A 288,358-nucleotide genomic window follows, 5' to 3' on the forward strand; every position below is an offset into this window, starting at 1 on the left:
TGGGCAGCGTAGTTCTTCGGTCATCCTCTGAGGCCAAGCGACCTTTCTTTGCTTCTTCTGAGGAGCTCTTCTGTAGAGAAGGCCGCAGGTCCATCTCAGAGACGGGTCGGACAACAGGCCTCGAGTCGCCCAAAGGCCGCTGAGGTCCTGGCCTTTCTTTTCTCTCGCGATCTTTTTCATTTCTCTTGGCCCGGTCATCCCATTTATCCCTGTCCTCTGTCCTCTCTCTGTCTTCCAGTCTGTCCTTGTCACTTTTCCTCTCTCTATCATCTCTCTCCATTTGAACGTCTTCCCTGTCTCTGTCATCTTTGTTCTCTCTCCTTTCACGCTCAAGCCGCCGATCTCTATCATCTCTCATCCCTCCTTCCCTCCTTTCTCTATCATCACGCTCCCTTCGTTCCCGCTCATCCCTATCCTTCCGTTCCTGCTCGACCCGGTCCCTATCCTTCCGTTCCTGCTCGACCCGGTCCCTATCCTTCCGTTCCTGCTCGACCCGGTCCCTATCCTTCCGTTCCTGTTCGACCCGGTCCCTATCCTTCCGTTCCTGTTCGACCCGGTCCCTATCCTTCCGTTCCTGTTCGACCCGGTCCCTATCCCTCCGTTCTCTCTCGTCCAGATCTGGATCTTTCCGTTCCCTCTCGTCCCGATCTTTCCTCTCCCTCCGTTCCCTCTCGTCCCGATCTGGATCTTTCCTCTCCCTCTCGTCCCGATCTTTCCTCTCCCTCCGTTCCCTCTCGTCCCGATCCGGATCTTTCCGCTCCCTCTCGTCCCGATCTTTCTTCTCCCTCCGTTCCCTCTCGTCCCGATCCGGATCCTTCCTTTCCCTCTCGTCCCGATCTTTCCTCTCCCTCCGTTCCCTCTCGTCCCTATCCGGATCCTTCCGCTCCCTCTCATCCCGATCCTTCCTCTCCCTCTCGTCCCGATCCCTCCGCTCTCGAATGTCTCTGTCTGTTCTTTCATCTCTTCTCTCCCTGTCATCTCTCCATTCTCGCCTTTCTCTCAAGTCTTCTCTCCGGTCAACTCCCCCATCCCTTTCCCTATCCTCTCGCTTGTCCCTTCTTTCCGTGTCTTCCCTGTCCTTCCTTCCTCTGTCCTCTCTGTCATCTTTACCGTCTCTCCTCTCTTCTCTGCGGTATCTGTCATCTTGTGGAGGTCCTCGAGGTAAAGATCCTCCTCTCTTATCAATATCTGAGGGAAGACGACTTCGTCTATCTACATCCACAGGGAGCCTTACATGAGAGTCCACATCCAGAGGTGCTCTGTTACTTCGGGAAGCGTCAGACGGCACTCTGCTTCGACGTTCATCTCCCTGAGGGAACCTGATGGGATTCCCCTTGATGTCAGAGTCCCCTCGAGACACTCGCACTCCAGCTTCTGACAGTCTATCCACATCCTTTGGCACAGGGTGCCCATTTTTCACTGGCGGAGCTTTGGAGTGGATCACATCATTGGTCTCTATCCAAGTGCAGACACAAGCAGTGAAATATGGGTCATTAAAAGGTCATTTAAAAGAGCCAGTTCACTTTCAGTCATGGATTATTACTGAGAAACAAAAGCTACAACTCTACCTACCGTTTTCAGGAATTTCCCTTAAAACGCCTCTTGCAATCAGCTCTTGGCGAGTTTTCCGAACAGAAATTTTTCTTTCCAAAACTGAAAAAAAGAAAGTCCACACAAATATGTCAAGCATCACATTAGGAACAACCAAAGGAAATATCTAAAAAATACGATAAAATGAAAAAAATAGAAGAAGGAAAGCATACCTATAGATGTTTCAGTGAACTTATCACTTGGCTTCTTCTTCCTCCATTTCCAGGGCTTGAAGATTCTTCCCATTTTAGCAAACTTGCCTTTGCGTTTAGTTGGGGGTGTTCCTCCACTGGAGTTTCCTTCGTCATTACCAGCTGTGCTCTGCTGCAGGTCAACCTCATCATCTGCATGAACAGAACGCCGACAATTACAAAAAAGCACTAATACAACGACATGGTCTTTAATTGGAACAGAACTCTTCAGAACATTTCAATGACACTTTGAGCACTTAAGCATTTACAGACATTGTCACATACTTTTGCAGCTCATTATTTTCCTTTTAATTTGCCAAACAACTCCCTACTACATCGTAAGGCTGCAATGACACATCCACATTATCAATTTACAGAAGACATCATTTTGTCTATTTGTGCAGCATATGTCAAGGCATTGCACAGTTTACATCCGTCCTCAACAAGTCTTCCACAGTGTGAGATTTTTTTCTCTCTTTCTTCTTTGTTTTTCAAATGGAGAGCCAATAAAAGAGTGCCACACATGATTATGTGGAAAGGCTCTCCCATCTCAAAACAACAAGACAGCAGTGCAAGTATTTGTTACTTTAGCTCAAGTCTGATTGTTGGTTTATATCAGTGGCTGGGAATCGTTATTCTGTGATGTTCCATTGTGCTTAAATGAAAAACTTGTGTTCAAACAAGTGAAATCTTGCAGGCAATGGGAATGCAGCGGCTCGGATGGCAAAGCTGCCGCTTCGTTTCTGCACAGGGCTCAGCAGATGATTGAATTTTAATTCTGTTTACAGTTCAATAATCATGAAAAGAAGATAATCTGCATGAAACTATAAGCATGTTGCATTCCATCTCACAACCAAACTCCTGTTTTGTCTTCAGTGATAGATACAGTGCACCCTATTCACTATTTCATGAGTCCAAATTGACTCTGTGATGCCAAGCTCTGCTTGAGTCAACACAACGGACAGAGAGAGTTTGTCAATGAGCTGTTTAGAGGAAATACAAGTCGGAACAACTTCTGGAAACTTTTACTTTAAAGCGGATCTTTGAATCCCTGATTGTGGAGGGTTACTCCCCGTAGTTTCAGTGCAGGTCTTAATAGATCCACGAGTGTCCCTGGGCCACAGTCTGGTTTGCAAGACAGGCTTCACACTTTGCAGTTCTGTCTATACAACAACTGACTAATGACTACGTAAATTAATGTTGTTTTAAACATCAATGAACAATTTAGTTAAATAATCGTGTGCCTAATGTTGACCAAAATAATCATGATAAGGACTTTAGCTACAATTGAGCAGGCCCAAATATAGGTTGAAAGATTAATGGAAAATTATGATTAGTATTTAAAAAAGATCCAATCTCTTGAAAAAACTAGTCCCACTGCCAATCTAACAGCTACTCGTAGCATGTTAAGTATGTTCCAATTTCAACATTTGGAATGCAACTTTCAGCGTTCTTAGTGTAAACCAGAGTAATGATACCCAAATAAAAAGTGTAGTAGGACAAAATAAACAATACGCAAGGGGATCAGAAACTGTGACTCAATACTCAGTTGTTCTGATGGTACTGAAAACACGAGGCAATAATTGGATGTGAAAACACTTTAACAATTCTTTGATGAGTCGTAAGACAGCATGTCCAGCCCTGCATCACAGCAAGTACTGAACCACAACTATGAAGTAGAAATCACGGCGTCGGCTCTTGTGTAAAGAAAAAAAACAACAACAAATGAGGTCTTGAACTGAGGTTGAAGCTTATATCCTAAAGCTTACAGCCATTGCTCTGCTTGGTTCCAAAACTCAGAGTTGTTAACAGGAGAAGCAACACAGCTCAGTATTAAACAGACCAACCCAAAACTTTCTCAGATTAGACACCAAAGTGAGTGTATTTCTCTGCTACAACATTTAATATGTATCACATCTGATCAAATGTCTAAATAATATCTTTAAATATGATTTCGTCAGGTGACATTTGACAACCTTTTGGACTTGTGAGCAGATGTGATCCTGATCGTTTCTACACATTTGCAAACCCAAACAACTGTAAAGTTACTGAGAAGGTGCGGCTGCAATTAAACAATAACATTACCAGTCTGTACATGTAGCCGTGACAACGAAACACATAAATAATGATGAAAAACAAACTGTTGAGCAGTGTGAAACTATGAGTACCACGACTTAAAAAAGGATGTTACACATCAATATTCTACATATTGTAGTTTCTTTTTCCTCACTGGTAGAGTATTCAATTATCACTGATACTGCAGCCCAGGTTCCATCAATCAAAGAAAATGTGCATACAATCTGCTGCTGAAAGATTGCTGGCTGTTTATCTCCGGGCAGTTGCTGAGTAATGCATAGTGAGATTTATAGATCTAACCACTATGTTTTTATCAATTTAGTAGTCTTTAAAAAATAAAATTCAAAAAATGAAGAAAAGTCATCACCAAAGGCCCCACCTGAGAGAACCCCCCCCAACAAACAAAGATAAATTCCAAGAAAAAGAAAAGTACCAAATCATCTTCTTGAAGCTGCAGTCAGCAAATATTGGACGTATATACAAACTGAAACTTGTCTCATCGATTAAAGTTCCAAGTTGCACATTTGGAAAGTTACTGATGCACTTAGTGATTCTGTGTCATCTGGTTACAGGCAATCACTTAACACCAGCCATGAGCTCCACAGCAATTTCCCATTCCAACATATCTGTCCAACTTCTGTGAATTCATTCATTAACTTATTCAAATGAATTCAAACTTACATCAGAATGGGATTACTTAAAATATCTGTGTACTCTGCCTCTCGCCCAATGACAGCTGGGATAGGCTCCAGCCCCCACGATTAAGCGGGTATAGAAAATGGATGGATAGATGGATGAATGGATTTGTATATTAACAGTCAGTGAAAACCTGCTCTACTGCAGCTATGGTGGGATAGCTAGGTGCTACTAACTGTTGCTGTCCTACCCCGAGTCATCAAACAAGGTCCAGCGCAGATGGATTTGGACTTTCACCCCTGACCCCATTTTTGAGAGGCACTTTGTTTCAACACTTAGTTCCACTTATCTCTACTCGAAGCAGACGCACTTCTCAAAAGCAGGTCAGACGACGAGGCTGCGAGGTGCTGCAATACGCAGGTTTTTTTTTAACATCTATGTTACCATCCATTTACATTTACATTGTGCTCTCTGTTCTCTGTGTGGCATAAATGGATCCTTTAATGAGAGGAGGCCGTTCTCTGTTCAGATTACAGATAAGAAGTGGGGAAATTGATCAATTCGCTGACAGGAAATCTAACTTCAGCAGTTTGTCAGTGAATAAAAAAAAACACCACCTTGGACTGAGATCAATCAGTGAGGATACTAAGACAGATGAAGTATGATGATACTGACAGAAACTGAAAAGATGACAACATCCTTCTCCGTCTCTCCGACAGCAGACTGCCGGCTTCATGTATGAAACTGAGGACAGTAAACTCAGATCACTGGCTCTCACAGCTATTTCTGAAACTTGTGAGTGTTAAACTGGGAAGGGTGGAGCGGCACTAAACTGGGAGAACATTGGTGTGGTTTAGCTACAACAAGGACAAAGAGTGATGTGGTGAGCTTCTGCTGCAGAAATACAGGCACCGACTCCTGACAGACGAAATACAATAAAAAGAAAAAGGACAGTTCTCAGAATAAACACTTGAATAATTGCTGCTTTGTGTTTATAGGCAGACTCTAAACAGAAACCTTACTGTTAACACGTGTTTCTGCAAACGCACAGAGATCTAATAAAAGCGCCAAGGCTGCATTGGCCAGCTGGCACTAATGCAACACTCTGCAATCCTCTGGTCAAACTGTCCACATGACTCATGCCAATCACGAGACAAGTTGAAACCAACTATGCAGAGCAACACACCAGAGGCAAAAATACACCCTGCATGTTGAGCAAATGTGTAACAAGGAGGATGTTTGTCAAGAAATGTGAAGAACAAATAATGATTCACCATAGTGGGCAATGACACCGACATGAGAGTCAGGAAGTGTACATTTGTTATATCATAAACAGAGGACAGCAGATAAGCAGCATCACCAGAAAGCTGGGCTACGGTGGCTGCAAGATGTTAGAACATTTATACACGTGAAAAGACTTTCATACACCTTTTTCCGAAGCTTTAAACCAGTTCTGAAGGTTTGTACAAAGTTGTTTGAATAAAAACATGAAGACAGTTGGTGTCAATTGCTGCATTGTCCCCCTTAATCTTGGTTTCACATATGCTTCAATTGGGATACGAGTGCTGTGTGAACACAGAGAGAGGTTTGTGTGGCTTGTACATTTCACAATCACCACATTCCATCTGCATGCATTCTTCTACACCTGTCTGTACCTGCAGTTTCTCTCCACTTTGGTAACACCTGCTTGTATAGAAGCTGCGTTCCTGATGGCTTTCTGCTCTTCGTAAATGTGAGCTCACCTCACAGGTCACCTCCACAACGGAAATAAAGTCATAATTCTGTTGATGGCAGTCAGTAATACTGAGCCTGTGGCCTCAGACTCACCCGTGTTGTGTTGGGCCGGTTGCTGGGCCACAGTATCGCTGCTAGCACTGTGTCCCATGCTACGGCTCCGGTCCCCGATGACCCGCCAGGCGCTGCCTCTCCGGAGGCCCACGGCAGGAGAGGAAAACCTTAAGCCACCTCGCTCTTCTCCACACAGTTCCAGCTACTGTAACTACCGACCGCTTTGACTGCTCTCAAGGCGATTAGTTTCTCTTGGCTCCACAGTCTTGCCCTCCCCCTTTCCTTCAGCCTGTGTTATTTGGTCTCTTCCTCCGTTCCTCCCTCCTTCGTCTTCTCGCTTTAAAACACAAACCTGCTCCCTCTCCCGGCACTTACTTGGGTCCCTCCCTTCTTGGAGATCTGACTTCATAAATAAGGTAGGCCAATAAGGTAATCCAGCAGTCTAAGATGCCATTCATTCCTGAGAGCAGTATTCAGGGGCAAAGTTCACCGCAGGGGAGGTTTGACACTTGGCCGGTCCAGGCACCATGCCTTGAGGGATTTGCATTGCAATGACACTACCCCCCCTCCCTCCCTCTGTAAGCACCATTTTACAGACTGACATAACACTACTCCCTGAAGACTGAGGGGCGGGCTCAGTAAGGTGAGGTAACTTGATAAGTGCAGGGTGAGCCAGGCCAAGGTGGAGCTCAGCTCCAGAAAACAGGAAGTGACACAGCGCAGGTGTACAGTGACACTCTGTGGGGATTGTCCTTTTAAACAATGAAATGATGCACGTAAGGATGACTCAGTCCTACATTAACAACTCAGTTTTTCCTTGGTAAAATCCTACATATCATCACAACATTTAAGTACGAAATGGTTTTATTAAAACAGAAACTTCAAGGGTTTGAATAAAGAAAAAAAAAACAGAAATCGTGATGAATATAACAACTCCAGCTGAAACATCTCTGAAACGCCTCTTGTGACACTGAGAAAGCAGCATAGCAGTTCACTGTAAATGGCCTTAATCGCACTAACGGGGCAGAAAGAGGACAGCCTGCTCCTAACATGTCTATCAGAGCAGTTTGATTAGATTACACATTTTCACAAAGGAAAAGGCTTCTTTTAAACTGCTAACCAAACAGAATTTAACTGCAACAAGCTCAAAACACAACAGAGTAATATGATAACCATGAGCATCTTTTTCTCAACCTGACGTTAAGCTATGCTGCAACCCTGTTGCTCCCTCTGCAGTTCAATTGTAGTTACAACACAACAGCACAGCGCAGACCCAGGAATGTATGGAATGTACGACCACATGTCTGCTTCTGGTACAAGGACGGTAATTAGGACAACAATCCATGAAAGCAAGGGCAAATAAACAGGGATAACATTCTTCATTTACTCCATGTAACTGACATCTCGTCCTTCTTTTTAAAGAAACATTTCCTCAGGAGACCACGACGTCCCACTGAACAAAGACATGGAGCTGTCATTACAGCATATCTACACTAAACCTGCGGATGTAATGATCCTTTGCATGAAAATGATAGCACACGTGAAGCATTCCCGTTGCTGAACAGCTGTGTCTTCATTCAGAAATGCATCACTTTTAGAACAGAGCTGAGGAGGAAGTCCAGTTTATTTTTACTGCTTGGCCACAAGGCCAGGCTGGGATGAGTACATCAAGCCTCTTAATCTGTTCTCACCATGGGCCAGTTATCTGTAAAGTACGAAGTACTGTCCAGCTCGATCGTGCCAGGTCGACCCGATACCATCAATTAAGCCTCAAACAGGCATAGTTAAAGTCAACAACGTATAATACTTAACAGCTATGAGAAAACAGATTTACTCACAAATATACTCAGACTGCACAGCCATCTCAGGTGTTCCACCACAGATGCTTCAGCTGCACCGTAACGAAGCTTAGAAATGAAGAGGGTTGGCGGCACGTGGGTGTACAGTGATACCCAGCGCTTGTCAAATGATCGAGGTCAGCGGTGCAATGAATTCAAGGCCATGTGTGGTGGTAAGAGAAACCAGCAGCTCTGCTAACGCTCAGGAGTGTCCTCAGGGGGAGGGCTTATCAGGTAGTTTCAGTGATAAACAGCCCAATGCGTCACATAGCCAAGCCCTTAAAGAACACCTTCATAATCTAAAACTATGTCAACACTTCATTTTCATAACACTACAGGCGATACAAGGAGACTCCCCCGCATGTAACATACAGGATTTAAAACCCTTGAAATCAGAGGGTATAATTCAGCCTCTGAGTTTACAGGCTATCCAAAAAGTTTGGGGGGGGGGGGTTTGTAGAAACTTAACAAAAGTGATATTTTCAAGCAGCGGTATCATAGAAGCACAGAGCAAATATAAATGATTGAACTACACATCTCAGTGCGTCTTACCACGATTTTCCATTCCAGTGTCCAAAACTCAGCGGTCGGCAGCTGAAAGAAATTGAACAGGATCAGTTCACAAAAATCTGAAAGGTGGCTAAAGAGAGCATCAGAAGACAATATACAAGCTTTACAATGATTCCTATAATCTGGAAAAAGAACCAATAGACCATATCTTTAAGTGGCAAAAGTATGTGAATCCTCAGGGTGAGCTCGCACCTGAATGCCATCATAAGTACGAGTGGGCTAAAGTCTGAGCTTCCCAACATGTTTGTGCAGGTTTATCGTGGAGTGAACAAAGGTGATACAGTGGAGATTGTGCTATAACTATTGTAACAGCAGATACTGGAAGTCATTTTTCTAAATGAATAAGGAACCAGTGTAATGTTTTTGCCTCATTTGTGTCGATTTGTCTTTATTTTTTTTTTTGTCGGATATTTTTCAGTCGTATAGAACATGAACATATGAAGAGTTCACAAAGCGCCAAAAACCGCAGAACACATTACATCGAAATGAGATCCAAGCATAAACACTATCTGACAAAATATCAAGAAATTGTTTTCTTCGCCTTTTCCCTCACTTGCCAATTTCGAAAAAGAAAATCAATAAATGATTTTCAGGGTTGTTCAGTCGATGGGAAGCAGATTAAAGCTTAAACAGAAGCTCTGCCAAGTTAGCCCAGAGGCTTCAAACTCAAAGTGACAAGCAGTTCTGGGCTGAAAGGGACACAGAGTCTCATTTGGAATTCCTTAGGAGGGGAAAAAAAAACAACACAATGATGAAGCTTCAGTGTTTTTAAGAAAAAGTCAAATAATCTAATGCCAACTGATGGACAGCACAGCAGTATGAGGCACTCTTCTCTGAGCACAGTTGTGATCCGTTTGTTTTAAAGGAGACTTCAGGTGTGTTTTTGTGAATACTTCTGAGTTCTAAATAATCCAACAAAACCACAGACGACTTAATGTTCTGTGTGGAAAATCATATAATCAAAGGTGGAAATAGGAGGCAGACTTGGGAGTAATTCCTGACGTGTAAATGTAGGTAATTAACTCATCGTAAAAAATATTTTCCTCCAATGACTCATTAAAAATCTGAGCCTAAAGTTTGCATGCAGAACCATCGAAAGTTTTAAGCTGAGAGAGAATTAAACTGGGGTTTCAGGACTCTTGGACGCCTGGATGAATATTACATCGTCTCTGTATTTCTCTCTGTGGAAGCTGATCTGTATTGAAGACAGAGGAAGAGTCGTGATTCAATATGGGTTTATTTGTGATGTCCCAAACAAGGCCATAGCAGTTAAAAAGGCCCAAACAAGACAAGGACCAAACCTCAACTTAACCGAATTCCCATTTCTGAAGATGCCCTGGAAAAGGTTGCCAACAAAATGTGTAGAAGGTCGTGGAGATGTTCCTCATCAACTTAAAAAAAAAAAAAACATGGTAGAAAAGTCTCAAGTCTAACTAGCTTTCATCATGGTCCAAAAGATGACATAACTGACATCATGTCCACGGAATGAATGTCCTGCAGCTTTAAGAGCGAGCAGCGTGTGTGTGACCACAGAAATATCAGGATGACAAGGACAGATACGCAGCTGACACTGACTAACTAACAATTTGTGTTTTCTCTCCCAGAGAGCTTCACAGTAACTATTCAAAGGATGACCCTGCATGCAATTGGTCTAAATCAGTAGGTGGGACCACATTATGTCAATAGCTGAGGTGGCTCCACACAGCAGTATCAGGCTGCACTTTGGAACGTCAAAAGTCTCCAGAAGTGGTAAAACCCAACAAAGCTGAACAGACAGGTGAGTGTAGCTTCATGAGAGGTGGAGCAAGCTTTTTTTTTAAAGTATAGCAGATTCTGTGAATTGTAGTAGTAGTTTACTTACTTCTACTGAGGATCATTGATGATCAATAAAATCCTCCCTGGAGACAGTCTGGCCGTGACTTCTGGTTCCAGTGTCACAACTCGGCAGCAAGTGATCACGACACTCCTGTAAAATATATAAACACACAAGTAAACGATGCATGAGGACACAAAGTCAACTTCCTTTGCTAAATATCTGCAGAGTAAGATGTTTATTAAAGAAGATTTTCCTGGACATGACCTGTCCACTACCAATAACTTTGTCGTACTTGTTAAAAAATTAGCTCATTACCTCAAAGGTTTTCAAGAAACTCTAATATGAGCATTCTATGAGCGACCAGCCAACGCCTCAGCAAGGTCAGCTTTGATTCAGTTCGACTGGTTTGACGAGTCTTGGCTCATGATGTACACACACAGCCTATGCTGAACAGGAGCATTGTACACCACTTCACTCATCCCTGATTATTGTGCAACACAATAATCAACACTAAGCACACAAACTACCCAATAAATGATAAACACTTGATTTAATTCATTTGCTTTTCATTAAAAGGCCTCATCACTTTACTAATCATCATTTCCAATCAGCGTATGTAGAGAGAGAAACTGATAGGCAGAGCAATTCATAAATAATTCACTCAGTAAACTTCAGCGTGTCTGCAACTCAACTGTGTTCTCAGATGTCGTCTCAGTGATGGTGCGGCCTAACAGCAGAACAAACACTGAGCAGAGTTACTGTGCCCCAGCTCGTTTGATGACATACAAGTACCAGAAAACTAGAGCAGCTGAGACAGTCAACACCACGTGAACAAGTTCAAACACACACAGTTCACACCCAGTGCGGTCGCTCTTTACCAAAGAATCAGGGGGCTGAGGAGGAGACAACCAGGACTCTGATTTAAGCTGGGTTCAAACTATTGCCTCCATGTTGGTGTTGTGAATCAAATGCGCACAATCTACATCAATACGAAAAACAGCTGAGTACATCTGAGAGAACTGTGCTCAAAATGGCAGCCAGATTTTCAGGTTTGGTAATAGGATCCATCAGCAGGAATTTAGCACTTTGACATGAGAATCTTTTTGTGTTTGTCCATGCAGATGAGCACTTCCACCATGACTGCACAACTTTGAGTGACGTCTATCAATTTATTGTTGGACACAGCTGACAGTTAACACAGTGGCATATATGGGAGATACACCAATCAGTTTCATGACTGTACCAAACTCGGAGTCACAGGTGTTATATAGCATCACCACAACTGAACTTATAGTGGCTAACAAACAAACCAGCGCAGAACACAACAAGCTCAAAAAGTCTAAATCTTGACTAACCTAAATCTTGTACTTTTGAACTGGGCTTGGTTTAAAGCGCTTCGCCAAAAGTGCAATGACAAAAGAAAAAATTCTTAAAACCCCCCTCTTCCCACAAAGTGCGTATAAAGGAGACTCTACTCGATGTGGGATAGCCTATCTGGGATTTAACCTGTCTAATTGGTTTTTACTGCCAAGTTCCGGCTTGTGTCGTAGTGTGCGGCGGACTGTGACAAAAACAGCTCGAGAAAAGCTGCAAGTGTTCAGAATTTTAGGGCGCCGATGAGAGTGAACACACCAGAAACAGGAAATGACACCGACCTGTTGCAACAGACATGGGGTCTGTCCAGTCACATGGGAGAACTGTTGATCCCATCTTCTCCATAAAAATGATTCGATGCGTTTTGTAAAGTGCTGTTGGCTTCTATGAAGTGTCGCTGCATTTTCCCTTTTGTTTGTTAAGTTTGGCGCTTCACAGCCACCATAGATGTGCCCTTTCTGTGGCTCTACTGGAGCTACAGTGCTGTTTAATAAAGAGAGCCTCTCATAAAGCCTCGCTCCTTTGATTCGTGTATGAGGGAAGATTCGTTCTGACAAATCTCCCAGACTCGGTGTCGAAACTTTTCACGCACGTGAATCCACTGCGAAGTCAATGTTTAAACTAAACTGTGTTCCGGTTGCCGCACTGATAGTTCATAAACTCTTACACAATCCTGTTTATTCACTGTGAGATCTCAGTTAGCTCATTAAAAACTCCCCTTGGAAAAAACAGCCAGTGCACAACTGAAAGGAGCACAATCATCCATTGTGCCGTGTTCATTCTGCAGAGCTGGCAACACTAAATGAAGCGCGGAGCTGCAGTTTGCATGAGAGAGATCTCTGAAGCGCAGTCAATAGCGAGCTGATGATTGCACACAAATATAACACACTCTGATTATACAAGTTCCGTAGCTCCAAAACAGTCCACACACGATTAACTTCCATCACTTGTTTTTAACTCTATAAACTGCAGTAGCTTACTTTACAAAATGTCAGCAATGTTTGCTGTTCATTTCCAAATTTATATTAAAAAAATAGCACAGAATAGCACAGAAGACGCATATATAGTGATATAAACGTATATACAATTCCAAATTTAGTTTTAAAAAGTATCTGAGAGATACTCCAAACTGCCAGCCGAACTGAGCCAAAACATTACCTCCTCTGTTGAAGTGAGGGAACAGTTGGATATCCGCCAAAGAATCTGTCCTGGTAAACAGGATTACTCGGGTAGGTGTCCCTTTCCCACCACCAGAATCCTCTGAAAATAAACCTGCCCCAGCCCTGCCAACCTCTGTCTCTCTCCTCGATGTTACCCACCTTCAGCCTGCAACACTGAACTGAACTGAATCTGCCACCTGTGATTGATAAGTGAGATCTAATCCCTGTCAAATGCAAGAATCCGTAACTTATCTGCATACAAAGCGCAATGACAGGACTGACCTGATTACGGTGGTGGATATCTAGAACAAATACAATAAACGCTAGCTCCTTTTGTCCTCCCTCTTTCCAGGACTCTGTATAGTCCGTACAAGGCGTTTTACTGTTTTTAGTCAGAACTGAAAGCACTGCGTGCTTGTTGAGACAAGTCAACGGGCCTGTCAGTGGAATGCGGTGGAACGCTTGACAGAGAAAACCGGCTTCCTTCCCAGAGATTCAGTGTAATGTAATATAATATAATATAATATAATGTTACAGCTGCCATGCAAAGGGTTCACTAAAATTCTACTAAATGTTCAGATCATCAAAAAGAAATTTCGACTTGTTTTTTTGTCATTCATTTGGCAGCGACTTTAAGTAACTTAGCATCACCCGAGCTAACAAAACATGCACACTAATGCTAACATCAAACAGGTACAATTACCTGTACAACAGGGGGAGGGGGGGTTGCGATACTTCATTACAGTTCAAATACACACCGTTTTCGGTCTCCTTGTAGATATCTTCTTTCTAGTTTGGTCGACTGAAGCTTAAGGCAAGACATGCATTACAACGGTAAAGGTATAATCCTTGACTGATGCTAACTAAAGTTAAGTCAGGCAGCAACAGGTGGCTACTGTCCCTCTACTGTAGCATTAGCCTGGTGTGCTAACATAAATGAGCTCATACTTGTCAGTCCAGTTTTCAAAAATACCTTTGCAATACCGCTTACAATAGCTACTCACCTTTAAAAGTGCGCTGTTTTCCAAAATGTAAAAGGAACCAAAAAACTCAAAGAAGCATTTTTCCCCGTATGCACCGAAGCCCTGATTACTTTTGACACTTGTCGCTGCTGTCCATCACAGGCAGAGAGCAAGGCGGAACTAGTTCCAGCGACTACCTTTGGGTCCGAATCAGGTCACATAAGCAACTTTGAAGCGAAGGACAAAAACTTACGAAAATTCCCCCAACGTTACACGGAGTATGTGAAAAAATGTTAAGAATGGTATTTCAAACTTCTTTCTGAACACTTTGTTGTCAAAAGGTGTTGTTGGATAAGTCGGTAGTAAGATTAAGCACTGAGGCGCATGCGTACCTCCTGTCGCACTGTGGCTGCTCCCCCACCTGATGAAAAAGCTCCGAGCACGCGCCACAGGCACAGAGGCAAACCTTAGCAGTCACGTGACAGGATTACTGTAGGAAATGACATTTCTTGGTTACGTTTGAGTAGAGAGTGGTTAAATAGAGGTTACAGTGTGGTTTAAGGTTGGTCGCTGAAACTCTTTTGTTGAACATGAAAAGTCGAGGCTCGAGGAAGAGTTTTATAGAAGAAAAAAAAAGGGGGGGGGGAGATAACCTAGACGGAAAAATAGAAAGAGGAAATATAGACGGACATTAGTCGAACGTCAAATAAGGAAAACATTGATTTAAAAAAAATATTCAAAATTGCACCACGGTCTACTGACAGAAAGACTTAAAACACACACACAAATTTTTTTTTCTAAAGGTGTTGTTTTTAATCCATTTTGTCACTCACCTTTTCCTCTCTTACGAAGTCATCGTGGACAGTAAGTTACATAAAGAACATCAGGGGAGTGGAATTAGAAATACTTGTAATACTAATTAAGATTATAAAATAAAGCATTGGATAAAGTCTGAATATCTTTCAGTTGTAAAGCCAAGGCAGGATTCAACAATGCCCCCAAGCTGCAGCTCAGTTGGACTAACATCTAATATAGTTTAGGAGGGAAAGGATACTTGATACTTACCAGCCCTTAAAATAAGGGAAATACAACCTCAAAAGATCATCACATGATCATCTTACACTGAACCATTTTTTATTTTTCCCAAAACTGCCAGAATGCAAAAGGAGTACATGAGATACTACACATCATGATTCAAGATATATCAAAATATAACTGCTGGACCACCTTTAGCAGCAATGACTGGGAAGTTTAATCATTTTTCTGTCAGTCTCACCTTGTTGTGGCGGAATTTTGGCCCACTCAGCTCAATAGAGGTCCAACCACTGCATTTCAGTCTGGTACAGGTCTGAACTTTGACCACACCTTTGCAACACCTTCAGTCTTTTCTTTTTCAGACATTCTGTTGTAGATTTGCTGCTGTGTTCGGGATCATTGTCCTGTGGATGACCCAGTTTCAGCCAAGCTTTAGCTGTCGGACAGATGGCCGCACATTTGATTTTTAGAATACTTTGGCATACAGAAGAGTTGATGGTGAACTCTGTGACTGCGAGGAGGCCACAACGATGCCATCAAAAGCCCACAAAAACATCAAGCATCTGGAAACCTAAGTTATGAACTGCTATATCTCAGCCCCCTTGCGCTTTAGGACAGTTTCAGGCCCGGCAGCTTGCATATCAAAAGTCACATAGTTTTAAAGTTCACAAACTCCTCCAACCTGAATGCTCCAGATCAACAAACTGTCAAAACCTCTGCTTTTATAGAGGTGTTCGCAGTTGTTTGATGATCACTTCATCAAGTGCCTTTTATTCGCAGCACATGGCTGCTACTTACCCTCCTAATTATATAGAATAGAATAGAATAGAATAGAATAGAATAGAATAGAATAGAATAGAAAAATACTTTATTCATCCCCCAATGGGGGAAATTCAAATTCGTCAAGTAGCTCAACATTTTTTTAAATATTTACAATGATTGTATTAACAACAATAATAATACTACTACTAACTAAATAAAAATAAATGACTAAATGACAAAATAAACAAATAAATAAAAATCAATCAATCAATTATATATAATATTGAAACAGTAAGAGTTTTTCATATATTTCTTCTACATTTCGACATTGTTTTTGTGAACAAATACTAACAATGTGGGATATGTAGTGTATTACTGTTCAACAGATGTTTTAGTTTCCTAATTTTACTTACTTTTTCACATGAGTGTGCACAGAGAGGTTAAAGGTTGCAGACTGCTGCAGATGTGCATGTTGAGATTTTGCGGAGATATGCTACCACTAAAGTTGCCTCTTTTGCGAGGTAAATATCAGACCTCATTCTGGATGAGGAGAATCAGACGACGGCAACAACCGAGGACTGTGGAGCAGCTGAAATCTTGTGTTCAGTAAGAATGGAATGGAAGCAGATTCCACTACAACAGCAGTATTCTCTGTTTCCAAACAGAAGTTACAATTAAAATGGTGACGTAACACAATAATGAACAAGACTCTGTCCCGACTTTATTTGAGTGTTGCTGACATAAATGTTTTAAAATGTTCTAAATACAATCAAGTTTGTTAGTGAAGATGCAATAAAAAAGAAAGAAAAGGAAATTCTGTGGAGTTGTTTTTGCCCCAAAAAAGTCTAAAAAGAAATGTTTGAAAAAAATACCACAGATTTTAGTTTTAAATCCATTTTAGAAAATGTCTCAACTTTTCTGGAAATTGAATTTGTAAATAGATAGGCAGTTCCATCCATCCATCCATTTTCTATACCCGCTGAATCCGTCGGTTGGGTTGCGGGGGGGCTGGAGCTTATCCCAGCGGTCATCGGGCAAGAGGGGTACACCCTGGACAGGCCGCCAGTCTATCACAGGGCCACACAGAGACAAACAAGACAAACAACCACACACGCTTACACTCACTCCTAAGGAAAAGTTTAGAGACACCAATTAGCCTAACATGCATGTTTTTGGACAGTGGGAGGAAGCCAGAGTACCCGGAGAGAATCCACGTATACACGGAGAGAACATGCAAACTTCACACAGAAAGGCCCCGGCGGGAGTTGAACCTGGAACCCTCTTGTTGTAAGGTGGCCACACCACTGTACTTTGGGCAGTTATTGTCTGCAAATTACAGTTTAAAAGAAATTCAATGTGATGATTTAACTCTTGCCTTCAGAGTTTTTCTGCACTTCTGCACCCATTTAAAGCCAAAACTTGCGACTCTGATTTTTTTCATCTCAAACTGTACTGAAACAGAGCGAAAGTATAACATGTTTAATATTCTAACCTGCTCTCTTGTGACTATAGAGAACACACATTTCCTTCCTTTAACCCTGTTTGGCAGAAAGTGCAGTAATCAAAAGTTTGAAAACTGTGACCTCTTCTGGCCATTTTGTGGAACTACAGCACATGACATGAGTGTACAGCACAGCATGCATCGGCGACACAGTCTGCCACCTGCTGGGCTCGTGAAGCTCCTGCTACTGAGTATAGGCACTTAAAGATGCTGGAACACATCGGAACAAACACCCATAAATGATAAAAAAAAGTAACTAATCAAATATCCGAACAGAGTTAGGGATTTTTCAACCCACAGAACTGTCTAAACCCTATTTAAACAAACAAAAAACTAGCTTGTTTTTTTCAGCCCAAATCCTCTCCCACTCTTGTTTTCAGTAATCCAAGAACATGGCATCAATGCCAGAGCTACGGAAGCGTATTGCTGCCACTCTACGAAAAAAAAAGGAGGCTCAGTATCACGTTATTACGTGAAAAGTTTATTGTTATAACAATATCTTTTTCACGTTTTAACAATATATTTATCACGTTATAACATGAAACTATCACGTTATTTCAAGATACAAATTTTCACGTTATAACGTGATATTATCACGTTATTTCAAGATAAGATATTTTCACGTTATAACGCGAGAGTATGGTTTTAAGATACTAGCCTATTTGCTTCTCCCACTGTGAAGTTGGCGCCGCATGACACATCGTCATGTCTCAAAATGCGGATGCTCAACTGTCCATATATCTTCGAGGTCGTGGCGTGCCAGAAGACTGTCTCCTTCGCATGGAGCAAGATCATGTAAATGTAATTGCTGAGTAAAAGTGTCATTTTTACAGCCCATCTAATTCAATCGTTATGGTTAGCTTACGGTGGCTAATTTAGCTAGCCAGTAAGCCTGCAGCTCCTCGACTGTTTGTAGAAGCAGCTACACGCTGAGTAGAGCCTGGCTCGGGCCGGATTTTTCTGTCCGAGCCCAGCCCTCAACCGACAGAAAAGTTCTCAAATCCGACCCGAGCCCGAGATTAATTAAAATATTTGTGTCCGAGCCCGCCGGAAGCCCGAGACCAGTGACCAACGCAAAACGGCGCACCCCAATCAGTAAATACACATTGGTGACAGCGCACCATTATCCACCATAATCCACCATAATCCACCATAATCCATTGTAGCTTAAAGCGTTTCCATAAGGTGGATTTCCCCCTCTCATTTTCCACGACTTTCAGTTCTCCAGAAGCTATTTTTCTTTTAATGTCCTCCATAGCGCTTCCAGCCAACTGAGCTCGGCTGCACTGATCGCACGTGTTTAATGTAAAGTTGTTCGAATGTTCGATATGCGTGCGTGCGCACCGAGCATGCATAGACCACAGATGCACACAGATGCATGCTGCACGGCATGAGGCACGAATAGCCTACCAACATTTTCATTTATGCATATTCAATTATTTATGTTTATCACAAAAACTGACGTTTGCAATGAACTGAAACATGTCCTCTGGCTGTTTATAATTTTCACGATGTCTGCTTGCTTTCGAGCCCGACCCGAGTCCGACAAGACATTCTAATTTTTTGTCCGAGTCCGGCCTGGCCTGTCGGGTTCCGACCGGGCCCGTCGGGCTTCGGTCGGGTTGCCATACTCTAACGCTGAGTATGAGGAAGAAAAACACACTTAGCATAGAATTTGCTATGGGTTAGGAAGGCACTGCAATGTCCACAACATTGTTATAGCAAATGTATAAAATCTATTTAGGATAAAATGCCAGTGGCAATACCAGTAAATGTTGCCTTTTAGCAATACTTCGGTGCTATTCTACCCATCTATCTGTTTTCCGGGATCACAGCGAGATATCAGTAGGAAAAGAAACGAGCAAACTCTCTACAACATAAGCCGAATCCTGGCGCAGCAGCTAAAGCTAACCCCATCGGGCACTTTGCTTTAGCTTTAGTGATGTGTCTGGGCGAACGAACGAGACGGCTCTTCGAAGTGAACGATCAGAGCCAGCTCCTGATTGTGCCAGGGCCATTTCCACTCTTACTCTCCCGCTCCCCCTCTCTCTTTCTCTCATTGTTGTGCAGTTTGTCCAGCGCTGTATTATTATACTATCGCTTGATGTGGGTTTCCTATAATATAATAATAAATACGCACAGACGCAAGGATGTGGTAACAATTGTTTACTCAATCACTTGGCAACGACATCAGACAGGAATAATCGATCACGGAACTCAATTATCGCAACAGTCAAACACATTCGAGCATCGAGTGCTGGCTAGAAAACAAACTGTGGCAGCGAGTGTAGAGGTCCAGTCCAGGTAGACAGTTGGTAAGGGCAAGGGTATTATACCAACTATACTTATTATATATCACCTACTACCCCTCTGTTTTTCCTTTGTGTGTTCATAAGTAATGTAGTCTTGTACTTCAGTTGTAATTATTATGTCTGTCTTGACAGATTGATGCCACAGTCATTGATTGTATGGATGACAACACTCTGGCTGGCTACATTCCAACTTATGGAGATCGGATTGCAGCAAGACGCTTCTGTTTGCAACATAATGATGCAAGTGCAAAAGAATCAACAAAACTTTCAATGCTTGAAAAACTGAAAAAAAAGATGGGCATTGGTGGTAATGATGATGACACTAATAACCAGGAGACTTCTACTGCAAAACGGAAAAGAAGTTATGCGAAAAACAACAAATGGGCAGAAAAAATGACAAGAAAAATTGAGTTGGGGTGGATCCACGAATGTAAACAAGTCCGAAAACGCAGAGGGGGGGGGACAAGGACCCTTGATATTCCCAAAGAATCAAAAAAAGAAAACATATTACAGTATGCCAAAGATATTTTCTTCCCAAAAGGACAAAATAAATTTGGAAAATTTGAAACATTAATCATGACATATTAGACTATCAGGAAGAAGCTATTTTTGATGAAGCTATTACTGTTGGAGAACTGTACAGCATACTAAAAATGGGAGTGTTAAGATTTTACCTGTGCACTAAGGCCCCAAAAGATGAGGATGATGAAGACTGTGATGGGGGACAATCAAATGTGAACATGGATGTACAACTGAATGGCATGCATGAAGAAGATGAGCAACTTATTCTAACTGTTGATACAGAGGCATTCCTAGACACGTCTGAGGTGATGCTTGGCCCCTGGAGAACCCATGGCTAGCCAAATGGATGACACATTGATATATCAGCCTGTACTGCAGGTCGATGAGGATCTTAACATCACATCAGTCCTCTTTCCCAGAACAAGCTCAGCACTCATCACTCAAGACACAGCATCTACAGGTGACAATACATCCAGCACATCTCTCCCAACAAGCACCGCAAACTTTACTCCAGAGTCAGCATCTGTAGGTGATGTAGCAAGTAGTTCCGCAGCTTCATATGATGTTGTGCATATCACCATAAAACTTCATAGAGTCAATCTTCTGGAGGAGATGATAGACCAATTCAAAGATTCAGCCCTTCTCAAACACCAACTGAAATACACCTACATAGATGAAAAAGGAGCTGATGTAGATGGTGTCTCAAGGGATGTGTACGCTGCATTTTGGACAGAGCTACTGGACCACACAGCTGAAGGGGAGGACCTGAGGGTTCCATCTCTGTGTCCTAAGTGGCAAGAAGAAGAGTGGAAATCAACTGGCCGAATTCTTGTAAAAGGATTTCAACACCATGGCTATTTTCCCTGCCGCCTTTCCCCTGCGTTCGCAGTGGCACTTATTTTTGGTGAGAGTGAAGTCTCAGATGATGTGCTTTTTGAAAGTCTTCTTCTGTATGTAAGTCAGTCAGACAGGAATCTGATCACCACTACCTAAAAAGAAGATATTTCAGAGGAGGACAGGAATGAGCTGATTGACCTTTTGGACCGTTTGGATGTAACAGCACTTCCAACCCAACAGAATTTAAAAGGCATCCTCCTAAAAGTGGCACACAAGCAATTGATCCAAAAGCCAAGATATGCATCAGAAAAGATGTCCTTAATAGCTGGTTCCTGCCTAAAAGAAGCTTTTGTGAGTCCACAACATGTCTTGCACATGTATGAAGACAAAAAGCCAACAACTAAAAAGCTTTTGAAGTTACCAGATGCCTCTCCTTCAACTCAAACAGAGAACCAGAGCTTTCGTTATCTGCAACAGTACATAAGAGGACTGGATGATGCAGGTCTCAGAAGGATGTTAAGATTTGTCACATGGTCAGATGTTATCTGTGTTAATAAGATTGAGATCATGTTCACGGCAGTAGATGGACTGGCACGACGACCTGTAGCGCATACCTGTGGTCCAGTTTTGGAACTGCCATGGACATGTGTTTCCTATCCCGAACTACGCACTGAATTTGACAGTATATTGATTGCTAAAAGCTCCTATAAATTCAGCATAGCATAGGTTTATTATGGTGTCATCTCATCCAAAGACAAACTTTAATAGAGATGGTAGTAGAAGGTTGATATTTTTGAACATCTGAACAACAATGGGGTTAAATCAGCATTTATCTGTCTTTTTTTTGTTTTGGGGCATACTGTTGGATGTTTTTCCTGTTAGAGCAATATTAGCACTGCAACATATAATGTGTTTCTCTGTTGGATGTGCACATAATGTTTATAGACAGAGGTGTATTTTGTCAAGTTTGAACAAAACAAGCCTGTTACTTTTAACATGTTGATGAGTTCTCAGAGACAGCAATGTGATACTGCAATGGTTGATCTACATGTGACTACAAAATAAATTGAGACTGGCACTCATATCCCTCATTTTTTCATTGATTATAGATTTTACCTTCATGTTGGGAAACACAACAGTTTATTTTGTGTCAGGTTTAAATCTGTTTTATTTGGTAAAAGCACAAATTAAAAGGTATCAGGAAGAAAGCACAAGAAAGAGCCCTGGAGTTATGGTGTGCCCCCTCCCCTGAAGCACAAATCACATGGTACTGAGAAACAACAACACTGAATTCGACATTCTGACATAACTTGGTAAATGTCTTATTCTTACATAACTTATGGAAACAAATTTAAATTATTTGTTGCTATATTCAGATGAGCAGGACGCAGCATTGCATAAACACTCCACTGTGTGGGACTGTAATGTTGATCTCAGAGACCTGACCCTATTTTGATAGTTTTAACTGTTCAGATGTACAGTGAAGATCAAGAAATTAAAACAAAAACATCATGGTTGTGATCTTGCTATTCCTCATAAATGTTCAAACCTAACCAAAATCAACTGTTGACTATATAGTCCTGCCTTAATACTCCAGAGATTGTGGGGTAATTTCTAAGTCTTTTAGGATGCATGCTCTCAGGAAAAGATAGAGCTCTATAGCTTCATCTGCTGTGGTGGGTGAGTGTAAGAAGTTCTCTGCCATTATAAGGCAACACATGCTGAATACTGTTTCATCACACGGGTAAGGTCCTCTCTGTTGGCATTCTTGTTTACAAGCCTCCACTGCTTCCTGAGAGACCCCTTTCAGGTGATCTTGTCCTCCAAATAGATGAGGGATGGTGTACATGAGAATCGGACGTCCACTTGGAGCTACTGCATTTCTGCTCATGCGGATGACATGGGTATTCCACAGATGTGCAACTCGCTGCAGTTCTTCCTGTATAGTAAGAAAAAATATCAAGGCTAACGTTGTTATTTAAAGGCATGGGATTTTTAACAGCTGCACTCTAAGGCCTACTGGCTGCAATATTGTGTAACTGTGGTGAAAACAAACAATAGCCCAAATGAGCTGGTATTGGCTCTTTATTAAAGCCAAACTTCAGGACTGAAGGTATTTGTAGCTATCCTACCATGGATACTGCTGTCTATATATTTTATATAAATGTTTGCATATTCATGACATTTTACATTATAACCTGGTTACATATGTATAACTATTCTACTTGACGACAAGCACCCTATCTGACACAGTCACTTTTATTCAACACTTTATTTAGTCACTTGACACTTTCAAATTGTGTTGTTGTTTATGTTTTTTTTAGTGCTAACGAAATTTCTTTGTAGTAATACAATGACAAATAAACTTCCATGAATCATTGAATAAATTGTGATTTTTGATTGACTGTTACGCATGCGCGGGCTCTCTGTCTCGCTCTCTCTCTCCCTCTCACACACACACGAGATGAAGCATGCATCTGTAGCCTTACCTGGATGATGGCCAGGCAACTAAACAATATAAGCTGCTTGTCCAAGAAGTCTCCAGAGAAAAAGTATTTGTCTTTCAGTTCCTGGAATCGATTCATCCAGTATTGGGCATGATGTCTTCTCAAAAAGGCCCAGCTTTCGATCCGCTGATTGTGATTACTTGACCCAGATATAACAATTACTGAAGAGGCGATGATCCGTACTCCATCGTAAGAATCTCTGCATTTCTGCCATTGTGACATTTTCTGTTCCAAAATCTGAGCGTATTCTCGAAGGTGTCCCCATCCTCCTCTCAACTTCCCTGATGAAATAACCAGCGATGATCTTGGGATTGCTGTTTGTTGAATAGGAAGCCATATCATGAGTCTTGAAAAGCCATCAATTGCTCCATTAATACATACACCAAATGGTTTTAGTTTGTCATAAGAGTCAACATGCCACGTAAAATTAGGCCCAGGGTTAAAGTACATGGGCCGCATCAAGCGATTTCTCCGTCTTTGTTCAACACCACGGGGGTCGAGAAACTTCAACAAATGCCTCACCGTACTTTGGGTGACAACATATCCAGCTTGGATGCAGTTGAGAAGATGGTGGAGCTTATATCCATGGAGCCTTCCGTGCCCATCCAGCTGATCAATGAGGAACGACGCTACCTCAAGAGGATCAGATTAATTCTTTCTTCGATACAAACCCATGCGTTTCAAAATCCTTCTTAGAGTACGCATACTAATAACAATATTATCCACTGTGTTCAATAACTGTAAAATCTCTCCATGTCTCAAACCAAGATTAAAGTATAATTCAATTGAATCGTGTGAACGAGCCATAGCCTACTCTTGCCTCTCATCTCTGTTTCTGTCTTCTCTTGAAATAACGTAAAACCATACTTTCTTTTGACATGAGATATTTTCACGTTATAACGTGAAGTTCACCTTCCGTACAGAGCAGATAAAGAAGAAGTTCAACTCATTTTTACATCTTGTACAGAACTTGTTTGCGTTTGTTTATTTGTCTTGTGCATATTCCTTCATCACAGAGCTCTGTAAACATGCCATTTTCTATCTCGTGGGATAAATAAGGGTATTCTATTCTATGTAACTGATAAAATGCATGTGCCCTTTTGCCTGGCATTAGGAAGTAAACACAGAGCTGCTGCCTGCTGTGAGAATAGCAACCAACGGCATTCCCAGTCTGAAATTGCTTTTGTTTTTTAATCTGCAAACTGATGAATAAGTCACGGCGGGAGGAACTGCTGGGCATGAAAAAAAAGTCAGACAAAAGCGACCCTGCCAGTGACCTTTTGCACAGACCCAGACAAGCCTTAGTCGCCTAGACAGGGTTTCCCAGCCTCTTACTGTATTTAATCATAGCATGCATTTCTAAATTTGATCCCAGACAGTTTTAGCGAAGTAACCCAGGCATGGAATGTAGCTTTTATTGTTAAAAGTGTCAGAATATCAAGTTTCAGGGGAAAGGGAAATGTAGAGATTTTATAATTCAGCTGTTGACAGCAAAATGCTAAAAAAATGTACTGTCAACATTGTCAAGGCTTTTCAACTGCAAAATTTACCCACCAAGAATTCAGCCTTTTATTCGTTAGAGTCTGCCTTACGATCACACTTTTAATTTTTCTCTTACTTAACCCATTAAGACCTGAGTTGAGCCCCAAAGTCACGCATTGCACCGTGTCTTCGTGGGATAAAATGGATCCCGGGACAGTAAAGGTCTCAACCCTGAACAACTGATTTGTCTACTGCATGTTAGTTTCTATGGTCGTAAAGGTTGTATGTTTAACTTCTAAGGAGGTTTTTTTCCGAAATTATGTCAATGATTTAATTGTTTGCCAGCTCAGATCGGAACATCTGGTGAGTCTCGTCATCATAGGACTAATTAAAGAAACAACCATCCACATTGGGACCTGTGGAGGGAGCTGGAAGTTGGAAGTCAATTTGGATGGAATGAAACCACAAAACAAATAGCAACCAAATACCTTCTCCTCAGCAGCTGAGAGAACTCTTGGTCTTCCTCTCCTGGGGTGATCCTCATGATCCCACAAGTGAACATGAAAAAATGTTCAAACTTGAACATTTCTGGATTGATTGGCCCATACATGTTTAAGAAATGGTAGACCGTTGTTCCTTCTTTTCTTTTTTTTTTTTTTTACATATTTGAGAAGCTTTTGCAATTATATATACGAACAGTACGTAAACACAACTGAGATGCATTAAGAAGGAAAGAAGTTAGGACAAATGTTAGTGAAAACCAGACGCCTCATAGTTAAGATCACGACATGTCCACCTTTATATAAAAAGATGAACGACATGACAGCTCTACAAATGTGAATCCAAATATATTTCAGGAACGGGTGCTGGCATTTTGTGCTGATGACATCACTTACCACCAGAGTCCTGCTCCTACCCTCTTGAAAATGTTAAACATACAGATCATACAGTCACAGTACAGCCTACTGTTAACAGCAACACTGTACAGTATAGAGCAGTAAATCCGTTTTGTGACATTACTCGCTATCACATAACAGATCCTTGAGATTACTTTGACATGACCTTTTATGTGCTTATTTTATTGCCTCACAAGCTGGCATAAAAATGGACCACTGAAGGAGTTTTTATGAATTAATTCACATACAACATGGCCACTACTTTAATGTGTAAAATAGAATAGACCATAGACCTTTATTGATCCCAATGGGGCGGTTGTAATGATTGATTTATTTTCTTAATTATTATTAGTTTTGACACAAACAAGAACAAGGCCAATTTTGTTTCAGATCTCATGGTTGAACATCTATTTTGATGTATTTTTAGCCCAGCTCCTACAAGCTGGATGCGTTTTGTTTGTGTGGAACAATCTCACACCAGAGACTGTCTGTCAGATTGGCAGTGTGGGTTTTGATTTGTGGGTTTAATTATTTACCCTTAAACCACCTGAGTTTTGCAGTGTTTCCATGGCCTTACCAATGAAAAATATTTCCACAGCACAACGCTGCCCCCACCATGCTTCAGAGTGAGGATGGTGCTCACGAGGTGATGAGAGGTTTGCAGGTGATGCAGGTTTCACATGTTTGGGAAGTCTCCCAAATGCCTGCTGGCGAATTCCAAGTAGTCTTTATGTTCTTTTCCTTTGAAGCAAGATCTGTTTACAGCACCCATTTCCACCAGTCCAGCTTTCTAGAGGGTACAGTTTAAAATGGTGGTATAGACAGACACTCCTAACTCAGCCACAAGGCTTTGCAGCTCCCTCATAGACAACGATGGGCTCTTTCTCTCTCAAATTAATGCTCTTGTTGCATGTCTGTAAGTGTGGGTGCTCTACCCTTTGTTGGCAGGTTTGATTTGATATCATATTTTTTAAATGTTCTATCTACATTTGGTCCTTTATGAGATATTCACAATTGTTTATAGATCTGTACTACTTTTTGCATGGTACTGTACATCAAACTGTTTCTAAGAGACTGTTACATCAAACTGTGCGGTTCCATAAGATTTAGTTTCAACATGCATGAAAATGTCCCGTCTTGGGCACATTTCTTCCAAACTGAATAATTTTCCAGTCACCATTGTCATCATGCGTGGACCTCCCTCATATTCAACTAAGAAACAGTGAACAAATAGAGGAAATCAGCATATGTGAACCCTCAAAATGGCTTCTAAAAATATACTAGATCGTCTGACCTTTATAAATAGTGAATAGGATCTGCACAATACATGTGCCATTTGATTAGTTACACCCACGTCTTCAAATCTATTATTAGCGAACAGTATTATTTTTAAGCTTTTGACTTGAATCTTTTGAAGGTGTGCATTTTCTGCGACACATTTAGATAGTTTGACCAAAAAATCTTTACAGAATGAGAAGGAAAGGTGCTGTTTTTTTATCAGGTCAGCTCACTCAACTACCTGTGAATTTTTAGAACTTAACAAATGTATAGATGTCTGACAGAGAAGCAGGAGCTGAATGTTGTGCTGCATTCAAAATCATAAATCAGACATCGCAGTCCTGCAGGTTTCTGACTTAATGATCTACATCTAATGTTTGTGAGAAAAGTCAAGTTTGTATATTCTTTACCTGGTGCTCCGACACCTTAACCGCAGCTCTGTACATGATGTGTCTCACTGCCTTTACTTTACCTGGTGCAAGCATAAATTGATACAGTATATACATGTTTTTCCTCAAATGGTGTTGAATCATCAACGGTTAATTGGGCAAAAAGTGAATGTCATTGTATTCATATCAGTTGATATGATATGTTCTTTTTATTGTGACAAACAGCATGACTCATGACCACATAGCTTTTCATGCCTAACTAACCAAAAAGCAACTTGGAGCAGAAGTTAACATCAACCATAAACCAAAGTGATGTTTCACTGGGTGGAAATGAGATGAACAAGCATCTCCTGGTTGACTGTCCTGTGTACATATATATATATATATATATATATATATATATATATATATATATATAAAAATCCTTGTTTAATCTGTTAAAGTTGAAAATCGCTTTCTTCTTGATAGTTTCACTAAATTCAGTGATAATGTATTCCTAAACAGTTACCTTCCTGTCCACGTACAGTCAAGCACGCACGCACGCACACACAGAGATAGATCCATTTAATCTTCAGTGTTCAGTTCTGTCACCTTCCTGGAGACTGTGCTAGTTCAGTGATATGGTAAAGGTTTAGCTGATGTTGCATTAATGGTCAAAACTATAATACTAAAACATATAATTTGATAGATCATTATACATTTATGTCTGTAGTCTGGAAAAGCTGTTTACTGTACCATGTATTTGGAAAGTAAATCAATCCAATACCCAAGCTAAATACATTTTGGCTTCACTTGTTTCTATATAGTTCATATTATTTTTCTTTCCTTTAAATTTTTTTTGTCTGGGCTCTTACTTCTCATCTAAACACAAATGTATCGCATTTGTCAAGTCACTCAACGAATATTACCAAAACTTGCTGTTTTACTTGATATTATGCCAACTGTTAGAATGTTAGATGTTAGAAATACACTCATTTAAATTCCATTTTATTTGTATAATCCCAATTCACAAGTCATCTCAAGCCTGTTCAAATCATTTTCTTTGGGGAAAGCACTTGCCAGAAATGGGGAGGAAAAAAATAAACTCCTTTATTAACACAAAGAAATTTCCTGCTGAACCTAATTCAGGAAAGCCAACCATTGTCCTTGACTTATTGGGATGGTCAAGGCCAATGTGGGCCCTTCCTGCGTCTTTGTACTGTATGGCCCCTGATATAAGATCAAGATGAGGAATAATGAAATCCTGATGGAAGTCAAAAACTTTCCACAAGCAGCTACTCATCTGGCTGCAAATAAGTTGGCTCTGGTAACTGACAGACCTGTATTGAGAAATGAGAAGCTGTTGATGCATGTATCTAATCCAGTAACCCATCGGGTTAACTATGACTACGCTGGTCTATCCTAGCAACCCAAAGGGACAGGCCATCGGTCATTAGCTAGCTTCGGCTAACAACTGGCATGATAAGGTAATTAGCTACTCTATGCTAAAATGTTATCCAGATCAACTGTAGGGAAACAGTGAATGTGGCTGTGGCTCTCAAGGCTGAGTGGTTATCTTTCAGCTGGAAAATCAGAAATTCGATGCCCAGGAACCCAATGTGGCCTTGGTCAAAACATTCATTATTGCACCCAGTTTATACAAAGTACAAAATATATATAATATGTCTACGGATAAGTATAGATGTATGTTTGTTTAAGTCGGTGCATGAATGTATTATATATTGCATTCTTTCTCATGTTTTGTTCATGTTGAGCATGTTGGGTTTATGAGTAATGAAGTGGGCTATAGAGATAACGTTGCCAGTGCCATTGCTTATGCCAGGGTTTCTTACTGTACAGATGCTTCCATGTCGTCTGTAAATTGCTTTGGATTAAGTCATCTGCTATATGACTTGATGTAAATGTACATTTCCAGGTTTATTAAAAATCAAACGAATAACAACAATACTTTTCTCCCAAAAAGTCGCAGGGGATTTAAAATATAGTACCGAACATGTATATGAAGTATATAAAGTGTCCTTAAGTAAATTGGCTTGTATGCAAGTCTAGTTTGGTTCTCTCTGTGTGTCCTCATGACAAAATGCGGCCCAAGAGATGGACGACAGTTTTAAGCACCTCTTTTGTCTAGTTTTTGTCAGCATCACAACTATGAAAGATACAGTCAGGAAATTTCACAGGCGTTAAGTTGAATTCCAACATGGGTGCGGCCTCAGCACTGTGTGGTAGCTGGTATGATCACATCACAGAATGATCTTTTTTTCCCATATTAAGGCATGCAGTTGCCGAAGAATAAATGATTACTAACCACTCCTAAACTTACTAATGTACCACAGTGGAAGAAGTGAAAGAGAAATAAACAGATATGTGAGTTATTTTTGGTTCCTGGGCTGAAACCGATTGTGCCTACACTTTCCTTGTGTCATCCTGGAGGAAACAGGAAAACATTAACGTCATCACTGTGGACACAAGAGGCTGCATTGTAGAATCAGTTTCCCACAAACATTAGACAACAAAATGCCAAGCAATTTTCAAAAGGATATTCTGGATGACTCAGATTTATAACCCTTGTAAATGACATTTAGAAACTTATATCCACGAGAGACAGCAGTGACTCTGACTTTCAGTTCCTTAGAACAGTCATTTACAGAATCCTTACACTACGTACAGAACATACGGTCATTCTATTGAAATTGTTGTTATTCCACAGAGCAAATTAATAATTGTCTTTGTTCATTGTTGTGCTCACTGGCTGGGCTGGCCATTGTTATCTTTACAAACTGATAGCAAAAGATTATGCTCTATTTTTTGCTTACAAACACCGTAGCTACATATTCTTCTATAGAGGTTGTGCAGTCCGATGTGAATTAATTATTAATGAAAGACAAACTGACGGATGTACTAATAAACTGTTGATCACTGCAACTATTACTACTTTTTATGCTCATGCCATGTAGGATTTTTTTAGGTTGGTGGTTGGTGAGATTCCTCTGACTTTCTAAGTGGAAAATTCAACCTTAGGATAGTAGTTAATTTTTCCTACAGACAACTTGTAACTTCCAAGTTCAAACAGAATGCACCATTGGGGCACAGCATTCTACCAAGTGTAAAAGTAGCAAAAGAAGATGAACTGCAACTTGTGTGACAAAGCACATGGTACAAAGCACACAGGTGGACTTAACTGCTAATTTTGTAACTTTTCAAGGACACTAGCAGCACTAGATCTTAATTAAAAGATTTAAAGAGCCTTAAAAGACTTCACTTTTTTAGTCTATTATGTAAAATCTCAAATGTCCGTTTCAAATTTGCAGATTTTGTAATGCAAAAAACAAAGCAATACCATCAATGGTATATATATATAAAAAAAAAAGTTTCAGTGCAATCTGTTGGTTTCCTTAGCTAGGAAATTGTTTTTGAATTATCTAAGTGCCTTGAGATGACATTTGCTGTATTTGGCGCTATATAAATAAAAATGAATTGAATTGAATTGAATACTTTGGCAAAGCACCGTCAATCACATCCAAAGTCACTCACAGATTTCTTGTAGTTTTGCAGTTTGCAGATTCTAAGCAGGCTTAGATGTTTACAGAGTGACAGTGTGAATTCTAGCCTATTTGAATCAGTTGAAATTGCACCAATTCAATAATAGAGAAGAAGAAAAACATTCCATTGTTTGTTAAACGGGTTAGGAAATGTACAAAAGCTTTTTTTTTTAAGGCCATATTTAAATGTTACTATTTGCAGTTAAGAGTTTACAGCCAGGACTCAACAAAGTTCATGTGTCAGCGATGATGGCACACTGTCTGTTCTTGAACTCAGACACATGAGGCAGTTATTCTCTGCACAGAGCAAACAGTTTTATGATTGTTAGATGGGTAGAAAAATGTGTATTCAAACATCAGTCATTGAGAGCATTACAGTCAAACAGTCTTGTCAAAACACTCAAGTAGCAGTGTTTGCTTTGTTTGCAACCCAAAGTCTCTTGGGATTATAAATCAGCCTGCAGTGTTTCTGGGACTCTGAAATAGCCTGAAGAATCCACTCAAACTAGAAATCGAAACCAAATAGCACGAGATAGGAAAAATCTTTTTCTTGACTTTAGATTTTTTCCAAAAGTTAGGCCGGTTTTCTGTGTGTTGACTGATTTTCTTGCCTTAACTTGTCCCTGTCAAGGCCTGTAAAGGAGGTTTTTCTATTCACGCTTCATTTCTCAAAAGACGTATGAGCAGAGTCTCAAACTAGACTTGACTTGTGCACCTGTTTTGCCATTAGCCCTTAGAATTGCATTGTAATTCAACATGGAGGGCTATCATTGTGAAAGAGTGTATTTTGAGCCAAACCCCCATCTTCACCTAATTGTGATGTTTTCATGCCTTACAAATAATTTAAGCAGATAGCAAAGGCAAAACAGTAGAAGGCACAGGTGAGCTACAGAAACAGCTACAGAGGACACTGTACAGTACATATCTCACAGACATCACCATTATTAGTTTGCCTTATTAATAATGTCAGATCAAATTTGTAGTTAAACTATTGAAACCGACCTGAAAATGTTACCATGCTTATGCAATTTCAGGAGTTTTGCATCTTGCAATGAATACAGCAACGTATATACGGGCGCGCAGAAAGATATTTCACCATTGTTAGGTAGCGCCAAGCGATACCTCACAATCACGTGGCGCTATTTCTCTCTACCTTCATATCAATGCGTTCAGCCACCTGCCGATAGCTGCACCTGTTACGGTGTTTCCTGCTCGGTCTGCACTTCGGTCTGCACGGTTTACATAGCCCGCAGTGATACAAAGGTTGAGAGAGCCATTGTGAGGTCTGACTTTTTTTGGTGAACGATTTTGTGACGCAAAATCTTTTTCTAAATCTTTTCAACGCATATTGTTTTGAGAAGCAAGACGCTTTATTTTTTAGGCCCCAGCCAACTAGCCGGACTAGTAAGTCAAAGTTCATAAATATTGCTAATATGGGATGTCATACAGCTTCATGTCAAAAGAGGCGGACTATCCCTTTAAGGCGACAAACATCACTGATACATCGACATGGTCCCCCCCAGTTCAAAAATCCCATCTGCGCCACTGCATTAAACAAACATTAATGTGAAATAAACCTTGTTTCAGAATTTGCAGCTGTCCTTTTATCTGCAAGAACTTAATGAGGTGCCTTTAAAATGAGTAAATGCTTTCATACGCCCTCTGAGGTGCTCTCTGTGACGTTCGGTACAAAAGAATAGGGAATCTGTTTTCCAGTGTGAGTGCTTCTTTAACGTGTGTTCTTTATTTCCCAGACAGTATTTAACATAAGTTGTACTTCAGATCTGGGGCCTTTGTGATCATCTGTTTCATTACTACTGATATAGGATCTTGTGTGTTCTCAGGTTTCTGTCCTCTTTACTGCATCCATCATTTCTCAGGTTTGCTGTTGGTCTAGTGTGTTAGATTTTGTTTGTTGTTGCAAGTTGGGATGGGCCTACTTGGAGAAAGTTCAACGTCCAGGACTGTTTTTGTTGTCCCTGTTCATTTGGAGTGAAAGTAATAATTAAGTTAGGGGCATAATACCCAAACAATGCATAAAAAAACTAAAAAGTAGGAATATGCTGGGTAATGAGCATAGTTTTCTCTCAACAATTCTGACACTGTCTGTCGGGCCGACTAGTCTGTCATGATTTTGACTTGAGCAAAGGTCATTAGCACATTGTTGATCCTGTAGGCTGAAATATCCCCTGAGATACAGTGACTTCCATTTCCAAATAACCCTGTCAAAGCTATGTGAATGACCTCATTGTTACCTAATTGATAATGAAGCTTTAAAGACCGCCGGTGCTGCTAAAAGCTCAGACTAGGTTGGAAAACCTGTGAAACCTTTGAACCACTTAGCATCTAAATCACTTAAGTGACTCCATCAAACTGCTAACTTACATTAGATACATTGAGTTTGTGATGTACATTTAATTCAATCTATTGATCCCATTCCCGATTCTTGCAAAAAGAAGGGAAAAAAGCCTTTTCTTCAATAATCCACAATTGGAGAGTGAGATTTGTGGGCTTCAATGGATTTTCTTATCAGTTTCAAAGCATTTTACGAGGCAATTCTGTTCAGTTCAGGCATCTCGTCACTGGCACAAACACAGAACTGATTTTAAAATTCTGTTGCACAGTGTGTTTTTAAAGCTTTGCATTGGCTGGCATCTGAGCATGTATCTGAACGTCCCTGCCCTTACATAAACTAAATAATGAGGAATATTGTTCCATTGCAGTGGCAGCTCCAAAGTGATGGAATAGCCTTCCACTGTCAATTAAACATGCCTTCACCACTGATGGTTTTAAACCCCAGGCCAATTTGTTTTCCTTGGCTTTGAATTGCATTTAACGTTCCTAATATTTCAATGTTTTTACCTTTTATTGTTTGAGGGACGCTCTTTTTTTTGTTAGGTTTGAGTTTGTGTTCTGTCTTTTTGCTTCTACATTTTTAAATCTCTATTTACTGGTTTGTTTACTGTTATTGTGCGTTAATACTGTATATAACGTTTTGGTCGACTATGGTTTTCTTTAAATGTGCTTTATTAATAAGAATTATTTGATTTTTTTGCATTGGTATCGACTCGTCTCGGTTTCGGTGACTACAACACTATGTAAATGGAATACTCATACATAAATACCAGTGTAATTTTCTTTCTTTTTATCTTATTTTACTTATTTATCTTTTTTGCGAGAAAGCGTGGCGGAACGGAAGCGATTTTCACCGGCGGAGGCGAAAATACATGGTAACAGATCTGTCCTTGCACACCGACGCGGCGACAGTCGGGCGGTAGCGGCGCAGGAGACGCCTCCGTCCCGCGCTGCTTTTGGAAAATAGAACTCGAGCGGAATTTGGACGGCAGCGGCCGGCGGTGTCCCGTTGAAATGAATGGTTAAATACATAGTCTGTTGGATTTGCAGACAGGGCTGGAGCGGAACTACCGCGGCCGCGGACTGTCTGGTGTGAAAAGCCAAGTAGAACACACCGCCTGATAACCGGTGTTAAGACTGCCGTCGTCTCGCTGCCGTCGTCTCGCTGCCGTCGTCTCGCTGCCGCCACGCCACGCTCTAATCTGAAATCCGCTTTATGGTGCAATCCCAATGAAAAAGTGCTGGTCTAAAGAGTAATCTCATGTTTTAGGTGTCCCCTTCTCTCATGTAATACAAATGAATATTGATTTCCCCTGCAAATAATTGCTTTGATTAGCTAAATTAATGTTTCTTAATCAGTGTGCTAATAGTTAATCTGAAAATGATTTCACAGGCGAATAGGGTATTCGACTTTTATGTTTTTCTTCAATAATGTGTTATATAGCATTCTCCAACTCCACATATTGTTCATCTGGCTCCAAAAAGATTAAGAGGGTAATGGCCGGATGTCTAAAGCTAGGTGTCACCGTGGTAATTAACTTAGGAATGGTTGGTGTCATTATGGCTACCTCTTATATACAGTCTGTAGGAGTCACCAGGAAAATCGTCTACATTCAACAAACATGGTCAACCAGGAGAGCTACAAACAGTGAGTTAAGCACAAAAAAAAAACACTGTAAATTTGCTGCTGGGAATTGTAATGAAAAAAAGAGTTAAGTAGGATGCAACACTGCCTCAAACACAACTAAGATGCCACATTTTTTTATTACTTTCTATTCCTGCGTGGCCACATCTAACACTGTATTGCCCGTCACAAAGACTGAGAACCACAGCTGGATCCACCCCTCCTGCTGGGACCAGGGGACAATAGGGACTCCTATTATCATGAATAAAGGTCATCATCATGGGCGTCCCCACTTGATAACCCTAAGGGTCCAGAGCATGTCCAGAGGAGATGGCACATCATGGAAACTTGATAAAAAATGGGTGTTTGTGGCACTCGTCTTTGTGTGGAGGGGAGATTCCTGCGACTATAGTTAGCTACCAAAAGATCTGCAGAGTGTCAGATATATTTAGCCTCAAAACATAATAAAACAAAGGTGTCTGAAGTTATGGAATTTGGGAGAGAGCAGATTGATAAGACAGAGGTTTGGGACAGTGTCTGTATTGTTTATGAGAAGATAAACATTCTCAGCAGTGTATTAGATTACCCCCCCACATGCTCTGTATTATGATGACATGTTAGTGTCTTGGACTGGGATGGAATTTACCCATTGAAGTTTACATTCTTTCATGAGCAAGGTCATCGTAAAAGGCTTTATCGGCCATATTTTTAGATCAGTGTGGAAAAATCCAACAGGGGAAAGCGGAGAAAAAAAAAACGATGAATCAAAGTCACGTTTAAACAAGATTATAATCTAATTTAGAGCGTTCCCTTTTTTTGTAATGTATGATGACTGTTGTCATACACAAATATGAAGCCGTGGTAGAATTTGAAAAACTGAAGGATGCCATTGCCATGCAAATTGCTGCTATCCTCTGATGTTCAGTGGCCTGTAGAGAATTAGCAGATGAGTAGAGGGCGTTAGGCTAAAGTAACGATCATGGTTACATCATTTCAAATTTGGGTCAGGTGGTCGTTGAAAAAAAGAGAGCAGAGACAGACACCAGACAAATAATTTGTCGAGAGAAGGAATTTGCCATTTTTGTTGATCTGGGAAAAATGAATTGCAGACCTTAAAGGGATATCTGTTGTGCCTGGGTTTTTGGTTGTTTTTCTCCTTTGCATTTTCTTTTCAGTTGTCTCTCTCTCTCAGTATTTAATTTCACCTGGAGGGGGTTGAGGGGTGGCTCCTCGCTGGCACACCTGCAGACAATCGGACTTCACCATAAAAGCTGCTGGGGACTCAACTACGCTGCCAGATAATTCCGCACGTTCGGTCTGAGCCATTGAATCTATAGAAGATGCCTGTTCACAGTTTTCCTGTGTATTAATAGTAATACTTTGCCTTCCTGTGTTTTTTACAGACCACAGTGTGTCAGTGAGCGTCACCCCCAGCCACCTGCAGCCCGTAGAGGTTTTCTTTAGTTGTTAGAGCTTGAATTTTTTATCACTCAGTGGGGTTACATGGCACTGAAAGGATCGGATTATTGGCTAAATTACAACAAGACTGAGTTGATCCTTATTTCAGCAAGGGTAATTATCCTTGGATATATGGCGGTGAATGAATGGAATCAGAGGCACAAAGCATTTCATACTCCGATACGATAGGTGGCGCTGTACCCATTTCAACTATTACTAATAGAGCCACTTCTGGTTGACTGCTTCAACACCAACTACAACAACAACAAACTCAGATATTCGAGAAAATGGTGAACGAAGAGCAAGATGAAGCTACATCCCTCTACATTTTGTTTGTGATGAGCATGCTTATTGCACAAACGCGATGCAATATCCATCTTTAAAACAACACAAACTTCAAGAATGTAATTGCAGCTTGGGTGAATGGCATATGTTTTTCTCATGCAGTTTTGCATGACTGTGACTTGACAAACTATCGAGAAAATGCAGAGACAAAGTAAACAACTGATGCCTCTTTTATTTCTCCCCCTACCCGAACCAGGGTTTGCATCCCCACCCCGCTGTGACTGGTGTGCAGTTGGTGAGAGGCTGAGGTAGCTTGTGGCTGTAAAAGATGGTTGTTGTGGTGTGAGGAGCAGATCTATATAGGGAGTATAGGGAATTACTCACTGAGTCTGGTCCTTTATTTATTTATTTATTTTTTCGTTAGCACAAGTTTCTTGTGTGTTACCTTGAATAGGGATGGCTCAGGTAATCCTGAAACATCCCATAGTTAAGCTGCTATAGGCCTAGACTGCTGGGGGGCCTCATCTGTCACACCTTTCCTCACTTTACTCTCTTTATGTATGTGTGATATTATTGTGGTCATTAACTCGTGTTTCCCTGTTCCAACAGATATCCTTTGAATGGTGTTACAGTGCTGCCGCCGCCGCCGCGGCCCTCCCCCCCTTTCTGTCTTCTCAAACCCCAGCTGGTCGAGGCGGATGGCCACCCTTCCTGAGTCTGGTTCTGCCAGAGGTTTCTTCCTGTTAAAAGGGAGTCGTTTCTCTCCACAGTCGCCTCAGGCACGCTCAGGCCGGGAAATTGGACCGAAAAACAAAAAGTTTTCAGTGCAATCTGTTGGTTTTCTTAGCTAGGAAATTGTTTTTGAATTGGCTCTATATGAACGAATTGGATTATTTTATGAATTATGATTATTATTAATTAATTGAATTCCAATTGGCTTGAATTGGACTTACTATCTAAGTGCCTTGAGATGACATTTGTTGTATTTGGCGCTATATAAATAAAAATTAATTGAATTGAATGCAAAAGGAATGAAGTGTGAAAGTCGTGTTGCATTGTGACCAGTTTATTTACAAAACCCCTCCATACCTTCACTCACTACATTTCTAACAACGATGGCAGTAGTTAGTATACATTACTTTGTGTCAAAAAAAAAGATTTATGGGGGGTAATAAAAGTGTGATTTATGAGGGGGGTAATAAAACGTCATTTGACAGGTGACCTTTTGACCTCCGTATGTCCTGTCACATCAAAGGGTTAGCTCACATCAAAGGGTCAGCGATAACAAGTGGCTGGTGGTGGGGGGTTAGGGGTGGGTGTTAGGGGCTTCAATATGTTTGAGTAGTAACAGTATTGACAATCAAATCAAATTTATTTGTATAACACATTTCGTGCACAAAACAATTCAAAGTACTTCACGTAAAATAAAAGCAAATCAAGTAAAGTCTTTCATTGTCAGATACACAGAACAACAGAGTCAGGCACTGAAATGCATGACATAAGTACGCTAACAATAAATAGGCAATATAGATACTATAAAATATACATTTTACGTTAATTACTAGTGCTATACTGAACATATAATACACTTAATAGCCTATGCTAATCTAAGACCTATACTAACCTAGAAACCCAAGATAAAAATACAATGTTGTGTAATATTGCATGTTGTAGTGCATTTCAGCAGGGAGTGTAAGAAGCATTAAAATATATAAAAGAATATAAAGAGAAACAAATAAAACAATTTAAATTAATTTAAAAACAAGCAACTGTCCAGATAAATTAAAATATATCGTGCAGATTCCACACATAGACACATGAGAAAAGTAATGTTTTTAACCTGGATTTAAAAATGTCTCCATTTGGTGAGAGTTTAATCTCCACTGGCAGTTTGTTCCACTTGTTTGCAGCATAACAGCTAAATTCTGCTTCTCTGTGTTTTATAAATAAAAAGGTTTATTGGTTAATAGGAACGGTCTAGTTTAAGTAGGTAAACTGTCAAGATTTAAAATGTATGTAGACAGGCTGTAGATAGTTTAAATGCTAATATGTTAAAGTTTACACGAGACAGTCAGACGATTCAAATCGCATTGAGGCAAATCAAGGAGTGAGTTTCCACAGCAGGGGTCCACGGGAACATGTCAAAATGGGTGGTTTCAGGGTAAGTGATGAATACAGTAAACAGGCTGAATTTCCAGTCTCATCCCGTAAGGTGACTTGGGGATGTTGGAGGTGTGATAAGAATCCAGCCTGACTTAAAGAACCAATGAGATGACGGGAAGGTGGGGGGTTTTGGTAATGGATAAAAATAAAAATAAAAATGTCTCTATTTGGTGAAAGTTTAATCTCCATTGGCAGTTTGTTCCACTTGTTTGCAGCATAACAGCTAAATGCTGCTTCTCTGTGTCTAGTTTAAATGCTAATATGTTAAAGTTTACACGAGACTGTCAGACGTTTCAAATCGCATTGAGGCAAATCAAGGTGTGAGTTTCCACAGCAGGGGTCCACGGGAACCTGAAAAAAAAAAAAAGATTATTCAAGAAAACCCTTGAAACAGGAAGCACAAAGAGTTGTTAATGTAACCTCACACCAACAGTATATCTGCATCCGCACCAGACAAGAATAACTCAATAAACTGGCTTATGTTACCCCTCATACTTTATGTTACTTTGCTGCTAAAAGATTTATTTATCTCCAGTTGAGCAGTGTAAAGAACATTTACTCAACTTTTAATTAGCTATATTCAATATGATCTGCTGTATTCAATGCAATTTATTATTAATAAAGGTAATCACACACACAGCCAGAGACAAACAACGACAAGTTTTCAGGAGTGCTGACAGTTTTCTATTCTCAGGTAAACTTCATCTCAGGGCAAATACTAAACCAGACAGATTTGTCAGCCTTCTTCAGCTAGGCTACTTCTAAATAGGAGTCTGCACACCTATTAACTAACCCGGGGTGAATAAAAGCTTACAAAAAAAAACAAAAACAAAAAAAAACCTTATTCATCCATTGTTGTGCAACAACCCAGAAGTAGATCTCCTAGGGATGTTTAGAGTTGATATTAAGAATGATTTAAGTTTAAAAAAAATAAAAATAAAAATAAAAATTTAAAAATAAAAAACAAAGCAGATGTAAAAGAAAAAACCCTCCTAACGGCATGCAGAGAAATAAACTACAGTCAAAATAAAGTTTTCAAACAGAGTTCGAGCACGCTCCTAAAACACCTGAGCACCAAGTTACCCACGAAGTGATCAGAACTGATCAGAAGTGTAAAGAGATAGATGTTCCAGGCAACTACAGGCTTAGAAAAAATTATTTGGAGATAACGGTAAGTCCCTTTTCCAGCAGAGTCAGGTTCTCAGCTGTCATCCTGAGAACTACCAATGTCTGATTCTATCTTTTATTCTGAGATCTTCTGAATTTCCAGTTAAACATTTATATCAGATATGTGTAACAGATAGTTAGATGTACAAGTCACATCCTGCATTTACTGTTACAATGTTAACTCAAATGTGAACTAAATCTTCATGGCAGCAAAAGACTCCAGCGCGCACACACACAGAAAAGTAGTCAAGAGTTATCTTTCCACAAAACCTTTTAGGTGTGCAGTGCAATTGTCCAAACAGGAACTGTAGAAAATAACCCAACTTTATGGTGAATTACACCTAAGCGGCACCAGTGTAAAGTATTTTTACAAGCATAATGCTGCACTGTACAAACATGTTTAGTGCGATAAGTCAAAGGTGAAAGTGTATAACAATAGCTTCAATAAACCAATTCACACATTCCCGATAAAATAATGTTAATATTGCAACATTCCAAAATAATAGACCTGAATCCGGCTTAACGTCTGATTGTAGTATTAGGAGATAACCTAACTGTACTTAAGATGTTAACCAGCAAACAAGGCCCGAGTTCATTCAGCCTTAAAGACTTCAGACTCTGCTTAATCCATCCTTCATTTGAAATCAAAACACGATAACCTCAACTGAGATGGCTTTGTGGTAAGATTCAAACACGAACAGTTGTTCGATTTGATGAGTAAATACTGGAACAAGTGAGCATGCAAAGAAAACATACTGATCTCCTGGAGACTCAGGATTAAATATAATAAAAAATGATCAAAGTCTAATCTTTCTTGAATTGTTTAAAACATTGGTTACTGCTTCAACTCCGTTTTGTGTTGTTTTTCTGATAGTTAATGCTCCCCGAAAGAATTGATTAAGCTGAAATTAAAACTCCATGCTTTAGTTTTGCATAAAGACCTTATAAATGTACACTTTATGCCCACCAAACTCTTGTATGCTCTTAGATTTTACATGAATGTAACCTTAAAACCAATACTAATATTATTCTTAAGCTTGATTTGTAAAATATTTTGAACATGAACAACTTTTCTTGTCTCCCCAGAAAGTATCAACCATAAACTCCCCTCTGTCTTCCCTCACTGACCACTGAAGACAGGCAACACAGACCACTCTGTAAAATCAATATTTTGCAAACAATGAAAACCAGAAATATATACGTAGCCTAGGTGTCTCATGCAACAGCAGTAAAGGTGATATTTAAAAAGCGAAACGTTATTTCATTTAACTAAAAGAGGGCAGGATGTCACGTCCAGAGAGTCACGTTTTTGGTTTTCATGTTTAGGTTATGTTTGTTTTCAGTCCATGTTTAGTTTTGCCTTAGTTTTCCCTTCACTTCCCTCACCCAGGTAATTAGTTTATTCCCCTCACCAGTCCATTGTCTCCAGCTGCACTCTCCAATCACTCCCAGCCCTCTATTTAGTTTCCGGTCTCCCCTGTCTGTTTGTTGGTTCCTTGCCTGATGTCAGTCTGTAACCCATGCCACGATTGCCACGTTTTTGTCAAAGTTAAGTATTTATTCCATGCCATGTTCTTTCCCCCCCCCGTCGGAGGTCCGTCCGACCTTGGGACGGTCCCCGGCTCCTCCTCCCGCCGGATCACCGCCTGCTGCCACGTCATCGGGGGTCCGGGCGTCCGCCGGATCACCGCCTGCTGCCACGTCATCGGGGGTCCGGGCGTCCCCCGGATCACCGCCTGCTGCCACGTCATCGGGGGTCCGGGCGTCCCCCGGATCACGGCCTGCTGCCACGCCGTCTGCGGTCTGGGCGTCCGCCAGACCACCGCCTGTTCCTGCTACGCCGTCTGCGGTCTGGGCGTCCGCCAGACCACTGCCTCCTGCTGCCCGAAGCCGGTACCACGCCCGTTTCTGGTTCCCCGACCGGCTTCGAGCCCCTCCCTCCCACCCTTGGACTTTTATGGGATGTCTGGGATCCACCCCTTGAGGGGGGGGCTCTGTCACGTCCAGAGACTCACGTTTTTGGTTTTCATGTTTAGGTTATGTTTGTTTTCAGTCCATGTTTAGTTTTGCCTTAGTTTTCCCTTCACTTCCCTCACCCAGGTAATTAGTTTATTCCCCTCACCAGTCCATTGTCTCCAGCTGCACTCTCCAATCACTCCCAGCCCTCTATTTAGTTTCCGGTCTCCCCTGTCTGTTTGTTGGTTCCTTACCTGATGTCAGTCTGTAACCCATGCCACGGCAGCTTCATCAACCACGTTAAAAATATCAGTGAAGGGGATTCTGGAGACACGTTCGAGGGTGATGATGAGGTTACCGGAGCATCCCCCGGTGAAGCTGCTTCACTGATATTTTTAGCGCGGTTGATGAAGCTGCTGTGGAATGTGGCTGTTTTTGGGGGGAGTAGACACAGAGTAAAATCTTCCGTGACTGCGGGGGGTGGGTGGGAGGGGTCTTTGATGTCCTACTGAGGCCTGGTCAGATTGTCCCTGCATGCAGTGCCATGGAAAACTCTTTCGGTCCTCCCCGCTCTCCACACATTTTCGGTCTAAAACGGTGCGGGCCCCTAAACTACCTACAGACCAGACCATATGATCGGTTGGTGCAGCAGAAAAAGCAGGAGAGACTGGAATCTCACGACTGACGCTGTTCGCAATAGCAGCAGTCCTCAAATGTAGCTGCCACTGATAGGCCTGTGTGGGAACATGTGATTTAGGCTATTTTAATAATAATTATAAAGTCAAAAGTTTGCTTGGTTTTTGTTTCCTTTTGGTTATGTTTATTTTGCTGTGTGAATGGATGTGATTATATTTTGTTCTTGGGTTGTTTTCGTTTATTTTAATCATTTGTTGTATTCTTGGGCCGTGTGTGTCACGTGACCTTAAGGACATTATATGACCCGGAAGCATTGGGGTCAGGTAGAGGAATTTCAGAAATGTTTGGTGTGCACTGCGTTGCAAACGCTCGAGAGAAACCTACCGCTGGTACAAGGCGTACACGGTAATGGCTTGAATTTATATTAAATTGTATTTTCTTTACAGATTCTTTTTTGTATGTCTTTTTGTTTAATGTTAATGCGTGGTATGTGTTTGTTTATTGCTTGTCAGTTTTCACGGTGTTCATGACGAACCAAAGGAAATAAAGAAAACCAGTCGTGACATCAGTTTGAAGCGTGGACCGGGTTATTGAGACCAGCAGTAGCTACAGTGAAAACGTGGCCTTCTGACCAAGGATTGCTGTGTTCCTGTGGTGATCGTCGGCGAAACCTTGCGGGTCACTTCTTCACCCTCCTTCCTGGGTGACTGGGTAGCCGTTCTCCATCTTCGGCTCCCACGTCTCCTTCATATCACGTGGTTGTCAGTCTCCTGTGGTCGGCTGGATTGCTAACTCCGGTAGCCACCATCGCAGGTCTTCGGGTGCAGTTGGCTCGCCTCACGCAAAGTGGGAACTGAATTGCGTGGGCGCGCCTTTTCGGTGGATTACGGGACAATCTTCGCGTCTTCAGTGCTGGACTATTGAGGACTTTCTACCCGCTTTGTTCCTGCTGTGGGCTACAGTTACTCGTCGGACTCTGCCGTATCACAGGTCGTATATTACGTTTTTAAGAGATGCTACCTTGGTTGATGTGAAGAAAGAGGCAAGAGACACTTTTCTCGTTATAATTACCTTGCCAATGCCTTTGTTTACAATTGTAAGGGGGATTTGAATTGTATCCTTGTCATCTCAAATGTCATGATTGTGTGAAAAGCGTTTTAATGGAAAATATGGGTTTTGAGCATCTGTGCTGCCATTTAAGCACTGTTGCATTGTAATTTATATCAACTTTTTTAAATATTACAAAATGTCTAATCAAAACGAAAAAGAGGCAGGTGATGGTATGTCAAAAGAAACTGAAGTGTTTGTGGAGCCATCAAAGTGTAATATTTGTGGTCTAAACAAAGAGGTTATTGAAGGTGAAAATGCAGAGAATGCTATTAGACATTTTTCATGTACGTCATGCACAGAAAAGTCAGAGGTCAAAATGAAAGAGCCTAGTGCTGCCGTTGCTCAGACAAGCGGAACTAGAAAGTCTTCCCGTGACAGACGTTTCACGCCAAAAATGCAAGAACTAAAAGAACAAGAACAATCTCAGAAAGAAAAAAGATTTCAGTCTGCCTATGAAAAATGGAAAATCAAAGTCAGAGAAGTAAGATCGGAGTTGAAGACTCTGTGCACTGAGTCAACCATATTTCAGATGATGGATGAAGTCGAGAAACTAGAAAGTGATCTGAGAGACTTGTATGATGGCATACGGCATATAATGGCACCAAGTCAAGAAATTAGGAGGAAAATTGATGCATGCATAGCCGTTACAGCAGATCTGTTGAAGTTAATGGGGGTGCGCTCAACTGAAGAGGACAGAGACTTTGATGCTGAGGCAGAGAAAGCAAGGTTGGGTTTGCTGCTTGACAATGAATATGCACGATCAATATATGGATCCACCGTTTCTAAAGTCACAAACCATAGCCTGCGCTCTGGCCAAGCCTCTGAAACTGGAGGTATTGCCGCTAAAAGAGCAGAAGTCACCGCACAGCTAGCAGCGAAGAAAGCTGAACTGGATTTGGAGGCTGACATAGAGGCAAAGCGTCAGCAATTAAAAAAGCTAGAGCGTCACAGAGACATTGAGGTCATGGAAGCAAAACTCAGAGCATACAAAGAGGAGGAATTAAGAGATCAAAGCAGGCAAGGTAGCCTAGCATATGATATGATCGATCCAAACCCACTTCCCCCCAGTGTTGCTTACCTGACCGGACAAGCTGCAAGGACTGAAGTAAGTCTGGTGCAGGCGCTGCAAGAGTCAATGGCCTTAACTCGACTCCCTGTTCCAGAACCTTCTGTATTTTCGGGGAATCCACTGCAGTTTATAGAGTGGAGTACAAGCTTCAAGGCCCTAATAGAAGGACGATGTTTCAATGCAGCAGACAAGTTATTCTATTTGCAGAAGTACATTAGCGGTGAAGCAAAGTCAGTTTTGGAGGGTAGCTTCTATAGGAAAGATGAGCAGGCCTATCAACAAGCCTGGAAGAAGCTGAATGAGAGATATGGTCACTCCTTTGTGGTACACCGTGCCTTCAGGGAAAAACTCAACAGATGGGCAAGGATTGGTGCAAGGGAGTATATAAAGTTAAGAGAATTCAGTGACTTTTTACAATCCTGCTGCGACGCTATGCCTCATGTTAAGGGCCTTCAGGTTCTGAACGACTGCGAAGAGAACCAGAAGATGTTGGCTAAACTCCCTGATTGGGTGGCAAGTCGGTGGAATCGTTATGTCACAGAACAACTAGACAAAGACAACGACTATCCTGGCTTTAGTGAGTTTGCTGCATTCATTGCAAAAGAGGCACGTATAGCATGTAATCCAGTATCGTCACTTCATGCAATTAAGAATACAGAGGAGAGGACGGTTAGAGAAACAAAACAGTCACGAGCGAATACTTTTGCAACAAATGTAAGATCCACAGAAGCAGCTTGTTCCTCAGCCAAGTCCAATGATGATAGTGACACTGAAGACTCTAATGCACTCCTGACAACAGTGGCGTCTAGTTTTAGATCAGTAAAATGTGCATTTTGTGGAGAAAATCATGCTACCTACAAATGTGAGAAATTAATGTTAAGATCAACAGAGCAGAAAAGGACATTTGTGCTGGATAATAAGTTGTGCTTTGCATGCCTGAGAAAGGGGCACATCTCCAGAGATTGCAGGAATAGAGCAACATGTGCATTATGTAAGAAACGCCACCCTACACCATTGCATGAAGATCGTCCTGCAGCAAATGAGTTTTTACAAGCAGTTCTGCCAGCTGAAGAGAACACCGTCTCACTGTCATGCTCTGTTAGTGGAGAAGCGGGCAGCAGTACATCAATGATTGTTCCAGTCTGGCTCTCATCACCCAATACAGAGTCGGAGGTTCTCGTGTATGCCTTATTGGACACTCAGAGCAGTCATACATTTGTCGACCGGGAAGTGTGTGAAAAGCTAAAGATAGAAATGAAATCAGTAAGGCTAAAGCTCTCCACAATGATGGGAGTAGACTCGGTGGTACAAAGCCAACGTGTTAGTGGACTCAAAGTTAGAGGCTTTACATCAGATTGTTACGTCAACTTACCTCCCACTTACACGAGGGATTTCATCCCTCTGGAACGAGCACACATTCCCACTCCTGAGACAGCCAAGAGGTGGAAACATCTTGCTCCAATAGCGGACAAAATGCATGCCCAGATGGATTGTGAAGTTGGGCTGCTTATAGGCTATGATTGTTCTAGAGCACTGGCACCACGGCAAGTTGTTACAGGCGGTGATTATGAGCCATATGCCATCAAGACAGACTTGGGATGGAGCATTGTAGGAAGCGTGCTGCAGAATACTAATTTTGAGTGTGTGACCGGATTTTGCCATCGCATATCGGTCAGAGAAATGCATCCAGTGACTCCAGTTTCTGTCATAAAAGCACTTGAACTTGACTTTGCTGATACCCGAATAGGAGAGAAGAGTATATCACAGGAGGATGTTCAGTTTCTTCAGCTCTTAAGCAAAGGCGTCAACCAAAATGAATGCGGTCACATTGAGATGCCCTTACCTTTCAAAACACGCCCTCATCTTCCAGATAACAAGAAACTTGCATTAGTTCGACTGAAACACCTGAAACGAAAGTTGGAGAGAGATTCTAAATTCAAGCAGGATTATGTGAGATTTATGGAAGGAGTCTTTGGAGATGGCGATGCAGAGAAGGTAAAAGAGCAAGCAAAAACAGGCAATCTGTGGTATATACCACACCAAGGCATATATCACCCCAGAAAACCAGATAAAATCAGGGTTGTTTTTGACTGCTCTGCTAAGTATGCAGGCACAGCCTTGAATGATCATTTGTTGACCGGGCCGGATCTTACAAACGGGCTTACTGGGGTGCTCTGCCGTTTCCGTAAACACCCAATTGCCATAATGTGTGACGTGGAAAAAATGTTCCACAGGTTTCATGTCCGTAGAGAAGATCGGGACTATCTGCGATTCCTGTGGTGGGAGAATGGTGATACAGATGCAGAACCCACAGAATATCGCATGAAGGTCCACCTTTTCGGAGCATCATCTTCTCCAGGGTGTGCTAATTATGCTATGAAGCAGCTTGCCAGCATGAATGGAAAAGACTACCCATTGGCTGCCAGTTTCATTAGGAACCATTTTTATGTAGATGATGGGCTCATAAGCCTGGAGTCTGTTGATGAGGCCATAAAGTTGGTAAGGGACGCTCAAGCTGTATGTGCTAAAGGAAAATTGCATCTCCACAAATTCCTTTCTAACAACAGAAATGTTCTGGAGACAATTAGTGTGACTGACCGTGCTGCTGAGGTGAAGAATGTAAATCTTAACCATGATCATCTTCCTGTGCAAAATGTGCTAGGGGTAAAGTGGGATGTAGAAAAAGACGTCTTCTCCTTCTCAGTCACCCTTGGGGAGAAAGCTGCTACACGCCGTGGAATCCTCTCAGTTGTGTCCTCCATTTATGATCCTCTAGGCTTCCTGGCCCCCTTTGTCCTTTTGGGGAAGAGAGTGCTGCAGGAAATGTGTCGGAAGGGCATTAGCTGGGATGAACCACTGCCAAGTGAATTAGAGCCAAGGTGGGAGAGTTGGCTGAAGGATTTACCGAACTTGCAAAAAATACAAATCTCAAGATGCTTCATACCTGAAGGCTTTGGAAAGACTTTGAGAACTGAATTACATCATTTTTCTGACGCCAGTAGCCATGGCTATGGTCAGTGTTCATATGTCAGGCTAGTGAATGATGAAAATGTTCATTGTGCCTTCATTATGGGGAAAGCAAGGGTCGCCCCTACCAAAGTTGTCACTATACCTCGACTAGAGTTGACCGCAGCAGTCATTTCTGCAGCAATGAGCAACATGCTGAAGGAAGAACTTGACCTCAAAGTGGACAGAGAATACTTTTGGACTGACTCACAAGTAGTCCTAGGGTATATCAATAATGAGGCTAGAAGGTTTCATGTCTTTGTTGCAAATCGAGTACAGAGAATCCGTGAGACCACAGACCCAAAACAGTGGCACTACATAAGCACAGAGGAGAACCCTGCTGATCATGCCTCTAGAGGCCTTAAGGTAGAAGAACTGATCAACTCCAACTGGTTTACAGGACCCAGATTTCTCTGGGGAAGAGAGATAGTTGCCAGTCAAGAGAAGCCAGAATTGTTGGTGGGAGACCCTGAGGTCAAAGCTGTCCAAGTCTTGAACACTAATGTTGCAGAAGAATCTGATTTTTTGCAATGTCTGTCAGTTTTCTCAAAATGGCCTCTGGCTGTAAATGTTGTGGCTCGAATCCAAAGATTGGCAAAGAGGGTAAAGACGTCAGCGCCCTTGAGTGTGGAGGAAAGAAGGAAGGCTACAGCGACTCTCATCCAGCTTACACAGCGAGCAGCCTTTAGAGAGGAGATGCGAACGCTCAGCCAGGACTGTGGGAAGGTAGCTTGCAGCAACCAACTGTACCAACTGGACCCATTTCTTCAAGATGGGGTAATGAGGGTGGGAGGAAGACTAAGGAGAGCGATGGCACCATTTGAAGTAAGGCACCCAGTAATCCTTCCCAAGGAGAGTAATGTTACGCGGCTTGTTCTTGCACACCACCACGAGAATTTACAGCATCAGGGTAGAGGACAGACCCTTAATGAACTTCGAGCCAACGGCTATTGGATTGTTGGTGGTAGCAAGGCAGTAGCTCAGTACATAAGCAAATGTGTCCAATGTAGAAGAGCTCGTAGGCCGCTAGAGCAGCAACAAATGGCAGACCTCCCTACTGACCGCACAGATCCTTCCCCACCCTTTACCTATTGTGGTATGGACTGCTTTGGTCCTTTTTATACCAAGCAAGGGCACAAGGTGCAAAAACGGTATGGCCTTCTCTTTACCTGTCTTTGCTCCAGAGCGATTCATATAGAACTGTTGGAGGATATGACCACTGATGCTTTCATTAACGCTTTACGATGTTTTATAGCCATCCGGGGAGCTGTTAGACATCTTAGATCAGACCAAGGAACCAACTTTGTTGGAGCAAAGAGAGAGCTGGAGAAAGCACTAAAGGAAGTCAGCAAGGAAAGAGTGGCTGCTTACCTGGCAACCAAGCAGTGCGATTTTTGTTTGAATGCACCAAGTGCAAGTCATGCTGGTGGCAGCTGGGAACGGCAGATCAGGACAGTGAGGAGTGTGATGAGCTCAGTTCTTGCACAATGTGCTGGGCGACTAAATGATGCCTCTCTGCGAACATTCTTTTACGAAGCAATGTCAATAGTTAACAACCGCCCACTTACAGTGGATGGCCTAAGTGATCCGACTAGCTTAGAGCCACTCACTCCAAACCATCTGCTTACCATGAAGTCCTCTATCCCACTTCCCCCACCCGGCAGATTTGATAAGGAAGATCTCTATACAAAAAAGCGATGGAGGCAGGTTCAGTATCTGTGTGAGCAGTTTTGGTGCAGGTGGAAGAAGGAGTATCTTGCCAGCATCTCTCTAAGGCAACGGTGGCATTATCCTAGGAGGAATGTGCAGGTTGGGGACATTGTAATCGTAAAGGAAGATGAAGTCTCTCGCAATGAATGGAAGCTGGCCAGGGTCCTGGGGGTCTGCGAGAGTGATGATGGACTAGTACGTAAAGTTGTAATACAAATGGGGGAACGAAGGTTGGGGAAAAAAGGTGAGCGTGTTACCAAACCCTCCATTATTGAGCGGCCAATACAAAAGTTGGTTGTACTGGTAACCGAATGCTGAAATCCAGTGAGGTACTTAATGAAGAATGCAATGATGAATTAAAGATTTTAATTATGTGCTGGGTTTAATGTACTGGGATGCTGGGAAATTACCATTCGTTGAATGTATTTTAAGGTAATTTGGTGGGAGTGTAGCTGCCACTGATAGGCCTGTGTGGGAACATGTGATTTAGGCTATTTTAATAATAATTATAAAGTCAAAAGTTTGCTTGGTTTTTGTTTCCTTTTGGTTATGTTTATTTTGCTGTGTGAATGGATGTGATTATATTTTGTTCTTGGGTTGTTTTCGTTTATTTTAATCATTTGTTGTATTCTTGGGCCGTGTGTGTCACGTGACCTTAAGGACATTATATGACCCGGAAGCATTGGGGTCAGGTAGAGGAATTTCAGAAATGTTTGGTGTGCACTGCGTTGCAAACGCTCGAGAGAAACCTACCGCTGGTACAAGGCGTACACGGTAATGGCTTGAATTTATATTAAATTGTATTTTCTTTACAGATTCTTTTTTGTATGTCTTTTTGTTTAATGTTAATGCGTGGTATGTGTTTGTTTATTGCTTGTCAGTTTTCACGGTGTTCATGACGAACCAAAGGAAATAAAGAAAACCAGTCGTGACATCAGTTTGAAGCGTGGACCGGGTTATTGAGACCAGCAGTAGCTACAGTGAAAACGTGGCCTTCTGACCAAGGATTGCTGTGTTCCTGTGGTGATCGTCGGCGAAACCTTGCGGGTCACTTCTTCACCCTCCTTCCTGGGTGACTGGGTAGCCGTTCTCCATCTTCGGCTCCCACGTCTCCTTCATATCACGTGGTTGTCAGTCTCCTGTGGTCGGCTGGATTGCTAACTCCGGTAGCCACCATCGCAGGTCTTCGGGTGCAGTTGGCTCGCCTCACGCAAAGTGGGAACTGAATTGCGTGGGCGCGCCTTTTCGGTGGATTACGGGACAATCTTCGCGTCTTCAGTGCTGGACTATTGAGGACTTTCTACCCGCTTTGTTCCTGCTGTGGGCTACAGTTACTCGTCGGACTCTGCCGTATCACAGGTCGTATATTACGTTTTTAAGAGATGCTACCTTGGTTGATGTGAAGAAAGAGGCAAGAGACACTTTTCTCGTTATAATTACCTTGCCAATGCCTTTGTTTACAATTGTAAGGGGGATTTGAATTGTATCCTTGTCATCTCAAATGTCATGATTGTGTGAAAAGCGTTTTAATGGAAAATATGGGTTTTGAGCATCTGTGCTGCCATTTAAGCACTGTTGCATTGTAATTTATATCAACTTTTTTAAATATTACAAAATGTCTAATCAAAACGAAAAAGAGGCAGGTGATGGTATGTCAAAAGAAACTGAAGTGTTTGTGGAGCCATCAAAGTGTAATATTTGTGGTCTAAACAAAGAGGTTATTGAAGGTGAAAATGCAGAGAATGCTATTAGACATTTTTCATGTACGTCATGCACAGAAAAGTCAGAGGTCAAAATGAAAGAGCCTAGTGCTGCCGTTGCTCAGACAAGCGGAACTAGAAAGTCTTCCCGTGACAGACGTTTCACGCCAAAAATGCAAGAACTAAAAGAACAAGAACAATCTCAGAAAGAAAAAAGATTTCAGTCTGCCTATGAAAAATGGAAAATCAAAGTCAGAGAAGTAAGATCGGAGTTGAAGACTCTGTGCACTGAGTCAACCATATTTCAGATGATGGATGAAGTCGAGAAACTAGAAAGTGATCTGAGAGACTTGTATGATGGCATACGGCATATAATGGCACCAAGTCAAGAAATTAGGAGGAAAATTGATGCATGCATAGCCGTTACAGCAGATCTGTTGAAGTTAATGGGGGTGCGCTCAACTGAAGAGGACAGAGACTTTGATGCTGAGGCAGAGAAAGCAAGGTTGGGTTTGCTGCTTGACAATGAATATGCACGATCAATATATGGATCCACCGTTTCTAAAGTCACAAACCATAGCCTGCGCTCTGGCCAAGCCTCTGAAACTGGAGGTATTGCCGCTAAAAGAGCAGAAGTCACCGCACAGCTAGCAGCGAAGAAAGCTGAACTGGATTTGGAGGCTGACATAGAGGCAAAGCGTCAGCAATTAAAAAAGCTAGAGCGTCACAGAGACATTGAGGTCATGGAAGCAAAACTCAGAGCATACAAAGAGGAGGAATTAAGAGATCAAAGCAGGCAAGGTAGCCTAGCATATGATATGATCGATCCAAACCCACTTCCCCCCAGTGTTGCTTACCTGACCGGACAAGCTGCAAGGACTGAAGTAAGTCTGGTGCAGGCGCTGCAAGAGTCAATGGCCTTAACTCGACTCCCTGTTCCAGAACCTTCTGTATTTTCGGGGAATCCACTGCAGTTTATAGAGTGGAGTACAAGCTTCAAGGCCCTAATAGAAGGACGATGTTTCAATGCAGCAGACAAGTTATTCTATTTGCAGAAGTACATTAGCGGTGAAGCAAAGTCAGTTTTGGAGGGTAGCTTCTATAGGAAAGATGAGCAGGCCTATCAACAAGCCTGGAAGAAGCTGAATGAGAGATATGGTCACTCCTTTGTGGTACACCGTGCCTTCAGGGAAAAACTCAACAGATGGGCAAGGATTGGTGCAAGGGAGTATATAAAGTTAAGAGAATTCAGTGACTTTTTACAATCCTGCTGCGACGCTATGCCTCATGTTAAGGGCCTTCAGGTTCTGAACGACTGCGAAGAGAACCAGAAGATGTTGGCTAAACTCCCTGATTGGGTGGCAAGTCGGTGGAATCGTTATGTCACAGAACAACTAGACAAAGACAACGACTATCCTGGCTTTAGTGAGTTTGCTGCATTCATTGCAAAAGAGGCACGTATAGCATGTAATCCAGTATCGTCACTTCATGCAATTAAGAATACAGAGGAGAGGACGGTTAGAGAAACAAAACAGTCACGAGCGAATACTTTTGCAACAAATGTAAGATCCACAGAAGCAGCTTGTTCCTCAGCCAAGTCCAATGATGATAGTGACACTGAAGACTCTAATGCACTCCTGACAACAGTGGCGTCTAGTTTTAGATCAGTAAAATGTGCATTTTGTGGAGAAAATCATGCTACCTACAAATGTGAGAAATTAATGTTAAGATCAACAGAGCAGAAAAGGACATTTGTGCTGGATAATAAGTTGTGCTTTGCATGCCTGAGAAAGGGGCACATCTCCAGAGATTGCAGGAATAGAGCAACATGTGCATTATGTAAGAAACGCCACCCTACACCATTGCATGAAGATCGTCCTGCAGCAAATGAGTTTTTACAAGCAGTTCTGCCAGCTGAAGAGAACACCGTCTCACTGTCATGCTCTGTTAGTGGAGAAGCGGGCAGCAGTACATCAATGATTGTTCCAGTCTGGCTCTCATCACCCAATACAGAGTCGGAGGTTCTCGTGTATGCCTTATTGGACACTCAGAGCAGTCATACATTTGTCGACCGGGAAGTGTGTGAAAAGCTAAAGATAGAAATGAAATCAGTAAGGCTAAAGCTCTCCACAATGATGGGAGTAGACTCGGTGGTACAAAGCCAACGTGTTAGTGGACTCAAAGTTAGAGGCTTTACATCAGATTGTTACGTCAACTTACCTCCCACTTACACGAGGGATTTCATCCCTCTGGAACGAGCACACATTCCCACTCCTGAGACAGCCAAGAGGTGGAAACATCTTGCTCCAATAGCGGACAAAATGCATGCCCAGATGGATTGTGAAGTTGGGCTGCTTATAGGCTATGATTGTTCTAGAGCACTGGCACCACGGCAAGTTGTTACAGGCGGTGATTATGAGCCATATGCCATCAAGACAGACTTGGGATGGAGCATTGTAGGAAGCGTGCTGCAGAATACTAATTTTGAGTGTGTGACCGGATTTTGCCATCGCATATCGGTCAGAGAAATGCATCCAGTGACTCCAGTTTCTGTCATAAAAGCACTTGAACTTGACTTTGCTGATACCCGAATAGGAGAGAAGAGTATATCACAGGAGGATGTTCAGTTTCTTCAGCTCTTAAGCAAAGGCGTCAACCAAAATGAATGCGGTCACATTGAGATGCCCTTACCTTTCAAAACACGCCCTCATCTTCCAGATAACAAGAAACTTGCATTAGTTCGACTGAAACACCTGAAACGAAAGTTGGAGAGAGATTCTAAATTCAAGCAGGATTATGTGAGATTTATGGAAGGAGTCTTTGGAGATGGCGATGCAGAGAAGGTAAAAGAGCAAGCAAAAACAGGCAATCTGTGGTATATACCACACCAAGGCATATATCACCCCAGAAAACCAGATAAAATCAGGGTTGTTTTTGACTGCTCTGCTAAGTATGCAGGCACAGCCTTGAATGATCATTTGTTGACCGGGCCGGATCTTACAAACGGGCTTACTGGGGTGCTCTGCCGTTTCCGTAAACACCCAATTGCCATAATGTGTGACGTGGAAAAAATGTTCCACAGGTTTCATGTCCGTAGAGAAGATCGGGACTATCTGCGATTCCTGTGGTGGGAGAATGGTGATACAGATGCAGAACCCACAGAATATCGCATGAAGGTCCACCTTTTCGGAGCATCATCTTCTCCAGGGTGTGCTAATTATGCTATGAAGCAGCTTGCCAGCATGAATGGAAAAGACTACCCATTGGCTGCCAGTTTCATTAGGAACCATTTTTATGTAGATGATGGGCTCATAAGCCTGGAGTCTGTTGATGAGGCCATAAAGTTGGTAAGGGACGCTCAAGCTGTATGTGCTAAAGGAAAATTGCATCTCCACAAATTCCTTTCTAACAACAGAAATGTTCTGGAGACAATTAGTGTGACTGACCGTGCTGCTGAGGTGAAGAATGTAAATCTTAACCATGATCATCTTCCTGTGCAAAATGTGCTAGGGGTAAAGTGGGATGTAGAAAAAGACGTCTTCTCCTTCTCAGTCACCCTTGGGGAGAAAGCTGCTACACGCCGTGGAATCCTCTCAGTTGTGTCCTCCATTTATGATCCTCTAGGCTTCCTGGCCCCCTTTGTCCTTTTGGGGAAGAGAGTGCTGCAGGAAATGTGTCGGAAGGGCATTAGCTGGGATGAACCACTGCCAAGTGAATTAGAGCCAAGGTGGGAGAGTTGGCTGAAGGATTTACCGAACTTGCAAAAAATACAAATCTCAAGATGCTTCATACCTGAAGGCTTTGGAAAGACTTTGAGAACTGAATTACATCATTTTTCTGACGCCAGTAGCCATGGCTATGGTCAGTGTTCATATGTCAGGCTAGTGAATGATGAAAATGTTCATTGTGCCTTCATTATGGGGAAAGCAAGGGTCGCCCCTACCAAAGTTGTCACTATACCTCGACTAGAGTTGACCGCAGCAGTCATTTCTGCAGCAATGAGCAACATGCTGAAGGAAGAACTTGACCTCAAAGTGGACAGAGAATACTTTTGGACTGACTCACAAGTAGTCCTAGGGTATATCAATAATGAGGCTAGAAGGTTTCATGTCTTTGTTGCAAATCGAGTACAGAGAATCCGTGAGACCACAGACCCAAAACAGTGGCACTACATAAGCACAGAGGAGAACCCTGCTGATCATGCCTCTAGAGGCCTTAAGGTAGAAGAACTGATCAACTCCAACTGGTTTACAGGACCCAGATTTCTCTGGGGAAGAGAGATAGTTGCCAGTCAAGAGAAGCCAGAATTGTTGGTGGGAGACCCTGAGGTCAAAGCTGTCCAAGTCTTGAACACTAATGTTGCAGAAGAATCTGATTTTTTGCAATGTCTGTCAGTTTTCTCAAAATGGCCTCTGGCTGTAAATGTTGTGGCTCGAATCCAAAGATTGGCAAAGAGGGTAAAGACGTCAGCGCCCTTGAGTGTGGAGGAAAGAAGGAAGGCTACAGCGACTCTCATCCAGCTTACACAGCGAGCAGCCTTTAGAGAGGAGATGCGAACGCTCAGCCAGGACTGTGGGAAGGTAGCTTGCAGCAACCAACTGTACCAACTGGACCCATTTCTTCAAGATGGGGTAATGAGGGTGGGAGGAAGACTAAGGAGAGCGATGGCACCATTTGAAGTAAGGCACCCAGTAATCCTTCCCAAGGAGAGTAATGTTACGCGGCTTGTTCTTGCACACCACCACGAGAATTTACAGCATCAGGGTAGAGGACAGACCCTTAATGAACTTCGAGCCAACGGCTATTGGATTGTTGGTGGTAGCAAGGCAGTAGCTCAGTACATAAGCAAATGTGTCCAATGTAGAAGAGCTCGTAGGCCGCTAGAGCAGCAACAAATGGCAGACCTCCCTACTGACCGCACAGATCCTTCCCCACCCTTTACCTATTGTGGTATGGACTGCTTTGGTCCTTTTTATACCAAGCAAGGGCACAAGGTGCAAAAACGGTATGGCCTTCTCTTTACCTGTCTTTGCTCCAGAGCGATTCATATAGAACTGTTGGAGGATATGACCACTGATGCTTTCATTAACGCTTTACGATGTTTTATAGCCATCCGGGGAGCTGTTAGACATCTTAGATCAGACCAAGGAACCAACTTTGTTGGAGCAAAGAGAGAGCTGGAGAAAGCACTAAAGGAAGTCAGCAAGGAAAGAGTGGCTGCTTACCTGGCAACCAAGCAGTGCGATTTTTGTTTGAATGCACCAAGTGCAAGTCATGCTGGTGGCAGCTGGGAACGGCAGATCAGGACAGTGAGGAGTGTGATGAGCTCAGTTCTTGCACAATGTGCTGGGCGACTAAATGATGCCTCTCTGCGAACATTCTTTTACGAAGCAATGTCAATAGTTAACAACCGCCCACTTACAGTGGATGGCCTAAGTGATCCGACTAGCTTAGAGCCACTCACTCCAAACCATCTGCTTACCATGAAGTCCTCTATCCCACTTCCCCCACCCGGCAGATTTGATAAGGAAGATCTCTATACAAAAAAGCGATGGAGGCAGGTTCAGTATCTGTGTGAGCAGTTTTGGTGCAGGTGGAAGAAGGAGTATCTTGCCAGCATCTCTCTAAGGCAACGGTGGCATTATCCTAGGAGGAATGTGCAGGTTGGGGACATTGTAATCGTAAAGGAAGATGAAGTCTCTCGCAATGAATGGAAGCTGGCCAGGGTCCTGGGGGTCTGCGAGAGTGATGATGGACTAGTACGTAAAGTTGTAATACAAATGGGGGAACGAAGGTTGGGGAAAAAAGGTGAGCGTGTTACCAAACCCTCCATTATTGAGCGGCCAATACAAAAGTTGGTTGTACTGGTAACCGAATGCTGAAATCCAGTGAGGTACTTAATGAAGAATGCAATGATGAATTAAAGATTTTAATTATGTGCTGGGTTTAATGTACTGGGATGCTGGGAAATTACCATTCGTTGAATGTATTTTAAGGTAATTTGGTGGGAGTGTAGCTGCCACTGATAGGCCTGTGTGGGAACATGTGATTTAGGCTATTTTAATAATAATTATAAAGTCAAAAGTTTGCTTGGTTTTTGTTTCCTTTTGGTTATGTTTATTTTGCTGTGTGAATGGATGTGATTATATTTTGTTCTTGGGTTGTTTTCGTTTATTTTAATCATTTGTTGTATTCTTGGGCCGTGTGTGTCACGTGACCTTAAGGACATTATATGACCCGGAAGCATTGGGGTCAGGTAGAGGAATTTCAGAAATGTTTGGTGTGCACTGCGTTGCAAACGCTCGAGAGAAACCTACCGCTGGTACAAGGCGTACACGGTAATGGCTTGAATTTATATTATATTGTATTTTCTTTACAGATTCTTTTTTGTATGTCTTTTTGTTTAATGTTAATGCGTGGTATGTGTTTGTTTATTGCTTGTCAGTTTTCACGGTGTTCATGACGAACCAAAGGAAATAAAGAAAACCAGTCGTGACATCAGTTTGAAGCGTGGACCGGGTTATTGAGACCAGCAGTAGCTACATCAAAGTTGTAAATTATGTGCGTATTATTTTTTTCTTTTCTTTCTTTAAACATATCATTGTAATTCCTCTATATTAAGTGCTGCCTACATAAGATGGTCTCCTGACTGTTTTACTGGGTAGTTATGTAAATAAATATATATATATAAATGTCTCTTCCAAACCGGCTCCAGCCTCCTGGACTGCGGGTAGATTTCTTTAACTGCCCAGCTGCTGTGTAACTATGGCTCTGTGTGGGGATATTTACAGCTGATCTTGACTGACTACCAAGAAACAGTGTAAAGAAACCTGGGCTTTTTGATGACTGGGTTAGTGTAGATGTAGTTGACAATGTTCCGTTAAAGGTGCAGGCTTCAAGAAGATAGCATTTGACATTTAAACGGATCACCTTTGCGTTCTAACGCAGCTTAGGCTAATAGTACTGACGCAGAGTCAGTCCATCATTCATGAAACACGCTAGATGTTTTTGCTGGGCGATAAAAGTACGCTGTAAAGTTTAACAGCACCCCAAACTGCAGCTTCCTAAATAACTAGTCATTTGAATCGATCTTTTCAACTATTTCAGGAAAAGAATAAAGTGTTAGAACCATACATGTATAAAGTACAAACGATTCAGACTTGAGTAGAAGTACAAGTACTCTTTAAGCACCGTACTTAAGTGGAAGTATTAAAGTATTACACATGTTTTTTACTTAAGTATTGCAAGTAGTTTATTTTTTAAATTACTACTCAAGTGCTGAAAGTAAAAGTATTGTGTAGTGTAGTTATTAAAGAAATCAGTTGAACGTTTGAAAATCAAATTGTTTATATTATTCAAAATGTTTGGCTGTAACAACAGCGGAATGCAAAAGAGCACCTTTAAACATTGAGCTTAACTCTTTTGAACAAAAGAATATGTATTGGCAAGTATGCCCCTTCCCCCTTTAAAGCATCTCCCATCACTTCACACATTACACATTTTCTTTTCATCCATGTCATTTTCTTTCAACTTGTTAAAAAAATCTCAAGGCCAGTAGGCCACATACAAATACAAATGCCATGTAAAAAACAAAAAGTGATTAGAACACCTGAAAACACTGGGCTTAACTCTTTGTGAACAAACAGATTTAGCATGCCCCCTCTCTCCCCTGCTTGTGCTTTTTTTCTCTACAACTTTTCCCCTTCTTAAACTATGTGCATGCTTGTGTGTCTCTCTGTGTGTGTTTTTATATGCATATTTGCGTGTTTGTATGCGTGTGGGTGTGTTTGTGCATGAATGAATGTACGTTTTTATGTGTGTGTGTGTGTGTGTGTGTGTGTGCGTTTATAATAACGAGTAACGATGCAGCACGTGTAATTTCATTGCATTTCAAACTTTCCACATCATGTTACACTATTTTGAGTCCAGGTGTGGGATGGTCAGATATTAAGAACAACGGGGAAAAACTAGGATTCTTTTATCTTAGTCGACCCTCGACACGTAAATTAACTGATTTATATCCAATGTTGGTCCCTCCAGATAGCAAATTGATATTCTTTATTGGAAAGTCTCCCTATACCCAACTTCTGAAATTAATCTATCATCTCTTTGATTGCTGTTTTAGACTGCATTTGGTGAACATGCTAATTTGTATCCAGTCTAGTTTTTATAAAAGTCTAGTTGGTTATAAAATAATGGTAATAAAAAGTAGAATAAGATTGACACACTGGTTATTGCTGCCTTCCCCTACAGTGAATGGAATTTTCATGTTGGTTGGATATACAATTTAGGATACATTTTCTGTGTCATGAAATGTTCGCAAGAGTAGTAATTCAAAGATGTGAGAAATTAATCATTAGATGCAGAATATTTAATATTGTGTGGCTAATTTAACCCTCCTGCCCTCTTTTAGTTAAATGAAATAACGTTTCGCTTTTTAAATATCACCTTTACTGCTGTTGCATGAGACACCTAGGCTACGTATATATTTCTGGTTTTCATTGTTTGCAAAATATTGATTTGACAGAGTGGTCTGTTTTGCCTGTCTTCAGTGGTCAGTGAGGGAAGACAGAGGGGGGTTTATGGTTGATACTTTCTGGGGAGACAAGAAAAGTTGTTCATGTTCAAAATATTTTACAAATCAAGCTTAAGAATAATATTAGTATTGGTTTTAAGGTTACATTCATGTAAAATCTAAGAGCATACAAGAAATTGGTGGGCATAAAGTGTACATTTATAAGGTCTTTATGCAAAACTAAAGCATGGAGTTTTAATTTCAGCTTAATCAATTCTTTCGGGGAGCATTAACTATCAGAAAAACAACACAAAACGGAGTTGAAGCAGTAACCAATGTTTTAAACAATTCAAGAAAGATTAGACTTTGATCATTTTTTATTATATTTAATCCTGAGTCTCCAGGAGATCAGTATGTTTTCTTTGCATGCTCACTTGTTCCAGTATTTACTCATCAAATCGAACAACTGTTCGTGTTTGAATCTTACCACAAAGCCATCTCAGTTGAGGTTATCGTGTTTTGATTTCAAATAAAGGATGGATTAAGCAGAGTCTGAAGTCTTTAAGGCTGAATGAACTCGGGCCTTGTTTGCTGGTTAACATCTTAAGTACAGTTAGGTTATCTCCTAATACTACAATCAGACGTTAAGCCGGATTCAGGTCCATTATTTTGGAATGTTGCAATATTAACATTATTTTATCGGGAATGTGTGAATTGGTTTATTGAAGCTTTTGAAGAGCAGAGTCTATTGTTATACACTTTCACCTTTGACTTATCGCGCTAAACATGTTTGTGCAGTGCAGCATTATGCTTGTAAAAATACTTTACACTGGTGCCGCTTAGGTGTAATTCACCATAAAGTTGGGTTATTTTCTACAGTTCCTGTTTGGACAATTGCACTGCACACCTAAAAGGTTTTGTGGAAAGATAACTCTTGACTACTTTTCTGTGTGTGTGCGCGCTGGAGTCTTTTGCTGCCATGAAGATTTAGTTCACATTTGAGTTAACTTTGTAACAGCAAATGCAGGATGTGACTTGTACATCTAACTATCTGTTACACATATCTGATATAAATGTTTAACTGGAAATTCAGAAGATCTCAGAATAAAAGATGGAAACAGACATTGGTAGTTCTCAGGATGACAGCTGAGAACCTGACTCTGCTACACGAGTGACTTACCGTTATCTCCAAATAATTTTTTCTAAGCCTGTAGTTGCCTGGAACATCTATCTCTTTACACTTCTGATCACTTCTGATCACTTCGTGGGTAACTTGGTGCTCAGGTGTTTTAGGAGCGTGCTCGAACTCTGTTTGAAAACTTTATTTTGACTGTAGTTTATTTCTCTGCATGTCGTTTGGAGGGTTTTTTCTTTTACATCTGCTTTGTTTTTTCTTTTTAAATTTTTCTTTTTCTTTTTCTTTTTTTTAAACTTAAATCATTCTTAATATCAACTCTAAACATCCCTAGGAGATCTACTTCTGGGTTGTTGCACAACAATGGATGAATAAGGTTTTTTTTTTTTTGTTTTGTTTTTTGTAAGCTTTTATTCACCCCGGGTTAGTTAATAGGTGTGCAGACTCCTATTTAGAAGTAGCCTAACTGAAGAAGGCTGACAAATCTGTCTGGTTTAGTATTTGCCCTGAGATGAAGTTTACCTGAGAATAGAAAACTGTCAGCACTCCTGAAAACTTGTCGTTGTTTGTCTCTGGCTGTGTGTGTGTGATTACCTTTATTAATAATAAATTGCGTTGAATATAGCAGATCATATTGAATATAGCTAATTAAATGTTGAGTAAATGTTCTTTACACTGCTCAACTGGAGATAAATAAATCTTTTAGCAGCAAAGTAACATAAAGTATGAGGGGTAACATAAGCCAATTTATTGAGTTGTTCTTGTCTGGTGCGGATGCAGATATACTGTTGGTGTGAGGTTACATTAACAACTCTTTGTGCTTCCTGTTTCAAGGGTTTTCTTGAATAATCTTTTTTTTTTTTTCAGGTTCCCGTGGACCCCTGCTGTGGAAACTCACTCCTTGATTTGCCTCAATGCGATTTGAAACGTCTGACAGTCTCGTGTAAACTTTAACATATTAGCATTTAAACTAGACACAGAGAAGCAGCATTTAGCTGTTATGCTGCAAACAAGTGGAACAAACTGCCAATGGAGATTAAACTTTCACCAAATAGAGACATTTTTATTTTTATTTTTATCCATTACCAAAACCCCCCACCTTCCCGTCATCTCATTGGTTCTTTAAGTCAGGCTGGATTCTTATCACACCTCCAACATCCCCAAGTCACCTTACGGGATGAGACTGGAAATTCAGCCTGTTTACTGTATTCATCACTTACCCTGAAACCACCCATTTTGACATGTTCCCTTGGACCCCTGCTGTGGAAACTCACTCCTTGATTTGCCTCAATGCGATTTGAATCGTCTGACTGTCTCGTGTAAACTTTAACATATTAGCATTTAAACTATCTACAGCCTGTCTACATACATGTATACATAAAACACAGAGAAGCAGAATTTAGCTGTTATGCTGCAAACAAGTGGAGCAAACTGCCAGTGGAGATTAAACTCTCACCAAATGGAGACATTTTTAAATCCAGGTTAAAAACATTACTTTTCTCATGTGTCTATGTGTGGAATCTGCACAATATATTTTAATTTATCTGGACAGTTGCTTGTTTTTAAATTAATTTAAATTATTTTATTCGTTTCTCTTTATATTCTTTTATATATTTTAATGCTTCTTACACTCCCTGCTGAAATGCACTGCAACATGCAATATTACACAATATTGTATTTTTGTATGTATCTTGGGTTTCTAGGTTAGTATAGGTCTTAGATTTGCATAGGCTATTAAGTGTATTATATGTTCAGTATAGCACTAGTAATTAACGTAAAATGTATATTTTATAGTATCTATATTGCCTATTTATTGTTAGCGTACTTATGTCATGCATTTCAGTGCCTGACTCTGTTGTTCTGTGTATCTGACAATGAAAGACTTTACTTGATTTGCTTTTATTTTACGTGAAGTACTTTGAATTGTTTTGTACACGAAATGTGTTATACAAATAAATTTGATTTGATTGTCAATACTGTTACTACTCAAACATATTGAAGCCCCTAACACCCACCCCTAACCCCCCACCACCAGCCACTTGTTATCGCTGACCCTTTGATGTGAGCTACCCCTTTGATGTGACAGGACATACGGAGGTCAAAAGGTCACCTGTCAAATGACGTTTTATTACCCCCCTCATAAATCACACTTTTATTATCCCCCATAAATCTTTTTTTTTTGACACAAAGTAATGTATACTAACTACTAATGGCAACTAACGCTCTTGTAACGTTCATCATGGTCATTCCAAAAGTCCACGCCTCCTTTGGCCCCTAACGACTGGAATCAGTTGCAAAAAACACTAAAGCTCCAGACCTACATCCCATTATCTTCAATAACTCATTACGAACGATAGTTTCTGATCAGTGCACCTGCTTCTGATTTGCTCTTGGGATTTCATTTTTGAATGTAATATATATATATTCTGCATGAGAATGGTTTTAATCATGTTTTTAATTGTTTTAGTGTGTATTTTTGGGGGGGGTTGTACTATGATTTTTGGGGGGTTTTGCAGTTTAGAGAAATACCACATTGGATCATGCCATGTTTTGTCTTTGTTCTTATGAATCATTCTTATCACTTTTCCAGTTAAGTGCTTCAAAATGAAACTGTTGAAAAAATTTGGAACTGACTATGACTATGATTTTTACTCGAGATAGCAACAATGGGACTCCCCTGCTATTTCATTCAACAAAGCTGGCAGAAATGCTTTCGATTAACTCAAAAGAAGGATGAGTCTAAATGAAAGAATTTTAGCTGTAGAATGAAAGAGAAAACAAGCAGCCTCAAATGTTTGAAATTGTCTTTGAATGGCGAACATAAATTTTCACACTAGACGCTCTAACATATCAAAGCACGGAGAGAACAGGTGGACCTAATAACACTAATGATGGCCGCATTCCATTCTTTCGAGCCACTTCTGGGAAGCTGCTGGTGTGCATGCGGGCCCATTGGTTTACTTGGTCAGTTGATAGAACAAAGTCATCATGAATCACAGCTTTTAACACGATGTCAACATTCATGAAAGTCAAAGGTACTATACAGCATTTTCACAATTACAAACCCTGATGATACACATACCGATCCACTGTTGTCGAAAAATATATAAATCCCTTTGATATGTTCTTTCATGACCACGAACACACACACTATTCTTTATCTTTTCAATCCTACGCCGTGTTGCTGGCCAACAAGCTTATTTGACCAGCGACTCCCACATGTGAAGATCACAAAAGTCTGTCAAATAAGCTCCAAATGTCAAAATAAAAATCATTTTTAAAGTATTTGATGATACTTTGTTTGGAACAAAGTGATGAGTCATAACCCATCCTTGCTTAGAAAGACTAACGCTTTTGATGAATGCCCAACACTGACCTGTCACCAAATAATCTCTTGAGTGGAAATTGCATGTTTTATAAACTTTTATTCGCCTTTTTCACAACTTTTTTTTCTGAGTGTTTCGCTACTATCACATCCTAGAGTCGTTAAAATTTTCTAAATAAATTGGGTTTTCTTCGGAGGGGGACCGGACACAGCCTTAGAGTTAGGGTGAGGAGCTCGACCATCCGGAGGGAGCACGGAGTAGAGCTGCCGCTCTCCCGTTTTGAGAAGATTCAGCTCAGGTGGTTCGGGCATCTAGTTAGGATGCCTCCTGGTTGCCTCCCTTTGGAGGTTTTCAGACACGTCCAACTGGAAGGAGGCCCCGGGGCAGACCCAGGACTTCTGGCCTGGGAACGCCTTTGGATCCCCCAGAAGGAGCTGGAGCGTCGCTGGGAGGAGGAATGTCTGGTTTTCCTACTGAACTTGTTGCCTCCGCAACCTGACCGCAGATACGTGGAAGATAAGAATGAATGGATGGCTGGTTAGATAGATGTACCCGGCAGACCTGTGCATGTTTCTGCACTTATCTCTGTGTTTTTGTTTCAGTCTTAGATTTATCCTTGTGTTTTTCTCTCTGTTTGAGCTTGACTGTTGTTGGAAACTTCCTCATATTTCCTGGATCCTTTGCGGTGCTGCCAGCTTTTGTTTCCCCACCATTAGTACATTTTTTAACCTAACATAAGTTCAATTCATCCTACGGGCTTGCGTGTCCGGTGCTCTCCATTTTTATCTTATTCCCTGAAGTCATTGGATTCTAACAGTCACACACTCATTCATGTATTCCAACAACCTAGTTCTCATGCACTCTCAAACACCCTAGTTACAGCTGCCTCAATTAGGAGCTTTTTCTTTTTTTTTTTATGTATGTAAATAGAATTTTTTTTTTCTAATTCAAAAACAGTTGCTCTTGAATTCATAAGCACATTTCTAAATATTTTGTTTCTTCATCAGATACCAGTGAGCTTCAGCTGTCGATACTGATGTCAGCTTGAGCACATGCCAGAGATGAAGGTAACAAGATGTTACGCCTCATTTAAAAGCAGCTACGGCAAGTATGGAAAACTCCCATGTTTTTGTGGTTCAGCCATCACAACACCGCAGGTGAACCGTTTATGACCTGCACTTTCATTTTTGACAGCCAATCCTCATTTAAACTCTGAGATAAAAATCATGTTTTGAACTTACAGTAAGTATCAGGTGACAACCACCTATCTTCTGGGAAAGGATAAGAAAAGAAACCAAATGATACAAAAATAAACCAATGAACAAAACAAAAGCGTCGTTAGCTTAGCTGTAATGCCACATCATATTCCTAAAGGCGTGTTGTGCCTGGCTGGTGCCTGCTGTCAGTTTTAGTATGTTTAATGGACAGATACAAATAAAGTGCAGTACTTTATAGTTGTCTGCCATTAGTCCCTGCAAGCATTCAGACTTACAGGTGAAGAAGCATTTAATCAACGACTAAGTGGAGACCCCATGTGAAGAAGAATGGAGATGGAAATCCTTAACTCGTGACTTCCTCATGCTTGTCTGTCATGCATGTGGTCATTCCCTTTTTTGGAGATTATCTGAGGGGATGTCTGTGTAGTTGTGACAATACTAAAATATGTAACAAGGAATGTCCTTTTATTTTTTTGCATGCCATTCGCATATCAATGATGTCATTGGGGCTCCGGGTTGCTCAACTGATTAACCATGTACGGGCCGTGGGTCCTCATCACAGTCAGCCCGTAAACTCTTTGTTGCACGTCATCCTCTTCTCTGCCTACTTCCTGTTTATCTACCGTCAAATAAAGGCCACTACTGCTAGAAAAAGTCTTTAAAAAAATCTATGATGTTTCGTGTTGAACATTCATCCACCCCCCACATTATGCTGGTCTCGCATGCTTGCGGCCTGTAATGTTGCTGTTGCACACTGAAGTTTTGTCCATATTCAGGAAGGCAATGTTTAACTCAGGTTAGAAGTTGTGTCATGCGTGACTGCAGATCATTCCATGAATGAATTTTGTTCTCCTCGGTCTTTCCTGGGAAAACAGTAGCACTATTTTTTCCTCACTGACTTTATCATAAAAGATAAGCTGCAAATCAGAGGGGGGGTCTGTAACAGTTTTCTAGAAGTTCCATTCAGTTACGAAAAGAATTCAGCTCATTGGTTGTTGTTACCTTCAGTTATTCCTGTATGCTGTCACCATGAATGAATATTGAACACAATTACATTACTGCTGCAAAATGCAAAGAAAAAGAGAAACATGAGGTATCAGTTTCAGTAGTTTTATATATGTTTAAAGGGGATAGAGAATCAAAATCATCTTTTTCATGTTTTTGGTGTTAGTTCTGAGTCTCCCCGCTGTGGGGAGTACACACGAAGTGCCAGCAAGTGTCAGAACCTCTGTTTCAAGTACTCCCCTTTTTTGAATTACCCCCAGAAAAAGTGCCAATCCGTTTTTGTGAAAAAGTGACATCACTTTTTCAGCAATCGCCCCTCCCACACCCAAATCCACAGCCACCCTGTTTCAGACACGCCCCTACGGCAAGAAACAGGAACTGGTGTGCCTTCCAAGGCTGTGAAAGCGGACTACGATCGTTACATATTCTTCCCCCGGAAAGCAATGTTCACGACCAATGGCTTTTATTTATTTTTAACAGCATCCCCAGTACATACAACCGCCGACTTTTCCTTTGCGTTGCGCATTTCACGGAGGATAGTTTCACAAACCTTGCATGATTCCGAGCAGGCTTCAGTCGGAATTTTGCTCAGTAGAGGGTCAGTTCCGACAGGGACAGACAGACTGCAGCGAGCTGTGCGCTCCGCTGAGAAGGTGATCGGCTGCAGCCTCCAAACTATCCATGACCTGCACGTCTCCAGGACTATGGGGCGAGCAGGTCGGATCACAGCTGACCCTTCTCTATTTGCACCGCTCCCCTCGGGCAGGAGGCTTCGGTCCATTCGGACCAGAACCTCCCGTCACAAAAACAGTTTTTTTTTTCCCCCTTGCAGTTGGACTTATGAACACTTCATAATCACCTCATAACCTGCCCCAGTCACTTTACCATCATTAAAATTGCACTAATGAAGCTGCACTGTTGTTGCTCTGTATATTGGATACTGTGTATTGTTGTACACACCTTGTACATTTTATATTCATATATTTTCATTCTTTATTTTTATTATTATATCCTATGTTACATGTTTGCACCTTACGCCGCAGCAAATTCCTAGTTAGTGAACACTGTTCACTAACAATGGCAATAAAACGAATTCTGATTCTGATTCTGATTCTGATTCTGAACAAAATCAACCCCAGCAATCATTACACCCTGTAAGTATCACATTTTATTTTGTTATAAATGTGTGTTGTGCCATATTCCTGTTGTAAGAATTGCATGTTAGCTCTGGCTTATTCATCTAAAAGGAATGAGCTTTCTTTTCAGTCAGTGTATTACTCCATAGCTCTGTTTTCAGTGAGAGCAAGGGCAGCCAATCAAGCAACGGCAACCGAATAGCGCCAACACCTACCTGCATTTCATAATGAGGTTGCCAGATAAGCTCTGAAACGACGCCAATAAGGGCAAACGACGCATTCTAAACCCAGCATAGTAACAGCTGTTTCAGAGAGCCTTTTAGGGAGGTTCTGAGCCATTACAGACCCAACCAATTTTTTGGGGGCTACATATCACATCACAGAACAAGGATTAATGCCCCATTCAACCTTTCTCTATCACCTTTAATATTCATCATCAAAAAGTTGAGACGTAGCAAATAAAGTTGGCTGGCTAATGTTGACGAGGGGGGCAGTGTTGGCTACATTGCCGGTGCTTGTAGTTCAGTAGAAGAAGTAGTTATCCAAACTGGAAACAGACCTCAAGTAGGAATAAATCAGTAACAAATATTTTCATCTCTGAAAATATCTGGGATATTATATCATATCTGGGAAGATATAATCAGTCTTTTAAGTTTCTATATTGCTGGCTACGAATGGAAACAGCTGGCGAGTCACGTTTTTTCATCACACATCAACACTGTCCCTTTGCCCTTGTTCACCCTGATCTGCCAGCGTTCATCACGTATTTACGTGCTTTGTGTTTAGATGCCAAGATAGCAGATAGATATCTACAGGTGTCTGAATGGCAAATTTAGATTTCAATCAGAATTGTTGCCCAGAGGACAGTGGCTGTTTATAGAGCAAAAGATTGTTTACGCTGTTCCTCTTTCAGAAAAAAATGTGCAGTTAGCAGCTATCACCATATCAGGTGTACGTGTGTCCACACACAGAAGAAGATACGATGGCAATCTTGGTTATGATGTGAAGAATTCCATCCAGTACGTACGTGCCAGCAAGGTTGTATTAAGAAATAAAGATGTCTCTCGTCTCTCAGCAAGCGGAGGAATGTCTGGTGGTCTGGGGCCATTGCTTAAGACAAATGACTGAAAAGTTATTTCCCGTTGGAAACACTGACCACATACTCTGCATTCTGTTAAACACCTCTGTCTTTGAATGATTACACTGCTTCTGTTAATGAGACTCACCTTTAAACTTGGTGAGGAAGCATCCAGGAATGCCTGCTATTCTAAACAGCTTTGTCAATGTTTATTCTCTACACTGTGAGCAAGTTCTCTTAAGTTATGACACTTGCTCTGAGGTGACTGGAAAGTTACCCATTTATACAGAGAAACAACTACTTCTCCTCCTCACCCTGTCCGAGCCAGCTTCCTTCCTGCCAGGTCTATGGCTAGACTTTATGTTTTGGTATCAGCAGGCATGTTTGGGCCGCTTGTGCAGATAGGCCAGTCTGTCCCCAGCCTGTTGGACAAGCAACTCGAGTTCCATGCAAACAAACCCAGGAAGAACAGGAATGTACCGGCTGGTTTTGACTGTAATCGCAGCAGGATTTGGACTGGAACTGAACAACAGCAGGAGAAAACACAAAAACAGTCGATGTGGCAAGAAGTTTCAGTGCATAGATGGTGTCATGTTTGATCATTTGCAGCAGGAAAACTCCAACTTCTATACCAACTGAGGGTGTTAGTTTTACATGCCTTCTTTAAATTAACTATTGGATCTTAATTCTTAAATTTACTCAAGAAGTTTATATTGGATAACATTAATCATGCAATGAAAGTATTAGTGACTGAAACAGAAAAATATGTTTCCATGTAATATGTTTTTTAAAACTCTACACTCATTTTATTATTTATTTTTTCGTTAGCACAAGTTTCTTGTGTTTACCTTGAATAGGGATGGCTCAGGTAATCCTGAAACATCCCATAGTTAAGCTGCTATAGGCCTAGACTGCTGGGGGGCCTCACCTGTCACACCTTTCCTCACTTTACTCTCTTTATGTATATGTGATATTATTGTGGTCATTAACTCGCGTTTCCCTGTTCCAACAGATATCCTTTGAATGGTGTTACAGTGCCGCCGCGGCCCTCCCCCTCTTTCTGTCTTCTCAAACCCCAGCTGGTCGAGGCGGATGGCCACCCTTCCTGAGTCTGGTTCTGCCAGAGGTTTCTTCCTGTTAAAAGGGAGTCGTTTCTCTCCACAGTCGCCTCAGGCACGCTCAGGCCGGGAGATTGGACTGGAAAAAACAAAAAGTTTTCAGTGCAATCTGTTGGTTTTCTTAGCTAGGAAATTGTTTTTGAATTGGCTCTATATGAACGAATTGGATTATTTTATGAATTATGATTATTATTAATTAATTGAATTCCAATTGGCTTGAATTGGACTTACTATCTAAGTGCCATTAGATGACATTTGTTGTATTTGGCGCTATATAAATAAAAATGAATTGAATTGAATTGAAAATTCACTGTACAGTCCACCATGTTGTGTATCAGACATTTTGTAATGCTGTTCAAAATTTCAACTGAAACTTGTTATTCGCTATATAGTCCACTACAAACTAGTCACATGGCACACCAGAAGTAAAGTATAGGAGTTATACATTACATTAGTCAACACAGAGATTAATACTATAAATAATTATGATTACAATGAATTTAATTCCAATTGGCTTGAATTGGACTTTATTATTTAAGTGCCCTGAGATGACATTTGTTGTATTTGGCGCTATATACATAAAAATTAATTGAATTTAATTGAATTGAATACAAGGCAGCCTGAAGCAAGCTGCTATGTAGCTGACAGAGCATGCTAATGCTAGCTACAATTAACTATCACAGCTCGTTATTGTGATTTCTTCATCCGTTAAGAATGCCTGGTGAGCAAATAATACTCCTCAGTCGTCTCGAACGTGAAGTGGCTCGTCTCTTTTTCTTCCTGAGAGGCAGAATTAGGGGTATTAGTAATAAAAGATGGACAGGAACCATATTCAAATTAGGTAGTAACAGTGAAATGGGTAGGTCAATTTTTTTAATTAGCTTGTAAGCTACCACGACTCTAAAAAACAGTTGTTCATCAACATTTTTGTTCTTACGTGTTTAATTGCTTTTATGAGATAGTATTAAATATTAGTATAGTGAAGATTATTTAGTTACACTTGCAGTCGTTGGTGGATACAGTAGAATAAAAAAAAATGTGTCTAAGTTTCAAATCTTTGTTGCAGAAAGAGAAGTCAAATTACATCGTGTTAACAAGCAAAAACAGCAAACTTATGCTGCACTTCACTTCAGATTTGGTGTGTATGTGAGAAGTGACTGTAAATATGTTGCACATAATCATGAGGCAATGCTGCATTCAAATATTTTCTGAAATACATCAGCAGTTGGCTGTCCCTATTCCCTGTGAGTCCTCTGCATAGTGAACGAGTGGACAAGTAGTGTGCCAATCCACCACAAAACTATTTATCATTTGGCTCAAAGATTAGTGAACTGACAGTTGCCACGACTGAGGTGCCCTTGAGCAAGACACCCCTCTCCCCGGGCGCTGTGAATGGCTGACCACCGCTCCAGTGTATATGGCATCTGTCTCCATGAGTGTGTGACACTGGGCATGTGCATAGGTGCCAACCTGGATGGGTCAAATGCGGAGGAGCAATTTTGTGGATTTCCTGTATCTACTTGACAATAAAAGTCTTAATCTAATCTAATCTAATTTATTTAATTATTTTGTTCTGTAGAACCTTGTAACTCTTTAATCTAATTGGACTAAATCACTCCTCCCTATACATATACTCTATACTTAAAATATAGACTTCTCAGAAAGCAAGTAAACATGAGATCCCATTTATTAAATCTGCATGTGTACATGCAGGACATGCATAAGGGAAACTTTCACAAAGTTGTCAAGGGACAACTTTCACAACACACAATCATCATCATCAGCATGTTCAGTTGATCAAAGAAAAGTTTAAACTTGGTAACAACATTCAATAAAAGCAAAACAATACATCATGTGTTATGACAATGGGGTGATTAAGGTTGCAATCTCACTCCCTGTCCAGGCAGCAATCATGTTCTTGTTTTTCCTTTGTTTTTTTTTCCTCTCCCACTTCTCTCCTGAGCTAAAGGAATTCAACAGGAATGCAGAAACAGCATCCTGTTTTTATTCCGCACTCTTAGTCAGCTATTCACACTATGCAACGCACGCTTGGGGGTCTGTGAGTTCTCCGTGACGTCAGGTTCAATCAGCTACCACAGGTGCACACTGTTACCGTGCAACCTCGATATACCCCCCCCCCCCCAACTCCACACAACCACAGATGCAGTCCAGTTTCACCTCATGATTCAAAAACACTCAGAAACATCACTTTAACCTGTCATTAACTCTGAATGGAGCCAGCTCCTCTGTCATTCTTATGATCTGCCATGCCTCAAACACTTGACCCATAACCTAGGACGTCCTGCAGATAATAAGGAGCCAGCTGTCACCAGCGTCCTCTATAATAAACAATTTCTGAGTTCACGTTCCTCTCGTACAGCAGCTTATCTAAAGTAAACATGAGCTTATGGAGCGACGACGATGCAGCCCACCATGGAGCAATGTCTACAGCATGCAATTCTACAGACAAAGAATGTGCTGTGTTGTAACCACGCACTTCTTATTATTTTGCTCTCTCTGACCCTCAGCAGGTTCACTGTGGGCTTGCTCTGTAGTTAAATGTTAAGCAAGACTTCAAAGCAGGCACACCTGCGTTTGCACTTTGCAGGGAGTGGTTTCAAAGCTTTGAGTGTTTAATGGACAGTCTGCAGTCTGAGTCTACGATTGCAGCTCTGCATTATAATGACAAATTCATTTTTTGTTCAATTTATTTTGTCACACTGCAGAATCTGCAAAAAAGAAAGAAATAAAATCATCAGAATATTACATCTTTGGATATTTAGCTCACTTGTAAGTTCGTAGCTTAATGCTTCGTTCTGTGAATAATTGCAAACAAAATCAGTGCACACTGGCTTCACAAAGCAAGGAGGAAGAGGAAAAACTTGGCTGCGCCCTTACGTGTTGCTGGCCCACCAAAACTGTTGGATTCATGTCTATTGTTTAGTTCACTTGGTCCAAAGTTCTGGTGAGATCAGCGTTCACGCCTACTTTTTACACCCAAACCAAGAGCAGGAACATAACAAAATACAAACACTGAGAGATCACTTATTGTCAAAGTAAACACGGCAAAGTGAAAGTATATCGCAGTGCAGGTCCATACATATATACAGTGGATTACTTAAACAAACTAAACAAACTGTGTGCCAACAATCAGTAGTTTCAGGTTCATAACAGAGCAGGAATGACTGCTTGCATGGCAGAAGAACCCCACTGGACTGGCTTTGATCATTAAAGACAGGTACTAATAAGGGTAGCGTCACCTAATATCTTTTGCTAGGTCCATTTAGTCATTTTTATCACGTATAAACTTTCATAAAATCGCATTAAAATACAAAAAAAGGTTAGTTTTGTAATAAAATAATCTTCTAATTATGCTCAAAAGTTTAATTTAGCACAATGAAAAAAAGTCCAGCATCCTTTAAAATAATCGGATTCACATTTCAGAAAAAAAGAGAAAAAACAATTATTTCTTTTACTAAGAAAAAAAAGTAGAAAAACTACTCTGTGATATCTTTAATTTAAGCAGGCCTCGTGTCAAAATTCATCTTGGATACAAATTGTGCTTTTCCTCTAAGTGACATCGGGTTTCTTTCATGTTTGGATGTATTTTCCCATAAACTGGAAGGAAGATATTTGTATGAGATTATAATCCGTCTTATTTTTTTCATGTAAACTATGATATTTTCTCAACTACACTGGGTGAAAACATCAGCATCCAGATGCATAACACTGCCATTCCCAGAATCAAGGCCGGTTAGGGCTAGCAGTGTCGGGGATAAAAACTTCTGACCATTGTCACAGTGAGCTGATTTTAAGAGTGCAGATCGTTCCCATCATAGTAAGGGAATGCTCCTTACAGCAGTTTTCAATCCCAGACACGGTTGACCATGTGCCTGACTTCATCCAGAGGACAGCTCATTTACGAACTTTAACGGGTATTTATCCTGCCGGATACTGATGTTTTCACCCAGTGCTAACCACAGAGTTTTAATTCCTAAGCCTAACCTAACAATAACTAAAAATGTACATATTAACGTAGCCCTCCACTATTGAAACGCAGACTTTTAAGTCAGTGAGATTGTACCTACATGCAGTTATCACATCCACATGCTCAAAAAAGAATGAATTCATGCCAAAAAATGAGTTGGTCTGTTATATATAAACTTTGGTAATCTAAACTAACGCGGTTAACTGTGCAACTCAGAGTCAGAGGGCAGCGCTTATCCTCGTTTGTTTGGCAGAGCAGAGCTCCAAAGCAGAGATGCATACGTGATAAAGATTGATTGTTCAAATGATAATTGATGATAATGAATGATGATTTTGGTATGATGATAATGAATGATGATTTTTGATGATTTTGGATGATTTTGCAGCACCCACTTCATATCTCGAAATGCAAAACTCTCATGCTTTGCGATAAGAAGTTATTGCTTGTAGCTGTGCGTCCAGATCAATATCAATCAGTATTAATCAGTGTAAATAATGCGAGCCACTATCCCAAACTAAGCTACCAAACAGCTGTGTGCCGCACAGTATTTTATTATTCAAGATGCAATTTCTGTAAAATGCGGCAGGTTGTAAAGTGAGTATTTTTACCTATTTAAGCCCATTGAACCTAACAAATGATACATTTGTTGTTTAAAATGAGACACGTGAAAATCATTGCATCTATTTTTATTTCCATTTAAATGAAAGATCAGTCATGATAAATTAAGTAGGCACCAAGTATAAAATACCTTTATTATTACCCCCCGATTCTGGAACCTACTGACCTTGCAGTGATATTCAGGCCCAATTCAGCAGATTAGTTTGCCTTATCAGTGTCATTTTAGAATGAAAACTTAACATCTTTGTTTGAATCTTCGGTAATCGTGTTGTTATCAAAGGGGGTCCATCTTTATCATCGGTACAGCCAAAAGAGAAACGGTATAACAATAGTTATAAACCTGAGCCAGGAATGAGTTTGGTATTTCTTCTCAGGGCTCTTTGTGCAAACTTGAACATGAACCAGCTGTGAAGCCTGTAGGAATATAAAAAATGTTTCTATGCATGTGCGTAAGCGTGAGAGCGAATCAACTCTCTTGTCAGTACTGAATAAGTACAAGCAACTTGCTGAAACGTGTTATTTGTGTGAATGTTTGGTGAGTGTAAGATCCATTAGTCAGAAATGAAATCAACACAACGTGCAAAAAAATACTTTCAAGCCTCTTTATTTCTCATTTAAAATTCAGGGCTCCAGTTATAGAAATATAAATACATCTTCTGAATAAGTTAGAGAATAAATAAATTCATCTATTTACAATTATTGCTATCATTTAGTATCAACAGTAAACTTAAAAGCTTGTAAACTGTTCTGAATATACAGCATATCTGAGGATTAATAATGTCTAACACAGCATGAGTCAAGAGTCATTTTTCCCTCTGACTAATTACAGAGGAATTAATTTGTCATTTGTCAGAAGAGAAAAACAACTGCTACATTTTTTGGCAAGCTGCACATCATTGAAACCTTCTGGCTTATCTTCAATCAGAACAATAAAAAGGAGCTCCATGCAATAAACACTTCACATCACAATGGACCTGCTGTTTTTATGCGAGCAGAAAGTCCGTGTGTGTGTGTTTGTGTGCAAGAGCTGACAGTGGAACCTCGAATAAGCCAATTGTTTATCACATAAATCCCAAAAAGGTGACATTCATTTTACTGTGGCCACATGTGCCAGGAGTGCACAAGCTGCCGTTTTCAAGCACTGCCTCGTAGTTTGAAAGCTTGTTTTCTCTTTCGCCTTAAACATTAAGCGAGACCGCAGATTCCAGCTCTGATACAGAGGAATATTAAACCAAACTAAAGATCAGTAATGACATTTCAATAATCAAGGACAAAATATTACTAACTATGTATTGAGTGTGACTAATGATGCTATAATATTGTGTGCCTCACTGGTGCTTTGTCCTTAAAGCCAGATTCCTGGTCACAAACTGGTAGTTGTAACCTTTCTTGGTGTTTTTACCCTCTAGTCCTAAAGCCACTCTTTGTTTTAACGGATCCTTCTTCATTAACGCTCATGGAGAATTCAAAACACGACTACATCTCCTCCCATCTTTGTCCCTTCTGTTGGGCTTTAAACTGGGAAGCTGCCCGTCCTCCAGTGCTCTGTTTTGTGGAATAAATGCTTGTTCCACTGCCTCCTTTTCCTTCCACGTTTCCATCTCTGCTTCCCAGGATACTCAGGTGCTGGAAGTGACAGCAGCCGTTGTAGTCTTCGGTCCATGGAGGGTGAATCCATGAAGACTGTACTTCTTCTGGTTTTCGTTCATTCCTTTTACCCTCTTGTTCTGTTCTTGATCTTTTTGATGCCAGAGGGTTTCCTCCTTGTTGCCTTAAGGCCTTTTGCGATCGCCATGTTGGACCTAACTACAGATCTGCAGGAAAAATCAAAAGATTCCAGGTTAGATATATTTCTTGGTACTCAGATAATAGCCTAAAAAAGAACACACTCAAGGTTTAAATTTAGATTTTTTTTTTTCAATTCTCAGCCATTTACCTGAAGGATGCCAGCATTTTGCTGCTGTCTGGGTTGTTAGAGTCACCCAGTGGTCTCCTGATATCACTTCTGGTATCCTCTGAGCTGTGGACAGATACAATGGAAACCATTAAAACAAGGACTAAAACTTTTCACTGTTTCAGAAAAACACACCTTTGCAGGCTTATGGTCACTTCCCTACTCGAGGCACAATCTTTCAGGATCAAACAACTTTTTTTTATACCTGATAGTTAAAAAGATACGGGACGAGTCTTACAAAACAACTTCAAAGATAAGATCTAGAGTTGGTGACTAATACATCGCGGTGTTTCATGAACACAATAACCCAAAGACGCAACAAACATTCCCTTGAGCAGGAGCAGAAATGTATACCTTCCAAAAATAGCAGCCCTGCTAATAAACCACTGTCATTTCTTTCAAGTCCTCCTCAGGAATGAAGGCCTGTCTCTCCGCCATCGCAGCTACCCTCATGCTGCAGAGCCACTATCACAGACCCAATCATTTAGCCTCCCACTGACTTGTCCTCCTCGTCAACATACTTTTGAGACAGATCATCCAAGACTGACGGAGACATTGAAGCTACTTTGATACTATCTTGCACCCACAGGAGGGTGCATGAGGGGACAGATTGGGTTTGCCATAAGGGTATGTAGGTAAGAGGTGAGAATAAAGAGGAAACAGCGCTCACCTTTGATGGCAGAAGCCATGGCAAGTTTTATCGGTCGGATTGAGGCATTCGCACCGGTTGGCTGACCGCCGGCGGCGAGACAAGGGACTTCCCAGACCATAAGGAAGAAGTTTACTGGAAAGTAAAAAAGAAATACATTAGATGTTGAAGGCTTCTTGGATTTGTTTTGAGTCATTCGTAAGAGCTTTTGGGGGGGGTTAGGGTTCGGGATAGGGGTAGCCAGGAGGTGTCTGGTAACAAATTTAGCTCTCTGAGTCTGAGGTACTCTGTAAACTCACCTTGGCGTGTTGACCCAGATAATGTCCAGGTGGCAGAAGTAGATGCACTCTTTATCGTCCCAGCTGCTACAGGAGCAGCGTTTGGTCCTGATGTGGCTCGGTTGCGGCGCTTGAACGGGCAGCTCCGGCCGGTCTGATAAGGGGAGTCCACAACCTAGAAAAACACAAAGGATCCAGAGATTACAAAGAGCCGAGTAAGAATTTGCAGCTCGCCTGCGCAGTTATCACATGTAAATAAAAACCAACCTACTTAGAGAGCGAGCCAGTGTGGTTAAACAAATGTTGTTGTGATGGATAGTGGAACATATTTATCATATTGTAAATCAAAGAACTTAATCCAAGTCAAACAGTGCTGCATGCCAGCCTGAGGTCAATACAGTGTTATGTTGTGGTTACTCTTTGGTAAAAGGTGTGTTTCTTATCAAAAGAAATGATTCTTTGGAAGCTCAAACCTACTTTCTATCAACATTTTTTTGGGTCAAAGGCTTCAGAATGAAATGATAAGAAAGTCCATTTTTTTTATTTAATTTCACTGAATTAATCTCTATTTCTTTTTTTACAGCATTTTGAGACACTTCAAACATTACCTCTTCACCTAACCTGAACTATTGAGTCTTTCATAAAATGAAAATAAGACTTTCATTCATAAAAATCTTAAAAAGGAGTCATATATATACATCATATATACAGGTAAAGGAGTCATAATACATCTGTGTAAAAAGACTTGAAAAACAAAGAAACTCACCCTCTTGCAGAGTCGTGCAGATGATGAATAAAGTAAGGATCTTGCTCATGAAGGAAGCCATCGTCATCTCTTGTGTGTCTAAAGTGTTAATGAGTAGTCAGTTTACAGTCCGAGAGGTGTCCTGTATGTTTAGACTGGAGAGCAGCAGCAGGTGCTTTGTGTTCATGTTACCACCAACAGCTTCTACTTATACAGCCCCGTGGGTGACGGCCCCTCCCGTTCTTACACAAGACTCCACCTGCTAACCCCCCCTCCTTCCACCATTCTCAATACTACTACTCACAACATTCCGAGAGTGACCTTATTAACACTGTCGGTAACCCCACAGCCCACGAGGGGCAGAGGGAACATGCAGTGTATCATAGGGCAGTAAACAGTCTACAGCCATTGTCTAGGAAATGACAATGACCTAAACAAATTTTTGAAAAAATGCCGTGACAGTTGTCCAGGTTGAACTTCAGGGCTGTAACAATGGCTGTTATAAAAGCGGTAGGTGAAAGTTAGGTTGACATAAATATCAGGAATTCTGTTGATTTACCAAGGTGAAGAGAGCCAAATAAATTACCTGGAAGAAGGAGGGAGAAGGGAAAAACTAGTAGAATCACAAGGAGAGGCAAAAGTAAATTGAGATGTAGCAGATCTAAAGTGTGCAAAATGGCAATATTTCAATAGTTATATGTAGCTTTTTGAAGTGAAAACTAGAGAACACGTTTTATTTTCCACGACTTTCCATGACAGTGCTGCATATGTGCAGATGAACTTTAAGAAAGTAAAACTTGTTGTTAAGAGACTCCTCATATGCCATTATTTGTAAAAAAAAAAAAAAATTAAAATCTGAATGTGGGTAGCAGATGAGAGGAAGCTATGAAATGCCTTGTGCGTGTTTTCTTTTCCACAGGTGACAGACGTGCGGATGACGCTGGAGGCGGCAGAGGAAGAGATGAGCCGCGACAGAGGCTCTGCATGTGGCGCGCTGCTGATAGGAGGATGGAGGACAGGGCTGTCAGCACCCCCAGCAGGAAGGTGAGGTCATGGCACCGGCGTCCCACACCAACTGTGCATATAACACACTTTGTCCCTCGTAAAGAGATATGCAGACGACCGCCGTAGCGGCTCACTGCAGCCCACACACAAACACCACCATACATACAACAATAAAAGTGAAATAAAATAACTGTATAGTAAAAGCTCACCGACACACAGGCATCATGGATTTGACTGCAACCCGGTCGCTCACACAGAAGAGTTAAAAAAATGTCATGCAAACACCTTTAAGGTATTCCTCTTTCTTATCAGCTATAGAAAGGCTTATATAATTCAAATCCACAGGCATGTACCTGCACAAAGTGATAACACAATTCCACTTGGGAGGAATGGAGGGGTTGCTGTTTCAGTGCACAGTCACATTCGCTGAAAGTCAGATGCGAGACATTTGGAGTTATATTTGTGAACGGTCAAATATGATCTGTGCCGACTCCAATTTTCTTTGGAATTGAACGATAAGGGCTGGTGATGTAACCTTAACTTCAACTCAGTTTTAAAAAAGTTCAAACTCTTTTGTTCCATCATTTATAGAATTCAAACATAACAAGTAACGCTCTCGGTTCAAGTGAAGGGACTTGTGAGAGGACACTTGGGTCGACTTAAGAAATTTGAATTCTATTCACATATTAATGTCTCTGAGCATCCTAATGTGCGTTTTGGTTTGACTCATCTTTTACCATAAATGGTTTTAAGACATGTAGAAGGCAGACCCAAGGGACAGTTTTATAAAAACAGGAAAGAGTACAATTGTTTAGGTCATGTGGGATGGAAAATCTTGTCGAGGACTTTTAGATCAGCGCTCCAGTGGAAACCTAAAAGATAGAAGGTGCTTAGAGAAACAACAGGAGGAAAAAACATGACTGGAGCATTGTGCGTTCGTTTCTAAGGGTAAAGGGGAAGAGGAAATGCCAAAAGGATGTCAAAATGCCAGCAGACTGATATTTGACCAACTACTTGTTACAGTGAAGAAAAAAAATGATCTTGAGTAAATATTTGTCTGATGGAGGAATGGGCTCAATCTAAAGGTACCCCTGCCCCTCATTTCCCCCTTCCTTGTTGCTTTCTTCAGACATGGCAGTATGGCAGTGTAAAAAATGAAGCCTTATCTGCTCCACACTTCCGCCTGTTGCTGAGGAATGTGAGACGGCGTGATGACAAACAAATAGTGGAGCCATGATTGCAGAATCATTAGAAATTCCTCTGGGATGAGGTGAAATCCAGAGTGTCACACAATGACACACAAGTCCAGACAGTCACAACATTGTGTGTGTGTGTGTGTGTGTGTGTGTGTGTGTAGGAGGGGGGGGGGGGGGGTTAAAAATGTACTCTGAGGTCTTTGTGCAACTGGAATCTGAGATATGGTGACATGAAACACCATATATGTGCACTATTGTTAGCTGCGTAGCATCTCCTGCTTAGCATAACTTCAAAGACTCGCTAGCATGGTCAAATTTGTTAGAGGGAGCCTATCTAGGATGCTAACATGCTACATATCATACTCACGTCCTCTGTCCTGTTCTGTGTGAGATTCATGAAGATAATCATAAATACACCATAAACATATGAGTATTGGCTTTTTGAGTTCATGGTTTTGGTAATAAAATTGGGGAACAATTACATACTTTATGCACTGGCTTGTACCACGGTATCTCACATAATCATTTTTAGTGAACTAAATAATATGTGACTTTTTAATTCCGGACAGTCACAGAGATTACATTACCTTAATAGCATAGCTGGCTAAAGCTACAACCAGTAAGACACAGGAAGTCTGTTTACTTTCTTGGTTACATCCCACTATTCCGACATGGGCCTCAAATTGTCGGAATGGCGACACTTCATTTTTTATCAAACGTCCCGTCATTCCAACACTTTTTTCCTACCATTGTCAGAATGACGGTATGTTTTATTTCTTTTTTAAACATCCTGCCATTCCGACAATTCCTTTAATAGCCTATACAAGCCTAAATTAGAGTTCTTTTAGAGGAACTCCACAACCTCGCAAAAAAACAACTTTAATAATCTATCATCAAAATCCCCTGAAATGTCAAATATCAAAATAAAGGTATTAATGTACATCGGGCGAGTCTGAAACATGTTAGATTAAGCAGAAATACAGTGTCAGTGACCTGTCACAGCAGCCAGCTGGAGCAGAGCTCTCCACAGAGCCCATGAGTTTTTTGCACGCTGACATCATATGCAACATTAATAATTGCAATTACAGACACCAATGACAGCTCACCTGTGTTACACGTCCCGGTGCTACACATAAAACCAATTTCATATATTAGGCTACCCAGAACGTATTATTATTATTATTTTTGTTAGTTTATTAGTTTTAAATTAATAAGTGAACAGTGTTTGTCTATGTTTGCCGCTCCTTTTTGTGTAATAAACTATTTGAATAACATTAATTTGCTTTTGGAGTGCGTTTTGAAAATGATCACAGACTCATGACATTGTCGGGATCTGACGGTATCCGACACACCTACATGACAGCTGTTATACGCACACACCAGATTTATAGTGAAATGGTAACAACACAGCCCTTATGGACAGATCCTAAGTGCCATCATCTTTTACTTTTATTTTTAAAATCCAAAATAAGCCCACATCCACCTGTTCCTCCCCTCTGACTGTAGATTTGACCCTTAAATCATCATTCAGTATCAATTTAATATCATTCAAACATCACAAGCTTTGAAGAATAACAGGCAGAGAGGCTTTAATTAAAAGCTTTAATTAATTGAGACTCTTTAAAGTTTATCACCGAGAATACAAGTCACTGTTGTGAACTGTTGAGTGTCCAAATATTAGCAGTGAGTAGGTTAGTGAACAGTGTTCTTAGTAAGAGTACATAAGTAGCTAGCTTATATATTCCCACTCTACCATTTAGCAATCCTCTGAAACTCCTTTGTCATCCTAAAAATGTTACATTTGTCCCTAAAATAGTTTTGGGTATACCTGTAAATCATTGTCAACAATCAGTGAATAGAGATCTATGCTAATGTGCCCAGCCCATATCCCACCCTGTGTACTTCGACTGACTAAGCCTAGCTCATTTTATAGCATTTCAGATATTATGGTAATTCAGCCTGTTATCTGTCTGCACCAGGGTGATTCTTCAGAAAAGGAAGCTAAATTGCACGTGGAAGTATCACAGTGGTAATGTATTAATTTTCCATTGCTTACTCATGCGACAGGAGCTAGTCAGCCAGCTCCCAGCACGTTTCAAACGGTGTTCTCTTGGGTGCAGACTACTGCAGCCTGCAGCACCAGTGAAGCAATTTCGACCCTCTCATGGCTAAAAGCGCAGCTCCTGTTGGGCCATGCTTTTACTGTCTTCTCCATCTAGCTTGCACTAGATTCTCATCTCATGGGTTCCTTACAGCACACGCAAAAAGTCCCACCAAAAAACATGTCACAATTGATGTTAACCATTGGCCTACAGGCCTTAGCCTATCTGAGATTTAACGTGATGCTCTGCAAATTCAATATGAAAATCCAAAGCCATAGGACTGATTTTGCTCATATTTCTTATCACTCTTAAAAAAAACTATCTTATGGACACATTAACACAAATTGAATAGTAGTGTAAGTAGACTTTGAATGTAGTGCATACGCTGGTATATGTTTTCTTCTTTTAGTAGTTTTGGTTCATTTTCTTTTTCTTTACATTCAATTCAATTCAGTTTTATTACATAGCAAATTACAACAAATGTCATCTCAAGGCACTTCAATATTACGGTCCAATTCAAGCCAATTGGAGTTCAATTCATTGTAATCATAATCCAATCAAATCCAATTAATTAATTTGAAAATAATCCAATTAATTCATTGAGAGCAAATTCAAAAACTATTTCCTAGCTAAGGAAACCAACAGATTGCACCGAAACCTCTGTTCAGTCCAATCTCCCGTCCTGGGCGTGCCTGAGGCGACTGTGGAGAGAAACAACTCCCTTTTAACAGGAAGAACAGAACCAGACTCAGGAAGGGTGGCCATCCGCCTCGGCCTCTGAATTTAACAGGGAGCAAATGCAGAGAAGCTAAAACTGGAGAAATATGATCTCTCCTGTTAGTTCTCATCAAAACTCTGGCTGCAGCATTTTGGATCAACTGAAGGCTTTTCAGAGAATATGTGGGACAGCCCAATAATAAAGAATTACAGTAGTCCAATCTTGAAGTAACAAATGCATGAATTAGTTTTTCTGCATCACTCTGAGACAAGATGTTCCTGATTTTAACAATATTACGAAGGTGAAAGAAGGCAGTCCTAGAAACCTGTTTTATATGCAAGTCAAATGATAAGTTCTGGTCAAAAATAACTCCAAGGTTCCTCACTGTAGAACTAGAAGCCAAGGTACAGTATCTGCTGGTATTATGTAAATACAGCATGAGGACAAGGCTGTTAAAGGCCAGTTAACATTAAGACACGTACGTACTTACCCTTCAGGAATGTGATACAACATCACAGAAAAATGCCAAAATGTCTTTCATTCGGGTTGAAAGGAAAAAAAAAAACAAGAGAAAGGAAAAACAGGAAGCAACATTGGCAACTGTTGATAGGGTTTGCAGTAACAGGAGGACATGACATGGTGAGTCACAAACAGATAGGATCTTTTATGAGCTGAAAAATATGGACCAAACCCCTAAATGGAAGTTTGGATTGCAGCATCCTGGCCAAGAAAAATCATTCAAAATTCAAACTGAAAAACTGTCTCTGTACTTGTCATAGGTAATGAGGGTGCCTGCCACACCTGTATGCAACAATCCCGTGAAGATGAACGCTTTGGAATGTGACAGGTACCACACAAATGATCAGAGCTGTTAAAAATCCTTGAAAATGAAAATAATAAATCATCCATCCATCCATTTTCTATACCCGCTGAATCCGTCGGTCGGGTCGCGGGGGGGCTGGAGCCTATCCCAGCGGTAATGGGCGAGAGGCGGGGTACAACCTGGACAGGGCGCCAGTCCATATAATAAATCATACTTAAAATATTTAAAAGAAAACATTTGCCTTCTTAGTATTCCATAATTACGAGTTCCCACACCTACTGGCAAGATGTAACTGGGTACATTTACTTTTTGTTAACTTATTATGACACATCCTTGTTTATTCATTTTCCCAACATACAAAACATCCCCATCTTCGGTCGGTAAGAACTGCAAGGTCAAAATAAACAAACTTTGGCTCTAAAGATTAAGATTAGTAACCAGGATTTTAAATCTCAACTGTAATCTTGTTACCATTACCAGGCCACAGTGAGATAAAAGAAATACAATATGATCAAGGACAATGTAAAACATTTGACTTTTTATCATACAAAGTATTTTGAAACATTACATAGTTCTTTCCATAAATAATTGGATGCATTTACTCTTACTATCTGAGCTGTATCTCAAGCAGCTGCAACAGAAAATGTACTGCTGTGCATCAGCAGTGATGAATTAAAAATAGTGTTAATCTCAGTGTGTTCATCTTCCCCATTAAACTAAAAAGTATGTTTTCAATTCAATGCACGACTTGGAAACTCATATTACTTTTATTTATGTATCCTTACAGTACAATGCTGCTACTTTTACCCAATAAAAGATATTGTATATCAACGGCTCTTAAAATATCATACTGTTAACTGTATGTGTCCTTTCATCTGTGAAGGTTTATTGGCTTTTATCTGTGTGAGGAGAATCCAGGAAGAATGTGGTGAAGATCGCTTTTTTTTCCCCTTCTCAATTTAGTAAAAGAAACAAAACCATTATGTGATAAGAATAAAATTAAAGTCACACCATTCAGTCTTAAATATGAATTCATCTGACTTTTATCATATTCAAATGCAAAATAGGAGTGTAACCTAACTGAACATGCAGCATTTTGGAGAAATTTCTGCATTGTTCAGTTTTTCTGCTTTTGATACAATTATGGCAGAAAGCAAGATAAACAACCAAAAAAAAAAAGAAAGCAAAAGCTTAATATGAAAACGTGAATCGTCTTAAGGCTGCTTCCTAAATCCTTGATTTCACTGCCTTTAGTTTTTTTTTTTTTTTTTAATTAAATGCCATCTTTGAGTCGGCTCTATAGAGTATCTATTGCACCAGACCAAAACTGCCACCACAACAAAGCCAATTACAAACACGGTTACACAGTCTGGTCTCAAATTATCCAGATCCCCTGCAGGGTTTCGGTGTGGCTCATCACTTTCAGGGTATGACGTCATCCCTTTCAGTGGAAGATAGCAGGAACCTGGAGGCACTGGGTTGCTTTCTGCTGCCACCCAGTGGTGACACGAGGCAACCGTGGGGCTTGGAAACGAAGATTCCAACATGGAACAGAAAAGGAAGATCACAATAAAATAAAATAATAAGGCAGCCCGTGCATGGGAGTTTATGGTAAAGGAGCGTTTCTATTGACTGAAACAAAGCCCAACCCAACCTGAGCCAAAGGGTGGTGCTGCTTTCATCAGCATGGAGTGTTCAGGGAACTTTTACAACTCTGGTGTCCTGCATAGGTTCACGTCTTTTGTCTATATATTTCACTGGAATGAAAGAGAGAAACTGACCAAAAAAGACAAGACGGCCACCCCAGTTTTGATATAAATCTGTAAAAATGAGAAGTTTAATGGTAAACATGAAAATGGCCGAGTGATTGTATCATTTAGAAAAGCAACAACACAAAAGTACATGTATCCGTTTGTGACAAATGAAACAAACTGTACCATAGCCACCACGTGCATGAAACGGGTTTCCACCGAGTCATTTTCCGATGCACTCGAAATGTTCTGACCTGAAACTTCTCTTCCGAAAGAAAAAGTCGACGTAACCCCGCTTCATGAAACACAAAGACGACAAAAGAATGGCCACAGCCTTTAAAAGGATGACGTCTCGAACCACAATCCCGACAGAAAATTGCACTTCAAAATACTGGTCAGAGCGAATAAATATTTGTGGTAACTTTTCTCTATCTGTTTTCATAATACAGTACATTAACACAGCAACAGTATAATAGAGCTGTCAATGGGGTTAATAAGGAAACTGATTCAAACTTTTCTTTCATTCCAGCTGCTTTTGCATATAGTACAGAATTTGCATAATAGCACAGAAATAAATAAACACGATGACATCAAACAGGAGGGTAAAAAAGATTTACAAAACATACTGCATATCTAACATAGTGCCTATATATATTATTCATATAATTACATAACAGCGTCATTCAGAAGCGGTGTTCAAGTGCTCTTGTCAGATATTTTCACCCTCACACTGGTCCTCGGTCTGTTTGCACTTTCCCTTCAGGCTCTCCCTCCTATCAGAGTTGTGTCTGAGAGGAAGGAGCCTTTTTTTGGCCTTGGCTGCTCTCGAGGTAAACATGCCTCTCTCTAACGGGTGAATCCGGACGTCTCGTCTCCGTCACCGGACTGGACTGTTGCTGGGCGGCGAAGCTTCGACTCTGTGTGTGCGACGGATCACCCGCAGGCGTCTGTCCTGTTCTTTCGGGGCTCTGTGGGCTGGATTGGCCGCAGGGTGACGGCTCTTTGAGGGCGACCTGCCGCTGCTCCAGGGCGAAGCTTCCCTTCGGAGCGTCGCTCGGTCTCCTGGACGCCGCCGTGCGGCTGCTCACCAGGCTGTACACAGGGAGGGGGGACCTGGGCTGAATCATGTGAATCCCCCCGATCGGAATCAGGAGGCTGGGGGCTCTGCTGGGCTGCTGCGAGTGCAGAGGGAGGTGACTGAGGAGGTTGTTGGCTCCTCGGGGCCGAGTGGATTGTGGGGGGATGTGGGTCAGACCGACCTCATCAAAAGGCTGCAAGAGCAGAGAGATGAAAGGAAACATGAATTAATCTGCTGAGGAAACGTGACACCAACTGGAGAGTGTTCTGAAAAGGCAGAATGTCAATGAGGCAGATTTAAAGGGGCATTAAGTGGGATTTTAATGAACATTACTGTTGATGCAGATCAATAGCAATGACTCAGTAAATACTGCCTTCGATGCCGAGAACAATTTTTTCTATAGCTCTATTCTGATGATGTGCTTTAAGGTAGAAACCGGCAGTCAAGAGAAAAACAAGAACGAGCATGCTAATCAGATAATATCAACAATACTTATCATACCGATATGGTTATGTCAATTTTAGCCACTTTAATGTTCCCGCTTCGTTTCTGCAGCCTGACGATGGCCTGGAATCCACTCCAGACCCTTTAGCTACTTAAACCGATGACAAATATTAAAAGGAATGGCCCATATAACAAAACAGCTTTTCAATCAAATCTCTAAATATGTTTGAGCCCCTGAAAATCCGGCTTCAACCCATCAAAGAGCTGGATTTGATCAACGCTTCGTCCCCTTTGGCTGTGAATATCCTAAAATGACAAGTCTGTCTTCCAGTTCATTCTTTAACAGTAATTGTTGATGACACTCCAATTTTGAAAAAAAATAGAAAACGAATATTTCTTCATATTAGTGGCACAATGCAGGGCGATGTCTTCAAGAGAAAGTGGCAAAGGTCCGTCCATAAAACTCACTGAAGAGTATTTGAAACAAAAAGTCACAAAAGCGACCGGTGCTGTGAACACATTGGCTTCAAACGAACACGTTCGTGAGTTGATTCTTTCTGTGAACTTCTGACTGAACAACACGGTTTTTAACTGTCCGGCGTGAAGCGAGTGCCGCCCACTCTCAGCTCACTGAGCAACAGTGTTTTTGATGGAACGTTGTGCCCGTTTGTGCTTTGCAGCGCCCAGACCAGCTTCTGCATTTCGGCTGCATTGCTCGATGGCACCACCAGATGGAGCCACTTCTGTTTTGTTGGATTAGATTTGAGAGTTTTTACTTCCATGCAACAGACTCCTCCAGGTTGTTCAGACCTTGTTTTGCCGCTCATGTATGACAAATAAAAGATGGTCGGTGTTTAGTTTTGCTTGACAGAGTGTGGAAGACCCTCCATGTTTGAGTCTGCCCATTTAATTGGTGATTCTGGAGCTCTGGTGAGCTAGCTGCAAGTTGCTAGCTCTTCATTCATGTTTTTTTAAAAGGTAGTACAAGCAGAATTTCTGTGATTAAAGTGGTATGAATGTTACTTTTGGATAAAAGTTGCCGTCTGTTCTCAGATGCACTTTGTTAAACTCAATCAAATAAAGTAGGTTATGTGCTAAAAAGGTATTTCTTTAAAACAAAATTAGATTTTGAGTAACACACAGATTAATTATAAAACAGATGAATGCCCGTGATCAAGTTCTCATCCACTATAAAGAATGTACGAGTAGCTGCCGTGATAAGAGGTGTTCAAATTATAATCAAAACACTAAGAAAAAGAGCTTCAGTGCTTATTATTTGTTGTTATATGACCTATATGTGCTGCAGCCTCAAACAACGTGGTTTAGATTGCCCTTTTTCTAGAATATTTAGTGCAGTGTGGTCGTCTTTTCAAACCGCCGACCCTGAACCCAAGGAAAGGACGACCAGAGCCCAGATTTTCAAATGGTGAACTATGAACTTTGAACTAGTGCTCGTAAAGTGCAAACTCGACTAAATAGGTGACAGTTTCCGTCGGTTTCCGGCTGAGTGAATCTGAAATAAACTATTTGGTGTAGAACCAAACTAAACTAAGCAATAAACGACTAAAAATGGACGCAAACAAAACCAGTGTCCTTCACCGAATCTGAAAAAAAAAAAGGAACTTTTATTAATGTCATAGGGTTTTAGGCGACATTTATTCACGTGATCCGTCACGTGAGCATCGTCAGCGTTTGGCGTTTTCCATCTCTCCGTGTGAACCAACGCTGTTTGGTGCAGTTTCCATGATCATCCCTTCTGGTTTTTTTTATGCTCACGTTGTAGTCGCCTAAAACATCTGATGGAAACACGAATAGTGTAAAAACTTCCCAGAGAGGAGACTCACCGAGTCGCTGAGAGAAAGATGCTGAGTCAGAGCACAGCTGTGTGAACGCAGGTTTGATTGCAACTTTGTCTTGTTCACGGCTGGTCGTTAATACAACGTAAAGTATGCTTCTTTTTTTTTTATAGGCAGTGACGTCTCCAAAGAGTCAGACTCAGCTGGATCTGAACTATAAAAAACAAACAAAAAAAAACACACACTTTGTTCAAAATAAGCATTCTTTTAACATATGGCAGCAGGTTTACGTGCCTCTCACATACATCTGTGCCATCACTCGATGATTTGAACTGCACCGTTTCCTAGTTTGTAATATTTTCTTTTATAAAAGGAGTTTACAGGTAAGTTTGTGGGAAAGCAAAAGGTCTTAGCTATTTAAGCTGAGCTATAAAAGCTGTTTGGGATTCTTAAGACCGCTGGACCCGTCGCGCGGCTGATGGACCCACAGAAGGCAAATTTAAAACAGTCCTTACAGTCCTTGATTTCTTAAAAAGTGACGGCTCTTGACCTGAAGCTGTACATTCAAAAAAGGGCCGTACATGTACATGTCAAATATTTAGACCTGGAAACAGACTCTCCTTAACAAACCCGCCCGGTTCAGCGCTGTGGCTGCCGTGTGAACACATACCCATGTGTGCAGATGTGAAAAAACAACCCTGCAAACAATATAAATTAGTATCTACCCCTGTGAGACCTATATTAGTGTGTGGAGGAAGCGGTGAGGTTACACCGTAACATTGCCACAGGTTTGGGGTGGGGCTGTTTTTTGACTTTATTGGGGTGAGCGGAGATGTTCACCCGCGTTGTTTTCATCGTCGACATGTGGTTCAAATCTTTGGGTATTTAACGATCGGCCTGCGTCTCGTTTTATCAGCGGCTGCCCAGGGAAAACATGTTGTGTCTATTTGGGAGCTCTCCCGCATTATTTTAAGCTCGGTTTGACTGATATAAAACAGGAGAGTTGCCTTTCCTTCCTTTTCCAATAAAAGTGCACCTTTTAAATAACCTCATATGTACCTGCCTATCTATATTTGTTCTGGATGTTGACTTACTGGGATTTAACTGAGCCACACAAGATTGGCTGAGGGAGCCAGAAGCTGATTTATTTAAAACTGAGTTGAACAGAGTTGGACGGAGTCACAGGTGAGTGAAGACACTTCTGGAACTGATCTCATTATACACGCAACAATAACTTGAGAGTGTGAGGGAAAGCAAGAAGATAACGGATTCTGATGCTGTAGATGAATACTATCGCACCGTGGTTTTTGTTTTTCTGGAGTGACTCACCAGTCTTGCTGCTGGGGAGCCCCGAGGCGCAGAGGGCTCTGACTGACCAGGGGAGATGCATCGTGCTGGAGAGGCTGCCGTCTGTGTGGCAGGAGAGGCCTGAGCAGTGTGCGTGGAGAGGGATGAAGGAGAAGCGGGCGAAGGGTTTGAAGGCGGAGACGGCTCTCTTCGTGGATTCGGGGATTGAGAGCACGGAGAACGGGAACATCTGGGGGACGGCGACGCCGAAGCGTCGAGGCGTCTGCGGGCAAACAGGGCCCTCCTGGCACTGGCTAAGCTCTGGGGAGAATCCTTGGGGGTCAGTGGGAGGGATGAGCTGCGGGCTGACTCTGTCAGCTGACCCCTTGGATGACCTTTGGCCCCGTCAGTGTGGGGGGTTTCAGTCGCTGTGGACCGGCTGTCTTCATTACGGCTGCGGCTCTTATCCTCTGCATCATCGTCCTTGTGAGCCGCTTCTTTCCTCTGATGATCCTGTTGGTCTGGATGATTCGATGGGTCCTCAAAGACTGCCAGAGCAGAATTATAAATTAATCAGTCAATTCTGATGAGCATGTGTGAAAGTACAGCATTCGTCTAAACTTTTTCTCAAAATACCCGATGTGTTAAAAAATGTGGCGGAAAGATCGGAGAAAGAAAGTAATACTGATATCTTATTGATAAGACAGTATTGTGATTTGGTGTCTGCTTATAAAATCAAAACATGATCTTTCAACTTCTCTTTGCTTCAAAAAAACCCAAAAATCACTTTCAATCACAGTAATAAGAAACAAATGGGTTTAATCCACAACAACAAGCAAATGCAATTAAAAAGTGGACTGTTTGTAATGTAACTGATGGCTGTGGATGTAGTCGAGGAAATATGGTCAGCCACCGGCCATCATGGGGATGTAGAATAAAAACAAGCTCATTCTAATCACTCAACTTGACGTTGAGATTTCTATGACAGCCCTCAGAACACCCGTCAGAACGCGGCGGAATTCTGAGGTGGCTAAGCTAAACGCTTCTCGGAGCGGGACCACATTTTCTTCGTCTGTAGTTGGTATTTTGGGATTAGACTGGCAGACTTTTGAGTCACAGCTGATCAGCGGCAGGGCGCGTTGAGCAGCCGCCGCGTGCGCTGTGACGCAGGCAGCGCGAAAACGCTTCGGCTGAGAACATAGTGATACAGTGAAAGTGTCTGATGCAAAAGGGACTGTCTTATGGGTAAAGAAAACTGAGAGAAATTGGTCTTTTGTAGCCCCGTTCCATAACTGCAGTATAGTACACATATACCTTCAGGTGTGTCCTGTGGTTGACAGCTGGTCTCTTTTTCACATGCATCAGGTCTCAGGTGTTCAACAAGTCTCCCTGGAAATACAAAAGAGAGGCTTATAGTACAGTACAGTGAACACACACACACACACACACACACACACACACACACACACACACACAAAACAGTTTCACTGTCTATTTTACCTGCAGATTTATAAGTGCAGTTACAGGAATCACTGTTGCATGGTGGGGATTCTGTGGAGAGCACAGAAACATTCTTGCTGTGGATTGCAGAGTCTTCACATCGGCACTTCCCTTCGCCCCGTCCACGCTCATCGTCGTACCGCGCGTTTGATCTGTAGGTGTGAAGAGAGCGAGAGGTTTTAGTTTGGCCTCCAGAGCGTCTCCCTGTCAGCCGTCTATTGATTCTGCTCCTCTCAGGGTGAAGGCAGCAATCAATATGAGCGTAACAGGAGCTGTCAGAGGGGCTGCGGCCGCCTCAGCACCTGTAAGCAGCTATTTAGTGTCTGCATTTGTCCAGTTTAAGTACGTTATCAGGTTGGCCTCGACTACACAGGCAGCTCACACTGTGGTAGCCGGGCAGCGGGTCCACCCCTCCATGTACACTGAGGGTCCCTCAGCGAGGCGCCCACTTCAGCTTCAACAGAGCAGCTTTCATAAGCCAAAAAATCCGGCCCATCACCCCACCCTCCCACCGCCTCAAAAAACCCCTCACGGCTCACACCACCACCAAGTCCAAACAAGAGGGAGCCTACGATACAGCTCAAGGTCCAGGGGTTTGCTGCAGCCAGCCAATAAAAACAGGCCGGCAAGGGAGGGAAACCCTGGCCCAGACCAGCTGCTGCTCCAAATAAGCATGAAAAAACACAGAAAGTGAAAACACATTCCGACGACAAACAATGGTTCTGGTTATAATCGGCTGTTTTTTCTTCTATTTCCACGATGGGCCGTGTGGCTGTTTAAACTCAGCAGGTATCATAAATGGTGGCTTTTACACTCTTGGAAAACTTAATTAAAGAGCAACACACTACACCTTCATGCCTGTACACCGCACTCTTACACTGTAAAGCACTTATGTACATGTCAAGCAACACCCCTTCGTGGTGAAGACACGAAGTATAGGTGCTTTCAGCCGCTCCCTTCCCAGCTGAAAAAAAGGCAAATATTTGATGGCCTCGCTGCCTCCGTTTTGTCTTTTTGCGCCTCAGACAGACTGAACAGACAGAGAAAAGAGAGAGTGAGCGGGCGAGAGGATGACTCACTCTTTTAGGAAGGCTGCAGTGAGCATCAACATGAGTCACAACAGGGATTTATGCACAAACACACTCGCACCAGAAGGAGAGACGCACAGATGGCACCTCTCTGCGCTCCGTGGGTTCAAATCGCTGCTGTGTTTTATTTCTGAAAGGTAGAAAAAAAACGAGTGAGTGTGTGTCTGGTTTGACCGAACTTCAAACTCATCTGATGTGTGTGTGTGTTTTAATCTTGAAGTTTCACTGTAAAATGGAACTCAGTCTCCAGCCAAATTTGAGAGAGATTTCCTCAACTAAGGCCATTATCGTCTGGACATTCGAGTCTGGCCGAGTGTGTTCAAACAGGAGTGAACGGATCCAAACCACATTATCTGGGTGTGCTGGTCTGCGTTTGGGAGCTTCGATTTGGCAGGATTTCTGTCGAACCGCCATGTTTACATGAAATTAAAAGTCTGGCTTTGGTCCGACTAGCTAAATGTTTTTTTGTTTGGTGTCGTCATGTTGACATGTTGACATGTTGACATCTCCCTTGAAGGTTGTTCGCTGTTTGCAGACGTCGGGCTGTAAGAAGTTACTTTTTAAAGGCTAATTTAAAGCATTTCATTCATTCAACATTTGTTTCTTGAGTAAAACATGTCTACAGTTTACTGCATCAGGTTGTGCGTCTCTGAGGAAGAATGTGGGTAAACGCCTGAAATCGAAATGAGGGAATTTCAGACCAATTTTCAAGAGAGAGACATCAATCATACTGGGAGCTTGATACAATTAAGCGCGTTTTGTGACATAATCTTTAGATTAACTTAGTCCAAATAATCAGCTTATAAGCTTTTTTCCAAAAGAATTCTACCACTTCATCCACGCAAGAGACACAATAATGACCAACCAAGTTAAAGCATTGCTTACTTTCTGTTCTGGATTCGAACACATCGACTGAAAAACAGTTAGCCTGGGCGAAAGCCGACTGTTGACTCTGTCAAACAGTCTGGGAAAACCCAAGAGGAATCCGTTTCCATGGAGGGCGGGACCTTACCCAGCAACTTAAATTCATTGGAGTAACGGAGTTCCCTTAACCAATCATAATGTTTAGAAATGACGTAGGTTATGCGCCGAGGTTCATGCTTACTCTCGCGAGGCTCTAGCTCGCGAATCACGCTTCCCACATCCGCTTTCATTATACCGGTACCATTTGATAAATCAAACTTTTCCCAAAGCCAGTTGGAAGGAGAGCTACGACATCCTTGCCACTAACAATATTGAAGAGGCATTCCTCTTGCTCTCGTTTTAATTGTGTAATGCTCTCCAGAGTTGAGACAACTTCATGGATAGCTTCTAGCGTTCTTCCGTCGCCATGTTTATTTCCGCTGCGGTTGAACTACAATTATTCAATTCAATTCAATTCATTTTTATTTATATAGCGCCAAATACAACAAATGTCATCTCAAGGCACTTAGATAGTCCAATTCAAGCCAATTGGAATTCAATTAATTAATAATAATCATAATTCATAAAATAATCCAATTCGTTCATATAGAGCCAATTCAAAAACAATTTCCTAGCTAAGAAAACCAACAGATTGCACTGAAAACTTTTTGTTTTTTCGGTCCAATCTCCCGGCCTGAGCGACGTGCCTGAGGCGACTGTGGAGAGAAACGACTCCCTTTTAACAGGAAGAAACCTCTGGCAGAACCAGACTCAGGAAGGGTGGCCATCCGCCTCGACCAGCTGGGGTTTGAGAAGACAGAAAGGGGGGGGGGGGCCAGATGAGGCCCCCCAGCAGTCTAGGCCTATAGCAGCTTAACTATGGGATGTTTCAGGATCACCTGAGCCATCCCTATTCAAGGTAAACACAAGAAACTTGTGCTAACAAAAATAAATAAATAAATAAAGGACCAGACTCAGTGAGTAATTCCCTATACTCCCTATATAGATCCATATAAATAACCATCTTTTACAGCCACAAGCTACCTCAGCCTCTCACCAACTGCACACCAGTCACAGCGGGGTGGGGATGCAAACCCTGGTTCGGGTAGGGGGTAATGAAAGTATAGAAGGTGCCAGAGGTGGAGGCAGGACAAGACACACTAGCAGATTCAGCAGACAAACTCACCTAAACAGTCCTATAATCACTAAAAATACCAGCAAAAACAAAGCCATACAACTCACTCTCACCAACTGCACACCAGTCACAGCGGGGTGGGGATGCAAACCCTGGTTCGGGTAGGGGTAGAAATATGGACTACAATGGACTCCGCGCGTGAGTTCTGCGTCACCACTCGCAACTGTTTGCTGATTGGCAAAACACTGAGCGAACCGAGGTAGGGGGATTTGGCCAGACTATGTGCGGAGCCAAAATCTTTGGGCGGAAGTACGTAGGATGGCGTCGCCAGGCTAAAAAACATTACCCACGTGCAGAAAATGAAACCTAACACATTCCCTTTGGCTCTGCTCTGCCTCTCCTTCCACAGTATGAGGCTTCCGATGACATCACAGGGGACAGAAGCACATTGGATGATGACCTTGCTGCCAGGAACGGCGTCCTCTCTCCTCAGCGTTTGCTCTTGAGACATTTTTCTGTTTATTTCGACAATAAAGTGAAATTTCCTTGCCCCCGGCAGGAGTTTAATGAGCCCAACGTGTTAAGACTGACGAGCTGCACTCAGGGCGAGGTCAGAACCCGACCTTATTCCGCCTCGCGTTTGAATTCTGGAAACAGACCTGCGATGATTAATAAACTGATCGACAATTCGTCTGCCAATTATTCTGGGAATCGACTTTTTTCGACAGCTGCCGAACGTTTGAAGGTTGCACTTTATCCGGTGTGATCATTTACTTCTCCTTCACCGCGGGAAATTGTGAAGGAAAGTTTTCACTGATGTTTTGATCATTGATCAAATCCATCACCATTAACAATGAGTGAGATGAAGACATCTTCATTCTATAAAGCAGCCTTGGCGACACATGCTTCGTAATATAAGAACATTTCCTCCGTGTCAAACATTTTTGACTCACTAAGTTCTCAGCAAAATCCCAGATTCTGTTTTCACTTGGCTGGTTTTCTTTAATAACTAATGTGATGTACCTGCATGGACCTGACTTATTCCTTTGGGCTCAGTGTGACATGACACACGCACACACACGCACACACACGCACACACACACACGCACACACACACACACACACACACACACACACACACACACACACACACACACACACACACACACGGTGTTGTGCTGCTCCATGTGAATGACAGGGAAGGTTGGTGTAAATGAGTCTCTGCAGGAGCAGAGGAAGTCAGGTAGTTTTCTGGCTTCGGCCCTTTAACAGACGGACTCTCTCGGTGCAGACAGCGAGCCCTCGGCCTCTCCAACACAGCGGACAGTTTCCACAACATTCCATACTGCGTGACGCAAGCTTTCGAACCGTACCAAGTGCCAAATGACGAGGCGCGTCATTATCAACAACCACAATATGTCACCAATCAAACTAATGTGACCAGCGAGATCCTTCCTCCACAGTCAGTCGTACTCACCCTCTCTTGCAGATCCAGACATCAGGAGGTTGTTTATTTGTGGAGAATAAGTGGACTTCCTCCTCCTGCCTCTTCTCTTCCTTCTCCTCTCGTATGCGCGACCTGTCGTCATCTGCTGGCAGCTGTCCCTTCCCTGTCCCCTTGTGGTCTCTGCAGTAGGGCGGGCCGTTGTCGACCTAAACTCGAAAGAGACACGGGCAAATTCACCAACTCTGCTCCAGCATGCCCAGGGAGACAAAAGTTGGGAATTCTCATTGAACAATTCACAGTATTTGTTAAAGCACATTTATGGACGATGCCAATAAAAAAAAAAGGAAGTCCTCTTTTCAGAAGTAACCCGACCTTGCACCTTCTTCACCAAGTACCTCAGGGCCTAAGGCCGATTTCAGACCAGAGCGTGGCGTGGCGGCAGCGAAACGACGGCAGTCTTACGCCGGTTATCAGGCGGTGTGTTCAACTTGGCTTTTCATACCGGACAGTCTGCGGCCGCGGTAGTTCTGCTCCAGCCATGTCTGCATTCCCCATTCATTTCAACGGCACACCGCCGGCTACCGCCGGCCGCTGCCGTCCAAATTCCGCTCGAGTTCTATTTTCCAAAAGCAGCGCGGGACGGAGGCGTCTCCGCGCCGCTACCGCCTGACTACCGCCGCGTTGGTGTGCAAGGACAGATCTGTTTCCATGTATTTTCACCTCCGCCGGTGAAAATCGCTTCCGTTCCGCCACGCTTTGCCGCCCTGGTCTGAAATAGGCCTAACATCTTTTTGGATGTTTATACTCGCAGAATTCTGAGTACGCAAACTTAATCATCAGTCTGCTAAGTCCCATTTGATCTTTATCTTGGTCAAATATTGCACAGCAAATCTAACTCATTTACAGACAGGTGTAATCAGTGTAATTACCTCAGTGGAACAGGGCCTTCTGTTGTCCTCTTGCTCCATCGCCTCGGTCGGCCTGGTGGACATCGTGGATGTGGTGTAGATGGAGGGACTGAGCCTCTGCTTGCAGTGCAGCAGAGAGAGCACCGTCTTGCTGGAGAGCCCAGGTGGGTTGGGGTCATAGCTGCTAGTAGACCAGGTCGAATACACCGAGGGCTTCTGTTCATCCAGAGCGGAAGGATTTGGTTTAATGTAGTTCAAATAGCACCAACTATTACAGGTGCTGGACAGCAGAGTGGGGAAGGAGGTTTCAACACGTGAGACGGGAGAACCAACTCGGGATAAACATGACCGATTCTCCTGTTTGAGCTCTTTATCGCACGTGTCGAGTGTTGCTGTGTCAGTGCGTCCCACCTCCTTCTCCCCTTCTTCTTTCACTCGTTTCTGCTGCTGTTGTGACTCAGGATGGAGCTCCATACTGTTTGAGGGCGAAAGCATGCGCTTGTTGCCCCCTGAGCCTGATGACCTCAGGCCATCGTCTGACCACAGTTGGAGGTCTGGACTCATGTTTCTGTGACTCCTGTACATGCCTGCATTGAGTGAGACGGCATCAAAAGCCTCCTGGGGCGTGGGGGAGGTGGACTGAGACATTGTGGTATATATGGCACATGCGGGGGTGAGGGTGGCTGTTTGGAGACGCACTGCTACAGCTGGAGATGCGAGTGGTGCGAGTATTTCCAAACTAGAAGTGATGTGAGGGGCTGAGTGTTTGATGTGGGAGGGACCAACTCGAACCTCTGAACAATCATCACGTCGTGAAGGAATCATCTCCAGCTTCAGCCCTGTAGACATGGGGAGATAGTGGGCTCTGGCTGCCCCTGATGGTCCATATGTAGGAGTGGGTTGGGGTGCAAGGAGAGGAAGCTGCTCTGTGGGAATGTAAGAGGCCTCCTTTTTTACTCCTACAAAAGGGTCGTGGGCAGTAGGAAGTTCTGTGCCGCCCGTTAACTGAATGTTTTGATGAAGTTTCCACCGAGAAAAGATCTCTTTGCACTGTGATCCTACTGGATTACCCAAGACTCTGCCACCAGATGAAGGGGATGAAGGCGAACTACTGCAATAGACAGAAGTTGGGCTCGTTTGAGAGGATCTGCTGGGGCTGACGTGTTCAGGACTCCGTTTCGCTGTGGCACTCTGCTGCTCCTCCTCGTCCCTGTCTCGGATAGCTGCGTGTCTCATGAGAAGACATTTTCTTCTTTCCCTCCAGCCAACTGCAGAGCGCTCAGGTGACAGACAGCTGTAGTCAAAAGACTTACTGCGGGTCTCGGCCATTAGGGCACTCTGCTGGGGGTCATGAGGGGCCTGCTCAGACGCTGAGCGCCTCATCTCTCTGTGTTGATGTACCCCCGGTACAGTCAACATTTGAGGAGGTCTTGATCTTCTCAGTGGTGTTGATGTTGTCATATCCATGTCTGGTCTGTTTGGTTCTTCAAAGGATGTTGAGCGACTGGATGCATGCGATGCACTGCTATCCTGACTAGGGCTGTGGGGTAAGGATATAGAGTCAAAACTGGATTCCCCTGATGACTGAGTGGCCTCAGCTAAACGTAAGCGCTTCTTCTTCGGTGGAAGCTTTTCAATAGGAAGCTGTGCCAGAGAAGGACTCCTCTGTGGCCACTGAAATTCATCAACTTTCTCTGAAGTTTTTGCTGTGGAGGGTGGCTCCACTGAGGTCTCTGAACTAAAGTTGAAATCCTCCGTGACCAGTATTTCTGGAACCTGTACGTTGTTTTGGCGAACCAACTTTCGGGGTGCAAGTTTCGTCGCCTGATGTTGGGGTTGCTTGTTGGGCACCTGTTGATATTCTTCGTGAGGTGGAGAGTTCTTTGTTGTTTCCGAGCTCTGACTCTCGTGACACAAAGATTCTTGTTTTTCAAATGAACTTGTGTGTTGAATCACTGAACAGGTTTGCAGGGCAGGCCTTCTGGAGCCCTCGTGAACTACACCACTTTCATCTTTACAGCATTCTGATGAGTGGGATGAGAAGGGTAACAGGGGAGAAGAAGGGTCATCGAACTCAAAACTCTCCTCTTTTCTTCTCTTGCGCATTGTTGAGGCTCCCGCTCTGACCGCATGGTTACTCAGCTGTGAGCACTCCATTCGACTAATTACCACCTCCTTTTGGGGCTGATATGCCAGGCACAGGCTTTGCTTGTGTTTCTTGTAACCTTCCCAATCCTTGCATCCAATGCCACAGGCCTCACACTCATATGGCTGTGGTAGATGTTTATTTTGGTCAGGCACAGTGGTTACGTTGTCAGGGTAAAACAAATGAGAAACCTCCCGCTCCTCTTTAATAAGATCGGCACCGAGGGGAATTTCAATAGCTGGCTGCCGTCTTAGCGTCCCGTAACGACGGGACACCTGTGTTTCAGAAGGCTGACGTTCATCAAAGGACTGACTTTGGCGAAATTTGCCGGGGCCGCCACTGGAGGGGTCAAATGAACTCGCTGCAGATGGCATTGACTGACTTCTCACCAGAGGGGCGGTGGATATTTGGCCACCTGGCTGCTCCGCATTTAGGGAAGTATGGTGAAATTTTTCGCATGGGACTCCCATGCTAATGGAGCCTGTGCTTTTATAGCCCAGATCTCCAGCTTTTGGGCTGTGAAGAAGCGACTCTTTTAGACTGAAACTCTTTTGAGACTCTGAACTGTTCTTTCTCGAGAGTGAGAATCTTCGTGGTTTCACGCTGTCGATTTTACTCGTGTCCACCACAGCCTCGTTGATAGTAATGAGTTTGGTGATGTGGTCAATAACCTGTTTCTTGGGTACAGTGAATGGGATGTTTTTCTCCTCCTGACCAGGGGGATGCTGGTTATGATGACGAGACATCCTCTGTAGGTGTCCGAGACGTCCATATTTACCAAGGATGATCTCTGCGTAACTTTTGGCACTTGTGTCCGGGGGGCTGTCTTGTGACTGCTCAGTACTTTCAGAGCGGGAGAAATAGCCGGATTCTGTACTACCTCTACTACCTAACGCTAGTATTGAGGTCTTCTCATCAGATGAGTCTTGAGGAGCGTGTTTCCCTCGACTCAAACGTAGGGCCAGTCTTTTTTTAACTGCATAGGAGTCGTTGGTTACTCCAGTGCAATCTTTGGCCCCTTCCGTTTCACTTAGTGTACTTTTCATCGAGGTGACACTGCTCTGTCTATCTGTTAGGGCAGAAGCTGATGATAGCGGTCTTGTTTCATCCTCCGACTCTGTGACTTGCTCCTCTAAAGATTTTGGCTCTCCAAGTGCCAGACCTGCCTTCACCCTGTGGGTATGGGATTTGCGGTGCTTGTACAGGTTACTCTTGGTCTTAAAAGAGAAGCCACATGGAGCACAGGGATATGGTCTTTCACCTGTGTGAGAGCGAATGTGTTTCTGTAGGACGCTGGGCTTCGCACATGGACGGCCACAGTAAGTGCAAACATATTTGCCTGGTCTCTGAGCCTTACGCTCTCGTTTCTGTTTTGGGTTGTCCTCTTGGGTTTCCGATATAGCTTGGGGAGGGACGTCTGCTGAAGATGCCTCTTTTGCTGCAGTTGCTCTCGTTGCTGGTGATGCAACCTGTTTGGGTTCCAGCACTGGATCTGGGTCGATGCTCTGCCGCTGGTGCCTGAGGCGTTTACGATCGGGGTTCTGTCTTCTAGACTGTTTGGATTGCTGTGGTGCGCCATGGGGCTTTGGGGAACTGGTTTGCCCCTGCTGTTTGGACTGGGAAGTAGACTTGGTCTGTGAGCCTCGTTGACGAGACTCTGCTTGGCGATGTTCTTGAGCTCCGGACTGCTCCCCAGTCGTTAAAGGACTATCCAAGGCCTCCATATAACAGAAGAACAGCCTCAGGTAGACACTTGGGTTGCGTCTGCCTGAACCAGGCTATAGAATTAAAGCCAAATCATTAACTGGGTATAAAATGAGGAAATGCTGTCAAATGATCCACCCTACTTGACTGGCAAGCTTCATAATGTTTTTCTTCTTCTTTTATTTATTTTTGTTTTTTACTTAAACTTTATTGCTTGACGGTAGACTGATGCTGTCAACGACAGAACAGGGGCATCAAATAATCTTGCTGTAATAAGTTGTGCTGTCAAGGAAGTCCTTTGCGAGGCTGACCTAAAGTATCCCATCATGAAACCCTCAGCCAGTCCTGCTGCCGCACATACTGATGCTCAGCTGGCGCAGATGAATGTATGGTTCTTCTGTCTTCTCATCATGAGAATCTGTGAAAACAAACAGCTCATTAAATAGGATAGTGCATACAGCTCAACCTTGAGAAAAAAAAACAACCTCCCTGATTGTCAGTATGGAGGCTGTTGACTATTTTAAAGAGGACGTGCACCGACTGCGACTGAGACATTCAAAAAACAGCATCATTTTAGAAAAGTCATGGTCTCTCGTGTTTTCTTATCAACTTTGTGCAACAGCAATTTAAAAAAACGTTAGTTAAAACAGAGTCCAATGACTCGCGAATCAGATAAATAAATAAATATTTCATTTACGATAGAACATGGAAAACATATTGAATGTTTAAAGGGAGACATTTTACCATTTCATGAAAAATAAGAGCTCATCTTGAGTTTGGTTTTGTTTCGAGCATCATGATACTCTAAATGTTTTCAGTGGTGAAAGGCGACAAATGATTGGTCTCTGTCGGGTCCAGCGGCCTTGGAGTTTCCATCAAGAATGCAATCTTTTCATAGTACTGATAATGAGAGGAAGAAAACTGAAGATGATAAAAGGTGATATTCTTTAGAACCCCACTTCAGATTAGTATCTTTAACAATGGGGGTAATAATCAATGCTGGAGAAATTGTGGGATGGTAGGAGACCATACCCACATATTTTGGGATTGTCCTGAGATACAGCCATACTGGAGAGACATTAAGAAAGAACTGGAGAAGATACTTCACATGGACATACCATTTGACCCTGTATTTATTTTGCTTGAGAAAACAACAGAACAAAACTTTACCAAAGACTAGTGTTATATTTTGCATGTCTTACTAATGATCGCAAGAAAAATGATTACAATGCGTTGGATGCAGCCTGAGCCTCCTACGGTGGCTCAATGGAGACAGAGGTGTAATCAAGTCCAAGTGATGGAAAATATGACTGCAATCCTACAGTTAAAATTACCCCTATTCCTTAGGAGATGGACACCTGTCATTCTTTATATGGGTTAAGCATATAATTGAATAAGACGAATGTAACATAAGCTCGCAATCAAGGTGAACCTTTTTTTTTCTGTATTTTTATTTTATTTTTAATTTGAATTTTATGTATAATATTGTTATTATTATTATTTGTTTGTTTCTGTGTGGTGTGTTTTTTTGTATTGCCTATACGTTACTGGCAATAAAGTAAAAAAAGAAAAAAAGAAAACTGAAGATGGTTCCAGATGTGATTAAAACAAGTTAAAGGAAATGTGTGTGACACTGCTTCATGTCCAATTTAGTTTTTTCTGTGAGCATTAGATTCTTCGACTTACCACAGAACTACAGATCCAAATGAGCTTGTCTCTGTAATGTGGCATTGCTGAATCCAACGGCAATATTCATGTTGAAACTGAACACTTTCACTTTTGAAATAAATTGTCTATCGATAAATGTTTTTTTTCCAATGTTGTATAATGTTAATTAAGAATTTAAATTAATCTGACCACAGGACGGTTTTGCACTTCATCTCCTTCCTTTTTTAAATGCGCTTTGATAGATATGTCTCCAGACTCTGTTTTTATTTTTCATGTATGAGCTGTGGCGATGTGGATGATGGAATATCTAAAGTCAAAACTATTCCACGTTAAAGTGCATTTTTCTGAAATTGCTCAACAAATCGTAGTCAAACGTTGCTGAACGTTTGCCGAACTCGACTTCTGAGTGACTCTGCCTCTGTAAGGTGCTCTTCTCATATCCAATCGTGTTAATGACCCGTTTTCGATTACTTAATTATTTGTAAAAAGTTCTTCCAACGCTTTCTTCTAGTGCTTCTTTTCAAGGCCGTCATCACCCTCGTCACAACCTTTTGTTTCAATCAAATTCAAGATGAGCCGACGCTTTTCGCTCACTTTCAGCATCTAACATGTTTTTATGTTCTGTTTGAATGAAATATTGGTTCATAGGATTAGCAAACAAAAGTGTCCCTAAGTGCCCCCCAATCTTTTTAAATGTGAGGTTGTAATATGAATTTACAAACTGTTTTTCTGCTTGATAATTGCACATTACATGTCCTTCATTCCCATAAAGCTAGTCAGATCCTAGTACTGTTCAGCAGAGCATGAGAACAAAAATGCCCAATGAGGTATACAAATATTTTTATACAGAAATACAAGATCCAAGGAAGGAGTCAGTCTGGCAGTAAAACAAAAAATGACATCATTAATACATTACTTAATACTCTAGAACTTCTTATTCATACCGTCATAAAACACCATTTCTACTCTTTGGCCCTAATAAAACTGTACGATTTGAAATATTCTTTGCATGATGAATCCCACTGAGATTAACTTAGGGACTGAGGCATGTGAAACTGGCATTGTATTAACATGATCTTATTAGTGCTGCATTAGCTTTGCTGTGTCAACAACACTTCCTTCCAAATAATGATTGGACGTCGGTGCATGTCAGCACAGCCGCAGACGTGCACAGCGCTACCTGCTTCATAATCACATCTGATTAACTGCGATTTTCGACCCTTTAAATGGTCACACCAGATATAGTGGAAGGATGGCTGTTGGCTATAAGTTCCTCAGTGGGGATACTGTGCCAGCACACTGAAACAGTAAACAAGGCATCCCACGCACTGACCAGCTGGTTTCTACACCCACATTCTGGTGGAAGACAGCAAAGCTGCTGGATATGATCCAAATGACTAAGAACAGGTTGATAACCATCTTTGGATAAACTTATGGGTGCAGTGTACAGATCAGCATTGCATCCCTTATAACAAAACAAGCATTCTATAACATACTTCAGGTATAAAATGTCTCAATTCAGAGGACTGGGCAAATTCTTCTCTGAGACTAGCAAGAGCTGAGTGTAGGTCTGTCAGAGTCCGCCTATAGGACAAAGCATCTGCTCATTTGCTCCTCACAATGAGCGAGTGAACCAGGCAGTCCACTCCTCTCCACACAGATCCAGGTCTCCTCTGTCCTTGGATCGCAGTACATTCAAGTGTAACGCCCACAGTGTTGATTTCAGAAAGTTGCTTTCCTGTCCAATGGTTACCTATTTGGTCAGTGTAACAGTAACAACCCAATGAGGAAAAGAAACGTCTGTGTTTGTTTGCGAAACACCCTCTGTTACTCAGTCCCCATCTCTGCCCGAGGCTAGCAGCTCGATGCTACGTTAGCAGCTGGCAGCATCAACACAATTCTTACGGTTGCGCTTGGCTCCGTTGCATGGTGGGTAATGTAGGCATTAGAGTCTGGTGATAAAGAATAATGCATGCAACTACAAATGCAAAAAAATCTTGGTTCTGTTACATCGAGTATAACAAGACTAAAAAGTCCAAAAAGTTCAAAAAGTGTCCTTGAATTTGCTCATGAAACAGCCAAATTCATACTGTAGTGTATGAGAGTACAGTAAAATGAGAGCAGAAATACTAGGAGAGGAACAAACAGATATTAACATCTGACAGTACGCAGAATGCAAATATTCATTTATATATATTTATATGTTCTGTCGTACTATTCATGAAATAAAAATACTGATACATACTGTTCTGTCTGAAAACACTGAGTAAGCAACGTATTCATATACATTTCTAATTATATCTAAATTTCCACAAAAATCCCGAACAATCCATGAAATAAAAAGTAATGATCCAATGTTATTCACAATGCATCAACATGAATTTTCTTAGCTGTTCTCGTACAAAGACATTCAATCAGTTAAGCTCATCTCCATCAACACCGACACTGTGACGGTGTAACATGATCATGTGACAGACTCAACATATCGAAGTCAAGCATTCATATACGGTCAGTGGTCTGGAATAACTTCAAGAGGCCAGATATCGTAAATTTAAAGAGTTTAATTAATTACCCAAAAACTATAACTACAACTGTAACCTGCATGCTAACAAAGTGTAACCCGAAGCTAACAACGGTGACTAATAGTCAGGGCAATGCAGGTACGCCTGTCATCCGTTTTAGATGATAAAAACGGATATAAGAATATAATCATGTTGAATAAACACCCGAATAAAAGACAACAAAAACTCCACAATATGAAAAATGACTTTCGAAACACGTGTAAAATGTGCACACAAAGAAAAATAACTGCGTAAAATGTCTTTTAAAAAAAATCTTGTCAATTTCCTCTTCTCACACTAATGGGCACCCAGCAGCGGTTCCTATGGTAACGGCCCCAAACCATGTGGTAGCAGATGGAAGGAGAGCTGGAGGGCTAAATTTATCTTCCAGCATCCTCACCGACAGCACAGAGAGAGGCAGGCGGAGGTGCCTCGTACCCAAAAGCTGCTGATTTTTTGGCGAGAACACATCTTAAAACAAACAAAAAAAAGAATCAATACTCGAGGAGTCTTCAATTTGTACCACAGTAGTGGTACGACTCAGTTCTTTCAGAAGGAGTCATAAAGGAAAATGCCTATGGGGGGGGCTTTGTGCATTGTGCACCAGACCAGAACAGTTCAATGCAAAAAATATTTCAATAACCATCTTCTGCTGCTTTCCTTATCAAATGAGTAAAAAAAATGCAGTATTAAAAAAGATTTGTTTGTAAAAATATGCATTATGCCTTGTAACGAAGTTCCATCAATAACAATGACATTCAAAACAACCTATCATTGAATTTCACTTCAGTATCTTAAATCCTCTGACCAAAGCCAGCCTGTGAATGCCCTCATGTTCTGTTGCATTTCCACAGCCATCTCACTGCTGCTGGAAAAGCAATTTTTCATCAGCATCTGTCCGGGGACAGAAGAGAGACCCCTGGGAGTCTGTACGTACATCACCTTCGCCTCGCGAGTGCGTGTGAGAGCGACGGCATGCGCGCTTCGGGAGTGCTCCCAGATCTACGGGAGGAGACTAGATGCACAACACATGGAGCTCATTTACTCCCAGTCTGAGCTTTAACGCATATGCAGCCCACGAGCAGCTCACTCACAGACAGACACACACTCTCCCGCCACAGAAGGTCGTCTCCACATGCAGAAATCAGCACTAAATATCCCGTTTCTTCCAAACCTCTCAGATCACAACAGCGCAAATGGTTTTTGTGTTTTTCCACCGCGCTCCGGCTCACTCGTGCAGCACCCCTTTGCAATAACAAAGGCATGAATGGAGAAAATCCCCACAACACGTCACTCCAGTCAGACATCAAATCACTGCGGATGACAAAGGGATGTCAGTGGCTTCTCTTTTTTTGGTTTACCTGGTTGTAGGTGGTGTCGTCTTCAGCTTGTGAATGAGTGGAAGCAGAGAGAGGGAGGCAGAAAAAGGATGAATGAGAGTGACGGTGAGGAGAGGTAATCGAGCCACGCTCTACGTGCACTGCACTGACAAACAGGTAGTGGAGTATATTATGCGTATGAATGAGGAGGAGGGGACACTCTCTGCTCGTCCATCTCCACCTCTTGGTGTCTTTCTTTCGGGTCAAAGTGAAGCAGCAGCTCCTTATTTGGAAGTTGACGTAAGCCCGTGTTTCTTTTGGCAGCAGTCTCGGGCTGCACAGCTGGCAGAGCGGCGAGTGGTACAGAGGCATGGTGAGTGGTCGGTGTTTTAACTTGACTGGGAGAGGACAGTTTAAAGCACAGTTTCCCCATTCAGGTCTTATTTTCCACCAAAAGTGTTGAGATACTGCTACTGCTTTGAGAAAAAAGCCTGGAAAAAGTGGGAACATTTAAGGACCGGAGGGTGGGGGGGCACAGGGCAAGCGTTCATGCCAGAGGCCGGCTGAAATTAGTCCAGGCAACTCTGACATCACAGTTTAACTGAGTGACGTGGATGTGCAGCGTTGAGGGAACACCAGCTGGGGAGATGAAGGTAAGCGGTGAGCTGCTCATCTGTCCAGCCAAGAAAGCTGAGAGAGGAGTGGAGGAGAGCCAACGGTGTCCATCCTGCACCAGGAAACCCGGAATCCTGGTGACTGTAGGGGCCAAATACATAAAACTAAAGATTTATGACTAAAACCGGGTTCTGTGTGCATAAAGCAGAAATGTGCACACGCATTTGTTTCTCAGATTTCTAAAGTCGTGCATTTGCAAGGTTCTCTTCTGTAAATCTCACTCATCCACCGGCAGGATCCACACTCGTCTTGGTATGAAAAGGTGTAAACACTTTCTTTATTCATGTTCTGCGAGTAAAAACGCTGCCTTTTTAAGTTCTTACAACTAACGGGTGCAAACAGTGGGAGAGTTTTGCCAAATAAGAAATTCGGACACTCGGTCGAGTGGGAAAAGTTCCGAGAAAGAAACCTTAAATAAAGGGCCTGATGACAGGTTGTGCAAATTTCCACCGCACTATGAATGTGTGTGGTGCACACAAACAGGGAAACAGCTGAAAACCAAAACTTAAGGTTGACATACTGAAAAAAAAATAAAATGGCTGATGGGAATACATTGGGGCTTGAATGGAACATTCCTTAGTGATCAAGCTTGTTGCCATCAGCGACTGATCAGTGCGGCACAAAAATAAATAGGAACTGTGGATGAAAATGCAAATTAATAGGGAGGAAAAATCTAAATCTTAGATGCATCGAGATGTGGACGAGGAAGATTCTAAATCTAACTTGTCCATAATGTAATGTTGGTGGACAGTCCATACAACTCCAACCAGCATTCTTTGCATTAAGAGCTGGCACTTTGGCTTCTGTGAAGTCAAATTAAACTATTTTAGAAACATGACAAGCAGAAGCAACACAGACAGACACTTTAAAGTGAGATTCAAGCATCAAGCAGCAGCGTAACATAGGTAACAAATGTAGTCCCAGAGGAATGGATAAAGTAAGAATATAAATAGATCAAATAATCCACTTTAAGATAAAACCTAGAAAACAGAGACAAACTGAACAGAATCTGTGTTCAGGAACAGCAGATTTGTAGATGGAGGTGAATCTGTTCAGGTTTATTGGAAAAAAAAAAAGTTCCGAAAGTAAACATCACATACGAGTGACAGTGTCTGAATTCTATTAGTTTAAAAAGCAATCTAAAGGCGAAAATATAATAGGAGAATTTGTTGAGATGCGTCATTTGGCGCTGGGGTGTTCTGGCCTTCCTGCTGTGGCTGCGGAGTCTTTCTATGCAGCAGGTGACTTACCTGGATGGTGACTGCATTGTGCAGAGGGTGGTGGGCGATGTCTGGGATAAAGAGCAATTTGTCCAGGGTCCTCCATTCTGCCACTGTCACTAGAGAGTTCAACTGTGCCCCCCCACAGAGCCAGCCCTCCTCACCAGTCTGCCCAGTCCTGCTGTTTCTGTAAATTCTTCTTAGGAAGTATAAATGGGCTTTCTGTAGAGTGTCTGTGTGAACCGACCTTTCCCACCTGTTGTCCAGCTGTAGCAGGATTGTCTCTGACCACCTCCACGTTGGACCCCTTGATGGACATGGGTATCAATGTGGTTTGTTCCATCAGAAGTCCACCACCATCTCATTGGTCTAGGGCGAGTTCAGTCGCAGATGGTTCTGCTTGCACCACCTTAAAACATCCACAACCAGGCTCCTGTGCTCCTCCTCCTGCCTGTCCCTGACACAGCCACAGTGGACCTGGGGTCTGAGGAGATTCTGAATAAGTCGTTCAAAGGTCTTCATTATCAGGGATGTCCTTCAAACCCGCCTGTAATCTCCTTGCTCACTGGGATGTTTTTTCTCTGAAAATAGAGATTCTGTCTTGATTCTCCTGGACCTGTCTGCAGCATTTGACACAGTGAACCACCACATCCTTCTCTCTACCCTGGAGGGAATGGGTGTCTCTGGCTCTGCACTCTCCATGTTCTCATCCTACCTGACATGTCGTTCCTAGCAGGTCACACTGAGAGGGTCTGTGTCGAAGCCATGTAGGCTCACCACTGGGGTTCCGCAAGGTTCGGTCTTTTCTCCCTCTACACATCATCTCTTGGTTCTATTATCCACTCCCATAACTTTTCCTACCACTGCTATGCAGACGACACCCAGCTGGTTCTGTCTTTTCCCCCTTCTGACACCCAATTGAAGGCACGCATTGCTGCGTGCCTGGCAGACATATGGGGGTGGATGTCGATGCACCACCTTAAGCTCAACCTGGACAAGACTGAGCTGGTGTTTCTCCCGGGGAAGGGCTGCCCGTTCAGAGACCTGGCCATCACCATGGATGACTCCGTGGTGACGTTAACTCGGACTGCGAGGACCCTGGGTGTGACCCTGGACGACCAACTGTCGTTCTCGGCAAACATTGCATCAGTGACCAGTTCCTGCCGATTCCTCCTCTACAACATCCGGAGGATTCGCCCCTTCCTCACCAACAAAGCAGCGCAGGTGCTCATCCCGGCTCTTGTCATCTTCCGCCTGGACTACTGCAACTCCCTCCTTGCTGGCGCCCCGGCTTCTGCCATCAGACCTCTGGAGCTGGTTCAGAAAGCTGCTGCTCGTCTGGTGTTCAAACTCCCCAACTTCTCCCACACGACTCCCCTTCTCCACTCTCTACACTGGCTCCTTTTAGCTGCTCACATCCAGTTTAAGACTCTGGTGCTAGCCTACAGGCAGTGTTCGAATTATCCACCGGGCTTCGGGGGGGTCGGACTTTTTGCGGATCAAGTGATGACGTCGTCACCCCCCCCCCCCCAAAAAAAAAAAAAAAAAAAATCATGATAATATCATGATATGCAAACACAACAATACGTTATCATTTGCAAACTCCCTGCTAGAGCCTCAGATGAATCAAGTGACCACGTTCGCGGGAAGATCACATCAAAGCACTTGTCTGAGCATGAAATCATCTGGCAACCCTGCAAAATCCGCGCTGCGCAGGTGAATTCAGCTCAAATCTGCACGCAGCACTGTCAAGTTCAACCACCTAGCCAAAGTTTGTCTCACACACGTTGCTGCAGCAGGACGTTGCTAACTTTCCAGTTAGCAACAAGCACAGCAGCAGAACCAACACATGCAGAATAATACATAAATATTAAACCTAGCAACGACCCAACTTCAACCAGCTGTATGGCTTACCAAAAGCCCACTAGCAAACTAGCAACTAGCCTACATTGTGTAGTGCCCATGAGACGCAATCAAGAAATGTCAATCAGCAAAGTGAACCCAATGACGCATACAGAATCAAGCTGTAAATTATCAGACTACAACTGCCAAATTCAACATAGCTTGTAATGTCCGCTGTAAACAGTGTGCGCTTTTCTTGAGATTGAAAAGTGCTATAGACAGCCCCGTGGTGCTAGTAGTCATGGTATACTGCTAGCTGCTACATGAAATGGCTTCAAACAGAGTCAAAATTATGATTAATCCTATATTCGTCACGGCGGACATATGGTAAGGAATCCCATTTTTCCTACATGTGGGCATGCTATCCTTTTTGCCTTCTTGCTCGACACAGCTATCCTTGCTTCTTGCTTGGTGGAGTCACACTATCCATTTGCCTTCTTATTACTTAGTTAAAGGATATTATTCCAATTGTGCTTTAAACACATGATAAGCCTTGTACTTTATTTTCTGACATCAAGTATGTTGGTTGGTGTATTCTGGATTAGAGCAGTCCGCCTCTGTCTTTGAACTGAGACTACTTGTGCATGTTGACTCGATGGAATTCCTCTGATGTAGTCCTTGGCTAACTTTTTTCTCATGGGAGAAAGGGAAGCGGTCACCTGTCTTTGAGTGTTTGTAAGTTCAGTGCTTTAAAGTTGAAATAATATTAGTCTGATTTGTTAGTTTCATTTAACAAATCACGGGAAACCTCCACCTTGACACCTTAATTCCACGCGCTCGCATCTCAAACATCATTTTAACAGGCATCAAAACCCTGCATCTCAGTGCTGCCGATGTTTTGACTATGCGCGAGCTGCCTGCGAACATGCGAAACGCCCGCTGGTGGTACAGTCCATTGAAGGGGTGTTCCAAAACGCATCTTATTTGGTTATTCATAGTACACATTGAAAAATACTAAGTAACAAGACATTTTCAACACCTGATTTTAATAATAGATCCATTTTTTCAGTACCCCCCCGAAAGTGTAATTTAGTCCCATTTGGGGGGTATCAAGTCTCAATCGGGGGGGGTCTGACCCCCCCCCGGTACCCCCCGTAATTCGAACACTGCCTACAGGGCAGTGGAAGGAACAGCTTCTTCATACCTCCAGGCAATGGCAAAGCCCTACACCCCCGCCCGACCACTTCGCTCTGCAGCCTCCAGGTGGCTGGCTGCCCCGTCACTCAGCGGTCCCTGCGCACGATTGACACGTTCACGGCTTTTCTCTGTTCTGGCACCCCGATGGTGGAACGATCTTCCAACTGTCAGGACAGCTGAGTCGCTGCCCATCTTTCGCCGCAGGCTGAAAACCCACCTCTTCAGGAGGTGGGTTTTCAGCTAACAGTTGATGTCCCAGACCCACCCTCTTAGGACATCAACTGTTTCGTCCTAGCTCCTTACGCACTTATTTGTTTCCTAAATTGTCTTTGTTTTCTAAATGGTCTTCCCATTTGTCTAGGTACTTAACTTACCGCACTTACTTTAGCACTAGTTATGCTCTTAGCGGTTTGGTTTTGGAAGGAATTGCACTTATGATTTCTTGTGACCTGAAGTTCTTTTGCCTACCGATGTGGAACACACTTATTGTAAGTCGCTTTGGATAAAAGCGTCTGCAAAATGACCGTAATGTGATGTAATGTAATGCATGGCATCCTCCAGAGCTGTCGTGTCCTTCTGTTAAGGTAGTCTGTAACGCAGAATGTGACCCCCTTAATGTCCTCACTGTGTAATTCTATCACAACTCTCCAGTCAGAAGTCTCGAAGCAGCCTTTCCTGAACATCCACCTCTGGCACTGTAACATGTCCCGGGCTGCTCCATCTGATAATAACAAACAACGCAAGACTTCCTCCTTTACCTTTTGCGCTGTGTTGACAGTCTCTGTCCGCTCTTACAGTGGTGAAACCACGTTAGCATCAGTGGTGTTCTGATGAAGTAAACCGCACTCAGTATGCTCTGTCATTTTTCACATGGGCAATTAACTCTTCTATACTGTTGGTTAAACAGTTCACATTCCCTGTAATTACCGATGGAACAGAGGTCGTAGAACTCCACCATTTAGCTGTTAGCTTAGCCTGTCCCTTTATTCTGGCTCTGTGCCCTCTTTACCTCCTCATCAACTTATCTGGTACTGCGTCAACAAGTCTTAACGTTCAGAGCCAAAGTAGTGTCTTTCTTAGCTTAAAAAAGCTTAAAAACCCCAAAAAACAGAAATAAAGACGGATCAACGCCTCCAGCCAGGGAAGGATGAAATATACCCGATTATAGATGGTGCCGATCAGAGAACCATTGAGCAAATAACGGCAAAGCTTCCACGAAATGGAAGAAAAGGCAAAGCAAATTACAAACTCTGTCTTACTTTTATTGCCAAGAATTTGTTTCCATATTCGATTTCAGAACCAGGACTTTTGCACAGTGTTGCACACTTTGGACCCAGGATACAGCATCCCAACTCAGAATTTACTAACACAGTGATCCCCAAGATGAGACCAAAAGGTCATGTCGTAATGCGCACTTTATCACTGATTGATTAGCAGAAAGTTTCTCATGTGTTATTATGCATTATTTCTTTTAGAAATTCAAGATATACTGACACATTAAGTCAGTGAAAGTATGCTGCTATAGACACGCTTTGCTTTTCCTGTTGGTTCTTTTTCCAATGCTGAAAAGTATGTTGGCAAATGTAAGGTTCCGGTTAACTCGCTTTTATGATGGATCATTATAAATGCTTCTCTCTAAAAATACAAAGCAGTCACAGGTCAAGGAAACAGAAGCATTAATCATTCTCTAAACACATCGCAGCCCTCTGAATTGTAATTTAATCCGATCATAAGGTGCCTGGAGAACATCACCCTTCGGTGTTGCTTTTTTATCAATGTAAACGGCGAACGAGGAGGCTACTTCGCCAATTTTTATGGGGGGGGCAAAAAAGAAACAAGTAGGTATTGAAAGGAGCTTTGCAATAGTACAAGCAGCCAGAGTCAGTTGTAGTCACATGCCCTTTCTGTCCAGTCATTCACAGCTTCGGTCCAACCCGACCAATCAACATGCTGTATTACTGTGGCAGAGCTCATTCATTCTGCTGCTCTGTGCTCACTACAAGCTTATCTCCTCCTGTACTGCAGAACCCATTCATTCAAACATAGTTGTTCAGTCACTGTATACTGTAAATGACGCTTCTATCTAAATGCATTTCCAAGCATTTTATCCTGCCGATTGAGTGATTATTGTGACTACTCTGCTTATTCAATGTGAATCCTAACGCTATGAGTCTGGTAACTGTTCTGTTTTAAAGCTTTAACATTAAGCCCTGAGGTGTTATCTACGGTGCTCCTGGCTCAGAGAATGTATTTGATGCCCTTTTGTGACTTTTTCTCCTCCGACATACCGGATCTGCACCTTCTGTGTTCTGCATTACAAATTGAGCCCTTAATCCAAACAGATCTCAGTTCAGGGTTGAATCGGCAGAGACGGAACAGTGGGAAGTACAGAATGCGGCCGCAGAGTGAACACTTGAAAATGGTCCCAGCAAACGGCCGTGCGTGTAAAACGCTGAACATTTAACCTCAACATAGCAAGGCTGAGGATATTTTGGTTATTCCAGGTTTAAAGAAAGACATATCAAACACTTGTGTTTACTGAGGCCCGAACCTTCTGAAAATAAAGGCGATTACTGCCGTCAACGCACTGTATTTTGGTTTGTTTGTTCTCATTATTTGAGTATGACATGAGGACTAAAACTGGCTCTCGATCCACATGGCTGCCTTCTTGGAGGTGACAGTAGAGACAGTGTTGAACCTTTTCACAGCCGACGGCTCCGTCTGCGCAGCTGAGGCTTATCTGACTGGCCTTGTCAAAGAGAGAACATCATGCCACCAAACACATTTCCACAACAGGGCTCTTTTTTTCCCCTCTCCCTCTCTTTCTGTTAGGAATGTAGGACAAGAAACTGGATGGAAACAAAAAGATAAGATTTCCCAATACTCTCCTTTTCTCCCTCAACTTAGTGGCGGGGATGCATTTTGCACCTCAAGCTAAACAATACATTAACATTTAGCTGCGGCTGACCAGAATAAAAAGTGGGCTATTTTTGAAGATGCAGAGGCTGTATCAGCCTAATTTCAGCTAAAAGATCACGATGTAGGGGAGGTCACCTTTAAACAGGCCAACCATTTCCTCCTCTCTCTCTCTCTCTCTCTCTCTCTATCTCTCTCTGCTTTACAGTGAAGCCTTGTGTTTTCACGATAAATCTTTCACATCACTTCTGAAAGTCAAACTCATTCGACTTTAGCAGAACAAAACGGGGACAGATAAGTCTCAGCCTGACAGAGTGCAGGCTTCAAGCCAATGCCTGGGGGGAAACCAGAGTCCTTATGCCTCCGGCTGGATGGGGAAACAACATCACGAATGTTTGCATACTAGTGCTCCTGCGCGGCTTCTATATGCTTAAAAGAGCTCCGAGGCCGTCATGGAATAGAGTGCACTTTCAATGTGGCTGCCCCTAATGTGTGTGTGAGCAAATTACTCAAGTATGGTGGGTCAGAGACCACATATTCATCACATTTACCACACATTGATGGTTGCAAAAGGAGAAGCAGCCTGAAACTGAGGGGTTCAGAGCTGTCAAGTTTGTGTGAGTGTTACAGTCGCTAATGACCTGATGCAGCAGTCACTCCATCACTAAAGATGCAGACCTTCATTTGATGTTTAAAAAGCTAGAAAAAAAACATTTATATAATTACTAGGTGTACAGATTAAGTATGTGACCTGTTGCTAACATGGATCTGGAGCTGTATAGTTAACATATGAGAAACAAGCCAACATTAAAAAACAATTTAAAACTATAACCCCGCCTAGACGCAGGATTTCTCTTGGAGATACACGTTCTAACTCTCAGGAGAGACACACCAGCTCCCACTATCTGCAAAGTGAGGTCTTCCTGGAGGATGATGTCACTTTCCATGAGGTGGTGTTTTAATACACGTCGACCTTTAATCTGAAACACAGCCCAGTTCATGTACCCCAGTAAGAAGTGAAGCACCATGGGAACCATGAGATCCTAGTGTTCAGCCTGAGCTTACCTCGAGCACCTCCAATCCTGCTTCACACTGCAGGCTTCAGCCGGATCTGTTCAGTCAGCTGCCCGCACAGGCTCGGCTGTTTTGGGTTTTTTCTGCTACTGTTTGATACGAAGCTGAAGCTGATACGAAACATGGCCCTCCATTTCATCCTCCAGCACCTGGACTCCTCAGGAACCCACGCCAGGATCCTGTTTGTGGATTTCAGCTCTGCTTTCAACACAATCATCCCGGCTCTGCTACAGGACAAGCTCTCCCAGCTGAACGTGCCTGACTCCACCTGCAGGTGGATCACAGACTTCCTGTCTGACAGGAGGCAGCACGTGAGGCTGGGAAAACAGGTCTCAGACTCCCGGACCATCAGCACCGGTTCCCCTCAAGGCTGTGTTATTTCCCCTCTGCTCTTCTCCCTGTACACCAACAGCTGCTCCTCCAGTCACCAGTCTGTCAAACTCCTGAAGTTCGCGGACGACACCACCCTCATTGGACTCATCTCTGGTGGGGATGAGTCCGCCTACAGGTGGGAGATTGACCATCTGGTGACCTGGTGTGGGCTGAACAACCTGGAGCTCAACGCTGTTAAAACAGTGGAGATGGTGGTGGATTACAGGAAGAGCCCAGCCCCACTCACCCCCATCACCCTGATAGACTCCCCAGTCCACACTGTGGAGTCCTTCCGCTTCCTGGGCAGCATCATTTCCCAGGACCTCAAGTGGGAGCTGAACATCAGCTCCCTCACCAAGAAAGCACAACAGAGGATGTACTTCCTGCGGCAGCTGAAGAAACTCAACCTGCCAAAGACGATGATGGTGCACTTCTACACCTCCATCATCGAGTCCATCCTCACCTCTTCCATCACCATCTGGTACGCTGCTGCCACCGCCAAGGACAAGCGCAGGCTGCAGCGTGTCATCCACTCTGCGGAGAGGGTGATCGGCTGCAATCTGCCATCTCTGCAGGACCTGTACGCCTCCAGGACGCTGAGGCGTGCAGGCAAGATTGTGGCCGACCCCTCCCACCCCGGATACAAACTTTTTGAAGCACTCCCCTCTGGCAGGAGGCTGCGCTCCATCAGGACCAAAACCTCCCGCCACAAGAACAGCTTCTTCCCCTCTGCAGTTGGCCTCACCAACAAGGCCCGCTGTACCCCCCCACTGACATGACCCCTTATCCCCACTGACACTTGATATATTAACGTTCTGTCTCGCTGTCATTACAGAGCGCGTTACATTAACGCACTCTTCTTACAAATACTTTGCACATATTTTTAATTTTTTTTTTACATTTATTACTTTATTCTATTATTATTATATTTTTTGTTTTGTTCTTATGGCACCAAACAGACCAGGCCAAATTCCTCGTGATGTACAAATTACTTGGCAATAAAACCTTTTCTGATTCTGATTCTAATGGGAGCACTGACCAAGTAACAAACCAAAACAAGGAGCTGAAAGATGCTAAAATCTTGGCTTCCAGCTTTAGCTTCAGTGTGTTCATTCGATTCAGTTCAACTTTATTTACACAGCACCAATTCACAACAAATGTAATGTGAAGTCACTCTAAAGATAAAGTCTAATTTCAGCCAATTGTGGTCCAATTCAATATAATCGAATAAAATCATCTGAATTAAAAAAAAAAAAATACAAAAACTGAAAATAGTCCTATTGATACAATTCCAATCGAAAAAAAAAAAAAGTTACCTCGATTGTTATTTTGACCTGACATGGAATGGGCCCAGTGGCATTTTCACGTTATAAATTCAGCCCTGAAGACACGTTTGGACGTCTGGCTCCTGAAGCTTAGCAGGTAAGTTTTATTGTAGTTTTTTTTTTTTTTTTTTTTTAAAGAAAGCTGAGCTCCACCTAAATCTGAAATAACTTCTCTACTTAGACATCACACACATGGTCAGATATGGGCCACCAAATATGTTGTGAGTAACAGATAATCTTATTTGACCTATAAAGAAAATATGAGCAGAAACATCCATTCATGTCTGAGCGTGGGTGTTATGAGCTGGAGTGTCGCAGCATCCAGCTAAGAAGCAGAGACGGAACACAGACTCTGTCCTCGTCAGTCCAGCACATGTGGCCATCAAACACCTCTGAGACGGCACACTCTGTCCGCTGCCGCCTGCTGGGTCAGAGTCAGCCTATGTTACTTACTGACACAGTGTTCACGACTATTTAAAACGTTGGGGCGTAAAACATGGGAGTGCAGACTATAAATTCAGCGTATAGAAAGTGAGGATCAAGAGGGTCTTGTTTGTGGCAGTAAATAAAACTGTCTGGATGAAAAAAAAGCTGAAATGTACCTTTTACATCAGTTTGTGTTTGGATGTGTGTAAACCCAACCAATAAATCCCAGCATTTAACCACAACCACAAGGTCCCCATGCCCTCATCCAGACACCCATCCACACAGACCATAGACCCCCCCCCCACCAATTTAAAGAGTCCGCAGAGAGCGTCTGCTGGATGTCCCAACAGTGGAGCACGCTGACAGATGTTGAGCAGAGCTCAGCTCTGGTGGGTAGTCCCGGTTTAGACTCCACAACAAAGTATTCCAATAACATACGAACTCCACATGTGTACCATTTGGACCTAAGAGGAATGTCTTTACATTTAAAATGCAACATTTGATTATTTACTGTGCAAGCACGCAGTTTGCTTTGAGTAAATTAACCGATGCAAGCAAATTAAATACACTCCACCTGCGGGGGTGTGACAGTTTTTTCATAAAACTGCTCTTACTCCCTTCGCCGCCTCTTTGTTTGTGTTAAAAGAATAATCATCTCCACCGCTCACCTGAGCGGAGCTGCTCAGCCGCTCTGTTGACCGCTGATGGAGTTTGTGTTTTCCAACCCGTGAAAAAGGTCTTTCATCTATTTCAGTCCGGCTGCCTGTGAGGATTTGTTACTTTTCTCTACCACTATATACACAGGGTGTCCAGAGACGTGGACTCACTGGGGATCGAACCACTGTCCTTCCTGTTAGAAGACAACCGCTCTACCAGCTGAGCCTCGGCATAAAACCTTTAAGCTTTGATATGAAGTCTCAGGCTTTGCTTCTAGGCAGGCATATGCACAACTAATCATACGATCATGTGATTTCCACTAAGTCTCATGGGGAAGAAGTTGGACTCAGATCTTGGACTGGGATTCTACCCCTAAAACACAGTGGTGTGACCTTTTGGCTAGCTGGGCCACCTGCAAATGCAATTATGTCGAATAAGACCCGGGGCTTCACCGATAGTTATATCAGCATCTCTCAATCTTGTTTTCTGATCATCAGATCACACTTCGCTCAACAGTTTGTTATTCACTTTATTTCCCTGACAAATACTTTCTTGCTCGTTAAAATGTACCAGAAGCTGATGTGCACCGACAGATGTGCAGCACGGACCACCGAAGTGTAAACCATTCCCTTAACAGCTTCAGTAATGCTCTGCACACTGATCTGCAGGGGTGGTCCACCACCGAAGCCTCATCCTGAGCCAGGAAAAACCCCGCTTACAGGCTGCTGGATCCTGTGCCAGACACTGGCTGATGGTGCTGCAGTTCCTTGGTCAGCAGCACAGGCTGATAAAAGTCAATACTTTGTGGTCTCAAATTATAAGCAAGCAGAGAAAATAGCTGTCCATACATCGCCTTAGTGACTTCCAAGCAGTGACAACGTTTTTATAGATATAATGGACTCGGAGACAATGAGTTCATTTACAAAAAAGTGGGGAAATTAGATATTTAGAGCAGCCGCAAACCGAATCAGGAACAAGGAAAGAGGCGCTAAGAATGGACGGCACTGTGCAAGCAGAGGAAAAACAGCCCAGAAGTTTAGAGGAAATACTGGTGAGGAAAACTGACCAGCAGCTCACTATATTTGTCTCCACATCTAAGTTGGACTGTTCCTGTCAGTCTTTGTGGTTTGTGGGTTCTGTTCAGCCGCTGACTGAAACGGTGACACTGATCACGCGCTGAGGACAGACTACACCTGCAGTCTCAGACTCTGCGAGTCAGGCTGTCTGAACAGGAAAGTAATGATTCATACGACACAGTGAATGAAGAAATAAATGAAAGGACATTTTCAGAGCAGAAAGAATTCTTTGCTTCAGCTGTTTGCTGAGCAGCAATGACATCAGCAGGAAAAAAACACACAGATGCTCAGCAGTTGCAGGCATTACATGTTGACATCATAATACCAAATATTTGGTGTATCTATTCACTTAAAATTGTTTCTCATTTCATGGCTCTGGTCCGATTCTGATTTAGATATATTTGGGAATATGTCTGTGTATTTGGATACAACTCTTTAAATATCGTCATCATCATCATGATTGTTTTGGTGAAGGTTACATGAGGCTGTGGTAAATGTTCCATCTGCACAGAAGCAACAGATCTACCTTCTCCTACACTCGGGTCGGGTTTAAGTTTCGTCTCGCACTGCGTTGAATCAAATGGGATGCAGAGCGCAGAGGGGTTTCCTCTCTGTGCAGGTAGGGGCGCAGACAGTGACTGTGGTTGCTTTATATTTTGCAGAGTGCCTTGTTTGGGAAAAAAAAAAGAAAAAGAAAATGGCTTAAAGAGAAAGGCTTTTATCTGCTTAAAGGTTCACTTTGGTTCTTTTATGACCTCTTGGCTCTTAGAGGGATCCAACAATGGTTGAACTTGTTCCACTCGTACACATTTAGAGACACACTGGTCTGGTAGAAGTTTTCTTTTCTTTTTCCCCAATCGAGAAGGGCTAGGCAGAACAGCAATAAAAATGACAGTACACTGTATATGGGTATCTTTTCAGGACATTTACCATTATGATATTGTAAATGAATAAAAAAAAAGTGTTTTCCTCTCTTCTTCCTCTCCTCTCAGAGTGCATCTAAAACATCTGAAGTCCAAATAAAGCTGTTCTTATTCGCATTTTTTACTTTTACTGTTATCAGACAGCCCAACGAGTTAAAAATACCAACAACTGTCAAATACTACATGTTAACCAACATATACAATATATAATCGTCTAATAATTTCACCACTGTCAAAGTCTGTGTTCGGATTTCAGTTGAAGTAAATACTGTTGTAAAGTCAGCCCACATCCAGGCTGAGAGACCAAAGAAAAGCAGCTCGTGTCAGTGCTCCTGGGGCAGTTCTGCTGACACTCTTCAATGATAATTAACCACAGTAAGTCCAACAACTCTCTACATCCAACACCTTTTTGTCATTGTTGTAACTGTGTCGACAAAGTCGGTGAGTTGGCAACGATGAGAAGAAGCCGTTGCTGACAGAGGGAAGACAGGGGGGGAGTAAAGACAAATGGATGGGAGGCACCGACGTCATTGTTCTGTCCCGACGCCATTCAGATGCATCTCTCAGGTCCTGCGTCGGGTCTTTGCTGGATTTTTTCCTCTTTCTGAAGAACATCACTTTCAGATACGGTTCATCGGCTGCCCATAGTTTTTTAGGCTTGCCACTTCTTCTTTGTCCTCCTTAGATCTAGTTTCTTTACATTTTCTATGAACTCACAGCACACCATGCTGAGATACACTTTCAGCGAATGGTTCTTTGGGAATCAACTTGTTCTTGGGAAAACAAAAATCCTTCTTTGTGTCTGTCAAACTGCGTCTTCTGACAGGTTGCTACTAACAAAGTGCCCACAGATACATTTTGAAGAATTGCTTTTTAATTCAGTTCTCTCATTTTTCACACCAAAAGTAGTTTTTTCAAAAGTATTTTTTTTGTTGTTATTATGCAGATAAACCCTCTTCAACAAGGTGATTCAAGCCTTTCATTAAAACTGTGCCCATTTTTTTTTTTGCTCTGGGTTCGGGTTCGCCTCTACAGTGAGAGATGTGCACCCGGGCCTTGTGTTCCCATTGATACTGAGTCTAGCTGGAGCCCATTTAAACTTTGACACAGGACTGATTCAACACTTTCACACTGCACTCAGGAGGCCATATGTTAACGAGTTTTTTAACCAGTGTAAGAGGGGCTTTATGTGTGGACACAACACAGCTCCATCTCTTGGGTTGGATGCCTTTAGTACGTGTGAATGATTCAAAAAACACATTCCTCTGAAAATGGTCAGGCAAAATTACTGGACTGAAAACAAGTGAAAAAGCATCCAATGTCCAAAGCAAAATTCCTAAAGTCCTTCAGAAAGCCTGGAGAACTATTGCTTGAGACCACTTTAAAAGATTAGAATAAAGCCAGACTGCTTATGGAGGGGCGGAGCTGTAAGTCCGATTCATTTCACTGAGAACAAGTGGAGTGCAGTCATGTTGTGGATGTATCAAAAGGTCAGCTGATGAACATCGGAAACACCAGAGTTCACATAACCATTTTCCATCTATTCGTTTTATAAATGAACATTACACTTAAAAAAAAATGTGGCTTCATATTTGTGGAGAACTGAGAACTGAATTTCTACATCCTGAAAAGAACACATAAAGAACTCACAGCCGAGTCAGTTCATCAGTGTTTTAAAAGAGTCAGGCAGAAAAGCTAAAGGAAGCTAATGGAAAGGAGTGAATAGCTGATAAAAAAACGAATGCAAAAGCTGACTGTGTGCAGCAGGCAGTAACTCTGCATGATGTGATGTAACTCACATGGATCAATACTAACACAGTTGTGCTTGATGCATCTGGCTGGGATGTGCGCTGGGTTAAGGAGGATGCAGACTACAAAAAGCACAACTACAACCTGCTCTTTTTTCTTTTACTTTCTGTCGAAGAAAGAAGAGTTGCCAACCTTTTGTGCATCCACCTCATTAGCAAGCAGTTCATTTCAGAGGGCAGCGGGCTAATTTTTGTAGGAGAAGCACAGCCCGGATCAAACTCACCCAAATACAATAAGCTGTTTTTTTCTTCCTTGCGCTGGGCTCGACATGCTAACCAATCTGCTTGGATCTCATGATGATGTAATGCAGAGAGAGAACGGCCATATGTTCTCTTATTTCACCAACAGAGAATCAACAGACAGAGATGAGGCTGTCTGCCAGCGAGCCCGCCTGTTCAGGAATCCATATCTTACACACACACACACACACACACACACACACACACACACACACACAGGGAGAGGCTGCTGCTACTGGAGGCAGCGGCAATATTTTGACACACACTTGAGATGCAAAGCAATAATTGGGACATGGCTGCCTGTGATACTGTGTACCTGTAGTAGTGTAGCTGAGTCAGCGGTGGCTCTGTGTGAAACCAGGCCATCTACCAGCACTGCAGTCTGTATCACAGGAAGATCACAGACAAATAACCTACAGAGGGACAAACCCAGACAAACTGACAACTGCTCTTACATAACACAAAAGCCTGCAGTCTACTACTACTGTCCTCTCTGTGCTGGGGAAAGAAAAGAAGAAAAAAGACACAACCTTTGCTGAGGACATGTCAACAAGAGTAAGCAGGAAGGGAAGAGTGGGGAAAACACTTTCAATCCAACATCACATTTTTCTAGTGTGACAGTTATCCTTTTGATAGAGGGAATGATGTCATCAGACATGTGACTGTACGTGGGTTACACCCACCTTTTGCTAAAAGCTAAAGCTAAAGACAGCCGGCTGTTTGACCAGGTGGAAAATGTAGAAAAAGTGTCTAAAATGGTAAACGACTGCTGTGCTAATCAATCCTTCCAAGGAAGGAAGAAAGGGAGAAGTTGGGTTTTCTGTTCACAAAAATCTAAAAAAAAAAAAAAAAGGTAAAGAGAAGGGAGCTAAATGGGCTTCTGACTGAAAAAGATGAGACATGACACTTCTTCTGAACTGCGTGTTGGATGAGGGTTACATGTTAGCTAGTTGAGATGACCTCATAGGAACAATAAAGGGTCTATTCTGAAATTTGTTTTTCATCCTGATCCTCAGGTTTACAAGTCAGATGTTTTACCCGTGAAAAGCAGATTAGAGACCGCGATAAAGAGGGGAAAAGTGTGACCTCAAAACAAGGAAACAATCTCAACTGTGCAAGCAAAGAACAACAGCTGCTGTTTCGTCCATATTAACAGTTCTCAATGTGAAGGTTTATCAGCAACCAGACTGTCCATCCGTCCCTTTAATTTCAATAACAAATCCCTCTTTAAAGTACGACCAGACTTTTATAGACTTTGAGACTTTGCTTCCTGAATAGAAATGTGGTACAAATGAAAATCAGAAAAGAATGTGAATGTATTGTTGACCACAGATTCTTTGAAAGGTTATGAAGATAATATTTATTTGTAATGCTCCCAATCCAACGGCTGGCAGGCAACAGCCATATTGAATGTGGGACGTAGGTGCATAGCTTCTGTACTCCGCTGTTAACAACAAATTCTCTCAGTAGTTACATTGTTCACTCGGGATTCATGCGTTAATAATTCTCTGCCAGTGGTTTGAAAAATCAAGTTTTTGGCGTCAGATTTGCTTCAGTCCAGTTCCCATTTGTCACAGAACAGCAGAACCTGCTTTTAACTTTAGCCTCGTCGTCACAGCAGGATGGGTCGATGATGAAGCCCAGGTTTATGGGATTTTTACTACAAACCAATCTCCAAAACATCCATTTTAATCTGAAGTGCTGAAGAAAGTCACCTCTGTGCAGGTCCCATCATTTATGACAGAGGACCATGTTTTCCACATCTTCCAGTCTTTTTGGGGGGAAATGAGTGTCTAATTAAAATAACACAACTGATTCAATTCTTTGAGCGATACTGTCGATCACTACATCCTCCTGTATGATGTATAGTCCTGGGTTGGAATTAACCTTTACCTTCGTATCACTACGGGCTATGTAAACCGTGCAGACCGAGCAGCTGAACGCATTGATATGAAGGGAGGCAAAAATAGCGCCAAGCGATTGTGAGGTCTGACTTTTTCTGGATGAACGATTTTGTGATGCAAATGCATTACTCTTTTGAACACATATTGTTTTGAGAAGCAAAACGCTTCATTTTTTAAGCCCCAGCAAACTAGCCGGACTACCTTCGTCAACGCCAAAACGAGGCTGGAACTCGGCTCACAGGACGCAGCAGGGGGTAAGAAAATGTTCATAAATGATATTGCTAATATGGGATGTCATACAGCTTCATGTCAAAAGAGCGAACTATCCCTTTAAGGTTTCAGCTCTTAGTTAATATGCACATACAGTCCCCTCCAAAAGTATTGGAACAGCAAGGCAAATTCCCTTGTTTTTGTTGTTCACTGAACATTTGGGTTTAAGATCAAAAGATGAGAATGAGACAAGAGTTCAGAATGTCAGCTTTTATTTCCTGGTATTTACATCTAGATGCGTTAAACAACTCAGGACATACCACCCTTTGTTTGAACCCACACATTTTTCAAGTGAACAAAACTATTGGAACATGTGACTGACAGGTGTTTCTTGTTGACCTGGTGTTGCCTTTAAGGTTGATTATTCAAACATTAAATAGCTCTGCATGTTTAAACCTATAAAGACTGAATTTCTTGTTAAAGAGGATAAACCAACATGATGCCCATTGAGCTGTCTATGGGAGAAAAGCAATCCATTTTGAAGCTGAGAAAAGAAGGAAAATCAATCAGAGCCATTGGACAAACATTGGGCATAGCAAGCACAACAATTTGGAATGTCCTGAAAAAGAAAGAAACTACTGGTGTACTGAGCAACAGACGTCGAACAGGTTGGCTAAGGAAAACAACAGTAGTTGATGACAGAAATATTGTGAGAGCTGTGAAGAAAAACCCCAAAACATCAGTAAGTGACATCACCAACGACCTCCACAGTGCAGGGGTGAAGGTATCACAATCCACTGTTCGAAAAAGACTCCGAGAGCAGAAATATAGAGGCCATACCACAAGATGCAAACCACTCACCAGCAGTAAGAATCGGAAGGCCAGATTGAAATTTGCAAAGAAGTACAGAGATGAGCCGCAAAAGTTCTGGAACACAATCTTATGGACTGATGAGACCAAGATTAATCTCTACCAAAGTGATGGAAAGGCCAAAGTGTGGAGAAACAAAGGAACTGCTTATGATCCTGAAGCATGGTGGAGGTAATGTCATGGCTTGGGCATGCATGGCCGGTTCTGGAACAGGCTCATTACTATTTATTGATGATGTAACTGATGATGGTAGCAGCAGAATGAATTCCGAAGTGTACAGAAACATTTTGTCTGCCAATTGATGGAGAAATGCATCCAAACTAATCGGGAGGAATTTTATCATGCAGTAGGACAATGACCCAAAGCACACTGCCAATAAAACAAAGGACTTCATCAGGGGGAAAAACTGGAAGGTTTTAGACTGGCCAAGTCAATCACCTGACCGTAACCCGATAGAGCATGCATTTCACCTCCTGAAGAGGAGACTGAAGGGGGAAACCCCCCGAAACAAACAAGAACTGAAAGAAGCTGCGGTGAAAGCCTGGAATAGCATCACAAAGGAAGAATGCAACAGTTTGGTGATGTCGATGGGTCGCAGGCTTGAGGCAGTTATTGCAATCAAGGGTTATGCCACCAAATATTAAATGTTATTTACTTTAAGATTATTTGTTCCTTTACTTTTGCTCACCTAAAAATGCTGTGGTGTAATACAAATGGTGATATATCCTAAGTTGTTTAACGCATCTAGATGTAAATACCAGGAAATAAAAGCTGACATTCTGAACTCTTGTCTCATACTCATCATTTAATCTTAAACCCAAATGTCTTCAGTGAACAACAAAAACAAGGGAATTTGCCTTGCTGTTCCAATACTTTTGGAGGGGACTCTAATGAAGCCTTTTCAGTCACTCTGAAAAAAAATGTCCTTAAATTCAATGGTGATAAGTCAGAGGTTCTAACCAGTGGTTCAAATTTGACCAACTCACCAGATCCCTTCTTGTAAGAAAAGTGCTATACAGATAATATTTTATCGTCATTGTCCATGAAGCAACTCAACTCCAGTGTGCGCTCTCTGGTTCCGTCTGCATACGCTCTCATTCTGTACAAGATGCTTCGACGAAGTGCAAATGTGTGTCAAAACGTATGTTTGCACTGTAGCACAGAGCTATTCGACTGGCCTCAGAAAGAGTTCCACCCAGGAAACGGAGCTCAGAGTGTGATCACAGCATGTCACGGACAGGAAATTATATGAAAAGAAGGCAGAACTTTGTAATCAAAGAAGCCGTGACTATCTGACTTGACTTTTAATAAAACCAAAGTACCAAGTGTAACTACTCAGATTCATCCCAGTAACTCAGAGTGTACGCTACTCTGGCCTTCAAACATCTACAACTGTTTTTAGCATGTTTGCTATAAAGAAATGTTTAGCTGTAAAGGATAGCCTCAATGAAACCGATGAGATTTATAATAATGAAACGCTGAGGTGTCCGAAGAGCCTGCCAGTCGTTGGGCATGAATGTGGGGATATTTTGTGGTCACCTTTGTAGGTGATTTGTGAATGAGACGTGCAGCTGACAGGCCTTCTGCGCGACAGACTGCTCTCTCTGTGGGGGTCGCAGAAACCAGAGGTCCTTCCACCTCGCAGGGCAACCCAAGCTGAGTCCATACGCTCACCTCCAGGGTCACTGACGGCATCCAAGCCCTTCCAGCAGCTCAGCCAAGGGCCCGACGACTCACAGGGAGAGCACACATGCTCTGATTCCCATGCATCGCTACACACGCACACACACACACACACACACACACTGCATGTAAACATACCACTTACACCCGAGCAGACGGCGTTCACAAAACACACGTGCAAGCTTTTCTTCATCACGTTTTCATGTGCACAATGGCAAAAAAATGCGTAGGCAAGGATGTGAAAACACGCGCACACACACACACACACACACACACACACACACACACACACACACACACACACACACACACACACACATCCACACAAGTGAGTGTATACTTTCATGAACAAGGACGAGAGTCAATTTCCGCTCCCGCCGTTTTGGGCCGGTTGCCAGCGGGGAGGAAAGCTGTTCGCTCGTGGCAGATCTGACATGTGAGCTCGTGTCTCTGTGGCTGAGGGAAGTCCTCCTGATAGATGACCAGGGACACCCGAGGGTCCCCCCCCTGCATGACTAGCTGGAACATGCTCGCTATTATCTACACGTGCAGGTGCGTGCCCACTAAATGCTCCGACACACACGTGAGTGCTGGTTTCTCGGCACATCTAAAATTATGAACACGAGGTCTCGTGATTTATTACCACCGAGTTTAAAAGCAGGATTTTACAGGTTGGAAGCCAGGATGTGGGGTTTGATGATATATTGCATTGGGAGGAGATTTGTTCCAATAACTACGATGCAAGTTCGGCATTACAGACTGCAGCCACTGTAGGGAACAGCGAGCGGCCACTGCCCACTTCCAATGGAAACGGTAACAGTTGAGCAGAATTAATTGGCCGCCCTGTCCTGAGGTTGTCCCCCCACCCCCCTCTGAGAAAAAGGCAACGTGCATTTTCATCATTTTCTGAAACATCACTGTGCACTTACAGTCAGGATTGACTTTTAAATGGCTTACACAATGCTGTGTTAAGTGTAACCATGTCACATTTCTTTAAATGGCAATAGGTGCAAGGATACATTAAACGTGTACAAACAGAAATGGAAATAATTTATAAAAGGGCAAAAAAAAGAGTTTGAACAATTTTAATGAGCTTTAAAATCAATCAATCTGGTATGAGCACCTTTATTCTCTAACACAGTCTGACCCCTCTCAGACAAACTTTCTGTCATATCTTTAGGAAATCTTCAGGAATAGTTCTCCAGGCTTCTTGAAGGACATCCCAAAGCTCTTCTCTGGATGTCGGCTGCCTTTTGTTCAATTCTCTGCCAACATGATCCCACACTGCTTCAATAATGTTGAGGTCTGGGTTCTGGGGAGGATTCATCCCTCCATCAGACCTGCTTCCACTGATTTTCAGCCCACTTCTTTGTCATTTGGCATACCTCAGCCTTTTCTCCCTGTTTCCCTTCCTTGGCTTCTTGACAGCCACCCTTCCATGGAGCCCATTTCTGATGAGGCTTTAATGAAAAGTCGACGGATCAGCTGAAGGTCCAGATGCATCTCTCAGGTCTTTGCTGGATTTTTTCCTCTCTCTTAAGGACATCACTTTCAGATACTGTTCATCTGCTGTAGATAGTTCTTTAGGCCTGGCACAGTGCACCTCTTCTTTTGTACTCCACACTGCACACCGTGCTAAGATATGCCAGGTGTTCAGCTAGTGGCTCTTTGAGAACCCTGTTGGTGCAAAAACATCTTTGACAGGCTGCAGGTTAAAAATTGCTTGAAGATACATTTTAAAATTGGTTGTTTGCCAAGTTGTCTGTTTTGTGTAGACACAACTCTGGATCATCCCTTTAGTTAGGTGCCTATTGTAAGACTGAATGATTCATGAGTCAATTTTAAGTGGCTTGAAAAACAAAATAAAAATAAATAAATCCTTTATAAAATGGTCAGGTAAAAGAACTGTACTGAAAATTGAGAACGATTGAGAATGGAGAACGATTGCTGAAGTCTCCATGGGGGTTAGGGTATCATAATTACACACTACCTGGTGTAAAGAACATACATGTACACTGATTGTCAAATATATCACTGCACCACAAGCAACCAAAAACAAATCCTGGATGAATATTTAAAAAAAACTAGCCAAACAAACAACAGATCTTAATGTTAGACAAGACAGTAACAGACAGACAGTAAATTCCAGCGTTCACTGAGCCTGTAAGGGAGATTTTGACTTGTTTACCTGCTGCAAGCAAGCTTTAACTTCAATGTTCCAATCAGCAGTGTGAATGCAGTGGAATGAGAGACGCAGTTCTTCCATGAACTCATTCATGCTGTGGACATGGTTCCTACACATCGAAGTGACACAGGTAGTTCTGAGATGAACTTAAAGCGATACTCCGGAGTAGAATCAACCTGGGGTCATTTGAACCGTGATATCCAGCCAAGTAGCCCACCCGCAGTTTTTTCAGTATTGGCTGAACATCAGCTGAGTTACAGAGTTATCCTGAATAGCTTAGTACAAGCGCTAATGGACCCTGGCAGTATCTCCAAAATTACCACACTAAAATCACATGCCATGACACCAAACTTCTACAGTAGTACAAATATGGTCTGTACTCACAAAACGATGCATTTGGAAGTTTGAAAATAGTCCAGGAGTTTATTATTATCAACACAAGCCTGATAGCTTCTCTGCTGCTAAAGCTGCGTCGACGTCACTTCTGGGAGCTGGGAGCTTCAAAGTAAGATGAGGGTTGATCTACTACTGTAGACAACAAAGCAAGGCTGCTCAATTTCTCCATTGATAAAATTATTTCACAACTCTACAACATAAAAATTCATAAAAAAAACATGCAGAATATAGCATATACTTTGTTGTCTTAGGGCTGTCGCGGTGAGGGAATTCCCACCGCGGTGACTCATAGCCGCTCAACAGCGCGGTATGCGGTGATACTGCATTTTTGTTCATTAGGCTACTTTCCATGACATGCAATGTTAGATGAAAATCGAGCGCATAATCAGTCTTTTTTCCCAGCGATTCTGACATTTCACTTTGCTTTGCCTGTCATTTACTCGCTCACAGACCAACATAGCAGAGATCAAGCAGCGCATACCCCAGTTCTGCATTGTTGCCAGTGCCACATGGCAAATATCAACATTGTTGCAGACCTGCGCACGTTTCGTTTAGTAATGACGGAGAAAAACGAAGCAGATCAGTGCAGCAGTTGAGCTCACGTGTCCGGGATACAGTTTTTTTTAAAACAGACTGCCGCCGTCCAACCAACCCAAGCTGAACTTTAACTGTTTCCGCGAACAGACAATTCACAAAATACTCTGAGAATACGTTTCACCTACACAGTTTTGTTGAAATGATCAGGTATTTCCCAACAGCAAATGTGCACACCAAGCTGTGGTTCTGTGGAAGCTAGTTTTTTGTTGATATTAGACGGTCGCATTTACAACGTTAAACATGGATAATAAGGGAAGATTCAAAGCCATAAAGTGTCCGGACTAGGCAGAGGAGTAAAGCCGAGATAAAGGTAGGCCACTGCATTTTATTTCAACTTCTATTGCTACGACACTGAGTGGGCATATTCTTGTAATATCAGCTGCTGGGGGAGAATGAGACCACAACGAGTGGCATGCAGACGTGTGTGCGTGTGCGGTGCCTATATGCAAAGATGACGACAGAAACACGGCACCTAGCTGTGTTAATGTGTTTCTCCTGCCTTGCGGGGAATATACAATGTATAATTATTACTGTGCAGTCTTAAAAACTCTTTTAGTTTCTCGAGTTGTTCTGCGCGTGCAAGGGGGCGTGCGGTGGGCGCTGGTGGCGGTGGCCTGGACACGCACCGCGGAGGTCCTCTCAGCACCGCGGTGATTGCATTTTGCGGTTATCGCGACAGCCCTTTGTTGTCTACAGTAGTAGATCAACCCTCATCTTACTTTGAAGCTCCCAGCTCCCAGAAGTGACATCGACGCAGCTTTAGCAGCAGAGAAGCTATCAGGCTTGTGTTGATAATAATAAACTCCTGGACTATTTTCAAACTTCCAAATGCATCGTTTGGTGAGTACAGACCATATTTGTACTACTGTAGAAGTTTGTTGCCATGGCATGTGATTTTATTGTGGTAATTTTGGAGATACTGCCAGGTTCCATTAACCCTTGTACGAAGCTATTCGGGATAACTCAGTAACTCAGCTGATGTTCAGCCAATACTGAAAAAACTGCGGGTGGGCTACTTGGCTGGATATCACGGTTCAAATGACCCCAGGTTGAATCTACTCCGGAGTATCGCTTTAAAAAAATTTTTTTTTTAAAATAGGAAGCAGCTCCACAGAGAAGTTCAGAGATTTTGAAATCTATTGAAACTAAAGCTATGTATTACCAAAGTTTGAACTGATGACACCCAGCCTCGATGTTTACACAGTCCATACCAAAATAAAATCAAACATTTTCATATTACGCGTCTTCAGACACAACCTCACAAACACTCAGACTGCAAACTTACTGTACGATGACTCATGATTTTGTGTCAAAGTTCTGATGGGAGGTTTGCTTGGCATTTTTCTCCCTTTGGTGGACGGCTGGAAGAGCGATGTGGACAGCGTGAGTGAGGGCCCAGAGGCACAAGTGCCCTCACATTTCACCTGCTACCAAGGACACTGTAATGACTGACAGGTGACGGATGAGGCGCCTGCTGGTGACTCCATAAGAAGGAGCTGCATGAATATCAATGTTGTCCTCCCCGGCTCTGCTGCCCTCGGCTTAACAGAGAGACCTTTGACAGAGCGAAAACTGAGAGTGTGCCATATCATAACGCAGCAGCACACCGTGGGACTTCAAGACACACACAGAGACTCTGCACGCAGCAGCGATGTTTACCGTACCTCCCGTGCACGTGTTACGAGCTGGGTGAGGTCGTCACTCAACACTGCTTACCTTTTAAGCTGCGCTGCTCAGGTCCGGGGACAACAGAAAACTCATTCTATCACATCTATCGTTGTGGCAATACAGTGAAAACGATGTGAAATGACCCAGAAATGACAGCATGAGGGGATGATGGGTTTGTCTGTGCTCAACACACCAGCAAACAGATAAAAAATCTTGGTGAGCTATATGTTGTCAACAAAATTGCTCTGGCACATAAATTTCCACTTGTCAGGACTTAATTAAGTCTACTTCAATTGTCAGGACTTATTGATATAAAACAAGAATAATTCCACCTACTTCCGATTACTAAGAGATCTTTTAAAGAATGAATTGTACACATTTTCTTTTCTTTTATGAAAAAAAGGTCAAGCAAGTTAACAAAGAAATAACTCAATTATTGTAGTTGTCTAGTTGTAAGGAGCAAACGTTAGTAAGAAACAAAGAAAAGATGTTCCACAAACACCGACTCGATTGTCAAATCATTTCTAAGAAATGCGGAACATATTTTATAACCAGTTCATTTGCACATCATTGTTTATTAAACGGAGGTCCACGTAAAACGTCCGTCACAGCTTCCAAGCTGATGTACACAAACCATTTTATTTGACCATCAGTCAGATTTATCAGCAAATATTCATGCCGGATGGGTGTGCAAAGCTCTTGGGGATGACACCAACTAGGAAGAGGTTGAAAGCTGAAAGACAGCTTCAGCCAGGAGGGGCCGACAAAAGAGGAGTTTATTACAGAAAGACTGTAACATTAAAAAAGGCACAAGTAGCGAAAAATCACCAGTGCAACCCAATTTATTTCCATTAACTCAACACTTTGTCCACTTTGCTCCACTGTGGAAAAGACCAAAGTCAAAGACAGAGGACCAACAACAGTGCTAACACAACTTAGCGAAGCCCACAACTCAGATTGTTCCTTGTATTTCTGAGACTGCCCCAGAGAGGCTAAAACTATAGAACATGTAGGTGTGCAAAGTAGGAGCTAATCTCTGGAGGATTCTGGATACAAACTTGAGATGAAAAAAAAAACATGTCAAAGTTTCAGCTTTCAGCAGCTTAGTGTTACACCTTCATAAAGATGAGGAACACGTTCATTTAAAGGATAAGACCGGTTTTTTGACATTGGGCCCTTGATTTCACATTATAACATGTTGTTCTACTCACCCCTGCTTATTGTTGAACATTTGGAGCTGTTCCGAAGATATTCGCGAGGCGTCTGGCTGCTCTCTTGAGATATTCGGCCATGAAACGGTTTCCTATGGGCAAGCTTATACAGGCACAAACTATGCTGTTTATAATTTATTAATTACTGTACACTAGCACTGATAACGTGGAGGTGCGTCGCTTACTTAAAAAAATCCGGGTTACTAATTTTGAATTTTAGCCGAATGAATAAATAGGCAGCAGGTCTGTGGGCTGTCTGTGGCAGTAGCACGACGAGGACGTCAGTAACACCCACTTTACGACAAAAATTCAAAATTAGTAACCCGGATTTTTTTAAGTAAGCGACGCACCTCCACGTTATCAGTGCTAGTGTAGAGTAATTAATAAATTATAAACAGCATAGTTTGTGCCTGTATAAGCTTGCCCATAGGAAACCGTTTCATGGCCGAATATCTCAAGAGAGCAGCCAGACGCCTCTTGAATATCTTCGGAACAGCTCCAAATGTTCAACAACAAGCAGGGGTGAGTAGAACATCATGTTATAATGTGAAATCAAGGGCCCAATGTCAAAAAACCGGTCTTATCCTTTAAAGAGGTTAGAGATGCAGTATGCTTTATTCATCGGTCCTCACAAAACAGCTCAACTTTCAGCCATTCCATTTGGTGGCAGATGTCGTCCAAACTTCTGCTCTTTGGGCTGATGCATAAAACTGTGCGAAGTTTCATGACTAAAGCTGAGTCCACACAGACAGACGTGTACATACACATTCTTTTCACCAGATCCAGAGAGCCATGTGCTTCTCTTATAAATCTCAGTCATGGTGAAACAAACACAAACGCACAACCCCGATTTCCACTTGTATTTTTAGTCACGAACGGACACGGATACTTACTTAACTATACATTCGCATTTAAAAAACATTGTTTGGACCACAACTAAAGAAGATGAATGATGATGAAAGCTAATGGATCTCTGTCAAACTGAACATGGAACCGAGTCGGTCATCGCCAAAAAAGAGAAAATCAAGTTTGATTTATTTGGAGGTCTCGGTTCCAGAATCGTGATCAGAACAAAAACTGCTGAATGGAAAAAAAGGAACAGAAGCGATCTATTTGCTTGTGTGCAGGAGGACGTGTGTGCGGTTCTTTTTGTGTTTGCATCTGGGCCCTGATCCGTAGCATCGGCACTCTAATCAGGATTTGCCATCTCCGAGCTCCATCAAGATAACCCGGATGTCGCAACAACGTCTGTTTTCTTTATCTTCGAAAGTTCCTCCAGAGCCACTGAATTCATCTTCCAACTTTAAAGAGAGTGTTGTCTTAAATCACTGCTGTGCACCTTTAACCCTGTAACCTTTTTCTGATTTCCAGAACAGTAATATTACATCTCAATGATGCTTTATTCCAACATGAAAGAAAGGTCTGCACACCTGCCTTTTCATTCTGAATGAGCTACAGCAGTATCTATGATAGAAAATGTGTAGAAAATGCCATAACTCTTGCCATTAATTTAATTTCTTTAAAAAGAAGTTACCGCCGCTCGTATTAGATGGAGAAACTACATTACATCTGCTCGGTTTATTCATGGAACAAAATCTTCTTTCTCCTCACTTGTCTTCAAAAAGCCAAGATAGCAAAGAACAAATAAACCTGAGGCCTCAGAACAGTTGTCAACAAACCGACGGGTGGCACCGTCACTATGTGCGTTTTTAATAAACAGGTCACAACTAGAAAGTTGGATATCATGAATTTTATGTATAAATTTGTTGTTGCCTTGAAAGTTGCAGTTTGCATCTCGTCTTTTGTTCCAGTTAGGGTGTTGAATTTTGTTTTTGTAGAACATTATGATGTCACAGTTGGGTAAGCATCTTCACATCCTCCGTGGACACAGCAACAACTGCTCCGGGGGGGGGGGGGTTAAATTCATCAGTGAGCAGCCTATGCTTCATGCAGCATGGCCAGCTGTGTGGCTTTCCTCTCAGCTCCTCAGTACAAAGGATGTGACTGTCAAGAATATAGTGGCTCCAGTTACATGAGAAGGTCCTGAAACCCCTCTGCAAAGACAACACATATGGGTCGCTACTGTGCAGTCGATGCCATTTTTACGACCTTCCAGCACTGTAGCTGACTGCGCTGAATAGCGAGCAGTCAGGTGATGTCGAACACCAACTTTTGGGGATAACCAGCAGGTTAGTGTGTAGATCTGTTGTTGTTACAGAGTAAGACAGCTGCTTTGTACAAAGCCATCAAACGGCCTAATCTTTATTCATAGTAAGCACCTCCAAACTCAGAATGGTGTTGTGATTTTCCTCTTAGGGTGGCTTTAATCTCTAGTTTCCTCCATGTTTGTCTCACTATAGTAAACATAACATTAGTTTACTTCATTGAGAGGTTTACCATGGTATGCATTATGATTTCAAGCTGATACGATAGTGCCCTTTAATGATCTGATGCTTCCTGAGGGTCTGAAGCACCTACAGACTGCCATTTATTTTTATTTGAAAAGGTTACTGATGTTCAAAGTCTCTCGATGTCTGAACGGATGTTCAAACTTTGGGGAAAACGGGACAGCCCGACGCCCCACTGAAGCTAAAGTTTAATAATGTTGGATATAAAATGTCATCGCTTCATTATTTGATCCTATTAGACACTTGTGTGAAACTTTGCCTTAATCAGCATATTCATTTTTTAAATTTGGCCAAAAATATGTTTAGAAGAAATTCCTCCAAAGTGCTCCTGCAGAGGAATGGAAACTCAACCTAAAACCCCAGGCAAACAACAAAATGGCAATCTTCCACTTCTGGAACACAATGTCCTAAAGCACATAGAATCTTTCAGCAGTGTTGCATTGTGCCTTTAACAGGTACAATAGATCGATATTTTCCCAATCAGCCGTCTTACAGCAACTAAAAGCAGAGTTGCCCAGCCAATCATCTTCAAGTTGAGTGATTGATGCAAGTACACAGTGTGAGCCCCGAGTGCTGAAACGCACAGCGCTGGATTGTTATGTCCCCTGCATCCTTCCTGGGGTGAAGGACTACTTCGAGAGAAAAAGAATAAAAAGTCCCAGTTCCTGGGGTTTTTCTTTTTCACACAGCCTTTTGGGGAAAGAAATTCCCAGTCGGGAGAGCAGCCTGGCAAATAGATGCTAAAAAATGTGCTCCCTTACAGTAGAAGTGGGAGCAGCACAGAATGACACACTCAGAGGCAGCCTGGTTTCCAGATAAAGGATGTGAACTAACAAGGTCGGCTGTGAAACAGCGATTATCGAGAAAACATTTCACCCCAGTCAGACTCATCACTACTTCCTAGCAACATGTTTCACTTGATATAAGAGGGAGTTAAAATAGACGGCAGTATGTGCTCCAAGACATCTCCGGTGTGCTGTTCTTGTTGCATAAAACGAGTCAAACAAGGGTGGGGGGGGTGTTACTTCTTCCATCGCATCATCTACAGATTCACAGATAAGAAAGAATCTCCAGGACTCCATCTTTTGCACCCCAGTTCAGGACCAGCTGTCCTCAGCTGCCCTCTAAATCCAGCCCTATACAGAATGTTTCAGGGCTGCTTCAGAGTTGACCCGCACCGTGGGTTATTTTCTTGCTCCACGTTGGTATATCGTCTTACAACTGATTTCATTTTACGGGACAATTTTTTTTTTTTTTTTAAAAAGTCATGTTGCCAACAACCCAAACAAGCAACATGGGGGACCTTGAAGCGTATCTACTTGTGCCACTGCACAGACAACTAATTCAGCCCATAAATTTAAGCTCAGTTGTGATTATGTAATATCGGCGATTTTGATCCTGCGGCTCTAGAGGGAGAAGAAGAAGAAAAATAAATAAAAGTCCGCCCTGAACGGGACCGTTTCTCGTGCATGATGTCATGTTGGATTCTTCGCAAGCAGAAATGCCCGAGTAGCAAGGAGGCATTGTGCAGGCGGTGTGTTGAAGGTTTTCTATTGCATGTAGCCCTCATATGTTCTTCCAGAAAGCCAAAATCATCAGATCGTGTTCTTGCAGGGCTCCTCTAGAGGACAGGGACAAAGAAATGAAGTGCTTGGAAGCTGGAAGACATTCTTTAGGCTCTCTTCAATCATGGTCCACTCGAGCATGCGCGCTCGCAGCCGTACTAATAAATATTAACGTGCCAGGTTTTTTTTTATATATTTCTTTTTTTGAATGGAGGCTCGTTTGCTACAAACGATGCGCATAGTGCTGCTGTAGCCAAGAGCAACGCCACGCAGCGGTACGCAACGCCGCCCCGCATTGGCCAATGACCACAAGCCATGACCGATAATACACACCTGTGTCAAACCACCTCATTTTGGGATATTAAAGTGGAATTCTAGGGTTAAATGACAATGGCTACTAATATCCGAAGACCAAATTACACCCCCCCAGCCACGTGTTTTCAGGCCGTAGCACCAGAATTGCAAGGCACTGTGAGATAAACAAAACGCTGGGAGTATGTAAGCAGTTTTCCTACATAATACCACAGGCTGAACTGCGTTGAGCTACGACCAGTCAAGCTAAGGGTAACACGCCTCCAAAAGGCGTCTTCAAAATAAACGTATGTTTAAAAACGAAGCACTTGTAGTCGTTTCTGCCACCTTCCCTCTCTCTGTTTTAAGGACGACATTTAAACGTCAACGGAGACTTTAGAGATACCGAATTAATTGCTGAATTGACAACAAAACCAACCACGAGAGGTCCATTTTTAGCCCGAAATCATTGCACTTCCTGCCCATTTCTGTTCAATTTTGGCTAACTTGCCGCAGCTCAACACCACCTCCTCCTCCTCCTCCTTCCCCACAGACAATGAATGAAGCCAGTTTGGGGAATGGACAAGCCCACGGACACCTCAGGTACCCCAGCACCCCTCCAACACATATGGAAAAAAAATGTACAAAAATACAGCTCTAGTCTCAGCATTCACCACTAGTTAGCGGTATTTTTATCTTACCATTCACAGCAAATATAGCGACAAGAAAACACGTTGAACAAATATAACTGTCCAACAATACCAAGTGTAATGTTACAGTTCATGAAGCTTCATAAAACACGATAACATTTCCCACAACGCCTCACTGACCCCATGAATGAGCTTACGTTACCTGCAGGATGCTCAACTTCACTTCTCTGCGGTGCGGCCACGGCTTCTCCAGCTTGCATCAAGTCACGCGAGGTTCACTAAGATGAAACCGGAAGTTGCCCGATACAAACTTTCAAACTAACAGCTGAATTCATTACGCGGGGTGTCGATATAAAAACAAGCGCTTTAAATGCACGCGCGAAAATAAGTCATTCTACTTTTTTGGGCAACTTGAAAACTATAATGCAGCTTTAAAGTTTTTCTTTAAACAAAAACATCTTCCACTTCAAGTCAAAGCGACGCTAAATGTCACTGTCAATGTGATGTTGAGTGTCAGAACGGAAACGCTACATTGAATTTTAGCTGACTTTGACGCTGGCACGTTCAAGACCTCGAGATAAAGCAGCACACTGGATAACAGAAATCATGCTGATTTATCAAAACATCTCTGGCTGCTCTTCTCTGGCTTCCTAACCTGTCGACACAAGCCTACTGTTGTGGCTCTGTGTTTCTCGCCACACTACAAAGAATGAATAAAGAAAACTCCTATCAGCCACTAACGTTATTGTGGTTCAGTCCAGATGCTGTGGTGGCAACGGGACGGAGGGAATTCCTTGAAAGTTGATGCTGCAGTTTGCCACCGCTCCGGTCATTGTCGGGGAAAAGGAAAACAGCAAAACCAGCCTCAAGTTTATTTGAACAAAAGCAAATGGAAGAAGCTGTATTAGCCTTTCTTTGTAAAGACGAAACATATGCATTTGCTGCCTGTAAATGAAAAAGAACCATCCAAGTGTTTGTGTGAACGTCTATGGTATGGTATGGTACGGTAAGGTATGTTTTTATTTGAAAAGGGACAGTGTACAATAAACATTGACCACGAGGAAAGATGCTTTGTACCAGGTTATAGCAGGAAATGCTAATTTCCACCTGTAGTCCCTGGGCAGGTTGGTGCAACAAAACTGATTCTAAAAGGTACATGAGCACATGACCATTTCACCATACATTTTCACATATAAATAACTATCATTTAATTTAATACACAATACAAGTTGTTCCACTTTTTGCATGAATATAATAAATGAAAAATAAAAAACATATCTCATTTAAACACAACATTCACTCTCTTTGGGCCAGCCACTCTCACACTCACTCCACTTACATGTGTACAGGTTTGATTTCTTAAGAGCCATTTTTTTGGTCCGTTTTGCAAATGCTTTTAAGCCAGTGCATGTTATGATGTCTGTTGGTAACGAGTTCCACTGGGTCACAGCTACAGACGAGAAGGCTGACCTACCAAAGGAGGTCCTGCATACAGCACTTCTCCTCTAGTGGTCGATCGAGAGGTGCGTGTCATTCTGTCAGAGCATAGCCTAACAAATTTTCTTAGGGGAGGAGCTGAAAGACCATGGATTATTTTAAATAGCAAGCAAACGTTATTATAACATATTTATTATCAAAATTAAGAATGTCATATTTAGTTAAAATCGTACAGTGGTGGTACCTTCTTGGCTTTTTATCATGAGATAAAAAAAAGTTGGGGCTATGTTGGGGTTATAGGCCTTAATAACGGTCTTTAAGAGCTACTTTCGTAACAGTGATTAAAAACTACCTTTGTGTTTGAGCGTTGTTATTCTGTTGGCATAGTCCATTTAATTCTGAGTTTGTATAATTGCGTAACTATCTGCTACATCCCGTTCACGAGCAACAACCGTTGCTACCTCAAACCCACGAGCTACACTCGTCCGTGACCTTACAGTACAATGAAAAAATACTGATTTAGAACGCTCACGTTTATGCTTACATTTTAGCGAAGGATTTTTAATGTCGTCTTTCATACAGATCGTGTAATTAACTACAGATTACGGGTTCCCACGTGCCGTTTTGCAATGACATTCTATTGGCTTCACCTGTGAAAGTCCTGTAAGTAGGATTTAACCTTGTAGCACCCAAGCATATGAATAATCATTGAAAAAAAAATCATTTTGGCTCTTCTTGCATCTTTTTGGGTGGGAATAAACCAATATTTTTGGAATTTTTGGAATTGGGCTATTTTTGATCATTTTAGGCAATGTTGCACATTTGCAACTGTGGGCTTTCCTGATTAATTTTGTAATAATACAATTTGGAGACCTGACCTCCCATTACCGCTGTGAAAGGTGGACAAAGCAGACCACACCAAACGAGACCAGAACGAACTAGAACAGACCACCGCAAAGCAGAGTGTAATTCACTGAGCCAAGAAAATGAACTGTCGCCACATAAAATGTAATGTAAAAAAATATTACACATGAATGTAAATAATGTATGTAAGTTTAAAAAATCAAATAATGTAATGTAAATAAAAATATAATGTAAATAAATAATGTAAATAAATAAAAAGCTTGTTGCATATCTGCAACTGTGGGTGCTACAAGGTTAACTGCACCAAGAGGCTGATAAAGTGAAACACAACACTTTGTCTCACTGACATTATTGCTGTCATTTTTTTCATCTAAATAAATGAAAATGTAAAACTCTCCCTTGTTATAACACCATCGAAGTTTCATCAGCGCGTGTTGTATCCTCACATTAACACCTGTGACAACACGTTTGGAACGAACGTGATGCAGCCTTCTAATGAAGACTACTGGGGCTACCTATTAAAAACCCGTATCAGCCACAGGGCTCCATTTAGTGTGTTTTTCCACCTGTGTTGCCTGGTGCTTGGAACCCTCACGGAGGACAGGTGTGGTTGCTGTTGACAGTGGTCATGATGAGGACGGTTCTCTTAAGAAGTGTCGAGAATACTAAATCACAACAGGCAGAAGAGAGAATTCCCAATGAAGCGTGATCCTATAACCGACTTATGCAACTGATCAGAGCCGTGATCTACCTTACATAACAACACGAGGTTGGCTCGCTGCTCACAGCTGGGATTGGGGCTTCCACCGTCTCTTTCACCCGTAGCAACGTGGGTCAAATACAACTTTAAGCATTTATGGACATAAATAATCCACTTGGTAAAACATGAATAAACAACCAAATTAATAAATAAACCCCAAGTATACTATTTCATGCTTTACTATTGTATTATAGGGGATAAATGTTTCTTCTTTTCATTGGAAAGCCACATGCCTGTCTTAAAATATTGTCTCATTTGACCCCAGATGTTGATGAGCAAAAAGCTCTCCTGGGTGAGCTTTTGCAAAGGCTGATTTTGAGGTCAGTCTTGATAGTGTCCACTGACTCTCCCAGCTCAAGATGTTGGTTCCTGAACTCCTCCGAGTCCTCAGGGTGGCTTTGGTGCAGATAGTTAGACAATGACTCGGATAAGAGGAATACATTGTGATTATAAGCTTCTGAAGGAAAATACAACGACTGGCATCACTGGACCCTCCACCAAGACAACGAGCCAAAACATAACAGCAAATGGATAAAGAATGGGTTGAGAAAACTGTGTCAACTATTGGGACTCCAGACCTGAATCCCATCCAGAAACCGTGGAGGTTACTACAGACCAAAATGATACAAGGGAGCCCTGTACCTCAGATATACTTGCCACAGAGAAGCAGTCATGAACATCTCAATGAAAAGAAGGATTACGTTATTTGTATAGTATCTTACAAAATCTGATGAGTGTAACAGTAATATCAGTGTAATATCAAAGGAACAGTGCATAACAACTACTGACATCTAGTGGTTAAGCTGAAGATAGCAACAATCTCAGAAAATGTCCAATAACTATCTATGGACAAATTGCATCTGTAGGCCTATATGTGGGCAAAATTATTCTTTGAACCAAGCAACCTGCCTGTCCCAAAATGAGCTTATTCCCCAAGCGAGTGTGAGGTCTGACTTTTTCCTGGCTAACGATTGTGTGATGCAAATGTATTACTCTTTTTGAACGCATATTGTTTTGAGAAGCAAAACGCTTTATTTTCGGGACCCTAGCCGGACTGCTTTCGTCAACGCCAAAACGAGGCTGGAACTCGGCTCACAGGACGCAGCGGGGGGTAAAAGGATAAAAAAAAAGGTAAAAAAGGTAAAAGGTAAAATAGGCCTCAACAATCACCTGGATTAATGACTACCTGACAAACAGACCACAGTTTGTCAGACTGAAGAATTGTGTGTCTAACCAGGTGATCAGCAGCACAGGAGCACCACAGGGGACTGTACTCTCACCATTCCTTTTCACTCTGTACACTTCAGACTTCCAGTACAAGTCAGACTCCTGTCATCTACAGAAATATTCAGATGACTCTGCAGTTGTCGGGTGTATCAGAGATGGACAAGAAGTTGAGTACAGAGAGCTGGTGGACCGCTTTGTGGCATGGTGTGGGAACAATCATCTCATCTTGAATGTCAACAAAACAAAGGAGATGATTGTAGATTTCAGGAGAAACAGGGTCAGATCAAACCCTGTTTCCATCATGGGAGAAGAAGTGGAGGTGGTTGAGGAATATAAATACCTTGGTGTTCATGTGGACAACAGACTGGACTGGAGACACAACAGTGAAGCAATCTACAAGAAAGGACAGAGCAGACTGTACTTCTTGAGGAAGCTAAGGTCCTTCAAGGTTTGCAACAAGATGTTGCAGATCTTCTACAAGTCTGTTGTTGAGAGTGTCATTTCCTCTTGCGTCATCTGTTGGGGCAGCAGCATCAGAACCAGGGACCTAAAAAGACTCAACAACCTGATAAGGAAGGCTGGTTCTGTTCTGGGGACGACTGTGGAACCTCTGGAGACAATAATGCAAAGAAGGATTTTGCATAAAATCAAGAGAATTATGGACAACCCTGAACATCCTCTCCATGAGACTGTTATCAGAAAACAGAGTCTCTTCAGTCAAAGGCTTCTTCAGTTTGGATGCAAAACGGACCGCTACAGGAAATCTTTCCTGCCCACAGCCATCAGCATCTATAATAACTCTTTGATTTAATTGAGCTACATCAACATTTAATTTCCCTCTGGGATAAATAAAGTATTTTTGAATTGAATTGAATTGAAAATGTTCAGAAATGATGTTGCTGATATGGGTTGTCATACAGCAACATACATACATACAACATACAGTCAAAAGAGGCGAACTATCCCTTTAAGTATCATCCTTTTCTCAGACATGTAAGATATCCTTGAACTTTCCCCAAAACAACATCTACAACCAGATGTCCTTCACTTTCTTCTTCTTCATTGCCTTTTAAACAGTATTCCTCGTCAATGTGCCTTTTATAGTGATTAAGTGGCCATTCTTCTGAGTAGTAGGACCTGCTATGCAAATGGCTAGAAATGGTCCAGTCAGCCTTTATTTTACTATTAAATAAAAGGGGTCAGTTCCACAAACCGGATAATTGGCCAGTCTCAAAGTTACTGTTTATCCAAAATACTCGAGAAGCTGGTGAACAAACAAGTGCAACATTTTATTTTCAAAACAATCAATATCAAAACCGTACCAATGATGTTTACCAGTACAGTGACAGTGGTATCAAAAGCCCTAAAAGGATGCGCTGTTTTTTGTTTTTTAAATTCGTGTCTTACCTGCAGCAGACAGCAGTCAGAGCACTCTCAGTTGGGAGAAACAGAGATGAATGCGAATGGGGGAACTACACTAACAGCTACTCTAAATGAAGTAACAGAAGAGCACATTTTGTCCATATAATAAATCAAACCTCTTTTTCATACTGGTTCAGCCAAAGGCTTATGGAGTGAATTTTTTACTTTCACTCGAGCATTAGCCAGTTGGCAACATACAATTGCAATAGGCTAAAACAAATATTGATTTTCCAACGTGTTAATTTTTTCTTTTTTTCTTCCTGTTATTGCACCCATTTATTACTTTCCAGGTCATTTCCCATTCCTCCAGGACGTGTGTTAAAATGAAATAGTGCTCACTCCATCTCATAGAACATTTAGATCGGAAGCTTTTAGAATGAAAATACTTTGAACATGAAGTAGACAATAGTCTAATTCTTTTGCATTGATTTGGGTACATTCATGTTAAAATGGGCCAACACTAGCCAAACGTCAGTGAAATCAATGCACAATACTTTTTTAGGCAGAGACACTGTATTGAAGACCATCACCTTCACTGGGAAAGTGTATTGATGTGAGTCATGAGAGACTAGCAGAGAGCAGTGCAACTTAAGGACTGAAAATTCATTCATTCGTCTCATTGAAATATTAAAACAAAGTGAAATGTCATGTTGTTGGTTTGCAGTGGGGGACTGGCCACTAGGACTGTAGCGATACACTAATCTCACGATACGATACGATAGACGATATTCATTCAACGATACGATTCGATACACTTACATCATTTTCTGGGGGGAAAAAAGGGACAGTGTGATTTGACATGAATCGTCACTGATTGGACTGGTGGTCCAACCTTTGAAACGGAAAGACAACACAGCCAGACAAACCGAAACAAACGAACATGTCACAAACGTGAGAGCTATGCACTTTATACAACATTTTTATGAACTAATTTATCACTGTTTTGTATAATGTGACCCCTGGTATTGTATTGTATTTCCTAAATGTTCTGTGTTTTCACTAATTGTAACGTCTGACTTTTCAATAAAGTTTGCTTTAAAAAAAAGTAATTTAAAATTAAAAAAAATAAATAAATCGATACTCGCGGCTGAAAAATCGGTACTTTATCGGGAAACAAAATATCGATATATATCGCAGTATCGATAAAATTGCTCAGCCCTACTGGCCACACTATCTGCTTAAGAGAGAGAACTTTAATTATTTTTTGCAGATTTTTTAGCATTTATTTCTACTTTTTTTTCTGTAGTTTAATCTAATGTTACAGAAGTATATGCTCAACAAACTGATAGCATGTCTCACCTGTTCCTAGTTTTCTTTATGGCAGGGAAACAGGCCCAGTTACCTGCTTCAGAGCAAACCACGTTAACAAATGAATAAGATTGCAAAGTATGTTTTATTGAATTATTATTCTTAATGTTATTTCATATAGTGTTGGTTTGATGCATATATGTTGATTATTTTGTAGTCGAGCCCCACTTCAATGGGCTATTTCAGTTCATGGTCTGCAGCAGGCGGGTATAAAAGCCTGTATACCCGGTGTATTTCAGAAGTACTTTAAGTAAATGTTGCTGAATGTGCTTGGAAGCCTACAAAGGTCTTATGTCTCTTCATTAAAAGTATGGAGTGAGTGAAGATCAAACTGACAGACGCATAAATGACCAGAGCTTTGCAGACTGTAGATAAACCAAAGCTCTTTAATCTCAATATTTCTTTGACAAACAAAAGTTGCATGTGTTACAAAGTACAGTGTGAGAACTTCTGTGGGCACTGAATTCAGGTTTCTACAATGAAAAACAATAGATCTGACCTCATGTGTAAGATTTATAATCACTGTGTGGGCAGAGGTCTGCAGTTACAGCGTCTGGGATTTGCCACCAGATGTCTTAGCATGACATCATAGGCTAGTCATTGTAGTTCCTCCTCAACACAAACCTTGAATGAATATTGTGTGGTATAATAGAAAGTTGTGTTCCACCACTCTGCTCATGCTGATCTTATGATCAGGGAACATTCCCTCTGCCTTATATGCCAAATGTGTGTGTGTGTGTGTGTGTGTGTGTGCTGCACTGGGGAATCCTGCAAAGAAGGAACTGAATAAATCACATTTTTTCAGGATCATGTGATTAATGGAGCATGTGGAAGTCCCTGCTGACAGCAGATAGTGACATTGTGTTCGCAGAAAGTAAATCAAGGCAAATACACAAGTGAGTAAGTAAAAACGAAAACACGTCCAAAAAGAGGTTTAGAAACTAGAAAAACATCGACGAAACATCCAGAGTCAAGAGTTTAATTTAAGGCACAACAGCGCCCCTTACAGGACAGAACTGTATCTTCACTTTGGCATTACAATCAGCTTTATTATCTGTGATGAAAAGTGAACTTTTGGAAAGAAGTCACCTGGTGAAGATCATAAAATCTTAAAGATATCAAAAATGGTCCCTCGAAATTGCTCGTGTGCAAAAATACAATAAGGCGCTTTAGTTTTTAAAACTGAGGACCAGTAAAAGTCTCAATTAAAACTAGAAAAAGATTTAAACAGCATCAGCCAGATAACAGTTTCAGTATAATCAAACAAGCACAGCCAAGATCCCACAAAGATCATTCGGGATACATTTCCCATTAAAGGCGTGTAGGGCTTTCAATTAGAAGGTTTGTAACATTGAATTACCTGAGATTAATAACAGGAATGTGATTAAGGCTGAGAGATGCAAACATTTACATTCACAACTGAATAAATGCAGTGACCTGAGGTCAGTAAAGCATGTTACCATTTACTAAGGAGTCTTAACAATATATGACATTCGAGCAGAACGATGTTAAGCCAAAGCTAGTTTTTCTCAGGCACTTTTTAGTTGAAGTCTCTGTCAGGCAGCACCAGCGGGGCCACCAGCGTCCACAAGTAGATGGCCAAGCCAAGCCAGCTGGAGCAGATCTTCACCCAGACGGCCGGCATGGAGGTCTTCATGGCCTCGTAGTCCGTGTCGGGCCTGGCAAATCAGAGGAGGCGGCGTTAGAGGGGAGGGGGCTCAGCTGGAGGGGGACAGACAACAGAGAGCAACAAACAGCAGATACTCACTTGTACCAGTTCGTGAGGGTCATCATGATGTAGAGAGAGGCCAGCAGGAGGCTGAAGTGAAAGAAGGAGTAGCTGTAGGTCACGCCCTCCTCTTCGTTGTCCACGGCACGTCGGACTCCGTCCTCCCCTGTAGCCTCCTCAGAACTGGCGGTCAGACCCTGGCCTTCCTCGGTCTGCATTAGCCGGTTCACTTGGGAGTTGTTGGAGGAGCGGATACTGTGGTGGACGAGACCTCGGCTTGATTAACATGAGCGGGTGACATTTTGTGCATCCTCCTATTCTGCATGCAGAGAATTCCTTCAAAAATTAGAATCTATTGTCAGGTTGAATTTGATTACGAAACTTAAAAATAGTTTTCTCTGCCTGAGTGCATCTCTCTGCAGTTCTTTCTGAAAGCAGCAGTTACTGGCTTTAAGGAGTCCCTGACATCCATTAAGTCACACTGGTGTGCACCTTTCCCGGTTTGGTCAATATCATCAATATTTCTTTAAGGGAGACATATTGTTCAATTTAACAAGCTGGCACCGCTTCCTGAAGTCTTATTAAGATAACATTCATTTAACACACAGCCTTTCGTTGACTCCTGTTGGAACATCGTCCTCAAATAAAGTTTATTCCCTGGGGTTGATGCAAGCCGCTTGCTGTTCAGCTCAGCTGACAAAAGAACATTTTCATGTGAAGCTGGCTACACTGTTTAAGAAGGTTGGACGTGAGCAGAAAAATGAGGGGGGGGGCTCAGAGGTTGAGCCAAGCAGCGGAGGTGGGGTCGACTTGAAAAGTTACGCAACTTTACTTTGGAAGTCTGAACAGGACTTCTGAACAAAGTGGCAGGTCTGTGTTTTTCAGATTTTTCTTTATATGACTGTAACTGATCTCGTGCTTCTTTTGTGTCTGCAGCAACAGTAAAAATACCTGGCGTAAAGGGTACAGAGCACGAAAATGATCAGTCCCACGATGCCCTGCGCGTCCCACCATTGCACGTTTCTTGGGGCTGGAGTAGGAGGAGGAGCCAGGACAGGTCCTGGGGTTGGGGTGGGACTGCTGGGCTGGACCAAACTCAGCAGACTGGGGTTACACTGCCGGTCTGACGTCGGGAAAACATAGAAAACTGTGTCAACAGCTGGCAGTATTACAGGCATGAATCATTGAGGGTTCCATCGACAGGCCGATGTGACGACAGGCCGGATGAACTTTGTTCACTTTCTGCTGCAGCGGTACCGTTACTCAGACTGACGGGACTTACTGGGGTTGTTGGTCATGGCCGACCAGGTGACGTACATGGTGTAGAGGGAGATGATGGAGGCCTGAAGCAGGCCTGAGGTGGGCTGAGCCTCCTGCAGGGAAATGGCCGTTATAAACCTAATGAACAAGTGCAGGCTGCCCATCAGCTGTTAAAGCACCGTTTTTGGTTTTCCCCACTGGATAAACAATCATTCCTGTTCTCAGCCGAACATTTTGAAGTCAATACCAACACAGGTAAGGACTGAGGAGGCTGTGCATTACCTGAACTTTGGGCAAAATGGAGACGATTGACACAACGATGCAGAAGATTAGGTTGAGGCTGATAAAGACTTTGTGCTCTGTGCAGTCGTCGGGTTGGGTGTAAAACACGTAGAAGAGCACGACAGCAGAAAAAGCCAAAGCGTAGAAGACGAAGGTGCAGGACAGCAGAGCTGTGAGGAAAACAAGAATATGTCACGTGAAACCTGAAACACTGCTGGGTGACAAAGCAACGTTTGCTCTTCATTCTAAATTTTTACCTAAAAACGTAGAACCAAAAGGTCGGCACGATGTGGAAAATGTAAATCACTTAAGTAGATATTTCAATAAAACTAGTTCAAACACAACATAGCAACTAATTAAAAACTATTTAAAAAAAAAAAAAAAGACTTTGCTCAGTTTCAATTTAACCGACGTGTTTTACTCCAATTCTGAAATTTTAGTTTACATTTCACACAAAAGTGTACCAACTTTTCCTCACAGTTGTTCATCGAATCATACTTTAGAAATAACATTTATTGCCGACTGTTAACTGATAAAGACTCTTTAAAAAAAAAAAAAAGATTTCCCCTCCATTTCAAAAATATTCCCACAAACCTTGAAAAACACTGAGGATGGCCATTCTTCTACCACAGTAATACACAGATAGACGATCGTTGCTAGGGTTACGTGTGGATGCTCATTAAACTGAAAAAGTCGTAAATGTACACACGCCCTAATGCATTTCTCTTCGATCACTCAGAGTCGCCTCTACCTGCAAACCAGCACCTGGTGTTTCCATCCTCTGCCCTCAGCAGCCAGGACTGGTTCCAGGAATGGGCAAAGTCCACCAGAAGGATGAGCTGGATGATGATGAAGATGAAGGAACCCACCACGCCAAAGTAATAAAACACTGAGAACAAGCAGGAGCAAGAGTAATTTCACTCAAATTTTGAGACCCATCTCATAAATCAGAGGATGGCCAATACAGTATGCGGCATTATAGCTCAAAAGTTGTTAGTTTAGTTGAACAACCAGAATTTACTTCCACATTCCTGTTAAATCACATGTAAAGAAACAGTAATTGATGGTTACCAGCTGTTATTTACAATAAAACAAAGCAAACTAATTAATCAAACTGGATGAGTGAGATCTAACAGATAAAAAAGCAAGTTCCAAAGCAGGCCTAACCCCTGCTGAGACATCAATACATGCATCCAGGCTTCGTACCTGTATTAAAGGAGCCATCTGGAATGAAAAAAGCTCCCACGGTTATACCAACCAGTGCCAGGAACTTAAAGAACCAGAACCTGAGGAGATAAAAGGAAAATTATTCTCCGTTGCACAGTAAAATAAATAAATAAATAAAAATTCATTCTGTTCTTCAGAGTAAACACAATCTTAGGAGGTGTAGTGTCCACGTTTGTCCACCAGAGTGCAGTGTGCCGTCATCCCACAGCGCTGGGGCTGCAGTACGAACCCGTTTTGGATGGCGGCTCGGGGGTCCTTGCTGCTGCGCACTCGGATCATGATGATGGAGAAGAGGAAGAAGAAGCAGGCCATGGCAAAGCACATGCGGTACACAGACTTGAAACCCACGATGACGTCACAGTTCACCTTGTTCTCAATACCAGGTATGCCTGAGCCCCCCACGCAGAAACCCGGAATCTGACAATGTGAATGCAGACAAAGGTAAAAAAAAAAAACAGTTAAAGAAAAGGAAGCAGAGTCAAAAACAACGTTTTCTGGCATTTCAGCATCTTCTGAGGCTTTAAAGAGGAACATAAACTGTTTTTTATGAGGTTATACTATAAGAAAAGAAGCACTGTGTGTAAGAATGTTTTACAGTTTTGGAGGATTAAGGGGCCCTGTGTGCTGGGGGAGGCCTCCTCCTACCTTATTAGTTTAACCTTGGATGCTGCAGAAGGCCTCCTATTTTTGCTCAGTCTACCTTCTGTGAACAAAGAAGTCTAATCTGACGTTGTGATATCAACTACACTATACTCTTCTAACAAAGATAGTGAAAGGAGGGAACTACAGGAATGTCTCATAACCATGTGTGGCTAATAATTTTGTCATAGAAAGCATCAGTTTAGAACTCAGACAACCCTGTGTCAGCTTTGTGATTTGTTGCACATACTTGTCTCCTTGCTGCAGTGTTAGTGTTAACTGACTCCAGCAACTCTGAGCCTAATTGGGAGAATTTTCTTAACATAAACACATACCTCGAGTGTCCTCCTGCGCTACGGTACCATGACCCTGTTGCTGGGTTACCCCACTAAGAAGCCAATGGAGCATTTTTCTATGGTTGTCTTAAGTTTGAAATAGCACAAACGTTTTGCACTTTGTACCCTTTTAAGATGTTCCTCCATGCCCGGTAGAATCATGATGATGGACACAAACGTTCCGAGCAGCAGCAGGAAGGAGAAGGCCAGCCGGCTGATGGTGGAGTTGTATGTCGAAGGGCAGCATGACGACAAGAGGCAAGAGGCTGAGCCGCACAGACAGGACGCCTGGAGGAGGAATGACGGAGAGAATCACAAGGACATTCAAACAGTTTCATGTTGTAACTCGGAAGGCGCTCTGGGGTGTGGAACAATCAGGATAACGCATGCATGGCTCGTACAGACTGTGGTTGGGAGAAAATACAAAAGAAATAGGGCATCTGCTTCCAGGAGAACTACATCTGTCTTTGGTCCTCAGGCTTACAGGAGAGTTATTTACAGTGGCTGTAATCAGGCCTGCGAGTACAGCTGCCATCAGAACAAATCTCTGCTTCTTATCCGGCGCTGCAAACCGGATCACACAGGACTCCTGCATGATTCAGATGCAGGCTGCTGAGAGGTGTGTGTGTGTGTGAGGCACTGAGGCGGACACTGGAGCTGCGATCAGCCATCCTTTAACTAAATATGAGCATGAATTACAGTACACAAGCCCGGGGTGCAAACATTTTTTTAAAATTAGGACAAAATCATTGTGGTAATGTGATGCAAAAAAAAAAAAAAAAAAAAGAATTGGGAGATTAAACAGGTCATTTTACACCTGTAGGACAACATGAAAACAGCTGCAGCCGTTAGTCTTTTTCTGACACCAAACACTAAATTCAAAGTGTCTGACAGATGATTTCCCTCATCCGTTTTCATTATATTGTTAGCAACCAACTACGAAGGCTCGCCTTTAGAAAAGGTGTCAACAAAAACTGTGTAAAACATCAGCTGTGTGATAGCACGGTGGCACTGTTCTTTCCATTTTTAGGTTTTAGAGTTAAAAGATAAAAATGAACCTGTTCCTACCCAGGTGTAGCCAACCAAATGTGGTAAATACGACATCAGATGAATGACAGCACGCGGCGTAACATCCTGTCGGGGGGCTTGTCAAAAACTATGCTGAAACACAGTGTGGGAAAAGTCCACTCCAAGATCCAGCGGCTTGTAGAACCACCGTCAGCAGCAATAAGTTGAAGAAATTATTTTCTGTAATTTTCTGTAACAAATACGCAGTGTCTGTATTTCTGCTGCTATTTCACAAGTTTCCTTTCTGGAAAGACGGAGCAGTGCTCCTCACCTCCTGTCATTAATGCCTCCGCGACTCGGCAACTGTGCAGTCCTTGAATTTATCATGTCTGAGACACAACAACACAGAAAGTTGCTCTGCCATCCGTAGTTGTGACAAAGCGAGAAGGTATGTGAACTGTGGGAAAAGATATTCAGCAGATTTTAAGAGCGCTCGATAAGATAAATGATGGATATTATGGAAGAAATAGCATTTGCGTCCAGTACCAGGGTAACTGTGGTTTGGAAAAGATGAAAGCAGTCAAGACTCAATTCTTGTAGATTAGATCTGACTAATTGTGCATCTGCAAACATAATTTTAATCTTGAGCCTGACAAGAGTTTGTGTGGACGCGACACACATTGTGGCTCCTCACGCACATTCTCACATCACATCTTTTTATATACACCTTCAAAATCTAGGCTAAAAACCTACTTATTTAAAATTGCTGTTAATACCCAGTAGTATGATGACACTTTCATCTTATTGGATTTTGTTGTATTTTATTGCTTTCACTGTTCTTTTATTGTTTTTACTTATTCTTCTCTTTATTTATTAAGCCTACCTACTGCAAAGCACTTTGGTACATCGTAATGATTGTATAAATAAAATACATTTACACCAAACTGGGCATCGATAGTGGCACATGTAACCTTTTTGTATGTCTATGTAGATGATGTAGACCATCAGCCCTCCTCCACCACGCTTGACAGGTGATTTGAGGCGTTTGTGCTGATTCACTGCATTTGGTCTTCTCCAAACATGGCGCTTGGCATTATGACCTAACATCTCCACTTTGGTCTCTTCTGTCCAAAGCACATTGTTCTAAAAGTCTCGTGGTTTGTTCAGATGCAGCTTTGAAAACACGTGTTGCTGTTGCACATCTGAGGCGGCATTTGACTCATTTCAAGATTAAGACCTTAGAATTGAAAGAGACTTTCCATCTTCCTCACATGATTGCATCTAAAACTGTGTGGAAGCCACCCTAAAGTCACAGCGTGTGTGGATGAGCAGAAAACTCCTCAACCACAGAAAACCTCCAGAGATCGATTAAATTAAGATCTCACTGCTTGAGGCAGATTCACTGCTGTGCCAAATTTTCTTCCATATTTTTCTAGCGACCTTGCTGGTCTCTAAGGATTATTCCATGTCTTGAAAAAGACACTCCCCCCTTTATGTTTTGAGATAAAACACTAGGATTTTGCTATTGTTCCATCTATAGATTTTAACTGGAAGCCGACATAAGAAGCAGTTGCACCTGGAAGATGTGCATCCATCCATTTATTTTTCATAACCGCTTAATCCAATTCAGGGTCGCGGGGACGGTTGGAGCTTATCCGGGGTACACTCCCGACAGGTCGCCAGTTCATCACACGGCCACACAGAGGATACACATAGGATACACACGGGACACACACTCACTCCTAGGGACAATTTAAATCTACCAATCAACCAACATGCATGTTTTTGGACGGTGGGGGGAAGCCAGAGTACCCGGAGAGTCAGCGAGATGTCATGATACTCCAATTTAACAACAAATAGCAACACAAACAGTGACACACTCCTCCAAAGGAGACGGAGCCAGAGTAAAACCCGGAAATGGAGCCTTTCTACGGCACTGCGAGTTTCCATATAACTTTTTGGCTGGAGTAAATCACTTGACGACTCTTAATGACTAACTTGTTAACCCGAAACCAAGTCAATGGACAGCGCGAAGGAGTTTACTTTGACAGCCTTCCACAAACACAAGCACGATTGATACTCGATACGCCAGAACAAATTCATGTTATGCTGAACTGAACAAGTAAACAACTACTCTAAACAACCTCACACATACATTTATATAGTGTATCTCTCTTCAAATTACGTAGTTTCACATAGATTCGTACTGATCTACTCTAACTAGTCAAAAACGCGTAACGCCTTCCTTAATTAGTCAAGAAATTGGGAGAAAAAAAAGAGACGTCTCCATCATTTAAACACCAATACTTTTAGGATAAATGTATATACTCACACAGCTGGCCAGGGAACCTAGCGCCAAACACGCTCCCATTCTGCTTTAATTCCCAATTCCGCTGGAAATCTTACTCACACAAAAAAAACTTCAGGAAGAAAGTGACACAAAATGGCGACGTCAAGCTGTTTAAAAAGACCTGGCGGATATCCGTTCTCTTCCTCCAAAGTGAAAGCTTCGTCACAAATGCAAGGTTTGAACAGACTGTGAGTGAGCTGAAACTCAAACGTCGGTTTGGTTTTATTTTGACATGGAATAAACTTGTTTTCCGGCAATGTTTGTTTTAATACGGACAAAGCTCACGAGTGAATTTTTCGGGCGTTGCTGTCAACCATTATAAACAAGTATTTTGCGTTCGCTTGTCCATGCCCTACTCTGATTGGTTTAATTAGCTGTCCCTAAAAATGTTGACCAATAGGTGGTAAATGCGAAATAGAAGCGCAGTCCTTTTATGACCAAAGTTGTACTAAAACACATTTGAACCAGATGTCACGCACGAGCACAAAACGGTTAAATTTGAAGTAGGAATGAAAACGGTACAGTATTCGTTTCAAGCCAACACAACAAAACCGGTTTCAATAGTTATTTTTCTGTTTTGATTTTGGAAAAAACATTACATCCCCATATTGTGTAGCATATCTGATGTTACCAAAGTTCATTGCAATGATGTGTTTTGATGTTTTATTGTAAATACATTATTTCAAGTGTTAACATGATCATGTCTTAAGCTTGGTGTATGGCAATAATAAAATGACAATTATTGCAGCTCTAAATAGCTTTTTGAGGTTTAATGTAGACATGCAGAGTGTAGAAAGCACAAAAACATGCATCTGTGTTAAGTTGCTGATGGTAAATTCTACTGAAAAACATCTGCCCACATGCACAAGAGGCCTTTGTAAAGTTACTTTTAAGCCCATTTAAATCAGCTTGTAGGAGTCTAACAAGAGTAATGGCTATTTAGTTTCCCTGCAGCTCGGTAAAGAAACAGGTGTGATGGTGAAGGTCAGGCAGGCTGAGTTAAAAGCAAGACGGTGGTAGAGGGGGTAGGGAGGGAAGTATCCTCCATCTGCTTGTGTCTGACTTTCAGCAGGTCAGACACAAGCAGAGCAGTTCACCTGTGTGTTTTCTTTGATCTGCGTGTGTGAGCACATTAGACTCCTCAGTGCTGAACAGCTTCAGCTGTGCAGCATGCTTCCTATGGCATTGTCGCTCTTAACCTTGTCGGTCGCAGTGACACATGATATAGAATTACATATGAACTGTTACCATTTGTGATTAAATAGGATAAACAAGACTGTAAAATCTACAGCTCAGGTACTTGAGCTTTCTTTGCTGCAATAAGACTGAGTTATACCGTAGATTGTCTATATAATTTATGACTGAGATACTGGAATCGATTAAATGACGTGTAGATAAGGGATTTAGTTTATTGATAATCAGAATGTGTAGAGAAGACACACCCCTGACTAAAAGAATGGTATAAACCTGTGTGAAGAAGAGTTAACACTGAAGGAAGTAAGGGAAAATTATACAGGAAACAGCACTCAACTGACATCAAAATAAAAGACAGTGGGCTTACTGACCTGCCATCTACTTTGAGTCAATTAATGTAACTAACTGAACAATTCAAAGTATTTCCACCTACTTCAAGTTACGCGAAAGAACCTTCAGGGCCATTGGAAATGTTAGAACAAAGTCCTTGTAGTTTATTCTGAAATCCATACACCCAAGTGGTTCATTTTCAGATTTTGGAGTCACTGCTTTAGTATTTTTTTAGAAATAGGATCCTTGCTACCCCATTTGGGTGAAATAGTGTGGAAAGCCAAAAGGGGTCATGCTTTAGCCCACTGTGCAAAATGCCATCTAGAAAGCAAAATCTGGATACCAGAAAAGGAAAGAAAGAAAGGAGAGGGAGAGAAGATTAAGTGAGGGGGAGCAGCTTCTTACTCATTTCTTTGAGAAGAGAGGTGATCAGCACAGCTGAACTAACACACACAGTTTGATGTCAGCAGCAGTTGTGTCAAAGGGAAGGCAACACGTCAAGCTTCATTTAGGGAAAACACAGATTCATTACTATCAGAAATTCATCAATGCTGTTGCAGACAATCAATAAAAATGTCCGTGACATTCAATACAGACAATGCCATGTCAATGTTTTTTTCAAAAACATTGATATTATTGATCTTATAAACATTGATCTTAAAATGTTTTTTCAAAAACATTGACATGGCAATGTCAATGTCCAAGTTCCAAGATCTTCAACTTTATATCGATATTTTAGCCCTTTCCCAGTGATCGATCGTGACATATTTAGTATCAGTGGATTCCTTGTAATTTCAGGATTGTGAAGATGCCACTGTCATCACAACTGAATGCACCAGACCCCCAAAAACTGTAATGGTAATAACAAATTATCTACCATAATTTAAAATTGATTAAATGAAACAGAGGAGGAGAATATTCAAACTTTAAGGCCATAATCAATGATGAATAAGGCAGAGTCTAATTATAATGACCTACTGTTGGTGCACGTGAGTCAGACTTAATGTCTTCTAAAAAATATTCGATCTTGAAAAAGGGCTGTCTTATAATTATTACTGACTTTAGAGGCCATTTATACTAATCTGTTTCTATATCTTTTCTATTGCGGATGCACTGTCCATTTACATTAAAATACTGGAATACGACTTCATAGGTGGAAGGATTCAAAGACGCCGGAGACCACGTAAGCATTCGCATACGATGCTGATTTTAGCAGTTGTAAACGGTGAAAAACGAGGATCCGCAGTGCTGACTCTAGCTACTCGGCTTTTATGATGAGAACCCAGCCACTGCAGCAACGCAAGCCGTACATGGAGCGCCGCTTTTGGGTTAGACCGGGAAGAAGCAGCGCATGGTGGGACAATTTCGTGGACCAAGTTGTTGTCGCCGAAGAATGGCGCGAGAACTTTCGAATGTCCAGAGCAGCCCTGATAAATCTGTTAATATAAAGCAGTTGCTCATGCTCCAGATGCAAGGGCGAGCATGTGATGTGATGGCTGATTAGCCTAGTCATGTGACTAGCGAATCAGCCGATCCCCGTTTCAGTGTAAATGTAAATAGTTTGCAAGGCGCCGACACGAAGAAATGGTGAAATGAATTAATTCAATGCTTTCAGCAAACTGAAACCGGTGAAAACCTACCTGAGATCAACGATGTCCCAGGATAGACTCAACAGCCTTCCACTTCTCTCCACTGAAAGCCAATTAGCAAAAAAAGTGGACTTTAAAGAGCTCATCACAGTGTGACTTTGTTTTTGGAAACACGAAGACCCGTCAGTGGGCATTTACTGGACTATGAATTTCAACACCATTTCTGACCACCATCTTTTTCACATCACATTTGTTCAAACACAATGATTCTCTTTTTCTGCAAAGATAAATAAAGACGAGCGAAGTCTGGCCATTTGACTTTTGTTATGCTTATTTATAATGCTTTTCTCGATATAGAGGCTCAACTAAGATCGTATGTATTATCACTGTCTTCTATAATGGGAAAAAATATGCATGAGAACTAGTGATCAAGTCAGCATGGGGCTCAGAATTTCGTACTACGGCCCTGATGACCTTCACCCTCAGCGAATCAAGTCAAATGTTTTTTCATCCAACAGGGACATAACAAGGGCAGACCTAACTGATCAGGCACTGATTTTGACTTTGCAGTTTGTTTGCAGCCTAGACAAACGAGTCATTTTAAAGATTGTATTTTGGTTCCCAAGATTCAAGGTGTGAAACTATCATGGGAGGAGTCATAGGACGTCATAGGATACGTCACGCGTTAGAGAAGTGATAGTTTGGGGTGGCATGATCACACCATTCTCACCTTTAATCCTGTGAGCGAAACAAGCAGGTAAACAACTCACAGGTGACAATGACCTAAACAACCCACAGGAACGGGCACGTGGATCAGTGACACATGTGTGACTACAACGACTTTAAGGTGTGAATGCAGCTTAGTAGCCAGAAACTGCCAGTCAGCGAGAGCTGAAGATTTAACTGTTATTCTCGCAATGTGAATTAATCTTAGTCATATGGATTGGCTGTATGGATTATTTAACCAATATTAAATGAGGGCTGCATTGTGAGTGTTGGGGTTAGCATCGCCCCAAATTCAAATTCCAGATCATTATAACATGACATCAAGCCAATAGCGCCACCTGGTTTTATACAGGGCCTGGCTTTTAATAAACTCTTGTATCGGGGTTTAACAGACGCCAGGGGGCGCTAAGGAGATGTCTGACGGCGTTTGGAACGGTGTGTTGAATTCACCAGACGTCGTGGAAACAGAGACGAAATGTGGGTCATTTGGCCAGAGATAAAAACATTTAAATCCATTAGCCGAGGCTGGAAGTCATCACTAGACGTCATGACCCTTTTGGCTTTCCACGCCATGCTTTTACTTTGAAGACCTAACCCCTTCTTCTTGTATCTAAGCGCTTACATCTTGACGCTCCTCCCTGTTGCTGATGAGCGCGCAGCAAAGCGCTCGAGCGTCCGTGTGGCGTCACCTGCTCCTCAGTCCACTACTCCGCGGGCCCGGTAGTGTCAGCCGTGATGTGTCCTGCTGGACGGACTCCGTGACACCGCGCGCTTTCTCCTTCTTCTTCGCCCCTGTGGAGGATGGTGGCCACCGGATAGCTCAAACTTCGGACGCGTTTCATCTGTTTCTCTCTCTCTTTTTTCCCCATCCGCAAAACGCAGTCAGATTGGTGAGTGTCCGTCGCTGCGCACGTAAACTGTCACCTGTTCTGCTCCACAGGTAGGACGGACTGCTTTCTGCCGCTGATAAACACACACTCCAACACAGGCGGCGGAGCGACTACTAGGGGAAATGCTATGAGAATAAATTACAGCCATTCAGGGAAGAATCAGTAGAGCATGCGGGAGCCAGTATTTTAACTGAATGTAATAGGCCTTCAAAAAAAAAAAAAAATCAAAACAATAGGAGCCCAAACAACAGATGCTCGTGTCGTCAACACATCACATGTGGAATAAAGGGAAAGGGAGTGGAATTGAATTATTAGAAGGCATGTCGAGCAGTCACCTCCAGCAGCTTACCTGTCACCTCCATATGAGCTCACAGCATTGTGTGCATCAGCTGTTCACATGTAAATGCCACCAGCTCCCAACCGCGAGCTTTATGGCAGCTGGATTATCTCCTCTGATTTCTTCAAAGGTGTGCAAACCGTGACCTTCACATGATGAAGCGAAACCACAGGCACGGTTCATTAGGCCAGATTTAAAGTGTTGGGAAATAAACGAAGGAGAATCTGAAATCACTTTTCTCAAGCTGTGCAACAGGACTGCCTTCACAGAGTCTTCAGCATCGGCTTGAAGGCCAAGGCCAAAGCCTGCGGGGATGGAGGCACAACCATCAGATGCAGAGACACCTAAACCTGTATCGAGTGGTGATCTTGACCCTGAAATTCACTAAACTCTTGTATTCCTGTTCTTGGCACTGCATCTGCTCACATTCATGTGTCCCACGGCCCTTTAACAAGCCTCAGTTGCACTGCTTTGGTGAATGTGGAGCTAAAAATATTCCCCTTAAAACAGCTCAGTATTTTACACCCAGTTTGTCTTCTTCTTGTCTCCTTGGATGAGCTCCTTAGTGAATCATGGGTTGCGCAATGTCAGGTGATGAAAATGAAGTCGTGGGTCGTCTGTGTTACCTGCAGCGGCTTCCTCCTTGGGGTCATGTTTAAAAATTCAGTCTCAGTCTTTGGATTTTATTTAGTGGCTGGCTGCTACATATATATGTATGTTTTTATGTGTGTGTGTGTGTGTGCGGTGGCCACCTGTAAGCCAAACAGCTTTGGCAATGCTTGGGTTCGGTTTATTTTTGCTCCTGATACTTGTGTTTTGGCTCTGTTCACGTAGACTCTCAACGTTTTTGCCGACTTTTGAGTTATTTTGGTAACTGGGTTGGTAAAATACACTCTTCTCCCAAGAAAATACCTGCATGAAAACTAAAAGTGGGATTTTTTTTCGAAAATCTTCTGTCACCGCTGTTTATGCCAGTCAAATTGAACTGCTAAAGTCTCTAAAAACCATTAATAGGTGCGGCAATTTATTGCAACGTGAAAACAAACACAGAAATCCAGAAGAACCAGAGTTTCTACGACGCTAACGAGCTTTAAAGTCAATATTTGTTATGAGCACCTTTATTCTCCAACACTGTCTGAACCCTCTTAGACAAGCTTTCTGTCATTTTTTTTTAAGTAGTCTACAGGATTAGTTCTCCAGGCTTCTTGAAGAAGACTCCACAGCTCTTGTTTGGATGTTGGCTGCCTTTAGTTCCGTCCTCTGTCAAGATGATCTTACACGTTGAGGTCCGGGCTCTGGGGAGGATTCATCCCTCCATAGAACCTGTTGCCACTGATTTTCAGTCTTCTTGTGTCATTTGGCATAGCTCAGCCTTTTCTTCCTGTTTCCCTTCCTTAAGAATGGCTTCCTGACAGCCACCCTTTATGGAGACCATTACTGATGAGGCTTCAGTGAACAGTAATGGATCAGCTGAAGGTCCAGATGCATCTCTCAGGTCTTTGCTGGACTTTTTCCGATTTCTTAGGAATATCGCTTTAAGATGCTGTTCATCAGCAGCAGACAGTTATTCAAACCTGACACTTCTTTTGTCCTCCACTTGTCCAGTTTTCAAAAATTTCTTTCAGCACACACTGCACACCACGCTGAGATATGCCAAGTTTTCATCTAATAGCTCTTTGGGAGTCAACTTGTTGGTGGAAAAATAGTATTTTCTGTCTGTCAAACTGCGTTATTTTTGGCGTTTTTCATGAATTACACTAAAGAAATGGAAGCAAATTATATGCCCCTGCGACAGACCCAAAGATACAATTTGAATTGGTCCTTCCAGAACAGGAACAGGTTTGTTATAGTGCAACCAAAACAGATTATCAAAAGAAGCTAAAAAGGATTGTAAAACTTAGGGGTAATGCAGAGCTTTTTTTTTTTAACGTGTGCTTTTGGCCATTAATTATTCGAAATGTTGGTTTAAAAATGGAACCGTTTCGATAGGAATAGACACAAACAAGTTAAATTAAACATTGACTGAAACAGCTCGAAGGTTTTGCAAACAACAGAGAAATACAGAGGAATAGATGTAGATGCTCGTGGGATGCCTGCAGCATCACGGTCATGGGAACACAGGCCCCTCTAGTCATATTCTAACTTGTTCAGTTGACAATTTATTTTGGGAAGTGAAGGTACTTTGCTGACACCGTCGTCGCAGTCGGGCTGCTCTGCTCTGTCACCCTTTGGTGAATCACCTTGCTTCCCATTCCCCCTCTGCATCCAGCTCTTTCTTGGAAATCAGGCCTCGTGTCAGTGTGCGTTAGCACAGATGAAGGCAGACAGATGATGACATCGCTTCACGTGCCCTCTGCCCATCCCTTGTGATTCTGAGTCCCGAAGGTGCCAGACGTGGCTGGTTGCTCAGCCCTTTATCACAACCCTCTTAAACAGCCCCACTCAGCCTTTATCTTTATCTTTTACAAGGAACAAAGGCTGCAGCTGTAATCAGCAAACAGGTGACTGCCTCATCTATAAATTCAGTTTAATCTTCGTTGGCCTCGTTGTTGCTGAGCAGCTTATCTTCATCCCCTTTCTAACTTTCCCTCCACAAAGAGCCTAACGGATACAGATTCAGTGTGAGGATGTATTTAAATGTGAGCTTTATATCGAGTGTGTGCGTGACCTAAACACCCGGAAGCTGATAGTCTGCGAGAGCCACGGCAGTCAATCATTGCGATATGCGTAAATTGCACATCATATTTCGTTGATCACATGAAAACATTTTCATTTTATTTCATGATTGTGGCAGTTACCTAAAACTGCTCCAAGCAACAACTTCAGCAGCTTCCTTATTTGGGATACAATGTGTAGAATTTACAGGTATCTATGGGCACATGTTCAATTTGATTTACTTCAGTATGCTTTCGTAATAGCAGGGTCGCATGTAAATAAGAATCACGGCTTTGTTACCTCAGAGTAAGCCATATATTCATCTTTTAACAACAGTCTTTAAACATCTGGGTATTGGGTCTTTGGGAGAGGAACGTTGTCCCATTCTTGTCTGATAAAGGATTCCAGCTGCTCAGCAGCTCTTTATCCTACGTTGTGTTTCACGTGGCACCAAATGTTTTCAATTGGCGAAAAGTCTGTACTGCCGGTAGGTCAGTCCTGCACCTGGACTCTTCTACTATGAAGCCATGCTGTTGTAATAGATGCAGCATATGGTTTGACATTGTCTTGCGGAAATCTGCAAGGCCTTCCCTGAAAAATACGTCATCTGGGTGGGAGCACATGCTGCTCTAAAACCTGTATATCCCTTTCAGCACTGATGGTGCCGTCCAGATGGGCAGGTTGCCGGTTCCAGAGGCACTACTGCTTCCCCATACCATCAGAGTGCTGATAACAAGCTGGGTGGTCTCCTTTTTAGTCCAGAGGATGTGGCCCCCATGATTTCCAAAAAGAATTTCAAATTTTGACAAACCAACCACAGAATGGTTTTCCACTTTATCCAAAGAGGATATCAGTGTTTCTGGATCATGTCCACGTATGTCTGCTTCTATGCACGTTGGAGCTTTAACCTGCATTTGCGGATGACACAGTGAACTGTGTTCACAGTCCATGAATTCTGGAAGTGCTCATAGAGTGATTTCCATGACAGAATCATGTCTGCTTTTGATTGGCCCGAAGATCGTGGGAATCCACTATGGATTTTCTGCCATGTCCCTTATGCGCAGAGTTGTCTCTAGAATCTTTTAATCTTTTGATGATACTATGTACTGCAGGAATATTACTGAATATACTGTTAGCAATTTTAACCCAGTTCATGCTTAGCTTTTTCTCTACAGTGTTTGTCAAGCATTTGTGCAGTTAAGTGTGCCGTAAAGTACCAAAAAAACAAAAGTGAAATGGTTAACATCACTCATAAAACAACGTGCAGAAGCAGTAAAATATTAGTATAAACAGTCATTGGAGCAAAAATGTAGTTAAATCTTTAACAAAGAGGTACGTTGTTGAGCTGGTTCCAAACTAAAGGCTCCGCCTCCATTTCTGGTCTTAGAAATGTTGGGAATAACAAGCAATTCCGTCACTTCGAGACAAGCTTCTGACTTCAGTAACTGATTGGTTTCTTCACGTTTCACCGACTTGTTGAGGAACATAATTGTGAAATTGCTTCACAATGTGTAGACGTAGACGTTCAGATTGCTGAACCTTTGTCCATCTTACGAGAGACTCTGCCTCTCCAGAGGGGCTCTTTGTTTTTTATTTCCAATCATGTTAATGATTCAAGACCAGCAAATATTTTGAAGAAGAAAAAAAAAGTCAAACGTCTCACCTTCAACGATTATGTTTTCTATTTTCAATCCTTTCATTCTGTTTGAATTGACATTTTCCAAAAAAAGTTTTCATGATCAAGTACAGTACTTAATATCAAAAAGAAATGAAGAAGCATGTGTTGTTCTGATCCTCTTTTTTTTTTTTCAAATCCATTGTCTGTCATCTGTTGAAGGGAAAAAAAGGCTTCAACAGCTTTCAGTAGTCTAAAACATGCCAAGTATCACCTGTCACTTACAATTTTACCACCAGGCCCTCAATTGAATTCCCATTGATTGTGGGCCTTGTCACTTTGAGGATGGAAACAGTAATTTGCCAGTCTAAATGCTACTCATTCATCACCCCCCCTCATATTGACCAGTGACCTATAAGGATGAAGTCCAAGCTGCTGCTTCTGTAAAACCCATTGGCCTTTTCAGTGACCTATCTGCTGGCTGCCATTTGGCTGCTGCTACTTTTATCTTTCTGCCATTTAAACATGTCAATGAGTTCTTCCTCTGCATGGATGTGATGGACATGAGAGACAGCAGGCTTGTTTTACAGAGGTGTAGAGGACAGAGGGTGGTAACGAGATCACAGGGGACCTTCTCTTTTCTCAGAAGTTGTGTTAAACAGTTCGGACCTCGACCTCTCCTTGCCCATTTTCTCAGCCGCCCTGTTTGACGAGAGTAAGTAGGGTTACAGCGCAACTCGATAGACTTTCCCCATTATGCTGAAGCTAGATTCTATGGGAAAGGATTGTGGTTCGTCAATGTCATCTATCCTGCCGTCGGCCTCTCTATACTGATTGGATGGGAAGAGAACAGTAGGTGACATGGGATGGTTCATCTGTTGAGACAAAGGGTTTATTGTAACTCCCAAAGCATCCATCCAATCCACAGATCAGCGTCTGTTTGACTGTATCGAGACTTACAATAGAAGCAGCTGCTTTGCCTTCCCCTGTAATTACTGCATGGAATTCCCTATGTCCTAGAAACAGTGTGTCTGACATCAACCATGTGAAGGGCTCATTCTGCTAATTGGCAAATGGAGAGGCTGTAAGAAGTTGCATTTGTTATTTAAATTGCATTTCAGTGGGCACAAACAGGGTTTCTGTGGATGATGCATCTCTGTGGCTACATCTGGACACTTTCCACATTTGCTTCTTCACATGTTGAATGTCATCAGTGCGAAGTTGAAATAATCTTGACCTCAGTCTTTGCTTAAGTAGATGTGCCAGGAGAACCACTTTGATGGTGCTGTGGAACAAGTTGAAAGCGTCACTTTTAATAAGAAGCTCACAGATGGAGCGAGTACGGGTTTTGCTCTTAATGATGATTAGCGGATTATTCTGCTGCCGTTCCTTGTCTCCACAAAGTTTTATAGCTATCTGATTGTATGGCTGTTCAGTCCACAATTTTGCTGTTAGTATTATTTGCAGCCGGTAGCTGTTTTCAGAGCAAAGCCTCTGAAAAGCCACTCTATATTACCTCTGGAGAAACAAATAGTAACTGTTAGCAGCTAGCTAGCGAGCATAGTGGAGCATTTAGCTGCTAAATAGCAGGATATTTCACCCCGGAGTTGGTAGAGACTAAAACGATAAAAAGAATAAATACTGGCATGAAATCACAAGAGTCCCAATCCCAGAAAATGTTGCTTTGTGTACTTAAGACATTAGAATCGATGTTTTGTACAAGTTGTTTGCCACAAAGAGGCCCAATTATTCATTATTACAGGTTTCAGATCAATCCAATCCAGTGATGCTTTTATTGTTGTTGCATAAATACACACAATGTTAAATAGAAGAAATAATCATAATAAAGTAGTGAGCTGTAGGCTACTGGTTCTAATTAAAGTGGACCTGAAGAAGCCTCTGACTGAAGACACTGTTGTTTAATCGTGTTTTGTAGAGGATGTGCTGTGTTCTGTTACGTTTAATAACTTAAGCAGCGTTCCTTCTTTTTTCTTCTTTGCAGTTAGTTTGAGGGCCTCACTGATAGCCCACTAATAAATGCAGGAATGCATGATGTGTTTATGTGTGCGTTTTGTTCGCTTTTCTTTTGATCCAGTCTACTTCAAACCTGGTGAATGTCTTGCTGTACATACAGTACGAATTTGTCAACTTTTTTAGCCAAGAAATCAAAACGATTAGACAAAACATTCACGCAACACAGACAAACAAGAAAATTAATCTGTGTGTAAAACCTAGAAATAACTCTAACGTTATGTCACAATTTAATATTGTAGATTTAAAAATCCTAGAGGAAACAGTTTGGCATCTGAAATCAACAACTTGTTCTCTGGACATAATACTATCCGACTTTTTAAAAACTGTTTTTACCTCAGTAGAAAGTGATCTCCTACGAATAGTTAACAGCTCACTGGCATCAGTCATTTTTCCCAAGTCACTAAAGACAGCTGCCATTAAGCCACTCCTAAAGAAGAGAACTCTAGACGCCTCTATGATGAACAACTACAGACCTGTCTCTAATCTCTCTTTTATATCTAAGATAATTGAAAAAGTTGTATTTAACCAGCTCAACAACTTTCTGAATGAAAGTGGAAGTCTTGATAACTTTCAATCAGGCTTCAGACGTCATCACAGCACTGAAACAGCTCTGGTCAAAGTGTTAAACGACATCAGGTTGAACACTGACTCTGGTAATGTTTCAGTCCTGGTTCTGTTGGATCTCAGCACTGCGTTTGATACTGTAGATCACACAATCCTGCTGCCCAGGCTGGAAAACTGGGTTGGACTTTCTGGAGCAGTCCTTAACTGGTTCAGGTCCTACTTAGAAGGCCAGAGTTATTTTGTTACAATTGGCAGTAGGGATGCAAATGATTAATCGATTTTAGATTAATTGTCGATCAAGAGGTTGCTCGAACAAAATGTATTAATCACGATTAATCGCTAGAGGGCGCTACTGTCTGTAGTAACTTGAACAGAGCGTGAGAAGGACAGGTGAACAGTGATCCCTTGCGAGATGTGAAATGAAGCGGGCGAAAAGAAGTGCTGTGTGGGACCATTTCAACATTATTAATGCAGGCAAAGAAGTCAAATGTTCGCTGTGTCATGCGGTATTGAAATACAACAGTTCAACTAGCTCACTCAGTTATCATTTGAACACCGTGCATGGAGCTGTCCTGCATGGCACCCGTGCACCTGGTCAACCTACAATCAAAGCTACACTGGGAAGGCAAGCGTGTGATGAGAGAAGGGCGGAGGGCATTACAGAGAGCATATGCAGCATGATCGAGAGAGATTTGATGCCAATCAACACAGTTGACGGTGCAGGATTTCAGGATCTCATTGCGATCCTAGAGCCAGGCTACAATATCCCTTCGAGGCCATCAATAACCTCCTGCCTCGAGGCTCGCTACGAAAAAAGGAAGAGTGAGCTTAAAACAACGCTAGCTACTGCTACTGCTGTAGCTCTGACAACAGACTGTTGGACGGCTCTAACAACAGAAAGCTACATTACCGTGACGTGCCACTACAACGACGAGAACTGGCAGCTAAAATCGGCAGTCCTGACTACGACGAACATGTCGGAAAGACACACCGCTGACAATTTAGCTGACAAGCTTAATAAGGTTGTGGAGACTTGGGGACTCTCCGGTCGCATTACAGCGTGTGTTCACGACAACGCAAGAAACATTGTCAATGCAAACAACCCCACACGAGTCACTTGGAAATCGGTTGCATGTTTTGCACACAGTCTAAATCTCGCAGTCAATGACGGCTTTGCTGCTGCTGGGGTAAGCAGAGCAATAGTGGCAGCGGGAAGGTTGGTGAAACATTTCCACCACAGCACAATCGCAACCAAAGCCCTGGGTGAAAAGCAACAGCAAATGTCGCTTCCACCGCATCGCCTCATTCAATCCTGTAAAACCAGGTGGAACTCAGTCTGCGACATGTTTGAGCGCCTAGTCGAACAGCGGTGGGCCGTGTCAGCCGTATTATCAGACCGTTCCGTGACCAAACTGGCAGATGCGAGGACTCTGGAGTTGAGAGACGACTACTGGCAGCTAATGGAAGATATGGCACCGATGTTGGGAACCCTGAAGTGTGCAACTACGGTGATGTCTGCCGAGTCGGAGGTGTCAATCTCAAACACTTACCCCATCACGTTCAGTCTAATCAACAACCACCTCGGCGCTGCAGACGGGGACAGCCACAAAGTCGCAGAGTTCAAGGAAAGAGTGCGAGATTCGCTGGGCGAGCGCATGAAGGTATGTATCCATTAATTATTAAAACGATCTATATCCAATAATAATAACAATAATAATGATACAAAAAATAATGACGCAAACAATAGGCCCCAATGTAATTGTCATTCAATTGTATCGTTTTTAATAATTGTATGCCTATTGTTTCTATTTTCAACAGATTAAGTCTGATGACCTCGACTCATCCACCTCTATGGTCGCAACTATGCTTGACCCTCGCCACAAACACCTGGGATTTCTACCTCCAGCTACCAGGATTTCAGCTAATTCCAAACTGCTTGAAATGGCTACAGCTGAACGCGACAGCGTCACAGCAACAGGTGCCGTCACCGCTGGAGACGGGAACACTATCCAGACAGCAGCGCCTCAGCGACATGGGGCTACATCTGCTATGAGTCTACTCCTGGGTGAAACCTATTCCAATACCCGCAAAGGTGGCGTGGAGAGCGAAGTGGAGATTTACTTAAAGGACCCTCCTGCACTTCTTGAGTCGAACCCCACATGCTGGTGGAAAGTGAATGAAGGGAGGTTTCCGACGCTGGCAAAACTAGCAAAACGGTATTTGTGTACGCCAGGCACATCAGTCCCATCTGAGCGTGTATTTTCAGCAGCTGGCCTCACTGTAAATAGACTGCGCACACGCCTTACCCCTGACCACGTTAACATGCTCATTTTCTTGAACAAAAATATATAGGTCCAGTTGTGATATGAGCCGTAATAGCCATTTGCCACATTTCAGACAGGAAAGGGTAACACGATTTGATCATTACTTTATTTGATTGATCTGGTTTGAGGCCCTGTGATGTTTTATGTTGTGTCCAGGGACCCTCTGAACGTTTCATTCTATTTTGCTGTAACCCTATACAAATTAAGGCAGAAAAATGTTGTGCATGTTTCAGTTGAGGATTTCCTAATTAATAGCCTAGATGCAGTTTCTTCATAATCTATAGGCTCAATAATATTCTGTTTGGCTCTCTATTTAATTTCTTTTATTGTTTTTTTTTGTTTTAAATGTCTAATGTTTCAAATGCACGAACTGAGCCAGTCCTTAATTTATTTGTTTTTTTAAAAACATTTTTTATTAAAGAATGTATTTTGTTATACCATAAACAAACATGTCTGCTTTCTTTTCCTAATGCATAATTACTTGAGGAATATGTAATATAATACAATACAATATAATTATCATAATATAATATATACTTTTTGAATTCAGTGTTTTAACTAGCTGATATTTTTAAAGGCCCTATTGAAACACTGAAATTCAGGTGAAAAACGCCGCTTATCAATTAATCGTAAGTCGATCGATAAGATCAGTCAACTAATGATTAATGAATTAATCGATAATTTGCATCCCTAATTGGCAGTTATGAATCTGAGCGAGTGGCCATGACTTGTGGCGTCCCCTAGGGGTCAATTCTTGGACCTCTTCTGTTTAACTTGTATATGCTCCCTTTGGGTCAGATATTGCAGAACTTTAACATAAATTATAACAGTTATGCAGACGATACGCAACTTTATGTGTCTCTGTCACCGGACGACTGCAGCCCAGCAGACATACTGTGTCAGTGTCTGGAGGAAGTAAACACCTGGATGAGAGAGAATTTTCTACAATTAAATGAAGACAAAACTGAGATCATTCTGTTTGGTAGCAAAGAGAAGAGGGTCAGCGTTGGTAAATATCTTGAGACTCGGGACCTTACAATCACTGACCAAGTCCGTAACCTCGGAGTGTTGATAGACTCAGATCTGACTTTCAGCAGCCACATCAAAGCTGTCACCAAGGCAGCTTTTTACCATCTCAGAAACATCAACAGAATTAAAGGTTTCCTCTCCCAAAAAGACCAGGAGAAACTCATCCATGCATTCATCTCCAGTAGACTCGATTACTGTAACGCTCTTTTAACTGGACTTCCCAAAAAGAGCATTAAACATCTGCAGCTCATCCAGAACGCTGCAGCTAGAGTTTTAACCCGGACTAAGAGATCTGAACACATCACACCAGTTTTAAAATCTTTACTCTGGCTTCCAGTCAGTCACAGAACAGATTTAAAAGCCTGCTGATGGTTTACAAATCCCAGAATGGTTTAGGCCCAAAATACATCTGTGATATGTTCAGAGAATATAAACCCAGCAGAGCTCTTAGATCCAAGGACTCAGGTCAGCTGGTCCAGTCCAGAGTCCAGACTAAACATGGAGAAGCAGCATTTAGCTGTTATGCTGCAAACAAGTGGAACAAACTGCCACTGGAGATTAAACTTTCACCAAATGTAGACATTTTTAAATCCAGGTTAAAAACATTTCTGTTCTCATGTGTCTATGCATGAAATATCTTTTAACTTATCTAGACTGTTGCTTGTTTTTAAATTCATTTAAATGATTTTAATTGTTTCTAATTGTTTGTACATGAAATGTGCTATGTAAATAAATTTGATTTGATTTGATTTATTGATTTTTAAAGTAGCTTGTATGAGCATTTCGGGTGATTTGGCTAAAAAAAAAAAAAAATCTTTCACAGCTGTCAATTCCCCGCATGTGACGTGTTGGTGTACAGTTATCTCCTTTCTCACAAGGTCAACAGAAACTGAAGACTTCACAGTTGTTTTTGGTAGATTGTATTGTTCAGCAGATTTCACAGGCGTAACTAAAACCCCCGATTGTAATCTCACGCCCAATTAAAATAATGAAAGATTTTTTAAAAATGTTTTTAAATGACATGTTTCGATTTATGATTGAGTTGGCGATTAATTTGAATACTATCTTGTTTTAAAAAATTCTTACTAAGATTATGCAGTCAGTGTAAGAGTTAAGAATAAGTAACATGTACATGTGGTAGAACTACATGAACACTCAGAGACTGTAAATTAATTTGGAAACCCTCCATGATGTCAACTATTAGGTTGTGAACTGCGATTCTGAAGCCTCGTGTTTGGGTTTTCTCCAGCTCCCGCTGACGATATTTGGTCCCTCATTTCCGTCGCTGTCTGTGACCAATTCCAGCACATGGCTGGACAGATCACACATGCATACATACAGCTCTATGTTTTCTATATTCTTGTGACAGGAACAGGTTTTTCTGAAGAAAATGTCTTGGAAAGAAAATGTTATGTGTGGACTTAGATAAGTAGATGGATGGATGGATGGATGGATGGATTGATGGATGGATGGATGGATGGAAGTAAGGAAATGCCAGGGTTTCCACTGATGGAAATGAAATCCTCTTCTGCTGCGGCTTCTCTTTTATCCCCATTGCCAAGTGCAGCATTAGTCACAAACACAAATCCAGCACAAGAGCTTGAATCTTCTCTTGATGCAGGGTGGCAGTGTGTCTCTATGTTGTGTGCGTGCGTGTGTGTGTGTGGCCTGACAGAATTTGTCTGTGTGTCAGCCGATGCCCCGTGTGCCAGGGTTGTTGTCAGTGGGTGCCAGAGGCCTGTTTGTGGTGGCCAGCATGCTGGAGCAGCACGTGCAGCCCCATCGCTGTTGACACGATGGTTTACTTCAGAGAGCGCCCGAGGTATAGGACGGCCTTGGTTAGCCTCGTCCCGACGACAGGCGATGTGCTGAAATATTGAAGTGACAGCAGCACACATTGTCCTACTGGTGTCACATGCGTGTTGCACATAGAGCAGATTTATTGGAATGTCCTTACTGCTGCTACGTGGGTCAAGCTAATAGATCTTTTCAAAGTTTTGATGAAAGGATTCTTTTTGTTTTAAGCCATTCAAACGAAATATGTCAACCTCACTCTCTTTGCTGCTTCACTATTGGAAAAGATTCTCTCTTTTTTTTTTTTTTTAATCAAGATAAAGCCTTTTATGTTTTGGTCTGAAAACTAAACTGAATATGTCACCTTGGATTCAACAGTGGTCTCGTCGGCCTGTACAGTCCACTAGCTATTCGCTTCACAGGTGTGGCCGCTGACAGCTGAGGCCACAGCTAAGGTCAGCAAGCTGAGCCTGCCAACGCTGGCACTTTATTAAAATAATTACTTACTTTACTAATTTGTGGGCTCACCCTTTATTAACCCCTTCCATTCTTTTCGTCATTCTGTTGGATCAAGATATTAGTGAAGAATTTAGTGTACCAGGTTTTACGAGGCTATAGCTGTTCATTTAAAGTGCCATATGAATATTTGACCAGCACTCGTGCTATAAATCAAATGCTCTCACCCAGAAATGCAAAGAACTTGGATTAAGCTATCAAACGCATCTGGGATAAGATATTTTATGATTCTACCACTTGCAGTTTAAAGCCTCTATTATTCCAATTTTAAAGCTATGTCTAATTGTATTATTTCATTATCCTTATTGAAATCAGTGTTATAGTCTAAATAATTGATGTGGCTTCATAAAAAGGATTAGTTTACAGCAGAGATCCTGCAATGGGAACAAAAGCTTCAGTAATGTGGAATTTTTTTTTCCTCAATGCAGGTCATAATAAGAGTTGATTTGATAAAGCAACTGTGACGCTAAAAAGGACATTAAGCAGTTGCTTTCACACAGGCTGGAGGACTGTCAGTTGCAAGTAAATTGGCTTTGATATGAAAATATGTGCCGATCTCCTGTAAAAGACTGAACTGATCAAACTAAAACCAAAGACCACCATCTGTACTTCACTAACATTTACTCAAAGCAGACTCGCAGTTGAGAATCAATAGCAACACTAGTGACGTGTGCAGCTGCTGACTGGCAGAAACGGGACATTGTGTAGGGTTAGGACAATGTGTGTGTTTGACATTTTTAATGCAAGAAGTTTTTTTGTGTATGTGCACGACGAACTAAAGTCGTCCATCTCCCAAAACAGTCTGTCCTTGTTTGTCATGTTGTGTTTTACATCCTCGGCTCTCGCCAGTGCCGCTTGCCAGCCATTCTTTACAGCTTTCTGTCAAGTGCGCTAATTGCTGTAAATAGCTGGGTGCTCTGTTGTTGTGATTGACCCATCTGAAAAGCTGCTCAATCTGTTTTGTATTTGGAAATATTTTGGTCATATGTCAGCCTCATCTCGTGTAATGGCTTTTTTGTTGTTATTGCCCATTAAACTCATTACCGAGGGGACGGTTTGCTTATTTGCACTGTGGGAGGGATTGTTATGTGCGATGCAAAACCTCTTTGATACAGAAAAATGGAGAACAAACTTCTCCTCATCATTGTTTTTTTTAGAATTGAAAATGACACGAGACAACGCTGACCCTTTGCTGAGCTTTTCATGGCTGAAAGGCTTTGGAATGTCACACAACCCACATGCAGTCAACATTATACACCATCAATATCAGCCATAACATCAAAACCAAATGCCCGGTATTGTATAGCCCCCCCTTGTGACACTAAAACATGATACTCATCTGGCCAGTGATGAGCTAGCCTAGCACCAGCAACTGCTCCGGGCTTCAGCGGGGGGGTCAGAAACTGCAGAGCAATCTGCTGGAGCTCGAGACTCGGCTGGTCAATAACATGTTTTAGGGTGTATGGTTTGACCATACAGGTGCAGAAATCGGCTTACTTTTTAGTCTCAACCAATAGGCTGCTAGTATACTGATTAACAGCTTCCTGATTAACCGTTCCAATGTGTTGCTAGCCTTGTATGTTAGTCATCAGGCAATAGCTGATAAATAAGGCTTGCTGGATAAGACACATGAATAGTCTCTTCCCACATCACTGTCCAGAACAGTAGCAGACTTGAGCAGGGATATAACTTCTGCTGGCTTCTCTGCAGTCTTAATTTCGTCTATTTTATAGCACCGTAGGGGGTTGCCCTGTGATGTCATGGGATTAGTTCATTTGACTCTTGTTCTGGCACATCCTTCAGAGACTTGATCGTTTTCGTATTTTGGGGGGTTTTGAGGCTGGGTCAGCATCATGTTGTGTTTGTAATGACCTGTGGGCCACTGCTGTCAGAAAGTGCCACTACCTTTCGGTTACCTGCTGATTAAATCGTGTTTAAAACTGATTTGAATGAAAGGTAGAATACTACCTATATATATCTATATATATAGATATATATAGATATATCTATATATATATGTATCTTGCTATTTTGTTTAAAAGGGCATGTTTATGGGCCTCTGGCAGGGACTTGCTTTAGCTGACTGTGCTGAATAGCAGGCAGTCTGTCTCGCTTACATGTGATGCTTCTCTTTGTGGCAAACTAGCAGTTGAGTCAGCAGATTTGTTGTTATTGTAGAGTAAGACAGCTTCTTTTTTATAACGTTGACAAACAGTCTTATCTTTGTCCGTTACCACACCATTTACGGCTTTGCTAGCCGGTTTATCTTCATTTTTGTAGCAATGTTGCAAACTAATATTGGCTTATTTAACTCAGAGGTTACCAGGATACGCATTAGGTCAAGCTGATACCCGATCGCCCTGCTGCTCGACCACAAGTCAAAATATCATTGGTCTGATGCTTCCATTTATACAGCATACAGTCCTAAACGTTTACAGACTGTAATTTTTCAATTCAAACTGGTAGCTGACATTTTAAGTTTGAAGTCTTGAGAGGCTTTGATGCACGCATGTCTGTAAGATTCAGTCCAGGTTTATTTGGCTTCACCTCAGCCAGTTACCAAGTAAAAAGTTTGGAAAATGAACAAATGAGACCATGTGAGAACTAGTGAAGGTCAAACAAATATGTGGGACAAAAAAGAAAAAAAAGGGGTCATTCATCTTCTTTTTTTTCAGCTGGCTGATATTGCTTTTTGCCTGTCAATACTGCAGGCATTGTATGCTCAAGTATGTGTACTGTGTATGTCAACATAAAAGAAGTAATAATTAAGAGAGATGAATTGAAAGCCAAAAACTGCGATTTCAACAACTGCTTCATCCCGCCTCTTTAGCTGTGCAGCTGAAGTTAGAGCAAACACATGCTTTGAAACAATCCTTGCAGACTGTGTTTTTGTGAACATCAAAAATAGAGCCATCGACCCTCAAACTTTAAAATTCAAAAGCTCAAAGTCCTCCCAGAGCAAGTATAGAAATGCTAATCAGGAATTGAACAGTTGTTGCTTTGGGGAGGGGTCATCGTGTACGTGCCCACACTTGCAGCACAAGACTTTGACACTTGACGCGATAAAAATTTGTCCCCAAAAGCAAATTGTCTGCAAAGTAAAAGCCTGCGCTGATGCGTTTATTTATTCATTTTTTTTGGTCTGGCTTCTGAAACATGAAAGCAGGCGGTCGTCGTGAGAAGGAGAGCTTCGTGAAAGTCTGCTCTGGATGTTTGCAAGATCTGAGGGAAGGCTGTGATCACACTGTCTCATTAGATCAGTCTCACCTCTCTGTTTCTATATCGCGCTTTACTGCTGCTCAAAAGAAAGAAAAAAGAAGAAGAAGAAGAAACTGCACTTTTTTTTCCTTTTTTTTAAGAATACCAACCACTGACATCGGAGTCGTGCCTCACCTTTTAGCTTCTGTGCATATGCATGACCTTCTGTGCACCTGCTAATGTGAATGTAATACACAAAGCCTGCCTCCATCCTTCACATCCTTTTCTCATGTGCTATATTCTGCACATATTATTGCACTGCATATATTTGATAACACCTTAAATCAGCCAGTGGGTTATATATATATATATATATTTTTTTTTTTTTTGTACTGAATATATCTTGTTAATCACTTGTTGAATTTCCAAAAAATATTTTGCTCTACCACATTTGAAACATGTTAGTGGTTCAGCATCATTGCTACTCTGATTCCCCAAATCTGATACAACATACAGACACAAAACACATCTCCATTAGAAGAGAAACGGAATGAATAGCTAGATAAAAAAAAAAAGACAATCCAAATGTCGTAAAAGATGGTCTTCATCCATGTTGGCTCCCCTCCTCCACCATATAGCTCTCTTTATAACAATGCTGCAGTTTCCATGGCAGCTAGTGCATGTTAAGCTTTAGGATAACAGTGAAAAAAAAGTGGGGAGAAGAACGGGGAATAATCACAGGGTAAGAGGGACTAAAAATAGTGAGGGACTTAATCCCAGGCATTATTTATTCATCCAGAACTTCTCATGCCTGCCTGTGTAAACATCATTTCTCCTGCAGTTCTTCGTTGGGTGAGCAGGCAGTTTTCTGACCTCAACCCCCACAGTCTTACTGACTAACTAATACCCTGCAGGTGGGGAAGGAGATGCAGTCGCAACACAAAGAGAAGACGGCCTGAATGGACATATACTACAGGGTTTGGATTTGCTCTTGTGAAGCTGCTCCGTGGAGCATACTGCCTCTGGATTCGTCCGTTAGTATTCCTACTTCCCCATCATACACGAGAAGCCAGTGAGCAAAGCTGATGCTTCATCACCGAAAAACATCCACAGTAACATCTGACTGATACATGATTAAGCAACTCTCCAAACAAGTCGAAATTGTTTAATTTAACTGGTGCCAACTCATGTCTTATTCAGGCTGACTTACTGCCAGTAACTCACTTAGCTTAAGTATTTTTCATTGGAGGTTACTAAACAAGTGCTTTCTTAATCACAAATTAAAGGTACTGTCCAAAGAGGACCATGTATAAACAGAACAAAGTCCTCATCCCGAAGACATGATAAGATTGTGTGCAAATAATATTTGCCTCTGTGTTCTTTCTTATGCTTGCCTATATATTGTTTTTTAATGGATATGTCAAAATATTGTACTGTTGCTTTCACCAGAAGGACAATTAATAATATATTATTGCTGGGCCAGATTCCTGCTGCTGATCATATGAGTCTGCCAAAAGTTGTCCTGGGCATTACTTCTGCATAGATGAACAAAACATACATCTTTTACCGTCTTCTAGTAGTTATTTTAGAATTAGACCAATAGAACTCTAAGTTACAGCTGATGAAAGGCAGTAATGCAATGCAACGCAGACATTGTGCGGTTGAGGAAGTGCTGACAAAGTAAACAACGGTCTGATGCAATCGCAAAGCGTTAAAAAAAAAAAAAAAAAAAAAAGAACTACATGGTAGCATTGGCTGAACCGTTGGGAAATTTTTGAGGTTGAAGTCAGATGAAGTGAAAGTTAAAAGTTAGCTTTGTTGAGCGTCATTTAAACTTCCTTTTTTGATCACACCACAGATGTCATGTTGCCAAAAAGAAATAAACCCCCCCCCCCCCCCCCAATTTCTACAAGAGTTTAGAGACCTTTCAAAAGGCGAGTAAACAATGGAAAATTATTTGAGTCAATTCAATTTAGACCAATTTTTAAAGCCTACCTTCAAGTTAATTGTCTTTGCTTTAAATTCAGTTTTATTCACTGTATTTATAAAGCACCAATTCACAACAAAAGTCATCTGAAGGCCCTTTAACAAGGAGGCAAACAAGGCCAATCCACTCCAATTAGATACAGTCCAATTAAATCCAATTATGAACCAATTCAGCCAATATTTGTCGTAACCAAATTATAGTCCTATTCATTGTAATCCAATTATAATGCTCAATGCCACTAGACAATCAAAAGAAATCAGACTAGAAAAAAAATGTGGACCTCCAGAAGGATTGTGCACGTGAGAAATTTCTAATGATCATAAGGCATCCTCCAGCCATCCTCAGTCTGCCAGTATGTCTTCATGTAACCACACAACACTCAGCAAGGAGATGCATGCCATCTACTGGAAATGACAAATTTGTCCCAGATCATAAGCAAACCATGAACAATGAGTCCTGTATAGAGATAAACTAAAGAATTATGAAAACATATTCAAGTAACCTCTTCAGGCATCGACCAAGAGGTTAAAACTTGGTTTTAAATGGCTCCTCCAGATGGATATTACATTTCCACCTTTCTACTTCTAATGCTGTGGCTAAATTGCTTAGCACCTCCAGTACATTTTTCCTGTACTGGCTCACCTGAACTAATAGGAGCGAATGTAGTTCAGGTCGTCCTCTGATCAGAATGGTTGCATTTCGATCCTCTACCCCTGCCTTTTCCAAAGTGACTTGGGCCAAGATCCTTAACATCGCGTTGCACCAGATCCTGCGATAGTAGATTGACTGATATGTCATTTTAAAGAAAAAGAGTTGCATGATATTGCATATATGTTTTAGAGAGTGCTGTGTGGTTGAATGAATGAAAAAACGCATTGTACTGTGCTTTGTTGAACCCAGATGAGGTAAGAAGGCGCTACACAAGTGCAGAGCATTTAGCAGCTAAGCTGAAAAAAGCCACCCAAAGGAGCTCAGTTCCGCCAGTTCTGCCGGTACTGACTGTGGCTCTAGGGCCCTTGGGCCACTGTCAGTAATGTTATTCGTAGGGATCTCTGTTGACCGAAGAACGAGTATGGTCAATGAGACTAAATGTCAGGAAATATGATAAACTGAATTGTACAGCCCTGTAAAAAAGAAAGCACACCTTTTTCAGATGTAAAGTTGTTTGTATCGTTATGTAATAGAAAATCATCTGGTCCTCAACAAGTCTTTATGAAGGTATGTTATCCCTCAGATGAACAGACCTGAAATATACACTTTGTCAGTATTTCACAGAATGTCCAACTCATGATTCAGCAGCTTGTAGAACCCCCTTCATCCGCAATAACTTAAAGTAATCATTTTCAGTATGACGTCATCAGCCTATCACGTTGTTGTGGAGGAGTCTTTTTTTTAAATGTTGCTTCGGTTCTTTGGGGTTTGCAACATTTGTTTATGCACAGCTTTTATAAGGTCCCACACCTCAGCATTTCAGTCAGGTTGACGCCTTGATTCTTTTCTATTTCAGTCTTTTTTTTACTTAATCTGCAGGTGCACTTCGGATCATTGCCCTGTTGCATGACCCAGCTTCAGCCAAGCTTTAGCTGTTGGATGGATGTTCTTATATTTGACTCGAGAATACTTTGGTATACAGAGGAGTTTGTGGTCAAAAGCTAAGCCACGCTGCCATGTTCCTTCTTTCTCTTGGCAACCTTTCCAAACAAGCTGTACTTGCTTCGTCTTTTTCTAATTGGCTTAATTCTAATCTTAAACTGAACCATTTCAGATACGAATGGCGGGTGGGGGTACTAATAAACTAATAACTAGTTGCCAGACATCCTGTCCATAGGCTTATATTTTCTGTCTGGTAATTGACTTCAACCATTTAACAGACAAGCATACACAGGTCGATGTATTCAGACTTGTGCAAAAATAAAAAATCCTAATCTTTTTTTGAGCAGATTGGTATATTTATATTTATATTTATATATATAACAGATTATTTTTTGGATATGTTTACATGTATTATTTTTCATTCCTTAGAATAAAAGAGCAGTACAAGTTTTAGTCATAAGAGAAATCTGCAGGGCATTTTAGAAATGAACAGATTTTCTTTCATACTTTCTGTCAGATGTACACTATCACGCTCCTCCAATTCGTCTTGAGTCACGACCAATGAAAGGAGCGTTCTCTATTTGGGCTGTTGTTTGCAAAACTTAACAGACAAGTCCAGGGAGAATAGGAGGTTTCCTTCTATTTACTACAAATGATCAGAGGTTAATGATTTAACCTTTAATATTTATCTCCCGTGGATTTCCCGTGGACTAAAAGTACGGAACAAAGTGCATTCCTTATCAAGTCAATACACAACACATCTTTTAGTTTCTAATAACAGGATGATTTTGTATTTTGAGGATCAGTTGACAACCCTAACCCATCCAAGATAAATGGGCAACAATTGCTTCTCTAAGATCACTGCTGATGTAAATGCTAAATGGACCATACTTGTATGATAGCGCTTTTCTAGTCTAGCTAACCACTCGAAGCGCTTCTAACACTAGTTAGTTGCATAACTACGCATAGCTATGTGCTTCCCACACACATTCACACTGATGGATGAATCGGTAGGGTTCAGTGTCTTGCCCAAGGGTGCTTCGAAATGTGGCCAAGGGAAGCAAGAGTCGAACCACTGACCTTCCGATAGGTGGCCGACTGCTCTCTCCTGAGCTACAGCCGCCCCCAATGTCTTTTCTTTCCTCCTTGTTATTGTATTAACACACACCTGAATGCTGTGAGCAGCAAACTTACAAAACTTCCCTTTTTTAAATAGAAATGCTTGATAATTATCAGTAAATTGAGTGCATTTAAATGAGCAGCACCTGGCTGCTACTTAGGCCGATTTCAGACCAGAGCGTGGCGTGGCGGCAGCGAAACGACGGCAGTCTTGCGCCGGTTATCAGGCGGTGTGTTCAACTTGGCTTTTCACACCGGACAGTCCGCGGCCGCGGTAGTTCCGCTCCAGCCCTGTCTGCAAATCCCACAGACTATGTATTTAACTGCGCATATAGATGCAATAACAATAATAATAATAAGATAATAATAATAATAATGATAATAATAATAATAGTAGCTTTAGGCCTACAAGTTGCTCGTTGTTGTTTTCTAAGAGGGGGTTGGGGGAGGTGTCTCTGAGACAGAAGCTATCTGGCCACTGTTGAAAACACCGACAGTTATCACCAGAGACTTGTTCAGCGAAATGGGTAAGTTTTGTCTTTGCCTCTCCGAGTTGACTATTTTATAACTCCGCAGTGAAGTTTTACATTATTGGTTTATTATTGTTGATAACTTCATTTCATTTATGTTACTCTAGACCATCGTGTTTACTTCGACAGAAGAAGAGCAGCAGCGCTCCTTAAAACCGGTGGGTGGTCATCACCGTTTCAATAAAAAGTTCGAAGACATGAATACATAGCTGGTTTAATTTCCCCATTCATTTCAACGAGACACCGCCGGCCGCTGCCGTCCAAATTCCGCTCGAGTTCTATTTTCCAAAAGCAGCGCGGGACGGAGGCGTCTCCGCGCCGCTACCGCCCGACTACCGCCGCGTCGGTGTGCAAGGACAGATCTGTTTCCATGTATTTTCACCTCCGCCGGTGAAAATCGCTTCCGTTCTGCCACGCTTTGCCGCCCTGGTCTGAAATAGGCCTTACCCTCCTAATTCTGAAGAAAGCAGTAATGGACGACTTAGTTTTTTATACACTGCTTCTGGATTTTATTAGTTTCTGTTCAGTAAATAATGACAGTGTAATATGTCAGTCATTCTCTCTCTGCGGTTGTATTTACCTAGTTTTTGGTCCTGGTAAGGACCAGATAATTATTTTTTAATTTCTTGACACCTAAAGCCTTACAGTTGAAAGTGGGTGTTTTTCACAATACATATATCCAGTAGATATATTTTATATAAACTTAAGATTTGCACTGTAGATCTAGTCAAACAAAAGGAATGCCTGGGGCTGTTCATCTTACTTCCACTTTGAGCTACTGTGGTTTTCTGCTTCAGAAAAATGGAATTTTTTTGAAAGCAGATGCTGCTGTTATCATGACACATTTAGAGAGTGGTTTGCTGAGCACCTTTTGTATTCTTCAACGCAACTCTGGTCCTATGCTTCTGCAATCACTCGAAGAGATGAGAACGGAGAATACCTATAATTTATTCTAACATAATGACTGACTGTATAATAGAGGTGACATTTTTAAAGGTCTTTCTGCATGCATCTGATTTATGACTGGTAGAGTCAGCTGAAGCATGTTACAAAGGAACCATATTAGGTTATACATTTGATAATTGGACCTGACCACAGCATGTTGTTCAACCCTTTTTTATTTGGCAAAATGGGATAAATTATAATGTATTTTCATAGAATTTGCTTTACAGTTAAGTACCTGATTGCTAAATCTGCCGAAATCAATAGACAACAGCCTCTTCAGACTTGCATCCTTTTCAATAAATCTTAAGGTATCTGGACATGTTGGCTTCATTTCCGAAGGAGCACTTAGGTAATTTTGCTGTAAAGGTGGCTACAGATTTGATGCGTCTGATTTCAGTGGGTAAACAGTTCAATAAGATGGGAGCTCTAATGGAAGGTCCAATTGCCCTTTGTCACAAGCTATGATTTGGGAACAATTAGCAGTAACAAGTTCAGCTGCAGCGTTTTGGATCAACTGAAGACAACGAGGGAGCACCAAGTGATACCTGAGTAAATTGAAATACTGTATTCAAGGTTAGAATAGATAAAAGTGTACTTGGTGTAACTTTTTCTAAATCAGCAGTTCAGCCTCAGTTTTCAGATTTATATACAGTGGGGCAAAAAAGTATTTAGCCAGCCACCAATTGTGCAAGTTCTCCCACTTAAAAAGAGGAGAGAGGTGTGTCATTTTTATCATTGGTACTTTGAGAAAAAAAGAGATAAATAAATAATCCAGACAATCACATTGTCTGATTTTTAAAGAATTTATTTGCAAATTATGGTGGAAAATTTGGTCAACAAAAGTTCTTCTCAATATTTTGTTATATACCCTTTGTTGGCAATGACAGAGGTCAACCGTTTTCTGTAAGTCTTCACACACTGTGGCTATTTTGGCCCATTCCTCCATGCAGATCTCCTCTGGAGCAGTGATGTTTTGGGGCTGTCGCTGGGCAACACAGACTTTCAACTCCCTCCAAAGATTTTCTATGGGGTTGAGATCAGGAGACTGGCTAGGCCAATCCAGGACCTTGAAATGCTTCTTAGGAAGCCACTCCTTCGTTGCCCACGAGGTGTGTTTGGGATCATTGTCATGCTGCCACGTTTCATCTTCAATGCCCATGCTGATGGAAGGAGGCTTTCCCTCAAAATGTCACGATACATGGCCCCATTCATTCTTTCCTTTAGACGGATCAGTCCTCCTGGTCCCTGTGCAGGAAAACAGCCCCAAAGCATGACGTTTCCACCCCCATGCTTCACAGTAGGTATGGTGTTCTTTGGATGCAACTCAGCATTTTTTCCTCCTCCAAACACAACAAGTTGAGTTTTTAACCAAAAAGTGCTATTTTGATTTTATCTGACAGTCTCCCAATCCTCTTCTGAATCATCCAAATGCTCTCTAGCAAACTTCAGACGGGCCTGGACATGTACTGGCTTAAGCAGGGGGACACGTCTGGTACTGCAGGATTTGAGTCCCTGGCGGCGTAGTGTGTTACTGATGGTAGCCTTTGTTACTTTGATCCCAGCTCTCTGCAGGTCATTCACTAGGTCCCCCCGTGTGGTTCTGGGATTTTTTGCTCACCGTTCTTTTGATCATTTTGACCCCACGGGGTGAGATCTTGCGTGGAGCCCCAGATCGAGGTAGATTACCAGTAATCTTGTATGTCTTCCATTTTCTAATAATTGCTCCCACAGTTGATTTTTTTTTTCACACCAAGCTGCTTACCTATTGAAGATTCAATCTTCCCAACCTGGTGCAGGTCTACAATTTTGTATCTGGTGTCCTTTGACAGCTCTTTGGTCTTGGCCATAGTGGAGTTTGGAGTGTGACTTTTTGAGGTTGTGGACAGGTGTCTTTTATATCGATAACGAGTTAAAACGGGTGCCATTAATACAGGTAACGAGTGGAGGACAGAGAAGCCTCTTAAAGAAGAAGTTACAGGTCTGTGAGAGCCAGAAAGGTCTGAGAAATAGTGTATGGCTTTCTTTTCAGATGCATTTGAAAAGTAGGTCTTTGGATGCAGTCTGCATACCATTCCCGTTGCCAAGTAATGAGTTGATTTCTTCTGTGCACTCAAACCACTGATAAACTCAGAGTATCCAGGTGAATATGGAGCTAAATCAGTCTCAATATTCACAAATGTGCAGGACAAGATTCACAGATGCGCAGGATAAGATTCACAGACGCGCAGGATAAGATTCACAAATGCGCAGGATAAGATTCACAGATGCGCAGGATAAGATTCACAGATGCGCAGGATAAGATTCACAAATGCGCAGGACAAGATTCACAAATGCGCTATATGATGTAGCCGGTGTGCCTTTAGCTGTGCATTTTTTCTCTGTTGTGCGGGAATGTAAAACAGGGACTCGGATCCAATTCAACTGTTTTATTGTCAACAGAAATAAAAACAGTGAGCTCCGTGTGTGGGTGTGCGGCTCAACATCAGACACTCCGGTCAGCAGAAGGGGATTAAGTAGCCAAACATGTTAAATGAGATGTTTCACTTACCACTCCGTTGTCGTTGCTGGAAGCCATGTTGAACTGACTAAAATTAAAATGCATTTGTAGCAGTTTGTTAAAAAAAAAACTTGTGTGAGCGTGTGTGAGCGTGTGCGTGCGAGAGCATCCTGTAGGGCGGCGCATGCATGCTTCGACCATTGCCATTTCTGCTTCTGCTTTGAATGGCTTAATGTGATTGGCTTATGAGTAAATGGACTCCCATGTTGGGTGCATTCTTATGATTGTCTGAAACAAGGAAGATATCTGATTGGTTGCAGATCATTCCGTGTTAAAAAAAAATGTGGGTTGACGCAAGTCAGGGGAGTCTCAAACTCCACACACAAATGTAGCGAAGTCCACAGACCAGAAGCAGTTTGTAAATCAAGTTATATTTGTGTGTGCATCAGAAATACATTTGTGAATTTTGTCCTGCGCATTTGTGAATATTGAGACTGATTTAGCTCCATAGATTTCAGGCTGTGTGCGACAAGAAATAAACTGTTCTACACAGGAATTCTCCATTATCAGGTCTGGCACAGAGAGTGAGCTTTAAACAAGTTGTCTGGTGTTAAGCTCTGTGGTTGCTTTAAGTTATCCAAGTTTAAACTAAAGAAATTTGGTAAGCTGTGCTGTTGCTTCTGCAGTGACTTGATGTGATGTGGCTGGAAAGTACAGCAACTTAAGCAAGTAGTGTTAACACATTACAGGGGGTAGCTTTCTGTGTTGCAGGAGTAGCTACTGCTGGTCACAAGAACTTGCATGTAGTAAGTTACTTACCAAAATCTCAAAATTCACTAACTGAAATGCAGGGCAGTAACAGTTAGGGGAATAATCCTAAAGTTAGCTCAGCTGGAACATGTGAAGTAACAGCAAGATACTTAATTTATACAGAGCTGGTAGCACTCTGTGGCTTTTTTGGGCTCTTCCTCTCCTTTGGTCGGGCCACTGGCAAGCCTTGATCTTATAGGCTGAGAGAACAAATTGAGCTTAGTTTAGCTGACCTTTATTGTCCCAGTGCGTGGAGGGGGAGGGCTGCAGGATAAGGAGCTGGGAGACCTCTGTCCTCAGAGGAGAAAGAGAGCAAGCAGTCTGAGGGGGTTTTACCAGGCGGATTAGGGGGAGCAGCTACCTGGAAAGGAAACCAAGGACTTTCAGAGTTAAATCCAGTTTCCTCCACAAATGAATGACATCAGCTGGGCAGGTTCCCAACAGTACCTTGGTAACAATTAAGCTGATGATGTCACACAGTATTAGCAGGTAACACAAGTTAACTCCTCAGTAGACAATGTGAGAATTCAATCTTCAGAATGCAGAGACGATCCTCTCTGTCTGCTGTCTGAAAGGTGGGTAGAGAGGTATGAAACAAATAATATTATGTCTCAAATATTCCTGCTATGTTACCTTTAATGCTCCAAGCTTGTCCATTTTATTTGATAGCAATCTCATGACGATCACAGGAGGAATATTTCCAATTTCCTCCTCATTTATCTCCCTTTTTTCCCCCTGACATCTCCTCTTTAACTCATCTGGATTTGCGGCAGTGCTTGGGCTTCGAAAAGCTAAGCTATGTAAACAACGCTCTCATTGCTATGGTTACGCATCAAATACATTTTAATAATTGCCAGAATTACCAAGATAAATTATTCCAGAGGCACAGCTTCCAAACCATCTTAGAAAAGTGTTTAAACAAACAAAAGAAGTCTCGACCCTCATCTAAATTGGCACTAATGACGTAGAAGTGTCTTGGTGTTGGTTGTATATGCATCCAAAAGGATTCAGTTTCTGGAGTTTTTTCCCATTTACTGTATTCATATTAAGAGAAGATTTATTTGCCAGAGTCTTGTATAGAGTTTGCTTCTGATATTTTCTTAAGACCTGCAGACAACAAAAGAGACAACATGTCAGTGTTGTTGACTTGGATGCGCAGATGTCAAGCTCTCAGCAGCTTTCTGTGTGCAGCTCCAGTTTCCCCTCTCTTGCCTTGTCTGTGATGCTGTGATTATTCTTCATCCACTGTCAGAGGATGAGCTTACTTGTTCAGGATCCTTGAACTTGCCTTTCTACTTAAGTAGCAGGCACTCCCTCGAAAAGGCAGCAAGGTTTCTTCTGAAAAGACCCACTCTCACCGTTGTTGAGACTGACTTTGATCTTGATATTGACTGATTGTTGTAGCCTCCAACACTGAATGTTTTGCGACAGTCTTGCTCTGTTGAACTCACAGAAGCATTTGTGAAAGCTGTGTTATTTTGGGCTGCATGATTATCTTCAGATTATTATGCTAAAACCTCTTTTGTTATATAATCACAGATCTCACTGTTTTAAAAAGTAGTGCAGAGTGATCATCTTTTCTCTTTTCTTCTCTTCCTTTTTACCTCTTGGACTTGTATCTCTCTGTAGGCCTTGGTACTTGTATTATGTAACCTTGTTGCTAACATGCCTGCAATTTGTTTGTGTGCCTGGCTGAGCTGTTGGGGCTGTTATAGTATGTAGGTCAATTTACTTGACAAGATAATCCCCTCTAACCTGTTGTTGGATTATAAGATAAAATAAAGCTGTTCACATGATAGGTCACTGTCTGTTCAATATTTAATCTAGCAGCTTAATGAAAGTTACCAGATGTTCTAATTAGTGTGGGATTACTAGTGGTTTTCCATAACTGACATTGACACTGGCATTATTTTGTGCTCTTGTTCTGTTGTTTTAGAGAACATTTTCCGAACCTATTATCTAAAACCCCAGAAGTGGAATTCTACTGGAAAGATGACACACCAGGGATTGACAAACTGAGGCTTCTCATTAATAACTAGTTGCTCAGTTTGATGAGCTCGTGAGCCATACTAAAGCAATAAGGAGTGGCCGGCTGGCTTTGCTCAGACTTCTGTTACCAGCTGAATCGCGGTCTTTGATCCAGGACAAAGAGCAGCTTTCACTTGTGGACTTTGAGAGAAAAATTTGAAATAACATTCTGGATTCCCTGGACTCCCACAGTACACCCCTACATAAGGGGCCAGCTGTAGTTTTGCACTGAAAGACTACAGAGAGCACTTCATTTCAGACCAGAATTTGCTGTGGCCATCTTAGAGAACACCAAAGGCAAGTCTGTATTTTCATGGGAAGAGGCAGAAAGATGTGGATGCATGGTAGTGTGGTGTTTAGCACTGTCACCTCACAGCAAGGGGGTTCCTGGTTAGAATCCCGGCTGGGACCTTTCTGTGTGGAGTTTGCATGTTCTCCCTGTGCATGTGTGGGATCTCTCCAGGTCCTCCAGCTTTCTCTTATCGTCCGAAAACATGCATGTTAGGTTAAGTGGTGATTCTAATTTCACTGTAGGAGTGAGTGTGAGCGTGTGTGGGTGTTTGTCTCTGTGTGGCCCTGTGATTGACCGGCGACCCATCCAGGGTGTACTCACGCCCAATGACAGCTGGGATAGGCTCCAGCCCTCCTGCGACCCTGAATTGGATTGAGCAGGTATAGAAAATGGATGGATGGATGGATTCAATTCAATTTTCAATTCATTTTTATTTATATAGCGCCAAATACAACAAATGTCATCTCAAGGCACTTAGATAATAAAGTCCAATTCAAGCCAATTGGAATTCAATTAATTGTAATCATAATTATTCATAAAATAATCCAATTCGTTCATATAGAGCCAATTCAAAAACAATTTCCTAGCTAAGGGAACAAACAGATTGCACCAAAACTTGTCTTCAGTCCAATCTCCCGTCCTGAGCGTGCCTGAGGCGATGGATGGTTATAGAAAAACGATTGATGCAGACGGCTGCCTTTTTTTTTTTTTTTTTTTGTTGGACCTACTTAATCCACACATTAGCTGAGTTCACATCCAAATTTAATATTTTAACCCAGTTTTCCAGAGAATGGAGAGACAAATTGACAAGAGGTTCCTTTCAGTGTCACTTCAGTTTCTTGAAGTTGAACATGTCCAAGCAAATTACTGGCACGTCCTTGATATATTTCATCAAATTAAGCGGAGCGGCTGGGAATTTAACAGAAAACACAGCAAATACTTGACATCCGTACCATCTCTCTTTTGACATATTTGGATAAATGATAAAAGATCCTCTTTTCAACCTTTCCTACAGACAAATGAAAAACTCTATGCTTGAACACAAAATACCTAACAGTCTTTGCACATACACCATTGTTATCAGGAAGTAGTATTGCCCTCTTACCAGAAGTAACTTCTGGGGGCATATTACAGATAGTCCTCCAGTTTACTCTGTCACTCAGAGTTTCAGGGTCTTGTTTTCTCGCTCATACGGCCTCTCTCAAATTCTTCCCACAGTATTTTAGTGGGATTCAAACCTAGTCCATGCCCTGGCCTTTTCATAACCATAACCATAACCATTTCTTCTTTTTGAGCCTTCCTTTCCTTTTCTAGTGTACCGAAGATATCATCCTGTTTAAATTGTTAGACGGCTTCACATTATCTTCACCAGCCTTTGATATAAATCAGAGTTAATGTTTAGACAGTGGCAGCTAAGCCACCACCATGCCTTACAGCTTGTGGTATGCGGCTCTCGTCCTGCAGGTTCAGTGGCGTGGTTTAGGGTATTCACAGTGTGTATACTGACTGTGTACCGACTGATGGGTTTGTGTTTGTTGCCTTCATTGAATCGGTTTGATAGGTGTGGGGCATGAGGCACGACAATCGGTATAATAAGTGGTAGCAAATAGCAAGAGGGCGGGAATCTTTTATGAATGAAAATAATCGGGAAGATCATGCCAAGCACCCGAGTAAAAAAAAATATGTTTTCAGAATTGCAAACAAGCTCATCAGCTGCTCAAAGACACAGTGTCCGAAAGAAAAAGTACTTTCCAATAGATTTCTAATATGAAAGTCCCGTTTGCTTATGTGTGTGTAATAGAAAATAACGAGTAGTTCATTAAAAATGTAAGATGATGTAGTTGTCCATACCTATACTTTTTGGGCCAACAGTGACGGGAAAGCCTGCACTTCTTTTATTGCTGATGTCAATTTCATTGTGATCACTCACACCCTGAAGTCGAGCCGCAGAGCTTATGTGACAATGTACAAACCACTTACCCATTTTTGGTTGAACTACATAGGTCGGAATTATCTTATTTGCCACTGTTTATAACACAGGGCTTTTGTCCTTGGCTCAACCTGCTACCACTAAAAAAATTGGGGCAGAAATGCGGAGCACACAGCACTGCACTGCTGGTTGAGGTCGGGCGACAGGAGAGAAAAGAGCATAACAGTCACCACTCTAAGATCTTCTTTGGTCTTCAAGTAGTCCCTGCAAACCTTTGACATGTGCTTTGGCTCGTGATCCCACTTCAGTACGAGTCCTTCCCTACAGAGATGCAAAGCAGGACGCGCAGCATGTCTCTGGAGAATGGTGTGCCACTTCTTGGTCAGAAAGGAGTAGTAACCTCTCTCTGTTTTATAAATTCTGTATACATCTTCCCTGTACATTTCCATATTTTTCACAGAACACGATAAAAAAAAAAAAAAAAGATATTCACTGTAACTTTGAAGTGACATCACTCTGATTCTCACAGTGAACGAAGCTTCATAGAAAAACCCTCTGATGTAACTTCTGTAACGTGTCGTTTGGTCTGCCTGCTCATGATTGGAATGCAACTGATCCAAGCATTGCCCCTCTGTCAGTCCAGCCATACTTTGATGCCTAGAAAGCCTCTTTATTTGACTTCTGACACCTTTTCTGCTGTCACTGTCTCTTAGCAGCAGGTTAATTTGATGACCGAGATGATTCTAAAAAAGCCATCTGTCATCTGAATGCTGCTTTAAAGGAAGGACAAACCTCGAGGTTCTGCCATTGTGTAAAAAGGGGCTTCATATGGTCAGTGCTGCGAATCTGCTGCCTTTTGATAGTTGACCTAACAGCAGTGCTGAATTATTTTACATATCTAATGCTTTTGTGCTTGCTCTGCCTTTCCAGACCCCCCCCACACACCCCAACCACTGACAACACTAATTCATTCAGACATGTGAATACCATTGTAATACTAACTGTGAATCAGCATTTTATCATCAAAGAATCTGTCTTTGTTTTTAATGTGCAGTAATGCCAAAGGGCGGTTGGGGGGGGGGGCATGGACTGGCAAATGTGTCAGATTCTTTTTACACAACATGCCATATTTACCTATCCTCAGCACGTCTTAGCCTACACTGTTTTTTACAGGCTACCCAGTGCTTTTTTTCTCCACCATACACATCCGTACACTGATGGACGTGTCGGTAACATGGGGTTCAGTGTCTTGCCCAAAAACACTGCGACATGTGGGAAGCTGGGAGTGGAACCACCGACTATCCGATTGGCAGACGACTGGACTTTGTCCTGAGCTGCAGCCGCCCCGGTTGCCTATGCTAATCAATGCTATAGGACTCAAGGTTGCCGGGGAAACAGGAAACAGCTGCAGCAGGTTTTTGTTGAACATGTGCAAACACCAGTGGAAATAAAGTAAATGTCAAAAACAGAGCTTGTATAAATCTAACAAGCTTGAAAGTCAGTATTTGATATGAGCACCTTTATTCTCCAACACAGCCTGAACCATCTTAGACAAGCTTTCTGTCATTTCTTTAAGTAGTCTTCAGGAATAATTCTCCAGGGTCCTTGAAGGGCATCCCAAAGCTCTTCTTTGGATATTGGCTGCCTTTTGTTCCGTTTTCTGTCAAGATGATCCCACACTGCTTCAATAATGTTGAGGTCCGGGCTCTGGGGAGGATTCATCCACTGATTGCCACTGATTTTCAGCCCACTTCTTGTGTCATTTGGCACAGCTCAGCCTTTTCTCCCTGTTTCCCTTCCTTAAGAACGGCTTCCTGACAGCCACCCTTCCATGGAGCCCATTTCTGATGAGGCTTCAGTGAACAGTAGATGGATCAGCTGAAGGTCCAGTTGCATCTCTCAGGTCTTTGCTGGATTTCTGATTCTTAAGAACATCACTTTCAGATACTGTTAATCTGCTGGGAGTAGTTTTTTTTATTTTTTTTTTTTAGACCTGCTCCTCCTCCTTATTTTGTCCTCCACTTGTCCGAACACTTCACACCATGCTGGCATAAACCACGTTTTTCGCTAATAGCTCTTTGGGAATCCCCTTGTTGTTGTAAAAATATCATCTATCTTTGTCAAACTGTGTTGTCTTTGATACTTGCATACATGAAACAAACAAAAATAAAAAATAGGAACAAAAGACATGTCTCTATGACGGGCTGCTGGAGACAAAGTGCCGGAAGATACAATTTACGTTTAATTCTTTGCTCAGTTGTTTGTTAAGTGTGGACACAACACCTGTTCATCTCTTGACTTTGTTGCCTTTTTATGCTTGAATAATTCATCAAGCATAATTGTCCTCTATTGTGGAATAAGCTGCCAGTAAATGTCCGGGAAGCAGACACCCTTTCCACTTTTAAGACCAGGCTTAAAACTTTCCTTTTTTATAAAGCTTATAGTTAGGGATGGCTCAGGTGATCCTGAAACATCCCATAGTTAAGCTGCTATAGGCAGCTTTTCTGTCTTCTCAAACCCCAGCTGTTCGAGGCGGATGGCCACCCTTCCTGACTCTGGTTCTGCCAGAGGTTTCTTCCTGTTAAAAGGAAGTCGTTCCTTTCCACAGTCCCCTCAGGCACGCTCAGGACGGGAGATTGGACTGAGGACAAGTTTCGGTGTAATCTGTTGGTTTCCTTAGCTAGGAAATTGTTTTTGAATAGGCTCTATATAAATGATTATTTTGAAAATAATTATGATTACAATAAATTGAACTCCAATTGGCTTGAATTTGACTATACTATTAAAGTGCCTTGAGATGACATTTGTTGTAATTTGGCGCTATATAAATAAACTGAATTGAAACTGAATTGAATCAGTCAATTTAAAGTGGCTTAACAAAAAAAAAGCACATATTCCTCTAAAAAATGGTCAGGCACTGGACTGAACATAAGTGAAAAAGCAGCCAAATGTCCAAAGAAAAACTTCTGAAAGAACTTCTGAAAGCCTGGAGAGCTATTGTTCAAGACCACTTTAAAAAAATTGCAAGAAAGTCTGGCTGCTTAGAAACAAAATGGAAAGAAACGAGGGTTGGCTCAAGGCTCTTGCATTGTGTAACCTTATAACCACATTATGATGTTCAAAACGGCTACATTTGTCACATTTAAACAAATGAGGCCACATATAGGCTGCAGTGCCATCTGTTTGCATTACTGCCTGATATTATCGTCTCTAACCATTGTCACAATCTCAGCTGCCAACATGCAATTATATGAAAACACTGCAGGAAATGCATTTATGCTGACGGACTCATGAACTCACATTGGCTGGGCACAACTTTTCTCGGGGCTAACAGATGGTCAACTTGTGGCCCTTTGTCTAGAGATCAAGATTGTGTGTGCAAGTGTGTGCGCTGTATATCTTGAAGGACGGTCACATGTCATTCCTTTGTTGAAAGAGAGCGATGGGGAAATGGGATTTTGCTCCACAGAATGGTCTGGTTATTTAAAGCGAGGCAATGCAACAATAGAAGGAGACTGGGGAGAGAAAGTGTGATAGGAGAATGGATTTGAGTCGTATGTTTACCTGGCAGCGCTGCCTTTTCTGTATTGTTACCATAGCAACACTGGCTTGCTGTATCTGAGTGTGTGCTGTGCTTGAATGTAAGCTGGTGTGAGGATGTGAGACAAGGGATGTAATTCTGCCTGTCACCAGTGCACGCTGAATCTGACTCCCCGGCTGCTGGTTGCCATGAGACCAGACAGACACATCTTCCTCTTCAATGATAAATCTTTCTCTAGACGCTCGAAACACTCAACAGATTAGGTCCATTTTGTTTTCTGAGAAATATCGAGATAAATTCCAACGCTGGGCCTTGAAAAAAATAAGTCTAATAATTTTTATTCATTAAATGAGCTGTAAGACATATGACCTCAGAGAGGATTGATTGGCTAATGTAATTAGGATTGGTAGATAATGTAAAATCAACTTTGAATAGAACTTGGTTCCTGTCTTATTGGGTTACAGGGCTTCCTCAAAAGCATACATGTGTATAGAAGGAAAGCAAAAGGTTTAGTTTGATGATGGTAGAAATGAGACCCAGAGCCTCCTGTATGTCCTGTCAGTCCGACGTGCAATCAGTCCAAAAGCACATCTTAGTGATGATTTAATAACTTCATATCTGTGCTTTGTCAACACAAACAAACCATGCACTTTACATGTGGACAGCTAACTGAATCCACTTCACGGGTAGCTTTAACAATCTGCTAATATTCCTTTCATGTTACTGCAGAACAAATTGGTGTTCCATCAACACAAAAAAGACAAAAGAAAACAAATGTGTTGATAGCTATGAGTTGGAGACACTGAATCCTCTGTATTTTTGTGCCAGTACGTTTCAGGTCGATACTGGACTGGTTTCTTTCGCTGTTAGCCATGTATCTGTCCCACATAGCTAGCTAAACAAACATTTGCACTTTTAACTCAAGATGATGGCATTCTGTGAAAAACTGATGGATTAAACCAGAGTAGAGTAAGATTAAACAAAGGAAAAGCCATGCAAGCTGTGATTTTTGATACAACTTTTTGTTTTTTGTGTTTTTTTTTGTTGGTGTTGTTTTCCTATAGCTGTGAACTGCTTTGCAGCTTATCTTTGCTGGTTTAAATTTGGACAGTTTTCTGTAATTTATTTAAAAACTTACAATATCAACCCCATGTGTCTTTTAACTGCATCTTACCTGGTAAATATGAAAATGACTCGACTCACCAGGTGTTTCTGGTCAATTACATCTACTGAATTACAACCACTGGCAACGCAGCCTATACCACCATCCTATGGGGACGTCAGTTTACTACAGCCTAGTTTATTTGATTTAATCTACTGTATGGAGACACGTCATATTCATATGTCATATGTGAAGATTGCTTCTGATTTGCTTCGCCAGTGAATGTAAACCTGTCTCCTAATAGGCTAATTCCTCCGATATCATGGAACTTCTCTTTTTGAATACAGCCAATTGACGATGCTTCAATTACTGCTATTACACAACAGTCTTTTACCCTAATTTACAAGCTTTCGTGTAATCATAAAGGGTGACTGCTTACTAAAGAGTGAACTTTCTTTCTTGTTGCACACTTTTCAAGGGTAGGTAAAAGTGTAACATTATATTCTGTCCCCCTGACAGTTGCCTTGAGATGACAGAAGTGGAGCCAGTGCTGGACTTTGCCTCCTCTGGGCGCTCAGGGAGGAGAAATGCACTGCCTGACATCCTCGGGTCTCCGGCAGGTGTAAACCCTGGTGACCTGCCTCTTAAATTGGCTGAGTTGTCCCTTGAAGGTAAAGCAAACACGTTTTCTATATGTTTTATAATTATCTTTTTTCTTTTACTCTGTTGAGCACAAGCCAACACAGAATCTAATAATAATAATAATAATAATAATAATAATAATAATAATAATAACTTGGACTTATATAGCGCCTTTCAAGGTACCCAAGGTCGCTTAACAAAAGAAAAGAAGTGGGGAAGGGTAGGGCCGGAGGGGTGGGTTTAAGAAGAGTAGGACATGGAGAAGAGATGTGTTTTTAGATTATTTTTGAACTGTAGTAGAGAGGGGGCAGAACGAATGTGAAGTGGCAGATTGTTCCATAGGGTAGGGGCAGTTGAACAGAAGGCCCTATCTCCATATGTTTTTAGTCTGGTGCGAGGAACGGAAAGTAGGTCCTTGTCTGAGGAGCGCAGAAGCCGCGACTGGGAGTAGGGGTGGAGGAGATCAGAGATGTACTTAGGTGCAAGTGAGTGGAGAGATTTGTAGGTCAAGAGAAGGATTTTATAGGTGATGCGTGCTTTGACTGGGAGCCAGTGAAGTTGCTTTAGGATGGCATCTACTGGGAGGATTCATAAATTCAATGACAAACCTCAATATCATGCATCTGGAAAATCAAAATCTGGTAGTTTTGGTTACATCTGGCTCTTCTGCTGTATTAAAAAAAAAAGTTTAACATGTTAAAGTCTATGTCTGGGTGTCTGATGTTGGAAAAGAGCCTAAACCATTATGAAGAAACTTTAACTACAATCGAAGCCCAACCCACCAAGTGAGTTATTCATTCAATTCATTTACCTGCGTCTGAGTCTCAAAATCTGCATTCCACTATGCAGTCCGGTACGGGTCGGTTCAGAACGGTTCGCTTATTTCAGTGTTTCCACTACCACGAAAGCGTACCAGTCCCATGGTACCCGTTACCATTTTCGTAACCCTTCTGCTTGGGGTACACAGGACCGGTTCCAGGCTCTGCTCTCCGCTGTTGGTGAGGAGGCTGTGCAGCGGGAGCTCGATGGCGCTGTGCGAAGCGAAAACGTTTTCCAGCTGATTGCCGCAAAAATGGCAGAGAGTGGTTTCAACCGGACCGCGAGCCAGTGTCACATTAAGCTGAAGAAGCTTTGAGGTGGTTCGAAATTATGGATGTTATTTGTTATTTGCTGTTATTTGCTATTCATGCTTCAGCACGCACTCCGCCCACCCCTGAGGGTCCCCTTTGTACAGTGGGAACGTAAGCTGACCTCCAAGCGCCCCGACACGTACCGTACCGTTCTGACCCGACCCGTACCGGACTGCATAGTGGGAACGAGGAGTTAAAATCAGCTCCAAATGGGCTAGCTTTGGGCTCCGATTGCTACTTGAGAAATGGCTTTAAATGGCCGTCTCCATCCCAGAATCAGCCGGAGTAATTCATCACAACTCTGTCATGCTAGATATCAAACATGACAACATTAAAGGTACTATTACAGGTTTTTTATTGGAAATCATTCAAATTTTGCCAACTGTTTACCAGCAATTCCAGTCTCTTTCCTGCTCAACGGTTTTTACGTATGTGAATTTTTATGTGATAATTGTCACTATCATACCTAACCGACTAACCCCCTGCTTTTGAAAGTAATTATTCCGTTTTGCTGTTGAAAGTAACTTTTCGCTCTGTGCGCAGATGGACCGGGAGGAGCTCAGTCTCCCACAGCAGAGGAGCCTCCCGCGCCGCCGGACGGCTCGGAGGGAAAAGAGGGATCGTAGAGACTTGTTTATTTACCTCCACATAGACCCGCAGAGGTAACCTGAGACACGGGATGAGGAACAAACATGGAGAGCAATCTGTGGGAGAATGAGTCGGTCTGTTTGCAAAGCAGCTGAGCCGCGGAGGAAGAGTGACGGAGCAACTCCCAAAGGATTGGAGCCAGGCGCTTAGGACTGTTTAACACTTAGTACTATCTGAAAAGATTCAAACGTCACTTTGTTGGGAATCTGTGAGAGTGTATCTGTGTACAGGTGACCTACACGGCCACTCCGGACACTACACAGAGAATATAAGGGACTAAGACAGATTGTACACTGTACACTACTATTTTTGTATGATTTATTTAAAACTAAAGGAGAAAAAAAGGAACTCTTTATTGACCATTTCCTTTCATTTCATGCAGTTTTTTTTCTAATTATATGTGTTATATTCATTTGACACTTGTAGGAGTCTGACAACAGGTTGTAGAGGCATGAAGCTTTTTAATCCAGCTCGGTGCAAACTGATGTGTGACTTATAACTGGGAACTCTTTGTGTCGTCTTGCTCATTGATGTTTTTACACTAAATGTGTATTATCTACTGTATGTACTCAAATCAGAAGCTGTGGTAGAGTAAGTCTACACTGCAGATGTACAGTTTATACCCTTCATAACCAACTGTTTTGACGTCAAAGGATTCAGTACATTTTTTTTTTTTGGGTGTCCACATGGTGTAATGTGATAACATGGAGTCCGTATCTTAGGACATTCCAGTAGAGAATAGTATCCCACTGCCAACAACGTCCACACTGCTTTAATCCTAGAGAAAAATCTAAGATTTCCTTTTCCTTTTTTTTTTTTTTTTATATCAAAGCTGCTTTTGAAAGTTTCCTAATTTTCCTCTGAAGATGTGCCTAGTGGCAGTTTACAACTGAAAACCTGTGCTGTGTTAGTTGTGAAGTACTGCTGTCTTCGTTTCTTCTAACTTTGGGCTACTGATATTTCCTGAGATTTAATAGGAGGTATCGTCTTTACTGCTTGGACTGTAGATGAATAAAAGAAGAGAAAAAAAAACCCACTTATTCTGCAGTCGGTCTGGAGAACTCTTTTTCTTTCTTTTTTTTTCTCTTTTTGTCATGACAGCAGCGCATATGCCTACTGCCTGGGCACGGGAGCAAGCATCGAACATTGCCACCATCAACCACAATGTGTTTCCAGCGCAGAAAAAAAACGGCAGCACGTTCGCCTTCTGCTTCTCCACCCGGAGAAAAGTCTGTTAACACTCATCAACACATACGCAGAGCTGTGAACGGGCCACGGGATGGAAAGCCACAACAGCAAGAGCACTTTGTTGGCTATCCACTCACTGCTACTGTATATACTGTATTGTAGTATAACCCATGCTGCCTGTATGGTTACCAGACTATTCGCATACTGTGCCCACAAAGAAATGATGTTCCGTAATTGTCTCTATTTGAGGATGTGTTGCCGGTTGCTGTCTTTATGTGGATGTATCTCACAAATGCAACAAGGAGAGCCTGGTGTGCTGCCTCCTGGCCTCTGTTCTTGATGCTGTATTACTGATGAAGTTTTCATGGTCTATCAGAAGCTGTATGATCAACACTTTGAATCAGAGGTGTATTTTGTAGTGTCCTGATCTCTTTAGTGGTGCATATGTTTTCCTTTGCTGGACTGAATCCTTTATGTTGATTCTATCTGGTGGTGGACTTTGCCATATTAAACCCACAAGCTTTACATTCTCCATGGTGTGTTGAGTGGTTTTATTTCTACGCACAGTTCAGGTAATTGCATGTCGCCAGAGTGAGGGGAAAAAGGTACAACAAGTAAATCAATCATTTTTTGAAGCAGATTCATATTGAGATATGTGTTAACCCCTGAAGAGCCAGCGTCAGCACTTATTGTGCAGAGACATTGGTTGCATTTCCATGCAGTTGTTTTTATTCTACTTTTGCATAACAAAGCTGATTCGAAACAGAAAACTTCAAAGATTCCATAGTGCGCTGGGTCCTCTATCATACTTAATGGTTTTCCTTAGTTTAAGGCTTTATTGTGGCTCTTTAATGTTGTCTTCTTTTGCAGTTTTGGGTTTGGAAATAGTCGCTTGTCTTGATGAACCTCACTTTAGTAATCGCGTAACAGCACTGCATGGAGACGTACATGGATGTTACATTTCATTTTACCAATTTTCTCAAAACTTTACTTAAGAGTTAAGAGTTGCACTCTATCCATTGTGGTTAATTATATTCTGTCATTACTTTTACTGTTATTCTCTTCTTTCATGGCCAAACTTCTTGGGTTTTCATCCAAGTTAAAGCCCGGCATGGGAACTGCGGAGCGTCTAGGCCTGTTTGAGTCCCACTGAACCTGCAGGAGTTATTTGACTTCCAACTGCCTACTTGTATGAGTTAGTTTGACTTTGAAAAATTCAGTTTACAACAATTTACAACAACAAACATGTTTATTTGCATTTCAATAGCTCGGTTTTGGTCAGACTAATAATAATTGGACTGTTTCATGTACACTTGCTGTCTCCTGATCACATATTAGAATCACAGAAGTAGCCATCGGTTTATGGAAACAGTGATTACAACTGACAATGTTAGAATGCTCTTTTGGAACTGCTAATGATGGATCCCAAAATTGAACCTCATCAAGCTTCTAAATAACTTTGTCCGATTTCCATTTACCATTTCCATGTCCAAATCAGGTGTTTTCCTGATGGATGAGCTAAACCTGAAAACCTATCACAAGAGGGCCACGAGAGGATAATTTTTTGGCATCAAAACTCAAAACTCCATAGGGGTTTGAAGTCGTGCAAAGTAGTTTTTGTTTTACACCGTGTCTCATTCAGTTACAGAGTGCGTCTGTCAGTGGGTCTACATGATGAGATTAATTCAATTATAGCTAGTTGGACTATGCTCCTTTTTTGAGCAAGGGCAATTATCCGAGTATATATGGTGGTGAATAAATGGAATGATTGGCACAAAGCACGTCATAGGTGGCGCTGTACCCATTTCAACTATTGCTAATAGAGCCACTTTCGGTTGACCTCTTCACCACCAACAACAACAACAACAAGCGCAGGCATTCGAGAAAGATGGCAAACGAAGAGCAAGATAAAGCTACCGATCCAGTCCAATTTATTTTAGTCAGACTAAGGTGTATACATGAACTTAATAACTCAATTCGATTCTTTACAGTGCCATGTAACCCCACTTTGTGTTAACCGTGTTGTAATATATTGCTGTTCTTTTGGCTCCCGAGCTTTTAGCTCGACTCCCTGCGAGTAACCTTTGAAAATGGTCCAAACTCAACAAGCTCTGACTGCTGTCTGCTCTCCAGGTAAAAACACAGAATATTTGTAAGTACTGTATGAAATCCCTAATATAAAAACATAAAAGAAAAACCAAAAAAAAGACTTTAATTCTCACCTCCGCCATTTTTCAAACGTTTACTACACAGACAAAAGCGACAGTGTCGTAACCAGTAATTCATCTCGCTTCATGTGTGGTGTGTGGCAGGCTAAAGAAGATATACACCCAACTAATCTATAATGGAATTCATTGTCAGCTCATGGTAAAATCAATTGCATTCAAATGAACAAATCACTTGTTGCCACACTCGCTTGTCGCTCATGACATTAATCAGTTCCCCAATGTGAGCAGAGCCAGCCTGACCTTTTCTCTTTGTGACCAGATGGATGATTCTTTTACATCCTATCAACAAATTTGTGAACAAAGTTGGGAACACAAACATCTTTACTATCCTTACTACGGCTCACATCAATCATTCAAACGATTATGACAAACTGTTGAATATTGAGTGGATCCTCCTCGTGCCTTTAAAAGATCTCTGACCAATCAGGTTGTAAAACGGGTTTCCTGGATTGTGGGGACTTAACAGCAAGAGATCCTTTTGGGGGATAACACTGCTCATATTATAGCTGATCGATGTATGAGTGTATACACACGGAAACAACTCAAACTTTTTGGAATAGAGAGTCCTCTTTCTGTTCAGAGGATAGTCACGTTTCGTACGAGGTTCAGCAGCAAATGTCCAGCAATGCCCCCTCCCCCCCTCTCATCTTCTGAAGTGTATGAGCAGGACATGAAGGACATGAACTGCACTTACCATCTGTTGGTGGCAACAATGTTGCATAATGCAGCAGTTCCTCTGGATGTGCAGCAGATGGAGACATTCGCCACATTATCATTCACCCCACACAATGCCTCCACGTGGATAGAAGAATTCCTTTGTTATGTCTGGTTCATAGAAAATGGCTGAAATATGTTTGTTTTTTTCGCAGTTTCAGACAGTTTCATTTTAAAAGACTTCCGTGCATTCTATGAATATGGATTGTGGATTCATGGAATCAAATTGAGATTTGACGTTTTTGGTTTGACATCCTGCGAATATTTCTCATTTTTCAGAGAGGCGTGTGGAGTGGAAACACCCTCTTGATGTTCACATGGAAACAAATTGTGATTTTGACCAAACAGTTTAAACTGTACATACATGCATACACCCAAGGGCTCTTTGCCCCTCTACAGACAGAAGCACAATGAAGCACTCGTGTGTGAGACAGCATGCTGTGTCACTGATACTGTCATCTACAGCTGATCTAAGAATGACATGATTAAATACATATAAAACAGTGGCTCAACCAATGGTATATTGTACAATTTGGTAACATAATCAAGCAAAATGGTTTAAGGTTGGAAAATGATGTTATTCTTGCAAAAATATCCTGTTTCGTGTCCACATCCATTCTAAGGCATCCTCCCCTGCTCTGAGGCAGCTTCCTCACCCTGACTGTCGCGACGTAGCTTGTTGCTAGGGTAACGTAGCCCTCAGACAAGCTCGGACCTTATTTCATTGTGTGCAATCAGGCTTCTTGAGAAGATGAGGGGAGGAGGGGGATTGATTCGAAGCTTTCAGCTGCAAAATGAGGACAGGACGCATTTGTATATACTGTATGCTCAAGTTAGCCTCACATAAATTCAGATTCAACCCTGTAGAATTTAATTTGTTACAGTTCAAGAGCCATCTGACAGGAAGCCAATCATGACAAGTTAAAACAAAATCTAAAAATAGACTCCCAGACCTGAATTCCATGATCAGCATGAATCTCATTTAACCCAGCAGCCTGCATGCAGTTTTACAGATCTGAAAAAACTAGGCATTGTTTTTTTTAACGCAGCAGAACAGAAGAGCAGCAAAGAGGAAAGCTCTCTATCTTCTTACATAATTGAACAGTTCATTCTAAGCGGTTGGCTACTGGCTTTGCACGAGGAAATTATCGTCTAATTGCCTCACAGAAGTCCACTGTGGTTCTTCTTACAAACAGGTTAGAGTCAAATGCTGTGCTATGAATCGAAGCTAAGTGAATGAACAGCCTTTAAGGTACTCCACGTCTCTCTCCTCTACAATCTCCATCACTCTATCTCTCACCCCCTTACAACCAGGCCAAAGAGGGAGTGACCACGCTGCTGTGGAGGAGACAAGAGAGAGCGAGAGAGACATACAGACACAGACACAGTGAGAGACTCAGTGGATGATAAGTCTGGCACTGAGGCCATGCAGACATGGGTCGCATGCAGGCAAACCAGCGAATAGAGAAGCCTTCACGTGGAAGCCAACGTGCCATTTCCCACACACACAGGAGCCTCACGAGGAAAGATGGAGATGGAAGGAAAAGATGGAGGACATGGGAGTGAAAAAATGTCAGTGGGAGACTAAGCTAAGGGAGGAAAGAGTTTAGAACTTACAGAAGCATCACTTTGGCAAATTTCTGATTGTGACAGTGATGTATTTATTATCATACATCACAAAATCTCAAATACTTTCAAGGACAAAGCTGGCATTTCTAGATTTTTTCTTGCTTGTCAACAAATCCCATAAAAACACAGAAATCAATTGCATCTCAAAGCGTAGCCCATCAAATCCTCTAACCTCAACGACCAGGCAGGTGTTGTCAGCGGGTAAAGATAACAGCATATATCCACTGAGACAGCCAGTAGGAGCATGCTAACAAAAAGGAAAAATATTACTTTTATGGTGGGTCAATGCAGTGCTAAAAGTTTGCTTAAATCTGGGGGGAAAACTGTACGCATAAGTTCACAGAAATCATATCACATTTCCAAAATGTATCATGCTTTAGGGTAAAGTGAGCTCTTTTAAAAGATCTTTAGTAGTTGTGTGCTTGATAATAAATAATAGTTTAGTTGATGGACCAACCATGGTTAAAAGAAACAGCAGCCAACATGACTCCATCCATCCCTCCAGTTTTTATACCCGCTGAATCCGTTGGTTGGGTCGCAGGGGGGCGGAGCCTATCCCAGCGGTCATCGGGCGAGAAGCAGGGTACACCCTGGACAGGCCGCCAGGTCATCACAGGGCCAAACGAGACAAACAACCACAGCCTGGAGTTGGACCTGAAACCCTCGCTGTGAGGCGACGGTGCTAACCACCACACCACCGTTTTATGACACTACTTTTGGGGCTGTTAGAATGTAATCTCTACTAGCTGTGCACAGTCTATTTGGTTTTGATACATTAGCTGAAACAACTTGTGCTTTCATTCAAAATCAGTTGCTTAACAATCAGTTATTGTTAATAAAGATCTAATCAAAATATTTCCATGTCTTCGTGCTGGCTCGCTCTACCCTTCAGCTCTAAATTCTTCTCATGAAGTATTTTGTACTGAAAAACAAAGCATTGGTCTGATGTGAAAACACACAGACAATTAAAACTCGAGATCTTTCGTGACAGAAATAAGCTTGCTGAAAAAGTGTGCAAATGTGATTGACATAATGTGACATTGTAGTTAGCAACAATACTGTACAAAAAAACAATTGATTTGTGTGCAATGGTCTTTAGAGTCTGAGCTTTCCTAGCATGAAAGCTAGGAAAGCTCCTGCAATCTGGGCGGCAACCGCCATTCTGACATCCCGCTATTCCGACATCCCGCTATTCCGACATTACGACATTTTACATGTTTTAAGACATGTGCACAGATGTGATACAGTCTTAAAAATCCTAATTAAATTTCATATAACTGAGGTATAACGCACATATAACGCACTTCAAAGGCAAATTAATGATAGTTTATTACACAAAAAAGAAGCGAAAAACATATACAGACATTGTTCACTTATTGATTTAAAACTAATAAAAAACTAATAATAATAATACTTTTTGAGTGTGTTTGACCTTCTGGAGGAGCTGTGGACTTCTTGATTCATCCAGAATTCGTAAGCTACATTTATCTTGTGTACCATTTAGCTTTTTGCTAGATTTTTGCTAAATCTTTGCCAAATCTTTGCTAGATTTTGACTGCTAAAAAGTAAATTTGCTGTAGGCTTGTTTTTCACTGTGTGATAACAGCCCCATTGAAACTAGCTTCAGGCCTGAGTGGCCACTTGTCTTTTAATCTGTGGGAGGGGTCTGCACTCCTGCAGACAATCAGCAATTAGTGAATCAGTACAAAGCAACTCCTGTTGTTGGAAGCGTCAGTCTTCAAACGAAGGCTGTCGTACAAAGGCACTTGACTTTTTCAAGTCCGACTTCCTCAAGGACGATCTTCGTCTGGACGGTCCCTGTAAGTGTAAAGTACCATTTTTCAAGAAACCATGTGCTTCATCCCCATTCTTTCCTCTCGGTCTTGGCGACCACGCAGATACAGGGTCAGACCCAGAGGCCAGGACCCCACTAACCTCATCCACCCTTCTCTCTCTACTCATATTGAGCAAGTGGTGGCAGGGGGGCTGTGGAACTGCCAGTCTGCTGTGCAGAAGGCTGAGTTTATCTCAGGTTATGCATCCATGCTCTTCCTTAACTTTCTTGCTCTTACAGAGACCTGGATCACCCCAGAAAACACTGCCACACCCGCAGCTCTGTCTGATGTGTACTCTTTCTCTCACACTCCCAGAGCTGCGAGGCGGGGCGGTGGTACTGGCCTGCTGATTTCCAAGGACTGGAAATACTCTCTTTGTTCCCTCTTGCAATTCTCTCCCTCCTCCTTTGAATTTCATGCTGTCACTGTCTCTCACCCAGTCAAGCTCACCATCGCTGTAGTTTATCGCCCACCAGGCCCTATTGGGGACTTCCTGGAAGAGCTGGACACTCTTGTCTCTCACTTCCCTGATGATGGCTCCGGCCTCACCCTTCTCGGTGATTTTAACATCCAGACAGAGAAGCTTCACCCTCTTGTTTCTCTTCTCTCCTCTTTCGACCTAACTCTCTCCCCATCTCCTCCTACCCACAAGGCTGGCAACATACTGGACCTTATCTTCACCAGACACTGTTCTAGCGCCAACCTCTCTGTCACTCCTCTTCATCTCTCTGACCACTACTTCATGTCCTACACCCTCTCCCTCTCTTCTCCTCCCTCCCGACCTTCCCCCACCCACTTGGTATCTTCTCGTCCCAATCTCCGCTCTCTCTCCCCCACTGACTTCTCCTCTTCTGTTCTCTCTGCTCTGCCTGCCCCTGAATCTTTTTCTCTTCTTTCCCCTGACACTTCTACTGATCTTCTTCTCTCCACCCTGTCCTCCTCTCTGGACAAACTCTGTCCCCTCACCTCCAGGCCTGCACGCTCAGCTCCACCTGCCCCATGGCTGTCGGACTCAGTGCGTACTGAGAGCGTGAGGGCGGCCTAGCGCAAATGGAGGAAAAGTAAACTTCCTGAAGACCTTCTTGCCTTCCAGTCCTTGCTTTCCACTTTTTCCTCCTCTCTCTCTGCTGCAAAAACTGCCTTCTTCTGTAACAAAATTCAAACTTCTGCTTCCAACCCCAAAAAACTCTTCCAAACTTTCTCATCCCTCCTCCAACCCCCATCCCCTCTCCCCTCCTCCTCCCTGACGATTTCGCCAACTTCTTTGACAAGAAGGTTAACGATATCCGATCTTCCTTCCCTCACCTCCCAGCTGTCCACACCACCCACACCTGTCGCCCTCCTACTCCTCCCTCCCTACCACCTTCTCCCTCACCTCCCTCTCTGTCCCACTTCTCTCCCCTCTCTGCAAATGAGGTCCTCCACCTTGTAACATCCAGCCGCCCCACCACATGTTCCCTTGACCCAGTCCCTTCCCCTCTCCTTCATTCTGCTGCACCTGATCTTCTTCCTTACCTGACCCACCTCATTAACACATCTTTGACATCAGGCTCTTTTCCTTCTGCTTTCAGGACTGCCAGAGTCACTCCTCTTCTAAAGAAACCAGCTCTTGACCCTTCAGAGATCAAGAATTACAGACCGGTATCCCTTCTACCCTTTCTGTCCAAAACTCTTGAACGTGCTGTCTTTAAACAACTGTCCTCTTACCTCCACCAGAACAACCTCTTGGATCCCTACTAGTCCGGGTTCAAGGTGGGCCACTCAACTGAGACGGCCCTCCTAGCAGTAACTGAGTCACTCCAAACTGCTCGAGCTAACTCTCTCTCCTCTGTCCTGATTCTCCTGGACCTGTCTGCAGTATTTGACACAGTGAACCACGACATCCTTCTCTCTACCCTGGAGGGAATGGGGGTTTCTGGCTCTGCACTCTCCATGTTCTCATCCTACCTGACAGATCGCTTCTACCAGGTCACACTGAGAGGGTCTGTGTCGAAGCCACGTAGGCTCACCACCGGGGTTCCCCAAGGTTCGGTCCTGGGTCCTCTTCTTTTCTCCCTCTACACATCATCTCTTGGTTCTGTCATCCACTCCCATAACTTTTCCTACCACTGCTATGCAGACGACACCCAGCTGATTCTGTCTTTTCCCCCTTCTGACACCCAAGTGGAAGCACGCATTGCTGCGTGCCTGGCAGACATCTCGGGGTGGATGTCGATGCACCACCTTAAGCTCAACCTGGACAAGACTGAGCTGGTGTTTCTCCCGGGGAAGGCCTGCCCATTCAGAGACCTGGCCATCACCATGGATGACTCTGTGGTGACATCAACCCGGACCGCGAGGAATCTGGATGTGACCCTGGACGACGAACTGTCGTTCTCGCCAAATATCGCATCAGTGACCCGTTCCTGCCGATTCCTCCTCTACAACATCCGGAGGATTTGCCCCTTCCTCACCGACAAGGCAGCACAGGTGCTCATCCAGGCTCTTGTCATCTCCCGCCTGGACTACTGCAACTCCCTCCTTGCTGGCGCCCCGGCTTCTGCCATCAGACCTCTGGAGCTGGTTCAGAAAGCTGCTGCTCGTCTGGTGTTCAACCTCCCCAAGTTCTCCCACACCACTCCCCTTCTCCGCTCTCTACACTGGCTCCCTGTAGCTGCTCGCATCCAGTTTAAGACTCTGGTGCCTACAGGGCAGTGGAAGGAACAGTTCCTTCATACCTCCAGGCTATGATCAAGCCCTACACCCCCGCCCGACCACTTCGCTCTGCGGCCACCAGGCGCCTGGCTGCCCCGTCACTCAGGGGTCCCTGCGCACGATCGACACGGTCATGGCTTTTCTCTGTTCTGGCCCCCCGATGGTGGAACGATCTCCCGACTGATATCAGGACAGCTGAGTCGCTGCCCATCTTTCGCCGTAGGCTGAAAACCCACCTCTTCAAGAAACACTACCCTGATCCGCCCTCTTAGGACAGCACCTGCGCCGTCCTAGTTCCTTACGCACTTATTGTTTCCTCCACCACTGGCACCCTCTATATTTTCATTACCTCCTACCCGAACCAGGGTTTGAATCCCAGTCCTGCTTTTCTTACCTCTTTTATTTCTTCCCCTACCCGAACCAGGGTTTGCATCCCATTCCTGCTTTTCTTACCTCTTTTATGTCTTCCCCTACCCGAACCAGGGTTTGCATCCCATTCCTGCTTTTCTTACCTCTTTTATTTCTCCCCCTACCCGAACCAGGGTTTGCATCCCCACCCCGCTGTGACTGGTGTGCAGTTGGTGAGAGGCTGGTTGGTTATCGCACTTACTCTAGCACTAGTTTTGCTCTTAGCTGTTTGGTATTGGAAGGAAATGCACTTATGATTTCTTGTGACCTGAAGTTCTTTTGCCTACCGATGTTGAACGCACTTATTGTAAGTCGCTTTGGTTAAAAGCGTCTGCAAAATGACCGTAATGTAATGTAATGTAATGTACGTTTTGGGTATCCTAATATATGAAATTGGTTTTATTTGCAGCACCGGGACGTCCGACACAGGTGAGCTGTCATTGATGTCTGTAATTGCAATTATTAATGTTGCATATGATGCCAGCGTGCAAAAGACTCATGGGCTCTGTGGAGAGCTCTGCTCCAGCTGGCTGCTATGACAGGTCACTGACACTATATTTCTGCTTCATCTAACATGTTTCAGACTCGCCCGATTTACATTAATACCTGTATTTTGATTTTTGACATTTCAGGGGATTTTGATAATAGATTATTAAAGTTGGTTTGCGACGTTGTGGAGTTCCCCAAAAAAAAAAAAAAGGCTTTAATAGGCTATTAAAGGAATTGTCGGAAAGGCGGGATGTTTATAAAAAATAAAACATACCGTCATTCCGACAATAGGAGGAAAAAAATGTCGGAATGACGGAACGTTTGATAGAAAATTAAGTGTCGCCATTCCGACAATTTGAGGCCCATGTCGGACTGGTGGGATGTCGGAATGGCGGCATGTAACCCTGTAATGTAATCTTGCAGGGATTGTATTAGACAGCATAAGTGTATAATGATTTGATGAACATATGAGCACAGTATGGGCATCTGGCATCACAGAAAAAAAACATAAAATGTCATCCTTATCAATAACTGTTCCTCATGTTAGCCTTCATGTTAGAGGAATGGACCAACTGATGTGCAACGGAGGAATTATAGCATGTTTGACTCATCTACCAACTGCCCACTGAACAATACTTTACCTCAGTGTTCCTGTGTGTGGTGTTAATACAACTAATGGAAAAGTCCTTGAGGTTTTGTTAGCCTTCAGGTATTTTCGAAGTTCCCATCACTTTCATAAAGCCCTGAAACCTCTTTGGTCTGAAAGCATCAAATGATGGATTCATCATGCTAGATCAAAGGTGGATTGAGGGGTTCATTCACAGCTAAATAGTGGATTGGTTACCAGTCATCTGATGGCTCATTTGTTTCTCCCCAAGTTTAGGAGTCATTTGAATATTATCATATCAGATTCCGAATCTTCTTATCAATTCAGATTTTAATTGAGCTACATAGCTTCAATTCCATAATGTTAATAAAAAAAAAGAGTTCTAATGTTTGGAAAACAAAAATACCTTTATTCTGATCACTCAAACTAAGCATTTGAGTTTTCGTACCTCCAGGCAAAAATCATTGGCTCACATCAATAACACCTACATTGCTCTTACATCCTATCTCTTCCAGAATCTGTCTATGGGTGTGCTCGGGATATAATACGAAGAATAGAAACTCTTTCGTCTTCTTTTTTTTTTTCTGGGTACTGGGTATTTTCTTATTGACATTATCAATCCAACACAACTTGCGGGTCTTGGAGACCAATTCCGCTATACATGATAAGCAAAGAAACCATTTATAGCACAGCTTTAAATCTGTTTTATAGTTAATGTGATGATGATGAATAACAAAAGATAATAAGCCCCTCACCATAAAAGAAACATATAGATAGATCACTAGAGTTCCAGAAAAGATCTTTGAAGAACCCACACAACTCCACAGAGCACCCAAAGAAAATGTGATCGGCAGGATTACACTTGTCTAAATGAATGGTCTTGCGGCTGACGACCACTGACAGGGTAGTGGGTTTTCTGACAAGAGAAATGATCGTAAGTATTTGGTCTGTCACAATTAAGCAGACTGACTGTCAGAAATTAGATCTTTCTATGTGTAATCTATGAACAGGCTGGTGATCAGCTGCTCACAAGACAGGCAGGAAATCAGAGGATTGGAAGTCGGCAAACCATAATCTGCTCAAAATAAGGTATCCTTATTTGTCTCTCGGGGTTTTTTTTCCCTCCTTTTTCCTCCCATCCTGCTCCTGATCTTGGCACTGACTTCATTCTTTGTCCAGGGATAGATCACAAGGCTGCGAACACACACATGCTCACACAACCAAACATATGACATCACCCAGGCGGTGACGGGGCGGAGACTGGCAGAGTAAGCCTTCTTTCGTGCACGCATAAACCCACGCACACACACAGAACAGGATAGTACAACTTGCGCCCTCCATAAGCTCTCTGTTAGACAGCTCAGCTTAGCATCACTCTCTTTCAATGAGATGAAACAAGCATTAGCCTGACCTCGTTCTCACAGAGACGAAGTCACTGCAGTAACATTACAAGTTGCCATCCAAGCCGTCTGGCTTGTTTGGCCTTTTCTAAAAGCCCCGTGTCCCTATTCTCCTCCAGCATTTTCCTCAGGAAAATTGTTCTGAGACTCTCTCCATCCCAGAATGTCGACCTCTCTCTTCCATGTTATCATGTTTCAGCCCAAGTCTCTTCGTTATTGGTCATCTTCAAGAGCGACTCCAAGGGAGGACCCCCCCCCCCATCTCTGTTCTATCTAATCAATATCATCACTGCTTAAAGGTCAGCGAATTCAATGGCAGCCATATCTGTCACACTGCCCTTTATAGATACTTAGAGAGCCGAGAACATACAGTATAATTTAAACTTGTATTTTGTTATTTGAATTTTAAAATCTTGTTTTAATGGCCTCTAAACGTGCAAGAAATACTGGGATACTTATTCATAAGCAAAAATTGCAGACTTTTGTCCTCACATTTTGAAAGTGAACCGACAACACTAAAACAGAAAAAGTCACGCATGAGCAAGTGATTACTGTGGAAAACCTTTGTCAAACACTACAAAACAGAGTTACATTCACATGGATACAACTTAAAACGTGTACTATGGTCCAACCAATCAATATTCAAGAAATGCAAGAAATGGATGCTCTGTGTGCTCTGGACCAAAGATCAAAATGAGCATTTAGACTGTTAACAGCAACCAGTCCTAAAGCCTCTGGTGGTATACGGTTGTATTAGTGCCTTTGGCAAAGCTCTTTTACACTTCTGTGATGGCAGCATTAATGGAGAAAACTTCACAGAGATGTTTTGAGTAACTTAGGCTATTTTTAAGATGATGTCTTTCCAAAGATAGTCCATCAGTTTTCAACAATACAAAGCAAAACCACATGCTGCACACATTACAAAGGCATGGCTGAGGAATAAAAGGGTACTGGACTGCCTGCCTGCAGTACTGACTTGTCCCCAACAGAAGTTGTGTGGAGAATTTTCTAATAAAAATTGGGGCAACGATGAGTCTGCATTGTTGCAAACCTTAAGACATGATTGCATTACACCAAAAATTTTCATCACTTGGTAACCTCAATGTCAGAATGTCTCTGAACTGTGATTCAAGTTTTACTTTCCCATCATTTATTCGGAATGTGTCACAGGTCTGAATTACAAAAGGATATATTTTAGCAAAATGAATGAAGTTGACAAAATATGAAACGTTTTGCAATTCCACTCTCTGCGAGGAAATAAAACTCAAAGTAAGTGTAAGAATCACTACTTTCTTTGCGCATTCATGTATTTAAAAATTTGGATTTTGGATATGATAGTCGAATAACTGTAGGTTTTACATCACCCAAATAACTGGCATGTCACCGTTCATTAACTTAAGTTACTTAAATCTGCTTAATTTTGATCAAATTTCTGGAAAAAGCTCCCGCAACTCTGAATAGGATATAGCTGGTATGGGAAATTAATGAATATCCACATATGAAAGAAAAAGCAGTGAACCGTAGTAATAATTGTGTATTGATAAATTACCTTACTAATTACATGCCTAATTCAGTGTCACTGTTAAAGCTACTGCACTTCATGCACAACCATCAGTATCCGCATTGCATCCAGACAGTTTTTTGAAGTAAAAGCCTCCCCTGAGTTAAATGGGTAAGAATTTCACAATCAGAGCACTATTTTACAGATCAGTGTTAAATTAGGGATCTTCATTGATCCAACAATCCATCGCACTCATAGTGTGAGTGTGTGTGTGTAGGGGGTAGTCCCGTTTTGTGAATACAACTGTAATGTCTTTCAGCTGGAGGTTTCTTTTGTGTCTACAACATGTATTATGTCTTTTGCAAAGCGGGTATGGGTGCCAGATAACATAAGAGGGTCTGTTTTGAGGCAAGCCATGATTTTTTTCTACTCCTAACCACCTTGTTTCTAATGCCTAAACCTAAATTATGACTGAAAACAAAAGAGAAAAAAGCAAGAATAGCTAGTACAGCACATGTATAACTCCACCAATAAACCCTTTGAGCCCCCAAACAGTTTCAGGAAATGAAACTGGTAAACTGGCTTTTCTCTGCATTTTCTCTGCACTGTATTTTTCTCTGCAGTTATGTTCATGTTGTGCAAACATTTTGTTTCACAAACATCTTTGAAACAGATTTCTTCATTCCGTTTAATGACAAATATCTACTGTTACTGGTTTCTAACTGCATTAACTGTTTATCTAAAAGAAAGAAATGCAAATGAACTCCAAATCATGATAAAATACAGTAAGATACTGTTGTGAATCTAACATCAATGTACTACAATTTATTATAGTGATCCATGGAATTCCTCACAGAGCTGATAACTTCCAAATTCAAATGGAGCACACAATATGAGAAATACATGTGATCTAAGAGTCACTGAAAGGATAGCATGAGATAATACTCAAAAATGAACTGAGCTGAGCTTTGCATGCAGACATCTGGCTTATATGACTGGATGTTGTTATGATAATATCAGGATTAAACTAATCGCCTAGATTGGGATTATGATTATTACTCACCAACAAACCTACTTACCAGAGACTAATCTAACTGATCACAAAGGTTTCAGTGCTTGATAAGTCCAAGTCTGGGACAACTGGCAGCATGTAAAAAACAAATGTGGTAACAGTTGGTGTTATCAATCATAAACAAGTATTGTTCTAAATATCAAACCCTTTTCATCACATGGGACAGAAATCAGGTGTGCAGTTCACATATGAATTTCCACTGTCATCCAATGTTTGCCTGCAGCTCTCAGCAGATCAACTAGGCAGGTCTCTGCCAATCCCTCTGAGTATTCCGTCACCACGTACACCTCCCTCCCATCCCTCTCATCCTTTTGTTTGCCTATCCTTCTATCTCTGTTGGGGGGCTGACATCACAGTCCCTGAAGAGCTTTGTGATGGTAACAAGCTCTGATTCAGCAGCAAGTAGTCCTATCTATGCCCCTACCCTGCATCACTTTGCAATGAGTAGTCGCTCCCTATACAACATCCCTCCCTTCATCTAACCCTCCTCCCTTCAGCCCGCTGGCCACACACCCATCACCCCATCCCTACGGCTAAAGCAGACTCTGGGGCTCAGACTGCTTTTTACAGTGCCGAAAACAAGCGGGCAGGGCTCCTATTTCACCATAAGCTGTGATGGAGACGGCTACAGTACATTATGTGGAACATCTGTGCAACACAGAAAGGAGATATTTATCTTCAGTGTGAACATTGAGAATATCGAAGTGTTACCTCGAACATTTTAGATTCCTTTCAGACTTGGCTGTCCTCAAATTTTTAGAACAGAGCATTTTGCTCTTGGGGCAAAGAAAGGTTGAAAAAGGGAAGAAACTTGAGGTCCTCGTTGGATTTTTAAGTCTCACTTAGAAGGGAACTGGCTGAACAGGGCAAAATATGACACAAATCAATTTTAAGATGACTCTGAAGCATCAAAACAACTTTGCACTTAAAAATTGCACCACAGGAGAATAAATATTTTAAAACAATACCAAATGCTTGAGAGCCTTTCCAAACTTCAAAACAAAACCTAAGACAGAATTCATGGGCAAGCTGTTTAATCATTGTCTATAGCTGGTTGTTTGAAATGTACTGAGTAAAAGCTCAGTTGTTACACTGAACTATAAATGCTTGCTTTCAGATCTTGCTGACGAGGCAGTGCCAACACGATGCCATTATCCTCTGTGCCATGAACATGTATTATTAATCCAGTCATTTAAAGCTATAATCCAACCCTGCTTGATGCTTTTCTCCTGATTTGAAATGTAACGCTGTGTCATCATTGTTTGATCAAAAATTATTTTAACATATAGAAAAATTGTGAGAAAAAAAACAGAGCACACCCTATAATTCAGTTGTTTGTAGAATCACCTTTAGCACCAACAAACTGAATTAATAATTTTCTGTTTGACTTTATCAGTCTGCATGACCCAGTTTCAGCCAAGGTTTAGCTGAAAAGCAGGTGGCCTCACATTTGATTCTAGAATACTTTGGTATACAGATGGACACAGTTACTGCAAAGTGCCCAGGTCCTGTGGCTGCAGAACAAGCCCAAATCATCAGCCTTCCACCACCGTGTTTGACAGTCTGTATGAGGTGTTTGTGTATGTGTCTGTGTATGTGCTGATATGCTGTGTTTGGTTTTCTTCAAATGTGGTGCTGTGCATTATGGTCAAACATCTCCACTTTGGTGTGGTCTGTCCAAAGGACTTTTTTCAAATCCTTTTCAAACAAGGCATGCTTGTTTAGTCTTTTTCTAATTGTACTGTCACAAACTTTAACATTTAACATGGCAGCTGAGGCCTGTAGAGTCTGAGATGTAGCTCTTGGGTTTTTGCAATTTCTCTGAACATTGCACAGTCTGGCTTTGAAGGATACACACTCCTGGTAAGACTGGAAATGGTCTTAAATGCTTTCCACTTGTGAATAATCTTGCTCGATTAAGAATAATGAACTCCAAATAGTTTGGAAATGGCCTTATAAACCTTCCCAGACTGATGGGCAGCAACAATAGCTTCTCTAAGATAATTGCTGATGTCTTTCCTCCTTGGCGTTGTGTTAACACACACCTTAATGCTTTTTTTGATTAATATGATAAGCTGCGACTTTGCATTTTGGCTTAGTTTTTGTTAAATAAATAATGACATGGTGTAATATATGTTGTCATCTGAGGTCATATTTATCTTATTTCAAAACCTGGGGAGCAGATTTCTTTTGTACTATAACCCAGCAACACAATGAAATCATAAGAAAATGAAAGAAATGCACTATACCCAACCAGAAACAAATATACTTTGTAAAGACAATACAGAAATAAAGGAAACACCAATCTGATCAGCATAATGAAATTGCAACTTGAATGAAAGCCCCAAGAAGCTTCTTATAATTGATTAATATTTTATTTAAGTTATTCCAAAGGTTATGTAGAAATAGACACAAAAACCTAGCACAAACTGTAATCCTTTCAAATGTTTTGCTGACAACCAGAAAAACCACAAAAGCTAAGGTTAAGGTTCCAACAACCTTAACAGCTTTACTGTAAAATTGTGCTCTTAATTCAGGAAATACCTTGAATAAGGGCAACTGGACTGATATTCTGAAACTGCTCCACATTTTGTAGTTTTTTGCAAGTTGCTGAACGTGGTTTCTGTGGGCCTCTCCTAAATGTTGAGACGCCTTCTCTGAGAAATAACTGATTCTACTTCTTCCCTTCTTCTTTACTCTCATCTCTACAGTACCTTTATTTGTGAACTGGTACATTATGAATAAATTGAATTAATTGGAATTAAGACAAATTTCTCCCTCAGTGCCACACACTTATATCCTACAGGCTTAAGTGCTGTGATTCTCTTTTATGTGGGTCACTTAACTTATTATTAATGAATACTAGAGTGTTGACTTCAATGGACTCCTGCCTCAGTTGTCCTTGATGCAATCTTTATTCATCTTTTTCATGGCTTCCAAAAAAATATGGGATACATTAAATGTCTGTTTTTTATTTTTAATAATGAAAAATATTAATCATTAGGAAAAGTATAATGAAAAAATACAGTTTCTTGACAGTTTCTTCAACTGTTTTATCTTACTTTATCAATTGTTCATTGTGTATTTGTTCATATCTTTGTGAATCATACACATATATCAAGATAAAAAAACAAGACATAACGGCAATTTGATATTTTATCTGAAATGCCCTTCATTCTCCACAAGTGCAGAGTTATTACTCAGACATACATGCACACTTATTCACACACATATTGTACACGCATAAGTGAGGATGGGGGGCAGGGATTCTGAAACCACTTCCAGACAGCCTGCAGCCTCCCAAAGAGGAGCAGCTGAGTTGGTGATTATGTAATCCTCAGTTACATAAAAGTTATCTCTAAACTTAAACATAATTGCCCTATAGATTTGGCGTCATGGCAACGAGGGGACATGCTGCATACAATATTCATACAAAAGGGTCTTGTGTTCTTTTTGAATCAGTGTTGGGATACACAGAGGGGAAAATTCTCAGCAGCACTTTATCAACATTCATCATGAGCAGAAGATGTTTTTAACACTAGTGGCTCCAGTGGGATATTTGCTTAACTCTGACTACCTGAAATGTACCAGCCTCCCCTCTCAGCATGCAGACACAAATATTATGCCTGTCAAGCATCCTATCTCGACAGTCACAACAACATTGGGGTTCTCCCTTTCTAAGATCGACTCATCACTCGATGCCACCGTCTCTGTGGATGGGAAAACAGCAGGGAGGAGATGGGGTGGTGGTCTTCACGGTGTTTGTGTGGACTTAAAAAAAAAAAAAAAAGAAAGAAAAAAAGAAAAATGGGTCAGGCTTCCAGCACAAGCCACAGCACACACCAGCATGGCTGAGTGCTTCTGAATGAGGGTCCCACTCCTCTGCTGTCTGAGAAAGAATGTTTCCTGTGGATCAGCTGCTACTGCTGCTGCACGACACAGCTGCAGCCCAGTAGGAGATGCATAGATTAATAATATCCCCCCTGTTCCCCCATCATGAAACCACTTGTCTTTTTTTTTCCTCCCGCATCTGTCTCAAGTCTTCCAGTATCCTCACAGTACAGAAGACTCATTTCTGAGGGGAAAGTGTAAATACAGAGCTAAACTTCTTATAAACTTATAAAAGAACTGTTAGCCAGCAGGTTTTACTCCCAAATGGACAAACTTGTTCATGAGTCATCACTGCCAAGCTGTGAGAAAAGTTTAATTTTGTTGATGAAAACTCATTAAAAGATGCAAATATATGAGCAATTTTTCAAAGCAACTGACTTTCTTTAAGCTTTGCCACAAGGCTGAATGTATGAACAACACTCAAACATAAACAAAGTCTAAAACCTTGTCTCCCTTGAAAAGGACCAAATCCTCTCCCACACCCACACAAATACATCTGTCGATTTTGGCCGGTGTTGCCACTATGCTAACAGGCATCCCTCCTGTGCTTCTCCTTGCCCTCCCCATCTCTCTGTCTCTGACTCTCATTCGCCATCTTTGTCCTCTGAAGCACCACAGACCCAGTTAGTGAGGAAGACTGACGCTGGCAGGCCGTGAACACCATCTGCTCCTCTTCAAAGACAGAACAGTTTGGCCACACTCAGCTACTGGTCTTGGGACACACAAGACACCAAAAACTTGTTTTGATAAACTAGCAATATCACACCCGTCACTATAGCTTGACAGTCAACAACTATAGGTGGTATCACCAGCAATAAAGTTACATTTGAAGTGCAAAACTGTCTCTCCAGATGTAAAGTCTAAAAAAAAGGCTGCTGATGTTAGCTGCTTTTTGGTTGATAAATGGGACCCGTAGCTAATATCGTCGCTAAAATGCTAATTAGACATGAAATTGCTGTGTCTCTGGAAGTTTACATTACCAATGTTAAGTTTTTGCTTTTTGAAAGTGAAGCAAAAGCCACCTTTCCACGCCAAAAAAGCATAACACAAAAAAAAGATTAATAAATAAAAATGCTAGCTTAGCACAAAGAGTAGAAACAGTTACGGCTAGCTTAACTGTGTTTGTGCTGTGACATCATGCAGAGGACTACAGTATGCATTGAAACTGTTTGTAGCCATGGTGATGTTACAAACTGATTTGTTAACTTTTTTTTTTTTTAATTTTGTATTTATACCGACACCATTTTAGAAACCAAACATGACATGAAGATAGCATGTGAACATGGTTGTGTATGGCATGCCAGTAGCCTATGGTGGCAGCTTTTCAATCACAATGTACCCGACCTTCTTTAATTTTATTAAATTCTTCTTTTTTTTTTAAACTTTGAAAAAAAAGCCTATAGTTGGCAGCTACTGTTTGTAATCTACATTTATCAGGTATGAATGGACTAAACCAATTAAAATCTGAACTCTAATCTGTCAATTGCCAGGACTTCACTTCTACAAACCAAACATGATATCAACTCAAAAACACAATACATGAAGAAGAAAAAAATTGCAGAGGCACATGTAACTTAGTAAAACCTTTTATGTTGCAAAAGAGTGTAACGATGGGTGGTGGTGCATGGCGTGGAAGAGGACACGGATGCAGATTTCCAAAAAACATCGACTTGATTTATTTTCAAAAAGAACAAAACAGTTAACACAAAGCGCAGCTGAGTCGGATGACTAGGACTAAGACTAGGACTAGGACCTACAAACTTGACTTATAAGACCTTGGCTGTGTTCGAAACCACATACTTCTCCTACTACTCATACTAACTTTGACTTTTTTAAGTTCCCGGATGCATACTAGATTCGCTGAAATGTTGGGTAGGGCCTGTGCATCATGAGATTACTACTCATACAAACTACCCAAGATACAACGTAAGGTGACGTCGCCGATCGTCATTTCCTGTCAAAACGGCAGTTACAAGCTAGCTACAACGAGGGTAGGTTCACTTCCTGTTTCCAAAACAAAAGCACCAATTGTATGGTAATGGATTTCCCTATGACAAAAGGCAACGGGTATTTTGTTTTGTGAAAATAACCGGAAGTGCGTTGCTCACTACGGCTAGCTTTAGTAACGCCGAATTTGTCGGAACAAAATTGGAAATAGCCGGTATTTTGTCAGATTTTCAACACGTTGGGGATCTAAACGACTACTTTCTCGCCTCAAAATGTTTCAAATGTTGCTAAAGTTTACAGAGTTTAGAGCTTAAGCGAAGTCAGCTTCAGGCCGGCTGATTTCGGCTCGGGCAGGAGCGAAATGCATTGTGTGTAAACGCTCTGCATACTGTCTGATCGATGAGTATGCCGTATGCAAGTATGTAGTATGTAGTATGCGGTTTCGAACACAGCCCATGTGTGACGGTGAGGATCTGCCAATGATGCATGGAAAACCTGGAAACTACCCAGATAGCATGCGGATGTGGGCCACTTGAGGCAACGATCCGGCACTGTAGGCATTCTTCTGGCCCGAACAAAACAGATGTGAGCCTAAAGTGGCCCACATATAAAGAAACACACTTGGCCCACCTTTGTTGAAACATATTTGGGCCAGTTTTGGCCGATATATGGCAAGTTAGCAACGACTAATCCGGATGTGAGCCTAAAGTGGCCCACATATAAAGAAACACACTTGGCCCACCTTTGCTGAAACATATTTGGGCCAGTTTTGGCCGATATATGGCAAGTTAGCAACGACTAAGCCGGATGTGAGTTTTTTTTTCACTGCCACGCCCCCTTGGTGTGGTTTGATATGTTCCAAGCTCACAGAAGAAACTGGCCGCAATACTGAGGGAGTGATTGGTAAGTGAGTGCAGGTGAGGGGAAAAACACAGGTGGCGTGAATGAAGGTGATGGCAGGGCAACAGAAACTGTGGGAAAACATGGCAAAACTAAATACTGGACCTGAACTTGAAGACTAACAAAACTAAGTCATGAGAAAACTAAAACATGGCAAAACTAAAAACTAAACCTGAACTAAAAACCAAACCTGAACTAAAAACCAAGGCATGAGATAAACTTAAAACATGACAAAACTAAAAACTAAACAAGAACTAAAAACATGACAAAACCCCACAAACATGACAATGAGAGTTTATGACTTATAACAGCAACCAAAGTTTACTGAACTGATTACTAATCAAAAGTGTAACTTACAAAATTGTGGCAAGAGGAAAACTACTTTCTTCGTGGCCATTGTGGTCGTACAACTAGGACCCAAAAATGTCCTCTACTTTCTCCTAGCAGTGCTCATTAGCTAGCTGGTGCAGTTTCTGTCAGTAAGGAATTATGCACTTGATCATCACCTGGCCCAAAATGCAATGTGCCCATTTTCTATAGGGTGTTCAGTGCAGTTTGGAGCACTAAGACCCATAGTGGAGACTACACACTGGCTTAACAAGCGTGTAGTTTCACATGTAAGAACAAGCTCCCCAAGGCATGACTCAGCATTCCGTATGTAGCAGAAAAGAAACTCTCTTTTGGGAAGAGTTATATACAGAGAAGAAAGATTCCCTCAAAGTGCAGCTCAGGAGTCATCTATGGTACATACAAACGCAGGTATTTAAAAACAAAGTTTTCCCTTCTGTTCCGCCCCAAAACAGAATCCCATCTACACAGCACAGTTTACAAAATCCATCCATCCATTTAAGAATGAAAAACACAAGCAGAACAACACAAGTTCCACAGTAATGGCTAACCGTGATGCACAGAGTACAAGTGGATGTACTTGCTTTATTTTCCTCAAAACCATTTACTAATAAATCAAAAGGGGGTCACGGTCATATGTTATCTCTCCTCTCCTGCTAAATTGTTTAGTGTGCAGCTTTTCTGACAGTACCGACAGGTGATCTCATCAAAGTTATCATCCTCACTACAACCCCTTTATTCTCAAAATTGTTTTTTATTTTAATGCGCAAAAGGGAAACAAAATTCAGGACAGAAAGCATTCTACAATGAATTCATACAAACATTCAATCTCCTGTGTATTGCTTTTTTTCATTTATAGTGCACACAGAAAGTTTTCAGATCCTTTAAAGTTTTGACACATTCTGTTCTGCTTTGGACTTATATAAATGTAATCCTTTTTGTCTTATTATTCCGCGCACAATCCCCACAATAATGAACAAAAACAGGTTTTTGAAGTGTTTTCAGTTTGTTTGAAAAACAGGAAACAGAAATATCCCATTTACATTTAGGCATTCAGACCCTTTGAGATGAGACTCACAACTGATTTCTATATTCTTCCACCATCAAACCTTGAGAGTTTTCTACAGCTTAAATGATAGACCTGATACTTTAAATGCTATGAATACACATATCGAGGAGACGTCCTTATCAAAATCCACACCTTTGCCTCTGCTACTGTAAAGTCTAAGACTGAATCAGGATGTCTGTAGCCACCTGATTACTCTAGAACTGATGGTACAGCTGATTCTCCATATTCATCACAGGAAAAGTCTGGATTTATTTCTCTTCGCTGAAACAATTCACTGAAAGTAGCTTTAGCACTAACACTAAGCCCTCAGCCAAATCAGAAGATGATATGACATCCACACATGTCAGCAGTAAAAATAGATCTAACTGTAGCCCTGTGATTACAAATACATTTAGAACCACACCACTGTGATAGAACAAACAGAGACCTGCTCCTCTCTTCATCACAGTAACGTTGAGCTATTAATAGTCTGAAATGAAATAGTACAGGTAAGCTGACTGAAGCCGAATTCTGTCCCAACATTTGGCCTATACATAAAGCCTGATGGTTTTGTTGGAGTTAATATGGAGCATGAGCCAGACAGATTCAGCGAGACAATTTAAAAACTACTTTCTTTTTTGTTATTCTAATGTTCCTTATAAGCCACAACGTTCGTGTAAATATCATGCTCTGTTCAACATATAAGTCTTGCAAATGTAGTAGTGCAGACCTTAAATCATGCACCAGTGACTATTGCTAATTTGGATTCCGTATAGAGGCTGTATGAGTTGATATCACTGGGAAAAATCCGCACATCAGGAACAGTTGGCTCCAGCACAAGTGCTCCCAGTTGATTGCTCATCAAGAATTAGTACGATTAAGCATCTTTCAGTCAGAGCTGGCACTACCCTGGATGCTCATTGATTTAGGGGCATGAACCCACATTATGTCTCAAGAGCATCCTCCAGTCTTTCACTCCACAAAATTTTGACATCGTGTTGACAGCTATGTCTCTGCATGAAGTACATGCACATCAAGTGCATAAACATCACATTTGTCAGAGTATTTGGAAGCTTTGTTTGCTAAAGGTTAGTATTTATTTAAATTTCAGTGCAAGTCTAGAATTAAGGGAAATATATTCACACACTTTGCTAAGGTCTTGAAAAGTCTGCGACACGGTTTCGTCAAAATACCATAGAGATGCAACACTCTCCATCTAAACCGTTAATTTACAGCTCTTTTTATAGCATAGAATGATAAACTTGACCCGCCTCACCCTTCAGTGTGGTGTGTCTTAAGATCTGCCATCTTCAAGTTATCTTGCAAACATGTAGCATACGGTTAATAGCCTGAGAGCTACTAGCCCACACAGCAAAAGGAGCTCAGAATATCAAATACCAAACTGACTTCCCAAAATACTAACATTTCCTTCGTTCACAGTTTGATCATTGCAAGCTGCCACTGATCAAACTTTTATGGCACAGTCTTGTGCTGAATTGGTCCAGGTTCGTAACACTTCACTGCAGATAAGCAGACTGATGGTACTGGCAGGTTAATACACAAGTTCAAAACAAGTTCAAATTGAAAAAATTCAAAATTTCTCCGTCACATATTGGCTCCGTAAACCCTGGGCTTCACTGTTGCTCAGTTTCTCTGTTACTCAGTCATAAAGTTTTTCTTAAAGGCTACTTTTAACTAAAGCTTGTTTAGTGATGGATGGTGGTGCATTGAATGAGAAACTGGGAATCAAATTTCCATCTTTAGACACAGAAGAGATAAATAATGCTAATTAGAAGTTGGATTTCCTAGTCGGGACACAAAAAAAATCCAATAAAGTACTGGTAAAGCATTGTTATATATGTGTATATGTAATGTGTTTTTTCAGTTAAAGGTACCTTTAAAAATACATTTTGAAACATTTTAAAACAAACCTATTTCAAAGATATTATTTGTATTGGTTTCTTGAGGCCTTTTCATACATTTGGCCCTTTATTCCAAAAGACAAACACTAAAACATCACCTTTCAACGAGAGATTCATGATTAGATCGTTGACCAAGTTTAAAGACTCAAAAACTACAATCCCCAGATATACCTGGGAACGACAACCCAGCCACTGATTGGTTGCTAGAGGCGTGACGGCACTGGCTGTAGTCCATTTATAGGCGCGCTTGCTGTTCACTGACAGAGCGCTTGTGGTAAAAAATCTGTGAGAGGAGTGCAGCATCTACAGCTTGTTGAAGGTGGGTGTGACTAATAGCATCTCTGTAACAGAAAGTCGGCAGCATTAGTTTTTTTTGTAGGTAAATGTTAAGCTTTGTAAAGATATCCAGACGAGACTTGTCTTTTTAAAGTACAAACTAATTTCTTTTGTGTACATGTGCTTATGAGCTGTAATGTGACAGTTTTTCTGGTAAATATCCTCGGCCATTCGAGTGGTTCGACTTATTTTCGTATTTATTTCTGTAACAGAACGGGACAAAAACTGTGGTTCTTTATGGTGGCGGCTTGGCGGGGTGTTAGCCTATTGTATGATAAGAGACACTGGCACAGTTGGCACCAGCGTTGAGGTAGATGAAGGTGGACTTGGAAGAATTCTTTTTTGTGCTCAAAATGGTTGGAATTCGTCGACTTCTTTTCCCGCATAAGTTTTGTATTCACCTCTTCAGTATGTGAAAGGGACATTTTAAAATCCTTTGCGGGGAATTGTCTTGTCTCACCACCCCTTTGTCTGCAGCTGCTCGTCACGCTGCTGTCAATGGCGCCTTTGTTTGATGGCGTTTGTTTAAAGATTGAGCCAAAGGCACCAGCAAGCTGAATTTAAATGATGGAGTTGTATTGTCAACCGGGACATTTTGGAACTGGTCAGCAGCTCAATGAAATGCCAACTGTGGGTGTCGGTTTGGTATGCCAGGGTGTTGGGTTTTCGCCTAACTTTTTTTGTTTTGTTGTTTTTGTTCGCATTTTTATGTCGTGTAAATTTACACAAATGCAGTCTTAAGCTAGCTGTTGGCCTTTATTGTCAGGGGAGGGGTCCTTTGGCTCAATGTGCCCAGTTGATCCTAATAATGGTTTTCTCCGTTAACCACTCTAACTAATTGACATGACAGCTTTTGTTGCTCGTGCATTTCTCCTCATTTTATTAACTTTTCAAACGGCAGAACTGACGTTGCGTTTTCTAGCACAAGATTGTCGAGCTGGCCTTGCATGCCCAGTCAGCTATTGTTTCCCCATCTGCGAGTCCACCCCCACCTTTCCTCCATCTCCAGACACATGGTGCAAGGAACAGGTGCTCCCTGATGATAGTCTTCCCCGGGTATGCTCATCCCTCACAAATGTGACAAATAGACGTGTATATTTGCTGGCTGGCTGGTTGGGCCCCGGCCGTGTCTGCACCTGGCACGGGCTGCCGCGCCCACCCTAATCACAGCCTTTTGTTTGTGTGACTTGTCATTAGCCGTTAACAAGGCGGTTGATCGGTTTGGAAAAACCGCCCCCCCTCCTTTAGTCCGAGGCGGGTCGATTGTTTGCGCAACAATCTGAGTGTCGGTGCTGTTGCAAGTTGGATGATAAACAATGGCGCGTGCACGACATGTGAGCATTGAATGCCAGAGCCGTTTTGTTTGGGTTGATGGGCGGTGGTTGCTTGCAGTGATCAATGATGCCAGCAGGTGTCGCATTGAGTTTTTTTTTTTTTTTTTTTTTTTTTTTTTTTTTTGTGTGGCTTCTCTGGAAATGTTTAAAATAATCCAGAACTTGCTAGTTAGGATTTCTTAAGAGACCAAAACATTATGATTTTTCTTTTTTAGGTAAATTGACCTGCAGCAAATCCTCAAAATGGCAGCCGCTGAAGGTGAATCACCTTGCCTCTTATTTTTAAACGTCATAATTTCACCTAAAATAATAGGGGAAAATGTCAGTTTGTATGTTAACATTTTTGTTTTGCCCTTTTTCATGTGTTCAGACATCCTTGTCAAAGAGCTTGACAAGAGGGCCTCCGGCCAGGCCTTTGAGGTCATCCTGGGTGCTCCTGTCCCTGATGCCAAAGGAGAATTTCCCCTGTCTCCTCCCAAAAAGAAGGATTTATCACTTGAGGAGATTCAGAGAAAGCTGGATGCCGCAGAGGAGAGACGCAAGGTAAAATAAATCCCATGTGATAAACTTGAAGCCCATTTTGTAGTAGAAGCCAAAATGCAGTTTAAAATCTTAAAACCATTTTTCAGAATCACGAAGCGGAGGTTCTGAAGCACTTAGCTGAGAAGCGCGAGCATGAGAAGGAAGTGCTACAGAAAGCTATGGAAGAGAACAACAACTTCAGCAAGATGGCTGAGGAGAAGCTCAATCAGAAGATGGAAGCCAACAAGGAGAACCGCACAGCAATTATGGCAGCAATGAATGAGAAATTTAAAGAAAAGGTTAGACTTAATCTTACGGAGAACATGTGTGCTTGAGACGCTGTGGTACTTGATGATTTTATATATATTTTCTTTTATAGGACAAGAAGTTGGAAGAGGTGCGGAAGAACAAGGAAGTCAAAGACCCCTCAGAAGGCACCTCGGAAGACTGAAGCTGACAAACGGGATTGTATAGGTTTTTTACGTATCCAAAGATTGATTTATTTTTTGTTCAGCCAGTATTTTGTTTTCACTACCCACCTTTTGAAATAAATACAAGTTCCACTTTGTGAATTTTTCAATTTTCCTGCTATAAGTGTAGTTGAGCTGGTTATACCCGTGGACCACCCCCTCCTCGTTGAGTCTACTGTAATCATCCATGTAGCTTGTCAGTGCAGCTTCAGCCCTTTTTGAAAATTAGCAGTGTGTTATCCTTTTTTGGAAGCATGTTTCTATGCATTGGTCTTTTATTGCCACCAATTTCATAGTGCGTTTTTTGAAACTGTCTGTGAACCACACCTTTCTCGGCACTTACTGTCACATAAAAGTAGCACAAGGCATCAGCTGTTACATATGCGGGTGTTTCGCGCAGCTTTGCTACCCACATTCTGCTAACTTGCTGCTGCAGGTCATGTTTGGTGCCACTGCTGATTCTTTGCTTTTGTAAAAAGATTTGGGGTTGTCTTCAAAGCACATGACTTCTTGCTGTGAATTAACATGGCAGATGTGGAAATGGGTGTCATCTTGAACATCAGTGAGCAGGGGTCCACACATGGAATGCAAAACGGCAATACTTTGGCATCTCAAGTGTCTAGTTGACTTGAACTGTTGTACTAAAACAAATAAAGAAATGAAAAAAAAGTATACCCTTGTTTACTGTTAAATTTTTTTTTTTTTTTTTTTTTTTTAAAAAAAAACCTTTTGAGGGCTACACACAAGCAATTGAATATAGTTTGAAGATAATAAACAATGCAGTCCTCTGCAGGAGAGGTTGGAAACTGGCCTGAATGCCTCCCTCCACGTTCTCCAGCTGAAAACAGGAACACAACTAATCACTATTTGCAAACAGAATTGGTATGTAATGCCAATCCTGTTCACCACGATTTCTACAATGAGCCCCGTGTTTATCAGCATTCATTGCTACACAATCCATTCTCGCTGTCCATGCATGCAAAAGTCTGTCTCCCTCTGCTGGTGCTCTAATTCTTGTACCCCATTAAATGTGACCCCATGCTTTGGAATCCTGCACATACAATGTCAGGAGCTCTACCATTAATCCTTTGAGTGAACAGGTGTTATAACACCATGAACATTGTGTGAAAGATTTTAGAAAATGAGCTAAACTCAAAAGTATAAAATGACAATTTCAGCATCTTCGCTGTGCAACATGCAGCTGGGAAAATGGGACGTCTAAAATAAATTTGGTACTAACCTGGTCTTAAATTAGGTTTCTTATAACCTCAACTAAACAACACATGGTGTATTACACTGTCCTCATGTAATGAATAAAACTTAAGCCAAAATGTGGAGGCAGTGTTTGTGAAAACTAGGTCCGCCCTTACTGCTTCTATAGGAATAAGAGAGTGGCAGCCAGATGCTGCAGATAAAATGAGCTCGATTAAATTGATCAAGTGTGAGCACCTCTAAAAGCAGATTTTAGTCATTTTTCTGGTCTGGAGCATTTGGCAACACGTGTGTTGACACAATGCCAAGGAGGACTTTGGCATTGTGAAAAGCAGTTGTTGGTGCCCATCAATCTGAGAAGGGTTAAAAGACCATTTCCAAACTATTTGTCCATCGTTCTACAGTTAGAAAGATTATTCACAAGTGGAAAGCATTTAAGGCAGCTGTCGATCTTCCGAGAAGTGGACGTCCCAGCAAGTTCACCCCAAGGTCAATACTCAGACAAACTGCAAAAAAACAAAAACGGCTACATCTCAGAATCTACGGGCCTCAGTTAACATGTTAAATCTTAAAATTCATGACAGCACAGTTGGAAAAAGACTGAACAAGTATGGCTTGTTTGGAAGGGTTGCAGGAGGAAGCCTCTTCTCTCTACAAAGAACATGGCAGCACAGATTATGTTTCAAAAGCTGCATCTGAACAAACCACAAGACTTCTGGAACAATGTCCTTCGGAAAGACCAGACCAAAGTGGAGATGTACAGCAGCACGTTTGGAGAAAACCAAACACAGCATATCAGCACAAACCCCTCATACAGGCTGTCAAGCACGGTGGTGTCCAGTCAAAGTCCTGATTTAAATGCTGTGGTGGGTCCTTAAGAGAGATGTGTAAAAATTCCTGCATGCAAATCTAAAAAAGAACTGAGACAATGTTATAAAAAAGAAAGTGGGCCAAAATTCCTCCATGATAGACAGATGACACCATACAGAAGAATTTAAAGAAATTAAAAATGAGTTAGGTCGACTATAAATGCTTGTACGAGCAATTGAATCATGGGCTGAGTTTCCACACCCTGCTTCTGCATTTTGGCTTAGTTTTTATTCAATTAATAATGATCGAGTGTAATATGTTTATCTGAAGGTAGACGAGGCCAGGAGGGTGACACAGGGTGCCTGAGTCATTCTTACCACTTCTACAGTTTTTTTGGCAGTGAAATACTCATTGAAAAAAAACTATCTCAGTGTATGCTTTGTGTCCCATGATATCTTATTGTTATTTAACAATTTAACAAAACTGTTCATTTACATTATAAAGTAGTTATACAGCCCTTATCATTTTTGTCCTTGTAATATTGTTCAGTGCAAAACATCAGTTGTTGAAATCCTGTTTTCCTCGTGTGTTCTACTCAAAATTTCAAAACCTGGTTAGGACCAATGATTTCTTTTAGTATGTCCTAAAAAATCAAACTTTAGAACTGAAAGAGGTTGTGCTTTCTTTTTAACATGATATGATATGATGATATTTCATTAAAGGATACAGTTTCAGGAAGTTCGATAAAGCTTTCAAAGGCAGGGTTATCATTCACATTTCCAGAGGTAGATCAAGTCAATGTCAGGGCTTAGATTCACTTTTATTATTGACTCTTCTGCTGATTAGAACCTAAAAAACATTTCTGCAGGCGTGGAATTCACATTATTCACTTAAAAAGGAAGTGTATCCTTTTACCACAAAATAATGAGCACTGTGAGAGCTTGGCCACTATTATTACATAAATATGGAAACAACAGAGTTTTAATGATGGACCTGGTTGGAAATCTACAGCACTGCTCAATACTGTGTGTGTGTGTTCATGAGGCAGGGTATAATCAGGAGTTTGATAAACAGACTAACCACAACCCTGCCTTTGATGTTGAAAAACGAAAGACAAAAGAGCAGAATAAATGTGACTTGTAGCACTTGAAAATGTCAGAAAGTGGGAAAGCTCTCTACAGTCCAAACGTAGTCCTTTAAGTACCTAGGTGGTGTACTTCAATACATGTGGCTGGTGGGACTGCAGAGAGAGCATCTTCTTCTTTTTTTAAATGTTACAATAGGCATGTTTAGTTTAAAAAAAACAGTGACGGGTATGATTTTGTGGGTTTAAGAGGAATGTATTTTCTTCATAACCTTGTTTTTAGTGATTAGCTTTACGTGCCACCAGAGGGCAATGTTGTTCTGTGCTTGGTCTCTGTGGCTGGCTCTGCTTCTCCCCTCATACCCGTTATATATAGATAAAAATGAACCAAGTTGTTAGATTGAATGGATCTTTTTTTTCCACCCAAAGCCTTCTCTTATTGAATCCTGTTGCATCTTTCCAAGCTCCGAGCTAAACTGTAATCAGCTATATACGACTGCAAATATTTCCACCTCTGTATGAGTCCGCGGCTGGCTGTGGAGTTCTCGAACACATTTACTGCATCTGGGCTGCATCCAGAATATTCTCCTTGGTATACAGTCTGCTGTTGTATTCACATCTTTAACCTAAGTATGTTTATTATTAAAGTCGAGGTTGTGTCCATAGTATTTTATACTGATTAAAAATATCCTAATTTGGCAGTTAGGCAAAAAAAGCTAGGAAGAAGAAGTTTTAGAGATCAAGAATAACATTTCATGCTTAGTTTCAAGTCATTTATTAATTTTAGGAAAGATTAATTTGTAACAGGCTAACTTTAAGGCTGTACTCACAGGCTACTTAACTGTAACACATCTTAACTTAGCATCTGTGATGATAAAATTAACTAATTAGTGAAAAGAAAAAGTGAAGCTGAAGGACAGGGGAGTGTCATTACTTTTATAGATATGTGACCATTAACTGGAGTATTAAAAGGCTAAAACTGTGACCCACAAACCCTGCTGGAAATGATCTGTTGGAAGGCGTTTTGTAAAGATTTAACTGAGAAGCACAACAGAAATGATTTTCAGTGTCTTCACTGACCAAGTCAATTGTATTTAGAAAATAAAAACAAATTCAAATCTATAATCATAACAAATGTCATCTCAGGCACTTCAAAGATACAGTCGAATTCAAGCCAATTACAATCCAATTCTGATTAAGCCAATTCATTTTAATACAATCATAATCCAATCCATTAATTAAACTCCAAATTAGTCCAATTCATACAAAAAAGTATCTTCGTAGCTTAGGAAACCAACAGATTGCATTAAAACTTCCTTTCGATCCAAACCCCCGTCCTAAGCATGCATGAGGCGATGGTGGAAAGAAAAAACTTCTGTTTAACAGGTAGAAACTTCTGGCAGAACTAGAAGGACGGCCATTTGCCTGGACTGGCTGGGGTTTGAGAGGACAGAAAAGAGGGGACAACAAACACCATAACACCAGGCCAGGGATACCTGCTGAGAAAAGAGAAACACAGGTTAATGACAACAATAATGTCATATGTTCACATGTCATATGTCATATGTAAAAGAGCGCAACACACAAAAAAAGGTGGGGGAGGCAAAAAATATAGAGCTGTTCATGGAATCTATAAGAAAGAGTGTTCTGGAATATTCTGCTATGAGCAGATTAACTGGGAACAGAAGAGGGTGTCAGGATTGGGTGCAAAAGGAGCATCCACCAAAAGCCTGGTATTTCAGAGCAGGGACGGGTTGTGACACATGATTTATGTCAAACTCACCCAGAGAATAATCAACAAATTATCAAAAATATTTCCTAATACAAAATAGTAAAGAATTTTGGTCCTTTAACTTTTTTCCTTTTACAGACAATAATATTGTGAAAAAATTCACGGAGTCCGGGGAAATCAGAAGACAAAGCTGGACACCACTGAGCCATTGTTGGGTGTTCACCTTGCAGCCCTCATGCAGTATCGCATCATGCCACCATGATAAATATAGACACATGTGCTTAGGGGTACCTTGGAAAACCATTTTCACTCAACAGAGAGCAGCTCTGCATCCAGATATGTAACCTGAAACTACATTACTCACGGACCAAGCCATATACCAACTCTGTTGAAAAACAGCAGAGTTGCTCATCTCAGAAGGACAGAAAGACAGAGCACACGTGTTCTGGTGGTCAGATAAGTCCACTTTCCACGTGCTTTTTGGGAAAAAAAAACCTGATGTCTTGTTCTATGTGCCAAAGGTGAGAAAGGGTGGTGTGGGGGTGCATCAGTGTCCATGGCATGATGACCTGAATATGTGTGAAGCTATCATTGATTGTATTTTGGAGAAACCTGTTATCATCAAGGTGATGTCTTTCCCCAGGTCTGTGGTTATTTTAGCAATATTAGCTTATTTCTGCACAACTTCCAACACTCAGTGGGGTTACATGGCACTGAAAGGATCAGATAATTGGCTAAATTACAATAAGAATGAGTTGAGCAAGGGTAATTCTCCATCGTGTTGTTTGTTTCTTTCCGACGGCGACTACAACAGTAATATCGTCTCTTCCGACTTCCGGTTCCCGACCCCAGGAAAAAGTCTCGAGCATGCGCAGAACACACAAAGTCTAATTCACCACGTGCTTCACCCGTCTACAAGCACGTTTATTTTGACTTTCAACTGAGTTATCTCGGGGTCTTAATGCGATCGCGAGTAACTCGATTCGATCCAATTTCTTGTCAGATTAAGGTGTCTATATGCGCTTAATAACTCAATCTTATTGTAATTTAGCCAATTATCTCATCCTTTCAGTTCCATGTAACCCCACTGAGTGTGGTTTCATAGAGACAGAGTGTGTCTTTAACTGGCCTGCCTGCAGTCCAGATCGGTGAAGAGGCAAATCAGACCACAACAACAAAGGACTGTTTGGCAGCTGAAATTTTCTATCGAGTAAAAATAGACACTGATCTAAGCTCTAAGTAGGATCTTCAGTTCCCAAACAATTAAAAGGTTTAGTTAAAGGAATGCCGCAGGGAATACAGTGGGAAACGTACCCCTATCTTGACTTATTTTGAGTGTTGCACTGGCATAAAATTCTAGATTTCTTTATGTTTTTTAAACACGAGGCAGTTGATAGGTGCAGACATCATTTCCTTTGCTCTTGTGTCTGTTTAGTGAAGCTGCCAATGAATTAAGAAATAACACATTTTAGTTTTTCCTGCCTCCTAGAAATCTTCAAGAAAAATCACGGTTTACACAGGGTTGGACTCAGACGCAGGACTCGGGGATTAAGTTCAACAAGTTTATTTTCACATGGGTGAGTTAGCAAGTCAGTGGCAAGGATGAAGTGATCTACTGTATAATGCAAATGAGTTCATAAGTACGTCTGAGGAGGGCGGAGAGCCCAAAGGGAATTCTGCCCCTGAAACAAACGGAGGACCACGACACAGGGTTTGTATTTGACAGGTAATAAACCAAAGATCTATCTCTATGTATGGCCTCATTTGAACCAGTCAGATCAGTAATGGAGTCAACTGGGAAATAGATTATTTTGTTGACTTTCAGCCTTCAAAAATGACATTGTTCTCATCCCATGCAGAGTGATGGTATTCAACCTCCAAAACCCTCAGTGTGTAGGCCTCAAGGCAAGGCAAGGCAATTTTATTTATAGAGCACAATTCGTACACAAGGTAATTCAAAGTGCTTTACAGCTACATAAAATCACAAGAAGGCAATACAATCATTAAAAATAAATAAAACATAAAAAATAAAAAACCCATTAAAAATAATCCTTAATTCATTCATTTAAAAGTGAAGAGTGCAGATACTTTTAGGTGTCATATGCACAGCTAAATAGAACTGTTTTCAGCCTGGATTTAAACATTGTCAGAGTTGAGGCCTGTCTCACATCTTCCGGAAGGCTGTTCTAGATTTTAGGAGCATAAAAGTGAAACGCAGCCTCACCTTGTTTAGTCTATATTTTCATTACCCCCTACCCGAACCAGGGTTTGAATCCCATTCCTGCTTTTCTTACCTCTTTTATTTCTCCCCCTACCCGAACCAGGGTTTGCATCCCCACCCCGCTTTAACTGGTGTGCAGTTGGTGAGAGGCTGAGGTAGATTATGGTCGTTGTGGTGTGAGGGGCAGTGTTGGCTGGCATTAGGGGGGTGACTCTGGGACGCCAGTGGTCATTGTCTAGCCTCCTGGAGGTGTCGTGGGCCCAACTAGACGAAACACTGATGAAAGGAGGTTCCCACCTGATGACCCCAATGATATGTTGGTCAGCACTGCTCATTGATCTATATAATACGGAGTGTAGGGAATTATTCACTGAGTCTGGTCCTTTATTTTATTTTATTATTTTTTATTTTCTTTAGCACAAGTTTCTTGTGTTTATATTGAATCCAAATCTAGCCTAGCTAGTGACTGTTGTGAATAGGGCAGCTGACAACAAGGGAAAGACCATGTGACAGATTGGAAAGACAGCTGACAGGAGGCAAAGACCCCAAAGGTGCTGCCATGGGCTAGCAACCCATGGTAGCAGTAGCGAGGCCTAGCCGCTTTGTTACAACCAGCATAAGCTACAGAAAGATTAAGGAGAATACCCCTAGAGTCAGCGAGAGCAGGGGCGGAAGATGACTCACTGGCAGACTACATGGCAACTGACACTGGAACGAACATGACTAAGAGGTGGATACGCGACTCAGTGAAGGATAGGGGCACGGGCCTATTCTCTAGGGCTAGAATTGACCAGAATAGTTCTCAGAGGAAAGAGAGCGTAAATAAAAGTGGTAGACTAGAAGGAAGTAAGCTTCAGGTTTGTCCTTGTGGCTGGCAGAAAGTAACATCAGTTAGAGGCCTTAAAATGCATCAGGGAAGAAAGAGATGTGTGGTAAAAGAAGGGCAGTGTGGCCGCATCGATCAGTACTTTTTAAGAAGTCAATCGAGTAAGTCGGATGAAGTCCAGCGGCAGGTAGAAAACCACAGTCCGAAGGATATCAATAACACAGCTATGGAGGTGGATGAGGAGGTTCTAAGAAGGGATGTAGCTGATACTGAGGTGAACAGGCCAGTTAGAGAGAGAAATATGGAGCAGAAAGATAGAGTTAAGTGGCCTAGGGCAAATAGTTACAAAGAATGGGAGGCAGTCAATAAAGATTTGTCAATAATATTGGGTAGGTTAGGAGGAAATGCAAGCGATAGGCTAGAGAAGATGGGAGATATAATTTATTCCTATGGTGTAGAGAGATTTGGGGTGCAAGATAGAAAGAGGGTTGAAACAGTACATTTAGGTAAGTCAAGACGGCAAAAAGAGATGGAGAAATTGGTTAAGGAAAGAAGAAATTTAAGAAAGCAGTGGAAAAAAGCTACAGAAGAAGAGAGGGAGGGAATTAATGTTTTGCAGGAAGAACTGAGAGGCAGGCTAGCAATACTTAGAAGGGCTGAATGTCTTAGGAAAAAGAGAAAGAAGAAAGAATATGTTAGGACGGCATTTTATAGGGACCCGTTCAAGTTTGTTAAAGGGTTGTTTAACCAGGAAAAGGGAGGGCAGCTTAAGGCAACAAAGTTAGAGGTGGAAGAGTATCTAAGAAATACATATTCAGATCTTGAGCAGCGTAGAGTAGTAGGCCTTCCACCTGACATGCCACCATTAGGAGAGATAGCTCATAAGATGGATGTTAGACCACCTAGGTGGAAGGAGGTTGAGGAGGTAGTCAGGCGTGCAAAGGCTTCGTCGGCCCCAGGGCCAAATGGAGTCCCCTACCGGGTTTATAAAAGTGCACCTGATATCCTAAAGTTTTTGTGGAAGCAATTAAGAATAGTTTGGGAGAAACAGGTTATTCCTAGAGCATGGCGTAGGGCAGGAGGCGTTCTTATTCCAAAGGAGAAGGAGTCCTCGAACCTGAGTCAGTTCCGGATGATCTCTCTCCTAAATGTAGAGGGGAAGATTTTCTTTAGTTTGGTTGCACAGAGATTAGCTAGTTATTTAGAAAATAATAGCTTAATAGATACTACTGTGCAAAAGGCAGGAATACCTGGTTTCGCAGGGTGTTTAGAGCACACTAGCATGATTTGGCATCAGATTCAGACAGCCAAGATTGAGAAAAAAGACTTGCATGTTATATTTCTAGATCTAGCAAATGCATTTGGTTCAGTGCCACATAGCCTTATTTGGGAAGCATTTGAGTATTTTAGAGTGCCTGTAGTAGTGGTTAACTTAGTAAGAGCATATTTTCAAGATATTAGACTGTGCTTAAGTACAGCAGGTTTCACAACAGGTTGGCAGAGGCTAGAAATAGGCATTATGGCAGGGTGTACAATTTCTCCATTAGCATTTACAATGGCCATGGAGATAATTATTAGAGCTTCCAAGTGGGTTGTAGGAGGAGAGAGACGTCAGGATGGCATGCGCCTTACGCCAATTAGAGCATACATGGATGATATGACGTTAGTGACTACAACAGTACCATGTATGAAGAGAATACTTGAGAGACTTGATAAAAATCTAAAGTGGGCTGGGATGAAAATCAAACCTACTAAGTCTAGAAGTATCTCAATAAGGAGAGGGAAATTAAGTGATAGAAAGTTTGTAATAGATGAAGAAAGCATTCCAATAATAAGGGAAAAGGCAGTGAAGAGTTTAGGCAGGTGGTACCAGGCAGACATGAATGATGGAAAGCAGTCAGTGCAGTTTCGTGAAGATGTTGTGGAGGGACTGGATAGAATAAATAAATCAGAGCTTCCAGGAAAGTTGAAGCTGTGGTGTCTGCAGTTTGGATTGTTTCCTAGGTTGATGTGGCCACTGTCCGTGTATGAGATTACATTATCTGTTGTAGAAAAAATGGAAAGATTAGTTAGCTTTTATATTAGGAAGTGGCTAGGTGTTCCTAGATGTTTAAGTACTGTGGCACTGTATGGGAAAGGCATACTCCAGCTCCCAGTGTCTAGTCTAGTAGAGGAGTTTAAATGTACTAAAGTTAGGACAGAGCTCCTGTTAGCTGGGAGTAAAGATGTGGTAGTTAGTAAGGTGGTTCCAAACCCAACCAAGGGGAGGAAGTGGAAACCAAGATTGGCAGCTCAGGAGGCAGAAGCAACTCTTAGACATACAGAGATTGTGGGCAATGTGCAAATAGGCCGGGGAGGCTTGGGGCTTGGCCCAGGCAAACTAGTGTGGAGTAGAGCAGGTCCCAAGGAGAAGAGAAAGCTAGTTGTTGAGCAGATTCGTAGACAGGAGGAAATGTTTAGGGGTGCAAAGGCAGTGGCTCAGGCTAAGCAGGGACGGTGGGTGAACTGGGAAGGTGTAGAAAAGAAAAAGCTTAGTTGGAAAGAACTGTGGAGTATGGAGGAAAGGAGTATTAGATTTTTGATAGGGGCAACATATGATGTATTGCCTACTCCCCAGAACCTAAAACTCTGGGTAAATGGAGACCCGTTATGTTCGTTATGTTCAGGTACTGCAACTCTAAAGCATATTTTGTCAGGTTGTAAGGTTAGTCTGTCACAAGGCCGGTATACATGGCGACATGACCAAGTATTAAGAAGTTTAGCTGCAGGTATTGAAGATAAACGAAGGCAGGTAAACTTAGGAGGGTCCAAGGTACAGAGAGTTGCAATTCAGTTTGTTCAACAGGGGGAGAAAGTTAAAAAGACGATAAGGAGGCACGGCAGCTTGGAGGATGCTTGTGATTGGGAGATGCAGGTAGATTTAGGAAATAAGCTTGTTGTTCCCCAGGAAATAGCCTCTACAAACTTAAGGCCTGATATAGTCTTGTGGTCTAGGAGTAGAATGAGAGTCTATTTCATAGAGCTGACTGTTCCTTGGGAGGAATTGGTAGAGGAAGCATATGAAAGGAAAAAGCTTAGATATGTGGAGTTGGGGGCAGAAGCAGAGCAGCGAGGATGGAAGGTTAGAATTTGTCCAGTGGAAGTAGGATGTAGAGGATTTGTTGCAAAGTCTGTTGTCTCATTGTTGAGGGAGCTGGGTGTAACTGGACAGAGTGTGAGAAAAATAGTGCAGGAGGTTTCAGATAAAGCATTACAATCCAGTCAGTGGATTTGGATAAGAAGAAGCAATAGCAGCTGGGGGCCCAGCAGGGGGAGCACTTAGGGTAAACAGACTTTTGAAAAAGCAAAGAAGAAGTTCAAGCTATTTAAGTGATGGGTTTGGCACATGTGATCCTTTTGAAACCAGGCGGCCATTTTGGGTGAGTTGGCTTGGAGTGAGTTGTATGGATTTGTTTTTGCTGGTATTTTAGTGATTATAGGACTATTTAAGTGAGTTTGTCTGCTGAATCTGCTAGTGTGTCTTGTCCTTCCTCCACCTCTGGCACCCTCTATATTTTCACTACCCCTACCCGAACCAGGGTTTGAATCCCATTCCTGCTTTTCTTACCTCTTTTATTTCTTCCCCCTACCCGAACCAGGGTTTGCATCCCCACCCCGCTGTGACTGGTGTGCAGTTGGTGAGAGTGAGTTGTATGGCTTTGTTTTTGCTGGTATTTTAGTGATTATAGGACTGTTTAGGTGAGTTTGTCTGCTGAATCTGCTAGTGTGTCTTGTCCTTCCTCCACCTCTGGCACTCTCTATATTTTCATTACCCCCTACCCGAACCAGGGTTTGAATCCCATTCCTGCTTTTCTTACCTCTTTTATTTCTCCCCCTACCCGAACCAGGGTTTGCATCCCCACCCCGCTTTAACTGGTGTGCAGTTGGTGAGAGGCTGAGGTAGATTATGGTCGTTGTGGTGTGAGGGGCAGTGTTGGCTGGCATTAGGGGGGTGACTCTGGGACGCCAGTGGTCATTGTCTAGCCTCCTGGAGGTGTCGTGGGCCCAACTAGACGAAACACTGATGAAAGGAGGTTCCCACCTGATGACCCCAATGATATGTTGGTCAGCACTGCTCATTGATCTATATAATACGGAGTGTAGGGAATTATTCACTGAGTCTGGTCCTTTATTTTATTTTATTTTATTTTATTTTTTATTTTCTTTAGCACAAGTTTCTTGTGTTTATATTGAAGTCCTGACTCTGGGCACCAGCAGGAGACCCCTCCCTGAGGTTCTCAGAGCCCGAGTTGGTTCATATGGCTCTAACATCTCAGAGATGTACTTTGGCGCTTGACCATGAAGAGACTTGTACACAAGCAGAGCTGTTTTAAAGTCTATTCTCTGAGCGACAGGAAGCCAGTGCAGAGACCTGAGCACTGGACTAATGTGGTCATATATCCTGGTTCTAGTCAGGACTCGAGCAGCAGCGTTCTGGATGTACTGCAGCTGTCTTACACCCCGTTTAGAGAGCCCAGTGAGCAGGCCGTTACAGCAGTCTAAACTGCTGGAGACAAACGCATGGATCAGTCTCTCTAAGTCTGGTTTAGACACTATTCCTTTGATTCTGCCAATGTTTTTTAGATAGTAAAAAGCTGCTGATGTTATTGATTTAATGTGGCTGTTAAAGTTCAGGTCTGAGTCCAATATTACCCCGAGATTTCTAACTTAATAATTAGGTTTTAGAGAGAGAGTCGCAAGGTGACTGATAACACTTTCTCTTTGTTTCTGTGGCCCACAGACAATGATTTCAGTTTTGTCTGAGTTTAACTGGAGAAAATTGTTTTGCATCCACACACTGATCTGTTCGATGCAGCGACACAGGTATCTACAGGCCCGTGTTCTCCTGCCGTCAGTGACACGTAGATCTGAGTGTCATCTGCATAGTTGTGGTAGGACACATTATAGCTGCGTATTAGCTGGCCTAGTGGAAGCATGTACTGATTGAACAATACGGGTCCCAGGATTGACCCCTGGGGAACCCCACAGGTCATAGCCATTTGGTATGAGACACAGTTACCAATTTCAACAAAATATTTCCTGTCTTCCAGATAGGACTTGAACCAGTTTAAAGCACGACCAGAGATTCCCACCCAGTCTTCTAACCTCTGTAATAAGATTGCATGGTCAACTGTGTCAAAGGCAGCACTCAGGTCCAGCAGAACTAAGACTGTGACTTTACTTGCATCTGTGTTCAGGCGGATGTCATTTGTCACCTTGATCAGAGCTCTCAGTGATGTGGTGGGGCCTAAAGCCTGATTTGAAAGTATCAACAGCATTGTTAGACAGGAGAAAGTCACTAAGCTGTTGGTATACAACTTTTTCCAGGACTTTGCCTAAGAATGGCAGGTTTGATATGGGCCGGTAGTTGTTCAGTACTCTGGCATCAAGATTGCTCTTCTTTAGAAGAGGCTTAATGACAGCAGTTTTTAAGGCCTTTGGAAATGTTCCAGTCTGGAGTGAGATGTTGACTAGATGAGCAAGTTGTGGTAACAAACTGCTCAGCACAGACTTTAGGAATCTAGTGGGCAACTCATCAAGGCAGCACGTTGATGAACTCAGACTGCAGATGATCTCTTCGACTGTTTTGTCAGTAACAGGTGTGAAATGTGTCAGCTCTAGGTGTCTAGCTGGCTGCAGAGTAGTTATTTGTGTTGTGGAAATTATTGCATTTTTAATGCCTTGAACTTTGTCATTAAAGAATATTGCAAACTCATTACACTTGGATGTAGAAATGAGTTCTAAAGGCAGTGAAACTGGAGGGTTTGTTAATCTGTTTACTGTAGCAAACAGGACACGAGAGTTGTTACTGCAGTTTTTGATGATTTCAGAAAAATAACTCTCCCTCGTTCTACGCAAAGTCTGGTTGAACACACATAGCTTTTCTTTGTAAGTCTCATAATGAACCTGAAGCTTTGACTTGTGCCATTTCCGTTCGGCTCTCCTGCACTCCCTTTTCTGTGCCCTGACCGACTCTTCTTTCCTCCATGGCGCCCTTTGCCTAATTTTAACCATTCTAAACCTTGACAGGAGCAATGGTATCCAAAACATTTAAGAGACTTGATGTGTAAGAGTTCAACAGATCATCAACATTAGAACACGGGGTGTTCTCAAACCTAATACTTATTAATACTCAAGATGATGCTCTACGATGAGCAGATGTTAATTAATTGAAAATCAGCTTGACATATAAGGGGGATGATCACAACAGATTTTATATAATGATTAAAAATAACACTTCATTTGAAAAGCACAGTCAATACCTGCACAGATAATTTTGATAACTTTTACCAGTGTTTCACTCAAATGCAAAACTGTTCTTTTTCCACTTTGACAAAAGTCTTTTCATAGCAGAGCAAAGCTAAGGACCAACAATAACATCAGCACAAGCAGAAGTAACCTTGAGCTCAGATTGTCCTAAGAATTTTTCAGACTGCCACCGTTTGCCACAAAACGCTCTAACAGGTAGACATCTGAGGAGCTGTAAGAAGCCCCAACTCAAAGTGTTCCCTCGGTATGAATGGGACCTTATAAGTGAAGGCATCTTCCTCAGACATTTCCATAATCTTTTGCAAAAGTTACTGGCTTTTCAACATGTTCAGAACAGAAAAACAGAAAAACAAAAACAGAAGGCTTTCACACACCTACCTGAGACTAAAGACATTCCTTTTGGAATCACTGGACTCCTAGTTTACTCGCATGCAAATGAGGCATAAGTGTACCTGACTGTAAACGAACGCAAAGAAAGTGGTGGGTTGCACCCTAATCCAAGATTTTATCCAGAGAAAAGGGACATGAATCAAAAGGGAAATAGTTTCAGATTTTTTACGATAACAATATGTGTATGAGTGTACTTTTCAAAAATGTTCGGCAGATGTCGAGAAGCTGAGATCACTGCTTCTCACAACTTTCTCATCAAAAATAAAGGAGTCTCATCCTCTATGTGTTTCTTCCTTTTACTGTCTAGTTTTATATCTGAGTCAGATGTCATGTCATAGCTGAAAGAAACATTGATGTTAAAAAGAATTCTTCACTTTAATGGCTTGGTGAAGCAGCAACATTCAAATTCTCTGTCTGAAAACGACTTTCCATAAAATTAAGGAATGTCATGAGAGTAGTACAAGGATCTGTTCTCCACTGGCTCCAGAAACCCCTTGAAGTTTAAAAATAACCCCTGGGAGGTGATTTTCAGCCAAAGAGCTTCTCTCTTAGTTCATCACAGAAAGTACTAGTGGAATAGGTACATAACATAGGTCATAATCAGGGCTGAACCGTGAAACTCTCAAGAAACAAAAGGAAAAGACAAATAAAATGTCTCAGCTATTAAACATCCTTGTCTGGGGTCTCATTCCATGCTTGATTTGATTTGATTTGAGTTTTAAGATGATGGGCTCACACCATGCGCTGTAATAACCCTCTATGATCCGACTTTGTTACTGCAGCAGGGACAAGCCAAGACAACCTGACGCATGACGGCTTAATAATGCTCTGTGTGCACAATTCAATTCAATTGCGCACACAGACACACTTTTATTTATATAGCGCCAAACACAACACAAGAGCTCCGATAATTACTGGTACACATAGGATGAAAAGACTTAACATTTCTATCTTCACAAAGTTTGTGTAAAACCTGCTTTAATTGGCACAAGGCTGCAGACTCACTTTTAATGGTTTTTCTCAGCTGATGTTGACAGTGGAAACAAAATATTCATTATGACCTTTTGCTTATTGAACACAGCCTAAATGAAACACACCACCCATTGCAACCAACTCCTCTTTTAATTTGTATGGCTCACCTTAAAAAGAATACGGAGCAGTTCTCTTCGGGATGTTGTTCCATTTTTGGCTTGTGAACATTTAGTGAAACACTATGATGATTTTTAAAGGTCAGGGACTTTTCCATTAAACTGTGAAGCTTAATACTTGCTTTAACAATTTCTTTGATATGTTTTCTTCTTAACACTGCAGTATGAAATAGAGGCATGCAGTTTGTTTAGAAAATAATGTTCTGATACCAGGGTGATGATGACCCTGCTAGTGTTGTAAAAGGTTTGGTGAATCATTCTTTCAGAAAGGACAGCTAAATGAAGTTCTCTTATTATCTAAACATTGGGTTGCACCAACCAGATATATTTTCCTAATCCTGGCTTTTGGTATCTAAACCTTACCAAGTGGCTTTTGGCCTGACCTCACAGGCGGAAAACAAAACCAAAAACAACATGCCAAAACCTAAACAAACCGCAAAGAAAAATAAGGCAGCAATAGGGTCTGTTCTCTTAAAAAAAAAAAAAAAAACAATAAATAAGGAAAGGCAATATTTCCACTCAAAATTTTAAACAGTCTTTTGAAAGTCTGTGATTTTTCCTCTCCATCATCACATCCATTGGAACTTTATACTTCCACCATTGACTGAATGAATTTGTCAACCACCATAAGGTGAGTGTTTTTGGTTGATGTTTCTGTGGTGCCAGCACAGAATATAAAGGTAGTCAAACCCAGTAAGCTTATTAGAGTTATACAAACAACAATATATAAAGAAATGATGGATAGCTCAAGACTTACTCAGTTGTAATGAATTTGAATATTGAATAAATGGTGTATTTTAGAATGGTGGCATCTTCTTTTCTCTCTCTGCTGTCCTGAGCTGAGGATCAACACTGCCTGGGGTTAGAGGGAGGAAAAATCCCACTGCATTACACTTATAGGATGAAAAAGGCACTCTTATTAGCAGAAACTCAGACTTATTACCCAAACCTTTAACTGGTACTGCATGTTTAAATCACCATATACAGCAAAATTGCTGCCGGTATCTGCATCAGTCGTTTCTGGACAAAAGAAAATCCTCATAATCATCATGTGAAAGTGGAGAGAAGTGGAGTCTTCAATGTGAAATTACGACGGGAAACATCAATTACTAACAGCTTCCAAGTTTCTCTTTTGTGTCAGTGTTGTGCCCTAAAAAAGGAACATCAGTCAGGACCTGGCTGACATCACAGAGAGGCCCAACATCCCTTCACTTATTACTATAAATGCTAAACCACCCGCTACTTTGAATATTAACAGCATCGTTTTGCTACATTAAAAACTCGGTCAGCCATGTAATGGCGTTTTCACATCTGAGATCATCATCATCACTCCTCTATCCTGGCTTTATCTCAGGCATCCTCATCATCTCTGCTGATCTTTGTTTCTCAGCCTTAATGTGCCTCCTCTGACCCCACTAAGCTCTGCTTGCCTCACACTCCCTGCTGTACCAGCTGCAGCATGGTCCTATTTATTGTCTCCACGTGGACATTTTCATTAAGATGATGTCAGGATAGAATCTGCTCATTCTGCATTAAGTTTCCTCTAGTCGATACAAGCTGGACCATCTCTTCTCTTCTTGTCTCAATCTGGCTCCATTAGAATGAATACATACAACTGGAAAAAAAAGTTCAAATGGAGGTGGATAAGATTTTCATTTGGAAAAGAAATTATTGCTGACTTTGAGCAATATTAAAATAAAAGTTGATATAGTTGAGTAATAATTGAATTGATAGAGTAAAATGTTAATGCTTTGTAAGCCTAAGAGGGTCCAAATCTTTTTAACAGAACTCTGAGGGCTGTGAGCCCAAGGTCTATTTTGCAATAGAATTTTTTTCAGCACAACTTTGACAAGGCTGCACGGTGGTGTGGTGGCTAACAGTGTCGCCTCATACCAAGAGGGTTCCTGGGTTGAATCCTGCCTTTCTGTATGGAGTTTGCATGTTCTCCTAGTGCATGTGTGGGTGCTGTCCTGGTACTCGTGTTCTGGCTCTCATGATCATGCTTGGCTGTGTTGTTGCTTTGGCTTAGGTCATGTGTCTTAGGAGGAGCTGGGCAGGTTTCCTGGGAGCCCGGAGCAGAGTCTGGATTGCTCCTGCTTCTCATCTCTCATCGGGACACCTTTTAAGGAGCTGCAGGAGCAACCAGTCTCCACCAGATTGTCTCACTACCTTAGTGGTAATTAGGCTGACTCTTGTGGTTTGTCACGCCCGGGGACTCGTTTTTAGTTTTCATGTTTTAGGTTATGTTTTTGTGTTCAGTCCATGTTTAGTTTAGTCATGTCTTAGTTTCCCTGCACTCTGTATATTAGTTCACTCACGTCACCTGTGTTTTTTCCCTCAGCTGCACTCACTCTCCAATCACTCTCACTCCCTATTTAGTTTCCTGCCTCCCCTTTCAGTTTGCCGGATCTTTGTTGTATGTTGTTTGCCATCCTATGCCAGTCTTAATAATTTGGTGCTTACGAGTCAAAAACGGCAGAGTGTGTATGTATTTAAAAGAATCTATGAAAAATAAATTCTCTTATTTTTGAATTTGGGTGATTTTTGTGTAAAAGGTTTGAAGTATTTGCAATGCTTGTCTTGTCAGTACTGAAAAGACTTTAAAGCCTGGCCTGACATTTACACTGACAACTACCAGACTAACAAAATCATTTTGGCAGCTAATCAATGATTTCCATTTGATGGCAGCTGAACCACAAATGGTTGCTGCACTGCTCTTTGAGTGCTTCAACTTTCAGACATGTTGCCTCGTAGCCCTACCTCAATCCGTAGTAAAAAAAAAAGGACTTTCCAAACAGCTGTCAAAGCCAGAACATCATACTGTGAAATCACTGAATGGGGTGTGACCATATGTCAATAATTTGTTAGCACAAATAACTTAGGACTGCATGAGTTTTATGATTTTCTGAAGTAGCTTTGGTGTTGAATTTGATGACAGTTTTGGTTGAATCCAGTTGCATCCCAAAATGATAGTAAATACTATGTCCTTTTTTCCCCCATAGAGTTCACATTTTACTTTGAATTTAGGAAATGCTATCTGTATGTTATTAATTAGTTTGCACATTTTAGTTGGCGTAGTTTCCTTAGAATGATCATACTATGTTTTTTTTTTTTACATGCACTTCTTTTGTAAAATGATCAGCAATAAAATGGAATAAACACCTTCACTCTGTCCCTGTTACTCTTCAAACCTCAGTGCTGAACAGTGGTAGTGCACTAATTCTTTTTATTGCTTTTTGATAAAACATTCATAGTTCCAAGAGGATCCATCCTAATGATTGCCCTCACCCGGTATAGCATGTATTGACATCAGCAGGTCAAAACTAACACGAAACTTCTCAACCTTTCTAACTGATAAGAGAAAAAGAATTTTGGATCACATATGTTTCATATTTCCTTACAGTAACACTATAGAAGTTTGTGAACCTTAAAACCATGTGCAGGTAGCTAGGGGTGTGCAAAATAATCGTCATGACGATGCATCGCGATTCTAATTTTCGCGATCTACTGCATCGAGTCTTGACGCCAAGTATCGATTATTAATTAAAAAAAGGAATAAATAAAATTGTATGAATGGCTGGCGAATATCAGCCAAAAACAAGTGCAATACAACTTCCAGTCCAATAGATGTCGCTGCGGAGGTGTTGACGCCCGCTGCCTTCGTGCCACCAGCATTTCCGGCAGCGGGATACTGCGACGAGTCTCTCATAAACACAACATGGAAGAAACAGAGAATATTCGTCCGGCTCTGTCACATTTCAAATCTGATGTTTGGGCGCATTTTGGCTTCAAAAACAAAGAAGGTAAACAAGAAATCGACATGACAAACGCAATTTGCAGACACTGTTACACGGCAATGAAATACTGTGGGAACACAACAAACTTAAAGGCACACATGCAGAGGCGCCATCCAGACAAACAAGAGCAGCCAGCGCCGCAACCACTGATTAGACAAACAACATTAGAGTGCAAGCTAGCCCCTTCATCTACACGCGCCAAGAAGATCACAGAGTCCATCACCGAGTTTATTTGCCAGGATTTGCGGCCGTATAGCGTGGTAGAGAACACTGGCTTCAAAAAAATGCTAAGCACACTGGAGCCTCGTTATGTGATCCCGAGCAGAAAACAATTCACTGAAGTAATGGTCCCACAGATGTATGAGGAGGGTTCCCTGGCACTTTGTGATAATCCACTTGACTGGTGGAAAGAACATGAGAGCCAGTATCCTTTCCTGTCAAGAGTAGCTAAAAAACACCTGTGCATCCCAGGTACCAGTGTCCCCTCGGAGAGAGTTTTCTCTACTGCAGGGGACATAATCTCTGCCAAAAGGAGTGTAATTTCCCCTGAGCACCTGGACCAGCTTATGTTCCTAAACAAAAACATAAAAAAGCACTAGGAATGGCATTGTAGCTGTTGCCTTTGTACTTATTACTAGTTCATCACTTGCTCTTTTGTTTTTTGAGTGGACACATGCAATTGATGCATTTTGCTGCAAGGGATGTTTGCAATATTTATTTTTAGTTTTTTATAGTTTTATAAAGCCTATGCACTTTTTTTTGTCTTTACTGATCATCCCTATTTTGTTATTTTAAGTTTTATAAATCCTATGCACTTTTTGTGATGAGTGTGTCCAGTAATAGTAATATTTGTGTCCAGTAATATTTGTTTTAATGGCAATACCTCCAAAAGTTGTTTCAATAAATACAGTTATGAATTGATTTGCTTTGAGTTATGTGTCAATTGAAGACACTATCCAGATCATACACAGCCAGTCAGCCACTGGTAATGGCTGTATTTTTTTTTAGGTATGTTCAGTGAAAATATCGCAATGCATCGCAATATTTCAAGTATCGTGATGCATCGTGATAGTATCGCATCGTGGCATGTGAATCGTGATTCGAATCGAATCGTGACTTCTTTGCCAATACCCACCCCTACAGGTAGCTCTGTCCCTGCAGTGTCCAGCAGGATCAGTTCCGGTAAAACAAAAAAGAAACAAAAAAAGCCATTTTTACTATCAGTGTTGGTGATGCAGTTGGTTAAGGTGAAAGGGCAATGTTGTAGTTAGACCCAATTTTGAAAAGTTTAGATTAAATTTTAAAATATTTACGTTTCACTCATTGTACCTCGTCCACTTCATCCTCATGACTGACCAGAACATGGTACCCCACCCACATTAAAGGGATAGTTTGCCTCTTTTGACATGAAGCTGTATGACATCCCATACTAGCAATATCATTTATGAATATTTTCTTACCCCCCGCTACGTACTGTGAGCCGAGTTCCAGCCTCGTTTTGGCTTTGACAAAAGTAGTCCGGCTAGTTGGCTGGGGCGACAAAAATAAAGCGTTTTGCTTCTCAAAACAATATGCATTCAAAAGAGTAATACATTTGCATCACAAAATCGTTCTCCAGTAAAAAGTCAGACCTCACAATCACTTGGTGCTATTTTCTCTCCCTCCCCAGCCAACTAACCAGCAATATGCTGGTTAAGGAGTTAGAGCCAACTTACATCGAACTTTAGAAAGCACAGAACGTGTAAACTCTGCGAGCAACACATTGGGTTTTCTTCTGCAGGCTGGAGAGGATCTCAGTCGCCGGGCCTACAGCTGTCTGTGTCACAGCGAGGTCCCACCAAGCGTGTGAGCTCACGAACAATACGCCAGAAAGGGGATCACAGCCAGAGAGGCAACACAGAAACAGGGATTAAATGCCTGTTCTCTTTTTATTTGCTAAAGTACAAAGAATGCTACAGACACAGTTTATTTTGTGTCTTTAGTGTTAGTTATGGCTCACTTTGGACAGGATACATATGTTTACCCCCATTGATTTTCTTTGACAAGCATACATTTTGAAGGCATGAATCAGAGCCTACATAAGTAAAACAAAGCAATGCTCAATCGCACTTGTAAGTATAAAAGTTAGGTTTCTGTTCAGTGACCCTTTAAAGTATGTTCATAATTGTCACTTTAACACATGGTTAGCTTAGCTTCACCACTTGGCTCACTCGTAATGAGATGTACACCTTGAGAATTAATACTATGGTAAGCTAGAATTGAGTTTGCCTTGCATATTGATTGAGAACTTGTGCTTAAACATTTGTTTCTTTCAGTGTTTAAAGTGGCTATAACCTCACCCAACCATCCATTGCTGTAAAACGTAATATAAGATACAATCCTTTTAATATTTACAAAAAAGTATCACACTCAAACTCTCACAGAGCCTTTCAGGCTATCCACACTTTCTACTCTCCATTTCAGCTGTGTGTTAAAAGTGTTTATATAAATGTTAAATACGTAATGTCAAGCGGAGGAGGATATTTAAGTTTATTGTGTGTGCAAGCATGTAGGTGTCAGAAAGCAAAGTATCTCACTTGAAGCTGTAACACACATATTGATCAAGGGTGCTCAGTGTGAAAAGAGGCCATCAGTGTGAGTACATATTAAAGGCATCACCAAGCTACACATAGTGATTACATGTAGCAGTCCAACAGTACAGCAGTGTAGGAGTAGCTTATCCAAATACCCCAGAGCTCAGATGAGATGACCCCCAGTTAAGCAGCTAAAATCTTTCCCAGTTGCAGGCATGTTGCCGCAGTTTGCCCCCGCTATTGTGAATAATAATAACTGGTTGTTGGGTTTTATCTCGGTTTAGCACCCACGATCCCTTCCTCCCTCTTTAGGGATCTCTTTCCAAAGTTGATTTATGCAAAGCCACTGTAGAAAAGTCAAGTAAATCCCGACGAGTGACTGTGGAGGTATATTTTTTGTAAGAGGTAAAGCATATTCCTAAGAACGGTGTCATGTCGCAGCAACTCTGAGCAAAGATGATCGGGGAAGTCTGTTATGAAGAACGGACAAACACAAATGTGAATGCAAAGACATACTTTGCAGACAGAAACAATGCTTGCCATTTCTGCCCGGAAGTTAAGTTGCTATGAAACAGTTAAGAAGTGAAGATATGTGTGTCTGGTGCTGGGGTTACTTGACTAAACTGGAAGAGTGCCTAATTACATAAAGCATGGTTTGTTTGGGTAAGTGTTTCTGGATGCAAATACAGTCAGGCTACATCTGCGAGCTCTTGATAAAGTTTTATCCATGGATTTTGAAAAGTAAATGTGATTCCAATTATCATCAGGAAGTGAGGTTGAGTCTCCACTTTTGGACAGATGTACATATGATGCAGTCGATGCAGTTTAATTAATGCTTGATTTGCACGACACAGTTTCTAGCAAATTATTTTTGTCAAGGTGAACCACGCCACAGAATCTGTATTCAAAACCTTAAATCAGACAAAGTTGGGATGGTATAGAAAATCTAAAACGAAAAAACAAATGAAGAAAATCTAAAAACCTGTATTTCCTTGCAGACAGTATGGACCCAAGATATGTCATAATTTTTTCAGAAACCTAATTTAACTTTATTCCATTGTTTGGATTTTAATGTGGGTGCTGAACATTGGGAAGTGAGCAAAAGGCAGGAATGCTATGCATGATGTAAAAATTGTCATCAATGGCTGTACATGAAACTTTCTGTATGCCCACCTCATAGATCTATTTACAGACTTGAATTGTAGTGTAAATATGCAGAATACTCTGAAAGTGCTGAATGCATTCCTCAAGGCAAATATGATCATAACAACTATGGGTTGGTTCCCTTTGCTGTCTGGGTGCAAATCTGCAACCAAGTGTAATTTGTCCCTTTGACCGCATGAACAGGACATTTTTGAAAAAACTTGTATATATGGTGTAGTTTTAAAAAGGAGCCCTAGAGACAGCTGTATTTATACCTCTGTTAATGTTTTACCAATCTATGTATCGTATTAACTGTGTGCATTGCATGCATGACCTGCAAATAACCTCGGAAACACAGAAGGAGGGAAGTGGGCAACCTTGAGGACCGTAGCAATGAGATACGAGGACAGGAGAGTGGACAACCTTGAAAGATGCAAACTCAGAAGAGTGGGGAAGGACGGAGAGATATGTACACCTGAGATGAGCTCATGGTTTTTAAAGAATGCCAGAAGGATAGGAGAATACACGGATAGTGTAAAAGGCATAGAAAAAGAATCAGATTCCTCCGGAGTGTTCTCACTGTATTTTTGGCCGGTATTTCGATGTATGGCAGTATGAATGCACCCTGCTTGAACTTTAATGTCTACAGAAGATTTTTTTGGACTCCTCTTGTCTCTTGATTCTTTTTTTTCCACTGATTTAATAGAATACTATTTTTGAGAACTTTCAAGACCAGGAAACAGGGGGTGTAGAGAAAACTAAAACCTCTACAATGGACTCTACCTGGTTTAAATTCTGATACATACATACACCCAAAATAAGATCATATCTTGAGTTAATTTGGGTCCGTTACGTAGGGCACATACTGTATAGGGCGAATCCTAGTGGGCTGGATAGCTGGATCACTCTTGAGAAAATCATGCACTGGCTAGAATTTGGAGAGCAAAAGGGCCCATTTGTGTTTAATAAATGAATGGGGAAACACGCATGAAGCCAACTTATTAAACCCAAAGTGAAACAAATACAGTTGGAAACTGAAGCAGCAATGTAAATTTTTCATCCATCTTTTGCATGCTGTCTCTATGTTAGACATGCAGAGAGCGAGGTCATCCAACAAGTCTGCACATCATCATCTTCAGCTCCTATCGCTAATATAAAACCCAGTACAAATTTCGATATGACTCTGTCCTTTGAGGAAATATATAATGTGCATTGAAGGTTATGTAAAGAGAATATATTGAATGCTTGTCTGTGATCTAGACAATGATGTACAGCCTTATGCATACATTACCAAATGACATTTCCAGCTACTTTTAATAAATTGCAAACAGAGAGTGTTTGTGCATTATATTTTGTGAGTACTATCTTCTGAGAACAGATTGCTGCTAGGTCAAGGAGAAAACCAAGGGTAGCAGCTGCACAACCGAATACATTTTTCAGGTGGACTGTGTTTACAATCATTACTGTAGAGATTTAAGATTTTAAATCCCATCACAGAGACATAAAGTGTCTCAGGAGAAAACAAGAAAGAGTAGTTTAATTTTACATCAGAAAGCATGCATCGAATAAAGCCTTTGATACGACACACTGCATCTTATTTGTTGTTATGGAAATTATTCCTTGTTAGAAACAGAATGTAAAACAGTATTTACCTGTTCAGATCTGACAACTGACAAGGGAATTAGGAAAGAGAGTGCTTAAGGAGGGGATACATGTTTGAAAATTAGGCATTTGGAATATTCTCTCCAAATTTAAGGCTGCAAAGCACTCGACAGTTTATCTCTGCAACAAATTACACCTCTCCTGCTTATTATGTCAGTCACTGATACCTTGTAGCTCTACATGGATAAACTGGTCTTAGCATATATTTTTTTATGCATGTCCTATTCCTTTCTATTCCCACTTTTTAGAGTGCATGAATTTGAAAATGAACTCCTGGTGTCACAGACCTTTTTTTCTGAATAACAGTGATGAACAAATATCTGTGGGACACTCAAGCTCTACTAAATATGCATGTGCTACTGAATTTCACTTATTAGGTGTATTTGTCATGGACCAGCTTAGCAGTAGCGTTAGCTGCCTCAGTCAGTTAGCTAGCTTATTTTTTTGGTTTTGAGTGGCAATAAAAATGTAACCATGTTCAAAATGCATATACCAGTTCCCTCTGGTCTGAAAGACTTAAAGTTTTTTTTTTCTGTTTGACGAATTTGGCATAAATATTAGTTCTTATTCCAAATGATAGCAGTGCAACAAGTGTCCTAAATTCATTCACGAGCCGATTCACAAAAGGATTTAGAGCAAGACGCTGGAACAACAGAGCTTGAGTTTAGACAAGGTTTATTAAATTAAGGTGGTGTGGGGAGACAGAGGGATGATCCAGGTGAACGGGAGTCTAGAATCCAGGAGGACGTCCGTGCTTAGGCGGGTTTAGCTGGCTGTGGTGCATAGCTGGCTGTGGTACAGAGGTCCTGTGTCCACAGTGGAGCGAGCAGGCAGGTAGGTGTGGCTGGTAGATATTTCTGGCGTCCACAAGGAGTGCTGAGACGAAGTCTCTGGAGCCAGAGCAAGAAAAACAACGGGAAGACGGCTGGAGACATAAGGAGGCAGTAAGTATTATGAAAGGAATCAGCTGGGAGACTTTATCTCTCCAGTGAGTTGAGCCCTGAGGTCTCCACCTGGTGGGACATGTCAGAAACACTACTCCTGGGAGAGGTCCAGAAGGCACCTTAACCAGATGCTCAAACCCCTTACAATGGCTCCCTTCGATGTGAAACAGCTCAGACTCTAAACTGACTTCCTTCTGTATGACTGAGGTCTTTCTGCCGTCCCTAATGATGAGTCCAACCACCATTTGGAGGAACCTCATTTGGGCACCTGCCACAACCCACAGCTCACAAACATATTTGAAGGTTAGAATGTAGTTTAAGTTCCTGGAAAGTAATACTAAAATTCCAGGTATTTAATTCACTTTAGGGGCTTTTATAAGCATCCTTCCCCAAAGCTTATATCAACTATGTACCACCTGCCCTGCACCAGTTGGCAGACAATAAATCAGTGGTTCTTAACCTGGGTTCGATCGAACCCTAGGGGTTCGGTGAGTCGGTCTCAGGGGTTCGGCAGAGCCTCCGCCGCGGAGGTCCGGACTCCGGACACACTTGAATTATCGTGTAAATTCGTGATGACACCATCACTGGCTGCAGATGATCATGCTACACTGCTTGGCTACTCTTTAGTTAGTAACATTTATTGAATAAATGTTACTAACTAAAGAGTATAATAGAGCATTTAAAGCAGTTACATTAGCTTCAGAGACAGATATATTTTTCTTGGAGTCCTAACCACAGTAAAGAATATTGGGCTTGTATTCAAATGAAACTGAATATCTAGTCACAGCCATCATTTCAGAGGATGTATCAGATTTAAATTAGGGCTGTGACTCGATTAAAATTTTTAATCGCGTTAACTACAGGCTTTGAAATTAATTAATCGAAATTAATCGCATTTTAATCGCATATACTTTATCCTTTAGAAAATTAACATTTTCAACAATATTTCAACAAACACAGAACATGTCCCTATTTGAAATCTGAATGTAGCATGCATGAAAATACAGTATATAGAATCTTGGATGTTAAGCTGCGTTGGGCCCCCGTTAGCTTCCACGCTAGCTGCTACATGTTTAGCGTTGAGGTGATATTTGAGGCTTGATCAGCGGCGGCGCCAGCGACTTTTCGTTGGGGATGCTATGCAGTTGCTGCATGAATGTGAGGGGTTGCTAGTCAAAACACGCATCAACGCAACAACGTTACTGACCCATTACTCCACCGTCTGCATGCAGCCTTGCATAGTGTAATGTAGCCTTGCATACTGTAAACTTTAAGTTATCAGCGGAGCTTACTGCTCACAAGCAGACAGATGTCGCACTGTGCGTTGTGGCGGAACAGCTGCATAGAAGGTCCAGGGGCAAGACAGCCCCAGCCCGTGTACGCAACCACACACGCACACACAGGCATACCTGTCCATCTCATTCATTCATAGCCCGTTCACTAAGGATAAAATAGCCAATCCACAAAGGCTACTTTGCCCACTGTGTTCCTCAAATAAGTTTTGATCAACTTCATCTTGGAAAAAAGAGCTGGGAGTGAATGAGCTACAGTGCGGACTTTCTATTTCATCTCATCTGACGCACAACAGTTGTAGGCGACAACTTTCAAGAGATAGTTCTACCCGGCGGGCTTCCAACAGTAGCCTCGTACAGTGCTAAATCACACAGGCACAACATTACGTTCAAACTTGTTGCTCACACCAGTCTGTGCCACAGCGGACACATAGCCTACTCAAGCCAATCTACGCGCATCACATTATGGCAGAGGAAGCACGCTTGCAACCTAACATAAAGTAAAAAGTGTGTCCGTTATTTTCAAAGATGGTGCTAACTGCACTGACACTAGGCTACTTAGCAAGTAGCTCTAGATAGACTGCAAGCACCTAGAGTCGACTAACAAACCAAGTCACAAGAAGACTATTTGATAATAGTGTTTCGGTGAGCATGATAATGTGGTATGGGAACCTGAACATGCAGCGAAAAAATAAATTACAGAGAATAGTGAATATGGCCACAAAGATCATAGGACAGCAGCAAAAGCATTTAAGTGTGATGTATGATGAACAGATTTTGAACAAAAACAGGAAAATCATAAATGACCCCTCCCATCCTCTCCACAGTGAATTCGAACTCCTACCCTCTGGGAAGCGTTTTAGGGTCCCCAATGCTAATAAAAACATTTTTAAGAACTCCTTTGTCCCTAAAGGAATAAGGGCGATAAATAACATTGGAATTCACACTTAAATCCACCCCCCAGTCCTTTATTGGTGTAATTATTTATTTATTTATTAGTGTATTCCCTATATTTACTACTCATCAGCTATTTTATTCTTTTAAATACCCTACTGAGTGCTAATGTACTTTCATATTAACTTAGTATTTTAAATTTGTATTTTATAACTTCTGTTCTCCTCTTTTGCTTTGTACAAATGCAGTGCTTGAATGCTTGTGTATTGTGAAATTATTGTCTTAAATGTTTATATGTCTATGGTGAAACTGAAGACAAATTTCCACCTTGTGGACAATAAAGTATTCGTATTCGTATTCGTATATGACAAACAACTGGGATTTCCTACCTTATTTGTGTTACTTGAAGAAGGACATTCTCAAAATCGCCATATTCCAGTTAGAATCGCCAAATATCCATTTACAATTGCAGTTTAGCTATGTTATGAGTGAATGGGTGCTAAAATGAGAGGAAAACTGTAACATATGACTATTCAAAAACGAATTAAACTGAGAATACAATTAAATAGGGTTTCTATTTATCTCATAAATCTGCTTTATGGAAATATTATTTTAGACCTCCGATTTCCCTGGGTAATTTAGAACAGACGTGATTGGCTGACTGTAGAATGACATCACCACAGCTACTGTATATCTAGGAACAATGTGGATAGCCGTTTCACCAGTAAAGCTGGTGTTTTATACCTTTCCATATGTATATTTATCAGCTAAAGAACGAAAAACGGGGATAGGCTACCACGCAGCAACATACGTGATTCTTTACTTCTTAATATTGTTGTCGTTGTTGCACTGCACTTCTGTTCTTTGTGAGCAGTAAACCTGCCTCTAGCCCCAAAGTTGGGGTAGCTATGGGTTGCTGAGCACATTCTTGGGGTTGCTATAGCAACCGCAAGCAACCCCTTAGCGCCGCCTCTGGGCTTGATGCGCTACGGTGATACGCAAATTCCTTGTTGCATAAATCTGCACACAACCACGCTCTTGTCGACGCTTCCATCCGTCTGTATTTAAAAAAAAAGAAAAAAAAATTATAGTGTGCGATTAAAATGCGTTATTTTTTTTAACACGCTTATATGTGTGTAGTTAAAGGTAGGGTAGGAGATCCTGGATTTTGAGTCCAGCGAAGCTGCATTTTGAAAATACACCGGTAAAAAGTCCCAACCCTTTTCTTCACTTTCCCCCCGAAGGCACGCCTCTAGAGTACATGAACGCGCACGAGCACGAGCACGAGCACGAGCACGAGCACGAGCACGAAGGTGCACGAGCGCTGTTCTGACAGCAAGCATCGAGCATCGGAAGCATCGGAAAAACAGTATCCAATCATTGTGAACGGTCCGTTCACAATGATTGGATACTGTTTTTCCTAGATTGTACGTTCTAGAGGCCACTAAAACTTTTCATATTTGTGTCAAAACTTTTAATTAATTGGTTGCAATGGGGGTGTGAAGAGTATTTCAAGCAATATGTAAAAAAATGTTCCAGAAAAAGATCCCTTACCCTGCCTTTAATTAATCAAAATTAACGCGCTAAAGTCCAAGCCCTAATTTAAATACCTGCTCAGTACTAAGTTTGTTTAAGGGTTCAAAACGGTGACTTCGGAATATAGATGTATATATGGGGGTCTGATCAGTTTGGTAGATTTCATGGGTTTTATTTGTCAGGCACCAAAAACGAGTCAAAACACACATGAATGTGCGAATTTAAAAAAAAAAAACTCTGCTCAAACATTATCATAGCTGGTATTTATTCTGTTGCCTTTTAACAAAACATATTAAGGCAGTTTCATGGCTACAGGTTGCTTAGTCATATAAAGCTATACAATAATGAAAGCTGAATAAAACATTTGTGGTTGGAACCACTGATTAAGTGGAATGTCTAACATCTAATTTAATACTCCCTCTTTAAATGATTTACTTTTTTATAGTTATTTTTATCCTGCATAATCTACACTTGAAATCTATACAACCACACCTTTCTGACGTATTTTTCTGCAGTTTTCAGTCTGTGTGCAAGGTTACATATTTGTGATAATGGAAGCTGCAGAACAGGTGAGATAGATGTACTCATAAATGTTGCAGGGAGAACTGCCAGAGCCAGAGAAATGTGATCTCTAGGGATGTTCCTGCTTCTTTGCGGGTACAACACTGACACTAGAAACGAAGAGATGTCAACTCAAGAGGCTCAACTCCACCTTCTACACAGTATACCTCTCTTTCTCTGAGATTAATGAATAAGCTAGAGCTTAAACACTGTATGATATACTATTTAGATGGAGAAAGTTTTTCTTTACTTGGACGGATAAAATGTATATGGTGTGTTTCTGAGTCTTTTAAATGCCATGTCCTTTGAATTATCACCCATACCAGCACAGATGTTTTATCAGCTCGACACTCAGCTAAAAAAAACCCAACATGTTCATTTTACAAAAGCAAGCTTTAGTTTATGGTAACACATGCCATGAAACATATGGTGCACCAGGCTTTCCAGCATCTCCTACTGCACTCTGTGGGCTCTCTTGCTGCACATTTGACTCTAAATCACCCAGCAAGCCTTTCTCCCTATTTCCCTTTTATTTTCTGTCTCTGAACTTTTGGGTTGTGAAAAATTGATGGGGTTGCAGCAAAAGGCTTTCACAATGCTAAAAGTTGCGACAGGCGAAACCCTTAAAACAATAGGCCATTAGCATACACCACCCCCATCCATCATCAGGCAGCGCCAGCCCCTGGCAGGCATTCATCACATCCGTGCCACAGTGCAAGCTGGCCTCAGGCCCCTTTGCTCTGCTTATGAAGAGATGTATGAATACAACATAAACTCAGTGGGCTAAGATAAAGACTGATATAGCCCAATTTAAGTATGACCATGAAGATGAATGTGGAAACAGTAAACAGCAACAACATGACTGATAGTTTTAAAACCGGCAGTGAATAAGAAATCTGTGACAAGGTTAGCTTTGAATGTTTGTTTTCATGAACTGTGGTACTGTAAAGCTGCTAAAACTGGTGGTGGGCCTTCTCCAGGGTATGAAGTCATGAGTGAATCCTTCTGGTTGCCTTAATACTGCTTGATGCAGCTTAACTTTCTCATGTGGATGTGTGTTTGTGACAGGGCTCAGTTTGGTTTGGGACTCTGAGCCAGCGGCTGCTTGATCTCTTGTCCATCGATCCAACTCTGGGGAGAGACTAAAATGTGAAAAAAATGGCCACTTTTCTCTTTGAATACTAACTAGAGGTTCTTTCCTAAGAAGCTCTGTGTCTCCCCCTCTGTGTGTTTGGCTATTCTTATTTAATTCAGCAGTCACAGCTCTGATATGCCACGCGTAGAGTGTGACAACTCTACCGAGGCTTCTCTTTCATATCCTCGCCTCTCCATGCCATCCCTCCTCTCTGCTGAGCAGGTCTCTGTAAATGCCAATTAGCTAACATTTAAAGCCAATTAGAGCTGCTTTGTGTTCAGTAAATCTGATTATTAAAAGCTGTGTACATCTTCCGTGCAATCAGTTGCTGTACAACAGACTCCCATGCCAAAGCTATCAGTCTGCTACGCAAGCCAGTGATTGCTTCACTACCCTCGGTCCCTCTCCTCTTCTAATCTGACTATAATGACATTTACGTAAGGCAATGAACAGTTTTGTGCTCCGTTTTTCCGAGACTTCACCAACTACCACACATATCATAGACGCTTTTATGACTCCTCAGTGTAATATTTCCTTCATTTGCATAATGATGTCCCCTGTTTGCTATGAACCTGTGCATCTATCTCAGTAAGGTCCATTAAACAAGCAGCGGATTTGTACAAAATTAGAATGCAAATGGAATGTAATACTGTTGCACTCTCAGTGATGGGCCAATAAACTACCTGACCCCCCTTTCCTCAGTACATTGAAGCGTTATGCAATGCAGTCAAACACCTACACAATGCTTTAAATAACAAAAATACCATCAATCAAGCAAGTGGAATAAAGTTTTCAACAGATAAAGCTGTGAACAAGTGACATTCAAACCGTTCCAATCAGCGAGTTAAACTGTGTTTTAACATTGGTAGTACGACATGTGCAACAATACTCAGATATTAACACAGCTGAGACCTCACTCTGAATAACATACTGCCATGTAAACAGCTTTTTCTGATCGCCATAACGCGAAGAGGGTCACACTCAGGGTGATGATCAATGATCAAACTAAGCTATGTGAAAAAGTCTGATCATAGTCACATTATTTATACAGTTTATACTGTCACAATCAGCAGTTTGGTAGTCTGGAGCATTGGTGAACATCTGTCTCCTGTATTTTTGGTGTGTGCACACTGTTGGCATCATCGGACTCCATTGATTGTTAAATTGGTGTCGAGTCTAAAGGTGAGACAGATCCCTCTGACTTGCTGTTCAGTGCATTAAATGGCTGCATAAGAAAGTAGGCAACAGTGATGACAGAAAGAAAATGGCTTAGTTAGCATGCGGCACATAGAGTCTTCTCCTTCGTCATCTTCATTATCCGCATCAGGCATCACTTTCACAACGACACGCAGTGAAGAAACTGAAGACCAACTAATTATGACACAAGAGAAACCAGCTCTGCATGAGATTACTGAAAATCAAAAAGGACATACTGCTATGTAGAGCTTTTATTTTCCCTTAATGTTTAACATACCTACTATCGTCCCTTTCGTAGATTGGATGCCCTGGAAGTCATCTTTGTGGTGTGTTCAAGTGCTTTTTTGTTAGCTCCGACACAGATGACGTCAGGAGATCCGGCATGGTGATCTTTCATTGCAGCTGGTTCTTCAGGTTTGGTGGTTAAGACCCCTTAACCACAAAATTACGTCTTAGTGGAGTTTTCACAATGACTCACACTGCTACTTTATGACACATCTTTGCCTCCACAACTGCCATGTTTGTTAATTTTAAGCAACTTTGGACTTCTTTTTGAAAGCTATAATTGAGGCTTTGAGTAGGCGCAAATAAGACATTGGTGAAGGGTGAAACATGGGCATGAAACATTAATTAAACTGTGCCTTGCAACTTTTAATCGGGAATGTAAATGGAACATCGTATAACCTCATGTAATCACCATAAATGGCATACTGTCTGACTTTAAAATGGGTAAATAGTTAGAATATTGCTGTGAATGTAACCATGGCAGAGCTGTTGGTGTGATGTAAAGCTTAGGCTGACTCGATAGAGGGACTACAGTCCTGCCGTTCCCCATCTGTTGACGGCTCTCATTGTTTAATCAATAAATGAATTTATCATGTGAATGAATAATCTATCAGCTTGTTAAATCTTTCAACACTAAAGCCCCTGACCATTCAAGGGTATTCTTTTAGTACAACAGATCTATTGTCTGAGTATTTCTGAGAGCAGCAGCATATTACATTCAAACACTAATTAAGATGCAAACAAGAGGCATATCTTTTTGAGCATGGCTGCTGCAGCACTGATAATGCTTTATCAAATGCCACAACAAACGCCAAACGCTTTTGATAATACAAAGAAAATTTTGTTGCCTCATGAAATATTAATGCTGCTGTTCTATCTTAGTCCCTTAAACTGGGTGTGAATATCAACTTTCGGCCATGATAGCGTGCTCTACAGGGCCCACGCTCTCCTCCCATGGCATTTAAATTAGATTACTAGCAAGATAGATTTGACCGAGTCCGTAAATAAATGTGCTGTGACAAATTGCTGACTCAGGTAGCCACAATCAAGACAAAATCACTATTCCAGTTAGAACCCAATGCTCCCTTTATATATAAAAATATATTTTCCCTTCCATGCGAGCATCCTCTGGGGCATAGAACCACAGCATTTTGATTAGACTGAGATGAGCCTATACTGGTCATTTAACACTTTACTTACCGAAAGAAAAAAAGTGCCCAGAGCCAAAGGTTGCCTTACCAGAGAGACAAGCCTCTCATAATTTCTTAGTAAGTATATGTTAAAGTTTGGCATACTGAACCTGGAAAAAAATATCCTCGAAGCAATAGTATGTGATTAAAATCTGTGTGTCAAAGGAATCATTCCACCAGGAATTTCATTTCAGATTGAACCTAAACAGAGTTCTCTGCAGGGATGTTCTACTTGGCAATTGTGAAATGCATCAACTGTGGTAATAATGTCAAGATTTACTGCATGCTAAAGACTGCCATTTTGAGCACAGGCCATCTGTTCAAATACATGAAACAAGGTGTGAAAGTCGATGAAGCTTTAAGTGAGGGCTGAGCATAGCAGTCAGTGGACTGGATTAAGGCCACCTGCTACAAAGTGAGGGTTTACATATATTTGATGCACCATTTCATCTAAATTTTGGAAGCATTAACAAAAAAAGTGAGGGGGCTCAATTTTTCAAACAAAGTGTTGTCAGATTGGTTTGCAAAGTCAAAATCCCCTAATGTCCCTGATGATGTTCATGTACAATACAAACTTTAGTTGGCCTGAGGTGTACGACATCGTTCCCATGATAGATCGTTTTCTGCCATTGTCTGCGTTGGTAAGCATTTGATTGAAGCACACATTATTGTTTTGCCTTAATGACAGTGTAAAGCAAGATCAGAGACTGATTAACAGTGAAACGTTAGAAATATGCCCACTCCACTGCATTGGCTGCATGAGAAGAAGAAAAACTAAACTAAAACTAATTTTATGAAGAGAAAAGCCAGAGAATGGATTAAAAGTCCAAGCTAATGATCCCTTACCATGGCTGTTTCAAGATTGTATGTGTACAAACGTATGGCAGAACACCGTGAAATAACTCTGTGAAGAGACTGTGTACTTATTCTGAGAAACCAAAAGAAAGCCAGATTGGTCAGTGCTTCAGGAACTAATTTTGTACAGATCCACAGTTATAGCGATTTGAGGATCACCGCCAACACATGCACCATTTTCAGCTGGTAGTTTTACAAACTGTTACCTGAGACAAATTGGGATAACCAGACACACCAAAATATACTCTCCATAAGTGGTGTGCTCAGACTCGGCCGATATCTCATCTGAATCACTGGCAGGACAGGTCAGAGCCCAGCATCTCAGAAAAAGAGCGCTGCTCATTTTCTTATGATTTGGGAAACTGTTAACTTGTTGATTGTTTTAATTATTCATGTTATTAGCTGTGTGGTAGATGTTATGTGACAGATTTAGAGAGCAGATTTATTTCGGTTCTACTAACTTTAAAGGAGTTCTCCAATGTACACACTTCACTGGTGTACCAATTTGAAATAGAAATCTATATCAAGCAGCTAACATTGCCTTGAACTGCTATCTTCAAGAGGAGAGAATAAAGGGCAACTACATCAACTGTTGACTCAAGAGACATCTTAGGACATTTCCAGGTTGACAGAGCACCCTCAGGAGACATGTTAAGATTAGTTGTTGTTCTGTCATAAGGGTGACAACAGACTAGTTTGCACGAATTGTGTTTTGGTGTCATGTACCTTCAAATTGTATAAGCTGCATGAGTATTTGCATGAGCTTGAGTCATTTGTGAGAAGGTTATTTTTTAAGGCTTCTGTATGAACCATCCATGAAGGAGCACAGGGACCCCCAGACAGCACATGTTACAGAGAGAGGTTGCCACAACAGTAAGAAAAGAAGAGAATTTGAGTACAAAGCTGAGGAGGAACCCACAGAGTTGCTTTGTAAAATCAAAGAATACAGCAATAAATATGCAAAGTAATGAAAATAATTTACTCCTTTAGAATTACTTATTGTGTTGTAATACTAATTACCTATTGTTATTCCAGGGGAGTCTTTTTTGAGTTCTGTTCAGCATAAGAACTGCAGTGCATCCGATGTACCTCAAGCACCTCTGTAAATGGTTTTGGTGCTGTGTTAACATTGCAGTTGTCTTGCATGATGACCATTGCACCATGCATGAGCTCCTGTTAAAGGAGAAGTTCACTATTTAAGACCTTGACTCCCAGTTCCAGCTTGTTTATCAGGAATAAGAAATGTGGAGACCATTTTCACAACAATAGCTCATTTCTATCCTTTTTGGCTGTTTTCGCTGGTCCATCCTGCTGCTACAGACAGGGTTCCATTGGGCACTCTGTTCAATGTCCTTAAATAATACTAATGTTAATTTTAAAGAAAAGGTCAACTCACCGGGTGGTTAGTGGTATTAAAAAAAAAAATGTCGGCGCATTTTATGGTTTTCCATCCGTGTAATCCGTGTTCTTTGCTGTTCAGGAACTATTTTTCATGCTAAATCACGACACACTTAAACATTCGCTCTATATTTGAGTCTGAGGCTCTAGCCCACTCCCGGCCACCAGATGGGAGTTTCACCCTGGCACAGTGATCTGACAGTAAAAGTGAAAGTGAAAAGTCTTCCAAATGGAATACAATTGGATTACAAAATGCTAAATAAAGCAAGAAATAACTTTTATTTCGCAACGCAATTTTTTTGGGGACACACAGGAACATCCACGAACCACCCGGTGAGTTGACCTTTTCTTTAAAATTAACATTAGTATTGTTTTAAGGACATTGAACAGAGTGCCCAATGGAACCCTGTCTGTAGCAGCAGGATGGACCAGCGAAAACAGCCAAAATGGATAGAAATGAGCTATTGTTGTGAAAATGGTCTCCTCATTTCTTATTCTTGATAAACAAGCTGGAACTGGGACTCAAGGTCTTAAATAGTGAACTTCTCCTTTAATGTTTTACACAAGTATGAACGTTGATCAAGATAAGTTACTTATTTTCAGCTTGGCAGGCTGCTTGTTACAGGAAACGCATATTTTCCTTTCCTTTCACATATTTTCCAACATCCATCCATTCATGTTCTATACCAGCTTAATCCAATTTAGGGTCGCGGGGGGCTGGAGCCTATCCCAGCTGTCATTGGGCGAGAGGCGGGGTACACCTTGGACAGGTTGCCAGTCCATCACAGGGCCACACAGAGACAAACGAGACAAACAACCATGCACGCTCACACTCACTCCTAAGGAACCAATGAACCTAACATGCATGTTTTTGGACAGTGGGAGGAAGCCAGAGTACATTGGGGGAACATGCAAACTCCACACAGAAAGGCCCCAGCCGGGAATCTCACTGTGAGGCTATGGTGCTAACCACCACAGCACCGTGCAGCCCATATATTTCCGACAGTTGTTCAAAATACCAATTGACTAGGATTCTTTTTCTAGACTTTCCCCAGCATCAGACATTGCAGTGCTACAAACTGGTTGTTTATATTCATATGAAACAGTCGTTCATCCACCTTAGAATTATGGCTCTTAAGGAAGTAGTATGACGATATAACAGAGCCACAAAGCTCTAAGAAGTAGTTTTATTCCCATTTTAACTATGTCTATGAAAATTCTCTAATCTGACGTAAGGGTTTTTTGTTGTAACCATGATAACAAAGATAATCTCATTTTAATTAATTAATTTTCAACACAATACTTCACCTTTACTTATTTTAAAGGGTTAGGAGAAAAAATAGGATGTAGATGCATTGAAAAATACAATTTTACCAATAAATCTGCTAATTGTTCAAGTTTTCTTACTTCTCAAATTTTTAAAGTTTCCCCATGGGCTATTAAAAAGTTATCATTATTCTTTAAACCTTAGACACACATGGCAATTGATTATCCATATGTATTATTACCAAAGTACTGTATATCACAAGGCAAGAAAAACTATTTCATTGCAAGACATTCCTTTTATATGCTGCAGGGGGCAGTAGGTGGACACGGATACAATGCTGAGCCCTGTTAACTTCAAACACACTCCAACTGCAACAGAGTCCCAGCTTTCTCATCAGAAGGTAAGCTGAGATACCATGATTCAGTCACAACACCTTACCATACATTGCAAACTAGGTATTTTGCTCGTTGTTTGTTGCAAGAGTTCTGACTTGTTTTTATGTCACAGGCACACAAACCCATTGGTGGTATATTTCCTCTGTGGCCGACACCGCTTTAGTATCAGTCCTACACATCAGTCTATATAAGAATATTTGTGTTTTTGATTTATTTAGCATTCTATAGGATTGTAAAACTATGGTGGATATGGTTAGAGATAGGAATGTGGGTGACAACTATGATTAAGATGCTGTAGACATTAATCCAGACTGTTACTTTGGACCATTTCTTGGGAAGTAAATTACGCACAATGTGTCATTAGGCAGCAAGTCCCTTTAGAGATGTCTCAAGGACTGAAAGAAACCGCTGATCTAGTGATTTACTCATTCATTGCGCCGTGTAAGCTGAGCTTTTAAAGAGCTTTTTATGACGGATGTAGTTGTTGCTATGAAAAAAAAAATCTGCTTTTTTGGAAAAAACAAACAAAAACTAGCACATTGGCTTCAGACCCTGCTCTAACAGGCTCACTGACTGAAGTAATGTCACTATCCACATACCAGTATCCATTGCTAACCATCTCCAACTGGTCAAAGGTATCCCTCAACCTGTTCTGTTCCATTTCTTGATCCAGTTCATCGCCCTTTGTTTGCATCTGTTGGTGATTATCTCATTGAAAATGAGGAATTTTGTCTCAGTAAGCTTGTTAAAGGATTTCTGCAACATTGCGACTGATCAAACAGCATCAGAATCCTCAAAGTCCCTCTGCTGTCTTTGTGTTTTTTGCTCTTTCACCAGAGCTGCTGCAGATGTGTTTTTTTTTTAATGCTCTCTAACTCTTTGTGTCCTGTGTTTCCCCAACAGTTATTGCTTTAATCTTCATGGGTTTTGATTGGTGAGGGGTATAAATAAAACAAGTTACAACACACTGCATAAGCAGTACATGTTGAAACTGTCTCTGTTTTTGGGCGTTTGTGAGTATACTGTCAGCACAGAGCTGTGCAGCAGTGTACCGCTGCCTCCGCCTGCAAGTCAACACCACCCACTGAGGTGCAACTTGAGTGCTCGAGGGAGTTCATCCTATCAGTCATCTCACAACCACAGTCCTGCCATCCCATCATGAGGCTCTCAGCTCAGCTCCATGCTTGGTTCCCCCATCAATGCAAAGTTGCCCATGTAGAAAAGGCTACTGATAGAGGGTAAGTTCTGATTTCTGATTTATTACCCTATCATGTAAGAGCTATATGAGCTGGTGTCAGAAGTTCTCCAGAAATACAACCTTCTGTTTCCTCTCATATCTGTGCTCTCATTCCATCTCACCTTTCCCTTTGGGTTTGGTCACATTTCAGCTTATTCTTTTAATCCTTTCTTTCTTCCTTCTCTGTTTTTTTCCTTTCACCACCCAGTGCCCTCTCACTGCAGCCCAATTATGCAATCTGATCTCACCACTCTTCAGAATGAGCACACATATTCTCTCTCCAAAAATAAGACTGCATACACTCTGTAGAGGCCAAATATGACCATACTGTAAGGTAGAGAGGGGGTTTTGAGCTGGAATAACACTTGAAATGCCTTTCAGCCTTGAATTTATGCAATCTGTAGTAATAATTTACAATTTGAGAGAAGAGGAACGAATAGAAGTCACTGAGCTGGATGCTGTGACTGCCCATAGATGAATGCCGTACACTGTTCTGTATGCACAGATAAAAGGTTATGGATGTCTCTATTCTCACCTCTTTTCCTGCTTGTACCCCAGACTGCTGGTCGTATATTCAAAGGTTTAGAAGTTGATCAGATTGTACTTTTGGCTTTAAAAAGTTACTGTAGCAGAAAACAGCTTTCTGTTAATATCTCAAAACACAGAACTGCAGGCAGCTTTGGCTAACCCAGTGAGGGACCTGCCTCCAAATGAACAGCATCAGCTAAAGAAAGATGTGTTCTTATTGCCGAATGCAAGGCACATATAGCATGGTCAAAACAACTATGATCTGTCTCCCAAATTTTTGTTTTAAGAGAGCCATTTCTTTTGTTCCTATTGTGCTCAAAGTTATATGTTGCCGATTTTGTTTAATGTTATTAATCCAGAAATAAACACAAATTGCCATTAAGAAGGGAATGTTGTTATCATTAGTTATAATTAAAGGAGTGTTGGATACATATATATATTTGAACTTGAAGCTTTGAGTGTGGACTGTACATACACATTCCATATGGTTGGTTAGTAATTGGTTTACCTGTCTATAATGTTATCACGGAGGTCAAAGATTATGACTTATATAAGAAAAATGGCAGCACCACTAAAATAGACAAAGTCCTCCAACAACTGTGATTTATACTGTACACAGACAAACAAATTCAGAACCAACATAGTTTTCTGTATTTTAAAATGTGATTTTAACAATTATTTTTACACATCTTCCATGAAAACCCCTTGCACATTTCCATGCATATCTCTGAATTTTTTTAACAGGAACTTTAGGGCCAAAAAAAAAAAAAAAAACCCAGTCAAGAGATTAGGATGGAATGGTGCAAGGTAGGAAAATGCAGTGTGAAGGCCTAAAGTCATTAACCATGCATTCCCCTTAAGTTGATGATTTATAAAAGATCATTAAAAAACTATTTGAAGTGCAAATGCTGTACTAAGACATGCTTTAAAACCAGACACCATTTTCAAGATTTGCAGATGATGGAAAACAACTTTTCTCAGCACTTTGAAAAGACATTAGCCCCTTTCACACTGCCGAATAACCCGCGTTTAATTCGCGAATTTGGCGTGTCCGCTGTTGCGTTCACACTGCCGACCAGGGCTGCCGCGTCAACTCGACTCGCCTTTCGACCCGCGTCGGACCCTAGTCTTTTTGCCGAGCCGAGTTTGATGTGAACGCAATCGACGAAACCCATAGAAAATTACACACCCTACAGGAGTGTCTGAAAGGCAAGCAGTGGCAGGAGGGAAAAAGGAAAAAGAAAAATGAAACCAGTAGATCTCTCAGTGCTATTTGCTGAACTCAAAGATACGCATAAAGATGAAAAAAAGAAGAATTACCATCAAAGCTTTATTTGGTGTCATTTAAATCCATATTCCTATTGCAGCTCCACATCCCCCCGTACTGATAATATTTCTGTTCATGTTTATTCATGAAGCATCTTGTAAAAATGTGTCACTGCAATCACTTGTTCCAGTGGCAACAACTGTGATTACAGTAACTGTGAAATGAAACAAAAGGCGTCATATGAAGAAACAAACACACGTGGCATCAAGACAGCAAACAAAAACAACCTAAGGTCACATGTATATCAACATTTTTTCTAGCTATATTTAAGAGCAAACCAACTCGTTAAAATGTGTTATATAATGTTCTGAAGACACCTTGTCTCCCCCCACAATTAACAGCACAGGAGTTCTGGAAATATTCACGAACAAATGCTTTCGTTGAAGAGCAGCTACCACATTGATGTAACCTGCTGATGAATAGAAGCGGATTTTCACTCAGATTCTGAAGTAGCAGCAGCAGGCACCTGTGCTGGTGGTCAGGAAGTGCTAATATGTGCCAAAAAGCAACCAGTGGGCTGAAAGGAGCGGATTAACTTCACTCTGGAGAGGAGGAGTAGATGTCATTTCAGGATTTGTAGAGGTATATCTCTATTTCTACTGCTAAGCCCATAGCAGTGTGTCAAAGGGAAAATATTGTGCCTTTCTGAGCGACTTTGGGCTGTATTTGTGACAAACACTGAAGGGAAAACTGAAATTAGTCCACACAGTCCACAAGGTCACGTTCTCCCAGACAGCAATCATTTAGCAGCAGATTGTATTGCGTGGGTTTAAAGGTCCTATGGCATGAAATTTTCACTTTTTAAGGTTGTTTAACATTAAAATGAGTTCCTCTAGCCTGCCTGCGGTCCCCCAGTGGCTAAAAATGACGATAGACCTAAACCATGCACTGGAAATTATTCTCCGCCTTTGGAAATGTGACCATGCAGATGGCCTGATGGGGAAAGCCGCCGCTTATGACTGTGCCCGCTTATGACGTGGAGGTTGTTTCCACCCAGAACCAATAAACTGCCTTTCCCCGCTCCTGCATCAGAACCTCTAAAGAGCCAGTGGACAGATTTTGTTTTTTTCTGTGAAAGTGAAGACAGAACCGAAGAGATTTGTGTATGTGTGCGCCAAATATTTCACAGACGAATGTTTCCAGAACTAATACAGAGCCCAAGGGAGAGCCCAGACACCCTGCGGAGGAAACTCATTTGGCCGCTTGTATTCGCGATCTCATTCTCTCTGTCACTACCCACAGCTCGTGACCATAGGTGAGGGTAGGAACATAGATTGACCGGTAAATCGAGAGCTTCGCCTTCTGGCTCAGCTGATTTTTCACTACGGGCCGGTGCAGAGACCACTGCATGCCCATGAGATGGTTAGCTCGCTCATTTTAGACCAAAACCCCCTACTTCAAGCTTCCTGAAGAAGAATGAATCCACAAATTGAGTGCATTTCATCAGGATAATGATTCATTCATGGTTCCAGAGTCACAACGGTCAGTCTGTCTGTGTCATTAGGTCTGCAGCTAATAGCTCGGTCACTGTCGCTAATGTAACAGTAAATAGCATGAGGTATGCGAGTGGACACCTCATTTACTGTAACGCGAGTGTTGTGTACTTATTTGTTGTTTTGATAGCCGTCCTGCTGTTGGTGTTATGGCGCGCACGATATCTGCCTTTCCCCTCATTTCAATCAATATTGAAATGACTCGCGCTACGTGCATCTTTGCAAACCAGAGCAATCAGCTGAGACTGTCAAAATCCTCACTCCTGCTTTCCCCTTCACACACGCCTTTTTTGCTGTGTCTTGTGTAGCACTTGCTTGATGTTTGACTGTGTTAGAGTTAGAGTTGTTCAGTAACTAGTTTGCCATATTGTCAAAGTAAGCTCATTTCAACGGGTTTCGCTAGTTTTATGGCATAGGGCTGCCATACCATCTACGTGCCATAGCGATTCACAAAACATTTACGCAAAGTACCATGGGCATAAGTAAGGCCACACCCCCACTAAACAGCTCATTCTGAGGATCCTAAGGAAAGCTCATTTTTGGGACTGGCTGTAATTCTGCACCAAGGCAGAATTTTGGGGAAAAAAACTCAGATACAGTATTAAGGGACCACTAAAGCCTATAAAAATACATAAAAGCCTCCATTTATTTTCATGCCATTGGATCTTTAATTGATACCCTTAATGAACTGATATTTTCTGTCAAAGTACACACATCTTTAGGGATCAGTTTATATTGTGCAAAAGACTTGAGGAACCCCTCATATCTTTACATAATTCCTGAAAATTCGAAAATATGTGCAGCAATTTATTGAAATGGGCAAAAATAAATAAAATATACAGTAGATAAGGCAAAAATAGAGTTTGTACAGTTTCTAACAAGCCTTAAAGTAAATATTTAGTATGAGCACTTTCACGCATCAGAGCCTGAACCCTCTTATGCTGCGTGTACACCAAGAGCGACCTACGCTACCTGAGCGCCGGAAATCATTATTTCTTTATGGAGGGTGAGCTACCTGGGCTACCAGAGCGGATTCGCCAGTGGCGAAGAGAACTGCGCTACCAGAGCGGATTCCAGCGATTAAACTCAAGCTAACTTTATGGTAATGAGCTATGACGCGTTTCGGCGAAAACCAATGACAACCCACAGATTGTAGGGGTCCGACAATCCGCGGGGTTCGCGGAAACAGACCTGTAAACTTTAGTTCCTATCCAAACAATAGTCGTTTAATCCTGAGACTGTTGCAATTGCCGTGTCGAATGCTTCAATACAATAGTGTAGTAACCCCACGCATACCTTTCTCACTGCAATTAAGTTTTATTTCGGATTTATTTTGGATTTTATTTCGAATTTAGTTTATTTTCACAGCTGCCTCTGCTATTCCTGCTCTTCTCAGGTGTACCTAATGTAGCTTTACATCATTTGTAACGTGATGTATATCTTGTAGAACAAATTGTAAAAAACAACACGTTTATTCGTGTCCCTGCCCTCTCTTTCCTCATGTTTTTTTTCGCGGGGGTGCTGCACAGCCGCGGGGCCTTTAAAAATTGAACATTCTAAATGTGACGTCACGAGCTACCAAAGCTACCAAAGCAAATTCTCAAGCGAAGCTTCTCCAGCTACCTCCGCTATCAGGTAGCGGAGGTCGCTCTTGGTGTACACACACACGACATAGCTTTCTGTCATTTCTTTATGGCGGCATCTATGACTAAGACATCAAAGCACGGTGGAAAATATTGTGTTGCTGGAGGGCCAAATGGTGTTAGTTGCAAAAATAGCAGCTTCACTGAAGGCATCTCTCTGCACATGTTTCCCAAACTAAAAAATACTGGAACTGAGGCTGACAAGGAGAAGGCAAAGACAAGAGCACGGTGGATCGTATCGCTGCCTGCTGCCGCCTGCCGATAGCTGCACCTGTTACGGTGTTTGCTGCTCGGAAGCAGGGGACTGCTCGGTCTGCTCTTCGGTCTACACACATATCCAGCTAGAATTTAGCGCCGTTGTGAGTGGCTGGCCGTCTACCTCTGCTAGCTTTTTTTGTGTTTTGTCATGTTTTTATCGTTTTCATCACTACTGATGCATGATCGCCTGAGTCTCTGGAAAATCAGAGATTCTGTGGACATAATATCGATCACGTCAACGATCAGACAAAGCCATCGCCACCTGTTTTGGCGTCTGTACCCTCTTACCTATGGCATCTACCTGGTCGGTTGCCACGCAACAGCCATCGCAGAAGACGTGGAAAGAGAGGTGGAGTAATATGCCGGCTGAAAGCCCACCTGGCTTTGCCCTCCACCAACAATGCTCGCCATCTGCTGTCTGGTCTCTCCGGTGATTGCGCCGGCTACGACATCCGAGGCTCCGTGGATCAGTCCTACCGATGGCTGCTGTCAGTCGTGCTGAGGCCGGGTGCCCATCTCCCTGCCGCCGACCCGTGAGGATCCGCAGATGGGGCCGAGCACTGGAGGATCTCCGACCCGTTAATTCACGCCATTGTTTATTAAGCTTACATTAAAACCATGTTATTATCACATACGTTTTTTTTAAGTGGCTGGATTTCAAAGTGCCCCTTCGTTAGGTTTCAACGTGTCAAAGACAGCGCAGCAGAATGCCATATCTGCGAAACCGGCATGTTCAAATCTTTTCCAGTTTACCACAGCAAACATACACTATTGTGTCATTTGATTGATAACATCTTAATAATAATCAGCGTGTAGTAGGAGCGATGGCTGTTTTGTGCCCGCCGATCCTGTGCCGAAAATGGTAACTTTCTTTCATTTCCATTACCCATACGGGAGGTGCAGAGAGCCTCTACAATATAGATATTAAATCGATTTGTGTGGCTTAAATTCAACGAAAGTTTTTCCACATAATGTTAGAGGTGTGTTCTTTCGACCTGCTGATGTTTGTATCAGAATTTTGGTTCCTTTATGAGATATAGGTCCATCTAATGTATGTTGTTTTCGCAGCCAGCCATACTAGCAAATAAGGGAGTCAACCCTATGACGTCACGGTCACGTGGCCAATTTCGCACCAAAGGCCACAATTCACACTTTTAAATGGCCGTTTTAACAAGTTATGCTCGGTAAATTTAGTTCAAGTTGGATTGATGGTTTTAGAAAAAGACAAAAATTTCATTTGAATGATAGATGAACATTCGTTTCAGTTCATCTTTAAGAACGGCTTCCTGACAGCCACCCTTCCATGGAGACCATTTCTGATGAGGCTTCAGTGAACAGTAGATGGATCAGTTAAGGTTCAGATGCATCTCTCAGGTCCTGTGTCAGGTATTTGCTGGATTTTTTCTAGTTTCTCCTCCATATATTTAGTTTCTTTAACTTTTCTAAGGACTCACAGCACACCATGCTGAGATACACTTTCAGCTGAGATACACTTGTCAGTGAAAAAAAAAATTCTATTTTGTGTGTCAAACTGTGTTATCTTTTTTTTTATATCTTTTTTGCAATCCAATAATAGAGATTGGAACCAATAACAAATTGCAAGAAAGTCTGGCTGCTTGGAAGTAAAATATGAAGAAATGACGGGTGGCCATGTTTGGACAGTTTTGTCCAAGACGCTAAAAAAAAAAAAAAGAAATTCAGTGCAATGAGGCGCTGTTTATAGCTTTTCTTGACAGTTTGTGCTCATAAAGCGCTACTTCTAAATTGAAAAGAAACAAACTAATGTTAAAGGGATAGTTTGCCTCTTTTGACATGAAGCTGTATGACATCCCATATTAGTAATATCGTTTATTTAATTTGCTTCTCAAAACAATATGCGTTCAAAAGAGTAATACATTTGCATCACAAAATTGTTCATCCAGAAAAAGTCAGACCTCCCATTCGCTAAAGCAAAACGCTTTATTTCTTAAGCCTCAGCCAACTAGCCGGACTACCTTCATCAACGCCAAAACGAGGCTGGAACTCTGCTCACAGGACGCAGCAGGGGGTAATATGGGATGTCATACAGCCTCATGTCAAAAGAGGCGAACTATCCCTTTAAGACTTCCAGGAGCCACAGGCCTCATTCTGAATTGACAATTAATGTTTCCTTTGAGACAAGCAGATGACTTCGCAGAATGACATGGTTGTAGTGCATCACTGACTTAGCTTGAGCTCTCGAATCAGTAAAGCTAATGAAACACTGCATCCTTTTTTGTGGGTCTTTGTTGATGTGAGGTTTATTAATACTGTGTACTGTACATGTATGGAATTATGCCAATAAACCTATAAGATAAAATTACAGAAAGAATCATTCTACCTGTCGAACAACAATTTACTCCGGGGCTCAACAAGTCATTTCCTTTTTCCTCCCAGTAGGGAAACACAGATGTATGAAATTAATCTAATTACAGTCATCAGCATCATTTGTAGGTCATTAGCAAGCTGCTAATGCTTCTGAATGTCTGTCACACACATCTGCGATGGCTAATTTTTATTTTTTTGTCACTCCATCAATACAGCTGGCTGTGCTCACTCTTCGAACACTTTAATGAGCTAATCAAAGAGCCAATGCTAACTGACCAGAAAATGAAGAGCAAACAAAGCACCGCCCTGTGCCTCTTTCAGAGGCTCAGCCTGAGTGACCTTCATGGTCTGCGATTGCAGACCACCAACAGGTTGGTGTGTCCCCTCTATCAAGGGCTCAGCTCTGTTCATGTATGTGGGCTAAAGGTCACTGATGAATTAGAGCGCAACGGCAGGTTTTTCACAGTGTTACGGTTTCACACGGCTGCCAGCATGCTCAGACGAGCTCCAGCAGTCCCTGTAATCAGTTTCCACTGTCCTCTGGAGCCTCTTCACATTCTAAGTACTCTTCGCTGCCTTTCTCACTACCTCATCAACAATGTCAAGGGTCCAGGGTGTTAATATTCTTGTAACGTTTTTATTTATTTTTATTCGTGAAACCATCCATCGAGGTGAGCGGGTGGTACATTAAGCCTCTCCATGGCAATGGTTTTTACAAATTTCCTGCTTGGCTTAGGCAAGCCATGACACTGAAGATCACCAGAGATTTTCTGGGAGGCGGCGAGCCACATCTTTAATCCGTGGAGAGGCCTTGCACCTCTCAAAGACCTGTATATTCCTGAAGCCTTTCAACCTTACAGAGTTTATGGGGTTTGTTTTGAAGCCATAGATCAGTAGATTAACACTGTCGAAAACAGCTTTTCCCTACAGCCTAGATGCGTTCCTTGGAGACACTTTGCTTGATCCTCGTCTGTTTCATTGCCAGCAAATGAAACCACGCTCAGTGCCAATGGGGCTACGCAACTGTCAAAACTTTCCCCAGTGCAACAAACAATCTTCTCCAGCCGTTGTTTCACCATATGTTAAAGCAAAATAATGCCGGCATGCTGCTGAGTTTTGGCATGATTTGAACCTTAGGGAAGGAAAAGCAGCAAAGTTAACATCCTGTTGTCGTGAACATATGGCTCCTGTGGCTTTGTCTGATGGCATCTATTGTTTCTTGTACAATAGTAGACTCCCAAGGATGTGGTGCTCATTTATTTCGAGGCCCAGCAGTTTTTTAGTGAAAGTGAAAGTGATTAAAAAGACGTAATGATCCTTTCCAAGGTAATCTCCATATCCACTCTGTTCAATGAAGTCGGGTGTGATCGCCATTGAGATGTGTGCGGTTTTAGACAATACACACAGTGAATCAAAGGATTTGTGAATAACTTCTACCAGATATTTTTATGTGATGCCAAAAGGGCAGCGTAAACTGAGTACAGACACACACACACACACACTCATCTGAGCTAAAACCACTTCTGCATTCCGGACAAAATTAAGAGAATTGTTTGCAAGCGAGCACTCTGCTCTTTGTATTCCTATGTGTGCCCCACTGTGCTGAATGGAGTGTGCTGCTTGCTAATGCAGTCCTGGATGGCCACTCCTATTAATCACTTCCTGCTGAGGAAGAGGGTTCATTAGCCAGCGATTCTGTTAATGGGGCCTGGAATGGGCCGTAGTTTAAGTGGTGCAGAGCCAGGGCAGGAGAGCTAAATCCATCCACTGGGTGTCTGGGTGTTTGAACGTGAGTGGAGAAGCTACTCCCTTGAGTCTTGCAGAATGACATTATCTACAGGGGTGGTATGGAGCACTCATAAATAAGCCTGAAGGTGTTGCACTGTGCAAAAAAAAAAAAAGCCCTCCCAACACTCTGCTGAGTTGTGAGGTTTAGATCGGTTACAGGAAGGAAAAATATTCACAAAAAAACATGACAAATTAATCTCATTGGGTAATGTGAGTGTGTCGGTGACAAATCGTGATGGGATACCTGAGCTGGGGAAGGAATTTTAACCACATTAACTTGTCAGAGCTTGTAGGGAGACTATCGCTTGAAGTAGTATCATCCTTACACGACTCGTCTGGGGTAAGATGACGGCTCCTGGCCCGGAGACAAACGAGTTCCTAGAGTGCTGCAACGCTGACAAAACGATAATATGTTGCCTCTGCTGCTGCACGACTTTCTGTGCCACCAATGCTCCCGACACTACCTCAAATTACACGCAGTGAATTTTATGTGAGAGTGTGAAACAAACCTTCTGCTACTTAGCAGTGATGGAAAGCGCAGTTACTGATTTGATCCATCTCGTCTCAAAGCTGGTGAAAGTTGCACCTCTACTGTTTTTCCTTTCAGCTGCCAAATAAACCTTTACTATGTTCCAGAGCACTTAATTCTCACCAAGTGCTCACTTGGAGTTCCATAGAAATCATTGCTTTATGACTCTATAAACAGTCCACCTCTCAGAATATGAGACACTGTTTGATTGACTCTTGATTAATATCACTGTCTACCAAGAGAAGTTAAAGAGCACATAAAATACAAGATTCTGTAATAACTGGTGTTGCATAATTTAAGAGCCCCTTAATGTATTTAATGTCCTTTTTTAAAATGAAATCCATCTTGTTAAGAATCACATCAAGGAAGCAAAGATCTGATCTCACCATACCAATATCCTCATTGCTTTATATAACCACAAATGTATCGTCTTATATGATCAAATATTAAATCACTGCCCTAAAATGAATCACCGTCGCCTCATGAATGCTCAGGATGGTGGATTGGATTTTCTGTCTTCACTGACCTTTCATGGTGTTCTGAAAATATTAGCAAATTTAGAATTTTGGGACGCCAGCAACTCATTTAAAAAGCTGGGAGTCAGGCTAAGAAAGATAGACAGATATTCTACAGATAGCGGATTAACTAATTAGTAATTATATTACTAATTCATTACTAATTATATTACCACTAGATGTGCTGTCCCGCAGGTAGACAGCACATGAATCGCTAATACTACAAATCCCAGAATACTCTAATGGTGCGCACATCAATCAGAACCCACAAGACCCCTTCGTCTGTTGACATTCATTAGCAACCTTATGCTACCAGTCGCATAGGGCCACCCCTCCCAAGAATGGCCAAACAAAAGGTGGAAAACATGAACTTTCAAGTCAGGTGGGAAGCAGAATATCTGTTCACAAAAAAAAAAAATATCATTACTATTATGGTTAGCTTGTGAAAAAAGGTCACAATTGAGGCATAGTATTTTTTTCTAAATTTTATTGAAGAAATTAATGCCACAGATGTGTCTTTTATTTGACATTTAATTTCAAATGTGTTTATAGAATTAAGCTTTGCTTGTTCCAGATTCAATGTTTAAGCAAAACTTAAGTTTGTTTCTGTACGAAAAGGTTCATCGTTATATCTGAAGAGAAGGAAATATCAAGGCTGTGGCTTTGTCCAAGTATTTCATTTTCGCCCACTGTGTATTTGAATTTGACACCCCTGATTTTTTTCCAAGTAAGGATGGCTCGGAGCTCACTGCTTTGTCAAAATCAGTCAGAGAATCTCACACTGAGAAATATTTCTCAGTGCAGGATTACATGTTTTTTTTCAAGGTTTACAGTGAATAAGAACGAACAAGGATGGACAGAAACTACTCTTGGATGTGTCTGAGTTTTGTGCCATCAGGTGGCCCAGCATGAAAAATGATCATGCCACCATGATCAAGTTCAAGTTGTTTTGATAATAACTGAGGGGCAATTTAATCTGCAGCAATCAATAATGCACTACACAGAACAACACAAACAGAGATTATACTTAAACACTGTCAGTAAAGCCAGCTTATTGTATAATAATCATTATTATTGGCTACTGGGGTGATATGATCATTTTTAAATTTAAAAAAAGTGGCATAGCAGAAACATCAATTTAGCTTTCCTGAATAATTACAGAATAATGAAGATGCATTTGCTCCACTGATCAGGTACCTGATTAAAGGAGAACTCCGGTATTTTCAACATTGAGCCTCTTTTCTGAGTCGTCTGCAATGTTTTAGAACCCCCCTCACCGCTTTTTTTATGTTTACTGTTGTCTCCGGTATTTGCCTAATTTTGATTCTTCTCAACCTGCTTCAGAACGGCAAGTCATGCGCATGTCTACAAAGGTCCGTAAAAGCACAATAAACGTATCAACGAACATCCAGTACAAAATGTCAAATAAAACACGACAGAAGCAACTTTTCGCCACGAAATTTGATATGGATTACCAGTGCACACCAGTAACCACTCCGGTGAGTTGATTATTTTGAAAATGGACGTTTATTGTGCTTTTACGGACCTTTGTAGACATGCGCATGACTTGCCATTCTGAAGCAGGTTGAGAAGAATCAAAATTAGGCAAATACCGGAGACAGTAGTAAACTATGAGGTGCCACCAGGGACATAAATCAGAATTAACTTCCATATACACATGTGAAATTAAACTCATCCACATACTATAGTCAAAACCTTGCACAAACACTAGTGAAAAGTTCTCACATGAACTAGTGAACACATTTACCTCTTATATAACCTACTCAAAAGCTCTCATACACACTACTGAAAAGCTTTCATATATACTAGTGAAAAGCTTTACCTTTCATATATACTAGTAAAAACCTCTCATATACATATGTCAAACCTCTCATACACATATGTCAAACCTCGCATACACATATGTCAAACCTCTCATACTCGAAGCATCAGACTGAAGTGGGTTATGAGCTGTGGATGAAGAGATGAACAGAAAATGAACCAAGAGTTCAGTTGTAATAAAAGTGAGAAATTAAAACAAAAATCATCTGCTGACAGCCTGCCTTTTTATTTGAAATTATGGAAGCTGAGCTGCAGTTTTTTGTTTTGTTTTGTTTTGTTTTTTTAAATGTGAACCTAAAAGGGATAGTTTACCTCTTTTGACATGAAGCTGGATGACATCCCATACTAGCAATATCGTGCATGAACATTCAGTGGGGTTACATGGCACTGAAAGGATCAGATTATTGGCTAAATTACAATAAGACTGAGTTGCTCCTTATTTGAGCAATGGTAATTATCCTTGGATATATGGCGGTGAATGAATGGAATCATAGGCACAAAGCATGATAGGTGGCGCTGTACCCATTCCAACTTGCCAATAGAGCCACTTCCTGTTGACCTCTTCACCACCAACAACAACAAACTCAGGTATTCGAGAAAATGTTGAACGAAGAGCAAGATGACAACATTTAAAAAAAAAAACTGACATTATTCTGTCTTGGAAAACACTGCTGGTGGAAAACATGATACTGGCTGGTGAAAAGCTGGCAGAATTGGACCTTCCAACGTGACAATGGCAGGAAGTATTCAGCTGAAGTCGTCCAGAGATTAACAGAGAACACAAATCAACATTCTGGAATCTGGACTTCAGTTCCATCCAGAATCTGTGGTTGGAACCACAGAACAGAAGCCTTCAAACCTGCAGATCATCCCAGAATAAGGTCCAAATTCTCCAGTGGAGGCATGAAGAAAGCAGTCGTGAGTACCATAACATACAATTAATACATTAAAACCGACCTGGACGATAACAGTTTGAGATGGACTGAGAACAGAGCGCCGTTGCTCTTTTTTTACTCATCACAAAATCGTGATGTCATCACTGATGATGTCATCACTGATGTGACATCACAAGAGATCAGAGCGATTGTGATGTCAGAGATATCAGAGAAACCAAAGTTTATATATAAGACCTCCTCGCTGCTTTTCCACAGTTCGTCAGTTCATCTGAAGAAACACGTCGAGTTTTTCAAGCATCTTTGAAAGTCACAGCACAGTTTTTCACATCGCCTAAAACAAACACTTAATTACTACCTTCAATAGTAATTTTGACAAGCACTTAGTAACAACGCTTACTTATTATCTTAAAAGGTCATTTTGATTTTAAGTACTTAAAGACAAGCAAAATGAGTCAAACCAAGAAATCATCTCCACTTCAGTGGTGCGACATGGTGGACGAAGATTTGCCCGAGGAGTTTTACAACCTTACCATTAATTTTGGCAACGAAAGTAATGAGGAACCCACCACCAACCTGTTGGAAAAACAACCATCCCAGGTCCCCGAGGATTCCCCGTCTCCTCAATCATCAAAGGACGAAGTGGAAGTAACATCCCAGGTCCCTGCTCCAGCTGTTCCTCCTCAGGTCTTGGAGGTCCAGCTCCTGCAGGATCATCACCAGGCCTCCGTAGTTCGTCGCGTCAAGTGCAAGACTCCAGTTTCACAAACCGAGGGGATTCCATCTGACGCCTCTGCTGCCGACCGAGATTACGGATCAGAGAAATCCCACAACTCTTACCAGCAGAAAAATGACGAGATAAACTATCTCTACCATCAGATGGATATTCTAAAGGCAAAGCTGCAGAAGAAAAACTTATTTCTGACAAAAGAGACAGACAGAAGAGTCGCAGCAGAGAAGGCCCTCTTCAACACTAAGGAAAGGCTAATCATGACCGAGGAAAAGCTAAACAACCTGGATGCAAAGCTGCAGAAGAAAAACTTATTTCTGATAAAAGAGACAAACAGAAGAGTCGGAGCAGAGAGGGCCCTCTTCAACACTAAGGAAAGCCTAATCATGACCGAGGAAAAGCTAAACAACCTGGATATTCTAAAGACAAAGCTGCAGAAGAAAAACTTCTTTCTGACAAAAGAGACAGACAGAAGAGTCGCAGCAGAGAGCGCCCTCTCCACGACTGAGGAAAAGCTAAAAAACCTGGAAAACTGTTTGACCTCTGAGCGTCATCTCCGCCAGAAGTGCGAGCAGGAGCTCAAACAGTGCAACCAAGTTATTGCAGAACTGAGTCAACCTTTGAAACCAGCAGTAGCAGAAACTGAATACCAGGCAGTTCTGAAAGAGGTAGAGAACCTGAATGAACAACTGAGAGAACAGACTGCCGCCAACATAAATCAGGTTGAGAACCTCAAAGAACAACTGAGAGAACAGACTGCTTCCAACATAAATCAGGTCGAGAACCTGAAAGAACAACTGAGAGAACAGACTGCCGCCAACATTAATCTGGCCTCCAAACTAACATCACAGGAGGAGGCAACAAAGACTCAAGAGAAGAAGGTGGCAGATCTCATGAAAGCTGTTGTGCAATCTGTCATCAACAAGCCAGAAGAACAAAGAGAGCTGTACATCATCCCACAACTCCATTTAGATCAGATCATTGTTCCACCAAAGATCCCAACTGTAGAAGAGTCGGCTTCACAAGAAGTATTGAATCTAGAAGTGGAGGAAGTTACCCAAACAGAACCACAAAAGATTCCTGACGAACCAAAGAAGAAAGTTGCACCAAAAGTTGCAACGAAGCCTCCGCGCATGAACAAGAAGACGCCAGAAATCATTGTGAAGAACAACGAGCCTGAAGACATCCAGGAGCAACAAGACACGGAGAATATTCCATCACTGATCGATGTCCAGGAACTAAAGATCTCCGAACCCGTGGAAGAGGAAACAGGACCAGAAACGGCCTCTGCAGACAGACAGGAAGTGGTTCCATTAGACTTGGCTCATCAGGCTGGATCGGACACGGTGCCAGAACTGGTGAGTCAAGTCGAAGTGGAATTAGTCCAACAGTCAAAAGATGTCTCAGAGCCGCCCAAAGGAAATGTTTCCTCTGAAAACCAAATCCAAGAAAGACTCGTCATCGTCCTTGAAATGGAACCAGCCTCTCAACATCCAGAGGACTGTGAACCATCAGCCACAGAAGACACAGCAGTTCCAGAACAACTCGTGGACCAATGTGAGCCCTCAGAAGGAAGACCAGAGGTGCCTTCAGCGTGGAGGAAGTTTAAGAAAATGATGACGCCAAAACACCACCGCCAGTAAAAAAAAAAAACATCGAGAGAGGAAGAAAGAGCAGCGTTTACGACTCAGACACAAGAATCATCAACAGCTTGTCAACCTCAAATGAATATAAAACCTTCTCCATACATCATATTATAACATCAAAGATCCCAACTGTTGAAGAGTCGGCTTCAGAAGAAGTATGAATCTAGAAGTGGAGGAAGTTACCTAAACAGAATCACAAAAGATCCCTGACCAACCAAAGGACAAAAGTTACATCAAAGAAGCGTCGGCACAAGAACAAGAGGATGCCCCCCCCCCAATCCATCACCGATCGATGTCCAGGAACCAAAGATCTCCGAACCCGTGGAAGAGGAAACAGGACCAGAAACGGCCTCTGCAGACAGACAGGAAGTGGTTCCATTAGACTTGGCTCATCAGGCTGGATCGGACACGGTGCCAGAACTGGTAAGTCAAGTCGAAGTGGAATTAGTCCAACAGTCAAAAGATGTCTCAGAGCCGCCCAAAGGAAATGTTTCCTCTGAAACACTCCCCCCCCACCCCCCCCACCCCACCCCCCCCCAATCACCGATAGATGTCCAGGAACCAAAGATCTCCAAACCCGTGGAAGAGGAAACAGGACCAGAAGCGGCCTCTGCAGACAGACAGGAAGTGGTTCCATTAGACTTGGCTCATCAGGCTGGATCGGACACGGTGCCAGAACTGGTGAGTCAAGTCGAAGTGGAATTAGTCCAACGGTCAAAAGATGTCTCAGAGCCGCCCAAGGGAAATGTTTCCTCTGAAACACCCCCCCCCCACCCCCACCCACCCACCCACCTTTCTGTCTTCTCAAACCCCAGCTGGTCGAGGCGGATGGCCACCCTTCCTGAGTCTGGTTCTGCCAGAGGTTTCTTCCTGTTAAAAGGGAGTCGTTTCTCTCCACAGTCGCCTCAGGCACGCTCAGGACGGGAGATTGGACCGAAAAAGAAAAAGTTTTCAGTGCAATCTGTTGGTTTCCTTAGCTAGGAAATTGTTTTTGAATTGGCTCTATATGAACGAATTGGATTATTTTGAAAATAATTATGATTACAATGAATTGAATTCCAACTGTCTTGAATTGGACTATATTATCTAAGTGCCTTGAGATGAGATTTGTTGTATGTGGCGCTTTATAAATAAAAATGAATTGAATTGAAATTGAAAATTGATATAAAACCTTCTCCATACATCATATTATAATATCAATAAAATATGATTCAAATTCATATAACTTTTGTTCATCTGCATCTTTTCATCAGAACAACTGCCTGAAAGCATCAGTGCATTGTTCTCTCAGCTGTTAACAGCATTAATGTGTCATTCAGATAAGAACATGAAGATATATTCCTTCAATAATCATCATTGCATTGATTTATGTGTTTAAATAGAATAAATTATAAAAAAAACTAAATTACACAATTACTGTTATCAAAATAAGGTTAAAATGTGATTTTCTTTAAACAATTTGAAATATTGTTGATATCTGATGTGAAATTTGAATATCTGCAGTATAATTCTTACTTGTTATTCATGTTATGGTTATTCTTGCCCTTTTATACATCTACGGTTTGTATTTACTGGTCAGAAATGTCAGATTGCATTCTGGTTGTCTGGATTAGATTTATATTTTAGAAATTAAACTTGTTACAAAGAGAAATCTATGAGGAATATGAGGATATTTAAAATCCATAACCCCACGCATGGCGGCAAAAGTTCTTCCAAGGACAAATAAGGTCATGGGTCATGAGTATTTTGAAGGGCTAATTTGATGTTTATCTGCGCTGCACCTCTGTTTCAAGTATACTCCCCTTTTTTGAATTGCAGCCAGAAAATGGGCAAATCCGTGTTTGAGCATTAAGTGACGTCACTTTTGGCGCAATCGCCCCCCCCCCACACCCAAATCCACAGCCACCCCCTTTCAGACACGCCCCTTAGGCGAGAAACTTTAACTGGTGTGCCTTCCAAGGCTGTGAAAGCGGACTACGATCGTTACATATTCTTCCCCCGGAAAGCAATGTTCGCGATAAATGGCTTTTATTTTTAACAGCATCCCCAGTACAGTACATACAACCGCCGACTTTTCCTTTGCTCTGCGCATTTCACGGAGTACAGTTTCACAAAGCTTGCACGATTCCGAGCAGGCTTCAGTCGGAATTTAATGCTCAGTAGAGGGTCAGTTCCGACTTTGCAACAAAATCAACCCCAGCAGTCAGTACAGCCTGTAAGTATCACATTTTATTTTGTTTTAAATGTGTGCTGTGCCATATTCCTGTTGTAAGAATTGCATGTTAGCTCTGGCTTGTTCATCTAAAGGGAATGAGCTTTCTTTTCAGTCAGTGTATTACTCTATAGCTCTGTTTTCAGTGAGAGCAAGGGCAGCCAATCAAGCAACGGTAACCGAATAGCGCCAACACCTACCTGCATTTCATAATGAGGTTGCCAGATAAGCACTGAAACGACGCCAATAAGGGCAAACGACGCATTCTAAACCCAGCATAGTAACAGCTGTTTCAGAGAGCCTTTTAGGGAGGTTCTGAGCCATTACAGACCCAACCAATTTTTTTTGGGCTACATATCACATCACAGAACAAGGATTAATGCCCCATTCAACCTTTCTCTATCACCTTTAAGTTCTAGACTTCTTTTAGCACCCAAATGCCTACTGCCGCTAATAAGTTGTGCAGCAAGTCGACTTGGTAATTTGTACAATTGTACAAATGTTAAGTACTGTATAGTTAAGTATGTAGTTCAACTTAAGCTGTATTAGTAACCCTATAAGTAATGTTGCCATGTTGTATGGGTGTAATGCACTTATTTGCATTGTAGCAATTGCCATTTTGAATAGAAATATGTTTGTGACATATTTCTGCATTAGTTCTATCAGATGGTGAACTGCCCGGACCACAGTCCCATGATGGTGTTTCCTCAGATGGTAAGCTGTGTTTGCAATAGTAACCCTATAAGTAATGTTGCCATGTTGTATGGATGTAATGTACTTATTTGCATTGAATCAATAAAATAACTAAATTGGTAAGGTCAGATAGCATTTTGAATAGAAATATGTTTGTGACATATTTCTGCATTATTTCTATTAGATGGTGAAGATGGTGAACTGCCCGGACCACAGTCCCAACAACATAGTGTTTCCTCAGATGGTAAGTTGTGTTTGTCTTAAATGTGACTAAAAGATTACAGACAAGGTGTGTTGCACTAACTGTGATTGTTTTATTCTTTTCCATTTCATCTTTGCAGACCCGTCCCAGTGCATAGCACAGGAGACAGTGAGGACCAGTTGTGCTGTGCCACCTGGACCTGATGGTATGTATGCCCAGCATCCTCTTGAAGTTGTCAGTTGACAACAACTACAGTGCTCAGCAATAATGAGTGCAACCCTTTTGAAAAGTAACATTCTGAACAATATTAGTTTTTCATTATATTCTTCATCTCTAACACCATACAGTGTTGATGCTATCAGTTCTAAACAAATTGATCTTGGGATCATTTTTTCAGAGTATTGAGTCCCATTAGCCTTCATTTTTGTCAGAATTAGGCCTGGAAAACTCTTGGTGGGCTTTTTTGTGACTGGGCTGTAGGAGAGGCTTCTTTAGTGGACAGCACCCACATATGGCATTCCTCGCCATGTGCTGCATATTGTGTCATGGGAAATAATCACCCCAGTTAAGGTTTTTACTTCCTTAGATAACTGTGGTGAACTTGCATAACAACTTTCTATAGCCATTCTCATCAAAATATGCTCCTGTGGAGGTGTTAAAGTCTGTGGCCCACCTGGATGTCTCTTTGAGACAGTTACAGATCCGTCTATCCTAAAGTTTTGGACCACAAAACTAAACTAAAGTTTTTGACTGATGAGTAAAGCTTTGATGGTCTTCTAATGGCATTGAAAAAAGCTGTCTTTGCACACTGTTTGATAATGACCTTTAAAATATTTTGAAAAATGCTAACATATTTCTTCTATTTGCTTCTTTGCAGACATTTCAAAGTCCAGAGCAGACGGGCCAATGCAACCTGTCCTTAAGGCGTTTCCCATGGCCGAGCAGGGAAACCGGAAGAGAGGGTTCAATGTAGCCTGGTGTAAAGACTTTACGTGGCTGGAGTACTCCATCTGTAAAGACTCTGTTTTTTGTTATCCTTGCCGCCATTTCTCACTTCCAAATGTACCAAAGTCTGTCTTTAAGTCTGAATCCGGCTTCTGCAATTGGAAAAAAGCTTTGTGCAGAAGTGGTGGGTTTAAAGATCACAGTAAATCTGATCATCACAGAAGTGCCATGTTTGCATGGTCACAGCACAAACTAGCTGTTGAAAAGAAAGCATCCATGGTCACATCCATGAACAAAGAGAGAGAAAAACAAATAGCTGAAAACCAGATGTATATAAAAACCATTGCTGAGGTACTGCTCCTTACTGCAGTTCAAAATATGTCTCAGCGTGGGCACAGGGAGTCTGCAGGCTCAGACAATCAAGGCAACTTCCTAGCCATCCTAAATACCATCGCGAAACACAACCCACTGGTTGAAAAACGCATGAAGGCACATGGCAATGCAAAATACACTAGCAAAAACATACAAAACCAAATCCTGGAAACTCTTGCAGAGATGGTTCAAGAGGAGATAATTAATGAAGTAAAGCACAGTGAGGTATTCAGTGTTATTGCGGATGAAACAAAAGACCTCCAGAAGAAAGAACAGATGTCTTTTGTTGTAAGGTATTTCTACAATGGTGCCATTCATGAGAGTTTTCTTGATTTTGTGAAGGCTGATCAGCTTGATGCCGCAGGACTAAGTAGTTTGATCATAAAATGCTTTGAAAAGCATGGGCTGGAGTATCGTAGCAACCTAGTCGGCCAGGGCTATGACGGAGCCGCTGTAATGAGTGGAAAGCACTCTGGCGTTTGCACACGAATTCAGGAAGTGGCAAAATATGCATTTTATGTACATTGTAAGGCTCACTGCTTAAATCTTGTGATTGTGGATAGTGTGAAATCGGTGACTGAGGCAGGTTGTTTTTTTTCACTCATGCAAAAGTTACACAATTTCTTGTCAGGATCTTGCGTGCATACAAAATGGCAGGATGTTCAAAGAGAGATGTATAGTGGTCAGCCCCGTGAGATGCCTTCATTAAGTGACACCAGGTGGGCTTGCAGGTACTCAGCTTGTCGCAATATGCTGGATAGACTTCCTGCTGTGTACCGTGTTCTTCAACAGATTGGGCAGGAAAAGGATGGTGATCGGGCAACCGATGCTCGTGGTATATTAGCACAACTTGATGTGGGATTCATTGGTGTTTTGATAACATTCCACAAAGTGTTAGGCCAGTCCAAATATCTGTCAGACATGTTGCAGTCTCCCTCTCTGGACCTAGCGGCAGCAGTCACCCTTGTGGAATCACTGCTTTTGACTTTACAGCAATATAGGAGTGAGACTTGTTTTGAAGATCTGTGGAAAGAAGTTGAGGAAACTGCTGTAAAATGTGACCTTAGTTTGGAAACAACTGAGAGGAGGCAGCCAAAGAGGAATTCCAGGTTGTGTGATTATATTTTGATGGCACCATCAGGTGAGCGAAGACTACAGAAAGATGACAAGGAAAGCTTTAAGAGACATGTGAACTACCCAGTGCTTGATTCAATGATTGGTGAGTTGCAGAGACGGTTTTCTGAAACCAACTGCCATATTATGAAGGGAATCCAAGCGCTCAGCCCTCAAAGTGCTTCCTTTTTAGAGAAAGAGACACTTTTTGTTTTTGCCAAGATGTTTGATTCGAATCTTGAGGACTTGTCCAATGAGGTGTATCAGATTAAGAGAGTGCTGGATAGAAAGTCAAAGAATGGAATGGAAAAACTGACCACCCTCACAGACTTTGTTGCTTTTATAGAGCCTTTCAAAGAGGTGTTCCATGAACTTTTCAGGCTGGGGAAGATTGCTGTAGTTATACCTGTAAGTAGTGCTTCTTCTGAAAGAAGCTTTTCAGTGCTAGCACTTATTAAGAACCATTTAAGGACAACCATGGGTGATGCTCGTTTGAGTCACTTGGGTGTGCTAAGCGTCGAGTCTCGACGGGCCAAGTCGTTAGATTTGGATGAATTTGTCAGGCGTTTTAGCTCAAAGCATGGCAATCGGAGAATTCTTCTTTTCTGAAGAGAGTGTGTGTGTGTGTGTGTGTGTGTGTGTGTGTGTGTGTGTGTGTGTGGGAGGGAGGGAGGGAGGGAGGGAGGGAGAATGAGATTGAATATGTTGTTGTATATACAGTTAAAAGATGTTATGTTTTATGTTTTGTGTGTTTTATGTGCCCTTAATGCACACTGAATTAAAAAAAAGAATTATTACAAACGTTACTGATTCATGATTTTTTATTTCAGTTTCAAAAGCGATACGTAATTATTCCTTTTTGTTTTTGGATAGTAGACTAGAAGTAGATGTTCTTTACTGCCAGTATACTGTAGAAGAGTAAGTTTAAAAAAAATTGCAATATGTAGGTATGATGTATTACAGTATGCAATACACTAAACAAAATATCCAAATCAGGTTGGTAGCCTATTTACCATGAGGCTATGATTGGTAAATTAATTAATAAGACTACGATGTTTTCTCACCACCTGCTGGATAATGTGTGTATTGCCTTGTCGCCAATTGATGTTTATTTAAGCCGCGTCATCACTGGATATCAGATGGTGGTGACACTGTTGGCCCCTGAAGGTTACATTTGGCCCCATTGTGGCCCCTGTTTCAGAAAAATCCTAGAACCGCCACTGCATTCTATTATACTGTTTTAAAGGAGAAGTTGTTTGTGGTCATTGTGTATGTTAACTGAGATAACTGTGAAGGTCAGTGCTCTGATTCTTAACCTTCATATCTGTTACATGTCATATCTGCCTCAGATTGACATGTATAGACTGACATATTTTGACACTGATACTGGGTTTTAGTTATTAGCTTCTGACTTTCATCAGTGGTGTCTCGTAGGTAATAGGTAATTAATTAATAATTTGACTGTATATCAAAAACTCTCCTTGGACACGTATTTGCTTATAACTAATCCAGCTCCTGGTTGATCCTCAGCAGTGTTCAGGAGTGCAGAGAAGAAAAAAAAAGTGCTGGAATAAAATCTCACTGATGCTGCATAGCACCAACAGGCTCCATCTGTACCTCCCAATCCCAAAGTAACATTTTATGTCAATATCCGTAACCTCATCAGGGTGAAAAATTGTTAAAATTACCTGGAGGTGAGAAATGTCTCTTCCCTTACTTTTCTTTCTGTCTTTGAGCTTTTTTTTCAGTAAAAGAGCGTCTTTTTCCAACTAATGAGAGAAGACTGAGACATGAACTTTCCTTTCTGATGGTCTCATAATCCAGAAACCTCCCTGATGGGCCAACGTGGTCTGCACATGTTTCAAAGTCGCACATTTTTTTTTGCATCTTTTTGTAAAAAGAGTAAAGACTCAGTGTATATTGGTGCGGCCAGGCTTACATATACAAAGATCTCTCACAGAGAAAGTTGAATGTTTTTCTTACACTGTCCTCAGTGTCACAGCGATTCCCCTTTCTGTGCATCTATACTGGGACGTGGATAAAGGCTGATGAAATGGCAGGTCTAATGCTAACCATCGCTGAAATCAGCTGTGCCTGTAACTGTACCAGGTTTGAAAAAGAATAATAGTAAAATAATAAATTATTATTTGGACAACACTTTTTTAAACAGATTATCTCATGTGACACACAAACGTGGGCTATGTCTAGAATTTGAACACAATAGGAAAGCGCAACCAAAATACCTATCTGACTGCACACTGCTGGAGCGCTCTTAGTTCAGAGAATGGAAAGAAAGGAAACCCTGATGGATAAGCCAAACTAAAAGCTGCTCAGAACAGGGCCACCAGTGGATCACATTTTACTCCATTCAAAACAAGTCAAACCTTAGCAAGTCAAAGCTGTTTTGTGAATTTGAACACTGTTCACTGCAGGCAGGACACTCGCAGGGCTGGACTGGGACCAAAAAATGGCCCAGGCATTTTTTGGCCATGAATATTTATACGATCACATAAGTAATCTCATCACTTTCTGTGAAAAATGCAATTAAATCCTAACACAAATGTATTCATTTAAATAAATCTCCTCACCTTACAAAAGCAGTTTTTTCATTAAATCGCTCTTTTCTGCCACTCTGTCAATCACTGTGTCAGTATCAAGGGACACAAGAACATCTCAGTGGCCATCAACATAAAGGCTTCCAGTTTGCTGGCAGAAAGGCAACTCCTCAGTCTGTGTTTGATGTAGCAGAGGTTTGAAAATGGCCGAGGCAGGAATATTAATTTCGTATTTCTCCGGTTACCTACTAATCCATTTCAGCAAAGCAATGTTTCACTAATATTACATGGGCAACTGTAACCTGTAACACCTGCAAACAATATAGTTATCACAAGCTAAAATAACACTGAACACTTTGGTGTCTACATGAGAGTGTCATAAACATTAATGACACACTTGAGATCTATGACTGATGTCATTGGGTATTTGCAATATCTGCACACCAGTCAACTTTACGTAAGCCTATAAAATGGAATGGCACTAGATACGTTATAGCCTTTCCTACATTATTGGTGGTTTAAGTACTGTAATGCTAATGACAGGCGCATGTCACTTTTAAACCTTCAAATAAAGTAAATCTACTCATAGTATTAGTTGAAAATAAAGACTTTGAATGATCTCTGTGACAGAAACGCGCACGCGCAGACACACACACACACACACACACACACACACACACACACACACACACACACACACACACACACACACACACACCACAGTCGGTGACCACCTCCTAACCAACAAGGTTGTGCAAAAAAACAGGCTAGGCTTTTTATTCGTGTTCCAGCCTGACTGGATAAAATTGTAATAATTTCAGCATGATCAATTCCCCCCATACTGATGTAGTGAAGATGTCTATGAATAGCTAATTTAAGTCTCCACGCACACGGAGAGCCCTCAGTCCTCCCATTATAAAAAAATGTCGTCATTCTGCTAACATTTCGCCTAACATTAGCCTACTTCTTACCGGGCCGGCTATTCTGACCTCCTCAATCTGTCCCTGGGTCACGTCTGTTTCCTCCTCCACCTCTGAATCCACCTCGATAGCTTCTTCCTCTGTGTTTGGCCTACACTGTTCTACGGAGACACTCGTGCACTGGGGGCTGCTGATGATGTTGACGGCCCTGGCCCTGCACTTGATGGCCCTGCACCCGGTGCTGTGGTCGTGGTGGAAGCACTTGCAAACATGTCAGTAAACTTCGCACATTTTGCTTCTTGTAGGCTTTTTAGCCTTTTATCTCACAGCTTCTGTGCACCACCCTTTCGTTTCTGTTGTTTATCCATTTCGGTTTTTGACTGTTCTCTCCTAGTCTGTTCAGCTCAAATGGTAGGATTGATGACCTGGGTCAACGGTGAGGGGAGGGGTGGGCAAAAGAGGTGCTGAGAGATTTCATTGGACTAGCCCCGTCAACATGAAATCGTGGGGCCGCCCGCCGGTCACTTTTTTCTTTTTTTTTTACATTAGTAAAAAACAAAACAAAAAAACTACATCACCGGCCCTCGAGGGGCGTCGGCCCACCGGGAAAATGCCCGGTATGCCAGACTGTCACTCCAGCCCTGGACACTCGTAAGTACTACACATGACCCTCCTTTGAAAAAACAAAATATCCATTAAATGTGATGGCTTGTATGGACTTATGGACAGTTATTTATTTTACTTTTAAAATATGTTGTCAGTACT

At 41.7% G+C, this 288,358-nt stretch overlaps 6 protein-coding genes and 1 pseudogene across 13 annotated transcripts in view; 3 read left to right on the plus strand and 4 right to left on the minus strand.

The window, feature by feature from the left end:
• phactr4a (phosphatase and actin regulator 4a) overlaps positions 1–14,403 on the minus strand; it is a 26,874-nt gene extending 12,471 nt beyond the window's left edge. Inside the window, exons 1-6 of one of the 6 annotated variants that reach the window (XM_075450127.1) lie at positions 14,044–14,403; positions 10,551–10,655; positions 8,672–8,713; positions 1,764–1,934; positions 1,573–1,653; positions 1–1,455 (exon numbers count right to left, since the gene is read on the minus strand). The exon at positions 1–1,455 is cut by the window's left edge and continues 36 nt beyond it. In XM_075450127.1, the coding sequence (XP_075306242.1) occupies positions 1–1,455; positions 1,573–1,653; positions 1,764–1,934; positions 8,672–8,684 (1,720 nt within the window). In that variant the 5' untranslated portion in view covers positions 8,685–8,713; positions 10,551–10,655; positions 14,044–14,403. Of the gene's footprint in view, positions 1,456–1,572; positions 1,654–1,763; positions 1,935–6,320; positions 6,764–8,671; positions 8,714–10,550; positions 10,656–10,820; positions 10,838–13,037; positions 13,295–13,321; positions 13,418–14,043 lie in introns of those variants that run through there. The other 5 variants (XM_075450129.1, XM_075450128.1, XM_075450130.1 and 2 more) reach the window with 5 other exon arrangements.
• A 60,638-nt stretch (positions 14,404–75,041) lies between these two features.
• edn2 (endothelin 2) lies at positions 75,042–78,241 on the minus strand. The gene is made up of 5 exons (XM_075449467.1): positions 78,084–78,241; positions 77,339–77,492; positions 77,061–77,174; positions 76,373–76,456; positions 75,042–76,250 (listed from the first exon to the last, which is right to left on the minus strand). Exons 1-5 carry the CDS (start codon positions 78,148–78,150, stop codon positions 76,151–76,153), a joined length of 519 nt encoding a protein of 172 aa, XP_075305582.1. The 5' UTR covers positions 78,151–78,241; the 3' UTR covers positions 75,042–76,150.
• A 7,502-nt stretch (positions 78,242–85,743) lies between these two features.
• Positions 85,744–138,281, minus strand: hivep3a (HIVEP zinc finger 3a). 3 transcript variants are annotated; one of them, XM_075449804.1, is made up of 7 exons: positions 138,233–138,281; positions 97,265–101,511; positions 96,366–96,541; positions 91,763–91,914; positions 91,577–91,651; positions 90,305–90,810; positions 85,744–86,928 (listed from the first exon to the last, which is right to left on the minus strand). In XM_075449804.1, exons 2-7 carry the CDS (start codon positions 101,111–101,113, stop codon positions 86,434–86,436), a joined length of 5,253 nt encoding a protein of 1,750 aa, XP_075305919.1. In that variant the 5' UTR covers positions 101,114–101,511; positions 138,233–138,281; the 3' UTR covers positions 85,744–86,433. The 3 variants fall into 3 exon arrangements, with proteins under 3 accessions (XP_075305919.1, XP_075305920.1, XP_075305921.1); XM_075449805.1 differs by lacking the exon at positions 138,233–138,281 and adding an exon at positions 106,684–106,726; XM_075449806.1 differs by lacking the exon at positions 85,744–86,928 and adding an exon at positions 89,029–89,189.
• Positions 138,282–146,013: 7,732 nt separating this feature from the next.
• Positions 146,014–153,989, minus strand: serinc2 (serine incorporator 2). The gene is made up of 10 exons (XM_075449281.1): positions 153,861–153,989; positions 150,647–150,808; positions 149,776–149,963; positions 149,526–149,605; positions 149,071–149,208; positions 148,320–148,489; positions 148,060–148,150; positions 147,729–147,900; positions 146,817–147,032; positions 146,014–146,727 (listed from the first exon to the last, which is right to left on the minus strand). The coding sequence occupies exons 1-10, from the start codon at positions 153,897–153,899 to the stop codon at positions 146,589–146,591; spliced, it is 1,395 nt and encodes a 464-aa protein (XP_075305396.1). The 5' UTR covers positions 153,900–153,989; the 3' UTR covers positions 146,014–146,588.
• Positions 153,990–158,371: 4,382 nt separating this feature from the next.
• pkib (protein kinase (cAMP-dependent, catalytic) inhibitor beta) lies at positions 158,372–197,187 on the plus strand. The gene is made up of 3 exons (XM_075449466.1): positions 158,372–158,607; positions 193,567–193,718; positions 195,363–197,187. The coding sequence occupies exons 2-3, from the start codon at positions 193,577–193,579 to the stop codon at positions 195,443–195,445; spliced, it is 225 nt and encodes a 74-aa protein (XP_075305581.1). The 5' UTR covers positions 158,372–158,607; positions 193,567–193,576; the 3' UTR covers positions 195,446–197,187.
• A 5,890-nt stretch (positions 197,188–203,077) lies between these two features.
• Positions 203,078–206,027, plus strand: LOC142367384 (uncharacterized; annotated as a pseudogene).
• Positions 206,028–221,550: 15,523 nt separating this feature from the next.
• LOC142368014 (stathmin-like) lies at positions 221,551–224,618 on the plus strand. Its single transcript, XM_075450052.1, has 5 exons — positions 221,551–221,607; positions 223,174–223,217; positions 223,329–223,501; positions 223,588–223,779; positions 223,860–224,618. The coding sequence occupies exons 2-5, from the start codon at positions 223,202–223,204 to the stop codon at positions 223,929–223,931; spliced, it is 453 nt and encodes a 150-aa protein (XP_075306167.1). The 5' UTR covers positions 221,551–221,607; positions 223,174–223,201; the 3' UTR covers positions 223,932–224,618.
• The last annotated feature ends 63,740 nt before the right edge of the window (positions 224,619–288,358 follow it).

This window comes from Odontesthes bonariensis, chromosome 18 (genome assembly GCF_027942865.1).
Source record: "Odontesthes bonariensis isolate fOdoBon6 chromosome 18, fOdoBon6.hap1, whole genome shotgun sequence".
In the NCBI taxonomy this organism is placed as follows: domain Eukaryota; kingdom Metazoa; phylum Chordata; class Actinopteri; order Atheriniformes; family Atherinopsidae; genus Odontesthes; species Odontesthes bonariensis.

What these genes read in the sequence shown, in the direction of transcription:
- edn2 (XM_075449467.1), bottom strand. Translation starts at nt 78,150, where the DNA reads ATGACGATGGCTTCCTTCATGAGCAAGATCCTTACTTTATTCATCATC. An exon ending in ATCTGGGTCAACACGCCAAG is followed by an intron (nt 77,175 to 77,338) that starts GTGAGTTTACAG and finishes TTTACTTTCCAG; the next exon opens with TAAACTTCTTCCTTATGGTC. An exon ending in CATGGCTTCTGCCATCAAAG is followed by an intron (nt 76,457 to 77,060) that starts GTGAGCGCTGTT and finishes ATCTGTCCACAG; the next exon opens with CTCAGAGGATACCAGAAGTG.
- hivep3a (XM_075449804.1), bottom strand. Translation starts at nt 101,113, where the DNA reads ATGGAGGCCTTGGATAGTCCTTTAACGACTGGGGAGCAGTCCGGAGCT. An exon ending in GAAGGCCCTGTTCCACTGAG is followed by an intron (nt 96,542 to 97,264) that starts GTAATTACACTG and finishes TTTCGAGTTTAG; the next exon opens with GTCGACAACGGCCCGCCCTA. An exon ending in CTGCACTTATAAATCTGCAG is followed by an intron (nt 91,652 to 91,762) that starts GTAAAATAGACA and finishes TTGTATTTCCAG; the next exon opens with GGAGACTTGTTGAACACCTG.
- serinc2 (XM_075449281.1), bottom strand. Translation starts at nt 153,899, where the DNA reads ATGGGAGCGTGTTTGGCGCTAGGTTCCCTGGCCAGCTGT. An exon ending in AGATGGCTCCTTTAATACAG is followed by an intron (nt 149,209 to 149,525) that starts GTACGAAGCCTG and finishes GCTTGTTCTCAG; the next exon opens with TGTTTTATTACTTTGGCGTG. An exon ending in CTCTGTACCCTTTACGCCAG is followed by an intron (nt 147,033 to 147,728) that starts GTATTTTTACTG and finishes CGTCCACCACAG; the next exon opens with TATCCGCTCCTCCAACAACT.
- pkib (XM_075449466.1), top strand. Translation starts at nt 193,577, where the DNA reads ATGACAGAAGTGGAGCCAGTGCTGGACTTTGCCTCCTCTGGGCGCTCA. An exon ending in GGCTGAGTTGTCCCTTGAAG is followed by an intron (nt 193,719 to 195,362) that starts GTAAAGCAAACA and finishes CTCTGTGCGCAG; the next exon opens with ATGGACCGGGAGGAGCTCAG.
- LOC142368014 (XM_075450052.1), top strand. An exon ending in CCGCAGAGGAGAGACGCAAG is followed by an intron (nt 223,502 to 223,587) that starts GTAAAATAAATC and finishes ACCATTTTTCAG; the next exon opens with AATCACGAAGCGGAGGTTCT. An exon ending in ATGAGAAATTTAAAGAAAAG is followed by an intron (nt 223,780 to 223,859) that starts GTTAGACTTAAT and finishes TTTCTTTTATAG; the next exon opens with GACAAGAAGTTGGAAGAGGT.